This window comes from Cygnus olor, chromosome 8, assembly GCF_009769625.2.
Source record: "Cygnus olor isolate bCygOlo1 chromosome 8, bCygOlo1.pri.v2, whole genome shotgun sequence".
Taxonomy (NCBI): Eukaryota; Metazoa; Chordata; class Aves; order Anseriformes; family Anatidae; genus Cygnus; species Cygnus olor.
Window position 1 is genome coordinate 14605204 of NC_049176.1, and position 288358 is coordinate 14893561.

Consider the following 288358-nt stretch of genomic DNA (forward strand, 5'->3'; position numbering starts at 1 on the left):
CACAGCATCAGAGCTCTCTCCAAACCCGCCAGAGCCAGTAAGCAGAGGGTGGGCAAGAGGTGGCAGGGGACATCACCAGGGCAGCTGACCTAAACCAGCCAAAGGATTATTCTATACCATATCATGTCACACTCAGCAATAAAAGGTGGGAAAGGGAAAGGAGAGGGGAGCCTCTTGTTATGAAGACATCTGTCCTCCTAAACAATAAGCTATGTGTATTGAGGCCCTGCTTCCTGGGATGTGGCTGAACATCACTCAGTGATCAGAAATAGAGAATCTTTTTTGTTTTTTTTCCTCTCAATTTCTGCCAGGCTTTTGCTTGTTGTTTTTTCCCCTTCCTTTTCCCTTTAATTAAATGATCCTTATCTCAAACTGTGAGTCTTGTTTTTTATTTCCAGTATACTTTCTTCTCCCCCTCTTCTTTTAGGGAGGGGGAGTTGAGATGGTGGTTGTGGTGGAGTTAACCACCCAGCAAGGTAAAACCACCACAGTCCAGTAAGAGAGTGGCTTGTAGCAGCTTTAGGCTCCCTGACCAGAATGCTAACCCTAACCTTCATTATATTCAACAAAAAGACCAGATAAAGCAGTTGATCTTATTGGCATCATCTCTTGTCTTTCTTCTCTTTGTCCAGTACAATAGTTAGTTTTAGATTGCAAAATCCTAACCTCAATTAAAATTATCACATTGTCTGTAACGCTAAATGGTAACACATGGCTTTATATCAGTAGAAACCACCATCTCTAATGCTCTTTTCCTGTCTCTAGCAATGATACAAAATGGAATTGAGCAAAATTGAACAATTTCACTTCTTTAAGCTTATTTCCCAAAGGCTTCAGTCCAACACTTCCAGCATAAGCTCTCCAAGTCAGTAGGCGGGAAGTACAAAATCAGGTAATAAACTTAGCTTTTGGAACTTTAATTTCCCAAACCTCAGCCATAACCTACTCTACATTATAACTAGAGAAGAAGCAGAAAATATAAAGCCTCTGCAGAAAGAAGTCTTTCTACCTCTGTGGTCACTGGAGAATCTAAAAGCAAGCTGGTCTCCTGAGGTTTCATATTCCCAAATGCTAACCCCTATCCAGTTAAAATGCAAGAAACATTTCCCCACACTGAAAGGTAAAAAAAAAAAAAAAGGAATCCGTTTCTTTTTGTCTTTACCTAATTCCTCATTCTGTAGGTAGCGGAGAATGAAGTAATGGGCTAGGTTCTTGGACATTTCATTTCGAATGCTACGCTCTAACGACAAAGTTCACTGAATAATTTTATATAGGTAGCATGGGCCTAAACTAAAATACAACAAAATACACTGGGCAGTGCAAACACCAGTCAACTTCCTAATTCTGTGGGTGTAGCAGATTGCAAATATAGACTGGCTCTAAATCTGAAAATCTTGCTCAAATCTAAATCCAAAAGTTATTTTGCATCAAGGAAATATTCCTTTGCTAAAGGACAATGAATCCATCTTCGTCTATTGAAACCAGTTTTCCATGGGTGTAAGAAATTCAGTAATTAAGGCCTTAGCAATTTTTAGCACAGCCCGTTTCTGATCTTTCAGGGCCCAATGGCATCTGGAAAAAGAACGTTCCCAGTGCCTCCCATGCTATAGTAGAAATATTATAAGATTTGGCTCTAATCTGTGATAGGCCTATTTCTACCTCTGAAGATTTTTCAGAATGCAATACAAACTGACTATACATTTTTGAGTCCAAAACTTAAAAATAAGTTTTATTGTTATCAATGTACTAAAATGAGGGATAAAATTTTTTCCTAAAATGATATCAGCCATCTTCCTAACCCTCAATCTATATTTTTAGGTCACTTTAAGCGGAAAAAACATGTATTTCAGCCCCTAATGTATAGCAACTCATTTCCTAACTCTGTGGCCCTTGCAGAAGACTGCAATAAACCATCAACCTTTGAATTTCCTAAACCTAATCTTAAAGCTGCCAAAATTTGAGAGACATCACAGCCCTCTCTACTAACCTTCTTCCTACCCTGGGGAGTCTAGAAGCGTATCGGAATATAGCAGGCTGCAGTGGCATTAGATTTACAAGTCCTAGCCTTTAAACCCTACTTTGTATCATAATCCAGTTTGCCTACCTAAAGAAGTTTGCTTTTCTCCTAAATCCATGCTAGCACCTTCCCAAACTCTGAGGGCTTTGCAGAATATACAGATAGTTTGATATAGGGAAAAACAAGATTGGATTGTCAACTAGTCTCTTCCTAGTTCTCATGGTCATGCAGCATCCAACTATATAAACAGATTCTCCTATATTTAACTACCCTAACCCTAACCAATACGATATCAATAGAGTGAACAGTAACATCTGAAAAATGAAAAAAAAAGCGACATAGTTACCAGCTGATATACACCATTTTCCTATCTCAAGAGCCCACTGGGAACACCCCATAGCCCAAGCCCTAGTCTTTATTTCAGCCAGCGGTTATGCAAAATGTGACAAGGCTCACATGATCCCATGAACCTGTTCCTAATTTCAGAGCCCTGTAGCATGCAACCATGATGCATTTGCAAAATCATAGCTATAATTACAGATGTTTGGCAGCATCTACCACAAAATGCAACTTAAGGAAACAACTCCCCATGTTAACTTCCTATCTTTGTTAGCAAAGGAGAGTCTAATAGATAATGTGTCCTTCACATCCTCTTCCCTCAAATCTTAACCCTAAACAGAGCAATAACCCGGACTTGAATTACACTCAGGATAACTATGACAAAATTGGATGTGTGATATAGATCTTTGATAACAGCAGCTTTCTTCCTGTTCCTGCACAGTGAGGTGAATCTTGCATTAACCTTAGATATTGAAACCTCTTCTTGTAAGATCTGCCCCTGAGATTCTACCTCCACAAGTACAGCACAACTGGCTCCTAACTACAGTTTCCAATTCTTTTTACTGGACTTTGCTATTTTTATCTCCTATGATAAAATAACGAAAAATCATGAAAAAAATCACAAAAAGTTTAGCTAGTTTTGCTTCCCTGTTCCAAAAAAGATGCCAAAGAACATATTTGTTGGGAAAAAAAATGTGCTAAGTACTCAAAAACTTCTGCAATTGAGGGTAAAGTAATCAAAATTCTTTCAGATAGCTACATAAAAATATACATTGCTTCAGCTACAACTAATGGATAAAATGTACTCCTGACTTGACTGACAGTACATTCATTGGAAATAAAGAGCAACAAGAAGAGCCTGAAATTTCTAGCTAGGTCTTGTCTGAATCTCAACACCAAAAGGATTGGTAGACAAGCTTACTAAACACTTTCTTTTTATAAAGATTTTCTCCATTCCCAAAGGAAAAAATAATTCATACAGCAGCTGTAATCTATTCTGCAGAGTGGAATCAATAATCAGCAGGAAGCAAAATAATAAATAACACTGCCCTGCTGGATGGAAAGAAATGGAAATAAGATTTCTGGTGCAAATGAGGAATGACAGAAGCAAGGGAGGAAAAAAAACATGCTGTGTAACTCCATTTGCAAGAAAATGGGGTTTGCCTGAAATCTAACTGTGAGAGAACTAAAAGTGGAACAAAATACCTTTGCAACATGTTCTGAACAGAATGTATTTTCTTTAGTATAGAAACACAACTATTCAGTAAAGCTTTTATTATTATTATTATTATTATTATTATTATTATTATTATTATTAAATTATTTTTATATACCAGCTTTAGAACTTGGACAGGCCACAACGTTATTTATTTTGCTGTTACAAATTGTCTCATTATCAGTTAAACGGTACAATTCAGAACTGTACAACTAGCATTGAAACCCTGCTGAAAAGAGTTATCTGACCTTAGAAAGTACACTAGTCCTGTAAGTCCACAGGTTTGACCCAGGATTTCTCCCACAGAAGCTCATTTGCTTCAGCAGTGCAAGTTGTAAGGCATAACATTTGACCCTGCTGGGGAAGGGACAGGGGTAGGAAGAGATCCGTGCTCCTAGCTTTTCTTTACACTACATTTCTTTATATTTCTTTCTATTTGTAGCATACATTATAACATGATAGCAATTATTATAATAAGTTAGTACTGATAGTATTATAACAATGACAATTACAGTCATGTCCCTTGCAACCTGCATGAAGATTTGTATGTCTTAAGTGTGGGGAAAACCAGAGGCTGGTACTGAGTGCAATAGAAGATTCTAATTTTAAATTCAGTACTCTTGCACTCTGCAGTTAGGATTTATTACTTCTTACATCTTAGCATGCTAATGTTATACACTGTTATTGCCCATACTTCGAGAGTCTCTAGTCTACTGAGACATCACAATTTAACAGATTTGTCTTTTTCTTTCTTTCTTTCTTTCTTTTTTTCTTTCTTTCTTACCCTTTCTTTCTATTTTTTCTTTCTCTTTCTTTCTCTTTCTTTCTTTCTTTCTTTCTTTCTTTCTTTCTTTCTTTCTTTTCTTTCTTCCTTTCTTTTCTTTCTTCCTTTCTTCCTTTCTTCCTCTCTTCCTCTTTCTTTTTTTTCTTCCTTTCTTCCTTTCTTCCTCTCTTCCTCTTTCTTTTTTTTCTTCCTTTCTTCCTTTCTTCCTCTCTTCCTCTCTTTTTCTTTTTCTCTTCTTTCCTTCCTTCCTTCCTTCCTTCCTTCCTTCCTTCCTTCCTTCCTTCCTTTTCTTTCTCTTTCTTTCTTTCTTTTTCTTTCTTTTTCTTTCTTTCTTTCTTTCTTTCTTTCTTTCGTTCTTTCGTTCTTTCGTTCTTTCATTCTTTCTTTCTTTTTCTTTCCTTTCCTTCCTCCCTTCCTCCCTTCCTCCCTTCCTTCCTTCCTTCGAACTTGCTGAGGGTGCACTCCATTTCCTGAACACTAAGCCTTTGTAGCAGCTAGCTAGTTAGTCAAAGCTTAAAAAAGCACTAATGTGAATGCACCATAACTGATTAACTATGAGAAATATTAAATTAGATATGTATAGTCAATATCCCGTGTGGATATTCTTTATATGAAGTATTTACAAAATGTATATAAATTCCCAGAAGCTTCAATATGAAATAGAATTAAAGTGTGTGTTTATGTTTTTAAGAGCACACTTAATTTTTTCACTAGATACTGCCAAAATGAGATTGACATTTCCATAGATACCTAATTCACCTATAGAAGAACATCTTTGTATTCACTGTAAGCAAGCAAGCTGAAAGAAAGAGTTAAGCTGTGAAAATAACACAACTGTTCACAGAAAAAGGACATATGAAAGAAAAAGGATGAGAACTGGTGGTACAAGACACAGCCAGCATCATGGATTTACAGAGACAGATTATATTAGGCAGGCCTGGCTGCTTTTTGATGAAATTACCGAAGTGATAGATCAAGGCAATGCTGCACATATAGTGCTATAGGAGAGCAAGTGCAATGATTAACAGAGAATTTTAATTGAAAACAAAGTCTAAATCGTATGGCTAGATCTCATCCATGGCACTGAAAGGAACACGAACACCTCCAAAGAAGAAAGGTGAAAACCCCCCACAGCCACAGCTGGGAAAAAGTACTGAACACAGTGTCGGTTCAAATCTTATCAAATTATGGTATTTAGGGACTATCACAGCAGAACCATAGCACTTACTGAGATTTCTGCATTCATCTCTAGGGGATTATAAGACTTATGTAGTTCACTGAACACAATTTATAATGAGTGTAAATGGCTAGACCAATGGACCGAGGCCAACTCTATGAGGTTCAGCAAGGCCAAGTGCCGGGTCCTGTACCTGGAGCACAACAACCCCATGCAACGCTACAGGCTGGGGGAAGAGTGGCTGGAAAAATTTCTTCACTGACATGTTTGTGAAGTATTGCAACAGACTATCCAGGGGAGAGGTTGAGTCACCATCCCTGGAGGTCTTCAAAAACATGTACAGGTAGTGCTTAGTGACATGGTTTAATGCTGAACATGGAAATGTTAATTCAAAGGTTGGACTGAATGATCTTAGACTGTTTTTTTCCAAAGAAAATGACTCTATGATTCTGAGTCTAAGAGTACATGATAAATTACTCAGAAGGTTGAAAAATGTATTTTTAATGTGTTTAACTTTTATTTGCTTTGAAAGAACTGCAGTGAAAAAAAAAAAGCTGGTACAATGCAAAATAAATAAATAACAACAGCAACAACAAAACAACCCTTTTTCCCATCTTTTTAGCTTTATAAATACATAAACAATAAGCCTTATGTAGAGCTAAATAGTTTCTCTATATATCTGTAAGAAATCATAGAATCATGGAATCATAGATTCATAGAAGGTCTCGGGTTGGGAGGGACCTTAAAGATCACCTAGTTCCAACACCCCTGACATAGGCAGGGACGCCACCCACTAGATCAGATTGCTCAGGGCCTAATCCAACCTGGTCTTGAACACCTCCAGGGATGGGGCACCCACAACCTCTCTGAGCAACCTGTGCCAGTGCCTCACCACCCTCTGAGTGAAGAAGTTCCTCCTAACCTCTAATCTAAATCTCCCCTCTTTCAGTTTAAAGCCATTCTCCCTTGTCCTGTTATTATCTGACTGAGCAAAGAGTTGTTCTCCATCATTTTTATAAGTCCCCTTCGAGTACTGAAAGGTCACAGTGAGGTCTCCCCAAAGCCTTCACTTCTCCAGGCCGACCAGCCCCAGCTCTTTCAGCCTTTCTTCCTAAGAGAGGTGCTCCAGTCCCTTGAGCATCTTTGTGGCCCTCCTCCGGACCATTTTAACAGACTCACATCCTTCTTATGCTGGGGGCCCCAGACCTGGATGCAGGACTCCAGGTGGGGCCTCATGAGGGCAGAATAGAGGAGGACAACCACATCCCTCAGCCTGCTGGTCACACCTCTCTTGATGCAGCCCAGGATGCAGTTGGCCTTCTGGGCTGCAAACGTGCACTGCTAGCTCATGTTGAGCTTTTCATCCACCAGAACCCCCAAGTCCTTCTCTTCAGGGCTGCTCTCAGTGAGTTCTTCTCACAGCCTGTGCTCATGTCTGGGATTGCCCTGACCCAGGTGCAGCACCTTGCACTTGGACTTGTTGAACCTCATTAGTTTCACATGGGCCCACTTCTCAAGCTTGTCTAGGCACTGTTGGATGGCATCTCTTCCTTCCGTTGTACCAGCTGCACCACTCAGCTTGGTGTCATCTGCAAACTTGCTGAGGATGCACTTGATCTCACTGTCTGTGTCACTGGTTAAGATATTAATCAAGACAGACCCATGAGGGACACCACTTGTCACCGGCCTCCACCTGGACATGGAACCACTGACCACCACTCTCTGGGTGTAGCCTTCAAGCCAATTCCTTATTCACTGAATGGTCCACCCTTCAAATCTCCCTCTCTCCAATTTGGAGACCAGGATGTCATGTGGGACCATGTCATCAGACATACATCTCATAATAAATCATGAACTTACAGATTTAATTGTTTTGGGCCTGTAAATAGTCTTTTTTTCCTGTGAGGTTAATCTGACTCAAAATGGTACTGCTATTTGAGAAATCCATCTCAGAAATCTGTATTTTGCAAGAGAAGGAACCAGGGCACAATGCAGACATTTGGGGGCTAACTTTTTCTGCTTTTGTCTCCCACCCACTGTTTGGAACAGGCAGAATACTTAAGGGACAAGTGAATATACATTTGAAGAATGTTTTTAGAATAAAGCCACATAATACCATAATACATAGCAAATCTGTCACACAAAGTGAAAAAAAAAAAAACAAGGCTCTGTAGGCATTTGACTTGTACAAAATAGACTTGTAGCCATTGTTTGATTAGACAAACAAACAAAAAAAGAAATTATTGGAGTGAAAATTTAAATTTAAATAACATCATCTCCTAGCGTTTTTTCTTTATGTTAGATCTACCTCTCCACTGACCTGCTATAATGCTACATTGCTCCTCTAAACATAACCTTTCCTTATATGCAGCACTTCAAAGAAGAGATTACAGTGCAATGAAAGCCTGGCATTCACGGCTGTCTATGGTTTTCTTGTTAAGCAGATAGCAAAGTACTTCCTTTATTGCAGGGTCAGTAGGTTCAAGTCTTGTCACTTTTGAGAGAGGTCTTCCATATCTATAGTCCATAGCTTTGAGTTCATAATAGAGAAATGACATTTAGAAATTAAGCTGAATGTCTGTCTCTATTTCTTCTTAACCTGTTAAATTTTTTAGTGACTCAGTGTGAGGCGGGCTCCTCAGTGAAAAGTCTTTTCAGTATGTGCAGTGTACAGTACAGTATGTGCATGTGTACTGTATCACCAGTAATTCAAAGGTCTGGTGTTTTGGTCTATCGAATACAGATCTTGTGATATGCTTTGAAAGCTCGCTAGGCATTGATCCCTAAGCTAACTGTATTTAAATTGCCTTATTGCAGTACATATCATTTTCTTTAGCTTTTGCAGACAAGAATCTCTTTTTCTTGTAGCATAAATATTACTGAGACTTTCACCTGTAACCTCTTTGTACTTTCTCATCTTGGCAGTTTTAATAAACTTAAAATATAGAGAAGACTACATTTCCTTTTATCAAGGAAATAACATATATTATTTCCTAATCTATGTTGTTCCTTTCTTTTTCTTGCTCTTAGATGACTACATGTTTTCAATCTTTGTTATCTGAATATGGATGAGTGAACTTTTCATGAGATTTTTTTTTTTTTACTGCCAAAAAGAAAACCGGCAGCAGGAAGTGGTGTGTGAGTCACGGGAAATGGTCAGGATAGGAGAACACTTCAGTCCCATCAGAATGGAGTCCTGGAGAAATCCATTAGTCCCGTTACATTAACTTAGCCACTGGCAGCTGGATAACCCCTTATGTATAGATTTAATACTAAACTTCATTGAAAATTCTGCTGCAAATAAATGGTTTATGCATGTGTGCATTTTCTACCTGTTCCCCCATGCTCCTTGAAAAAACAAATAGGAGATCATCAATAAGCAATATGGTATTTACCAGTTAAAATCAAACTGCTGTTGGGATAGCCTGAAGCTCACCAAATTTCTTCTGTTTCTCTCGTGAAATGATACAGAAATTTCAGACTATATTTTAGTGGGCAGGCTTCTTCGCTGAAGTATTAAATTGAAATCAGTGCCAATTAGAAAGGAGAAAGGATGTAAAGGCATACAAAATTTTGAAATGAACATGCTGGAGTGGGAGAAGAAGATTGGCCTGGTGTTCTCTTGGATCTGCAAAAGTCATTTGCAAAGTTATTACACTCATATGAAACATAGATTGTGAAGTGCTGAGATATTAATAGTGTGGGCTATAATAGCACGGGGAAGTTTGCACTATCACAGCTTGTGATATAATGGGAGAAATTTTTTATCCTTGAAATTGTCAGTTGTAACGAGATATGCATCTTACATCCCTACTAGGAGGGAAAATAGGAAAAAAAAAAGTTAATAAATAGATCCTACACCTTTCACTGGCACTAAAAGCTCGTTTAAAATAATTTTGAAAAATTCATTTTAAGAAAAGATTAAAGATCAACTCAAACACTTTTGCAGAGGCTAAGGCACTACACTGGAATAGTCTTACCTTACACAGGCAGGCACTTAGCAAGGAAATGAAATATATTGGGATCAACAGAGCTCCAACAAGCAGACAGAACCACAAAATTATGTTGTTAAAATGACAGCTAAAATGGGAACTGGTACATTACCTGTTACAATCATTTTCATCTTCTGCTCTTATTAAAAAGTTCACTACAAGAATAAAACATTAGTATTTTAATGCCTATTTAGAAGATAACTTTTTAAAATTTGCTTTCCTTTGGACTTCTATTATTATTTTTTAAAATTATACAAATAATGAATGACTACACTAAATACATATATTTTAAGTATATCTCCTGGCAGGTACTTTATATTTCTACTGCTTTTTCTTTTTTTTTTTTTTTTTTTTTTTTGGTTGCTCTTGTTGTTGTACATCTCATGCAATATTAGATATTAGTGGTTAGGTCACTTTGCCTGGTTTCTCATGATCTTTATCCTATAAGTAGTACTATGTCATATCATATACCATGAATAATGTACAATAATTTTACTCTACATATATATGCTTGAGACTATACATCTTATTTATGTATGAGAAACCTGCCTTGTAAAAGCTGAAGAAAACACTGGGGTGTCAAAAAATAATCATCCAGTTCAGTTAAACATGCCAATGTTTCCGTTTAGGAGGAGCCAATCTGACACAAAATGGTTTATTTTTATTTTTCCTATTCCTTTCATGCAGAAGCACTGGGAGGAAAACAGATATTTCCCTGTGAAAATTGCAGCCATGTGGAAAACATATTTTCAGTTGAAATGTAGCTTGGTTCCTAGGAGCTGAAGTCAGTTAGGTTATCTGACTAACAGCTAATCCCATTAAACACAAGGACATGGCAAGGATCAGAGGAACAAGGACAGGAAGCATAAGTAGAGCTCAAGCTGCTGACTGGGTCAGTCAGAGAGCTATCCAAGGTGAAGGATTTTCCTGTAGTCCTGAAGTGAGATGAATTCAAGGAAAGAAATTTTCTCCACAGAACAGCATACAAAATAAAAAGACTTATAACTTACAGAGGCATAAGACGTATAGGATGCTAAGGAAGAGTAGTTGGGGATAGTGCAAAGTTTGTTATTCAAGGCATTCAGAGGATTGTTGAGATGTAAAAGATTTCATATAGGATGCTTAAAGGAAGGCCCAGAAGCAGGAAGAGAGGGATCATAATCGATTGGGGAGGGCAAGTGTGGGAAAATAAAGGGAAAAAAGAGATAAAGGGGCCAGTCATTCATAAGCAAGTGCTGCTTGACTGAGCCCTGTGTCTGATCACCACAGTCAATTAAATATTCTCATTATATCCTATTTCCAACTGTCTTCTGCATGTGTATGCTCCCTGTTCTGGACCTTTGGGTCTGAATGCCAGCAGACTCTATGTGGGATGAGGCGATGAGCAGGGAAGTCTCAAGGTGGTCACGGGACAGAAGGACTGTAGGAATAGTGAAGCTGCTCATCTCATCATTGAAGGCTACCAGGTTGTTTAAGCACAATATGTACTTCATAAATTCATGCTGACTACTTTCCTTCCCCTTCATATGTTTAAAAATGGTTTCCAGGATTATTTGCTGTATCACCTTCCCGGGATTTGAAGTGAGGCTGAACAGTCTGTAGTTGCCTGAATTCTCCTTCTTGAAGATAGGAATGACTTTTTTTTTTTTTTTTTTTCAGTCCTCCTCTAATTGCTGTAACCTTTTAATGAATTTATGAAAATTAAATGTAGACAATTGTTAATAGCACCCAGATAGAACTGCAGAAACTTAGAAACCTTTTTCATTGTTAAACATTGTAAAGTTATCTAAATCTAACAAACTCACTAATTTAGGGTGAACTAATTAAGTTCTACCCAGCAGGAAATTGTTAGACACCAGGTCCTTCCACTTACGGATGTGAACTGTCTTTCTTTTTGTTCCTTTCACTCTTTTTAAAGAGTGATATTTTCATAATTATTCCATTATTCTTTTCTATTTTGAGTAATGAACCCAAATAAGAAATAAGGACTTAGTTCAATTACCTGAGCTATTGCTGTCAGAGGATGAAGTCAAGATTACAAAATGCTATCGCTCCTAATGGAAGACAAACCTCTTACATGCACTTGTTGGAATTTTTAGTGTGATGCACAAAGACTGTTCTAACAATAACAGCTTAGTAAACGAAAGCAATAAATGAACAGATTCAGGGCTAAGCCTTCTGAAAATAATAAAATATATGAAATAGCACTGTTTAGAAATATTAGAAAAGAAACACATACTGTGGTGAAAAGGGTAGCCACTGTTACATGTAACTTCTATTCTTAAGTTTGGGGAAGATCCACGTAGCTGGTTTTGCTGAAGGATACAGTACCTGGTCATACTATAACTCAGCCCCAGCCAAGCCCAAGTTGTTTTTGTCCTATCTCAATTAAGAATGACTCTGGAGCTTCTCTTGGCTCTTCAAAGAGCTTTGTCCAGTTTCTTAAGACAACAGGTTGTGTCTGGTGGTTCTCAGCCACATTAAGATTTTGTTGTGTAGCCCATGGGCTCAGGCAAATTGTCCACTATGAAGAAAAAAAAGAAAAAGCACTTCTGTAGAAAAAGTCATCTAAATTTTTCACAGTCCTTGAAATGCTGAATTGCAACATATAACTGTTTTAAAATATTGCATTCTTAAGATTAGCAGTACTGTCTGTGCACACACTAACACATTTTGCCCAAGGTGAATATATCTTTTTTTTTTTTTTTAAATCTATCTGCTATGAATAGCTGTGAACAATTTGTTCTGTCTTGCAAAATTATTTGCATTATATTTTCTAATGATGGCTGTCTGTTAGCAAGTATGCAAAACAGAAGCTGTAGCATATGTCCTGATAAATGAAATAGGCTGTCAGAGATGGCTAGAAGAGCTAGCCCAAGGTATTTGTTGAGGTATCTATCCCATGCCAGAAGTGGTTGAGGCACTTCAGGAAAAAATCTTTTCAGAAAGAGAGAACATAACTTATCCTTAGATCTTGTAATGAAGTTGCCTCTAAGTGAGAGGAAAGGTATGGATTCTGCTTCAAGGCTCAGGCAGATATTCAGTTTTCTTCATAAGCAGTTTGTTTTTCTCCCTCTGTGAGTCCTGACTGCTTTGGTAGATGATCCAATAGTAACAGTATGTGGCAGTTGTTCCACCCAACTCCTGCCTGCTCATCTGCTGCTGAAGAGGCAGCTGTGCTTTGCATTGGCTTGTACAGCAGCTAATTCCAGGGGTGGGAAGCATCGCAGCAGCGTGTAATTGCTAACACAAATATAGAGTTATTCTTCTTTTCCATTAGCACTTGCAGCTTAATGCTCCCTTTCTAATCCTTTTGTTGCACCAGCCCATCTCTTTGTCATTGTCCCTGCAATTATAGAAGTTATTGATATTATTATGCTGGTGCAGGAGATAAGCTAGACTGCCACACAGAGAAATTCCAAAATGTAGGTGAAACATGATGATCTAATGCAAGGGAAAAATAAAATACATGCAGAGAATAAAACAAATATAGTCAGTCAAATATAGTCAGTATAATAAATGTGATCAGCCCAACACCGTAAAAATACAACGAGCCTGTAAATAGTTCTTAAGTATACTGATTAAGTAAGCCTTTAATGTACATCACTTCAGCTTGTCAAATTCCTAATGGTATAAATCCATCATGTTTCTCCCTCTCCAAGCTCACTGGGACAACTAGGAATTTATAGAGTAATTAAAATGCATCTCATTATACTTAACCATCTTTTTTTTTTTTCTAAATATATATAAGGCATTGATATTTATTGCATAATTTCCTTAATCCCTTTTTCAGCAGATATTGTCCATTAAGTATCAGGTATTCTTTCTTATTCCATTATACCTGTTTTAGGATTATAGTAGAGTATCTGGAGGAAAAAGAATTGATCATAAATGTGGACCTGATTTACAGATAGAAGGATGCTTTTGAATTCATGTTATTGTGTTTGACAGCTTCTAGCTTCCCTGGGCATTAGTAATAGAAAGCCGTTGACAAGAAACATTCAACAGCAAAACAGTAAGCTGGCCAATAAAGTAGATATAATTGCACTAAATCTTTTTTTTTCTTTTTTTTTTTTTCAGATCAAGAATCTTTCCTGAGGATGGGCTTTCAGCTCCTGAAGATGGGGAGCAGGAATGTAAGTACATAGATCAGCCCTTTGGGAAAGAGCTTTAATTAGACATTGCCATGGACTGAGGCAGGATGTTAGCCTGTGAAACCTTTTCCAAATGGTAATGGGACAGAGAGGGTCAATAAGAACAAGGATTTGGGAGGGAATGGTTATTTAAAAAATAGTATGCAGCAAGAGGAAATGTTAACAAGTTAGTAACTGTTATCAATAGACATCAAAACTCTGTTTTCCTCCTGACCAAGTGGAAAGGTCCCTTCCGAGGTCCCCAAGTGTACTGAGCACGTGTGCTTTAGATGAAAGGTGTTCTGTAAAAAATGAACTGCAGTTATGCTGTTACAGATCATTTTGTAATGTGCAGATATGCAGGGCTCTTATTAAGGGTTGGTTGCCTTGCCAGCTTAGATTTTAAATCTTTAAAATATGCTTGCTGGTATGTCATTAGTTATCTGTTTATCTATAACAGAGTAGGAGGATGATGTCTCTGAATAGCATGCTGAATTTAGAGTTATTATCTGAGAAAACAATACCTGTCTTGCAAAGTTCATAATAGGCAGAATGTGAGTCATGTTTGCAGTTAACAGTTCTGCATTTAAAAAGAACCTTTTGTTTGTGTGTCAGCTCCCTTGTTTCCACACTGTCCTTCCAGATACAAAAGAACAAATGTCATCCTGTAAACAATGGGGGAGTACAAAACCCATATAACTTGGTAGCCACAGCTTTAGCATAAATAATGAGGTTTTCAAGTTACTACAACTCAGAAATTCAAGGGCATGTCAAAAGGAAGCAGCATGTTTTCCATTAATCTTATCGACGCTTAGTTATTACACTTTCTTTGAAAGGAGGCTAATATTTCAAATAGTAAAACTTAATGAGAGTCATTCCTCTGCTCACTCATAAAATATGTTAATGTGATCAACAAGTTTCTAACACATCATTGGCTGGGGAACATGGGGACTGAAGAGGAGAAAGAAAAAGAATTTCAAGAGCAGGTTTCTGTAGGGAATAATTTATCCATATGTCTATTTGGCTTGTGACATAATTCATCGTTAGGGAAGTCAGGTATGTTATGTTGCACCTACAGCAGAGACAGACTGAGACATTTTACTAGAAGCAGGAGACAGAAGAAATACTATAGGACAACAAAGTCTGTTTATTACTTTTCATTCTGGAGTTCACTGTTCTCTTCAGACTCTCTGAGGACACATATTTTCTTGGGTATATTATAAATGCCCTGTCCAGATCAGTAGGATTGTAATACTATTAACGCTTCCCATAGAAGGGTGAAACAAATGCTTTCAGTGAACAGTTGACAAATCATGACTTTGCTGGAAGAATCCTCTACAGTTTGGAGGACATCTTCAAAGCCCAGCAACTACTTATGCTCAGCTTTAATTCACCTTCATAACACAGCTGCAAACATGTTATTTGCCTTGAAATACATGGTTTGGTAATCTAACTACAGTTGATATTGTTATGGTTAAAATATCTATGTTTTGTACTTTATGGTTAAGCCATGCGTAGAGGTAACCTGAGATGTATTTCTTATTAGACTACTTTTGAAATTGTTTAATCATACTGCAGGACACAAATACCTGATGTTTAGAGATTTATTAACTGCTTATAGCAAAAACTAAACATTGAAACTGAAATATTAAATGGGAGACTTTTCTTTTATCAAGCATTTAGATTTCTGGACCATGTATTTGTGAAAACATTATTTTTTTCATACATTCATATATTTAAAACCCATTGAGTGAATTCTGAGTGTCTACATATTGTAATGGTTTGTTTTTATTAGGTGCATAGTGTTTGTCGCAGTCTTGGAAGAAGAAAATGCATGTCAAGCAAGATAACTGACACAGAATAATGAGACCTCAGACTAGAAAAAACACATTCTTCCCTTTCCTTCTCTGTTTCTCTCCTCTCCCTTCCTCCTTCTCGTAGCTGTCACTTAAACTATTGATTATAATAAGGTATTATGTTTCATCACATTTGACCAAACATTCAAATAAAGCAGAATTGGTTGGACTTGGTACTTGGGGACATGGTTTAGTGGGTGACATTGGTGGTGGGGTGATGGTTGGACCAGATGACCCTGGAAGTCTTTTCCAACCCTAATGATTCTATGACTCTATGAATTCAAGAGGTTTTGTGAAATTGTAGAGGTTGTCCAATCCATACTAAGATTTTGTGCTGATACAAAGGAATGCTGCTTTTTCATTATTATTATTCTTTTAATTCCAACACCTCAGTGATTCCTTTACATGGTGTTTTATCTTAATTTATCCTGTAATGTCTATCATTTCATGGAGTGATACTCTATTAAATATGTTAACAATATTTCAAACTTATCAAAATAGCGCACCATGCACAGCTGGAAAGGGAAAGTAAAATTTCTGAGGGAGAGTTAGAGCAGTCATTATAGAATAAAAGTCATATTAAACAGTTTTCCTCATTTTGTAAAATAAACCTATAAAACAGGATAAAACAGAACAGGATTCATCTGATATCTTAGTACGACTGTTGTGAAAAAAACAATAATTGTAAGTAACGCAGAATCACAGAATGGTCAAAGTTGAAAGAGACCCCTGGAGGTCATTTTGTCCAAACCCATGTCCAGGAACACGTCCTTTTTTCATGGCTTTTGAAGATCTCCAAGGAGGAAGAATCTACCACTTCTCTGAGCAACCTGTTCCATTGTTCAGTCACCTGCAGAGTTGTCTCTTATGTTGCATGTCTCTTTGGTACTAGGGAGCCCAGAACTGGGAACAGTATTCCTGCTGTGACCTTACCAGTGCTGAGTAGAAAGGAAGGATCACATCCATTGACATGCTAACAGTCATCCTAATGCAGCTGTGTGCTATTCCCGGTTAACATCTGGCAAGTTGAAGTCCCCCATGAGGACAAGGGCAGTTGATCTTGAGGTATCTCTTAGTTCCTCAAAGAATAATTCATCAGCATTGTCGTCCTGGCCGGGTGGTCTGTAATAAACTCCCACAACGACATCCCCTTTCTTTGTTTGTCCCTTAATCCTTACCCAGGGGCTCTCAACTTTGCCATCGCCTACTGCAAGCTCCACACAGTCCAGCCCCTCCTTTACATACTGCACGATCCCCCCACCTTGCCTGCCCTGCCTGTCCCTCCCAAAGAGCCTGTAACCGTCTATTGCAATACACCGGTCACAGGACTCATCCCACCAAGTTTCGCTTATGCCAATGATATCCTAGCTCCGGGACTGGGCCAAGACATCTAGCTCCTCTAGTTTATTCCTCACGCTGCATGCATTAGTGTAGAAGCACTTCAAATGCACCTCATTGTATGCAGCACCTCGTGGAGCAGACCGAAGGACCTCACTAGCACACAGTCTCTCTGATTCTGGCATGCCATCACATAGCTTATCACCATTAAACCAGCCTGGTTTTATCCCTTTCCCCCTTCAACTCTAGTTTAAAGCCCTATCCTCCTGCTAAAGCTGTTAAAGCCCTGCTAACTCCTGGGCAAAAATCTTTTTCCGCCTCTGAGAGAGGTGCATCCCATCTGGTGCCAGCAGGTGTGGTATCACGTAGACCTTCCCGTGATCAAGAAACCCAAAGTTCTGCTGGTGGCAACAGTCTCAGAACCATGTGTTGATGAGCTGAGTCTGCCTGTCGACTGATCCCTGCTACCGGAAGGACAGATGCAAACACAACCTGTGCCCCGGATCCTTTGACCAGGCACCCCCAAGCGCTAAAGTCCCTCTTTATTGCCCTTGGACTTCTCCTTGCTACCTCGTCATTACCAGCCTGAAAAACCAGTAACGGATAGTAGTCAGAGGGCTGAATCAGGCAAGTGACTTTTCTAGAAATGTCTCTTGCCTGAGCCCCAGGGAAGCATCAGACTTCCCTGTGGGTTGGGTCCAGATGGTGAGTCAGGGCCTCTGTCCCTTTAAGAAGGGAGTCCCAGGGCTTTGTGGGAAGGGAGCACCAGGGCTTTGTGGCAGGGGTGGCATCTGGCCACAAGGCCACTGTGATGGGGCGGTGTCCCCATGGTGACGGTGTGCCTTGTGGGGCCTGAGCCCCCATGGTGCCCACTCCCAGGAGTGCAGCGCCGTCAGGAGGCAGCAGCTGCCCTGAGTGCCTGTGTCTTTCTCTCTGTGAGAGGACAGAGAGATGCCCAAGGAGCAGGAGGCGAAGGCCTGCTCCCAGCCCAATGAAGGGCTGCCGAGTGTGTAGGAGCTGGCACGGCACTGAGAGCGCCAGGCGGTGGGGCATGGTAGCAGGGCACAAGGCCTGGCCCTGAGCGCCCGCGGCCCAGGCCCAGGTCCTCTTGCCCTGGGGGTTTCCCCGGGGCAGAGCTGAGGCCTGGGACGGCAGCAGCTCGCGTAAACCGAGCAGCTCTTTGCCGCAAGGACCTGGTGCTGAGGTGGGGCTGTGTGTGCCAGCACCACAAGGGATGCTGGTGGCAGCGCAGCCACCATCATCCCACACCTCCCTCTCCCCACAGGTGCGACCCACCCAGCCGCAGGCAGGACCACCGTGCAGCTATAGCCCGTCCTCGTCCATCCATGGGGTCAGGCTGCCACTGCTCCCCTGATCAGACAGGTTGCAGGACTCTGAAAGACAGTGCACACAGGTAGGGAGCCCAAGGGCAACGGGGTCTTATGCCTTCCTGAGCGCTGGGAGCTGCTGGGAAGCAGGCAGCACGTGCTGGAGGTGGGCAGGTGGGAAAGGACCACGGTAACGTGACCTTTCTCCTTGTCTTCCCTTGCAGACAGACAGGACAGAGCTGAGGCAGGCACTGCCCTGCAGCAGTGCCACCAGTTAAAGGAGAGAGCCTCTGCCAACTTTGCCGTCTCTCCCAAGGCAGGAAGTGACACCAACAGCTGCACCCCAGCATTCAGTGGGATCTGCAAATGTCCCCCAGCTGCCCGCTCCATCAGCAGCAGGCTCCACCTCTTCTGCACCATGCAGACAACACACCACAAGCACCACAGCTGTCAGACTCCCCGAGGTCATCCCACGTCCCTAGGGAAACCTAAGTAACCATCAAATGGCAGCAAGTGCTGAGAGCTGGGGGACAGCCCTGCAAGTCCCCGCATCCATTCTGGCACCTCTGCCGGCCAGACCCGAGCAACACAATGGGCTACCCCCGAGCCATGCTGCAGCCAGAAGCCCAAGATTCAGCATGCAGCTGGGAGTACCAAAGCACCACGCGCCCCCCCCCCCCCCGGCAGTCTGGCAGCACCAGCAAGGACAGCCCAGGTGCCGGCCACAACGACTGAAAAGATGCCGGCAGCACAGACAGAAACAGATGACCATGCTCAGGAGGACACGAGAGCTGCTGGTGGGACCTCCAAGCCATGTTCCCTGACAGCAGCACTGGGCCCAGCAGTGCAGGCAGATGACATTACCTGCCACCCTCAGGGTGAGACCCCGCACCCTGGGGACGTGGCACAGTATCTGGCAGTCCTGGACAGTGAGCCAGAGCCTCTGGAGGAGCTGGAGAGCACCACTGCAGGTCCGCCGAGGGACTTGGTGCAGGCGGAGGAGCAAAGAGATGCTGCTACCAAGGACCTGTCAGGAGGGAGGCAGAAGGAAGACACTTTGAGACTTCGCCAGGAACCAGACACAGCCCCCCAGGAGGAGCCTGGCTCGCCCCACAAGACAAGTGGAGATGCTGCTGGAGAGGCAGTCAGCAGCACAGAGAGCGCATCTCTTGCCCTGTCAGAGCCAACCAATTCTGAGCCAGCGGCTTCTGCGCAGGCCGCAGGTCCTGCCAGTAAGGGGGACAAGGAGCCTCTGGGTGCATCAGCACCTGGAGATGCTAATTTGCTTTCTCCTTTGCCTGCTGCCATACCTGACTCTTCCACAAACACCCAGGGAAGACTGTTGACATTGCAAGACCTGGTCAAGATCAACTGGGATGTCTATGGGCACTGCTCCTTTCCGCCAGCAATGCGGACCATTCCTAGCGGGGAGAGGCAAGGCCACCGGTTGTCCTGGTGGAATGTGTCCTGGCCGAGCAGCATGAGGGTTCCAAGGCTGCAAAGGACTCAGGCAGCAGATGATGGTGACACAGCTCCTGGCACTGCTCCGAGCATGTCAGGCAACCAGGAGGTGGCAGTAAGGACCATGGGCCAGCACCTTCCCTTCCTTTGCACTGCAATCAGTGAGGCCACTCTGCAGGATGTGCAGGAAGAGTGGGAAGAGAGTCCCAAGAGAGAAGCCGTAGCAGAAGCAGATGACGTCCCACCCAGCACATATCCTGCCAGAGGAGTCTCGTGGAAGTTCTTTCTACTTTTGTAGAAAGTCTTGACAGTCCCAGAGGACAAGTTGAGCATAAGTTGCCAGAGTTGCCAGTGTCCTTGTAGCAAAGACCAACAGCTTCCTGGGCTGTTAGCAAGAGCATAGCCAGCAGGTCCAGAGAAGTGATCCATGCCTGTATATGACATTTGTGAGACTGAGTATGGAGTGTTGGGTCCAGTTTTTGGCTCCCTATATGACAAAGACATTCACAAACTAGCGTGAATTTAGTGGTTGTCCACCAAGGTGATGAAGTGACTGGAAAACATGATGTACCATGAGAACCTGAAAGAAACAGTCTTCAGAGAGATGGTCTCATTGCTAAGACTAATTGCTTATTTAATGAATTAATTTCACTAGGGTGCTAATTGTGGTTTTCATCTCCACCTTGAGTGCTTATAGACATCGCGGAGCCGGACTCTTCTCAGAGATTCTCTCTCTCTCTCACACACACACACTCTACAGCCATGGCTGATCGCAGACAGATTAGCAGACACCAGAGCAGACTACCTTTGCAGGCACTTACATCAATTAAGACTGCAATAATAGTCCAATCTTGTTTCTAACGACCTTTGCTTACTAGAAATACATTTCTCACAGCTCACTAGCATGTACACACACACACACACACACACACAGAAAGTAGTAAAAGTAGTAAAAATGTAGTTTCATAAAAAGATAGGTCAGAGTGCTGTAATCAGGTGAAGGCATCAGCAACAAACAAGCATCCTGCTCACACATCACCAGCTCTTTATTCTCACACCCCATCTACCCTTGCTTATCCTTCCCTGGTCCACCTTGATGAAGTTTGCTTTCAGAAGTTCTATTTTTTCCATCCTCTGTCAGTAAACTCAAAATGCCTTATCTAAATCAAGAGAAAGGTAAAAACATGGCAGTGTTTCGTTTTTCTTTCTTTCAAATCATCCCCCCCGCCCCCCTGCCTTTTTTTTTTTTTTTTCCTTTTCTGACGAGAGCATTTTCTGGTTCATGCTGGTGATGCTCCCTCAAAAGGAAAGATACCAACACAACCGAGAAGGGTTGTACTAGTTATTCCACCATCTGCAGCAACCTTTCATCTCTCAGATAATAGAGACTATGGGAGGGAAGAGAACAAGAAATGGGACTGAACTATTTCTTCTTCCTGAGCTCAGAAAATTCAAAGAGAGGCTTTCTAGAAAGTAGCGGGAAGCACCCATCAGATGGTCCTCAAAATTCTCTATGAGAAATTAGGGTATGTTAAAGATGTTAGGAGAATGGTCTCCCACAAATGCACTTTGAGCACCTGAACTAAAATCCCCTTCTGGGAAGCATTTTTCTTTGTTCACATTTTAAGCCTAGAAAGAGTAAGCTCCCTCCTCCACACGCTGTTCTTGCAATAATGAAGTATTCTGAGCAGAGCAGCAAAGCATACATACCCTGTGTATTTAAAAAATGTCTTCCATTGGTCTGCTAAAACCAAGTTTAAGACTGTTCATTTATGAAAGCTGTGAGACCTTTTTTCATGATGTTCTAATTTGTAACAATCTATTAAGTTGCACCACCGGCTCTGTTGTGTGCTTAGGCACAAATTGCTGAGAGAAAATGTTTTAGTGCATTTTATTTCCATGTATTCAGTTGCAATATATTTACAATTCTGTGAATTGTGATGTAGATGTAAATAAGTTTCCCCCTTGTATATAAGCACTTTGTGGTATATTTCCATGCTGATTGAAAGTAAATGGATAGCAACATTACAGTGCTGTGAATCATAATTTGTGCCTGGCTTCTTGGATCATCAATTTCAAAATATATCAGAACATATTGTTATAGAATAAACAGTACAACTCAGTTTGAGTCTTTCTTGCTCTCCCGGGAGCTGAAAGTACTGCAAAGTGCTCCGGAATTCATTCAGTTGCCTCCCTTTAGAGGAGCTAATAAACTGAGGTTCTTTCTCCCTGTCTCTGGGATTAGGCTAAATCCAATTGCATCTTTCAAAACAAATACAGCTGCTGGTTAAACATCCTTTCTGATGTATGAAAAAAGTAAGAGAGTGGAATTCTTCATGTCTTATCAAATCCTGTTAAAACACAGGTGCCTTCAAGGTCTCTAATCTTATATCCTTACACATATAGAAAACTCCCATAAAAGCCAGAAGCCAATTTCTGACACATAATGTGGACCCCTCCCTCTCCCCCTTTCTAATGGAATCACTGTGAAGGTCATTTTAATCACTAAACAAAGAGCAACAAAAATGATAATTCAATTGATCTGTCTTTGTCATATCTAAGTATTTGCATTACTGGCTTTCTTTTCAGATTAAGTTAAATCAAGATCATCCCTGGTCAATCTTGTTGACATACAGTCCTCTTCTAATCATATTTAATGAAAATTGCATGGATATCAAATACATTTATAAGAAACAGGAGAAAAAAATGAGCCTTTCTCACCAAGGACAAAGCATGACTTATCTGGAATGCATTGACTACATCACATATAAAAATCACAATCTTATTTTTTAAATTTATTTTGGCTTTGCAGGGGACATAATGAATGAAATCAGGAAGGTGCACGAAATTGACTGCAGATGTCACATAAATTTACAAGAAGGACAAGAAGGAGGATTGGGGGAAGCACAAGCCTCTCAGCTTCACCTTTATCTCTGGGAAGGCAATGGAGTGCATCCTCCTTAAGTCTCTTCTTCATGTGTTTCCAGGCCCGTGCCAAACTGTTCAAGACTGGGAAGAGCCAGCATGGATATTAAAAGGGCAAACCAAGCATGATTGACCTGATTGCTTTCTGTGGTGAATCAAGTGGACATGTAGACAAGGAAAAAGCAGTGGATGATTTTTACATTGGTTTTAGCAAGGTCTGTGACAGAATCCCCAAGAAATGCTTCCCACCAAACCAGTGAGATATGGACAGGATAAGGGCATGATAAGGTGCGTGGAAAATGGACTGGAAAACTGGACTCAATGGGTGGTGATTCGTGATACAAAGTCCAGCCAGTGGCAGCCCTCAGGTATCAGTACAGATGATCTTTATTAGTGGTGATAGGACAAAGCACTCTCTCTCACAGCAAGTTTGTAGACAATGTCACACTCAGGTATGCCCAGATATTCTGCAGGGACCTCAAGAACATCAAGAGACCTCAACAGGACTGAGAAATGGGTTAAGAGAACCCTCATAACCCAGGGTAAATGCCTCAAGTTCAGATAACCTCATGCATTAGTACAGGCCCCAGGGCAAATGGCTGGAAAACAGTTGTGCAGAAAAAGCCTCGAGAATCGTTATGCACTATGAGGTGACCATGTGTCTGAAGTATGCCCTTGCAGTAGCAAGACAAGTACTCTTTTGGTTGTATTAAGAGCTGTGTAGCCAATAGTTCAAGGGAAGGGACTCTTCCTCTCCATTTGGCCCTTGTAAGACTGTGTCTGAAGTGCTGTGTCCACTTTTGGGTATGCAGTATAAGACAGATTTGGGCATACTAGAACAAAGCCATTAATACTTAGGGGGCTGGCCAAAGTGATATAAAAAGATAGACTGAGCGAAACTGGTCTTTTCAGTCTGAAGAAGTGAAGATTTGGGGAAGATCTTAGTGCTGTCCACAGCTACCTGATGGCAGGGTGTAGAGTAGATAGAGGCATACTCTTCTCATGTGCAAAGCAATAAGAACAAATGTCAACAGAAACAAGCTGGAACATGGGAAATTCTGATTAGATGTAAGGAAAAATGCTTGCCATGTGGTCTGCCTAACACTTGGCACAGTTTTATCAGATATGTTTTGGAATTTGCATTCTTGAAGATAGATAACCAAAACTCAACTGGAAAAGGCCCTGAATAGCCTGCTGTAACTGTACCTGTTTTAACTGGGAGGTTGGACTAGATGACCTCTGAAGATCCCCTCCAACCTATAATATTACTCTATGTAATTACTCTATGTAATTTGAGGCTGCACCTCGAGTACTGAGGCCGCACCTCGAGTACTGTGTTCAGTTTTGGGCCCCTCGCTACAAGAAGGACATGGAGGTGCTTGAGAGAGTCCAGAGAAGGGCGACGAGGCTGGTGTGGGGTCTGGAGAACAAGTCTTACGAGGAGCGGCTGAGGGAGCTGGGGTTGTTCAGCCTGGAGAAGAGGAGGCTCAGGGGAGACCTCATCGCTCTCTATAGGTACCTTAAAGGAGGCTGTAGAGAGGTGGGGGTTGGTCTATTCTCCCACGTGCCTGGTGACAGGACGAGGGGGAATGGGCTAAAGTTGCACCAGGGGAGGTTTAGGTTGGATATTAGGAAGAACTTCTTTACTGAAAGGGTTGTTAGGCATTGGAATGGACTGCCCAGGGAAGTGGTTGAGTCGCCATCCCTGGAGGTCTTTAAAAGATGTTTAGATGTAGTCCTTAGTGATATGGTTTAGTGGAGGTCTTGTTAGTGTTAGGACAGAGGTTGGACTAGATGATCTTGGAGGTCTCTTCCAACCTAGACGATTCTGTGATTCTGTCTCCAGTGTATGGCAGCATACTTGCTAAGTGTTATGTTTTTATCCTGGATAGAGGAGAAAAGAAAGCAGAGGAGGGAAATTTGTTATAAGTCACGTGTGCTTGGGTTACCAGTTCTTTGATATTACCTTTCAATCATTAGTCAGAGGCCATTATTTCTGCTTGTCTGAGTACCCTTGATGTGTATAAGAAAAAAAGGATAAAGTGTCTAAAATTTTTTTCCAACAAGAAAATTTGATGATAGAATGTCTCCTCAAACTGTCCTTGTCCTGTTTTCTCTCTCCTGTGAAGTTTCTAAATTCCCTTATTTTCTGTTTTAAAAAAGCTATAACTTTCAAATTAAATGAATGAATTATCTGTTGGTAAGTTGTACCTTGTGAAATTATTGCAAGATGGTAAAAAGGAGGAAGATTTTATCTTTTCTCCTTTCTTATATGATTCAAAGCAGTGTAGGAACACTTGCATAACAACGGTAGCAAAGTCATGCTTAGGTGAGAGAGGGCAAAGGCGCTGGAACAGAGAAGAAAAACTCACTAACTGCATCTATATCTGAAACAACAGCTGAAAAAAAGTTTTCAAAGGAAAGGTAAATTCACAAATATTTTGTAAACTTTCTCTAAGATTGATTTCAAACCTTGAAAGTGTCTAATTTTGATATTCTGCCAACTTCAATCTGTCTTTTACTTTTCTAAGCAACTGCCTGTACTGGAATCATATTCTCCATCCTTGGAAAATGTTAACCCTATTTGCAGAATAAAAAGGAAAATCTAAAGTTAAAAGCTCTTCTCTCTTGATCTGCACAAACACCTTGAAAGCTGTTGACCTGTTTGGATTAAAGTATATGTCTACAGCATGTTAAAATTACACATCTGGCATTTTTTATGAGAATGTTTCAGGAGACTTGATTAACTTCAAATGACAGCTTTGAATCTTTGCTTAATGGGAAGTTGATGGTAAATTAATCTCTTTAAACCTGACAGAAACTATCAAAAATGTAAGTTAGCAGAAGTTTTTACACCTGTATTTTACTATGTTGTCTGAATGTGTGTGGAAGAGCTTGTGTAGCAACTGGTCTCATTTTGTTTTATGTCAGTTTCTAAGATTAAGTATCTATTTACTGATGACTGTAAGTATTCTAATATTTTACCTCTATGCACAAAACCATTGTCCCCAGTGCCGTGGAAGGATAGGAAGCTTCTCAGGAGCATTATGTTCCTTTTAGTAAACATACGTATGTGTATAATAAAGTACACAGTGGTTTGTCATGGCTCCAAGTGGGGTTCTGTTATTCCCATGGCCAGACAGTTTTTTACACTGAGTTCATTGACACAGAGCTATTATGGACACATGTTTACTGTAGCATGGAGGACAGGTATACACAAAGAAGCAGAACTTGAACCCAGTGAAAAGCTAAAAAAGATTTTATCTTCTTCCAACATCTTACTGTTTTCTCAGACTTTAACATGTTGCCAGTCTGTATTTCTTTGATTCCTAGCATACATACTTTACTGCAGATTGGTAAAACATCCTCAAAACAGTCTTAGAGCTGTCTGCTGTAATACCAGCACCAAAGGAATCACCAGGTAGATTTGGAGCTTGTAAAATTATTTTATTTCAGTATTTTATTATTATTATTTTCAGTTTAATATATTATGAGACAGAGTAGAAGTGAAGACCTTGCTGGGTCTTCAGATTTTCCATTTTTCTTCTCCTGCCTTTTAACTACCGTACAGACACATGTGATAGCTATACAAAAAGACATCACCTACGAAGCTGGTTCCCCTCCATGGGAATATGCAGAGTGCTCTGGTGAATACCTGTATACTAATAAATTACACAACTAACACAGTGTTAAAGGAATAGTCCATAATGAAGGAATAGTCCAATAATAGTCTTGAGGCCAAGAATGATTCTTTCATCCTGATACGGCAATAATAGGTACTTGTAGATAAGTAACATTCATGGTGACAAAACATGTACCTAAGAAGCATTAATGTGAAAAATATCCATTTATCAGGAGTTAAGGAATTTTTATTAAATTGTATTGTAAATCTATGAAGCAGGGAGATTTACAGTTGTCTGTTAAGTCGAATACAGGGTTTAATAAAAGTTCACATGAAATCCATGCCATTTCCCACTGTAGCATAACCACCATCCCACTCCAAGAAACAGTAACAAGACTAATGTGACAAGTTCCAGTATTTTAAATACAATTTAAGCTTAAATTAAAACTCAGTCCCTTATATTTTCATTATTGATTTCATAATCTTATTTATTAAATTCACTGAGAAATAAGATAGTGATTTCTATGGGTATTCCCATGAAGATGATACACTGATCAGAGTTAATTATACAAGTGAATAAAAAATTAATAATACCATTCCAAAACTCCTAAATCTCAAAATTGTTTTGGACTTATTGCAAATACTTCACATTTCAACAAAGATGAGCATAGAAAAGAGGCCATCACACTGTTTCTTTTGGTATATTTTCAAGTGCTTTTGTCTAGTCTTGTATTTTTGTTTGCAAGCACAGACTTGTAGGATAAGCACAAGCAGTATTAACACGCTTCATGTATTTTTGAAAGCATGTAAGTACTAAATTCCAGGTGCCTTCATCACTTCCAAACTGATCTATCAATCATAATTTTTTCTCTGTACTTTCTTCCTAAACAACTATGAAGTGCTTTCCTGCCAAGATGAATGCAAAAGAGGGTGGAGTGGGTTCACAAGTGTATAGCCATTCTTTAAATTATACTGACATCTGTGCTTAAACACTCAGCAGTTCCATTTCTGAAAGTATTATGACAGAAAAATGCTCCCACCTTTATTTCTCTTCTGTACACAGCTAAGTCTCTCAGACAAAATGCTTTTCAGAAACTGTATATATCAATTATTTTATCCTTGATGGGAAGAATAGCTAGCAATAACTTATCTTATAAAATAGCAGAGAATGCCATTAAAGAGTAACATTAAAATGTGATATAGTTTTGTAGCTGGAAAATAATAACTAAAAGAAATATTAAGGGAATGTGTTCTCTTTTTTTTTTATTTCTATGCTAGCAAGTCAGAAGTTTTCACCACCACTGGCAAGAAAGAATAGATCATTTTTGTATTTTTCAAGGTAGTAGGAGCAAAACTGAAGCTGTAGAAATACAGAGATCAAAATCACAAACAAATTTCACAGTTTTTGATATTTTGCAAATTGACTTATTTTTAATTTTGCATTAAAATTTTGTCAAATGTTTCAGTTGTCAAAAATGTCTGAATCCTTTTATAACACGAGGAAAAAAAAAGGATTACATTTAAAATGTGTTGCTAAAAATACCAACTGTAGATAAAACCATTTGTTCACATGTATTGGTAAGTCTATTTTCATCTTGTCTCTGCTGTGTAACCTAACACTTCTTTTTATCTGTGTAACCAAATTTTTTATAGTTGCCATAAGGAACATACGACAAAGTGCTTTGGGAATTGGAGAAAGAAGCCATCCAGAAGACAGTCTTTGTCTATGAACAGTACAGAAGTGTTTGCAGTAGAGTAGGTAGAAATGTGTAAACACAGCTGATATAGCTGGAAGAGATTTCACATTGTGCTTCTATATCTGTAGAATAAATCTGGCATTATGAGTTTGGCATACCTTGTGCTATTTTACATCTGTAGCTCTAAGATTAGAAACCACACAATTATGGAATGATTGCTTTTCTGCTAGGGAGAGAGTGGGAGACTGTTCAGAAATTACCAAGAAGGTTGAAGGAAGGAAAGGGAAGAGGGAGAGGGGAGGAAAAGTTGTTACATTTCCATTTTGCTTTAATATAAAATTCTGCTGGAGTACATAAATTGGCAAATACTTGCACTTCTTTATTAGTACAAATGCTTGTTGTCTGATTTAATATATTAGGACACCAATAAATCTGGTATACCTAGTCTCTGCTTAGATTGATGTAAACAGCAGGAATACACTACCTCACTCCTGTATACTGTAATTAAATGGCTTTTCAAAATTATTTATGTATGACTGCATGGGAAAAAAATAACAAAAACAAGAAAAGTATTACAGGTCTTTTTTTTTTTTTTCTTCTTTTTTTTCAGCTATTTGCAGAGGAAGCTAAGGATGGAATACTACAATCTTTTCCAGAAATGTTGTTCTGAATGTAAATGAACTGTTTCTTTAAATAGCCCATGGACATATCTTTACTATAATCTTAAATAATTATTTTTCATTCTGTACTTCCTAAGTATATGTATATATATTTTATGTATGTGTAAACTATGCAAAGAAATAGCTACCATAAATGAAATGCATATGTAGGATCCAGGTGTCAATAAATATGTATTTTTTACTCACTCTGAATTTACTTATTACTGTAGCCTAATAAATGGTGATATATTAACATTGATGCAGATTTTCATATGACTCTCCATTTACCATTTCCACACCTTACCATTCCTTCAAAATGTGAGAATGACTTCAAACAGCTATGAAGTTTATTCTACCTGTAGTACAATGCCAAAATTTTCTTAAACGTCTTCCCACATGAAAAAGGGTAATGAAGTCGACCTACTATGAATGAGAGCTTGAATTTTTCTCTCACTGCATTATTTCCAGCTAAATGTTTTTGATAGATTTGATCTCGGCTGGTCAACTCATGGTAGAAAGGCAAGTTGTTTGGAAAATACCAAACAAAAGATATTTATGTTGTAGAAGCTTGGCAATTTAGGGAATATGGAAGTTTCAGGCAAACAGGGACATCAAACATCTACACTTTGTATTTTCAAGCATTAGAAATATTAAAAAAAAAAAAAAAAAAAAAAAAAAAAAAAAAAAAACACATTCTACATCTGGGCAACCAGAATGGCTAGCTGTGTCTGACTTTGGTTGAAGTGGTCCTGGTTCATGCCCAGGGGTCTTCCATCACCAGCTGCATTCATGCAGTGACCCTGAAGTCTGAGCCTTGTAGCACCTAATTGACTGAAAATCCAACCATAAAGCATTATCTTCCTACCTTATTGTGTCACAAAGTGTCACATTATTATCTGAATGTAAAGGTAAGGACAAAAGAGGATTATCTGAACAAAAGAAAAGATTAAATCTCAGTCAGAGCACTGGAAAGACCAGATGAGAGTGGCACTTGGTAATTGGACATCTTTGCACTGCCTAGTGAATCAGCAAACACCCAGATGATTTGTGAGACTTTGAGTATTCAGAGGCAGGACTGGCAGATTCTGCAGTAAAACACCTTACTCTTTCCATAGGCAAGATAAAACTCCTGTTGTCTCACATATGTCTCCCAGTTCCACTTCTAATCCTCTTTTTGCTTTCAGATTTACGGTTCCTCCCATCTCTTATTTCTCAGAGCTGGATTACAAAATGTAAATGCAAATGTAAAAGACCACATCATTCCTCTTCATATGTTTTGTTTTGTTTTCTTTTGTTTTGTTTTTTGTTTTTTTTCATCAGATTTCATGGGATCACAGGATAACTCAAGTGGGAAAGGACCTCAGGAAGTCTGTCTCTGTTTCACCTTCTGTTCAAAGCAGAACAGCTTTGGCATCAGACCAAGTTGCTCAGGAATTGATCCTGTCATGTCTTGAAAACCTCGAAGGATCGAAATTGCACAACCTCTGTGTTGAGTCCTCATGGGGAAAAACCTTATACCTGGAATCCCCATGTCCTGTACCTTCAACGTGGGAACCATATAACCAACCATGAATGCTGGAGGACTCCCCTGGCAGAGTCATTGCTGCCCACAGGGATGAGCAGCACAGACAAGACTTTACAGTCTTTCTACAGTAATCTGGACTCTGCTTACAAGTAACCAGCAAACTTCCCCAGACATGAAATTAGTCAGTTTATGGGCATCCATTCCCTTCAGGAGTGAATCTCCAATACCTACCAACCTGCTTATCTTCTTTCTGTGAGTATTTGATTAAGGCTCAGCTGACGTCTGCACTCAAGTAATTTGTCTTCCTCATTTTTTCCCAGCATATTAATTTGGTCTATAACTACAAATCTGGATGTGGAGAAGGAGTTGTAGATGAGTTACCAGAAATCATGTTTCCAGTCTTTCTCAGGAGTTTCCATCCACAGATCATTTGGGGATAGTTTCTAGATCCCCTCCTTTCTCACAGTATGAGTCTCTTGGGTCCACAGGGTCTCTCTGAAAACCCTGTTGATCTCCTGTTCATCCTCCCTGATGGCCACCTCTTCTTCATCTCCTTCACCTGGTGCCTCAGAACCTCCTACAAGTGAGGCCACTGCTTCCACTAGCTAATGCATCTGGAAGTACCTGTCCCTTGAGACCTGAGCTGAGTCCCTCAGGAGATCTGCCACTTTACAGAAAACATTCTGGATTAACATTCATTGTTCGATAATGATTAACTCATCAAACAATTAATGTATTATCAAATTCCTTACAACTTCAGGTTTTCTTAACAGTCAGTATTTTCTAGATTTCAGCAGTACTTTATAAATGATGTCTCATAAGAACTTTTAAACTAAATTTCGTATTCCCTTTCCCTGTTATATAGACCTGCAAGCACCTAATTAACTTCTGAAATGAGGAGTTAGGACTCTCTGAAAAATATAATTCCAGTTTATATCAGGATTAGCAACATCTTTATTGCAAATATCTCAGTTCTTGATCAAATGTAATCTGAATATTTAAGTTATTAAAGCAGGTTTCTCTCTTGCTCCACTTTAGACACAGCTAAGATCTTACAAAAATAGGGAGATGCATATTTTGTCCACTATTTCAACAGGATAGAATGTCATAATTTTAGTTCTACATGGAAACATAGCCACATGTTTTGTAAAACTGCCATACACTTTTGTGTGGTTAATGATGGCCTAAACCCTAAATTTTTCCTTACGGTCATTATCAGCAAAGTGATAAATTGTATTTCTATTTATTTACCTTCCTCTCTATTAATTTATCAGAAGCTTAGAGAATCTGAAGTGTGGTTTGTGGCTGTACTTTAGGCCTCTTTGTGCACAACCTGAAATTAATTTTTCCCAGAATACATTAGAGCATTACAAAATACACCATAAGATCAACAATGAAGCTAGTTTTGCACACAGTTTAAGTAATTTCCCCCAGTCAATCAAATCCTTGCATACTTGAAAGGATGAAAGGGTAAATCTGTTCTTGAGCTTCCAAACACTAATGAAGTTATTTAGTTTTACCATTTTGTTGCAAATAAACATAATGTTAGGTCCCATTAGAAATATGTATATGACATATTTCACCTGAATACATTTACCATTTCCCCTTCTTTCCACCACAGTGATGTGAATTACTTGCTTTGTTACAAAATTAGGCATTGGTTAGGCATTGGAACTGGTTGCCCAGGGAGGTGGTGGAGTCACCATCCCTGGGGATGTTTAAGGAAAGGTTGGACGTGGTGCTTAGGGACATGGTTTAGTGGGTGATATTGGTGGTAGGGGAACTGTTGGACCAGACGATCTTGGACGTCTTTTCTAACCTTAACGATTCTATGATTCTATGAAAATATATTATCCGTATATTGTTCCTCATAAGAAGAAAGTGGTTTATAGATGAAAATAAAATATAAACACCCACAAAACCTCATAAAAACTGACAAGTTGCTAAAAATATACTAGGTATGTTAAACATGGCTTTCCTTTGACTGGAATAATTGCCTAAGGTGACTTGAAAATTAAACTGATATTCACATTTTAAAGAAAAGGTACAGCATTGAAGAAGCTTCCAGGGTGGAGTGTAGCTGCACTACCTAAGCATTCCCTAGGCCTCCAGCCTTAAATGTTATTGTACTGGGGGAACCTGGTGCGCTGGCTCTAAGGAACAGCATGGAGCGTAAAGTGGGGCGGAGACGCTGAGGCTAGGCTCTGTGACAAGAGGGGGACCTGATTGTTCTTGTGCACACCAAGACTGGTAAGCTGCACGTCTGCTACCCCAAATACTTGTCATGTTTTTGACAAAATGATGTACTCTAGTGAACTTTGCTCATTATATCATTATAATACCAAAACACATCTCCATCCCAAAAGCTACCTGCTTCCAAGGTAAGACCATCTCTCACTGAGCACGCGCTCTGAATTTCTCAGAGCCTATACCTTTAAACAAAAGTGAGAAAACTTTTCACCAATTGTAAACAAGATATGCATGACTAGAGTCACTCAAGCTCCACCTAAAGATAGAAAATAATATAAATTGGTTTAAGAGAGAGAATGTGAGGGAAGACACCATTGCGACTTCTGGGATCAGTCGATGGGCTGAGTCTCTCTTCTCCCCCCATTGGGATGCCTCTGGGTAAGTTTTTAATACTTGGTTATACCAGGTGTCTCCACAGAAACTTAGAAATATCTAGAGTCCTTGTGCCTTTTAGCACATTAATAGCCAGGCTGTGTTACTCATACTTTTGGCATGCTACTGTGCTTTACAGACAGTGAATTTATCGCCAGCAATCCAAAGAACCTGTGTACCTGTTGCTTTAATAAATTGCACTAGATTGCATTGAACCTAGCCGTGACAGTTTCCATTGAACGCGACCAAACTCTTTAGGTGTGACCGTGGTAGTTCATGGAATGCGATTAGAGTGAGGGTGTGCTATGTTATTTCTGAATCGTAATCGTGATAGTTCAGTACCCTGAACACAACCGGACTTATAATGGATAATTGGCTACACTCTTTAGCACCACATTGTGTTAATGAAAGCTCTGCCATTAAGGGGTATTAACAGGACAGACATTTAAGCTGTTCCTGTAATCAATTGCTCAGTTGGTAGATGATGACAATCTTATCCAATTAGAACAGTGGCAACTGTATAATTATTGTATTTTCCAGAGGGGAAAAGAAAAAAAAAAAAAAGTCAATAAATTTCAGCTAAGTATGCACAGTTCACTCACTAGTGACTTAATGCAGAGCAGAAAAGATTGACAATATATGTGGTGGATAAATATATGCAAAACAAAAAAGAATAACAAGAATTAATTCTTCTGATTTAATAAGGCACTATTTGACAAACATATTCAAAATGTTGAGATTACAAAACATTCATTCATATGGCTGAGCTTGTTTTGATATAAGACATGGACAAAGAAGTTCATAAATATATATTAATAATTATATCCAGTGAATTGATATATGCCACTGTGAAGTCCTTTTTTATGTTCTGAAAGATCAATTAGATATGTTTATTGAACAAATTCTATTAAGAAACTGAAATGCATTGTTGAGTGACTAAGAATTTGTGGAAAAAAAAAATCCGTTGTGAAAAAGCTGTTATAGTAAGATCACTAAATCACATTGGGGCATGCATTTTATGAGCTCTTAATGCATGAGTAAAACTGTTTCTGTTTTTGTTTCTTTGCTATTTTTTGTTGTAAGTTATCTAATAGATATTTTTCTCTGTCTGCAGCTTTCTAGTTATTGCTGATCCTTGCTGCCTCATCAGCAAAACTGGTATTTCTGGACTGGTAAAACTAGACAAGAGGAAATGACCTTAAGTTGTGCCAGTTGGATATTGGGAAAAATTTCTTCACTGAAAAGTTTGTGAAGTACTGGAACAGCCTGCCCAGGGAAGTAGTTGAGACACCAGCCCTTGAGATCTTCAAAAAACATGTAGATATAGAGCTTAGTGACATGGTTTAGTGGTGGACATGTCAGTGCAAGGAGTAGATGATCTTAGAGATCTTTTCCAACCTAAAGTACTCTAGGATTCTAGGACTCTGTTGAGACTGCTGAAACCAGGCATTCTCTTCCTGCCATTGATTTTTTTTATTTTTTATTTTTAATGAAATATTCTAGGTAGCACAAGGTGGAAGGAATGAAGGAAGGAAGGAAGGAAGGAAGGAAGGAAGGGAGGGAGGGAGGGAGGGAGGGAGGGAGGGGTTGTGTTTATTTGCCAAGTAGCTTATTTTCCTTTCAACAGGATTCCAGTAAATATTGTATCAGGAAACGTGGGAGAATATTCACCAGAACATAGGAGAAAAAAAACCTTCTGCAGTGCACACCAACTTAAATAGCAACAAATTTTGACCAAAAAAATAGTGAAACTCACCCTTAGCTAATTGCACAGTCACGACAGTAAAGACAGATGGCAATTTACTATGACTATAATTCACTCACTGACTCAGGAAGTCACCCCTGTTCAAAGTTTGAAGTGTGAAGGAAACTTCCAGAACCAGCAGTTTCATGACATGAGCCTTTCCTTTCCTTTCCTTTCCTTTCCTTTCCTTTCCTTTCCTTTCCTTTCCTTTCCTTTCCTTTCCTTTCCTTTCCTTTCCTTTCCTTTCCTTTCCTTTCCTTTCCTTTCCTTCCTTCCCTTCCCTTCCCTTCCCTTCCCTTCCCTTCCCTTCCCTTCCCTTCCCTTCCCTTCCCTTCCCTTCCCTTCCCTTCCCTTCCCTTCCCTTCCCTTCCCTTCCCTTCCCTTCCCTTCCCCTCCCTTCCCCTCCTTTCCCCTTCCCCTTCCCCTTCCCCTTCACCCTCCCCCTCCCCCTCCCCCTTCCCCCTCCCCCTCCCCCTCCCCTTCCCCTTCCCCTTCCCCTTCCCCTTTCCCCTTCCCTTTCCCTTCACTTCTTTCCTTTCTTTTTTTTTTTAATTTACTTTATTTATTTATTTTTAATATATATAAGGGAGACAAAGAATAATCCATTTGGGTAGTGTGATATTGTTCACAGTCATATTCTTTGTTAGAGAGATTGACTGCTAGTATTTTATTTCACCAATAAAAATAAATACATTTTAGTTGGGCATTCTCTTAATCTGCCTTTAGAAACAGCTTATAAGTAAACAAACAAATACATAAACTTTTCCTACAGCTCTATTACACATTTGGATGAGCCTCTCAGCTCTTGACAATAGATAAAAATCTACTTTTGTGTTCTATGCCCCCAAAACAGTTTTCTCATAAACTTTGACCTTTTGCCTTAAAACTTCTGAACCTGAGCAAAAGAGTAACAAGCTTTTTCAGGAAAGCAGAAGAAATATAGTGTAATGACTTTGCAATTTCCAGTCTCAGCTAAACTAACCCTTGAAAAATGTTTCATTTAAATGAATAAAGCAGATTGTGAAAAACACTGACATTCAACATAGTGCTGATTAGACTGTGATAGTCAAAGTGGCCGTCAAACCAGAAGGTTGACCCTAACAAGATTAAAATAATAGTAAAAAAGCATTATATATATATATATTACTTTGAAATCTGAGAGCTCTTCCAACAGCTGAAGTCTGTCTCATTTACAGCACTCAGTTTCTACAGTAATAACATTCTCATTACAACAGTAGTTCACCAGACTTTAAATAAGTGCTTTTACTGAAAATATAAGGATTAATCCTTTTTGCTATTACTTTCAATCTTACTTCTTAAAGAGTCACCCATATATGACATTTATAAATGTGTGTACACTATGTATTAATTCAAACTAAGCCCTGTATTGAAGAATGCCAAGGCCCTTGAATTAAGCTATTTAATTCCCTTCCTTATCTAATTGCTGAGACTATTATTTAATGTCTCTTGTTTTTCTCTCTATTAATCTGTTTGCTTTAGTAAATTGCATTCCATTTTTCAACTCAGAAATAGTACAAATGAGAGGGAAAGCAAAGGCTTTAAACAAAGGAGTAATACATTTATTTGAAAGAACAAGTAAAAGGTGGCTGAGGAAACATCAAAATTATAGGGTACCTGCCACAAATGGCCATCTGTAAATTAGGAAAAAGCTGGAAAGGGTCAGTGGGGTGAGATGACTACTAATAAAATGAAGAACTATCACAAGGGCCCTAAGCTGCACTTTTAGCTCCAGAGAGCATTGGACCCTATTGCCCCTGGGCAGCTCTGGCCAGGGTTGAAAGTTGCTGGGTTTAATCTTACTGGTGGACTGGAGATGACAGAGATGAACTGCTGAAGCCAGAAAGACAAAATACTGTGCTTAGGGTTTTAATTTTAAGCACAATTGCCACCATCCTTTTCATATCTTGTAACTAATAGGTATGAACAGGCACAGCTACAGAGAAAGCTCTAAAAAGCTTCTCTCTCCCTCAGTGTTATCTGCCTGGGTCATTCAGTTTGTAAATTATTGCTTGCATTTAACATGCAGTGCGATTTCTTTTCTTTTCTTTTTTCCTTCTCCTAAGGACAAGCAGAGCAGAAAGGTTACATGGAATAAAAATATGGCTCCTGCTCATTCAGTAGCTTTCAGATGTTGCTCTCATGCTGTTGATAACAGGCTGTATCTACCCATCTCAGAAAATACGGCTGGTTGCTGACAGAGGAACTGCTGAAACCCAGCATATGCTTCAGATAGGGCAGGTAGCTCTTCCAAAAGAGGGATAAGGTGTCATGCCTGTAAATAGCTTAAATATGATGTGTTGCCTTATGTTGTGGTTTGGACTCCATACCAGTCCAAGAAGACTATGAAAGTGCAGCAGAAGAGGTTTCTTCCCATGACACAAAAGCCTCATATGTTTGCTTGTTTGTTTTTCAAATTTTACTATAATGGTGATAGTTGTTATAAATTATTATTATTTTTTTATATATAAAAAGCAATTTAGCCAAAAAACACCCCCCAAAAAAACAAAAAAACTAAGTAAGTTAATCCTTACTTTACTATGATACCAATGGCTTTAATGTAGTCTGTAAAGACTGATTTCAGGATTGCTTTAAGTTTGTACACAAAGAACACATTTGTGTTTGAAGTTCATGTTGTTCCCAGCATGACTAAAATATTCTGTGATATGTAAATAAAATAATTGCATCATTTCTGAAAATTAGTTCTCTTTTCCTGACTGAGCTTTGTTGTTGCAATGAGACTTGCATTATTTTCTGTATTCACAGCATGCCTTTGTACTGATGACTGGATACATAGATGTTTCAACAAAGTTCTTCCTATCAGCTCAGAAAGTACGTTATATTTTTCTCATGACATCAGTCAGTGCAGGCATGTAGTATGAAGGGCAACAGGAATTACAATGATCCCTGCTTTGAATGCTAATAGATATGTGTGCTTTGGTGGTATCTGACCTTCACAGGATAAATCCACACTGTCCTTTAAAAATCCACACTTTGTCCTTTAAAAATGTCCTTTTAGTGTTATAATTGTCATTCAAGTTACATGAAAAAGTGGGTAAAAATATTCAAAATAAGTATACTCTTGATTTCAGATCCTTTTCACAAATCAACTACCCAATAAGTTTTTAATTGATGTGCATCAATCTGTCATTTTTAAATGGATAGACACACTTTCTATAAACAAATAGTAGTCCATAAATTATTCACAAGATCTTTATCACATCCATTTTCTCTGTTGCATGTCACACACAACTTACTTGTGTACATTTTCTTAACACTGAGCTGACAATTTTACCTGTAGAACTTAACTTTAGGGAACACAGAAAGGAATGAACAAATAAGTCTTTTGTTTCCTTCTACCTATTGCTGATTTTTTCTTATATTAGTCAGTGCTGTGCTCTGGGGTTAAGTATCCTTCCACGTGCTTCCACAACATATTGGCCACGGCATCAATGACAAAATCACACAAGGGCCCTTCACCAATTAGAGAAAAGAGGTAGTTTTTTGGATGCTTCTCTGGTTTTCTTACCATGTTGGTGTTGGGAAGACTGGACCATTGACTGAGTTTGCCCCAGGTGCGTGCAGTTTGGCAGGTTTCTGTGTGAGAGTATCACAAGGGAAGCATTGGTTTGCCATTTACTCTGAAGGCAAGCACAGGGAAAAAGATTCCACAAAGTGCCTGCTGTGATTTTAACCATCAAAGATCATAATACTATTGAAATTCTCAAAAATAGCCTTGGGGTTCCTCCCAAGAGAGAGTTTTGTTTTCCTGATGAAAAAACAGAACCTGCTAAAATCATATTAACACACTTTTTCATCAGGGATGCTTTCTAATGCAAACGGGTGGCATTTTTCCTGCCACCAAAAAGACTATCTTTGGGGACCAAGTGTGGCCACTTTTGTCCTCCCCATCTGATTCTGCTATGATGACCTATTAGTGCTCCCATATACACCTGATATTAAAATCCAGTCTCTTCAGGTGGTCCATAATTTTTTGTGCCATGTGATTCGAACACTCAAATATGGCATCTACAAAAGAGTTCCTGTATTTTTATGGTGATATTGCATACAACCATGGAAAATATATCAGCTAAAAATGAAAGCTTACAGCAATTCATCAGTAACTGCAGAGCTATCCAAAAAGCAGGCTTCTGCTTAGTATTCAATACCTTGTAACACATGGGAATTTTGAATATTTTTCTTTTCAGCCATATTCATAAGCCATTGACTAGAGGTGGCCAAATACCTCCACTTCCTCTGGCGACAGCTACTGGGACTAACATGCTACCATGTTAGTTTTAAGGTTTATAAAGAGGTGTTTCTGTGCAGATGCTAAGTGGTAATATATTGAAAGGGATATATAGTGACTCACCTTTGCATTGTCGTCACCCACTTCCACATGGACTGTCCAACAAATCACCATGATCATCTCATTCCTGATTCCATAATATGCAAGTCTTTCTCAGAATTTTTACATCTTGTAGACAGTAATAACAGAGTTCTTCTGCAGATCAAAAAATCCTCTTAAAATTAGTTGTGTGCCACAAAAAGAATTAATTTTTCTCCTTAAGCATTGTGCTGTCCACTCTAAAATATTCAGGGTGTGGGACAAAATTTTGCTTTTCAGTAGCATTAGAAATAGAGAAATTAATCATCATCAGAGTATGAACGATGCAGGAATGGTGGCACAGTGCAATCTCTACTTTCTTGGTCTCTTTCCAAGCATTCCATTACATTCAAAACTTTCTGTTTGCATAAGTCTCAGTAGACCTAGGCTTTACTTTAAAGAGGTAAGCTGTTTGCCTCTTGATAAAATTATGATCTCTATATTCATCAGAGATAACAAACTTATCTTGTAGCCATAAATAATCGTTTACATGCAGAAAACTACATTCACATGTGAAAGATTTTGTTTTAGGATCTCACTTGACTCACTGAGGTCTTAAAAGTAATTCAAACTTTTTTTTTTTTTTTTTTAACCTTCTGTATTATACAGAGGCAGTAAGCCTTTTGCTGTAGGCAATGTAATTACAGAAAAGACAAGTCTGGTACACTTTATACTAAACTGTACAATTTGCTTGCAAATTGAAAACTGTATGAAATAAAGTTAGAAACTGGTTGAATATCTGAAAAATAGAACTACACTGTTTCTTTAAATTCAGTTAACTCATTGAAGAAATACTCAGCTATTGTCTGAATTTATTGGAGTGACAGAGAAGGGCTTTGTTACTGTCGAATTCAGTTAAGTGAATGCACAATGAGATTCTTCAAATTAGTGGAAAGTCTTTGGACAGCTAATATCTCAAAAAGCCTATTATCTGTATTGACTACGACACTACAGAATGTTATAAAATTAATTATATTCTTCATACCTTAAAAAATGATTCCCTCATTTAGAAATATAATTACCTAATGTTGAGGTTTTCAGCCAAAAGTGTTTTTTTCTTGTTGTTTTTTTTTTGTTTGGTTGGTTTAGCAGTGTATAATAACTTAGTTCTCCAGGCTTCATTTCCCTTGCCTCCTTCCTCTCCTTGTAAATATTGTTTCATGTTTTAGGTAACATTTTTTTTTTCTTTTCTTTTTTAAATACCAACATTTTATTCCAGGTATTTGATGTTATTATACACAATGGACAGATTTACTCTAAAATAGCATCCTGGCTAATAAAACAAGAAACCACCAAATGAGTATGGATTGCTCTGTAATATGGTAGGATAGTATGAATAGTGTCCTTCTCAAAATTTGAAAGCAGGGCAAGTTTTTATTTAGGAACAAAAAATATGATTAATCTCCTAAAAAGGTAATTCCAAAGGACTCAGTTAGTAAAATTAAAACCCTGAAGATCTTTTTCATTTTTTTCCAAGAAAACTTTTTCCAATGATTTTTGTTTCAATTAATTTTTTTTTTCAAGAAACACAAATATTGTTCCCATACACAGAGCCAAAATAAAAACACTGGACTTGTCCTGATATGAACCATAATTTCTATTTGCAATTACAGTACATAGGTAGAGAAATAATTGCTAAACATCAAGTATATTGTACGGCATCCATCTTTTGTGGACAAGTTAGTTATCCAAATTACGGCAATCCTGCCATCTTGTTTATGCATTTGTACTTCCTCATCCAGATATAAATCCTTGAAGCAACAAAGATTGAGAAATACTGAACAAAGAATGTGTTTTGTTACTGTTATTTTTCCTGTAGAAATTATTCTATCTCCTTGATGGTATCAGAGATCATCATTCTCCAGACCTATTAATCTGACGTGTATTGACATTGTGTGATTGCAAAAGATGCTATTTATTTTCTGTTGCCTTACAGCTCATACAGAAAAGAAATACTGTGATTCCTCAAGACTTAAGAAGAAAGTAAAAAGAGAGGAAAATGATAAAGTATGATAATTCAAGCGCAAGGAGATCAGATCCTAATACTCAAGACTGTTTGGGCTCTAAAACTACACATTTATTTATTTATTTATTTATTTCCAGGGTTAGCTTAAAATTGGAATTTGGATGACTGGATTGAAGACAGTTTATTAGACATGGTGCTACTTTATTCCAAAACATTTTGTTTTTAAATAAAATACATCACTAAAAATTGCTTAGTCAGCAAAATAAATGAGTGGAACACATCACTGGCTTTGCAGTCCCCTAATTGTGTAAGCAATTATCTAAAATAAATCTGTAAAATAAAAAAAATGGTTGGTTATTACATAGACTCAACATGTCAAAACAAATAGCATAAATTTTTGTCTCAGAGTAGGATTTTTTATCATAAAATCCTTTAAATCCATCATGACAATGTATATAGATGTAATGTTAGATATACTGATGATTACTTTCACAACCACAGTATCTAAATATGTCTAATATATAAAACAATGTTTTAATACAAGAACTATTACACCTGTAGAACACTTTATCTAAGTACTTGTGAAATTCTATTTCATTTTCAGGAATAACTCAATTTCTTGTATCAGCATTATTGAGTATCAGTGTTATTGAGAAAACAAGAGCTCTTTATCCATTTAGCACATCCATATAGTCAAAAATACAGCATATCGTTTATAAATGCAAGAACAAGTGATGAATTTTGACAATTGTGAATTTGCATAAGAAATTTTGCTTGATCTTTATTTCACATTTTTGATTTACTACTTGAAATAGGCTGGCCATTTGAAGATATGATTTTTTTAATTGTGCATTCAAAGATTAAAAAAAAAAAAAAAAAAAAGACGACAGCATACTAAATTTGAAGCCTGTTATAGTCTGAAACAATATGAAGGATGAGTTGCCAGGAGTTGGACCTGATGATCCTTGTGGGTCCCTTCCAGCTCAGGATATTCTATGATTCTATGGATGTAGTCATGGCACCAAGACTGTCAGAGTTTAAGAAGAGTTTGGACTGTGCTCTTAGTTACAAGGTCTGAATTTTTGGGTAGACCTGTGTGGTGCCAGGAATTGGACTTGATGATCCTTCTGGGTTCCTTCCAACTCAGGATATTCTATGATTCTATGATTCTGTGAGGTGCTATACCTACATGTATAAATTAAGACTTATTAAGCGCTGTGAGCCAAAAAAAAAAAAAAAAAAAGACATAGGTTTCCAAACTGAGGGATAATTTCTAAACTATGGGTGTTGGAACTGACTTAAAACAGGTAACAGAAACATTTTAAAAAACTCAAAGTTTCTCCAGGAGTTTCTAAATAAAGTCACAGACCACGTATGGACTATTCCTATTTTATGATGGTTATATAATTTTATCAGCCTCAAATGGTGTTACAAACTTTGTCAATGGGATTTTTAAATAAAGGTGTGTACAAAGTGAGGAACAAAGGCTATACAAATTACTACCATTAAGAACTCAGAAGACATTCTTATTTAGGAAAAGTCAGTTCAATCATCTCTGCTCTTCCTTGGTAGATTTTTTAGTAAATGGACTTTCTCTTCAATCAAACATACAGACCTAGGCACCTGGTTCAGACAAGAACACCAAGAACTCGTCTTTTTGCAGGAATTTTACAGGCAGAATGGTCTTGGTAGCAATGTTCAGATTTTTTTTTTTTTAGGAGAATTATATCTAAAATTTAAATTATCCTCAACTCCACATCATACGGTGTTACGCTATTTGACTAAAAATCACTTAAAATAAGCACAAAGAGCAGGCAAGGATCAGAGAAATTAAAGTAGATGGAGGAAAGGGGTTCTTTGGATATGGCACCAGCAGTCCTGGAGACCTCCGGATACCAAAGTCCACTATGTTTATCTTCTTGGGGCATAGCCAAATCTGAATCTGCCAAATAAGAGAAAATAAGATGTGTTGGTAACTTTGCCTTTGGAAGCTGCAGTACTTTAGGGCTAAAGATCACCTAAGAAAGAATTTAGGGGTTTTACTTTGAAATGCATCTGAAAACCCAGCTTTAGGAGAGTTTGATTTTTCTTGGCCTTTTCAGTAACCTTCTGCAAAATTACTAGCCAGGCTCTCCCAGATGAATCTCCCACTGGAGTAAACTGAAGATTGTCTCTACGTAGTGCAGAACAAATTCTGTACTGTTGTGAGGTATATTTCGGTAAGGTTGTGACATGAGTCTCTAAAGGAAATGAAGGAAAGGATATATTCTGTGTACTAAGGGAATATAAATTCGTAAACATGTTCACATAATTAAACCTCACCCTTTTGCTTGTCAAAGTTCAGGGAACCTTGTAACTTTTTATCTATATTTCACAAAAATTAGTGGACATCCTGAATCATCATTCCAGGGCATGGTACAAGTCTTCCTTATCTCAAGCAAGAAATTTCCTTTGAGAAATGCTCAGTCCACTGGACCATATAAACAGACTTTTAGCTTTGGAAGCATATTGTTGAAGATTTGTTCCTGGAAAATTTAAATCTTAATTTCACACTGACATTTTTCATCTCCTGTGCTTCTGGGACAATAGACCAAGCTCATGATATCCATCCCACTGATGTAAATTTGCAGTATAGTTGAAGTCACTGGGAATACTTTCCTGTAGCAGAAATAAGTATGTTATCAACATCTTAGTTACTCAGACTGCTTTGTCTTTGGGGAAACTTTTTCAGCTAATCATTAAATCAGCAACCTACATGTGATTTAAAACATGCGTTTCTGTTACGGTTCGTGTCTGGGTGGTGGTGTCCTTCAGGGGTCGGTCTCGGGACTGGTACTCTTCAGCATCTTTATCAATGACATAGACAACAGAATCAAGTGCACCCTCAGCAAGTTTGCAGATGACACCAAGCTGAGCGGTGCAGTTGACACAGTAGAGGGAAAGGATGCCATTCAGAGGGACCTGGACAGGCTGGAAAAGTGGGCCCATGAGAACCTAATGAGGTTCAACAAGTTCAAGTGCAAGGTGTTGCACTTGGGCTGGGGCAATCCCAAGTATTTATATAGACTGGGAAAAGAAGAACTTGAGCACAGCCCTGCGGAGAAGGGTTTGGGGGGTCCAGATGGACGAGAAGTTGGACATGAGCCGGCAGTGCGTGCCTGCAGCCCGGAAGGCCAACTATGTCCTGGGCTGCATTAAAAAAGGGGTGGCTGGGAGGGAGAGGGAGGTGATTGCCCCCCTCTGCTCTGCTCTTGTGAGACCCCATCTGGAATACTGCGTGCAGGCCTGGGGCCCCTAGCACAAGAAGGATATGGCGCTCTTGGAATGGGTCCAGAGGAGTGCCACTAAGATGATCAGAGGGCTGGAACACCTCTCCTATGAAGAAAGGTCGAGGGAACTGGGCTTATTTAGTTTGGAGAAGAGAAGACTTCAGGGAGACCTCATTGCAGCCTTCCAGTACTTGAAGGGAGTGTATAATCAGAAGGGGGAATGCCTGTTTACATGTGTTGATAGTGATAGGACAAGGGGGAATGGTTTTAAACTGAGACAGGGGAGATTTCGGTTAGATATTAGGAGAAAGTTTTTCACTCAGAGGGTGGTGAGGCAGTGGAACAGGTTGCCCAGGGAGGTTGTGGATGCCCCATCCCTGGAGGCATTCAAGGCCAGGCTGGATGCGGCTCTGGGCAGCCTGCTCTACTGGTTGGCAACCCTGCCCAGAGCAGGGGGGTTGAAACTAGATGATCTTTAAGGTCCTTTTCAACCCAGGCCATTCTATGTCAGTTGATACAGTCTCTCATTTGGATGGCATTAAGGAAAAAGGCAATCCTATTCGTTGAGCTGCAAACTAATGACTTCACATTTGAAAAGCAAAATATAGTGCTTAAGGTGACAGGAACTGGTCTTCAACATCTCATAATCTGAAACATTGCACAAAATAAATATACTATATAGGATAGAAGATGATGGGAATAAAAGCCTTCTTCTTTTAAATATTTGATGGAAAAAAAAATACAAATAAACAAATCCCTGTTTTGTGTACACCGAATAGTCCTGTCAGATGACATATCATATATTCTAGCTGCTGCCACATATGAGTTTATTTCATCATGATGCAACTTTGTACTGCCTTCTTCTGGGTAGCCTATGGCACTGACCCTTCTAAGACTTTCTTCCCTCTTTGCAAGCTTTACACTCATTTGGTACAGCAACCACACTAGCCTATATGTTCCCTATACTCTCTGAAAGGAATAAATAAATAAATAAATAAATAAATGAAACAAAGCATGGTTTTAAACTTTTGAAACCTTTCAAGCTGTTTCTTCTCACCTTGTTTTATCAAAAAGATATCAAAAGATTTGCTAATCTTGTAAGCTTAGGTTCTCCAGCATCTATTCCTTGGGTTTGTTTGCAACTGACCATATTAATATTGATTAGCAAGAATTATAAATATTTATTTTTCTTTTTATTGCAGAAACACCAGAAGTTTCAACCCTGGCCTGAAAGTGATTCTTTTAGTAGACTTATGAAAAATAAATTAATTTTAAGAATGTAAAATATGAGCTTGGTAATTCAAAAATCTTTTTTTTTTTTTTTTTTCCGGTAATCACAAATATCTCTTTAACTTAAGCCTGTGCATTCATATCAAGCAAGTCTATATTATTTTGATGGAAATTCTTCCACATACATAAGGAGAGCCTATAGTTATTAGCTAGTTGCAAACTTCAGACTGTACCATATTTATTAAGTTCATAGCCAGGCCTTTCCTCTAGTCTTAGTGACAAAGGGTGGTTACTTTGCTTGTAGACAGCAGCATGCTTTCAGATGGATAAAATGACTCAAATCCTTTCTCTTTTCTTTCCTTCTCTTCTCTTCTCTTCTCTTCGCTTCGCTTCGCTTCACTTCTCTTCTCTTCGCTTCGCTTCACTTCTATACCCTTTTCCCTCTTTTATCATCTCTTCTCTACCCTTCTCTTCTCTTCTCTTCTCTTCTCTTCTCTTCTCTTTCCTTCTCTTTTTAAAAGAGAAATAAATAAAAAGCAGAAGTAAATAACAAATAGATTAATTCCTGGTTTGATTCACTTTACTCCTGAGTTCCTTTGTTCCTTGGTTTAATAAAAATAAATAAAAAAAATATAAAACGGTAGTATATATAAGAGTTAGTGGTCAAAAGGAAAAAAATCCAAGGTTGAAAGTATAGGGAACTTACTTTTCAAAAGCTACAACGTGCAGAGGTGTCAGAGCTGTGCCAGCAATGAAAGAATTTGTGTAATGAAAATTTTCCCCAGGTATCCCAGAATGTCACTTGTGATTTCCACTGAAGATTACCCATCAGTTAGCAGAAATTTGCTTTTTAATTGGTCTGTATTGCACCTGCCATATTCCGGCTCCCCAGTCTCTGAAGCATTGGCAAAAGAGGGAAGGTGGATATCTGGGGGGATTTAATCTTAATATATTACAGGAAGGGCATGCACAGCAACAATTAATGTTTAAAAGACAAAAATTATGTGCACTAGCACGAACTGATGAGGAAGAGGCAATGGGACCTGGGGAGTAACTAATGAACAAGATTAATTAGCTGCAGCAGAAAGATCTAAAGCTGTGGTGAACTCAGAGGAAAGCTTTAATTTTGTTGACTTTTGTGGGTCCTGGGAACAGCCCAAGGAGGCCAGAAGTAGTAAATCTAGCCGAAAGGCTACATTTAGCTGGTTTTATTTAAAAAAAAAAAAAAGTATTGTGTGCAATGCAGGAGGCTGACAAGCATGTGGAATGGCAGCACTCGCTAGCAGTATGACTCAATGCACTCTAACTATGTTCATCGTTCATGAACACCAGTTGTTCATGGTGGCACTGCTCTTGTTTGTTTGCTTTCAGGGAGTAAAAGAAAGAAAATAATTAAAATGAGAAACAGGGTGTTCTCATCTAGACTTGCAATGATGTAGAGGCTCTGACTCTCATCAGGCCTGGTATGCTGCAGAGTGTACAGACGTCCAGTAAGAGGTATTTTCTACTTTGACAGGCTTAAATTGACCAAAGAAAAACAAAGGTGAAGATGAAACTGTGACAGAAGAACAGGGACATGTAAAACTGCTGGAGCTCAGAAGGAGGTTTCCAGGAGTCTAGGTAGTGGTTTAAGCCATCAGGCAGCTCCACACCACTCAGCTGTTCACTCACTGCCCCCAGTGGGATGGGGGAGAGAATTAGGAAAAGGTAAAACTCATGGCTTGAGATAAAGACAGTTTAATAAGACAGAAAAGGAAGGGAAAATTATTATTATTAATAATAATAATAATAATAACAACAACAACAATAATAATAATATACAAAAGAAGTGATGCACAATGCAATTGCTTGCCACGTGCTGACTGATGCTCAGTCAGTCCCTAAGCAGCAGCCATGTCCCTGGCCAACTGCCCTCATATTAATTGCCCAGCATGATGCCATATGATATGAAATATCCCGTTGTCCAGTCTGGGTAAGTTGTCCTGGTTCTGTCCCCTCACAGCTTCTTGTGTAGCCCCAGCCTGCCACTGGGTAGGTAGTGTAGGTGAATAGCTGGCAGGGTGGTATGAGAAGCTGAAAAGTCCTTGACTTAGTGTAAGCACTGCTCTGCAACAACTAAAACATCAGTGTGCTATCAGCATTATTTTTCTCCTAAATCCAAAACATGGCATCATAGCAGCAACTGTGAAGAAGCTGAACAAAACCAAAACCAGGACACAGTTGCAGGTTACTGTTCCAGCTGCAGGATACTGCAGGTCACTGTTTCCCATATCAGAAAGGGCATAATGCAGTTGACTCCACATTCATGGGTGCTACCTGACATGCTGGTTTTCTGCAAGGTCAACCAATGTCAAGGCAAGCAGGTTGGTACTTTGATGTCTTGTAGCAGCAGGGATGGATGAGAGTAGAGAAGATGACAGTGGCCCTGGACCTGGGGAGAGGTGAATATGTGTCAAATATTTCCCAAATAAACAGTACAGCCTCAGAGGACAATTTTGCACACTGGTTGCACTGATTGTTTCTTACATCTACAAGTGACATTGCAATGTCCTAACAAGGGAACTACTAATAAAAGTGAGTTTGTTCCATAAGTGATGGAAGTTACTAACGTCTTGCTTCTGCCTCATAGATGGACAGATGGAGGCAGAGCAGACTGCTTCCTCTGCAGTCCAAAGAAAGCTAATATTGTACAAGAAGATGTTCTGAAGGCTGGAAAATACTTCCACTGTTAATTATTATTTATTATTTATAGGATGACTGGTAACTGCTAAAGCTATAATTAAACAGATATATTATCATACCAAAATACTGTTAAATCTTATATCAAGGGACATGATACGTAATGTGGTTGTTCTTGCTCCTCTACTCAAGCTGAACATTGCTGTTCCATCCAGCATTATCTAAACTAAATATTTTAGTTAAATCTTGCCTTACTCGTTGGATTCAGTAAATCAGTTTTCCTATAGATCTCCAGTAAAGCTCATTATTACATTCAGGTTCTTCATCCTCAATTTAATCTATATGTATATGAATGAGAGGTGGGCCTGTGCGAACCTCATGAGTTTCAACAAGGCCAAGTGAAAGGTCCTGCATCTGCTCTGGAGCAATCCTAAGCACAAGTACAGGATGGGCGGAGAATGGATTAACAGCAGCCTTGAGGAGAAGGACTTGAGGGTGCTGGTAGACGAGAAGGTCGACACAAGCTGGCAAAACTTACTTCTTCCCCATTTTTCTGTTGGCCTCCTTCACTGATCTCAGTATTTGAATAGATTTGTTTATTTATTTATTTGTTTCCCATAAGCAAGTGTCAAATTCATTTGGATTTCTTCAGAGCAATAAAAATTAAACTTCAAGTGTGGAAGTTCATTAGAATCTGCTCAGGCCATATGTCAGTTTTATTTGTACGTTCACACTACTTCTTTTTCTCCCTCTGTTTCAGAACAGTTGAATTCTGTTTCCTCAAATTACTGGATAACTCTATGAGAATATATGTTGGGAAGCTTTGCTTCCAAACTGTGCAGCTTTCTGGCAGCACTGCTGGCTAAAAGAACATACAACTTGGCTGAAAACCACTCCCAGATGTTAGGGCTCCAGAGAGATATGTCATGCAGATGGCACCATCATTACAGATACTAAACTGTAATGTCTGTATCTCATTTTAATAAAACTAGGGGAATGCAGGAGATCCAGAAATGGCAAGGCTTCTCAGAGTTGGGTTTCTAAGGTCACTCTCAATCCAAATTAAATAACTATTTTTCTTTGAAATTAAAATTGAAAAAAGATGAATTCTGGGAAATGTGGGCATTGTTCTTAGAAGATACACATACTATTTTAAGCTACTTCAAACTTGTGGAAAAAAATATATATATTTCCACCTCTTTTGTTGAGGATTTTTCTAAAACTTACTAGATCTCTTTACAGTGGAGTTTCACAACCAGCTTAAGTTGATGGATTCTGTGCTGCTGTGCATGGGCAGCTTCTCTTCTTCCCCAGCACATCACTCCCTTGGCTGTGTCCTCTTACTTGTTTCCTTGGGGTTGTTAAAACATCCATGCAGATATGCAGTGCATTGCATGAGTTGGCTGAAAGCATATTTTCCCACCAGGGTTAAATTTCAGTCAAGTCAATGAATGGATCTGCTTCACCAGAGGCAAATAAGTATGAGATGGCAGTGGGGAGAGATGGCTGTGGGCAGAGGGGAGGTGGAATTGCCCCCAGATTTCATGTGATCCTACACTCTTTTACACTGATTGTGCTTTTATCACTTCTTCTTCCTCCTCCTCCTCCTCCTCTCCATGATGTCTGTTACCCCAGCATGTAGCTTTTCATTGAGTTTATTTATATTTTTATTTATATTTTTTTTATTTATCGGTTTATTTGCTGGACAAATAAAACTATCCAGCAAACTTATTCAAAATAAAGATATTCAGATAGTAGCTGTATAAGTATGTATATTTGAAATTTTATCTTTGCAGTTCTGTGTTGTTATATCTGTGATATATTACTGTTCTTTATACCAGTATTACTGTTCTTTATATTACTGTTCATTATAAAAGATTGTCTATTATAGAGGTAAAATTTAATACAGGCATGTACATTAATATTATAGCAAAATTTCCTGACTGCCAGACAGGAGATATTTTGACTGTTAAACTATGTTTGATATGTTAATATATGATATGAGTACCAAGTGGGGCTCTATTAACATCACTTACTTAAACATTTTCCAATTTTCCTGTTAAATCAGAGTGGGGTAAAAAAGGTACTTGGTTCAGAGTGAAAAAATTAGGAGCTGTTTGATACACTTTCTTAGCAGCACAGTTGTTACAGTTAGTAGCTATATATGTGAAAATCAAGCAGGAGAACACATTTTGTTAATGCTGTAAGTACTAGCAGAGATGAGTCCACGCACAGCAGCTTTCTACTTAACAGAAAAAAAAAAAAAAAAAGAAAAAAAAAAGAAAAATAATTGTCCTTGTGCACTTGTTCAGCTGTCAGAGTAATCATTTAGAAATGGATAGGCTCTATGAGGCAACTACTACACCTTGCCTCTTGAATTTACATTTCCAAGGTTATCTGCACATTTCCTTTTTAGGTAACATGTACAACATGCTGTCTAGAGGAACTGTAAAAGGTTTAGGAAAATTGGGAACCATTGCAGTTGCATAGATCAACAGCCCTAGAGGCAAAGTCCACCTCTGTGAGAGACCTTCATTTTGACTAGGGGCAAATTGTTTCTCTTTTTCATCTGGTTGCATGTATTTTGCTTTTTTTTTTTTTTATATCACTTTTAAACTGTTTTGGTTAGGAGCTCTTGTTTTGTGTTGATAAAACACAGATATGATGAATCTATGAGCCTGTATTCCTCTACAGGGTTTGAGGTAATGCCAACAAGCAAATACAAATATAAATAAAAATATAAATCATTCACATGTAAGTGTAAATATAACTATGTTTATATAAACATAGAAAATCACAGTGCTTTTTTTTTTTTTTTTTTTTTTTTTTTTACAGGTCCAGAGATTAGGGCAGGTTCTTCATTGCTTATAGATCTACAGGCTAACCAGCTAAATGGCAGTGGTATCTACTCTCTAGTCCAAAGGAGAGTGAGTACTGCAAAGCCCAAAAGGACAAAAAGGAAACTTTTAAATAAGTTTTTGCTATGCCTGAATACTAGGTAAATTGGTGGCTGTATGTAATCTCTATCTTTGTATTACTTATTGTATGTATAACAGCTAAAATAAACAAGTAAGATATAATTAAGATATAGCCCAATCTGGATACAGTTTATCCTCAGAAGCATTCAAGTCTAGGAACTGAGCATGTGACCAATGGTAACACAGAACTACATGAAACTAGAGATTTGCTTTTGTTGATCAAATGTGACATTTCAACTAATTATAATTGTTCTACTTTTGGTGCAAAAACTGGTAATGTCAGAAACAGAGCACAAGATGCTGTTAAAAATCAAAAAGGCAGATGAATTTGCCTTCTATCCATAGTAAATATTAAAGTAATTATTATATAATCATTTCCCTTTTTGCTCTGTGAAATGTTTGGAGATGCCCTGAAAACAACTAAGCAAAACAAAACTCTGTTCATGTTTCATTTATAGTAACAATATAGCATGTTATATCTGCTGGTGTCACTCAAACTTACATCACTAAAACAGTGAGAAAGTTTTTTTTTTTTTTAATCTGAAGACCTCATCCTGGTTTAGCTGCAGTATTAGGAGACACACTTCAACCACAAATACATTCCAGATATTTAAGACCAATGAGGGCATAAGCACTTGCAAAGGGCAGCTAAATCTGGTGTTTATTTTAGGAATACTTTAGGGATTTTCAGCTCAGATTCCTCAGCCGTTCTGTCTTGGGCAATAAAGCAAACACAGAGGACTTTGAATAATTCAGCCCTTTAGGTTGCACATGATTTATGAACAGAGGGTTTAATTCTGCAAAACAGTTAAGACCAGGAATGTTAATTCAGTAATGTTAAGGTGATGCGATGGGTGGAAGGTGTCAATGAAATAAAATGCAAGGAATAAACAGTTCTGAATTACATGTATTGAGGAATTGCTGTGAATCCAAAGATATACAATTGCAGATTTGAATGCTGTGCTTCAGCAAGGGAAGGAAAGATGCAACAAAGAGCAGGAAAAAAAAAAAAAGCAAACAACAACAACAACAAAAACACAACTGGCAAATATATCAATTCTTCATGATGCTAAGACTACGAGGATTCAAATAGCTGATACAATAGTAATTTTGAGAGCTATGCGCACTACAATTTATCCTATTCCCTTCAATTCCTATGACCTCCTTCCTCTTCGCATATTACCTCCTTCATAAGGAAAGGAGGCGTGAGGAATTCCTTCATAAGGACAAAATCCATCATCAATACTCAGACTTTCAGATGATGAAGTTAACTGAGTGCATAAGGCTCACAACCATTCCTCTTTTTCTAGTTTTCAATATCTCTAAATAGTCTCTAATTTGTAGAGAGATGGAATTGATGGATGGACTATTTGGTGGACAAGGAATTGTCTCGGTGGCGATATCCAGAGAGTTGCAGTCAATGGCTCAAATGTCCATGTGGAGATAAGCGGTGTCTCTCAGAGGTCTGCAGTGGGACCAGTAACATTTGCTATCTTTATTAATGACATAGACAGGAGGATTAAGTGCAGCCTCAGCAAGCTTGAGGATGACTTCAAGCTGAGTGGTGCTGTTGATATTATAGAAAAAAAGGGATGCCATCCAGTGTGACTTGGACAGGCTTGAGAATTAGGCTCACATGAACCTCATAAAGTTCAACAAAGTCAAGTGCAAAGTCCCACATCTGAGCTGGGCCAATCCAAACAGGCATATAGGCTGGGCTGAGAATGGGTTGAGAGCATCCCTGAAGAGAAGGACCTGGTGGTGCTGGTTGACAAGAAGCTAAACATGAGCCGGCAATGTGCATTTGCAGCCCAGAAAGCCAAACATATCCTGGGCTGCATCAAAAGCAGAATGGCCAGCAAGGCAAGAGAGGGGATTGTCCCCCTCTCCTCTGCTCTTGTCAGACTGCACTGGAGTACTGGAGTACTGCACTCAGCTCTGGGGCCCCAAGCACAGGAGGGATATCGATAAATTAGAGTGAGTCCAGAGGAGGGCCATGAGGATGGTCAAGGGGCTGGAGCATGTCTCATATGAAGAGAGACTCAGGGAGTTGAGGTCGTTCATCCTGGAGAAGAGAAGACTCTGGGAAGACCTTATAGAAGCTTTCCAGTACCTACAGGGGGGCTATAAAAACAATGGAGAGGGACTCTTTGTCAGGGAGTGCAGTGATAAGACAAGGAGTAATGGTTTTAAATTAAAGAGGGGAGATTTAGATTAGATGTAAGGAAGCAATTCTTTACCCAGAGGGTGGTGACGCACTGGCACAGGTTGCCCATAGAAGCAGTGGATGCCCCATGCCTGGAAGTGTTCAAGGCGAGGTTAGATGGGGCATTGAGCAACCTGGTGTAGTGGGAATTTGTAGGAGTGTGGCCATGGGGGTCGACAAGCCCCATGGTTGGAGATACCATCAGGCTCTTAATGATGAGGCCATAAGGAATGTAAAGAGTTTAGAAGGAACAAAGAATAGTGATTCAGCAGACCTCTTGCTGACTCAGACAACTTGTTCTCCAGTCGTTAAGAAATGGAAGTTGCTGGGTATTTGCTGTTGCCAGGCAAAGTTGTTGACAAATTAATAGTTTGTGGAAAAGTACTGCTGTAGAGCTAATGGTATAAGAAGGGAGCCTGTCCTCACTAAAGTTAGTTGAAGTTATGTCCTCAATAGTGGGGTTGAAGTTATGCCATAAATAAAGTAGTTGAAGTTATTGTCATCAATAAAGTGGTAGCAGTTAGTGATCCTAAAAGAACCCTGGTGTCCATGTAGTAATTTTGCCACAGGAGTTAATCCCTTCATCTCCTTCTTGTGCTGAGGGCTCGAGAGATGAACACAGTGCTCCAGGTGGGGTCTGAAGAGAGCAGAGCAGAGGGGGGCAATCCCTTCCCGTGACCTGCTGGCCATGCTGCTTTTAAGGTAGACCAGTATACGATTGACACTGCACCGATGGGCCTTGCGGGACACGAGCCCCCATGGTGCCCACTCCCAGGAGTGCAGCGCCGTCAGGAGGCAGCAGCTGCCCTGGGTGCCTGTGTCTTTGTCTCCATAAGAGGACAGAGAGATGCCCAAGGAACAGAAGGCAAAGGCCGGCTCCCAGCCCAACGAAGGGCTGCCGAGTGTGTAACAGCTGGCATGGCACTGAGAGTGCCAGGCGGTGGGGCACAGCAGCAGGGCATGAGGCCTGGCCCTGAGTGCCCGTGGCCCAGGCCCAGGTCCTCCTGCCCTGGGGGTTTCCCTGCAGCAGAGCTGAGGCCTGGGACAGCTGCAGTCCACGTGGGCCGGGCAGCTCTGTGCCGCAAGGACCTGGTGCTGAATTGGGGCCGGGTGTGCTGGCACCGCAGGGAACGCTGGTGGCAGCGCAGCTGCCGCCGTCCCACACCTCCTTCTCCCTGCAGAGGTGACCCACCTCGGCATTCAGTGGGAGCTGCAAATGTCCCTTGGCTGCCCACTCTGCAGGCAGCAGGCTCTACCTTTTCTGTGCCATGCAGAGCACGCGCCATGAACACCACGGTTGTCAGACTCCCCAGGGTCGTCCCACGTCCTCAGGGAAACCTAAGTAACCATCAAATGGCAGCAAGCGCTGAGAGCTGGGGGTCAGCCCTGCAAGTCCCCGCATCCATTCTGGCACTGCTGCAGGCCAGACCCGAGCGACACAACGGGCTACCCCTGAACCATGCTGCAGCCACGAGCCCAAGACTTAGCATGCCGCTGAGGGCACCACCTCCCCCCCAGCAGTCTGGAAACACCTGCAAGGACAGCCCAGGTGCCGGCCACAACGACTGAAAAGATGCCGGCAGGACAGACAGAAACAGATGACCATGCTCAGGAGGACACGAGAGCTGCTGGTGGGACCTCCAAGCCATGTTCCCTGACAGCAGCACTGGGCCCAGCAGCGCAGGCAGACGGCATTACCTGCCACCCTCAGGGTGAGACCCCGCACCCTGGGACGTGGCACAGTATCTGGCAGTCCTGAACAGTGAGCCAGAGCCTCTGGAGGAGCTAGAGTGCACTGCTGCAGGACCATCAAGGGATGTGCAGAGGGACTTGGCTCAGGAGGAGGAGCAAAGAGATGCTGCTAACAAGCACCTGTCAGGAAGGTGGCAGCCAAAGGAAGACACCTTGAGACTTCGCCACGACCCAGACGCAGCCTGCCAGCAAGGCACTGGCTCGCCACTCAAGTGGAGACGCTGCCAGAGAGGCAGTCAGCAGCACACAGAGCACATCGCTTGCCCTCTCAGAGCCAACCAATGCTGAGCCAGCAGCTTCTGAGTAGGCCGCAGGTCCTGCCAGTGAGGGGGACAAGGAGCCTCTGCCCGCATCAGCACCCAGAGATGCTAAGTCACCTTCTCCCTTGCCTGCTGCCGTGCCTGACTCCTCCACAAATGCCCAGGGAATACCATTGATATTGCAAGGCCCGGTCAAGATCAACTGGGATGCATATGGGCACTGACATGGGGCGGCATCGGGCCGCAAGGCCACTGTGACAGGCGGGGTGTCCCCATGGTGGTGGTGTGCCTTGTGGGGCCTGAGCCCCTGTGGTGCCCATTCCCAGGAGCGCAGCGCCGTCAGGAGGCAGCAGCTGCCCTGGGTGCCTGTGTCTTTGTCTCCATGAGAGGACAGAGAGATGCCCAAGGAACAGGAGGCGAAGGCCCTCTCCCAGCCTGATGAAGGGCTGCCAAGTGTGTAGGAGTGCCGCGGGACAGGGAGGGAGGAAGAGGGCTGCCACGGCACTGAGAGTGCCAGGCGGTGGGGCACAGCAGCAGGGCACAAGGCCTGGCCCTGAGCGCCCGCGCCGCAGGCCCAGGTTTTCCTGCCCCAGGGGTTTCCCTGCAGCAGAGCTGAGGCATGGGACGGCTGCGGCCTGGTTGGGCCAGGCAGCTCTGTGCCCAGATGACCTGGTGCTGAGTTGGGGCCCTCTGTGTCTGCACAGCAGGGGACGCTGGTGGCCCCTCCCACGCCCTGCTGGCCACACTGCTTTTAAGGTAGACCAACATGCGGTTGGCTTCCTGGGCTGAAAAGCACATTCCCAGCTCGTGTCAAGCTTCTTGTTCACCCGCACCCTCAAGTCCTTCTCCTCAGGGCGGCTCTCAATCCATTCTCTGCCCAGCCTGTATGTGTGCTTCGGATTGCCTCAGAGCAGATGCCGGACCTTGCACTTGGCCTTTTTGAAGTTCATGAGTTTCTCACAGGCCCACCTCTGAAGCCTATAAGGGTCTCTGTATGGCATCCCTTCCCTCCAGCGTGCTGACTGCACCACACAGCTTGGTGTCATCAGAAAACTTGGTGAGGGTGTGCTCAATCACAGAATCACAGAATGGCTGAGGGTGGAAGGGACCTCTGAAGATCATCTAGTGCAACCCCCTGCCGGGCAGGATCACCTAGAGCACATTGCACAGGATGGCATCCAGGCGGCTTTTGAATACCTCCAGAGAAGGAGACTCCATAACCTCTCTGGGCAACCTGTTCCAGTGCTCTGTCACCCTCACAGTAAAGAAATGCCTCCTCATATTGAGCAGGAACCTCCTGTACTTCTGTTTGTGCCTGTTGCCTCTCGTCCTGTCACTGGGCACAACTGAAAAGAGACAGGTTCCATCCGCTTGACACCCTCCCCTCAGATAGTTACACACATTGATGAGGTCTCCCTCCCCGCAGTCTTCTCCTGTCCAGGCTAAACAGGCCCAGCTCTCTTAGTCTGTCCTCGTACGACAGGTACTCCAGTCCCCTCATCATATCAGTAGCCCTCCTCGGGACTCGCTACAGTCTTGTACTGGGAAATGTCCGGCAGAGGGCCACCAAGATGACTGAGCGGGCCTGGACTAGAGGAGCCCGGAGGTGCCTCCTGACCCCCACCTTGCTGTGAGCCAGTGTCTCGATGGGAGGCTGCTGGCTCCATGGCGAGCACCACGGCTCTGTGACAGGGGCAGCATCTGGCCGCAAGGCCACTGTGACGGGGGGGTGTCCCCACAGTGGCGGTGTGCCTTGTGGGGCCCGAGCCCCCATGGTGCCCACTCCCAGGAGTGCAGTGCCATCAGGAGGCAGCAGCTGCCCTGGGTGCCTGTGTCTTTGTCTCTGTGAGAGGACAGAGAGATACCCAAGGAGCAGGAGGTGAAGGCCCACTCCCAGCCCAACGAAGGGCTGCTGAGCGTGCAGGAGTGCTGCCAGGTGTGGGACAGGGAGGGAGGGAGAGGGCCGACACAGCAACAAGAGCGCCAGGCGGTGGGGCACTGCAGCAGGGCACGAGGCCTGGCCCTGAGCACCCACGGCCCAGGCCCAGGTTCTCGTGCCCTGGGGGTTTCCCTGGGGCAGAGCTGAGGCGTGGGACAGCCACAGCCCACATAGGCCGGGCGGCTCTGTGCTGCAAAGACATGTCTCTGAGGGACTTGGCACAGGAGGAGGAGCAAAGAGATCCTCCTACCAAGGACCTGTCAGGAGGGAGGCAGCAAAGGAAGACACCTCGAGACTTCGCCAGGACTGAGACCCCCCCAGCAGGGGCCTGACTCTTCCCACAAGACAAATGGAGATGCTGCTGGAGGGGCATTCAGCAGCACACAGAGCGCTTCTCTTGGCCTGTCAGGACCAACAGATGCTGAGCCAGCAGCTTCTGCGCACTCTGCAGTTGCAAGCTCTGCTCTGCAACAACTAAAACTATCGGTGTGTTATCATGACTAGTTTCATCTAAAATCCAAAATCACAAACGGAGCATTTTTTGAGCCTTAGCAAAAAAAATTTAACTCTGTCCTAAACCATAAGAGCAACTTTTTGTAGGTTAAAAAAAACAAACAAAAAAAAAACTCTTTTCTGTGGGTAAAAGTAAAAAATCAGGTCACATGATTTTACTCTGAAGTTATATGAATTTGGATAAGCTCTTGATGCATAATAACTCATAATTAAAAATAAATAAATAAATAAAATTGTTTCTTACAAAGGTTACTTCTTTCCATTTCACTAAAAGTACTGTCCCACTATCATCATTCATTTTAAGTTGTAGGTAGGAAAGATGCAGCTTTCAAATTGACTCAGCCTTTCACAGTACAGAAGAACAGACTACAACAGAGAACTTGAGACTTTCATGTTTCTCCATAATTCAGTGAAACAATAGAGGCATATAATGGGGTAAGAATTCTAATACAATTAAGACAAGGATCTGTCATGAATATCAGGGTAAAAGCATTTATATTATTTAGCAGTTAGCTGGGAAATGAAACTTTAGCTTTGTCTTTATAGCATTGTCTTCCACACTGAAACACCCACCATCCAATCTTTTTTTTTTTTTTTTTCATCACAGTTGTCATATGATTAGACACCTGCTATGGGAAGAAATAAAGAGGAAAAAACAAACAAACAAACAAACAAACAACAATGAAGAGTGATTGCCATAGATAATGAAACAACTCAGTGGTTGGTCTCTGCATCACTCCTCAGATTTACCTGTTTCCTTACTTCAGCCAGTGCAAACGTAGATGTATATCTATTTTATAGCTTTCCTATGAAACAAGTGTCTTCATGTGCATACCGTCTCCTCACACGCTCCTTTCTCTGTTTTATCCTCTGCCCTTTTCTGCATGTTATTTCTTGACTTATATTTCCTTCTTAATATTCCAAAATGTATAGAACTAGTCTTTGTATGTAAATAGGATTATATGTTTTCTAACAGCTCAAACAGTTGCTGCTGCCCTAAGACATCTGTTCCTTCCCTTACCAATCAATTCCAAGGTCATTCTCCAAATTCAGTTCAGTAATCAGTCTGAAACTCAGCCACTATGGAGTAGAATGAAAATCCCCTGCCAACAGTTTTGTTTTGTTTTGTTTTGTTTTGTTTTGTTTTTCCCCTAAGTGACCCATACTCAGCAGTTCCTCATGCGTATTTGCCTTCCAGAGATCTTTACTTCAGAAAAAAATAATCTTTCGATCAAATTAGAAATAAATAAATAAATCTCTGGCTCACTATTCACCTGCTGCTAAGTCCCCTGTATTCTAATTTTCAGAATATGTTGAAGATTAGCAGTACAATAAAATCTCCTTTCCTAGATTTCAGCCATTCCCTGCAGCTGCTCATTGCCTTGATCATATTTTTGCAGTGTGGAATCAAAACCTCATCCCTTGGGTTGCACCACACCAATGGAGCCTGGAATTGTCAACTGAGTAGGAAGCTCAAGTCCAAGCTGGTCTCTGAAATACAGTGCTTCTGTCCCTAGCACTAAAAATAACACTTCTTGCTAATAGATGTGAAAAGCTCTGGTTCAGTAATTTAGACCAGAGATACCAGACCTTACGAAGATACAGCAGTACACTAGATGAAAAATAAAAATGAGTGTCCAAAGGAACAAAAGAATAGGTAGTCAGGAATGAAAAAAAAAAAAAAAAAAAAAAAAGTGACACTGTGGTCAGGAAAACTGAGAGGAATATGCATATAGTGAGGATATAAGACAAACTGTAGACAACTTACAAGTCAATAGTTAGAAGGGTACTGCATCATGCTAATGAGTTGGGGGTGACTGGAAATGTACTTATTACCAGCCTGCCTCATTAATTTTGAAGTTTCTGCATATCTGGCAGCACATTTTCTGGAAGATTGGCTCAGCTGGAACTAGAAAATCAGGCAGAGATTCATGATAGTTAAGTAGAAAAAGGGACAATATCAAACTTTTTGTTTGTTTCTTTTTTTAATGCCTTCAGCGGACTTCAGAGGGAGAGACAGAGCAGATGCTGGAAAGAAGAGTCAGTCCTTTTATGAGGATGTTTACAGCACAGTGATGGTAGCTTACAAGGCCATAGCCAAGCTAACTTTAAACCATCTTCGTCAGGTAGAGCCTATGGAGGAAGGATTATAGCTCCATGAGAGCCTGGAAGATCAGCAAAACACTGGGGGCTATTCCCCACACCAGTACTGTCCTGAGTCCCCATGATTTCATGCCCACAATGGTGACAGTTACTGTGTTAAAGCAGGTGACATCCTTCATCTTTATCTGGTTATGAGCTGAACAAACATTGCAGACAGGAATGCTACAGGGGTGAAAGAGATGGAATATAGGTGTATCCCCAAAGTATCTTAGCAGTTCCTGCCTGTTGCTCCCTGCCTTTGTGGTCATGTTGTAACTAGAAGTTAGAGGAATGGACACACTTTTCTGTCTTTGGGAAAACAAGGGAGAAACAGGGAAGACATTTTCCGCTCCCTGATAGATTCTTCACTTTGCTGCATGAAAAATTGTTACTTGCAAAACAGAACTCCCAGCTTGTTCTTAAGCTGAAATAAAACATTTCTTACTCCATCTCTTTTGAGGATTCAGAAGTCATGAAGGATTTCTTAGATAAATGCAGTGTCAGCCTATATGCAGACTTTGAATAAGAAAACTTTTAATTAATTTATTTATTTATTTTATTTGCTTTATGAGGTTGACGTAACCTTTTGATGTAACCTTATTGGCGCCCATCAGTGCTGGTCAGTCTTTAAGCACTGCCTCTTAAAAGCACGGGATCAGGCAATTCCAAAATATCAGAAGTCAAGCAGATGGGGCAGAAGGCTGGCCTGGCTGACCAGGGATCTTCTACTGGAGCTTAGGCGAAAAAAGAAAATGTACGGCTGCTGGAAGGAGGGTCAGGCGATGTGGAAGGAATACAGGAACACCGTTCGCATTTGTAGGGAGAAAATTTGTGTGGCCAAAGCCCAACTAGAGTTGAAGCTGGCCAAGTCTGTGGGAGACAATAAAAAGGGTTTTTTTAGATATGTGAACAGAAAAAGGAGAACCAAAGAAAACATAGGTCCAGTACTTGATGGGGAAAGTCACCTCACAGACAAGGACATAGGCAAAGCAGAGACGTTTAATGCCTTCTTTGCCTCTGTCTTCAATGCTGATGATGGGCTTCGGGACCCAGGGTGCCCTGAGCTGGAGGACCATGATGGGGAATGATAAACTCCCAACTGCCCCTGAACGTGTGTGGGATTTTCTGCTTCACCAGGATCCATACAAGTCCATGGGTCCGGATGGGATTCATCCCAGGGTGCTTAAAGAGCTGGCAGACGTCATCATGGGACCTCTCTCAATTATTTTTCAACAATCCCGGGAATCTGGAGAGGTCCCAGTAGACTGGAAGCTAGCAAATGTTGTGCCAATTTTCAAGAAGGGCAAGAAAGAAGACCCTAGCAATTACAGGCCTGTCAGTCTCATGTCAGTGCCTGGTAAAATTATGGAGAGGATGATCCTTGAAGTTATTGAAGCGCACCTGGGGGACAATGCAGTCATTGGTCCCAGCCAACATGGGTTCATGAGGGGTAGGTCCTGCCTAACAAATTTGATTTCTTTTTATGATAAGATCACCCATCTAGTCAATCGATCAAGGGAAACCAGCTGATCTGATCTTTTTGGATTTCAGTAAAGCTTTTGACACGGTTTCCCATAGGATCCTATTGAAATGTCCAGCGTACAGCTAAACAAAAACATCATACAACAGGTGAGCAATTGGCTGACGGGCAGGGCTCAAAGGGTTGTGGTAAATGGGGCCACATCTGGCTGGTGGATGGTCACAAGTGGGGTCCCCCCAAGGCTCCATTTTAAGGCCAGTCCTCTTCAATGTTTTTATAAACGATTTGGATGTAGGACTAGAAGGTGTTTTGAGTAAATTTGCCAATGACACTAAACTTGGAGTTGTAGACTCAGCTGAGTGTGGAAAGGCCTTGCAGAGAGATCTGGACAGGCTGGAGAGCTGGGCGGTCACCAACCACGTGAAGTTTAACAAGAGCAAGTGCCTGGTCCTGCACCTGGGACGGGGCAACCGTGTCTGGGTCGTACAGACTGGGGGAAGAGACGCTGGAGAGCAGCCCCACAGAGAGGGATCTGGGGGGTTTGTGGTTGACAGCAAGTTGAAAATGAGCCATCAGTGTTCCCTGGCAGTCAGGAGGGCCAACTGTATCCTGGGGTGCATCAAGCACGGCATTGGTAGTTGGTCGAGGGAAGTGATTGTCCTGCTCTACTCTGCGCTGGTGCAGCCTCACCTCGAGTACTGTGTGCAGTTCTGGGCACCACAGCACAAAAAGGATGTAAGAATGTTGGAGGGTGTTCAGAGGAGGGCGATGAAAATGGTGAAGGGCCTAGAGGGGAAGACATATGAGGAGCGGCTGAGGGCACTTGGCCTGTTCAACCTGGAGAAGAGGAGGCTGAGGGGAGACCTCATCGCAGTCTACAATTTCCTCGCGAGGGGGAGAGGAGAGGCAGGCGCCAACCTATTCTCCTTAATCACCAGTGATAGGACCCGTGGGAATGGTGTCAAGCTGAGGCAGGCGAGGTTTAGGCTGGACATCAGGAAGAGGTTCTTCACCGCGAGGGTGGTTGCACACTCGAACAGGCTCCCCAGGGAAGTAGTCACTGCACCAAGCCTGTCTGAATTGAAGCGTTTGGACCGTGCACTTAGTCACATGGTCTAAAATTTTGGGTAGATCTGTGTGGTGCCAGGAGTTGGACTTGATGATCCTTATGGGTCCCTTCCAACTCAGGATATTCTATGATTTTTATTATTTCAGGTCGCTGCATTTTGAGTTTTTGGTGCTATGAAGCAAATGAGAGTAAGGAGTACACTTACTATATACTTAAAGAACAATGGCAAATATACAGTAATTTACACAACCAAATGCCACATATCATTAAAAGATCCTACTAGGATAGTGGAAGTGAATTTTCGTCAACAAACCATAGATAGAAGTGTAATTTTTTTGTCTTTCCATACACCTGGCAGTGGCATAATGTAATGAATGACCCACCAATGGAAATGAAGAAAGAGAAAGAAAATATGATCTTGCAAAGTAATTACAAAATATATATGGAAATGCTTTCTGTGCCATGAATGACAGGCAGATACTCGAGTCCTGGTAAGGATTAATGACATGTTGGAACTTATGTCCCCGAAATGCCTTGAAAATCAGACCCAAAGATACAGACTTTCTCTCTTTATTCTTATTATAAAACTGATTCTTATTATAAAACTGAGGACATGAAACATCAGAATACACAGGTCTCTGCATATAGATGATGTAAATGGGAATGAATATCAGACTAATTTGCAAGACAGGGAAACTATAAAATGAACTTTTTTCTCTTGTTTTAATATCTTCATTTTCAGGACTAGACAATTGGATAATGTAGAACTTTTGAATCATATATTTCAGCTTTATAAAATATCTCAAATGAGCACTTTGTCCCCTAATGAAAGCAAGAACTTTCTGAAAAGGAGCAGCAGCTAGAATTTCAGACTGAAAAGTCACTACGTCACACCCAGTCCACCCATTAGAGATATGGGTCTGCCTTTCAAAAGAAAGGCAGCATTATACTTCAGCGCAACTCTTCCCAAATTCTTCAGCCTGAAAGCTTGTTTCAACTGTTCAAATTTCAGCACAGAACTTTTATTATGAAGCTTATCACTGACTCTTAGGAAGATCACAAAAACAGTGCTGTATATAACGTGACACTATGAGATCTCTACTAGCCACTTACTATGCAGATTGCTGGTGGATTGCAATTTTGGAACCATTTGTTCGGGGGACTGAAAACAAATCAGGGTACTAAAATATCTGAATTTTATTGTTATGTTTTGTTATTTATATAGCTTTATATCTTAATTTATATATATATATATATATTATTTGACTTTCTTGCTAGTAACACAATGGGGGTTTTTTGTTTGTTTGTTTTTTATGTCTGAGATTAAATTTCATGACTGTCCTTTGTTTTGGCCAAAAAGGACAAACAATTTTGGGGTACTTGATTTTTGGATCATCTAATGATCTCCAGGAGCTCCAAGACCTATTTTAAGAAAACTCTAGGCAATTTCCCTACAATAAATAAATAAATATTAAATTTCTTCTTTAAAGTAAGTTATACTGAACTCCTCAATAAATGGAAGTCAGCCCAAATTATTTTTTTGGACAACCAAAATATCTCTGCACTCAATTTTAAAACCAGAGTCCTCTAATAATATCTGAGCATAGCATTCAACCTTTCTTTATTAGTGCAGGGAACTGTGCAGCAGAAAAAGCAATTGAGAACTGAATGTAGGCTGAATGCAGGCTGTGCTGATGCTAGCTCCAAATCCTGCCTTTCTCCTTCTCAGCCATAGGCCTGGACTGAATGAAGATAGCTCATGCTTTTGTGATTCAGATCACCAGTTGCACAATTGCAGAAATTAGCTTTAATTTTTCACAACCAGTACACCCCCTATGAGGTTTCTCACTGATTCAATACATTTTGGTATTGTCAGTGTTCTACAGGACTTAATTCAGGGTGTATTTGGCAAGATGTTAGCAGTGGTTAAGCTGAGGGGGTGGCTCTGTGAGAGAACATCAGGGGCTACCCCATGCCAGACTCAGATACTTCCAGCCAGCTCCAACAGCCCCACCTCAGCCAAGAGCGAGCCCATCAGCAACAGCTGGCAATGCCTGAGGGAAAGCACATATATGAAATGCCAAAATGCTGCATAGCAGTGAGGGGTGAGAAAAAAAGTGTGAGAGAAGCAGTCAGAGTAGAAGTTCCCTTGCAGCTCATGGAGAGGACCATGGTGCAACAGGTATTCCTGGCTGGAGCAGTGGTCTGTGGAGGACCATGCTGGAGCAGGGGAAAAGTCAGACAGGAAGAAATGTCAGACAGGAGCTGTTATGGGCTGACCACAGCCCCCATTCCCCATCCCTCTGCACTACTCATTGAGGAGGAGGAAATGGCAAAGTTGGGACTGAGGAGTGAAGCTATGCACGGGAAGAAGGGGTGAAGGGCAGAAGGTGTTTTAATCTGTCTTTGTTTCTTACTGTCCTCACTGTTTTAATTGGCAATGAATGAAATTAATTTTTCCTGAGGTGAAGCTGTTGTCCCCATGATAGTAATTGGTGAGTGATATCCCTGTCTTTCCTGTGACCCACGAACTTTTTCATCTTATTTTCTCCCCACACCCTGTTGAGGATGGGTTTACTTAGAGTAGCTGGGTGGAGGTGTAGCATCTGATCAAGGTTAAACCATCATGAATGGCATCTGAAGTATGGCTTTATTTGCCTGTTATTTCAGGCTACCTGTGGTGTGAAGATACTGTAATACATGGAATCATAGAAACACAGAATATCCTGTGTTTTAAGGGAACTACAACGATCATTGAGTCCAACTCCTGGCTCCACACAGGACCACCCAAAAATCAGACCCTGCGTCTGAGAGCATTGTCCAAATGCTCCTTGAACTCCAGCAGTCTCAGTGCCATGACCACTGCCCTGGGGAACCTGTTCCAGTGCCTTTCCCTATCACCCAGCCTGACCCTCCCCTGTCCCAGCTCCATGCTGTTCCCTCGGGTCCTGTCACTGTCCCTAGAGAACAGAGCTCAGCACCTGCCCCTCTGCTCCCCTCATGAGGGAGCTGCAGGCTGCCATGAGGCCTCCCCTCAGCCTGCTCTGCTCTGGGCTGAACAAACCAAGGGACCTCAGCTGCTCCTCATACATCTTCCCCTCTAGACCCTTCACCATCTTCATAGCACTCCCTTGGACACTCTCTTATGGTTTTAAGTCCTTCTTATATTGTGATGCCCCAAACTGCACGCAATATTCAAGGTGAGGCTGCACCAGCGCAGAGTAGAGCAGGACAGTAACTTCCCTCAACCGACTAGCAATGTCGTGCTTGATGCACCCCAGGATACAGCTGGACCTTTTGGATGCCAGGGCACAATACTGACTCATGATCAGCTTGCCATTGACCAGAACCCCCAGATCCCTTTCCTCAGGTCTGCTCTCTAGCCTCTTGTCCCCATCTGTACATATACCCAGGGTTGCTCCATCCCAGGTACAGAATCTGAAACTTGCACATGTTGAATGTTATACGGTTGGCAATTATCCAGCCCTCTAATTTCTCAAGGTATCTCTGCAAGGCCTATTCATCCTCAAAGGAGTCAACAGCTCTGCCTAATCTAGTATCATCTGCAAATTTACTTAGTATGCATTCAAGTCCTATAACTAAATCATTTATAAAAATATTGAAGAGAACTGGCCCTAAAATGGAGCCCTGGGGAACCTCACATCTGACCGTCCACCAGCCTGGTGTAACCCCATTTATATAACCAATTGAGCCTGAGCCATCAGCCAACTGTTCACCCATTGTATTATGTGTTTGTCCAGCTGCTAGACATTTTGTCACCTCTGTGCCTAGCAATGTCCTCCCAGAAACTCTGCTAAGGCACATGGAAAATGAAGAAGTAATTGGTGACGCCAACATGACAAATCTGGTGGCCTTCTACAACAAGGTTACAGCATTTTTGGATAGGGAAAGAGCAATTGACATCATCTCCTTGGAATTGTGCAAAGCATTTGATACTGTCCTGAACAACATCCTTGTCTCTAAAGTGGTGAGGCAAAGATTTCACGGATGGAACACTTGGTGGGTAAGGAATTGTCTGGATGGTCACACTCAAAGAGTTGCAGTCAATGGCTCACTGTCCAGGTGATCAGTGACGAGGGGTGTTCCTCAGGAGGTCAGTATTGGGACCGGTGCTGTTTAACATCTTTGTCAGTGACATGGACAGTGGGATTGAGTGCACCCTCAGCACATTTGCCAATGACACCAAGCTGTGTGGTGCGGTTGACACACTGGAGAAAAGGGATGCCATCCAGAGGGACCTTAACAGGTTTGAGAGGTGGGCCTGTGCAAACCTCATGAGCTTCAACAAGACCAAATTCAAGGTCCTGCACCTGGGTCAGGGTGGTCCCAGACATGAATGGGTAGAGAATGAATTGAGAGCAGCCCTGATGAGAAGGACCTGGGGGTGTTGATTGACAAGAAGCTCAACATGAGCCGGCAATGTGTGATTGCAGCCCAGAAATTCAACTGTGTGCCGGGCTGTACCAAAAGAAGCATGGCCAGCAGGGCATGGGAGGGGATTCCCTCCCTCTGCTCTGCGCTCGTCAGACCCCATCTGGAGCACTGTGTTCAGGTCTGGGGCCCTCAGCACTAGAAGGACATGGAAGTATTAGAACGACTCCAGAGAAGGGCCACAAGAATGATCAAGGAGCTAGAGCTCCTCTTCTATGAAGACAAGCTGAGAGAGCTGGGGTTGTTCAGCCTGGAGAAGAGAAGGCTCCAGTGAGATGTTATAGTGGCCCTCCAGTACTTAAAGGAAGCCCACGGTAAAGCTGGGGAGGGACATTTTACTGGGGAGTCTAGGGATAGGACAAGTAGTAATGGCTTTAAAATAATAGAGGGTAGATTTAGATTAGATGTAAGGAAGAAATTCTTTACTATGATGGTGCTGGGGCACTGGCACAGGTTGCCCAGAGAAGCCATGGATGCGCCATCCCTGGAAGTGTTCAAGGCTAGGCTGGATGGAGTTTTGTTAACCTGGTCTAGTGGGAGGTGTCTCTGCTCATGGCAGGGTAGATGGAATTATATGTTCTTTAAGGTCTCTTCCAACCCAAACCACTCTATCATTCTATGATTCATTCTAAGGATACTGAGAGAAACAGTTAAGAAAGCTTCGCTGAAATCCAAAATGATTACATCAACTGTCTTCCCTTTATCAACAAGGTGGGTAATCTTGTCATAAAATGAAATGAAGTTAGTAAAACATGACTTTCCACTTGTGAGCCTGTGTTGGCTATGGCCAGTGACAAGTGTTTTTCGATAACTCCCAGAATAATCTTCTCCATAATTTTACCAGGTACCAAACTGAGACTGTCAGGCCTGTAATTGCCAATTCTTACCCTTCTTGGGGAATTTGGGACAACATTTTCTAACTTCCAGTCAACTGGGACCTCTCCAGAATCCCAAGACCATTGAAAAATAATTGAGTGAGTTCTCAGGATGACATCAGCCAACTCTTCGAATATCCTGGGATAGATCGCAGAAAAAAAGAAGAGAAAAAAAGATACATTCAGAAATGTGTGAATTTCCCAAATCAGAAGAGAGATTTATAGGGAAACAGTGTCAACCCTTCTGCCAGATTTCAAATTGCCAGAGCAAACTATGGAGGCATTTGCAACTTTAAAATAAACTGAAAGAATGATAGAAAACTGTGTAAGATCTGAAGGTCTGCAGTCCCAGGTACACCAAGAAGTCAACAAGGATTACTCGTTTATCACTAATGTGCTCACAGTCTCAGATCACTGCCAACCCAGAAAGCTGAATGCTCTGCAGAGACACAGAGAGGAGAGATTTCTCTTTAAAACAGGCCTACCACAGACCCCTGTCAAAGGGTTTCATTAAGCTTGAAAGTTGACTAAACAGAAGATAAAGACTGGCTGGCAAAGTGTATCTTAAAGTGAAGCTTTCTGGTGTCTGCAGTTTCCTGATGTTAGACAAATGACATTCCCCTCCCGCTTTCCATCTGAGTTCCTACCTGTATGTACTGTGTAATATTGCCAGCATTCATTCAGTCCATGATCTGTTTTTTTTTCTACATGCTCAGGGGCCATTCTCAATTACATGAAAATATTTGCCATGGTTGTAAGCTATGACTCTTAATAACAACATGTCTGGTCAATACAACATCAGTTGGCATTTAGGACTACTCATGGTTAGTGACTAAAGGATGAAAGAAGGACTTTTTAGCAAAGAAGAAAGAAGAGTAGGATACCAGCTGTTTGGTTCATAAATACAACCGTGATTCATAAATACAGGATGAAATGCTTAGAAGAAAGGATGGGAATACAGAATTCTTTGCCTTTTGCAGAAAAAGTGACATGGCCTAATTCTCTGGATATGGCTCAGGTCTTATGTTGTTTTATTTCTCAAGGCCATATTCCACCAAGCTTTCCATATGACTTCAAGTAACAACTTAAAAAAATGTTTTCATGTCTGTCAAATAGGGAGATTTACAGGAACTTTCAATTCTCTAACTCATAATAACTTTGTCAAGGGCTGTGCTTTCAAAGTACTCTTACTTCCAGGAGGTTTAAGTATCTAACATACATAAAGGTTTCATGAATAGCTTTGGAAAACACGCTTCCATTAAAAAATAAGCCTGAAAGTCAGATGTTTATTTATTCAATATTTAACATATAGCTATCGTTACCCACTGTGAAGAATTCATACAGTGTTTAATGTCCCATTTTATTTTGAGCAGACTTATAATTACGGACAGCCCAGACCAGTTTTGGTCCTCATTCATGGAGTGAGCTGAATTTGTTCACCTATTTTTTCTATAGCCTTTTTGTCAAAGCTGAGACAGTTTTATTTTTCTTATTGGTTGTGTTCATTTGAATATCCACACGTATTTTGAGGCAGATTTTCACTGTGAATTCTGAATACGATTGCTACTTGAAGGAGGCTAGAAGTACTTCTCTAGCTTCCCTGCTGGGTGTTAATATTTGATACACTCCAGAGGAACAGCAGGTGGCATGCTACTTGCTTTTATTTAAAGAAGTGCAGTCTGAGCAAGTTGATAGCTGATCTGTCATTTAAACTGATGATGAATTGTGAAAATAAGTTAGACTATGTAATTATCACTTACATTAGGAGTAGAAATGAGTTGCATATTTTGGTCTCACAGCAATATACTTGTAACAAATACACAAGCAATTTGCCATCGGTTTGCATGTCCTGCAGTTGTGTTACATCCTGAAGAATAAATCAGTCCCTGGCAGTTTTCCTAGTGTTGGTTTGGAAGTGCACCTCTCTCACCAAATTCAGAGTTTTATCTCCAGTAACTCACTTTGTAGTCACAGAAATATGCAAGTTCATTTTATGTGTTAGTGCATGAGAACACAAGTGCAACCTGCACGATTAGTCTTTCACTGGCAATGTGCAACTAACCCTTTGAACATCCAAACTGCAATACTAAGTGGCCAAAATTGGGTCCTGGACATGAGCAATATCACATTTTCACTGATGGACTCATTAAGGAAATCTCATAAGCTCCTGTACAGCAGTATAAGTCCTCTGCACCTGTCTGCTTTCATACTTCCATTTGCGGGTTGGTCATAAACTGGTCAAAGTTTTGCAAGTGATGCTTGTTATCCTGAAAAACTTCCTGCTGCCATTTACATCCAGTATTGGAGAGCTATCCGGTGCATCCCTTTAAAAAGAGCATCCAAATTTCTCCTGTTTATTCAGCATGCAGGTCCCATTTGCAGACATATATTTCCACATTTTCAAAGAGTATGCGAGGAGAAGGTTCACTTGTTTGGATGCGTTTCTTTTGACTTTACTTCAGTCTCAGAAATAAATTTAAAATAATATTTTTTTTGGTTGCTCTTGGAACTAAAATTACCATTTTCATCCCTACGCTCTTCATAAAAAAAAAAAACTTCTGTGACAAAACATGGTAATTGCTAGAAGCCAGACTGTCTCAGTGGTCTTATCTATGATCTGTTTGTTGTAGTGGTTTCACACTGATGGCTAGCTAAGCTCCACCATGATGCTCTCTTTCTCCCCCTCTTTGAAAGGATGGGGAAAAAATATGATGAAAATGCTCCTGGGTTGAGATAAGAACAGGGAGATCATTCACCAATTACCGTGATAGGCAAAGCAGATTCAGCATAAGAGAGTTTAATATAATTTATTGCCTACTAATAACAGGTTAGAGGCTAGAGCAGTAAGACCTATAAACAAACCAAAACCACGTTACCCCCATCCACCCTCTGCTACCTCCACCCCCCGAGCAGCGCAGGAGAACGAGGAATGGGGGCTGCGGTCAGTCCCTAACGCTTCGTCTCTGCCGCTCCCTCACGGTCACTCTCTGACCCTGCTCCACGTGGGGTCCCTCCCACGGGATGCCGTCCTTCCCAAACTGATCCTGTGTGGGCTTCCCACAGGCAGCAGCTCTTCAAGAACTGCTCCCACACGGCTCCACACCACGGGGTCCATCCATCCCCCAGGAGCAAACTGCTCCAGCACAGGTCCCCCACGGGTGGCAGCTCTCCCCAGACCCCCTGCTCCTGCGTGGACTCCTCTCCATGGGCTGCAGCTCCAGCCCGGGGCCTGCTCCTGTGGGGGCTCTCCGTGGGCTGAACATCAGATCCACCTGCTCCACCATGGAGATCTGCTCCAATGTGGAACACCACAGGCTGCATGGGGGTCAGTTTGCTGCAACACGGTCCTCTCCGTGGGCTGCAGGGGAACTTCTGCTCTGGCGTATGAAACACCTCCTCCCACTCCTTCATTGACCTTGGTGTCTGCAGGGCTGTTCCTCTCACATGTTCTCACTCCTCTCCCCTATCTGCTGTTGCACAGCATTTTTTCCTTTTCTTCAATGTCCTCTCTGAGGGGCACAACAAGCATCGTTTGTTGGCTCAGCTTTGGCCAGTGGCAGGCTCTTCTTTGGAGCTGTCTAGAACTGGTTCTTCTCTACTATGGAGCAGCTTCTGGACCCTTCTCACAGAGGCCACCCCTGCAGCTGCCCCGCTACAAAAACCTTACCATCTAAACCTAAAACACTCATCAAATTCAAAGATTCTGAGGGTTCTATCTTCATCTTGAAGAGATGAGCTGATTTTGATCTTAAAGCTTAGAGGAGCAGGCACTGAATGCCCAAGTCATATAGCGCATTCACTGGAGCTTATAAAGCAAATGTCAATGAACCAATGAGTTGTAAAAAACAATCTGTGCTACTATATTTGTTGCAACTGAATATATGAAGATTTTTATATATGTGTATCTGTATATAACTGTATTTATATCAGTGATGTGGAGAGTACTTTGATGGGAAAGCTGACAAAATCATGCTAATTTTAAACTTCAAAACACATTTTTGCTAAATTCTCTCACTAACAGCATACTTCAAGGCAGTGGTTAGATCTTAGACATTATGTAACATATCAATACATATACAAAACTGTTTTTAACTGTTTTTTTATGCTTGTATCATAAATGATTAGGTGCATAACATATCACAGAGCTGAAGCTACACAGTAGGAATGGTCAGGACAAGAGCTCTCTCAGAAGGGCTTATGATGGCTTTCTTGGGTTTTGGTTTTGACAGTCATCCTTGTCTATTGGTCAGGCTGTCCTGCCTCTTGGCATTTTGGTGATCACATTTCTCACACACTTACATGAAGTCCTTGCACACTGTGTCTAACTGTACTATCACAACATTACCAAATACTTGCATACTGATGTTCCTTACACTATTTTAAATGCTTATATGGGGTTGAATGGAAACCAGTATTAATTCTATCCTGATTAGTACACTTATAATTTACAGACCTTTCAGGCATCTGCTTTGGCTACAGAGTTATAACATACTCTAGTCTGAGCTTGCTTAGATACTCAGTAGTGGTGTCTGTCTAAAATTGGCCCTTGTAACATTGGTTCAGTGACCATCACTACAGTAATCAGTAGAGCACTCTCCCAGGGAGATCGCCCAGTCTTTCTTCCTCCTGATGAAAACTAGAAATTGCTTCACTGAACTCTTTCAGACCTAATGAGTGTATTAGTTATTTAAAGTAGAAACACATCAGCTGAAATGTCCTACAGCTTTACCAATGCAGCAGTAGCTTGATGATAAGGGCATTCACCGAGGATTTGGGAGACCTGAGTTCAGGTCTTAGCTTTTAACAGATTGAATGAGCCTTTGAGCTTACACCTCATTTTTCTTGATACTGCTGTAACTGGTACATGTGTGGTTATTTTCTCCTATGGTATCTTCTTAATAAGTTTCACTGAAAATGTTTCAATTGTTTATATGATCTTTGCACAGGGATTGCTTCTGGGGCATTGCTGAAATAGAATAAATTATAAATATTTATTTTGGTGTATTCCCACAGCTCTTACAAGCCCCAATTATAAACTCAGGTGACCCTGTTGTGCTAGCTATCATACCAATATAGGTAGACAGGACCTGGTGTGAAGACTTTATTACAAGCAATATAAATAGCATATATATTTTAAAAGGTAAAGAAGAAAAAACTCTAAAAATTGGGTAAAGATCAAGTGGTTTAGCTTTATTGCTTCTTATTGCCTTTGAAACAAAAGTAGGTTTTCTTAAGAAGAGGAAATTCTGTTCATCTATCACTCACAACCATTTTGTTTCCCTGTAAACTGGCTGCTACTGTACTTAAAATCAGCTTAGGGTGATTATTCTAGAAAGATGACCAATAGGTGTTCAGGACTTTCAGGATCCATTTCTGTATTTACTTCCTGATATTTCCAGTTTCCTTACTTTTTTTTTTTTTAAGGTTAGTGATACTTGGCACTGTTATAAAGTAGAACCTTGGAATTTAATGGTTCTGTAGGCATTATAATGTTCTTTTATTAAAAATATCTGAACAGAGCAACCTGATAGTAACTTTCACCATTTCACAGTTGCAAAATAAATAAGCCCCAGTCATATTTCAAGTTTCAAAGGCAAGTGGCAAAATGATAAATGTGATGCTTAACTAAGTACCATACTTCTGCAGGCTAGCCTGGGATTTTGTGAGGACTTACCCACGTGTTATGTACTGTGGTGTTGCCAGAGCTTTGGAAGAAAAATGTTGCTCCCGTGGTTAGATCAGGTATTCACTCAATGGTACTGGAAATGTGATTCACTTGAAGATGGCTGAAAAATCCTATTTCAAGTTTACATCATTTGGTTAAATGATTCACACAGTATCAATTGATGCTAATTAAGTTCTGCTTGCATTAGTATTACATAGACATTCAGGCTTTGTCTTAAGTGCAGTTAAAGGCTTCCTTTCAAATACGTTAGACCCTGTGATGTTCATTTTATTAGGCAAAGAAGATGGCTGACATAGCCTGAGCAGTCCAATGTAGTCAGGTGGGATTAGACCCTGAAACTGTTGGGACTCCTTCATCTACAGGCTCAAGAAAGCAGGATAAGAAAGCACAGCTAAGGTGACTGAAGGTGGCAGGGGATTTTTCTGAGACTAATGTATGGGCCTCACAAAAGCCTTATTTCTCAAGGGCATAAATGAAAGTAGCAGAATTATTTCTGCCTGAACTTTGATTAATACAGTGCCTATGAAAAGAAACATGATAGCTGGCAGTGTACTCCTTGGAGACAAGCATTTTTTGTAAAGTTGAAAATTTGTGAGAGATGCCTGTAGAATACATTATAAGACAGGGGGCTGAAGAATAGCTATCCATAAATACACAAGCCTACTTAAAAAATGATTTTCAAAAGTAGTATTTTACATTTTCTCTGAATATTATACAGTCTTACCCTAAGGAATCCATTTCATCATCTATTACTTCATTTTAATATATGGCTTTGCCAGGATGTGAATTGCATATATAATTTACTTATGTATAATTGAACCGTTTCCCAGGTCTGGGACTCATCCTAACATAGTTGTCCCTTGTCAGCTTCATTTGACAAAGCAAAAGGGTAGCATTTTTACCCCTGCTTTATTTTTCAAAACTAATTTATGTCACATCTCTTTGATTCCAGCTGTTTAAAGGGGTTACTTCTTTTTTCCCTAGTTGAAGCAAAATTCCTCAGAGAGGATAAATTAGGAGCAGGCTGAAATCAGTAGAGTTGAGTGATTTGGTTGAGTTCATGAGTTCATGCCTTCTGAGTAAGCTTTCAGACAAGCAATTGGGACACCTCCTCTTTTGTCTGCTGCTTGGCAGGCACCAATATACCAGGGACTCAGAGCTGCAAGTGGAGACACAGGATGTGGTTTGCATGTCTGTGTCTATTCTAGAGGGAGAGGGATGGACAACGAACCTCCTGATGGACTGTCATTTCAGAATCTCAGATAAGTGTCTTGCGCATAAATCTATGTTAGAAACAACAATTAGGAGGATTAAAAACAAACAAAAAACAACAACAAAAACCTCACTTTCCCCTCATGTAGTTTCTTTTATGAGACTACAGATGGCTCAAGTTACTCAAAGAAGACATATAGACATTTGCCCGCAGTGAATGCTATGTTTCTGTGTAGCATAGAAATGGTAATACTTTGCCTAGATTTACCTATCTTGTATTATATCCAAAGATAATTAATTCCTCCTGTAAGGACCCTAATGCACTAGAAAGCCTTTGTGGCCCTGACCAACTTTACCTGCACTTCTCACTCTGCCTGGCAGCCCAGGAGCCTCATTTCATCCCGGTCTGCCTCTTGGTCTTGCTACAGCAATGCCATAGGATGGTGGTTCTCCTCTCCTCTGTTCTGTCTCCTGGATGGACCACTCACGGGAGCAGAGACACCCAGTCAATGGGTCTGTGTTGTCTTTCCTACTCATTGTAATTATTGGAGCAATCCTCCATGAGCAGGATTTACAGTCTCTGTCAAAGAGCTGTGCACGGGGATTTTCATTAGGAAATCTGATGTCTTTCATTACATTCATTCCATTTGTATTTTTCTGTTGAAGAAAAGAAAATTATCTTATGTCAGTAGTGTTTTTTTTTTTTTCCAAGGCATTCTCACAGAATCCTTTTATGTTTTTTCTTCTTTTTATTTCCTCCTCCCTATTCATCTGAGTTTACTAATTTTAATATACAAAACAAACAAACAAACAAACAAAAATGAATAAACATACATAACAAAAGTGCAAGATCTACAAGACAGGATACAGGACTGAGAATTATAGCATCAGTTTGAGAGTAATTCTCAGTGTATTTTTCCCTGTGAACAGGCTGTCTTTACAGCCTAAGAGCTCTGGAAATTATTATTTTTGTTGTTGTTGTTGGTGGTTTTGTTTTATCTTTGTTGTTGCTGTTCAGTTTTATTTTTTCTTACAAAAAAAAGATGTGATTCTGGTCCAAAGACCACTGAAATCAGCAAGAGTCATTTCAGAGACTGAAATACTTTCTCAGACCCTCTGTGTCTTTTAACTTGTGCTCTTCACAAACTGCAGCTTTGGCTACAAGGAGCTTTTTTTGGCTCAGGCTCCAGAGTAACTCCTGGGTGCTGAGCTCCTCTCAGCACTGTTCACTTGGCTTTAACTAGTGCATGTCTCTTCAGAGCTGGCAGGAGAGCTATGATAGGAGAGTTAAGGGAGATCTTCCCTGTTGACTTGCACGTGATACTACAGAAAAAAAGGAACACAAGCTACAGACCATAACCACAGTCCTTTAAAAAGACAACAGAAAAAAGAATTTCTAATGAAATATTTTGTTTGTCCCAACTTACTTGTTTGAGGGATAAATTTTACTGTAGAAGGATTAGGCAAGGAAAGCCTCAGTATATCACTGCAATTTAGAATTAAGAGCATTTATCCAGAAGTGCAGTTAAAGCAACATATAAGGCAGCCCCAGGCAGGGGCTTACTTACTAGACTGCTATGAAGAAAGGAAATTCCATCCTAGGCAGACCCACTCTGCTACCTCACCTTGAACAGCTTGCGTAGGTGTACTTAGCAAATTATTGAATTAATTAACGGTGTTCTTAGACTTCAGAAATACTCAGGTAGATGGCAAGTACCAGTGTACTTTGGCCAGTGTCAGTGTTTTGCCTTAGAATTAAGGAGAAACACCTTAATGAATGAAGCTTAAACACATTCTTTGGACTAGCGTGGTAGAGAGGATGAGCCTGCATGCTTATGAAGGGAATGACCAATAAGAGGAGAAGCTGTGAGAAATGGTATGATCACGTGTTTATGGCCTGTACTGAAAGTCTTGAAGAGCATTTGCAATGCTCTTAATGGGACAATCAAATGCCTTTTGAATAGGACTGAGAATTAGAAAAAAAATAAAAGGATTTAGAATGGGCTGGGTTACAGGAAACAGAGATGGAAAGAAAGAAGGAAAGAAAGGAAAGGAAGGAAGGAAGGAAGGAAGGAAGGAAGGAAGGAAGGAAGGAAGGAAGGAAGGAAGGGAGAAAGAAAGAAAAAGAAAGAGAGAAAGAGAGAAAGAAAGAGAGAAAGAGAGAAAGAAAGAAAGAAAGAAAGAAAGAAAGAAAGAAAGAAAGAAAGAAAGAAAGAAAGAAAGAGAAAAAAGAAAGAAAAAGAAAGAAAGAAAGAAAGAAAGAAAGAAAGAAAGAAAGAAAGAAAGAAAAAGAGAAAGAAAAAGAAAGAAAAGAGCAAGAGAGAGGAAGAGAGAGCGAAAGAAAGAGAGAGAGCAAAAGTAAGAGAGAGAGAGAAAGAGAAAGAAAGAAAGAAAGAAAGAAAGAAAGAAAGAAAGAAAGAAAGAAAAAGAAAGAACGAAAGAGAGAGAAAGAGAGAAAGAGAGAAAGAGAGAAAGAAGAAAGAAGAAAGAAAAGAGAGAAAGAGAGAAAGAGAGAAAGAAGAAAGAAGAAAGAAAGAAAAGAGAGAAAGAAAAAAGAGAAAGAAAGAAAGAAAGAAAGAAAGAAAGAAAGAAAGAAAGAAAGAGAAAAAGAAAAAGAAAGAAAGAAAAGAAAAAAAGTGGTGGAAAAGAAGTCCGTAGCCATCACCAGATATGCCATTTCAGACTGTGGAAGAAGAACAAGGAGAACCTGAATATCCTTATTCCAACATTCTGATTGTCCTCTGCAGTAACTGGCAAAAGGGCCACTTTTGCAGGTAACATCACCACCAAACAGATCTTCTCTGTGTATTTGTGCGATGGGAGAAACAGGTAAGAGCTGTCAGACATGAACTGAATTTGTTTTCAACCTTTTGTGCTTGACTGTGAGCCAATCTTAACTTTAACTTTTCCTTACATTAAAGAGCTTAACTTCACAGCTGTAATGTCCTTTTAATGTGGGGTATATGAATGAATAATAGGTGACCATATTCTTTCTGCCTGTGACTATCATTCCTTTTTCTTTTTGAAAACTTCTTAATTGTACCTTAGAGAAGGACCATATTTTCTCATGTTTGGAAAGGCCTTAAGGTCCTAGGTAGGTAAGAACAAAAGTCACTTCACTGAATGCATTAGATGACTTTAAATAATGAACCTCAAATATCCCAAATTTGTTTAAGAAATAGAGACCTCTTTCAAGATTAGACATGAATACTATCTGCAGCTAATACCACACATATTCTCTGAAGAAGTTTTGCGTTCAGGGAAGCATTTTTTTCTTCTACGCAGTGGTTTCTCCTGTGGTTCCTTTAGGAATTCATCCATGCTTTTCCCTGTTTTCTTTTGGCATAATTAAAAGTAAATTTCAATTTTTCATGCTTGACTATGAGGACAGCTATTTTCCCCAGATCTTCCAGGAACAGAGAAAGAGAAATCCCTTTCCAGTACAGTGCTTTCCTTTTACACTGAAGGCATCTTGAAAAAATAATCTAAAAATTCCTAATTTTGTGTGCAAAGACAGAAAGATCCATCTTGAACACTGTATTCCTTCGGAATTATCTTGGGGGTGAGGTGGAAAAGATACTTTTTTTTGTTTTGTTTTGTTTTTTTCTTATCCCCTTTTCCCTCTCTTCTCTTCCTCTCTGACTCCCTGTTTCCTCCAAATCTATTGACAGTACAGAAAAAAAAGTATTCATGGCTCAAGAAGTTTCTAACCTACCAGTCAGAGTATTCTTGCTTGCCAGAAGGTCAGCATTCCAGAAGAGAATTCTTAAAGAATCTGAAATTTAATATTTCATGCTTACTCTGTTTTAAAATTCTTTGCTAAGAGCTATCTTCAAAATTATTCTTTTAGCCTAAAATCAGCTTGTATTTTCAGACAAAAGTATGAATCTAAAGTTCACTGCACAATGCCTCCCATTTTAATAACTTAAGCTCATGATAAAAGTGTCCCAATAATTCAGACAATTAACCCTGATACATTTACAACTCTGGTTTTCCCTGAGGAACTCTGAATCTTTTTTTATATCTTTAACTGGGGAACTAGCTGCCTAGTAAAGTGTATGTACATTCCCATTAGAACAGCTATTTCTTACATTAGAAATATAGTAACCATTAAACCCTTAAAATGTAATCATTAACATTTAGCACGCTATGCCTGATGCATTAAAAAATTATGTGCAGCTGATCTCTCTGACTCACTTAGGGAAATATCAAATGATTTCAATGTAGCTTTGTTTTATATGTTAATTTTAGGTGATATTGCTGTGTTCTTAGTAATTTACTTCAGTAAGTTCTCTTATTTCTAGGTGTTTATAAGTTGAAAATTATAAAATATAATTATATAGTGTTTTAGAAAGCTAAATCTGAATCATTCCTTGATTTTTCATCCTGACTTTCAAAAAGTTTAAGTGACAGCTTGTGAAATAAATTCATTATCATTAAAATATCTTTATTAAACTAGTAACGACTGTACAGCATGACATATGGTCTGATTTATAACCATTCTTTGTAGATACCACACACTAAACCTTCATACCTAATGATCAGTATGATGCCAAGGTTTCATTTTAGAAGAATCTCCTTCTGTTTTTGAACCATGAGAAATTACTGACAAATATATCCCAAATGTTATCCTTCTCTAACCAGGATGTACTCGACTTCTCCATATAGACATTAAAGCTTTGATTTTGTAGCTCATTGGAATATTCACTGGTACTTTCTGAAGTTTTGCAGTTTGAACTGGACCTATGTGGAAATTTTCAGATTTAATAGCATGACAATTTGAAATTCTCAGGAAAAAAAAAAAAAAAACAAAAAAAACTTTCTCATTTGCAGAGACTTTGTACATATATATATTTTTCCCATTTGTTTATATTTCTAAAAGGTTAAATATAGAAAAGATCTGTACTGAAAAGACATTTCAGCCATTTTTGAAACTGTATTCCAATGGCTCAGATCTAGAATTCTATTTTCATAATGTTTTCGTAATATAATGTTATATTTTCTATTTTCATTGTTCGTAAAAAAAAAAAAAAAAAAGTCAGGTCTCCTATGTTTTACTCTCCATTATATTATTATATTAAATTTGGAGGAAGGCAATTTTGTTTTTTTTACTCAACTAGCACAGTACTTCTGCATCATAATCGGAGATACTAAATTTAGTGTTTCATATATTACGTGTGTAAGAATCTCTACATTTTTTATTGGGGAAGCTATTTTTTAGAAGGAAATTCTGTTATGAGTGTGTGTAGCTAAATGAATCCTCTCTGCTGTCTCTGGCTCAGGGAAAAACCTTTACAGTTGGGCTCTCTGCCAAGAGCTGTGGGAACAGATCCTTTACTGTATCTTCTTTACTTGATTCATCTAGATATAGTTCTGTGAATGCTTGCTGGTTTGGGGATGATTTGTCACCCAATTAAATCCTAAAACAAATTGAACCTAAACTTTTTCTGGAATTTTGTAAAAAGTACTTCCTTTATCATATGGCTTTTGCTGTTCTTCAATCCAGCTGAAACTAGAAACTGATAGAAGTCATAGGAGAAAATGTCATCTCTACAGAAACTTCCAAACTCTATTGAGGATAGTAGGATAAAGTTTAGACAAGAACTTATATTTTATTCTGAGCTTGTTTCTAAGTCAGGATAAATTAAACTCATAATTGGGCGATTGCCCCTAAGGATCAATGTTAAATTCCAAATAGAGATGAAAACTTCTGAAGTGGACTCAGTTGAATGTGGTGTATCTTTGGCTGAAACCTCACAGGGCAAGAAGGAATGGAAAAAACAAGCTGCACTGGCGATAACTATTGTAAAACACTAGCTGACTGGATCAAAATGGAGAAGTATCACCTCTTGCTGGGTTTTAAAAGTTGGTAGGGATGTAAGAACTGTTTATTTTCACTGTTAAATTGAGGGTCTAAACAGCACAGGATTGTAGATTTCATACCACTCTTACTATCTCATTTTTAATATCTTGTCTTCATCTCTTCTTTTTTATCACTTGTCTCCATTTTATATATTGTTCACTAATCCAGAGGTCTGTTATTTCTGGGAAAGCTTTTCATTTTTTTCACCAGGTATGCCTGGGCCTGTCCTTACAACTGGAAACCATTATGATCAATGGGACGTACAGTCTTCTTGACATCACTGTTTACTTCTTTTGACTTGAACTTAACCTGAAACCCAATTTTCTTTTATTCACCTGTGTTTCAAACTTATTTTGTTCCCCAGTCCTATCCCTTCCTTCTATTCCCCTCAACTCTATAGATGTTTCAGAGCTGGGCTAGGTCTATCCCTCTACTGGAAACCAGAGATGCGTAAGCAAAGGGAATAAGAACAGGAAGAGTGTGGAGTAATCCCCCCTCCCAGCTTCTGGTAATAACCATATGATTTAGGAATAGCCATGAATATATTTCAATTATCAGTTAATAGACAGCAATAGAATTTGATTTTTTTTAACTTTTCCACAATTATTTATAATTTATGAATATTTATAAATGTATTTTGGCTTTCAGCAATGTATTTCACAACAACACATGATATGAAAACAATTTTTAAAGCTATAGCACATTCAAAACCATTGATTTCACTTGGTTTTTATTGTGAGAAAATGCATGCACTATGTCTCTGCACTATATATGCTTTTGCACATTTTGCCATAGCCGCTTAAGTAATTTATTTTCTATGTAAAAACATGTTTTTCTGTTCACTTTTTCTTCTAGAGAACTGAAGATTCAGAGCATTTTGCATTGAAAACTGAAAGAAAGACTGCTCTTAGCCATGCCAACTAGATTGTCCAGAACTCCCTGTCCTGTTGGTTAGCAGCGACAGCTTCCCTGTATGGTTTGTGAAAATCATTTTGAGACATAGAATGTTTTTCTTTCCAAGATGCTTAATCCAGGACATTGAATTCCACTCTGAGTGTCAGGTAACTCAGGATGTGCTTGCAGCAATGAAATCCATTTGGAAATCTAACTGTTTCTGCCTCAAAAAAAAAATGTAGTGAGACAACATGATTGAAAGGACTAATCATACACATGCTTTGCAATGCATATTCTTAAGGTACAAAATCTGAGATATGGTAATATGCCACAATGGACATGGACTATAATTATTTTTAATAGAAAAAAAAACATATGTTTTGTTCATCTTTTCTGTCTTAGGCACATGATTCCTCAAAGAACTAGAAATTAAAATGTAATCTGTGCATAGCTGAATGGGCTCCCTAATCTATAAGCAGATGCCAGGCACTCAAAGTAGTTAGAGTACATTGAGTGGAAAACCAGTTTTATGATGCTGTAACTCTGGTAGTCATGTAAAAGAGGAATACTATGGACTGAAAGAATCGGTGTTTTCAAGTGTGTTAAAAGCAAAAAGATAAAGTCCTTCAGTTGTTGTTCCACTGAAGGGAAGACTTAGTCTTCTGTAACAGATGTTAAGCACCTACCAGTACCAATCCTTCATGGTGTGGTGGTGTTACAAATGATAGGCAGCTGAGGATCACCACGATGCTCCATCACTCTCCCTCCTCAAAAGTACAAGAAGACAAAAGATGATTAGAAGATCATGTATTGAGATAAGGAGATGGAGATCACTCACCAATAACTGCCATAGGCAAAACAAATTCAGCATGGGGCAATTAATGTACCCTATTGCCTATTAATAACAGTTGAGAGCAGTGAGAACTAAAGCAAACTAAAAACACCTTCCCCCCAACCACACTCTTTTATGTCCTCCCCCATAACTGGGTGTTGTGGCCAGCCCATAATGCTTTGTCTCTGCTGCTCCTTCTTCCTCACTCTCTTCCCCTTCTCCAGTGTCCTTCCCAAAGTGATCCTGTGTGGGCTTCCCACAGGCAGCAGCTCTTCAAGAACTGCTCCAAACATGGGTCCGTAGCACAGGGACCATCCGTCAGGAGCAAACTGCTCCAGCAGGGGTCCCCCACAGTCGGCAGCTCCCCCCAGACCCCCTGCTCCTGCGTGGGCTCCTGTCCACAGGCTGCAGCTCCGGCCCAGGGCCTGCTCCTGTGGGGGCTCTCCATGGGCCGCAGCCTCCTCCAGGCCACATCTACCTGCCCCACCGGGGGCTCCTCCACGGGCTGCAGCGTGGAGATTTGCTCCATGTGGGGCCCATGGGCTGCAGGAGGACAGCCTGCTCCACCAGGGGCAGGGACAGGCCTCAGGGGAACTGCTGCTGCGTGCCTGGAGCACCTCGTGCCCTCCTGCTGCACTGACCTTGAAGGCTGCAGGGCTGGTTCTCACTCCTCTCCTCTCTCTCCCAGCTGCTGCTGCCCAGTAGGTGTTTTTTTTTTTTTCTTTTTTCCCCACCCTCAGTTTCTTAACTCTGCTCTCTCAGAGGACCAAGCTCGCTGTCTTACCTCTGGCCATTAGTGGATCCCTTTTGGAGCTGGCTGGAGCTGGCTCTGAACTGACCTGGGGCAGCTGCTGGGCTCTGTCCACAGCGGCCAACCCTGCAGCCCACCCACAACCAAAACTTTGCCACACAAACCCAGTACATATGTTTTTTCAATCTTGGACAATATGCATAGTTTGTAATGCCTAACTGGTGCCTGTGTATTTATAATCTGAATCTACTGTATGTCAGCACATTTTTTTGCATGTCAGGCAGAGAGTCTTTTTTTAATCTCACAACCGATCAGCATTTTAAACTACCTGACTTGCCTGTAGCTATTGACTGAGACATTAATCCAATTGGATATGACAAATTGTAGTGAAGCCAAGCACTGTTGAGGCTGGCTTTATTATACTCTGGTTCAATTATTTTTGCTGATTTTGTATGATTTCAGTGTGTTAACTATCCTGGGCCTTGATTTGCATCAACCTTTTTTTTTTTTTTTTTTTTTTTTTCTGGCATGGCCCATCTGCAAAAGGAAATGTCACAATATTTCTGTATAAGGAATGTTGCTGGTAGAGATATTTGAACACAGGGATAAACTTGATAGGAAAAAAAAAATCAAATGAAGAAGTACAGAAATGATGGAAACAGTTCCTGTAAATTATTATTTTAAATAAACACTGTGTAGCTAACAAAACTGTATCTTTCTGACTATAAAAGATTATAAAAAGCTTCTAAGAAAGTTCAAGTCTTTCTGAAAGCAGAAGAACTGAGTACAGATTACATATAAATAACCTGCAATCCTGAATTAGGGCAACCAGTCATGAACTCTCAAGGAGTTAGCCACTCTTTGCTGTTCAAAGGTTCCTCTTTATTTAGTACATTTTTAACAAAGGTATTTAATTTGGTCCTTTATGTGTCAAAACCGTAGTAAGTATTACTTTATATAGAGAGAGCTTGCCTGCTTCTGAAGCTGTCCTATGTGTCATCAACTAGGTGTCACAGTCCATTGTTTTAAGGAACCATAGTTCACATATTATGCTTTTCGTCCTTTACCAAGACACCTTTCATGTTGGTAGGTAGATGTACAATACAGGGATGTTCACCTCAGGAATTGCTCTGTCACTGCTTCCTGGCCTTGCTGCACAAAGATGAATCCTAATTTAAATTCCATTTCAATTTCTATTCTCTTACCAAAAAGGGAAACAACTGCCATTGCTGAAGATGCCAGCCTCAGTCTGCTGCACAAGAGTTCAGTTTTCTGAAATGAACCATTTCTCAGCAGTTATATTTGAAAAAGACAGACAAGAATGTACCATGAGCTGAACTTTTTCATATACAGCAAAAGAAGGCTTCCTCACTGCTTTCATTTAAACAGCAAATATTCAAAAGCAGACACTGTATAAAGGGAAAAATGTAAATCATGAAGCTATAGGAGAAATGTATGGGGAAAAGCATGGTTTAGATCACTGAAGACTGTGATACAGTAAGTGAACCTAAATGTTACACTGTTTCTTGCTCACTGGATAAATATTTAAGTTTAAACTCGAGGGAAACTTATTCTTAAGGGGGAGAAGAAGCAAACTACGAAAGGCTTTTGACAATGTAAAATGCGTGCTTTCCCAAGCTAGCTGATCATTTTAACATGCCTGTGCAAGCTTTAAAAATGACTCAATAGATAGTAGAATTCAGCACATTTTCTTCCCAATTATTTTTGAAGAGATTCTGACAAATGTTTTCTAAGGGAGGAATGGCAGACTGTCTATTTTATTGTAGTTTTATGAGACTTTTATTTTTCTCCTGTCATGAGAAGCAAATGGCAGAGCTATGATTAGGGTAAGCCATGTAAGAGGACTCAATCTGCACAATTTATGGTATAGCTTGCTTTAATCTGTCAAGGAATGTGTGTTATATCGCCTTTCAATAGAGGACAGAGCTCTGGCTATATATGTTAATAAATTCTATCCAGACAGTATTAAAAGATGCCAGCAATTTCTGGAAGTACTTGCAGCAGAAACTGTCTGTAAGTTTGAATCTTTGGAGGACTCTTTTGTGCAGCGTGGATTTCTTTAACAAAAAACAAAGAAAGCCCCCAGCAACCCTGTTCTCCAAAAATCTCTGGGCATGCAAATAAAATTGTAGCTACCATTATATTCTTTAGTAATTAGGATTCTAAAATTTACCAGCTTCATGGTTTGGTTTGGTTTGGTTTGGTTTTATTATTTTATTTTATTTTATTTTACCCTGAATTTAAATCTAACAGCATGTTGGTTTTTTCTTAGTTCCTGATTCTGGACACCCAGAACTGCTTTCCAATAGTCTGGGGACTAGAGATTGAAAGACACCTTACAGACTCTTTTATGGGCTATTGTGGCTCTGCAATTTTCTGTGATTGGAGATATCAGAGGCTGTAGCTATCAGTTACTGAAGAGGAAATGAAAAAGTGGGTATTGGTGTCTCCTTTTGAAAAAATGTTTCACTGCTGGAACCAAGATTTCATATTTTGATATTACTTTTATACATGGAAAGAGTTGCTTTTTAGAACAAGTTCATATAGCATCACATTAATGTTAAATTAGTGGCACGATACAGTGTTAAGAGCAGTAGAATCATGGTGTAATATATAGTCAGATATGTCTGATTAGATGCTAAATTGCTTTTCCCAGTGGTGAATATTTATGTGCTGCAAAAACCCTGATGTGTAGCCGTCCAAAACACAATCTAGTGTTGTTTATAGACATGCGGTACATATTCAGTAAATCTGAAATTCTGCACTGATATAGTGTATTTCCCCGATCTTTTTATGTTCTTATTGGATTATTGCTGCTATCCAAAGTACCAATGATCTGTTTTCAGCTCTTACACTTTATGATGGATAGATTTTGTTCACTTAGTAAATAAATGTGATGGGAAAATTAGATCCAGTATTTGGACTGATAGACAACAAGCTTTGTAAGCTGAATAACAAAATTCTTGGAATTTCATGGAAAATAATTGAGGGCCCCTAAAAACAAGACTTTCCACATTTTTCTAGTAAAAAGTACTGCTGTTTTTGCAGTGAGAGTTGTCAGAAAATAAAGTCCTAAGTGTGAACTTTGAATGTCAGTCTAATCTCAAAGGAGAATAAACAGCTTCCCCTGTTTAGAGTTGAGAAAATGAAACATATGGTCTTTTTCATTGGTTTCAAGTTGTTCTTCAAGAAAAGCCAAAATAATTGTTTTAAGCAGTGGAATAGAAAAAAAAAAAAAAAAAAGAGGAAACAAAAAGAACAACACATGATGGTATGATGGCTGTCTAGTCAAAAATCACATTTTGACTTCTGTAAGGATCAATGACAACTGTTCATTATAAGCACAGTACAAAACAATAATAGGCAGAATCTAAGGTGAAATTATTATCTCACATTGACTACAACATCAAAGCTACAAGCTTGCAATATGAAACGTTCAGACCACTTATGTCGGGTCATCTTGACGGTCCAAAGAAAACACTATACCCAAAGAGGATTGAGAAGCATTGTTTTTCCTAAAAGCACAAGATCACCTTTCAGGACCTCTGAAAAATTCCCATTAATTAAATATTCTTCATATCCTAGATGCATTTTTTAGAGGTTTTCATGATATGTGGGACAATGACCTTTCAGTGTATTTGTCAAAATAGCTAATATACAATCTGAGGATCATCTGCATTCATCATCGAGGCTGGTGTCTTGGTTTCAAGTGACTTCTATTATTCTTCACTTTCAGATTTTTTGTATATAGGCAAGTGCTAATAACTACAACCTATTGCTTTTGTTGCTGGCTAATAGCAATGTCAAATATGAGTGAATGGCTCTCTTGTAACAGGAGAGACGCAAACACATTTTTCTTCCTTCTAGGCTTCTGCAGAATAGGAACTACCTATGAGAGGCAGATTCATGACACTTCACTACTGTAAATGTATCCTAGCTATATTCTACCATTTGGTTGTGCAGAAGACTGGGCAAAGACTAGAGAAGACTTGTTTGCTGCTGGTTGTTGATGTTCCTAAACACGATCATTTTCAAGGATCTAGAGTGCAAATTGGCTTTTTAACCTTAAAAACAAGGTTTTGCAGACACTTCTTAAACACAGCTGTGGCTTATAGCCTCTTCTTTCTTTATACTGCTTATGCAAACTTTGAGCAGAACAAATGCAAGGTCTTGTTTGGAGCTATGACTACCTCCATCCATTTTTATTTTTTTTTTCCTCTCCTCTCCAGAAATATAAATAGGTAGTGTCAGCACCCATTTAAGTTTATAAGTAAAAATGACATAATCTTTTATTTCTTCCTTTTCCTAAAAAGGAATAAACCAAAATAAAACATTAAAACCTACCAAAGAAAGCTGCTAAAGGTGTTATTTGTGTGAAAAGGTATTGTGGTGGCATTAGATCACTGCTTATTTAAAAGCTCACCAGAGTAATTCTGTAAAATACCTGACTATTAAGATTCTTTTTAAAAACCTATCAATCAAGGTCAGCAACATTAGAAGGTGGATAACATTTGTAACTAAATTAGTGTATTTGATATAGTCACGGTCATTTATGAATATAAGATAAGTTCATACTGCGAGAAAGAGATAATCTCTTATTAGACCCATTTTTAACCTGTGGAAGAAGCAGACAAAGTTGTGGACCAAGACTGCTAATTCAAAAGCAGGCATGTCCTAGTTAAGCTCTAGGTCAGATAGCTTCTGGAATCCTCAGTTTGATATAAAATGGTTAATCTAAAATCTATAAGGTTGGGAGAAAAAACATAAAAACATTGCTTTTGATTTGCTATTGTCCTAATGGAAAGCACTCTCTGAAACCTACATGATCCAAACCATCTGTTCCACAGAAACACAAACTTACCTCACAACTAAAATTCTACAATTTCATCCCAATTTATTGCTGAGATATTGCCTTTTCAGTGCTTGACCTATAAAGTTAGATGTCAAGCACTCAATTATTTTTTCACATCAGAAAGTTCTCCCAAGAATTGATTGAATTCTTCTGGAATGAATTTTTGCTGAGACACACTAGACTCTCTTATAAGGCATTCCAGGTTGTATAGCTTTAACACTATTACATGCTCCTTCTCTCCGCAATGCATCATCTCGTTGTAAAACAGGTTATCCTTCAAAACTGTGACCTTACAAAGAAACATTCCAGTATTAAAAGTAATCTCAGTATTTTTTGGTAATGTTTCCAGGAAGCTTTTGGACTTTTTTTTTTTTTTTTTGTCTAACAACTTAATAGAGAATAACTTTATGCAGATTATTATTTTTTTTTTCCTTTATGACAGTCTGTGAAAGTATTAAGGGTATTCTTGGTAGCTGTAGTAAGAACTTGTGATTCACTATAAAAAGTTATAGCTTTTACAGGAATCTGAAAAACCCAATTGGTATCATCACTACTGTATCATATCAGATTCCACAAAGAGTAACTAAAACATTAAGAAATGCAGATCAAAACCCCTGAAGCTCATTTACTGTCAGTATTCAAACCACTTCAATAACCTGACACACATTTCTGCTAATGAGCAAGCAGTAAGTTTACAGGCATCAGTCATTAAAATGTGGAGCCTCATTCTCATTTGTACGAAACTCCAGGTGTATTTTTGCACTTAACTGTTCTTAAGGCACTCTATCTCAGCTGATCATGTAAAACAAATGAGAAAAAATGAACAGGAAAGAAGCAAAAATGCACCTTCAAATATGTAATAGTAGAGGGACAAGTTTAAAACTGGTAAAGGAAGCAATGTACTAATTCCCAGAGAAATCAGCCTGGATGGAGGCAATTCCATTGGAGTACTGCAGTCCCTCTGCTTCCCTCTGCTGCTGACTCTTGACACTTCCCAAAGGAAAATGTATAATATCTTCAAATTATAAGTCTGTACCTTGTGGCACTTTCAGCCAGACTGTAAAAAGCAATTAAAATATAATATACAGTAGGAATATAAACCCTTCTGATTCAGATCTTAACTAAATCTCCAATTAGAAGTTACAAAACCAGTTTCCCTGAAGGTAAGTTATCCAATAATTGCCTTATTGCAGTCGTCAATGAATTCTCCCCTCTCTGCCAGAAGTCTTAGCAGTGGGTTGGATTCTTTCTTCTTTTTTCTTACTTTTTTATTATTACTATTACTATGATTATTTCAAAAGCTTATTAGAAAAAAAATAAAAATCTGAGTTTTGTTTTGTTTTGTTTTCTGGACAACCAACAAAAACTCCAGTGGCATACTAATCTTTTTAGTTCCATGAAAAAAAGTACTGAAGATATGCAGATCAATGCAGGTAGTTAATTTTGTTGAGGTAACAGATAGAGGGCAACAGAATGATGGAGAAAGCTATGTGTTTGGTGGAAAGGACTGCAGATGGTAACAGATGAGCTTTAAATCAGAAATTTCCTTTATTTCCTTTGGAATAACTACCAGAACTGACTTTTTGCCAGAGATGACCTATTGCCCCATCTCATATGAATCACTATCTAATTTAGGTCAGGCAAGCTTAGTAGTTTTGTTGTCACTTTATCACCGCGATACTCAGACAACTGAGATTGCCAAATGATGTCGCAGAAGTTAAGAAATTCACTGGGTATATCAAAATGTTCTTTCACATACTACATGAAAAACTTACCAAATATGGTATTCATTTCATCATTTGTGAGCCAGATTAATCACATGAAGGAACTAGAAATTGAATCTGAGACTGACAACTTGTAGTGTTTCCCTGCTCATTCTTACTATAATGCCAGCAACAACATTACTTTTCTTGGAATTAGTGTAATCAAAAAGTAATTGGCTTGTCTTTAAGTCTTCCTTACCTTCTCATGCCTTTTTTTTTTTTATGATAAAAGCCTGCATTAATAATTTCATTTAGTGGTTTGTTCTATTTTTATTTTTGTTCTCTAAACAACTTGACACTATTAAGGAGAATTCTTAAAAAAAAATAATCCTGAATGATTAAGTTTGAAACATTTCTCCACATACTTAGTGTTGCATTTCAAGCAAACTACTTTGCAATATTTCCTTTTCATAAGCAAAACTAATTTTTTTCTCAGGTCAGATTACATTTCTTTATGGCTGAGTGTCATCGAATTTCATCATGACTCATCATGAGAATGTTGGAGTTAGTGAAGTTTTATGTAATGCTTGTAATAAGCTGGCAAATAGAAGTTTATAAATAGTTGAAGTATTGTGTAGAAGTATAAGGTGACATATCTACACCTAAACCTCCCTTGGCACGACTTAAGCTCATTTCCTCTTGTCTTAGCACTTGGTACTTGGGAGAAGAGACTGATTCCCACCCCAATACAACCTCCTTTGGGGTGGTTGTGGAGAGTGAAGAGGTCTCCCCCGAGCCTCCTCTTCTCCAGACTAAACAACCCCAGCTCCCTCAGACACTCCTCATAAGACTTCTTCTCCAGACCCTTCACCAGTTCCATTGCCCTGCTCTGGACACACTCCAGCACCTCCATGTCCTTCTTGCAGTGAGGGGCCCAAAACTGAACACAGTACTCGAGGTGCAGCCTCACCAGAGCCCAGTACAGAGGGGCAACCACTTCCCTGGTCCTGCTGGCTACACCACTTCTGATCCAAACCAGGATGCTGTTGGCCTTTTTGGCCACCTGAGCACACCACTGGCTCGCATTCAACTGACTATCAACCGATATCCCCAGGTCCCTTTTTGACTAAGAATGGTTTAATAAAACTAGCTGGGATAGACCTTAATATGATCTTATTTTTGATTCAGTGCAATGATTCCAACTTACATTGAAGATTTTAAAGCTGTTTACTGGAGCCAGAAGAAGATGAGATTCTAATTAACATTCTTGACTACGGTCTGGCATTGATCATAGTGCAAGCGGATGTTTGCACTTGCTCCAACATTCAGGTAATTATAAGCAGCCTCCTATATTCTTCTTAGTTGTTCAGCTTCTGTGCCATGGTGCATTTGAAAAATGAATATTTTCAAGAATATTGTGTGCAGAGGAAAATAACGCAATATTTTTTTCTTCTGCAACTATTTCTTCCATTTCCACTGTAATTTGCTTAATTCTTTATCAAATCCATGCAGATGTTAAAGAATGTATGTTTTTGGTGATGCTGGCATACTCTAAGGAAAGAGGTTCTAAGACAGCATGAGCAGTAATCTTTGCTTTACAGAAATAAAATATATCATGTGAATGAATTCTTAGCAGCACTGCAGTAATGTATTACCAATGACCTGGGAAAATTACAGGTGTAATGTAGTATATATGATCTAAGATAAGTTAGGAAACATTAATTACAGGCATTGATGCAGCAAATTAGTTTATACACTTTGCTAGCTTAGAACAAAGAGTAATTGTTCTCTGTGTGTGTTGCAAAGATCTAAGTTTGAAATGTACTTGTCATTTCCTGAAAATATGAATAATCTATTTTGGGAAAAATAACCTCAATTTTGTGGTATGCAGTATTTATTTTCTAGTTATAACAATATGTCATTTTCTTTTATTCCTCCTAGTGTTTTTATTTACTTGTTTGTTAGTGTTCTTAAAATATAGCAGCACATATACAAATATAGTAATGACATGTACTCCTCCCTGTTTACCCTTTGTCTGATCTGTATGTACACACGTATGACAGGGAGGAAGCACTCTCTCTTATCAGTACTGTCACTGTATTCATGCCAAGCATTTAGAAATTTTAAATATATCTTCTGTCTTTAATTCAGTCTTATCTAAAAAAAAAAAAAAAAACACAACACATGCACACATCAGTGCTTTTCTTGGTATTACTTGCTTTAGCTGGCAATCATTATTTTCCTGTAAACCTTTGCCCTATTCAGACAAAAATCACTATGCTGTTATTCTTTTCTTAAGTCATAAGTTTAAGAAATTTAAGAATATCTGGTCATGTGTTACATAATAATTATGAGACTGGTAAAGTTCAGAAATGATGTACTGTATTTCAATAGATAAGTCAATAAAATAAAATAAAATAAAATAAAATAAAATAAATGGTATGAGGTTTATACAAAGATATTTGATTTAGAATTTAGGGAAATCCTACCCAAATCTTTGGTTTTTTTTTTTTTTTTTTTTTTTTCTTAAAACAACTTTTGACTTAAAACAACCCATTCAAACTGAAATTTTCCTTTTTTTTTTTCCTCCCCATTCATCCTACATCTAATTAAATGTACTGCAGTCTGACTTGTGAATATCCCTGCTTAGTCTCTGCACTTTTTCTTTTAACATTGACCATGACAGACAAAATATCATGCATTAATTCCAGTGTAATGTGCTATCATTGTAATGTAGCCCACCATATATTTTAAAATTCCTTCAACGGATGCATGAACTCATTATCCATTTTTCTTTTCATTTACAGCATATGTGGCTTGGGTATTGCTCTATTAATCATGAAAACCCAAAAGCCTGTCTTGATTTAAGAACCCTGAACTCTCCATTAAACTAATGTCTATCTGTCACTCATAACATTAATGATATGATTAATACATGCAAACTATGTTAAAGTAAAATTAAGGGTTCTGATTTAAACTTGGCAATGAGAGGAAATGTATGCAGAAGATTTCTTCTTGGTTATTGTCTCATGGAAGATTCTCTGAGTATTTCAAATACTTTACAGCTGTCCATCATGGAAGAAAAGAAAGGCACTACAAGTCCAAACCTGATCAATAGAATGGCATTCGTGTAACAGGTGGTTTATTACTAAGATGTCTCTATGTAATTGGAGCTACACTTAGAAAGACTGTTTATAATATGACTTCAGTGCAAAACCTAATTCATTTTTTAAAGTAAAAAATAATAATAATCTGTCAAATATACACAGGCTTATACTTGCACACTCATACTCACATATATGTACAGCATAATATTCCAGCATGTTTCAGGGGAAACAGGTACCTTTAGCTGTAGATTCCTTTCAATGCGGTTCCTACAATGCGTTGAAGACAATTTTCTGACGCAGGTGGTAGAGGAGCCGACGAGGCGGGGGGTGCTTCTGGACATTGTCCTTACCAACAGGGATGGGCTTGTTAGGGATGTGAAGGTTGGGGGCAGCTTGGGATGCAGCGACCATGAGATGGTGGAGTTCAAGATGGAACTTGGTGGAAGAAGTAAGGCTAGTAGCAGGATTGCTACCCTGGACTTTCGAAAAGCCAACTTTGACCTCTTCCGGGACCTGCTTGGGAGTATCTCATGGGCTAGGTTGCTAGAAGGCAAGAGTGCTTATGAGCGCTGGGCTACATTTAAACAGCACTTCTTCCAAGCTCAGGATCGGTGCATCCCTAAGAGCAGGACGTTGGGGAAGGGGGGCAGGAAACCTGCGTGGATGAGCAAGGAGCTCATCGACAAGATCGAAAGGAAGAGGAAGGTCTATGAAATGTGGAAAAAGGGCCTGTCCTCTTGAGAAGAGTATAGAAGTGTTGTCAGGGCCTGCAGGGATGCAACGAGAAAGGCTAAAGCCCACCTAAAGATGAGGCTTGCAAAAGAGATAAAAGGTAATAAGAAGGGTTTTTTTTAAGTATGTAAACAGTAAAAGGAAGACTAGGGATAATGTGGGTCCCTTACTGAACGCGGGGGCTGTCCTTGTAACGGGAGACGCCGAGAAGGCGGAGATACTGAATGCTTTCTTTGCTTCAGTCTTTGCTTCAAGGACTCCCCCCTGGGACTCCTCAACCCTGGCGGGAGGAGAAAGGGGCTGGGAAATGGAGGGCTCCCCCCAGTTGATGAGAGAGTAGTTCAGGAGCATCTGAGTGGGCTCAACGCACACAAATCCATGGGTCCCGACAGGATGCATCCACATGTGCTAAGGGGGATAGCAGAGGTGATCGCCAAACCGCTCTCTATCATCTTTGAAAGGTCCTGGAGAACAGGAGAAGTGCCTGAAGATTGGAGGATAGCCACTGTCACTCCGGTCTTCAAGAAGGGCAAGAAAGAGGATCTGGGAAACTACAGGCCAGTCAGTCTCACCTCTGCCCCTGGAAAGGTGTTGGAACAGCTTGTTCTGGATGCCATCTCCAGGCAATTGGAAGAGAAGAAGGTTATGAGGAGTAGTCAGCATGGATTCACCAAGGGGAAGTCGTGCTCGACCAACCTCATTGCCTTCTATGATGGCATCACCAGCTGGGTAGATGGGGGGAGAGCAGTGGATGTCATCTACCTTGCATACCTAGCAAGGCTTTCAATACTGTCTCCCATGACATCCTGCTAGCAAAGCTGAGAAAGTGTGGGATAGATGAGTGGACAGTAAGGTGGGTTGAGAACTGGCTGGCTGGCCGAGCTCAGAGGGTGGTGATCGGCGGCGCAGAGTCCGGCTGGAGACCTGTGACTAGCGGCATTCCCCAGGGGTTGGTGCTGGGTCCGGTCTTGTTCAACATCTTCATCGATGACCTTGATGAGGGAATAGTATCTGCCCTCAGCAAGTATGCCGATGACACAAAGCTGGGAGGAGTGGCTGACACGCCAGAAGGCTGTGCTGCCATTCAGCGAGACCTGGACAGGCTGGAGAGATGGGCAGGAAGAAACCAAATGAGGTTTAATAAGAGCAAGTGTAGAGTCCTGCACCTGGGAAGGAACAACCGGACGTATCAGTACAGGCTGGGGGACAACCTGATGGAGAGGAGCTCTGAGGAGAAGGACCTGGGGGTCCTGGTGGACGACAGGTTGACCATGAGCCGGCAGTGTGCCCTCGTGGCCAAGAGGGCCAATGGGATCCTGGCGTGCATTAAAAGGAGTGTGTCCAGCAGGTCAAGGGAGGTGATCCTCTCCCTCTACTCTGCCCTGGTCAGGCCTCACCTGGGGTACTGTGTCCAGTTCTGGGCTCCCCAGTACAAAACAAAACAAAACAAAACAAAACAAAACAAAACAAAACAAAACAGGGATCTCCTGGAAAGAGTCCAGCGGAGGGCCACAAAGATGGTACGGGGTCTGAAGCATCTTCCCTATGAAGAAAGGCTGAGAGACCTGGGTCTGTTCAGCCTGGAGAAAAGAAGGCTGAGAGGGGATCTCATCAATGTGTATAAATACCTGAGGTGAGGGAGACAGAGGGATTTGGCCAACCTCTTTTCAGTGGTTTGTGGGGATAGGACAAGGGGTAATGGCCACAAGATAGAGCACAGGAAGTTCCGCACCAGCATGCGAAAGAACTTCTTCACAGTGAGGGTGACAGAGCACTGGAACAGGCTGCCTAGGGAGGTTGTGGAGTCTCCTTCTCTGGAGATATTCAAGGCCTGTCTGGATGCCTACCTGGGCAGCCTGCTCTAAGGAACCTGCTTTGGCAGGGGTGTTGGACCCGATGATCTCTCGAGGTCCCTTCCAACCCCTACAATTCTGTGATTCTGTGTGATTCTTTCATTCTCAGAGAAGCTAGTATGTTGGCAAACACTATGCCCGAGTTATTTCTGGAGTTGACCTGAACCTACTAACTAATTAGAAGATGCACTGTTAACCTATGCTAGTTTTCATTACATGTAGTTAAAAGTGCTGATATTTTAAAATATTTTATTGGATTGCATTTTGAGCCATGTAACATTATATTTAAATTATTGCACTCCTTTTCTTCAGGCTAAAAAGAGAAATTACTGTTACCTCTGTTGCTCACACTATATTAGTCCACTCTCAGACAAGCAATTGCCTTTACTGTTCAAATATTCCAGGGGATACTTGCTTGTCCCTACACATAGGCTTCAGTAGAGAGGACTTAAAAGATGGAAATATGTATTCTTAAGAATTTTATGGGTTTACTGGTAAGCACAGTCTAATATATACTTTTGCACTTAGGCCTTAGGACTCTCAATATTTTGTCTTCTGCCTCCCAGATGACTACTTAAGCTATTTTTTAATATGAGGTGATCATCATTCTCCTTCTTCCCTTTGTGAAGGGGATGATTGTGGCTACAACTTATGTAGCAAGAACTGGAAGAGTAGTTCTTTCAAATGGTCAAAACAGTTCCCTTTTGATATGAAAGAAATGGTTAGAGCATTTCAGAGATGAGAGCATTTCAGAGATGCTTTACTTTTTTGATTCAGTGGATATTCTTCTCTGAGTTTGATACAAATCCACAGGTCTCCTGAATTGCTCTTTTCAATGAAGGAAAAAAAAAAAAAAGGTCAAAAGGTTTTATGCTTACTATACCTATAGCTTCCCATGGGTTGCATAGCAAGAAAATCTTTTTATCCAAAAGCAGTAATAACTTTAAATAGCTGAATTTCACTGGGACTTTCTTATGAAATCTGTGAGTTTTCTGACCTCCACTTTGGGTAATCCAATACCTTATGTGGAAATCTTTGAAGAGGAGGCTATTTTGGCTGTATTCCAGCTGCCTTCACGACTAGACTCACCCCAGTATGGTGAGCAAGCCTGGCCTCAGGAATAGGAGAAGGTCCAAGATGTCCGGGGAAGAACAGACCCACTACAGGTCATTTGATGTCTGGAAGACACCTGTGTGGATGTGTGTGTCTGTAGCTATACAGACGCCATATATTCTTTTAGTACACTTTTAAGGGTCAAGCTGGGAATGAAAGGTACCACCTCTGTACTGTCTCAGGTGTAAGAGAGCTGTGTCCAAAGTGCAGAGGTTCAAGTGGTTTTACCAAGTAAAGGCAAAATTTTAAGCTGAGATTGAATGGAATGCTAGCATGCCTTCAGTTGCTTTATTATTTTTTTCATTATGCAAAGCCAGTGCTTAAAGAACAGCAGACATTCAGAAATGAATTCTATAATCATGATATATAAAATTCTTTGCAACTTAATAGCAAAGGAATAAAGTTTTTAACTAGAACAGAAAGCCTGGTAATATTTTACTTTGGAGACAACTGACTAGATGGAGTGTGTGTGTTAGTATAATCAATTATTGTACTTTTATTTTCTTAAAATAAATATCAGTTGTCTATTATTTGATTAGATTTGAGAAAAAAATATATTTAGCTGCTGTTGTTGTTGTTTTTACCTGCCTGTTTTAAATCTAATATTTGCTTAATCTTCAGCTGATCTGCTATTTATTCAGGCGTCTTATTCTGAAATTGTGCAGGAAAGTTTATATTTTCTAATGCAGAGTTACAGGATATATGAATGGAGCTCTAAACATGAAGAAATAAGATTAAACTTTTGCTGAATTTGGGTTATATAAGTAGCTGCCATGTTGATTAAGTACCCAAGAGAAAGAATAAGTTTCCATCCTAAAAGGGTTTACAAATCTTTTGATCCAAGTAGAAGTCCTTATGAACAGTTTTTCCTTGTAGTGTATCTAAAGATCAACAAACCTGGGTTTTGCAGAAACAATGGGAAAAATTGCACTTCATTTTAAAAACCTTTTCTTTCCTCCCTCCAGTACTGTAACTGGGAGGCAAATGGGATTTCAAACACTGGAGATACTGAGAGAGGAAGCGGTTGGATGGGAAGTGGTGGTGGCTATCAGCAGCAGTGCTCCAGGGAGGAAAATGATTTAATAATAAACCTTCTAAGTATTTTGGTATATTGTGATAATGCAAGCAGCAGCTATTGCCCAAAGGTCTTGGTCTTTTGGGTTTAAGTTGGAGGAGAAAAGAAATCAATATTTTGTTGTCATATTTAAGTGTTATATTGCAAAAACCTAAGTCTCTTCTCTGTAGTAGTAGTAAGTTGGTTAGTCTTATCAGGTCCCTTCGAAACCTCTAATCCTTTTCCCTTAACATGTAAACCCACCACACTGGCTTTCAAAAACCATTTTTCAAAAACAAAAACAATTTTTAAATTTTCTCTCTTCTTCTGTCATGCATTACTTCCAGAGCCCTCAGATGTATACTGGCATTGGTGGCATGATGTTGTCATGGGAGATTGCAAGGGGGCCTCTAAAAGAGGAGATCAGGGGCTGCCCCATGCCAGACACAGCAGGTTCCACCTGGTCCCAGCCCTCCAGCTGAGCTGAGCTCCTCAGCAAATATGGTGGGACTATTCTGAAAGCTTGTTAGTGAATGGCAAAATGGTAGGGAGGAGCTGTTATGGTCTGATTACAGCCCCCATTCCCATCCTCCTGCACTGCTTGTTGAGGAAGAGATGGTGGAGCTGGGACTGAGTCGCACAACCTAGTAGAATAAGGATTTTTTAATCTCTTCAGCACCCAGGAACAGTTTCCAGTTTCAACAGATTTTAGTTTCTATTAAATCCCTAAAAAAGCAGCTCATCACCCAGCAGCTGTCAACGTAATATTTACAGCCAGATTTTTAGAAGAGTACGGTATTCAGTGTAGTGACTTGTTATTAACATAGACACTTATTAACATAGTCACTTTGCAGCTTAAATGAGAACTGGTGTAATACTTGCAATAATTTTATTTGCCAATAGCAGTAGGGCAGTGGCAGAGATGTTCATGCTATAGGGAACTCACGTTTATGACAGAGCACATTACAGTGATATAATCTTCCTTGTAAGTGAAATACTACTTCAAGTTACTCCTTCTCATTCTTTAGGTTGTTAAGGAAACTTCACATTGATGCAGCATCATGAAAATCAATGGTTTTGAAATAAGAATATGGATTCAAATTTTTGTGAGAGATCAAGCTTCAGCTGTTGTGTGAGCTGCAGGTCAGGTCTTTGCTGCTTTACAGAAGCTTTTCATTTGTTAAGAACATTTTGGTATTAATTCGTGTATTAATTGTGAGCTGGGTATGTTGGTTGGAATAGCTGTGATTTTCCCCTGGGCAGCTGAACAACTCTCCCTGCTTGGTGACTCCTCTGCCATCCTAAAAGGAGGAAGAAGAGAAAATCCTTCCCTTGTTATAAGGCCTCCATTTTTTTTGTTATTCCTCTCTAAAGAACAACATAACTGTTATCAATCCTATGTTATAAGATTGCAATACATAGAATCTATTATGGTTTAAAATTGAATTTATTACTGTCTGTAACAATATTCCAGATGTCCAGCTGCATAGCATTGAAAGAATATGAGCAATCTGAGGGGAATACATGGAAGTGAAAAATATATTTTGCCATGGACCTTTCTATGGAAAAGAGCATCTGGTAAAGCCTCCTAGAGTACAAAATCTGCTGTTTGAAAGGCAAAAATTGCCCAAAACAACCCCCTTGGATCCTAGTACCACCAAAAGTAGAGAAGATTTATTCAAGGCTCAGACTTCTTCCCTTGATGTTCACCAAGATAACCCAAACTGTTACCTGTAAAACAAATGCATCTCAACTGTGAAGTCAATTGGCACTCTGTGTAATAAACAATAGAAAATCTCAGAAGAAGGTGAAATAGGGGAAATAATGATGTTTTAAAAAGTCTCTGGAACTTCAATTTATGAGCTTTTCGATGAGTCAAAATGGCATGCAGGGGAAGTTACCCTTATTCTCATTAAACAAATTCAGTCATATATATATACACATTTATGTATATACATAAAAGTTTCCTTTATATTAAAAATAATTAAAACATTCCAGCTTGAAAGCATGGAGAAAATGCAGAATTGTTACCTTGAATTTTCTGAATCTAAAATGCTCTCTTTTTTCTTTTAATTCTCTAGTCCGGATGAACAGAAAAACTCCACTGCTATCTCAGTAAGTTGTTCTGAAATAGCAGGCTGCAGCTCAGCTTTCCTGTCAATCATCAGAGATCAGTAAAAGTAATACAGCAACACGAGGAGAGGCAGAATATATTGCTCTGCTCATCTTGAATATGATATATATATATATAATTATTTTTTTTCTGTACAAACATGACTGCAAATTCTGGAAAATTCTATAAAGAAAATAAGTCAGATAAATGTTGTAAGCCCAAATTCATCCTCCTCCAGTAGTACTGATAAGTTCATATTAATAAAATGAGATTCCATTGAATTTTTCATTTTAAAACATGATTTATGAGGAAATTATCATTATCTGTCATTCCAAATGTTTCTGGAGGGCACAATAATCATGTCTGTCAATTATTTTACTTCTGTCTTTTGGAAATGTGTACTGTGTATATGTTTTCTGATATTTTGAAGATGACAGCATCCTTAGTGACAGTTTCCTTAGGAGTAACTACATAAACAACCATTAAATATATGGAAAAACACATATCTGATGAAAAATTTTACTTGAGTAGTAACAAGTGAGTTGTAAATTTTATGTCCTACATAGTATTATAACAAAAGAGAGAAACTGCCAAACAATTATTTGCAGGATACCATAGAGAAAACAACAACAACAAAAAAGGCAACATTTGAATATGAAAACAGATTGGTATTTTGTGCTGTTTCTACCGTAATAATTTTTTGAATCTTAAGACAGAAGGTATTTTTGGTATTGGTGGTGGTAGTATTTTATCACTTAAACTGTTTACTTGAGGATTTCGAAGAAAAGGAAGTGCCAAATATAACTGGAGTTGGAAGTGCTTAGTCTCTCAACAGAGAACTTCATCACATTCAGGGTAGAGTCTTAAGTCCAATCCAAAGGCCACTAAAGTTAATTGAATGATGTGATCCCTACTGTTTTCAGTGGGAATTGAATTAGGTGTGAGGACATCTAAAATGGTGTGATGGCATTTAGCCATGCCACTCTCATTAATTATAATAGGAACTGAACTGTTATAACCTTGTCTAACACAGAGCACTTGCCCTTTTTCATATTACGACTGATTTTGCAATGAAGGGATTTACATACTTTTTCATTGCATAAACCTCAATTCTGATTGGCATCCCAATATTGAAAAAGAAGTGATAGAGCATTTGCAAACATCCCCTTTGGTTTAATGAAATAATTAAGGAAAAATTCCAAGACTGAATATGCTCATCATACTGTCTTGATTGTTTGTTTGCTTGCTTATTCTGATTGAATAAAAAGGTTTTCTTGGAGATATCTCTTTTTTTTTTTTACCACTGGGGTGTAGGATTGTGTTATCATAAGGTTTTTGGTTTGGCATGTTTAATATAGGCTTCTGTTGTAGGACTGTGGACACTTTCGGAGCAATACTAATGGTACATATGTGCTTGTGCTGATTGTGTTCATGATTAGAATCTAAATTAGAGAGCAGTATGCATCTCTGTCTTTTTCATTCCTGAACATGCATGCATTTGTGCCCAAACATATATATGTAAAACTAGCCTGATTAAAAAAAAAACCAACACCCCCCCCAAAAAAAAAAAAAAAAAAAAAAAAAGTTTTTATGTAGGGATAGATTTTGTCATACTTTTTTTTTTTTTCTTTTCCCCCACCATAAAAGTATCGATATAATAATTTCTGGTTAAATCGCTTCTTGCTTTCACCCAGAATAATTCTAAAGCAAGTGAACATTTTCTTTTTTTTTCTTCTCAAGTCTGGGCGATGAAGATGATGAAGGGCCCAGAGGGGAAGACGTATGAGGAGCGGCTGAGGTCACTTGGCCTGTTCAGCCTGGAGAAGAGGAGGCTGAGGGGAGACCTCATCACAGTCTACAACTTCCTTGCGAGGGGGAGAGGAGAGGCAGGCGCCAACCTATTCTCCTTAATCACCAGTGATAGGACCCGTGGGAATGGTGTCAAGCTGAGGCAGGGGAGGTTTAGGCTGGACATCAGGAAGAGGTTCTTCACCGCGAGGGTGGTTGCACACTCGAACAGGCTCCCCAGGGAGGTAGTCACTGCACCAAGCCTGTCTGAATTTAAGAAGCGTTTGGACTGTGCACTTAGTCACAGGGTCTAAAATTTTGGGTAGATCTGTGTGGTGCCAGGAGTTGGACTTGATGATCCTTATGGGTCCCTTCCAACTCAGGATATTCTATGATTCTATGAAAATTAGACACCTGCTATAACAAGCTTAATTTCCAAAGAAGCTTTACAGAAGTTATCATCTACCTAAGTATTAGCACCATTGGAAATACCAATATCATTTACATGTATTAGATTTCTGTGCACCTTACAGTGTTATCAACATGAAAAACAATTGCAGTTCTTTTTGGAATTGCTTCCCAGGTGATCAAACAGACACAAAAATAAAAAAACAAGAACAGTTCTATAAAACATACATACTGTGATAAAATCCAGTCTAAACATTTTGAATCTAAAACTACTATATGTGATGGAATAAGTACTAGTTGATCATAATAAAAACAGCATTTTCAAAAATCTGTATAGAACAAGCTGGTGCCTTGAGTCCAACTCAGTAACACTCCTTTAAACTAAAGGTAGAAACACAACATATATGTTCCATGTGTTGTATCAGTACACAGTTTTTACACCATAATATAACCTGAAGCTAGACACTGGTTAATCATGTCATCTGGACATATTTTTGTGTCATTGTAGAAAATACTTCATTTTATAAAAGTTAAAATAAACAAAAAAAAACAAAACCCAGAAACTGATGGAAATATTGTTTTGGTGTTTGATTCACAATATTCTTTTTGAGGCTGAAGGTTTCTTCATCAAAAATCTGAACATTTCTGCATAAAGATGACATTTTTGATGTGATATGTCATTGTAAACTTTATTTTCCTGTAGCAGAAGGAACTTCTTTGGTCTTGGTGGTTTCATACTGCTGGCTAGCTAAGCTCCACCACGATGCACTCTCACTCTCCCTCCTCAAAAGGACAGGGAGAGAAAATATTATGAAAAAGCTCCTGGACACAGAAATCACTAACCAATTATCACAAGCAAACATTCTCAACGTAAAGGAGATTAATATAATTTATTGTCTAGTATTGCCTAGTAACAGACGTGAGAAGTGAGTAAAGCAAACCAAAACCAGCTTCCCGCCCATACATCCTCTTCTACCTCCTCCCCCCGAAACAACATGGGAGAACAACTCTGCGGTCAGTCCCTAACGCTTCATCTCTGCCACTCCTTCATGGTTATTCTCTGCCCTTGGTCCACATGGGGTCCCTCCCACGGGATGCTGTCCTTCCCGAAGAGATCCTGTGTGGGCTTCCCACAGGCAGCAGCTCTTCAAGAACTGCTCCAAACATGGGTCCGTAGCACAGGGACCATCCGTCAGGAGCAAACTGCTCCAGCACGGGCCCCCCACGGGTGGCAGCTCCCCCCAGACCCCCTGCTCCTGCGTGGGCTCCTGTCCACGGGCTGCAGCTCCGGCCCAGGGCCTGCTCCTGTGGGGGCTCTCCATGGGCCGCAGCCTCCTCCAGGCCACATCCACCTGCTCCACCGGGGGCTCCTCCACGGGCTGCAGCGTGGAGATCTGCTCCATGTGGGACCCATGGGCTGCAGGGGGACAGCCTGCTCCACCAGGGGCAGGGACAGGCCTCAGGGGAACTGCTACTGCGTGACTGGAGCACTTCCTGTCTTCTCCTGCACTGACCACGCGGGCTGCAGGGCTGGTTCTCACACCTTTCCTCACATTTCCTCTCCCAGATGCTCTAGCACAGCATTTTTTTAATTCCCTCTTTCTTCAATCTGCTCTCCCAGAGGCCCAACTACCATCGTTTGCTGGCTCAGCTCTGGCCAGCAGCGGGTCCCTTTGGAGCTGGCTCTGATCTGACATAGGGCAGCTACTGGACTCTGCTCACAGAGGACACCCCTGCAGCCCTCTGCTACCAAAACCTTGCCATTTAAGCCTAATGCAGTCACATTCATTTAAAATGGATGAGTTTAAATGATGTGTAAGGGTTTGCAAAAGTTTTAATGTTTTGTCCTTAACAGGGTCTTAATGACTTTTCACCCTTCATCGCCTAGGAAGCTCAGGACTGTGAGAGACCTAGGGCAATTTAACAAAACCTTGTTCTTCCTTCTCGCTTACCTACTGTACTTATTAAAACATCTCTGTGGGAGCCCATAATCATTCTCTTCTCTGTTAAATGGACATATACTGAAGAAGAGACTGTTTTGAGTGACATAAACTATCCTTTGTATATTTTGATATGCAATTATCAACTGCTAACTTCATAAATTCCAGAAGCGTGATCTCTTTGCACCTGAAAGTGCCTTTAATAAACATTAATTGAAGTTTTTGAGGAATTGAGCAAACTGTACATTAAATTACATCTATATCCATTTTTGTACAACTCAGTCTCATCTAATTGTTTAATGTTTTCATGACCAAATGACACTCAATGGCAATAGATTATTACAACTCTTTAGAGAGCTATTTACATACATAGAGTCTCCATTCCCATAGTCTGATCTCTTAATTCACCATTCAGTCAATTATGCTTGACTGTTTCAAAAAGTCTAAGCTTTGTACCAAGTTAAATGTTTATTCTTTTATATATCAGAAATTATATTTAAATATATATATAGCATTCTCATTTCATTCTTAAAAGTACATGAGGATAAGTTCTTCACAAAACAAGATGAAATATTTCATCTATTAATAGTTTGTAATTACTTCAAAAACAAAACCATAAAATTAATGAAGACAGTAAGAAGAACATAAACTAGTGCATATGCTAACTGAAATTAGCAGGGCTAAGAGGGAATTTGAAGAGGAAATAGCCAAGGACTTGAAAGCCATCATTGAAATGAAATGAATTGTTTAGCAGGCCTATTAGAGCAAAAGAGCAACATTACAAAAATGAGGTTCATGGGAGAGTAAAGCTACAATTAAGAGACCACTGACAACTATAATAAATCTGCAGAGCCACAGAATGGTCATAATTTGAGGGCTCCTTTCACTTAGGTTTTAATCTGAGCAGCATCTGTATGGATAAGTGAGCACTTATTGAATGCTTGTCACTCAGAAGAGATTGAGGCTGTAACCCATAATATTGGTATAACTGTTGATGAGATCATTTTATTTAATAACTAAATTTTGGCTTAGGGGAGTGATTGTCACCAATAAGATTGTGTCTCAGATTTTACCTTTTTCACTGAAGTTGAGATATTGTTACCCACGCCTATATTTTATTTCTGGTTCTTATAATTCCACCTAACTAATTTGCTTTTCAAACCTGCCTCAGGTATAAAATACGTAGTCCAAACTCATTTTTTGAGGGGTTTCCTGATGAAAGGGATGGGGGAAAAATACTTCAGGTAGGTGCTAGTGATAAAGCATTGGTATTGAGCTGTTGGGTTTTACAGATGTAACTCACAAAAGTGACTGAATCCTCTCCATCATCATGATAATAAAATTCACAAATAACACATCTGTATCAGACTTTGAGAGAGCATTTTTTTTTTTAGAGGCAGGGAAAAATCAGTTGCAACATAGTTATTCTTTACATTGTTTGACTCTCTTGGACCTAAAAAACAGTGATGAAGATTTCACAAACTTCCATATATGTGTTCCAGTATTTCAGTCTTCGCTATTAGAAAGTTTTGCCCAGGATCCAACCTCTGCATCTCTTGCTGCTCTTAAAGAGCCCCTGACCCATAACACTGTGAATTCCTTTTTTTTTTTTTTTTTTTTTTTCCCAGTTGTCTTTTATCTATTTGAGGACTGGTATCATTTTATTATATATCCCTTCAGTCTTCTGAGTTCCAGACTAGTGAATCTTCTGTCCTTTGGCCCTTCCATCCTTTGGTCCTGACAGATCTTCATATCCATAGCAACAAAAAAGGTATGACCTTCAAACTATCACTTTGGAGCATAACTTTCACTGACTGTCGTAGATTAAAGTTTCTAATTTAGTCAGTGCTTTTGACACCTGACTATAAAAAGGCCTTCTTGGTTCTTAAACCGTCGATTCAACCTGTGACACTTATTACGCATTGATTCATAGAGTCCATTAAGAGGATTTTACAGAAATGTTTTCATGAGACATGGGAGAGAAATATACAGTTGATGATTTATAAAGGACCACTGTAAATAAATGGTAATGAAACCTCCAATGTGAGCTTTAAAAAAAAGACCTAATTATGATTTTTACAATGGCTAATAAGTAACAGTATGAGTTAGAACCCTAAATCTTAAACTTCTTGGACAATATCAGTCTTTTCAAATTTATATATAAGTCCACTGGTTTTCAAACTGTGGTCCAGAGATCCATAGTGATAGGATATACTTATTATTTATACATATTTTGTGTATATGTATTGTATATTTTAAGGTCTTTGACATAGTCCTACATGACATCTTGATTTCTAAATTGGAGAGATATGGATTTGAAGTGTGGACTATTTAGTGGATAAAAAATTGTCTGGATGGCTGCAGCCAGAGTTGTAGCCAATGGCTCTATGTCCAGGTGGAGGCCAGTGACGAGTGGTGACCCTCAGGGATCTGTCCTGGGACTGGTACTATTTAATATCTTTATCAATGAAATACACAATGGGATTGAGTGCACCCTCAACAAATTTGCAGGTGACACCAAGCTGAGTGGTGCAGTTAATACAACAGAAGGAAGGGATGCCATCCAAAGGGGCCTGGACAAGCTTGAGAAGTGGGCCCACGAGAACCTAATGAGGTTCAACAAGTCCAAGTGCAAGGTGCTGCACCTGAGTCTGGGCAGTCCTAGAGATGAGTTCAGAGGGGTGAATAACTCATTGAGAGCAGCCCTGCAGAGAAATACTTGGGAGGTCTGGTAGACAAAAAGCTCAACGTGAGACAGCAGTGTGCACTTGCAACCCAACTGCATCCTGGGCTGCATCAAGAGGAGTGGCCAGCAGGGAAGGGAGGTGATCGTCCCCATCTGCTCTGCCCTTGTGAGGCTCCACTTGTGGCCCACAGCAGAAGAAACGTGGATCTGTCAGACTGGGTCCAGAGGAGGGCCACAGAGATGATCAAGGGCCTGGAGCACCTCTCCTATGAAGAAAGGCTGAGGGAGTTGGAGTTGTTCAGCTGACAGAAGAGAAGGCTCTGAAGAGACCTCACTGTGGCCTTTCAGTATTTAAAGGGGGCTTATAAATAAGATGGGCAGATAGTTATAGGACAAGGGGGAATGATTTAAACTAAAAGAGATTTAAACTAAAATTTTTGGATTAGGTGTTAGGAAGAAATTCATCGCTCAGAGGGTGCTGAGGCACTGGTACAGGTTGCCCAGAGAAGCTGTGGATTCCCCATGAAGTTTTCAAGGTCGGGTTGAATGGGACTCTGAGCAACCTGATCTAATGGGTGGCATTCCCTCCCAGGTCAGGAGGGTTGGAATTAGAAGACTGTTAATGCCCCTTCCAATCCAATATGATTTTATTATTTGTGATATCTAATATATATATATTGCTAAAAGCTTTGTTTCTGAACATTTAGTAAAACAGGAAAAGTAATACAGAGATATCATAGTACCTCATTATCACTAGGAATTCATATTAAGGATTTCAGAAAAGAAGTCTAACCCTCACTGCATCAACCTTCACTGTTGTCTCTGTGCAAATGGATATCATATACCACAGATGGAAATGAATCCACTAATATTGGCCTTATTGATCAGAGACTAATGAACTGTTTATGTTTGGTGTTGCATCTTAGACTCCAAATGTATTTGTCATTACTACTGCATTATGATCCAAAGACAAACTACCATAAGACATCATTTTTTCTTTAAAATTTGTCAGCCATTGATCTAGATGTATGATTTGGTTCTCTTTGCTTTCTGTCTTAAATTACTATATTGTGATACAAGATTTGGTGGTGTGGTTTAATGAACCTAATAATTGCTGTGATCACTGCGTGTACTCTTGAAAATTGTGCAACACATATATCACAGCCTATTTCCATCAAAGTTAACAAATAGCATTTAGATGTGGATTTAGTGAATCAGCAAAATGGTTTCTTAAAAATTTTCAAATCTACTTGTATTCATAAAAGGACTCAAAAATGAGTTGCTGCCTCTGATGCTGAATGGTATCCAGAAGAGGAGAATTTTACTAGTTCAGTTTCTGATTGTGTTCCATATTTACTAATTCCCCATTCTTACTATGATTTATGGATAATAAATACAGAATTTCCCTTAACACCTATAGAATACTGTGCAGAAATACACAATATGAACACTATTAGCAGCCAGGCTTCCTTCCTCAGGGACCACTGAGCAGAAAATTGTAAATGAGTTACACCCCTCATTGCTGTCAGCACTTGAAAAGATTGGGCGAGAATGGGGTAAGATCATTTTCACAGCAGAGACACTTCCTAGCACACTGGTAACTAGTTTCACTGTTCTTGTATCACATTCATAAATCACCTCTGGCAGAGTGTTAGCCCTTTTTGACGATCTTGACCTCACTGCTCAAGTCATGATTGGATTCCTGCAGATATTGTCCCCTAAAATGAACTCAGAGTATCTGAATTTCAGTTTTCAGACCTGCTCTTTGAAAAAATCTCCATATTTCAATGTATTTTAAACGTTTGGGGACAATTCCTCTTCATTGTGAGAGTAGTATAAGTAGCATTCCTACATGGTAAGCTCTCCTTGAATCACTAGATGCAGAAGATATGGGGGAGCTTTGCTTTTACACAATAAACCTAAGACCAGTGCTTGCTCTGAGCAGAAACCCTGTGTGAAATCCATCTTACGTTGTGTGACTTACGGTCCCTTTCACATAACTCAAAGATGAGGTTAACTCAGCTAGGCGGCAGGTGCACAGATGTAGGCTAAAGAACAGGGGAAAATCACAGGCAGAAGTAATTTGTCTGAGTAACAGGGTAGACTTAGGTAAGATATTTGGAAGAAATTATTTACTCAGAGGTTGGTGAAGCAGTGGAACAGTTTGCCCAGAGAAGCTGTGGGTACCCCATCCCTGGAAGTGTTCAAGGCCAGGTTGGATGGGGCTTTGGGGATGTAGGGGAGGTGTCCCTGCCCATGGCAAGGGGGTTGGAGGCTGGAATTAGATATCTTTAAGGTCCCTTCCAATCCAAACCAGTCTATGAATCTGTGATTTTATGAACAAGCTCTGACATGTCTGGGGTCATGGGGAAATTCAAGGTGTGCCAGAAGGGTGGGTGACATGGGAACAAGTCGGAATATGCCCAAGCGCCACAGACCCCTCCTCCCACCCAGGAAGCCCTGGTACAAATTCTGTCATTTGAAAAGATGAACTCAATCCTATAAACTGGACTGAGAGTCCCCTGACCTGGGCCCACCCCAACAGGATGACCGAGGGTGATGGAGCTCCAATTCACCATCGCTGTGGGGATCTCACAGCTACCTATAAGGCTATGGAGGCCTTGTCCTTAGGTTGATGACCATATCAAATGTTTAAAAAAACTGGCTGTTGTGACTTGTCTGTGTTCAAAGACAACAAAGAAAGGAGAATGGGCATAGAAGTGACAGCAGTATTCAAGGAAAAAAGAAAAAAGGTCCAATAAGTCTAACTGGCAACCAATACTCCTCATACCATGGTAATAGAATTTCTCTGAGTCCTCTTACAGGCCTCCTTTCAGGTCTTGTCTGTCTGTAGTACCTGTACTACCTAACAATGTTTCAAACCTGTGCCATCTTACTACAGTCAGTCATCATTATTTGACATGTAAGAACAAGCCAAGCTGCAGGACACAAAGGGCTCCATAAACAATTACAAAGAAGGTTCTGGTCTTCAGTTCAACTTGAACTCTTTGTGCTCGCTCCTCTGAGCAGATAATTGCTGCTGGAAAAGTAAGTATCCAGTAATTTGATCAGCCTGGTGCACAGTAACTAGTGGGGTACTGGTGGGCTCCATTTTAGGGCCAATTCTCTTTAATGTTTTCATAAATGACTTGGATGCAGGATTTGAATGCATACTAAGTAAGTTTGCAGATACAAAATTCCAAGGAGTGGTTGACTCTGTTGGGGGTAAGAGGCCTTGCGGAAAGATCTTGAGAAATTAGAGGGCTAGATAATTGCCAACCATATAGCATTCAACAAGAGCAAGTTTCAGATTCTGCACCTGGGTTGGAGCAACCCTGTATAGACCAGGGGATGAGAGGATGGAGGGCAGGCCAGGGAAAGGAATCTGGGGGTTCTGGTCAGTGTCAAGCTGAATATGAGCCAGCAGTGTGCCCTGGCAGCCAGGAAGGCCAGCTGTACCCTGGGGTGCATCAAGCACGACATTGCTAGTTGGTCGAGGGAAGGGATTGTTCTGCTCTACTCTGCGCTGGTGCCGCCTCACCTCAAGTACTGTGTGCAGTTCTGGGTACCACATTATCAGAAAGACATAAAACTATTAGAGAGTGTCCATTAAAGAGGAGGGCTACAAAGATGATGAAGGCTCTAGAGGGCAAGGTGTATGATGAGCAACTGAAGCCCCTTGGTTTGTTCAGCCCAGAGAAGAGGAAGACTGAGGGGAGGCCTCATGGCAGCCTGCAGCTTCCTCATGAGGGGATCTCACCAGACCAGCGATAGGATTGTTTGAGCTGGACTCGATGATCCTTGTAGGTCCCTTCCAACTCAGGATATTCGTTGATCCCCATTTTCCCTGCCTCTGTTGCTGCAATACAGGGGCAGGGTGGGAGACAAAGCAGTGTTCTGCTATGCTGCATCCTCACAAATAAAAAGTCCTGTAGCCAAGTTAGTTTTGTTTGTTTATTTATTTGTTTTTTGTTTTGTTTTGTTTTTTCATTGCACTTGTCTTCTGACAGCCCTTTTTTGTACTCAGTGTGACAAGGAGAAAAGTGAAGGGAAATTGCATGTTGATGGAGTAAGATAGTACCTCTGAGAATCTGGCAGCTGACCCTCTCATATTGGAGATTGCCTCAGAAACACCAAATAAAATCTGGGACCCTGAGCTCAACCTATGTATTATCTTGTATGAACTGCAGCACTTCAAACACCACACATATGCTCACATGCTCATCTACTGTTAAAAAAAAAAAAAAAAAAAAAAAAAAAGGCAAACAAAAAACAAAACAAACAAACAAAAAAACACCACTTTTGTTTACAGAGGAGTTGTGGAATCACCTACACACCTCTCACTTTTGATGTAATTTAAGTGCTTGCAGCTTACTGAAAGGGAGGCAGCACAGAGTCAGGAAACTGTAACTACAGACTTTTTTTTCTGAAGGCTGCTATCAGAGTACTGCTGATTGCCTTCCATACCTGGTATTGCAGTGACCAAGCTGTACCTGTCACACAGAGTTGTACCTGTAGGAAGCCACATATGCTTTCTAGACATGAACACATACCTTTTGCATAGCAAAAGTATCAATGGGATGTTCATTCGAGAGGATCAACCTCTACTTATCCTTTTCTACAGAAAAAAAAATAAAAAATATATATATATAGCTAACATTTTAATGGCTCTGAGGCTGAAATTATTAGTCTACAATGAAGTTAGAAAATCATTTATACAGAAGGAGTTATTCTGGGCCAGGTAAACCTAGAAGCATATCTGAACTAGCTCAGTATTTTGGATTTTCATGATGTATTTGGGGAAATTTTTAATTCAGCTGAATATAGTTGTTTTCAAACTCCTGGGCATGAATGAGTCTCTGGAGGCCCGAGCTGCATTTATTATATGCTCTTTAAGGGACTTCTTTGATTCTACACGCTAGCAAAAAAAGAGGAAATTATTCATGGGTAGGCAGTGCCATTCCCTCTCTAGAGTCTTCTGGTCAAATTAATATAATCAATATAACACAAACCATCAAGCACTTCTTCATATTTATGTCACTTGTATAGCATTTACCTATACAGCAAAATACAAGAACTGGAATGTGGCTGCACTGTACTGTGTAGTCACATCTACAAAACTGGAAAAGGATTTTAAAGAAACCCTGCAACTTATTGGCTTCATATTTCCTATTTATGAAGCCTATATCTGCATACCACATACAGATTAGAAATATAACAGGCAGAAGACATACATATGAACAGTAGGGAAGGGTCTGTGGTAATATGGCAAGCAGCTGAGCCCTGCATTTAGACAATGCAGTGAGTTAGGCTAGTTTGCTTTAAACTCCATCTATCAGCTCCAAAATGTCAAAACCCTACGTTGGTATCAGTGTGATAAAGATATTGACCTCCTATTGTCTTTCCTGCCATGCCTCCCTGACAGTATGTAGGAGGACCAGAATAAACTTTTTAGAGTTAATGATAGCAAAGCCACTGAATTTAATCCAACATCATAAAAGAGATTTACTATACATGCAGGGACCCAACACACTGAGCTCAGGCAATCATATGCCAGAAACCAATCTGTTGAACAGAAGTAATTAATGCAAAAGTTAGCTTATTGGACAATTAAAAGGTGATCATACTGATTTCACACAAGGAAGAGCTACTGTTATGCTAGCATACCTCCTTCACAAGGCTGAATCAATTCATGTTTTTCAAACTAACGGTTAAATGTTGTAATCTATTTAAACATTGAAATCTTCAAAAACTATCTAATTAACAACCTTCCTAAAGCATCACCATATTTGATGGAGTTAGTTTCCTTTGATTTAGCCCAAAGAAAAAGTGTTTTGACATTAGATTCTTAAAACCTTAAGACTCAGAGTAGAGTTTGACGTGTGAAAAGCAATTACAGTGTGATTCATTAATCTTGTACTGAACAGTGGATGGCTCGCAGCTGGGAGGAATTGAAAATAGAGGGAAGAAATTAGCATGCTTTAGGGGTTATCATGGTATGCAATGTCGCTATCGCTATCATGCTTTGCTAATGATTTTAATTTTCATTTTAAACAAGTCTGGAACTTTTCAGAACCAGTAGTAGCATAGGTAACACCTACTTCAGTTACCACAAATTTTCTTATTACAAAATGTTCTTTTTCTTGCTTTTATGGAGTTTAAATTTTTATTTTAAGTTAATTTGCTTATGTTATCAAGAAAAAATGATACGGAAGAAACAAAGTACCCTGAGAAAATCTGATCTACTCGAGTACTGATTTACTTTCTCTTTCTGGTTTTAGATGGTATTTGTCAGAAAAAAAAAAAAAGTCATGAAAATTTAACAAGATGAAGTAATGTTTCACTAATGATGTCAAAAAAAATGTACTAGGAATGGAAGCATTCTTGTTGTTTGTTTGTTTTGAATTCTCTAACAATAATTAATTTGTTTTGAAGGCAAATATTACTATGGTGAATTCTACATTTTATCAGATAAACCTAAGTTTTAAATTGATGCTTTGTCATTAACATCATCAAAATATACAGCCAGTGGGAAAATAAACATGGACTGGTGGCTAACATTCATAAGAAGAATGGTTTAAAATATCAAAGTTCTCTACCAGTGCTTATTTTATGTCTTCTGATAACTTTTTTCACCTGAGAAGCATCCCACCATTTCTCTCTGACTGAGCCCAACTCAGTCAGGAGTAGGTGCAGTTTTATTCTAAGGTAACTCTCCAGTGCCTCAGCAGTCATTAGCTGAGTCATGCTCATGTGACAACCATCAGATCACATTAGCAGATCGTACTAGTGAACTTTTTTCAGATTTGCAAGAACATCCTGAAATCAACCTGAATGTAGTTTATTTTGCTATCATTATACTAACTGCTTTTCTTGTGCAAGAATTCTTTTCAAGGGTACACTGTATGCAAAGTGGGATTGTGCAAAACAGTTGAAGTAGGCTCACAATCTGACCAATTAATCTTGTAGCAAATTTCTTAGGCAGAAAAAAAGAATAATCAGTGGTCATTGTGATCAGTGTTTTATTGTGTATACTAATGAGATCAAAGGAACAGTGAAACTATCACAGAACTAAACGGAACACTGAAAAGTAAATTAATGGTCTAAAATCCTCATTTATGAAATTGCATGTAGCTAATGTAACTAACTACAATTACTGTTTAGCTGGGGTAAATACAAGAATTAAAGGAAATAAGAGCAGAGAGTAGAATAAAGCACATTCTTTAAGAATGTATTCAGAAAAGCAAGAGTATTTTTGTTCTATATTTGCACACTACTGTCACCCTATGGACAAGGTCATAAGACAGCTCCTAGGAAAAACAGCTCAGAATAATAACAGTAACAGTGGTGGAACCAATAAAGTTCAGTGCATTCATAATATATTAAAAACAAACAAACAGCAGAAAGCAGGATTCCAAAACATGGAAACAGTTTGAGGGTTAATCGGATTACAGATTGGAGTGATAGGATTAGTGACTATGCCTTCTGAATAGTGTCACTCTCTATCAAACACAGTATCAGACAGAGCTCATTCCCAAGCACCAATTCTGAGCCAAATTCAATTGTAATTGCAGTCAGTGGGAATACTCATACAGCAAGAGAGACAATATGAATAAAAGAATGATAATCCAGATGTAAGGTATTGGAAAAAAATAGCTACTTATTAGACATTCAGCTTTTTGGATGAGTCATAGTATTGTTATTAGCAGCAGACAGATAAAAGTTTTTGCTTTTGTTAGGCTTTAACTGGATTTCACTTTCATTTCAGACTACATACAGTGCTTTTGTGGTTAGCAATTGTTGTTCAGAAGTATATACCAGTGGGTTGTACAGTGACACTACAAGTAATATTGCTTACAAGGAATATGTAAAACAGAAACGATGTGAAACTACTTCCAGGATTCACACCCGAGCTGGGATAGGTATGTAAATTCTGCAAGGATGTCTTGTGTCAGTAGAAAATACAGATACAGAAAAAACAAACAAACAAAAAAACTGCTTTGAGATAGCAGAAATGAGGGGCTCATAGTAGTGCAGAGTGAATAGTCATTAAATGTCTTTGGTCTATTCAGTAGCCTGTATCACTTCTGAGGTTACAAAAAACAATATCTAAGTTTAAGACAAGAAAAGTTTAAGGAGATCCCACTTATCAGAAATTTTAATTTACTAAAACCCAAGATTTGCTGAAGACCAAGAAAGCTTAGCTGATGAAGCAAAACACCCCTGGAAAAATAATAATAATAAATATATATATATATATAATATTATATATATATATTCTTCATTTCTCTGTAGATTTCAGTCTCTTCAGTTTGCTGTCATCGTAGCTCCATGATCTCCTATGTCCTTTTATTGTAGTAAAAAAAAAAAAAAAAAAATCCTTGCCCCCCCCCCCAAAAAAAGTACTGCTTACACTGACATGAGAAAAGATCTCGCAAGATTTTTACATGGTCATTGTATTTACAAATGATATTTGCTCATCTCAGTCAGACATATGGGCCCATTCCTTGATTACTGTGGGAAAAATGGAAGGATTTTGAAGAGTTTTCATGTAATTTATATATCTGTTAGGAAAAAATGTACTTCTCTGAAGAATCATAGTGTGCTGCCTCTCTTCAACAAGATCCTTAAGCACATTTCCCAGCACTTCAGTACAGTTCTGAAAGGAAAGGAAGGTGATAGTTTTGTTCTGAAAGTAGTTTTGGTTAATCTTTAATATGAAACTCTCAGCACTGTAGAAAAAAATCTCTAAATGAAAAGCTTGCTTGACATTTATGGCTATGATCACACAGAGGTGACCTAATTATTTTTTATTTATATTTGTTCATACCTCAGAAATGTCCCCTTCTCATTCAACAAAGATTACATTGATTTTTTGTGGGTTTGAAGAATCCATGTCAAAAAGTGCCCTAGCCTGCTTTTCAGCAATTTCTATTCTAGCAGGGCATCGCACCATATTAGATAAAGAAATGTGTTTCTTTTCTCTTATCCACAGCATTAGGAGTTAAACCAGAATTTACTAATATGCTAATTGAATGTTTCATATCAACAAAACTTAAATTATTCAGTCTGTCAATATTACAGCTTTCTAGACATACTTTCTTTCATGTATCTTCTTGAAACTGATTGAAAACATGGGAATTGTAAGAATGTCTTCATTAATAATATGTATGTTGATTTGGTGTGGTTTTACATTATTCATTTCTGGTGGCAACCATTTCTTTTAGCATTCTTGCACTTGTTTTTAATGAGCAAAAATGTTTTTTGAGAAGTCTATGACAAATCTTAAGTGCACAGGTAATTTATCTGAGCCTGATATTGGTAGAGTATTTCTCTGGACAGTTGAATCAGTCCTAGGTCACACAAAAACTGCACGTATCTATATCATAGACAAGGAGACACCGTGCCTAATGCAGAGAAAGTTCTTTATTTGTTATATGTTTGTTTAACATTAAGTAGTAAATATCACATAACACCAGAACATCTCCAGGAAACCATATGTTGCGTTGGCAGGTAGCATGAGAAACTGGCTAGCAATTACCCATCTCTAATTTCGGAAGACTGCATGGCTAGCACAAAAGTTGCTATCCCACCAGCCTAAAACTGATGTGATCTTTCCTGTACCTGATTTGGACCTGAAGTCTATTGACTACCTTTCCCCTACCATTCTGGGGGACTGACAACTGAACAAGACAGCTAACTTCTGGGAAAAAAATAAATGTACTGTACAGAAATTGCAAGGAATTGTTGATGCATTTGATATTGCATCAACATAGAAAGCTGATTAATTTGATGTTGCTGTTCATTTGATTTGTTCACTTTGTTGTTGTTTGTTGATAAATTTGAGTTACCAATCTGTATTATATGCCTCGGGCTCCTTAGCAGTCTAATTAAGAAACTCAGCGCAATTAAAAACTTAACTGGTTTATCTCTTTTGTTTCTAGATGGGATTCTTTGAACTTGAGGAGTCCTCAGAGGAGTCCTCAGAATAAATAAAAGCAGCTACACAATCTATTGCTTTATAGATATACCTTTATAATACCTCTTGTAATCATGACCTGCATTGGAATACATCTGCTTCTCTATGTTTTTTCTCTTCTCTTCCTTTTTTTTTTTTTTAAAAAAAAAAAAGAGGCATCAGAATTTTGGTGTTCTACACAATTGATTGGCCAGATTAAAAGCTGATCATCTCCTCAGGGTGGAAAAAAAAAAATAAATCTTTCCTCATCAGAAATATGAAAGTTTTTTTTCAAGTATTTAGGAATTTTAGGTCATTTAGAAACCAAAAATCCAATTGAATCTAATCCAATTGAAAGCAAGAGGAAATAGATTCCCTAGAAAGTTTTAAGTCTGTCTCTGCAAGGATAATCTTCATCCTGTAGGATTTATTCAAACAAAACTTTGCTTCCCTTGTTTCCCTGATTTGCTTCCCTTTTGCTTTCCAAGTTGTCTTTAGACACTGTGGATCAGGATGGTGAAATAGTGTTGTGTTTGCCCCTCAAAAGGCGTTTTATTTTTCTCTTCATTTTCTGCATGTCTGGACCTTGCAGTGAGTTTCCAACAGCAGTTTCCTGCAGCCCAAAGGCTTCATGCTTTCTTTAAATATAATGCCTGCTGGAAGCTTGGCATGACTTTGTGACCTAAGCTGCTTGAACAAAGGTCATCCTACCACAGAATATGGAGAATTACATCTTCCTCTAAGTTAAAAACACCTGAAATTTGTAGATCACCTAAGAAATGTTTTCCAACAACCTGAAAGATGGTGAAGTGAGCAATTCATACTTCATCTTCAGGCCTTCCATGCTGTCTCATACCCAGAATGAAGCCAAGAACAAAATAATTAGCTTCATGAAATATCTTCTTTTTTTTCTGAGCAGTTCAAGAATTGCTGAGTGTTAATTATTTTTTAAGATGCCTTTCCAAAAGCATTTAATGAAGGAAAGATGAAAGCTAAGGGAGTAGTATTTGAATTTTGCTTTTTTTTTTTTTTTTCTGATTTAAAATATGGATTCATTTTCTCTTTACTTCTAGCTTATGTACATATATCATTTTGCCTTACTGCTCTAAAATGGGAATAGTGGCATGCAGGTCTGAAAAGTGGTCTCATTATTTTTACCTTACTGTCACACAATTCAAGGTACATTGTATCAAATACTCTATATAAAAAAAGCAAATTAAAATTGTATCGCAGTAAAGCTACTAAAAGAATTCATTGCACTTCACAGAGCTTACAGCTAAATATGTGATGGGAATGGACAATTAAACACAAAGTATTCATGTGCTGGTTGTAAATAACAGTTGAATGTGTAGTTATGTATACTTCATTTGGTATGCTTAATTACAAATAATATCAGTGATTCATATATGTTCAAGGCTGCCTCAGTGTATGTAAAATGATTTAACTGGGAGAATGTTACACTTTTCTGTGTGATGGAATGGAATAATACTTTCTTTTAGGCACATTCTTCAGAAAAAGATGTTGGCTATGCAATAACTTCCTACACAGCCACTATTTTTTGACACTATCTTTATGTTTTCATATCTCTTATAAAAGAACTCAATAACTGAAGTGGGAGTAAGGCTCACATTGTGAACTTTTCTGGGAGGTAATTCTGCTGTAGTGTGCCCTCTAAAATGACTTACACGAATCACTTGGTACATTTAGAGAATTCAAAAGATTTTAGATGTAATACTCCATTGATTCTGTTGCTGGGAAAACTGAAATTTTACAGTGCTATTGATATGTCCAAAAAAAAAAAAAAAAAAAAAAAGTTCATTCTTCTAAAGTCAAACTCACTTTTGCATTGAAAAGCATAATTTTCTATTTTAATACTACTGTGCTTTATGCTATAATTTTTAGAAAATATCTAATGACCTGATACTGTGAAATGCTAATCAACCTCAGCTTCTGCTGAATGCTATTCTCTGAGGTAGCCTTTCCAAAAGAAGTGAAAAATGCATTTTTTTCCCCCACAACATAACACTAAACCCTGCAGTATTTCCAGTTCTCCTGCAGCTGATGTGGGTGTAATTTGAAGCTTCAGGAGTTGCAAAGGAGAGACAGATTAAATGTCCAATAGGTCTGATCCATAAGGAAATCCAATTCTGGCTTCACAGTATCTGTGCTTCTCCCCACAGCTGCTTTCCCACACCCAAGAGCTCTGAGCCTTCCTATTTCATAACTAAAAAGTACTGTCTCTGATTAAAAATAATAGTGTAATATCTCTGGTAAAAATAAAAAATAAAAAATCGACCTTCAGTGTGTTCATTTTCAACTCTTGTTGCACTCCTGGAATACAAGAGAATGGTAGTAGACTACTGATGTTTATTTTGATATATGTGTAGTCTTTTTCTCTCAGTCTTGGGGAGCTTCAACTATCTTTAAACATTTTTTTTTTTTTAGAGAGTGTAATCCTCTAAAGGATTCCTAGACACACTATCTAAGATTTCTCAGACTTCCATTATTGTTTCTTCTTGCATTTCAGCATGGATTTGAAATTTCATAACCCAGATTTCAACTGCTGTTTAATCATGGGATGAATCAGTCTGGAAAAACTAATTAATCATCTAGCTGTGCCATCGTTGTTTGGTACTACATCTTTTTCAGCTTTGAGTATAGTCAGCTGAGTGCCTGAAAACTTGTGAGTTTTTCAGCATATCTACACATAATAGATCTGGTGAAGCTTCTGGTGAAGCACATTCAAGCCATATCCTAAGGTAAATAAGATGAATTCAGAGACATACATTGATTTGCTGCATTAATTTATAACATAACCTGGCCATCTGTATTTATGACTTCAATATAGGCTTTTTTTTTTTTTTTTTTTAAAAAAAGAACATTTTTATGCAATAAATGATCTCTACTTTTGTTTCAACTTTGTGTTTTAAACTTCTCAGGAAAGAAAACTTTTTATTTATTTCTTTTCTTTACAGGAAACAATTCTGAAGCAGACAACCTTCCACTGATGCTACCAATGGAACATTTATGATCTTCCTAAGAAGTTTTTCAGTAAGACATCACAGTGGTCTCAAAGAGGAATATGCTCAGAGTGAAACAACTATGGGTTTTATTACTGAAATGAATATTCAAGTGTGATAATATTAGGGAATTTACTGGTTACAGTGTATTTGTTGTTGTTGTTTTCTTAAATATTTGATCTACTCAAAATAATTGAATACAGCAAAACAAAAACATTCCCTTCACCACAGAATTCAAATATCCATTGTAAATAAATGTTTCTGCAGGTTTAAAAACTACTTCCTTGAGTGTTACACTAAGTTCTTACAGTATCCTACTGACATCATTTTCATCATTTTTTTTTTCTGTGCCAAAAGGGTGATAAGAAGTCAGTAAGATTTTTCGGGGGGCAGGAGGGGCAGAAGGAGGAGAAGGGGACAGAAGGGGCTTAATCTCCTGTAATTAAAGCATTGTTTTTTGATTTTTAGAAGACATATGTTGCAGCCATTGTTGATTTGGTATTTAATGTCCCTATGAATATCAAGAACGTTTCTTAAAGATCTATTTATGCATATTAACACTTTATGCATTTTTTATGCAAAAAATCAACCCACAGAAAATACCTTCTCCACTCCAAGTTTGCTTGGAGTACTTTAAAATTATTTTTAAATTAAATTTTCCAAAAAGGCCTACTATACTACTAAATAGTAACTGGAAGGATAAAAAATGAATATCTGTTTCTGCCTGAAGGGGCAGAGCAAGGGTGTTGGTTTTTGGTTGGTTGGTTGGTTCATCAGTTGTTTGTTTGACTGTTTGTTTGTTTTCATATTTTGACAATATCTTCATATGCTTTCATATGGCTTCATATATGGCTTTCATCTGAAATTCATCCTGGTTCTGGAGGATTCTTTTTTTTTTTCAACTACAATAACTTGTATGACTTTTTACTCCAGTGTTATTCTCAATGCGTTCTGTAAGGAAGTATTTAGGCAAGAAAGTGCTTAGGCATTTATCAGCATAATATATTATCTTTGCAATTATTAATAATAATACTGATATTTTAAATAACTAGATATTCTCATTTCAGTCATTTTAATATAATCTTTTTCTGAGTAGGATAAATTAACAAAGTTGGACTTTAACCAAGAATAAAAAAATAAAATAAATGCCACTTCCTGAATTTAGGGAATAAAAAACAACAACAACAAAACTCATTTTTAAACCTCAGAGCACTTCTATGAATCTACTCAGGCTGCACATTTTATCACATATGGCTTACAGTAAGGACCTACAATTCAGAAGGGCCAGATGTTGTAACACTGTCACTTTTCTAGAGTTTACTACTGAAGATGATTGCACTAATTATCTTTAGGAGGTGAAGCTCCTTTTTTAGTAAACTAACTTACTTCCAGAGAATAGAAACCTGTTTATATTTCATGATGAGTTGCTGACTAAGATAATGGAGATCCTTATCAAATGGCTAAAGTCTTCACTCAAAGCCACCTTGGTTTGCTTGAGAAAAGAAAAATATAACTTGTAGCTTTTACATATATATACTCTTAGCTCTGAGATGAAATTTCTCTGATGTGAAACCCAGGTCATTAGGCAAGTGCTCAGAGTGCTCAGAGTTCATATTCAGGAAGAAATAAAGGCAGTCATTTGTAGAGCTATCTCTGAAGGTAGAGATACCTGCCTACTCATTTTTTCAGTTGTGACTAAAAATCAGACACAGTGCTGAGATTCATAACAAATGGGATGAAAAATGGTATAAATTTTATTATAATAATGTTATAAAAATATGTCTGCAATAGGATGGCTATGTTCAGTACAAGCCTCTCTATCTCAGAACTACGCAAGAGATGTAAGAGATACTTAGAGATATGAATCAGAGCTCTGCTTGGCACACAGAGATGAAATAATATAGGCTGACTGACAAAGTTATCATCTCTATCTGTCTGTAGTACTAGCAGTGCATGGACAGCTATGATGCTCATGAATCAGCTGCTGAACTTTGATGTTTTACGACACAGCAGCAATTTAAAGTAAACCATTAGTTTTGCCAACCTATACCTTTCTGCTTGTCAGTCAGATTTCTCAAACTGATTAGGAGCATAGGAAATTCCTGTGTGAAGCAAGAGTGAAAAGATTGAGACTCCTTGTTTGATAAGGAGTAGCATCAGTGACAAATGAAAGAGTAAGTCACAAATATACACAGTAGTGAAGACTTAAGCATAAATGTTACCCCTTCTGACAGTAGAAAAAACAAGTATGGTATGATGACATGGAAGGGTGGCTATCCCAGGGAGAGGGAAGGAAACACCCTGCCTTGCAAAAGAATACACAGAAGAGGACACAGGAAGCAGTAGAATTCTGCTCAACACTTTGGGTGCCCAGAGAGATTCAGAAAAAAAAGATTGGAAATAAATGTAGAAAATAACAAGAATAACATGATTCCATTTTGCACAGCTTCAAAGACCTCTTCATAGAAGCTCAGGAAGGCTCACGCTTAATACTAGACTTTAAATCATCTTATTACTGACTCACATAGGGGCAAAGGTGACCTCAGTTCCACTGAAGATGTTACTCGCATCAGGAGTTCTCTCTGGATGGGTAGTAAATTCACCATCCTGTTGTACTTTCTGTATGAATAGTTTTACCATTGAGGGGACAGCAGGAAATGAAAAATATCTGCATAAGTAAGAGAGCTGGTAGACAGTTTCTGTCCTGCCTGAAGTACAGGAGGAACCAGAATTTAACTCTTTGTAACTACTTCAGTGGAGCCCCAGCAAAGATTGTGATTTGTTTCCTGGAAGTTTGTAAATTATGGCTGCTACCAATTTGTTGCATTAAATTTTAATGAATCCATGTTAATGGTTCATTCTCCACCAATCTGTTAGCAGCTTGTGGCATCCAATTTACAGACTATGGTACTTAAATTCTCCATCAGTGTTGCATTACTGCCTGTGCAGTTTACGTGGCCCAAAGGAATACACCTTATATGCAAAACCAAGAATGTATTGTTAGCTTAATTAAAGTCGTAACAGTCTAATAAAATATTTTTAGTTCAGTTACAATGAAGCTAACACTGAAAGTTCACATTATATATAGTTATATCTGATGCATACATTTTTCTTCTACCTCTTTCTCTGATACTACGCTCTTTGTAGTGCCCCTTTGTCTCCTGAGATGGATGATTTCAGCCAGGGAAAGGAGAGTTCAAATGAGTTGTCAGCATCTGATATGCTTTGCCAAGAGATATATTTTGCTGATGGTATGCATTTCTTCCTTTACAATTTTGTGTGCACTTTAACTAATTTTTATGCCTTTGCTAATGCAGACTCTTTGCTTGCTTTTGGTTTGCAGTACCATGTTACATGTAAGTTTACTACACAGTGTTTATTACTGATTTGGGAGACTTGTTCTATGGTCTCTTTGTTACTCCTGAGGTGGTTTTACCTAGCTCCTTAGTTTGTATTTCTCTGGTGATCAATGCCTGACTGCTGATAAGTCTTTATACTCCTGGGGACTCCAGCATCATCTTTGGTCTGTACTTTGTCTGTATTTTCTGGTATCTCCTATCATCCCAGGCTTGTATTCCTGTGTGATGCATTTTAGTATCTTTGTTATTACTCTCTATTTGTTACAGAAATATGTATGTAAAAATAGATGTTAACTACACAACTGTACAAAGCTAAGCAAAAGCAAAACCAAATAATAGCTAGTAATTAGACAGTTGTTTCTACACACACAGACCAACAATGCCATATTAACTGAGCTACAAAGTTGCAGGGCATCATCAACTGAATGACTGCTGACTTCCCACACATTTCTTCTCACCATTGCTTGGTGATGTTTCATGAAAAGATGAAAGTGGGAGAGCAACAGGTCACCACTGGGCACTGTTTCCTCTGTATTTAGAGCCTCTTCTGCTCATAGTAAGATCCAGGATTTGGCATTTGGCTAATTATCATCTGGGAGGAGACGAGTGAACTGCTATAGGAGAAAGCCATCCTTAGTATGGTACCACTTTGTACCACCCTCCAACACGCACCTCTAAAAAACATAAAAGCCATATATTAAACCACAAGTTGAAATAATGCCAACTTATTGGTTCTCAGAAGGTGCTGAGAAAACTGACTTTTAACTCTACTTCAGCTTTCAAGCCTTATATACTTTAAGGTTTTCATCTAAACATTTTATTTTTTATTTGCTGTGAGGTACATGGTCACCATGGGAAATACGAATGTGAACCGAAATGCTAATTTGTGGATGATGAATAATTGTTACAAAAACATTTATCTTGGATATCTGCAAAAACAGGGAAGAAGGAAATAGGGATAATGGAAAGAAAAATAACCATATATATGGAGTCTTTTGAAATTTTCACCCTTTCTTTGTCTTCAAGTATAAACTATTAGCTTTACTTTTGGGTTTAGAGCTTGTGCCTTGCCATTAAGCGCCAAGAAAACTTTTTCTTTTGGCCTTCTTGGCCTGCTTAAACACTTTCATGATGTGAAAAGATTTCTTTATTACAATACTTTGCTTTATGGCAATAAGATAATTACATTTTGATGTAGCTGCAGTAACATTAAAGGATATGATGAAGGGTGGAAAATACTACCAAAGTGGCATAAAATGATCATAAAAGCCTGTCTTGATAGACAATTTACTGGAAACTTGGGGGTGAGAAAATCAATGGAAAATATGCTTCCCTTTTTGCTTATATGATTTAATTTCTCAAAACTTGATTGTATTTGTAACACCATGAAACCCTATGTCTTTAACTCTTGCTTTTTTGCAGTCTCTCACAAAGCAAATACAAATCTGGAAAATTCTTGAGTTCACTTCATTCTAGATGAACTATGAAAATCTGAGGTTTTATCTTACAGGTGATATTTTTGTGTTTTCATTACATGGATCTCATTATTTGAGAATGACGTATTCACAAATTTCACATATCCTTCCTAAATTCCGTCTAAGGTAAATAAAAATAAAAATAAAAATAAAAAAATATTTCAAAATAAGCTGTATAGAAATAAATCTTTTTTTCTTTTTTTTTTTTTTTTTAATTTTATTCTTACTTATCTGAAGATTACCCACCCAAATATCTGCAATTTAGGTAATGAGATCTGACCTTGCTGGTGGTGATGGCAGTTGTGAGATCTATTGAATCCTTTGGAATTTTGTCCTTTTCACAGTCATATTCATAAGGATAAACTCTTGCATGACTTCGTAGCTTTGCATCTACTCCACATAAAGAACAAGAAATACAGAGAAGAGAATAAAAATGCTGAGCAGAGAAAACAAGAGGAAAGGAAGAATAGTATATCTCCCTGCTTGACCTTTTTTGTATTCAGTTTGGAAACTGTAGCATCATGTTGTTCTAAATGGTTCTTTCTTTCTGAGAACCCCAAAAAGCTTAATAATATAGATCACAGAATCACAGAATCACAGAATTGTAGGGGTTGGAAGGGACCTCGAGAGATCATTGAGTCCAACACCCCTGCCAAAGCAGGTTCCTTAGAGCAGGCTGCCCAGGTAGGCGTCCAGATGGGCCTTGAATATCTCCAGAGAAGGAGACTCCACAACCTCCCTAGGCAGCCTGTTCCAGTGCTCCGCCACCCTCAATGTGAAGAAGTTCTTTCGCATGTTGTTGCGGAACTTCCTGTGCTCCATCTTGTGGCCATTACCCCTTGTCCTGTCCCCACAAACCACTGAAAAGAGGTTGGCTAAATCCCTCTGTCTCCCACACCTCAGGTATTTATACACATTGATAAGATCCCCAAATCATAGATAGATAATAGGAGGAGGTATTACTTATCTCCAACAATATAAGATGCTTTCTAACCAGAAAAGCATAAAAATGAACTTTAAAAAGTTTCACTTCAAAAAAATGTCAGATAACAAACAACTAGAACAACCTTAGAACAACACTTTGTTTGTAAAATTCACCAGTTCCATGGACACTGTGTATGTGTATAACTAAATGATGTCAGATAAAATTAAAGTCTACACTGTTGACAGCAAAGTTAATTGTGAGTATTATGATTTCTTGTTTGTATCTGGGGAAACTAAAAACCAAAGATTCACAACACAAGAAATTCAGAATAGCTACAATGTCCTTCAGGTACGGATGTACTGGTTCCTCCCTCATTCGTTTTTTGTTTCTTGGTTGATGTCGTTATGCCATTATAATTCCTTGGAGATTTAACTTGTTTCATAGCATTTTTTTAATTTATTTTTATTTTTATTTTTTATTTTTTTAGAACATAATATGGCCAGAAGGAAGAAGGGAATAATATTAAGGAAATATGCTAAGAACTGGAGTCAGTCTCGCTTTATTCCTTTGTTTGACATTTAGAGAACACTTTCCTGAAAGACTTGAATCAGATTTTGATTTAAAAGTAATAAAGATATATATATGTATTTCTATCCACAGTATCATAAAATAGAACAAGAAGCAAAACCTATTGAGTTTCTAGTAGAGATCTGGGATTCTGCCACCATGTTTATTGATTCCCCTATATTTCTTCCTCATTTGCTCTTGTCTCATGTAATTTCTTGAGATAATTCTGGGAACATTTCTCTTCTGTCTCACACAGAGTAAGCACTGTATGGTGTGCTCAACTGACATTTCTATCTAAATAATTTAAGTGATTGTCCATTAAAGATTTGCAGCCTCATGACGCATTTCCCAATCATGACAGTCAATCATTTAGGAGGTCAGCTCAACCTTTCCTGCATTTACTTTTCAGTAAATTAACATTTCACCATAAAAAAATAATAAAATTAATAATAATAATAATAATTAATAATAATAATAATAATAATAATAATAAAGTACTGCTGTCAGAACTAAGCTAAGTTACTTTAATATGCTGGCGATGATTGAAACTACTGCATACCAATATAAAACTAAATTCCTAGGAAAATATATTTTCACATCCCTTTACCCCAAATCAGTATTGTTTTATTTTCATTGGCACCACTTTTGTAATAATGAAAAGGTAGGACACTGCGATTTGACTATTTGAAGTGGTCGTGAGCTTTCTTCCAATTGCAACAATAGAAATGAGTATTTTGAGATTTGAAAAATGAAATCTATTTCTACTATTCCAAAAATTAAGCTTAATTCAGTTTGATCTCCATAGTCTTCCTTTCTGTATAGATGGACTGAAATCCAAGGAGTCCCATGTTTCAGCATTTCTTATTCCATAGTGCTCATGGCACTCTGATATGGGTCAGCCGGAGGAAGTTCCTAACTCTGAGCTCCATATATGAAGATGTTCTGGGATTATGTAGTTAAAAAACTACTTACGAACACTTTTTTGGGTGTTAGTATACATTTCATGGGATTTTGGTCAGATCGGAAATTAAGAATACTCCCTCTAAGAAAAAATGAGAAATACTCAACTTCTATAATCTCTGGAGTGAGATTCTTCAACTTTTCTAAAATTTCATAGTTGCTATCATTTTATTGTTTGGAAATGATGTGCATTTAAGTGGTCTAATTAATTCCTGCTCTTTCCCTGTCTTTGTCTCACCCTCATCAAACTTCGGAGGAGTCCCCTGTAAGTCAAGGGATCCTCTATGTATATATATATATATGTATATATACATATATATGTATATACATGTATATGTCTATATATATACATAGAGGATCCCCTGACTTATATATATATATATATGGGAAAAGGGACACAACCATATTCTTTTAATTGTTGCAGTAGATTAAGGGACACCACCATACTATTTTAATAGTTGTAGTAGATTAAGGGCTGGAACTAGACTTGGATGTCTTTCCAAGCCAGGCTTTGTTGTATTGTACATCTTCCACTTCCCAGTGACAGCTCTGCTGAACATAAAATAGTAGCAATCTCCAACAGATGTTCCACTAATAGATATTTAAAGAAGTATGATGAAAGCAAATTTGTACTGCTGTCACCCAGTTGTTCTTAGAAGAGAACAAATGAAAAGAGGCTACAGGATAGTTCTTGCTGAGGTGTTCTAGCCATGTTACTGAAAAGGTGAATGAGCGTAAAAAGGGATTTCAGATGATATTGCAAGCAAAATGAACCCTAACATACTAAAGAGCTTTTGTGTGAGTGGGTGGGATGCGTGGCATCATCTTATAACCCCAAAATCTTTAAAGCATTCTTTAAAGGTCTTTCTGAAATACTTTTAGCTTCATCTAGTAATAAAGATTCTTACCTTGTAGTTGATTCTTCCTTCAAACTCTCCCAGTGAGCAAGCTTCTTTCAAATGAACAGGGAGAGTGCAGTTAAGTACTTAGATAAAATCCCTTTGCATAACCTACTATCTACTCCAGAATTCCTTCCAACTACAGCCTTCAAATTCACTTTACAGCATAACCTGTTTTTGTTCATGCCTTTACGAAAAATTGTCCCTCAGAAGGTCCAGCAGTACATAACGAATCAATCACTGCTGCCCTTTTGACTCATTAGACTCAATTTCTTTCATTACAACTATAAAGCTTGTAGGAGTTAATTGAAAAGCAAAACAGCAAGGAGCTAATGGAGCAAAAGGAACATTCTGCATGGGCAATATTAGTTGTACCTGAACTATTTTGGAGAGTTTATTTAACATTGTAACAAATAGTTCCTGATATTAGACCATATCAGTTTCATTAACTGTCTCTTTTTCTGGATATGTCTTAGACATGACAGAGGGAAAATAAGAGTGAATATGAGTGAAAAATGTCAAATATGTAACTGTGTGGAGATGATTCCATTGTCAGAACAGGAAAGGATTTCAGTGAGCAGGTTCAGAAGAAGACAGCTTGGTTTAAATGCCTTTTCTGCTGCTTACATGTATTTCCTTCTGCTTCTAAAATAGAATATAGCTAACGCAGTATGAATAAGGCAGTTATATCATTTGTTTTCTTTTGTTTCTGCATCTCCATTGAAAAAAATAGAGATATTGACCATTATGCTTTGCAAAATCTTTTGCAATCCAGGATTTGTACTTTGTGGGTCCCTTTCAACTTGGGATATTCCATGACTCTATGAACTATTATTAATATATATATATATATATGTATAAGTACATATATATATGATGGTATGCACTTGTATTACAATTATAAATGAGCATATGTCTGTAGATTGATGTTCTACACATAATATGTTTTCAATTTATTTTCTTACATTATTTAATTATGATAGTGATATGATATGACAGTCTACTGAATTCACAAGGGCCAGTGTGAGTTCATACTTATCTAAAGTAATTACTAATAAATTCTGTGAAGGTGTTAGCTTAGTAACTCCAAACTTATGCAACATTTTATTAATACTGCAATTTCAATTCAGCAATTTCTACTGGAGAAATGTATTTAAAATCAGTCAGTGTATGTAGTATTTTTGAATTTATTTCCATGGTGAAATAAATCTTTTTCTTTTTCTTTTTTTTTTTCTTTCTTTCTTTTTTTTTTTTTTTTAAATAGCATTATCCCTGTACTTTGAGATGATGGTTGTTCAGGGTATTAATTTAAGAGAATTTTAAAAAGCTTTCTTCTCAGCATGTTTTTTTTAAAATCTGCTTTGAATTGGAAGTTTTCTTATTTCATTCCATGACAAACTATTAAAGCAGCTGCAAGTTGTAATGCTTTGTCCTGTATTGTTCACATCTTTTTGAACAGATTTCAACACTTTCCCAATGTGCAGGAAACTAGACTGACATGTTACGTGCTAGTACTTACAGTGAAAAGTTCTCTGATAAGACAGTTTCTACTGTATTCCAGTATCACTGGATGGTATTTCAAATGCATGTGTGTTGTAAATCCTGACATTATAAGCAACACTGTAGCACACGAATTCTGCTCCAATTTTCCAGTTTGCAGGAAAAAAAAAAAAAAAAAAAAAAAAAAAAAAAAAAAAAACTTCTCTACTTCCTATGCTGTTTATCTAAAAGTTTGATCCAAATGTTCCAAACATATGAATTTCTCTTTACTCCCATTTATTTGCCTTCAAGGCTACTGAAAAAGTTCAATCTTAATTTGATCTAACATTCATACACATTATGGCTCATTATTCAATATTCCTCTCAAATTTTGTTGTGCTCTCTGCCATGCTGAATTGCAATTGGGCTCGCTAGTTCTGCTTCCTTGTAAGTCCTGTTTGCGTTGTCTGTTCTAGATGAGATAAATTTCTTACAAACCTTTAGAAAAGCAATGTATCAGCACTTCAGGATCTTCTAAGCTCTTTAGAGATTTCCTCTAGATGGACAAAAATCTCCCATGCTGCATAGAAAGACCAACAGAAACAAGTTCATTATCCTTAATATTTCATTGAATCCACTGTGAGGTTAATATTTCTTTGGACAGGTACTGCAAGATCTTTCAAACCAAAGGTTTTTTATATCTTTTAAGCAGCATCAGGTTGAAAGAGCAATTTGAGGGTAGAAACAGTAAACCAAAATAAATTACAACAGTAACATCACCACAACCATCTATCTAATTTTTCTTATTTAGCCCAGATAGGAACATAGACCTACATCAACTTTACTGCCTTAATTGAAGGAAAGTTGATTTATCCCTTGGAACACAGGTAAAATAATTGCATTGGCACTGGCTTTTAAATGCACCTGGTGATTTTCACCACAGAAGGAACCAACATTTTTCTGTTATAATCCTCGTTATGATGATACACAGCTCCTTTATTAGTATCTCATTTCATTGCTTCGTCTATCAGGGACTGTTACATACCCTAAGATTTGTCTCTCTGAATATTGCTTGATGGAAGGGTGCTTACTTTTTCATGACCCCAGACTGGGTTAAAATCCAACTTGTTGTTTCCATAGATGCATTTCAAACAGAAGTGTTTTGGAGAAGCTTTACTTCTCCCTGATAGAAAGAGAGTGTCACTGTTTTAAAATAGTTAATTACATCTTTCTTGGTACATGAAGTATAATTGCTCTGGATGTTATTTCTGGCTTCTTTCTTAGAGGGTCTTATAAATATCAACACCAGAACACGTGCATCCCAGCATATCCAGCATTACTTTACCTCAGTAACTGCCTTTTACAAGTACCTCTGATATGTGAGGTTACTACATGTAATTGTAATGGCTGCATTTCTTTCTCAGTCAATAGTTGTAGTCACTGATAACAAATTACATAATACTTCCTTGTTCTTAGTTCATTTCCTTTAATGGTCTTAAGATCAATTTTCTATGTAACTTACATCGAAATCATCTTGCAAGTTAAATGGAGGCTCTGTTTTCATTCCTATGTCAAATGCTTTTAAAACGAAAACAAAACAAAACAAAACAAAACAAAACAAAAATACACTCTGATCTTGTTCCCAGGCTTTTGATGTTTTTATTGCTAAAATATCTGGATATCCACTATAATCTTCTACATAGTGTTGCTAGATTATTTCATGATTGGTGTGCAGAACTTTGTTTTGTTTATTTGTTTTTGTCCTATACATGATCCTTTATATACTTAATGAGAAGGGAAAAATCAAGCAAGAAATGTGAAAGTTAATAGTTGACGAACTGGGAGATGAAATACAAATAAGGTTTATTTGTCTTTGGAACAGCTCTCTTAAAAAATAAAAATGGTCATGAGAGTCAGATGTTAGTTGAAGTGCAGGCAGGTAGACTCCCATTTTCTATGTTTAAATACCTTTTCAAGGATGACCACTATGGCACATTACTTGGGCATATACTTCCCTTTAAGGCTTAACTATTTGAGTGGGATGCAACATGGAAAGCCATAGGATGGTTAAGGACACACTCATCTCATAAAAGACTACTCTCCAACTATTTTTTTAAAAAAGGTAAAATTCAGTTGAAGCTCGTTAGTGGTCACTGAGCAAACTGAAGAATGTCTGACACTAGCATATTTCCTAAAATAGGTTTTTAATATTTTCATATTTATTTGTAGATATTTTTGACACAGATATGCAACCCTTTTACAAGTGTTCTGTTACTATATTTCACAAATAGGAAAATGGAAGGTTTGAGACAGCAACTGGATGGTTGAAGGTGCATCATCACATTCAGACCACTCAGTGGATGGAAAATATGATCAAAATAATTTGTGCAACAAAACCATTTATTTTCTTCTTGCATAGCTTCCACATCAAGAAAATCCAGCAACCTGCTAAAAAGAGTAGAGTTCCAACAACATTCTTCTTTAACCCACAGTGGTACTCAGATTCATGCTAGATAGGACCAGCTGTACTATACTGTCTAGCTCTGAATTATGTCAGTTTTGGAGCAACAAGATATGCAACAAGCACACGAACAGTACTTGCATTAAAGTATGTAATGCATGTACTTGGAAAAAATGCTGACTGTTAAGTGTTATTACCATATGTATATTTATTATCCATTTGAATTAATTAATATTCAACTTAAGTATTAGCATTGTCTTTTTAATTTGTTTTTATGAACATTGCCTTCAGTAAGATTTATAAAGGGAGTACATATAAAGATGTACATAGATTTTGTGGAAGTGTAGTTCTAAATGGCCAAATAATGCTAATTAATACTAGCAGACTGAATGCAGAGAATATTGTTGTTACTTGTGTAGAGATTATCCAGGGCTGCAGGGAAAGCATGGTGGGGAAAGAACTTGTCACACAGTTCTGATAATAGGGTATGTGATGAAGGCTACCGATGGAACAATAACTGTTGAATTTGCTGGAGGGAGCTTATATGATATAAAGCTTTTGAGAAGACAAAAGAAAGGATGATAAGACTACCTGAGGCCCGTAGGATATTGAAAAAGTCAAAGAAAGACAGCCCTGTTGGTCATCTTTTTTTTTTTTTTAATATATATATATATATATATTTAGAATTTTGGTATGTGATGATGTGTTAGAAAATACAGTCTGATAGGAAAAATAAAGTGCTGAACAAAAGAAAACCAAATCCCATGTTTTGTGATGTGCTTTTTCTGTTTGTGAACTACAGAGGTCCACCTGGATAAGGCAGTATTTATGAGACCTGAAGCCAGGTCTAGCAACAAATCTGGATTTTATTACTTTCTTTTTTAATATCAAATCATTCTCTGTACTTCTGCAACCTATTTTATGTACTTTTGTTTAATATAGAAAAGAATTTCCTAGTGATGTGCAACAGGCATGTGGCTGTATATCTTCTTGCAATGTCTGTGGGTCTTTTCATGTGTGTTTTAATAAATTTTATTTAATGTGTAAGGACCATTCCTTCTCTGATAAAAATCAAGTGGTCCCAACAAAGCCAGAGCCCACCCCCTTTAATATCTTTATTGATGATTTGGATGAGGGAATTGAGTGCACCCTAAGTAATTTTGCAGACAACACCAAGTTGGGGGGAAGTGTTGATATGCTGAAGGGTAGGAAGGCCCTGCAGAGGGGCCTGGACAGGATGGGTCGATGGACAGACGCCAATGGGATGAGGTTCAACGTGGCCAAGTGCTGGGTCCTGCACTTTGACCACAACAACCCCATGCAGCACTACAGGCTTGGGGCAGAGTGGCTGGAAAGCTGTGCAGAGGAAAAGGGTCTGGGGGTGCTGGTTGATGCTTGCCTGAATATGAGCCAGCGGTGTGCCCAGGTGGCCAAGAAGACCAACAGCATCCTGGCCTGTATCAGGAATAGTGTAGCCAGCAGGACGAGGGAGGTGATCATTCCCCTGTACTCAGCTCTGGTGAGGCCGCACCTCGAGTGTTGTGTTCAGCTTTGGGCCCCTCACTACAAGAAGGACATCAAGGCTCTGGAGCATGTCCAGAGAAGGGCTACAAAGATGGTGAAGGGCCTGGAATACAAGTCCTGTGAGGAGCGGCTGAGGGAACTGGGATTGTTTAGTCTGGAGAAGAGGAGGCTCAGGGGAGATCTTATTGCTCTCTACAACTACTTGAAAGGAAGCTGTGGGGAGCTGGGCTTCGGCCTCTTCTCACATGTAACTAGTGATAGGACTAGAAGGAATGGCCTCAAGTTGTGTCAGGGGAGGTTTAGGTTAGAAATGAGGAGACATTTCTTCTCAGAAAGAGCAGTCAGACATTGGGTCGGGTTGCCCGGGGAGGTGGTGGAGTCACCGTCCCTGGGGGTGTTCAAGGAAAGGTTGGACGTGATGCTTAGGGACATGGTTTAGTGGGTGACATTGGTGGTAGGGGTAAGGCTAGACCAGATGATCTTAAAATTTTTTTCCAACTTTAATATGATTATATGATTCTATGAATATAGGAATTACATGGATGTGAGAGCAGCTACAATACTGTTGAGTCCAATAGGTAAGTTATAGCAAAAATTTATTTCCTGACAAGCACACATCCATATATACATTTACTTATTTGTATTTATGTGCATTTTTACGTATGTTTTACTACTTACAGATATGCATGTATATATATATAACTTATATACATTTTTCCTGAAATGTTATATGTGATTTCTTTACAAACTGTGTGCTAAGAAAGGGCGCTTTGAAGCAATTTATCAGGCTTACTTCTGTAGGAACTGAGTTTGTTGAATCCAGATAATGACTCTTATTTTTCTAAAATTAGAAGTTAGTTCTACCATCCAGGCATTCTAACTCTAATAGTTAGTAGCTACTTCTCCCTGAAGTGGATTTAAGTGTATTGTCTGAATAACTTCTGGAAAATTTTAGACTTTTTTGTTTAGAAAATAAGTGAAATGAAAAACATCCATACTTAATTCAGTAGAAGAATATTGTGAAACAATGCAACAGCAGTTAGATTGCTAATGTGTCTGATCATAGGAAAGGTTATAATGTAGATGAATTAACACAGTGTCATTTTGTCAGACCTAATATGAATCAAGAAAAAGAGGATAGGTACTATAACTGTAAAATTAAGTCTATTTTAAAGCATTGATTAATATAGATATTTGGCCCTTTTGCAAATTTCTCTTTTAAATACTCCACAAAGTGATATGTTAAGGTAACCTAACAGAATGTGAACAGAATTACCTAGGCACAGTCTTAATATCGTGTGCAAAACAGAGGTGGCCTTTGCATAATTTCCTTTCTAGAATATGCCTTTATATTAGATTTCAAAGAATTTCTAACATACCATAAAGAAATATGAGCAGCTGTTAGCATTCAAAGTATGGTGAATTTACATGCATCTTCTGATCATTTTGGGAGAGGAGAGGCACCTCTCTAGCAGCTCTGTAGATGTTGCTGAAGTTGCAAAAAGATAAAAAATTCTGATTGTCCCTTACCTGGAATTTGATCAGTGATAACTTTCTAGTTGGTGTTGGATATGAACTGAATCATTCACTAAAGGTAAGAAATTACATCTTCTGTCTCATACTATGGGAAAAAAAATCTCACAGGCAAAGGCAAGTAGTGACCTGGTGTGTCCTAAGCTTAGGTGCTGCAGAGAAATCAAAGAAGTTGAGGTCATCCACAGTGCGACATGCAGAAAACACAGAGGCACTAAAAATCTATGCACCTTCCTGTGGGACCACATGAGGAACTATAAATCACTAGTTACTAATTCCAAGATTTATGCAATAATGCAATTTACAAAAGTAGATATTTAAAAAACAAACAAACAAAACAAAACAGAAAACCAAGCCCAACTAATCATAAAAAAAAAAAAAAAGAGAGATCAGAGATATCGTAGAGTTATGTTATAAAGCTGAGCTTGATAATTTGAACAATTACCAGAGCTTCTAAACTGTTAAGTTATGTAGGCAGATGAGTTTGCCCTGATGACTTGAGGTTTAGCTAAATGAGCAGATCCTGCAAAACGACTGGACATGACATGAAAAATTGCTGGACATAGCAAGTAACAAAGTGAGATGGTGCAAGAGGTATGGACCCACAAGGGATGGCTTTATTGCAAAGACAGTTGAAGAGGGTTCGGTGAGAGACACCAGGCTCCACAGGTAATTGTAGAGGAACAAAGGGGAGTAGTAGAGGATGTAATCTTGGAAGGCCAACAGTGACGAGGTTACCTTTTGGTAGCACTAGCTAAGGCCATAATCACCTTGGTAACCATATCTGAAATACCAAGTCTGGGTGCAAGATATTGCAAAACTGGGACTAATGGACAAAAAATAATTAGGGCCAGGGTGCTGATTTGGGTGGCAATTACAGTGGAAAAAAGGCAAGGGTCAAAGTTGAAGAACAACAAACATGGGGAAATGGGGAGAGGGATATGAAAGGGACTGGATGTCAGCAGCAGCTGTGGCCAGTGGGCTAGGAGAGGAGAAACTCCTGGGTGTGAGAGTGCCTTGGGCAGGGCTGGAATCTCAGTGTCCACTAAGTTTGGAATCTGCCCAAAATACACACTTTCTGTATGTGTAACAATTTCTCAAAGCAAGGAAGCTCAATATAATAAAAAGAGAAACTTTGTGTTTGATGATAGACTGAGATAGATCTGAAAATTTTGTTTCCCAAATGTGGTAACAATCAATAATAAAAATAATAGAGATAATAAAAGTAATAATAAGAAAAAAATGATTCATGCAGTTAACAAGATATAATAAGACAAAGATAGAGTATACAGTAATGAATGAATGAAAGACTGGGTGAGTAGGCAGTAAGGAGGGAGACAGACACTCTGCAAAATGAATATGGTCAGTCATGTTTATAGGTGCCCAGTAGCAGTACTTCAAGGAATACATAACAAGGCTTTCAATAACAGCATTCATGTCAGACAGTGAAAGCTACTACCAAACTGCAAGACAAATTCATGAACATATAGCTAGAAGACAAATGGAAGACAATGATGCAGAAGTCTTGCAGGGGCACTTAATATGTTCACCCAACACGTCAGTACAATAGAAATAGCCACTTGTCACGTCACATGAAATATGAAAAATAAGTTTTACTTTTTAAATACTTGATACCTATTCTACATCATCACAGCAGGATTTTATGAAAAGTTAATCACTGTCTGATGTTCAGATAAAATACAGTGGAGGTGTTCACAAAAGTTATTTTTTTGTCCTGTAAGGTTAGACATCCTCTCTTGCTTAAGGCACGAGCTAATGCCTTCTGGGAGATTCTACCTCCCCACATGCATCTAAATAAAATTGGTAGAAGGCTGTCAGTTAGAACACCTCTGTTGAGTACTACCTACCCTGACTCTTTTCCCCTTCAAACCATGGTGACCATCTCCAAACTGTCACCATGCTGTTTCTCTTGAAAAAAATTGGTCAGTGTCTGGACAGTGATGTGAGTGCTTGAGACAGTGATATGACCTAGATACTCTAGGCATGTGTCTTACCACTAGCTTCAGAGGACACCCAAGAAGATTAATTGTGGCTTCTGTAAGTTAATTACCCTGTTCACAGCCTTTTTAATATAAGGTGAAATTGTCACTAGCTTTCTGTGCTTTGACAGAAAAGAGAGAATGAGCCCTGTCTTTCATCTCAAGGTCAACCTGGTGATTATATATTCTCCAGATTTCAGTGCAAATAAGAAATGAACAAGGATAGAATCCTGACTTTCCCTTCCAGGTATATGAGAAGAGCGTGGAATGAATGGCATGTCATTTTGTCACCCCCATTCATCAAGTTCAGGCACGGCATCACTGGGGGAGAATTTACAGTATTATCATGATCTGCTTGTATAGAGGGAAGAGAGAGGAGACTCAGCCACTGCTTCTACAGTCTACTCCTGAGACAGGCATTGCCACAAGTTGGTTGTATGTCAGGGCTTTTGGAAAAGCTCCAAGTCTGCCAAATACAAATGCTAAAACAAGTTTGTTACATTGGTGAGTCTGATGAGGAGAGAACTTCAGATATGAGATGTTGAATCAGGAAGTACTTTACCCTCTTCAGCTGAAGAACAGGCTGATGATGCAGAAAGCTTGAACCATCTATGGAATGAGAGAACAAAGGCCTAAAGGGTTATGTTGAAATGTTAAATTGCCCTCAGTGATTTATTGTGGCCTTTACTGAGAACTAAAACATGATAAATCATGTTGATACTGAAACCAAGGTGACACTTAAAATATATTTAAAAATGTACGTGCCATGGAAAATGTAGTCAGTAACAAGTAAAAATATAGTTTTTAGAAAGAAGATTAAAATACACTGATTGGAGATGTCAACTAGGTGAGACATAGAATCACAGAATCACAGAATATCCCAAGTTAGAAGGGACCCACAAAGGTCATCCTGTCCAACTCCTGGCTCCACACAGGACCATCCAAAAACCAGACCCTGTGTCTGAGAGCATTGTCCAAACGCTTCTTGAACTCCAGCAGCTTAGTGTCATGACTACTGGAACTGGGTTGCCTGTCCCAGTGCCTGACTACCTCTGGGTGCAGAACCTTTTCCTAACACCCAGCCTGACCCTCCCCTGTCCCAGCTCCATGCCGTTCCCTCGGGTCCTGTTGCTGTCCCCAGAGAGCAGAGCTCAGCACCTGCCCCTCCGCTCCCCTTGTGAGGGAGCTGCAGGCCACCATGAGGCCTACCCTCAGCCTGCTCTGCTCTGGGCTGAACAAATGGTCTCCATCTAATAGAATCAAACAAGTATAAGCAATATATGATCCAAAATGGCCTAAACAGTTTCCAGGCTAAGCACTACATAGGCAATTTTTCATTGGTAATGGAAACTAAGCTTTTGCTTATTCTGATTCATGCAATTTTTGTATTTTTGAGCTTGCCAAGATTTATTTTAGGGTCACCATAGAGCAAAGGATGGTAAAGAAGAATGTTTATGTTTTTGTTTGTTTGTTTGTTTTTGACTGGATGGAAATAGTCAGTAAAGATCTCATGCCTTTATGAGAAATGATCAAAAGCAGAATGACAGATAATGCCACCGTGTCCTGCATTTTCTCAATAACAAGAGCGCAGACACTGAAATGTCCAGACTGAATGACGTTGGGTGTTGGACAAAATACAGAGATGTGTGTGTTTGTGTGCATGTGCATCCAAATAAAACCATCCCCTGGCTGCTAAGATTTCCTCTGATTAATGTCCAGTCACATCTATGCCAATTCATTTCTGATTTACAGGGCTTAATGTTGTGCTTATATCACTGCTTGAAAACATCTAGAATTGATACTGTCAAGGAGCTCTGGCTGAGGAGAATAATGTATTATACAAAGTGAGCAACAGTGGAAAGCACCAGGAGCAGCAAAGGCTGCAAGTGGAGAATACACCTCTCTCTCTGAAAAGGCCATCAGACAAGTAACTGCTCTGAGAACAATGAGCTGTCAGAAAGGCATTGTGGTCTTGCAATAATTACCAGTCTTTGTCCATACAGACAACTGAGAGTTGTGACAAGTAATCCTCTCAATTGTCAGATATACAGTTGTGTACTCTAACCTCCTGCCTAAGGATCTCTATGTGTGAGAGATTCTCCATGACCTTCTGTGGGACTTTCTCTTTCTCTCTCCATTAATTGCATGAGCAACAGTTCGTGGCCACAAGGTACAGATGTGGAAATAGTAACAGATGTGATGGAGGATTTGGTCTGCCATGTGACAAGAGAACTACTTTCATGAAGGTTCTGGATCTGCTTTCAAGCAAACACATCTACAAAGTAAAGAATCATTATTTTTAATTGCAGTTATCCCAGTAACACGTCTATGAAACCCAAAGTCTATGTAAGATTTTGTGTGTAAAATTTCTGGTGCAAGGGAAATAGATTCTGTTTCTAGGGATATTTTTGTTTAATTTTGTAAAGGTTTGTTCTTCTAGAACACACACAAAGGAAAATAGAATAAGTTATGTAGTTTGTGGGAGTTTGGTCTGAGTAATGAATTCAGGATTTTGGAATAAAAGTGATAAGGATGAACATCTCATAAAATGGTCTTTTTTACACCCCACTCCATTCCCAACCACCACCCCTTAAGCACTATAGTGCCCCGATCCATTTGGTAATGGGGGAATAAATATTATTTAATCTTTATCACTTCATTGTTGCTGAAGAACCTTAGAACACTGTTTATTACAGAGATCATAGTTTAGACAAATATTAAATGATGAATAAATAATTCTGAGGCCATCCCCTAAATAAGATTTCATTTCCTGAGAATGACAGACACCAGCTCTCTTCATAACCCTGGAAGCCCAGGGAGGAATAAATGGTGGTACGTTCCCTTTGTGAGCCTTTGACTTTTGACCCTTAATGATAAAGACATTTATGACATCACAACAAAATTCTCAGAGGCAAACATAAAGCAGTGGCAATTCTCCCCCTCCATTGACAAGACCGTTTGCTGTGGGCCCAGTCTGAGCCAAAGTTGACTTCAGGAGATGAAAACTGTCAATAATAAAGAAGTTTCCCCTGAAAGCTGATAGACAGCAGCCTTCTCCTTAATTTGCTACAGACAGTCAGCAGCAAATCTGTCTTGAGTGCTCTTTGTTTGCCTTGCTTTAACCCTACCTGCCAAGCCACGAAGAGGCAGAAAACTGGGGCATTCCTCACCCCCAGCAGAAGACTGAGGCAATTTTATGCCCAGGTGATATCTTAAACCTACTCTCGAGCCCTGGAAATGTGAAGAGATGCTAAGTTGGGACAACCTTCTTTCCACAAAGAATGAGTCAACTTCTGTCTAAAGTGACACCTCCCAAGCTCTTATCTCATAATCACAGCATAGCACTCCTGTAAAGCTGTTTCTGCATTTTCAACTGCAATTCCAAACCTAAACTTAACTTACGCTTGACCCAGAAACAAGCTTACCTGCTGTTGTTTTAGTCTTTGTCAGCACCAGCTGACTTTTCTTTAATTGTCCTTCCTGTAGAACCTGAACAAACATATTTGATTTGTGATGATTCTTTTGTCTCATTGTATCCATAATTTTAAGTGTAGCTGTGAACATCACAGCTGTGAACTGATGATGAATCCCCTTTACACATCCCATCTCCATAAGCAAAGTGCTCTTCTTTGGATAAACTGCATTCTGACTTTTTAACTGACCCTTCAAATGCAACAATATGCATCAGGGAATAAAGATAATTTGAGTTTCCTTAAGTAAATCTGATTCAGGGCTATCATCCTTCAGTGTAAAATTTTATCCATCCTCAGAGTCAGATGACACTGACCCAAAAGCTGTAGCCCTTTGAACATACTACTGAAGTTTTACCTCTTAAACGTTTTGTTATATTACCTGACATAACTAACCTCAAACCCAACCCTAATCTGATGTCCACCCAGAACACAGATATGGAAGAGACATTTCCTTCTCTTAAATTATCTATTCAGTTTCAGGTCCACATAATAGCCAATCTCTTCCACAGCCTTCAAATTATCAACATACTGAAGTAAACTTGGTCCTTGATCCTTTACTTTTCTTGACCATGACTCATATCTTTGCAGTAACTCAAAATAGATTTGAGCCAGAGAAAACGCTTTTTTCCAACTATTATCTTAATTGATCCTGGGTACTGGCATCACCAGTCCCCTTCCTGTAAACAACCCCAAGAACAGATAGTAAGAAATTCTCAACTTGCATCTTAATTTTTTCTAATCCTCATCTGAATCCAAACCCTTATCTAAACCTGCCACAGTAAAATTACTGATTTCAAAGTTCCCACTGCTAAAAGAAAATGCTTTTAAATAGCTTCAGGTTTTAATTCTCTATCAAAGTAATTTTCTGTGGCTCTCTATTATGTACGAATGAGCAACAGAAAGACAGCTGTGTTTTAGCTTTGATAGCTGCAAGCACTCATCTATTTTTGGGGAAGGTAGATTTTGTAATAACCTAATTAAGCAGAAAGATTATTGGCTGTGTTTAATGGTATAGTTCTCCTTTTCTCTTGCTACTTCTTTTTTCTTTTTGGAAAGTATCAGTTTATACTCCAGAACATCATAAATTTCAGATAAACACAGTGTAAAACATTTCTGAATTGCCATAAACAACCCTTAAGGATGTTAAAGCCATATTCTATTTCCTGTACTGAATCTGTTTTGTCTCCAGTGCCATAATAATCTGTCTCACTCATATGCACAGTGGCACTGCTAATTGTTCTTAATTGAGACTAGTAGTATCTAATATGCTACAGTGGCTTTCTGCTGAATTTTGATCGTGTGCTTACTGATAAGGGAATCTAGACTCAGCCATTAGACCTGCTTATTGCTATTTGGACAGTCACAAACATTGCAACATGAGAGACCTCCTCCCTTTATAGGCAATATTTCCAGACTCACATAATTGTCAACAGTTATCTAAAGATTTTAATATTCCCTTCCTTCTCTCTGACTGCTGAGATGCAATCCCTGTGAATATAACGATGAAGAGGCAAATTAGTTTCTTTATGTGGAACCTAGTTTTCCTCAACATTTGTGCTGGGTATTAAGAAATAGAGGGATAATAAAAATATTTCTTCCAAGGAAAGTTATCTTAACAGAGTTTTACATCCTCCATATTTCCCAGGTGGGCATAAAAAGGAAGGAAAAGACGGCATCGGAGATTTGATAGTTTCCACTAGCACACATTAAAGCATGATACAAACACAAGTAATTTCAGCCAAGTATGATTTATATTGATGTACCCAGGCTATGATGGGGGCAAACACCTATTGCCTTCAGTAGTCTTCAGATGAGATTTAAATATTAACATCATTTCCTTTGATGTTGACTCATCTTCTCCCTTTTCTTCTTCTACGTGCTGGCTACCCAATATGCATTTTAGTCATGATAGCTCTTCAGCAACTATCACATTTCTCTTTTTTTCTGAGCCTGCATCTCAGAAACCTGAGCTTTCTGCAGCTACAAGGCAGAATTTCTTTGGCATGGGTTCAACTAGTCAGAGGTGTGAAGAACTGTGACTCCCTGACACTGCTGGGTTGGTAGATGGCTCCAGTACAAATTCAGTTACACCAGCATCAGACAGCATATTTCACTTTTAAAGTATTGATATTCTGTATGAGTACTAATGAAGTTTTATTATTAGTGCTGAGTACACAACAGGAGCACTTTTCAGGTGTGAAATACTGTCTGATGTTTCCAATCAGGTATTGCTTGTGTAACACAGCCTTGTTTTCAAATGTAATATTTTTTAACTTTACACCATGCTTTGCACTGTACATGAGCATGCCTAACAGTGAGAATTAGGGTGAAAATTTTGCAGTATTAGCTTCTGATCATCTTGACAGTGATAGGATTGCTGCAGGCATATGAGATCATGTTGTGCGATGGCTGCAAGGAGATGCACCAAGATTTATTCATAGTAGCGTCTATGATAACTCAGGAAGCACCAAAAAGCCAAAATACATTAAAATGTGTTTTTATATGGTATATCAGAAAAACAAAAATTAAACCCAACAGTTTATCCAACTTTTCTCTTCCTATGCAACCTCTCAACTGAGAGTGTTTGCTGGTTCCCAGCTGCAAAAAGTAATTGGTGAAATTTTCCAACTTTAAAGATGATTTATAAATTAATTCATGGCGTAGGTTATGTCACCAGTGGGATGAGCTTTCGGCCTGGCCTAAGTACAGTATCAATTCCTCTGGCATTAAATAACCTTTCTTTTTCTGACTGACGTTAATGGCCTTTCAGGTAGTGGCATGTAGTTCTTTCTGTCATTTACTTTCTGATCTCATATTGTTCCCAGTTGTTACAACTCAGTTTAAAATTCTGCTCCATACAGGGTAAAGGCATATATATCATCGAGTCAAAGCCCCATTAGAAAATCAGATGGTAGAACACCAATGCTAAAAGTATATGGCTTTGCCTAATTGTTCATTTGTATTCCACCTTAGTGATGGAGGTTATATTTTCTGTAGGACGGTGAGTAGAAAACCAGAGACTGGGGGAGAGGAGTCTTTTGAATCTGTAAAGGGCAGGCAAATAATTTATCTTATAGGCATGGCTCTGGGTGCAATGTGAAATCAAACAGCTGGAGGGATTTTGGCAGATGGAAATGGCACATGATAATTAGAATATAGTACAAGACAAAAGAGGAATAACCTTCATTTAAAAAAAAAAAAAAAAAAAGCTAGTAAGGAAGCTTTCACATACAAACCTCAGCAAGTTGCTTTGTTCAGGTTGCCTATAAGTTTTGGTGCCTACACTGGCCATTAGAGATCAGCTGCTTTGTAAGTATTAGCTGTGAAGCTGAGTTTACTCTCTCTCCCCCTTCCCCCCTCTTCCCCCCCCCCCCCTCCCCCCCAAGATTTCATTATCAAACCTTAATTTTAGAAGTAATAAAGGACTAAAAAAATAAGATTTGACAAAGTTGAATGGTGCCTCATATGACTTGTGTTTGTTATTTTTTTTCCTGTGAAAGCTATTTTGGCTTTGAACCTCTTTGTTATCGTTAGCATTTATATCATTAGCATTTAAAATCAGAATTTTAACTTTGTCTAAGTGAAAAGGCTTGATCATTTTGTTTTTTCCCTGTGGAGAAATGTATTCTTTTCATGCTTAGATCAAATGTGAAGAAAAGAACATTACAAAACTCACAATACTTTGTGAGGCCATTTATAAAATAGGATTTTCTCCACTGTATAATCCTTACAAGAATTTATCATTTCATATTTCTGAATTCAGAAATAAATACTAAAAACAGTGAAGGAAAAGATGTTATAAAAGATACATGCAAGCGTCTTTTCCAAAGCGCATAAAGCAGATACACGTATAAAACGTGTAACAGCTTTCAGTGCTCTAAAACTTATTCTTTTTCTTATTTGCATTTCCCCTGTTTTTGTAAGATTACACTAATTATGATGATATTCTTGCCTTCTATTTCAAAGAAACATTAAAATCTGTGCGGTAATTAATATTGCTATTTCAAATAAGAATTTCATCTGTATAAGTCAAGAAAAATATATAGGACACTGAATTATAAAACAGAGATAACAGGTAAAGCATTGCTCTGCTTTTCTACCCAGTGGTGTACAGGGTTTACATGTCAAAGCTTGATGTGAGCCAGCAGCACGCGCTTGCAGCCCAGAAGGGCAACTGCATCCTGGGCTGCACCAACAGAGGTGTGACCAGCAGGTCAAGGAAGGTGACTGTCCCACTCTGCTCTGCCCTTGTGAGGCCCTACCTGGAGTCCTGCATCCAGGTCTGGGGCCCCCAGCACAAGAAGGATGTGGGGCAGTTAGAGTGGGTCCAGAGGAGGCCATGTGGATGCTCAGAGGCTGGAGCTCCTCTCTTAGGAAGAAAGGCTGAGAGAGCTGAGGCTGTTCAGCCTGGAGAAGACTCTGGAGAGACCTCATTGCATCTTTTCAATACCTAAAGGAGACATAAAAAAGATGGAGATCGACTTTTTGCTTGGGCAGATGACAATAGGACAAGGGGTAATGGCTTTAAACTAAAAGAGGGCAGATTTAGATTAGAGGTTAGGAAGAAATTCTTCACTCAGAGGGTGGTGAGGCACTGGCACAGGCTGCCCATAGAAGTTGTGGATGCCCCATCCCTGGAGGTGTTCAAGACCAGGTTAGACGAGGCCCTAAGCAATCCGATCTACTGGGTGGTGTCCCTGCCTATGGCAGGGGGGTTGGAACTATATGATCTTTGAGACCCCTTCCAACCCAAGCCATTGTACGATTCTATGTCACTCTGAAGAGCACAAAATTAAAATGTCCATTGAGATAGTGTGACAAAAGACCATTTTTCTTTTCCTTTTGTATATATTTTTGTAATATAATATATAAGCTAACATATTTATACCCTTTATTTAGATCTCTGTGAGGATAAGAGAAAACACCAAATGCCAGATCTTCTGATCAGCAAAACATGTCTTATGGTCATTGTGGCTGCCATCCCACACCATTTCTCCTCCCATGAGTGGAGGAGTGATGTTTTACATACCATGGCCATTCATCAGTGTTTCCCTGCACCTCCCGCACCTTCAGACATCTCTGTGTTCACAGAGCTGTGACACCCCACAATTCCACTGTTCAGCTTGGTCTTTAAATGGCTACTGGCTTTCTTGCAAAATGCCCTTTACTCCGAGCTTTGCCTGATGTCCTGGTTTTGGCTAGGGCAGAGTTAATTTTCCTCCTAGTAGCTTGTAGGGTGCTATGATTTGGATTAGGATGAAAAGAGTGTTGATAACACACTGATGTTTTAATTGTTGCAGAGCAGCGCTTACACTAAGCCAAGGACTTTTCAGCTTCTCGCTCTGTCCTGCCAGCAGGCAGGCTGGGGGTGCAGCGGGAGCTGGGAGGGGACAGACCCAGGACAGCTGACCCAAACTGGCCAAAGGGGTATTCCATACCATATGGCGTCATGCTGAACAATTAATATGGGGGGGCCAGCCGGGTGGGGGGACCGGCTGCTCAGGGATAGACTGGGCATCAGTCAGCGGGTGGTGAGCAATTGCGCTGTGCATCACTTGCTTGTACACATTAGTAGTAGTAGTATTGTTATCATTATTATTATTATTATTATTATTATTATTATTATCTTCGTTTCTTTTCTATCCTAATAAACTGTCTCTATCTCAGCCTACAGGCTTTCATTTTATTTATTTATTTTTTTCAATTCTCTCCCCCATCCCAGAGAGGAGGTGGGGGGAGAGGGTGGGCGAATGGCTGTGTGGTGCTGAGCTGCCAGCCGGGTTAAACCACTATACCTGACTATTCACCGTGTACAATTGTCTGGATACAAATATATATGGTCACTTTGATACATCACTTCAAATAACATTTGAAGTAAAAATCTCCAGGGTTTCCTGTCAGAAGAAAAAGGACAAAAGTAATAAAAACACAAAGCCAAAACTGTTTTAGTAACAATTTTACTTCTATTCAGCTAGTGTGGTTAAATAGTATAATAATATAGTAAATCTTGTAACAAAAATATAACCTTATTTTTAAACCTAAGATTACCCTCTGTCTCAAACCTCTTGAAGAGAAAAAATGTTATTCTATTAGCTTGATGCTAGCAGAGGATGATTTGTCACAAAGCCAGAGCCATACTGAATCCTGTTTTACCTTCTTTGGATGCAATAACACATATTTTAAAGTCACTGTGAAGAAGAATATTTCTTGAGATATGGTGGCATGACCACATAAATCCTACAGTACCTAGAGATCCTGGCACTGCAATAATTAGAGATACCAAATCTATAGCAAGTACAGATCCCCAGACTGCTCTAATTAGAAATCCCATCCAGCCCTAAGAACAGGCACTGTATTTTTAAGAATAACAGGTCTGGAAAGCAGCAAACCATGACAGGGGTTAAACTGCACTGCCCTCCCACACAAATCACAGAATCATAGAATAGTTTGGTTTGGCAGGAAACTTAAGGATGATCTAGTTTCAACTTCCCTGCCATGGGCAGGGACACCTCCCACATCAGGTTGCCCAAAGCCCCATTCCGCCTGGCCTTGTACACTTCCAGGGATGGGGCATCCACAACTTCTCCGGGCAGACTGTACCATTGCCTCAGCACCCTCTGACTAAAGAATTGCTTCCTTACATCTAATCTAAATCTATCCTCTTTTAGTTTAAAGCTGTTACTCCTTGTCTTATCACTATGCTCCCTGATAATAAGTCCTTCTCAAATTTTCTTGTAGGCCCCCTTTAGATACTGGAAGGATGCAGTAAGGTCTCCATGGAGCCTTCCCTTCTCCAGGCTGAACAACCTCAACTCCCTCAGCCTGGCTTTGCAGGAGAGGTGCTGCAGCCCCTGGATCATCTCCATGGCCCTCCTCTGGACTCGTTCTAATACTTCCACGTCCTTCTTCTGCTGAGGGCCCCATCTGGCCAGTATGATGACACCGATGAATTATTCTTTGAGGAACTAAGAGATACCTCAAGATCAACTGCCCTTGTCCTCATGGGGGACTTCAACTTGCCAGATGTTAACCGGGAATATCACACAGCCAACACAAGCAGGTCCAGGAGGTTCTTAAAGCATAAAGTCATGATCATCTTAAGTCATGATAACTTCTTGGTGCAGGTGCTAAGGGAGCCAACTAGGAAAGGTGCCCTCCTAGATCTGTTGCTTGAGAACAGGGAGGGTCTTGAGGGGAACATGGCAATCAGCGGCCGTCTTGGTCATAGTGATCATGAGGCGGTTGAGTTTAAAATTTTTGGTGACAGGAGGAAAACTGCCACTGAAACTTCAACCCTGGATATGGGGAGAGCAGACTTTAGGCTGCTCAGGGAACTAGTTAGCAAGGTCCCTTGGGAAACTGCTTTTGAAGGCATTGGCGTCCATCAGTGCTGGTCAGCCTTTAAGCACTGCCTCCTAAAAGCACAGGATCAGACAATTCCAAAATATCAGAAGTCAAGCAGGCAGAGCAGAAGGCCATCTTGGCTGACCAAGGATCTTCTGCTGTAGCTTAGGGACAAAAAGAAAGTGTATGGCTGCTGGAAGCAGAGTCAGGCAACATGGAAGGACTACAGGGATGCTGTTCACCTTTGTAGGGAGAAAATTCGTGCAGCCAGAGCTCAATTAGAGCTGAAGCTGGCCAGTTCTGTAGGAGACAATAAAAAGGGCTTTTTTAAATATGTGAACAGAAAAAGGAAGACCAGAGAAAATATAGATCTGCTATTTGATGGGGATGGTCACTTCACAAACAAGGACATAGACAAAGCACAGCCTCTGTCTTCAACGCCGATGATGGGCTTCGGGACCCAGGGTGCCCTGAGCTGGAGGACCATGACGGTGGGAATGAAAAACTCCCAACCAACCCTGAACATGTGCAGGATGTGCTTCTCCGCCTGGATCCATACAAGTCCATGGGTGCGGATGGGATTCATTCCAGGGTGCTCAGAAAGCTGGCTGATGTTATTGCTGGACCTCTCTCAATTATTTTTCAACAGTCTTGGGAATCTGGAGAGGTCACAGTAGACTGGAAGCTGGTAAATGTTGTACCAATTTTCAAGAAGGGCAAGAAAGAAGACCCCTGGTAACTACAGGCCTGTCAGTCTCACGTCAGTGCCTGATAAAATTATGGAGAAGATTATCCTGGGAGTTATTGAAGCGCACCTGGGGGACAATGCAGTCATTGGTCCCAGCCAACATGGGTTCACGAGGGGTAGGTCCTGTTTGACTAACTTGATTTCCTTTTATGACAAGACCACCATCTAGTTTACCAAGGGAAACCAGCTGATGTAATCTTTTTGGATTTCAGTAAAGCTTTCAACAGCTTCCCATAGGATCCTATTGGACAAAATGTCCAGCATACAGCTAGATAAAAAAAATCATATGATAGGTGAACAATTAGCTGCCAGGTAGGGCTCAAAGGGTTATGGTAAATGGGGTTACATCAGGCTGGTGGCCAGTCACCAGTGGGGTCCTCCAGGGCTCCATCTGAGGGCCAGTCCTCTTCAATGTTTTTATAAACAATTTGGATGTAGGACTAGAAGGTGTTTTGAGCAAATTTGCCAATGACACTAAACTTGGAGAAGCTGTTGACTCTGTTGAGGGTGGAAAGGCCTTGCAGAAAGATCTGGACAGATTGGAGAGCTGGGCTATCACCATCCACATGAAGTTTAACAAGAGCAAGTGCCGGGTCCTGCACCTGGGACGGGGCAACCCTGGCTATACGTACAGACTGGGGGACGAGATGCTGGAGAGCAGCCCGACAGAGAGGGATCTGGGGGTTGTGGTTGACAGTAAGTTGAAAATGAGCCAGCAGTGTGCCCTGGCAGCCAGGAGGACCAACCGTATCCTGGGGTGGATGAAGCACGACATTGCTAGTCGGTCAAGGGAAGTGATTGTCCCGCTCTACTCTGCGCTGGTGCGGCCTCACCTCGAGTACTGTGTGCAGTTCTGGGCACCACAGTATAAAAAGGATGTTAAACTGTTGGAGAGTGTCCAGAGGAGGGCTACAAAGATGGTGAAGGGCCTGGAGGGGAAGACAGATGAGGAGTGGCTGAGGTCTCATGGTTTGTTCAACCTGGAAAAGAGGAGGCTGAGGGGAGACCTCATCGTGGTCTACAGCTTCCTCGCGAGGGGGAGAGGAGGGGGAGGTGCCGATCTACTCTCTTTAGTGACCTGAGAGAATGGAGTCAACTTGTGATGGGGGAGGTTCAGACTGGATATCAGGAAGAGGTTCTTCATCCAAAGGGGTGGTCGCATGCTGAAACAGACTCCCCAGGGATGTAGTCACAGCATCAAGTCTGTTGGAGTTTAAGAAGTGTTTGGACTATGCTTTTAGTCATATGGTCTGAATTTTTGGGTAGACCTGTATGGTGCCAGGAGTTGGACTCGATGATCCTTGTGGGTCCCTTCCAACTGAGGATATTCTATTATTCTATGTCTTCTATGTCTAAATGCAATGTCCTGCACTTGGGTAAAAGTGATCCCAGGCATGAATACCTTCTGCTCAACGAGGGGACTGGGTTCAGCCCTCAGAAGAAGGACTTGAGGGTGTTGTTTTTTGAGAAGTTCAGCATGAGCCAGCAATGTGCGATTGCAGCCCAGAAAGCCAGATGTATGCTGCGCTGCTTGAAAAGCAGCATGGCCAGCACATCGAGGGATGTGATTCTGTCCCTCTGTTCCACTCTTGTCAGACCTCAGCTGGAACTCTGGTACTCCCAACATGAAGAGGACATGGAGCAAATCCAGAGGATGATGAGAAAGGGCTGGAGGTCTTCTCCTATGAACACAGGCTGAGGCCTGTCTTCATAGGGGACAGAGGCCCTAATTTGCCATCCAGACCCAACCCAAAGGGAAGTCTGCTGCTTCCCTGGGGCTCAGGCAAGAGACATTGTCCCTTCCAACCCAAACTATTGCATGATTCTATGATTTCTGTGTAGCATTGTCCAATTGTAGTGTAATCGTAGTTGGAACTCAGAGTGCTGTGGTGAGAATGTCCAGTTATTTCTACTATAATTGCCTTTGCAATCTCTAGGCAGGATGGACCCAGTCCTAGACTTTGAATTGCTTTAGAAGCCTCTTTACATTGGTATGTGCTCTATCATTGTTATTTGTTAAGCAGTAAGATTTCAGACTCTGACTTCATTTATTGAGCATCTCACATTTACCACAAGGCACATATATATCAATATATGTTTTTGAGCAGCCTTTAGACAAAGTAGTTGTTATACACCAGCCTGGAGACTAAGACAAATGTGAAGCTATTCTAAATATATAGACTGTTAATGAATAAATAGGGATCAGATAAGTGTTGCACATGATGGTGAAATGTTTTCTCATGCTAATTATCATATTTTCACGGTATCTCAACAATTGCAATATTTACTTAGAGATAATTCAATTTTTAACACATAGGATTTCTTTTACGCTCAAATACACTGGGCAGACAGGATCAGCTCAGCTGTAGAATGCTTTTTTATCAACATGTACTTGCTGCACATTTTAAACGTATTTTTGCACACCTGAGCTCATTGGCAACATTGTAATAGGAGAAATTCTAGAGTTCCAGGTAGTCCAGATCATGTTTCTTAAGGTTACGGAAACCAATCTAGAACAAAATGCAGTCTTCCTTTAAAACATTTTTTTCATTAAAATGACATACATAGCTATATATAAATGATAAATTTATAAACTTCTTTTAATGAAAATCAGCAATAAAACACTATTAAATTAACTTATAGTTGAATTAATGTATTACCTTGATTCTACCAGTAGCTGAACAGATGTTTCAGAGAAAGGTACATAAACATTTTTTTATACCAGTCATTACATAGCCAGCTAGCTCAGGGAAGCCTTCTTTACATACACAGGCAATTACTGCAGATTATCCTTTTCCACAACGAAGAAAACCCTACTGCTAAATATATTATGTTCTCCCTTACTTTTTGCTGCATAAGCTCAGATATTCTAGTATGGGAGCACTAGCAATATATCTACTCTGACATAGGATGATAAATAACATTTAGAGTATTGTTTAGTGTTATTACAGCCTTTTTCAAGTATTAGAGGAAAGCACAATGTTCCAGACTGTAAAATGTGAAGAATATATTTCAGTTTAACATACTGAAAGTTTTGTGATGCTTCAGAATTAAGGATGTCTTTCTGTGATGTTTAAGCAGATGATCTTGGTTCATCTAGTGTTGCTGGTTTTCTTAGAGTAACAGGAATAGTGAACATCAAATGTGAAAACTTGCTCTTTCAAGTCTCTTTTGTCAACTGTATGAAGTTCAGCAAGGCCAGGTGCTGGGTCCTGCCCTTGGTGTGCAACAACCCCATGCAATGCTACAGGCTGGGGAAAGAGTGGCTGGAAAGCTGCCTGTTGGAAAGGGACCTGGGGGTATTGGTCAATAACTGGCTGAATATGAGCAGGCCAACAACATCCAGGTTTGGATCAGAAATGGTGTGGCCAGCAGGACTAGGGAAGTGGTTGTCGCTCTGTACTCAGCTCTAGTGAGTATCACAGTACATCATGTACTGTGTTCAGTTTTGGGCCCCTCACTACAAGAAGGACATGGAGGTGCTGGAGCATGTCCAAAGGAAGGCAGCAGGGCAAAGGGTCTAAGAACAAGTCTTATGAAAAGCAGCTGAGGGAGCTGGGGTTGTTTAGGCTGGAGAAAAGGAGGCTTAGGGGAGACCTTATCATGCTCTACAATTTCCATACAGGAGGCTATAGTGAGATGGGGATCGGTCTCTCCTCCCAAGCAACAAGTAATGGGTTTAAGTTGTGCCAGGGTAGGATATTAGGAAAATTTCTTTGCTGAAAGGGCTATGCACCATTGGAATATAGGAAGTGCTTGAGTCACTATCCCTGGAGGTCTTCAAGAAACGTGTAGCTGTAGAAATAAGTAGCATGGTTTAGTGGTGGACTTGTCAGTACTAGGTTAAAGGTTGGACTAAATGATTTTGGAGGTCTTTTCCAACCTAAATGATTCCAGTGATTTTCCAACCTGAATGATTGTGGCTGGAAAGCTGCCTGGCAGAGAAGGACCTGGGAGTATGGGTTAATAGTCAGCTGAATATGAGCCAGCAGTGTGCTCAGGTGGCCAAGAAGGCCAACAGCATCTTGGCTTGTATCAGAAACAGTGTGGCTAGCAGGACTAGGGAAGTGATTGTACCCCTGTACTCAGCTGTGGTGAGGCCACACCTCGAGTACTGTGTTCAGTTTTGGGCCCCTCACTACGGGAAGGATATCGAGGTGCTCAAGCATGTCCAGAGAAGGGCAACGAAGCTTGTGAGGGGTCTGGAGAACAAGTCTTACGAAGAGCAGTTGAGGGAGCTGGGATTGTTTAGCCTGCAGAAGAGGAGGCTCAGGGGTGACCTTATCGCACTCTATAGGTACCTTAAAGAAGGCTGTAGCGAGATGGGGATTGGTCTATTCTCCCACGTGCCTGGTGACAGGACGAGGGGGAATGGGCTAAAGTTGCGCCAGGGGAGGTTTAGGTTGGATATTAGGAAGAACTTCTTTACCAAAAGGGTTGTTAGGCATTGGAATGGGCTGCCCAGGGAAGTGGTTGAGTCACCATCCGTGGAGGTATTTAAAAGACGTTTAGATGTAGCACTTAGTGATATGGTTTAGTGGAGGTTTTGTTAGTGTTAGGTCAGAGGTTGGACTAGGTGATCTTGGAGGTCTCTTCCAACCTAGATGATTCTGTGATTCTATGCTTCTATGATTCTAAGAAAGTTTTTGTTGTTGTTGTTGTTAATTTGAGCATTTTTTTTTATAAAATTGTCACTTTTAAAACACTAAAAGGTGTCAACTATTTGTTTTTTTCAATGTGCAGTCTATTCCATCTTATTGTCAGGTATTCTTTGAAATTCATATGCTAATACAATTTAGAAAGTAGCTTATTATATGCGTAGTGAATAAATGGGAAAGAGAGAATAATGAGAATTTATTTTCATATCCAAAAAGAGAAACCAGGGAAAGGCCCCTCTTTTCATTATTCTCTACTATATGCCTTTTCATGATCAGTTTTACTAAACTTCAAAAATCTGGTGTGTGAGCACTCTAGCACTCTCCCTTTGATTTATTAACGATGGCACCAAAAAATGACTGCTCCATCTGCTGCTGCATTCTAAAATTCAGTGTCTCAAATGTATGTTTGCATTTTAGAAATATTTTCCAAAGAGGGAAATGACTAATTTAAGACTGTAGTCTACAGTGAACCTTGACTGTATACCTAACTAAAGAATATGCATGATGCCACCAGTAGTGTTAGCTGTCATCTAGCTTTGTAGAATTTCCTTGTATACTGCTCTGTCATAAGAAAGTGAGTGTTTGCCAAGTTTCATTCTTTTCCCAGTGACTCACTGGCCTTTCACACAAAATCATTGGACATTATTTTAAAGACTTAATAGAAACAATCACCTGCTTGATATCTATATCTGTGGAAAACTCAAATTGCAAAGTACTCTAAAAAGGCAAATGTAGTTTGACAAAACACACTTACAAAATCATATCCAAGGTACTTTTAACAAATATAGATTTAATCTGCATGGAGAGTGGGTTCTCAGGACATTCAACTGAAAGCAGTACAAAATTTTCACCTGAGAAGTTTAAACAGTACTGCTCTTCATGGCATAAGAGATTCTAATGGTCTAGAACCATCTAACCGCTAACCAGCTGGATTTAGAAAGAACGAATGGTTGTTAATGTACTTGTATGTCTTCTGGTTCATGTGAGAGTCCTTGAAAGCTTGGCAATGTAACATGGGCTTCAAACACAACCTACAGTAAATAGGACTGTTCTTGGCTTCTAAAAAGTTAGCCATTTAGCCATAATTTCACTTCATGACCTGTTTTGGAAAGAAGTTTAAGTGGAGTCACCTAGGTGCACTTGAAATATGCACCATCGCAGAACTAGCACATTTCCTAGGGAATACTTTGAATGTATCCCTGGTAATTCAACAAACCCTCTGGTGGTCAAATTGCTTCTGATGTGCATTGTTAAATAGCTTAGATAAGGTTAAATATTTCACTATGGAAGGACAACCAACCTTAAAAAGAAGAGCAGATGGCTAGCTTAACAGAGCAGAACATATTGCTATACTAAGCAGTAATTAATTCAATTGGAAACTATTGCTTAGGCAACGGCAGATCTCCAAAAGAGAAACTGGTAGACCTGAGAGCGTGCACTGATGTATTGTCAACTGACAATGTGAACTGCTTATCTACTGCCATTCATAAACACTTGTTATTTAAGATAATTCACAAAGAAATAATCCAGACTGTGCAGAAGGAGTATGCATATATAACAACCTCTAAACTCCATGGGAGGTGAGGGAGTTGTGCTTTTTGAAAGAAGTGGTAGGTAGACTGGCATGAACATTCCCTAAGGGAAGACCCCGTATTCTTATTGCCATTCTCTTGAAATTGTAAGTAGAGCAAAACAACTATACGTTACATACACATACTAGCTCAAAGGGGAATTAAAAAAAATGCTGGCATAAAACTTACTCATCCTTTGGGAAGTATACAGGCAAAATGAGAGTATGTCTGCCTAATGGACTATAAAGGGCCAATGAAGCAACCTGTATAGATACGTATAGTGTATCTATCCCGGTATTTCTTTTCTTATGTGATTTCTTTTGGCAACATTTTTTTTAGATTTTATTTCCACCCCAGCAGTTGTTTGTTTGTTTTTCCTGATTATATTGCTTTTAAATTGTGATTGTTGGTTTTAACTGCTTCTGGTAGCTTCCAGGGGCATTGCTACTAACTGATGTCTCCAAGAAGAGGGACTCCACAACCTCTTTGGGTAACCTGTGCCACTGCTCACCAGCCTCGCAGTAAATAAGTGCTTCCTGATGCTCAGACAGAACCTTCTGTGTTCCAGTTTGTGCCCATTGCCTCTTGTCCTGGCATTGGAGACCCCTGAGAAGAGGTTGGCTCCATCCTCTTTACACCCTCCCTTTAGGTATTTTGATGTACATCACGCTGAGCCATCTCTTCTCCAGGTTGAACAGTCCCAGCTCTCCCAGTCTTTCCTCATAAGAGAAATGCTCCAGCCCCCTAAACATCTTACTGGCCCTTTTCTGGACTCTCCTCATATGTCTCATGTGTTGTGAAACCCAGAATTGAAAATACTCCAGATGTGGCCTCACCACTGACACAGAGAAGTGCCTAAAGATCATGGAGACAGGCTCTTAACTTTGTTGTACATTGGGAGAGCAACAGACATTTGTTATAAACAGAAACAGGATGGTTTCCACCTGGATATATGGAAAAAATATTTTATTTTGCGGGTAATCAAGAGAGAGAACAGACTACCCAGAAAGGTTATGCTGTCATTACCATGAGACGTTTTTCAAGGCCTGATGGGATCAAGGCTCAGGCAACCTTTTCTGACCCCAGAGCTGACCTGATATGAGCAGTAGGTTGGACAAGGATCTCCTGTGAAATGCATAAACCTTTCTCAAAATAGTGTTGAATACAACATAGCTTTTCTCTACGTGGGAACTATGCATGTGGGCATCAAAATGCTTGGAAAGAAAAAAAAAAATGTTTACATTGTTTACTAATTTTTACATTTTAAAAATTATTTTTAAATACAAGGTAAAGTATTCCAATGGACACAAAACCTAAGAAATAAATTAAATAAATTTGGAAAAATATATAGGATAGGATTATTTGAGTTTAAATTCTTAGGCAGCAAAGAGAGGTCAATAAACAGCATCACTCTCTCTTCCCACATCAAATCTTCTATTTGAGGAACCTTTCTTTCCAGTTTTGCTAAAGAAAACCCTGCTAAAGGAATATGTTTGAACTTGGAATTTAACTCAGCTGTATTATTTTTGTTATGTTACTGACAGTTATTTTAATTAATCTGGTGATGATGACTATTATAACCTGCAACGTAAACCAACACGGTACACAGAAGACAGAAAGTCCATTAGATTCCAGAGGATATAGAAGACTATCTACTGTCCCTAGTGAGTACAGGGCCAATCATACAATAGTATTTTTTTTTCCTGACACTCAGGGAATCATAAATCTAATTCCCTTTATTTCAGTGGCAACCAAGCACTCAAAATGCAACCCCTGTATTTGAAAAAGTCTTAAGTATAACAGAGAATGAAACAACAAATGTCAGAACTAATGAAGAAAAACTTACAATGACATCAGTGACTTCATCAGTTTTAAAATAATGACCAAGAAGGCAGAAAATATATCAGAAGATTTATATCTTCATATTTAACACATAGTTGCTTATATAGCAGCAATGAGCAAGCTTTTGAGCTTGACACAGCAAATATATTTTTAAAGGAACAACATGGAAGCTTAAAAACACTGAAAATGGGACACTTTCTTCAGCTCTAAGCACACAATATGCCTAAAGTTTTGTGGGGGTATGTTTTTGGAAATGTGTTACAGGGAAAGAGACAGTTCAGACAGTTCAGTACAGGAAAGGGAAGTTAGGAATATATATTTTTTCTTTTAAGGCTAAAAACTGTGCATTACAGTGTTGGAGCTGAATGGTGAGCACAGCAGATTGGACTATGTCTTTTAAATATAATTGGAAGCCTGAACTTTTTTTTTTTTTTTAATTCCAACATAAGAGTTCTACTTAGCTTTTTGGATGGTTTCCCAGACATAGTAGTTCCCTGTGTGGGATATGTTCAGCTATTTCAGATAAATATTTTGCTGTAAGCACAAAAACAAGGATTGAGTCAGGTTAGTTTAAAAGGGGTAAAAAAATGCAACGCTGAATAGTCCAACAGCCCGTCTGACAGTGGCTTCCTTCCACAAAGCACTGCTGCTGACAAAATCTGCAGCCCTAGAAGACAAATTCTTCAATACAGAAATCGCTGTGGTCATAGGAGGCCAAGCAAGTCTTCCTCACTCCATTCGCTACATGCCAAAAAGGAGAAGGTGTGTGAGTAAGAATCATGGTAGAAAATCATTAAATCCTAAGAACTCAGGAAGTTACAAAGAAAGGATATTTAGTGTGAAGACAGGGGAGAGACCTATGTCTAATTTAGCATGAATACAGCATTTATCACCATGGACATATCACATGGACATGTCATAGAATCATAGAATATCCCGAGCTGGAAGAGACCCATAAGGATCATCAAGTCCAACTCCTGACACCGCACAGGTCTGCCCAAAAGTTTAGACCGTATGACTAAGTGCACAGTCCAATCTCTTTTTAAATTCAGACACGCTTGGTGTAGTGACTACTTCATTGGGGAGCCTGTTCAAGTGTGCAACCACCCTTTCGGTGAAGAACCTCTTCTTGATGTCTAGCCTAAACTTCCCCTGCCTCAGCTTAACACCATTCCCACGGGTCCTGTCACTGGTGATAACAGAGAATAGGTCACCTGCCTCTCCACTCGTCCTCGCGAGGAAGTTGTAGACTGCGATGAGGTCTCCCCTCAGCCTCCTCTTTTCCAGGTTGAACAAACCATGAGACCTCAGCCGCTCCTCATCTGTCTTCCCCTCTAGGCCCTTCCATCTTTGTAGCCCTCCTCTGGATACTCTCCAACAGTTTAACGTCCTTTTTATACTGTGGTGCCCAGAACTGCACACAGTACTCGAGGTGAGGCCGCACCAGCGCAGAGTAGAGCGGGACAATCACTTCCCTTGACCGACTAGCAATGTCGTGCTTCATCCACCCCAGGATACGGTTGGTCCTCCTGGCTGCCAGGGCACACTGCTGGCTCATTTTCAACTTACTGTCAACCACAACCCCCAGATCCCTCTCTGTCGGGCTGCTCTCCAGCATCTCGTCCCCCAGTCTGTACGTATAGCCAGGGTTGCCCCATCCCAGGTGCAGGACCCGGCACTTGCTCTTGTTAAACTTCATGTGGATGGTGATAGCCCAGCTCTCCAATCTGTCCAGATCTCTCTGCAAGGCCTTTCCACCCTCACCTGGGTCCACAGCTTCTCCAAGTTTGGTGTCGTCGGCAAATTTACTCAAAACACCTTCTAGTCCTACATCCAAATCATTTATAAAAACATTGAAAAGGACTGGCCCTAAAATGGAGCCTTGAGGAACCCCACTGGTGACCATCTGCCAGCCAGATGTGGCCCCATTTACCACAACCCTTTGAGCCCTGCCCGTCAGCCAATTGCTCACCCATCATATGATGTTTTTGTTTAGCTGTAAGCTGAACATTTTATCCAGTAGGATCCTATGGGAAACCATGTCAAAAGCTTTGCTGAAATCCAAAAAGATCAGATCAGCTGGTTTCCCTTGATCGACTAGATGGGTGATCTTATCATAAAAGGAAATCAAATTTGTTAGGCAGGACCTACCCCTCATGAACCCATGTTGACTGGGACCAACGTCCCTGAGACATGGAACAGTAGAGGGAAAAGAGATGACTATGGTAAGGAGAAAGAGAATGTACAAGAAGGAGAATGGGGAAGAAGAAAGGGAATACCAATAAGAAAGAGATGGATTAAATTTATAGCAGTATCAGATGCACCTGCATAAGGCTTTTATGCATATTAATGACCATCTATTAGAAGTTACACAATGCAAAGCTATTTCTTCCACTTCCTTCTAAATTATGTGACTCTAAGAGTCAGCCATGAAAAGGATAAGAACATGTAGTTCACTCTGGCTTAAGGAAGCTGCTGTTTATGGAACCCATGGAAATTCTGTATTTTGTTAAATAGCAGATCGAGTAATTTACCTCACATCATACATGAGAAAGCAGAGCACTGAGACAAAAGCAGAACCAGTATTACATTTAAGAGGAGTGAGGGATGGGACAGCTGTTGGTGAAAGATCTCAGCAGTACACATTATCTCTAGGAAAAATGGGCTTAATATATTAAGATTTTTGTGAGGCAACTTTCCCATTTAGGGGATGGAGAGAAGAGAGCCTACAGCTCCTGCTTTTTGAAATCATGCATCCAGCCTCCAATATCATTGTCACAAACATCAATATCACCAAAACAATCTTTCTCAGGATATTTTGTTAAAGACATTTACTTTAAAAAGTTGATGAAGTATCAGCTTTTGCTGTTTTGTATTTTGTTTGTTTGTTCATTTTGTTTTTTCCCTCCAGCAGCAAAAGAAGGCATAGAATCTGCTGGACTTTGGATGCCATCTCTTTCTTGAGTAATTGCTAGTCAAGTGAAATACAGGAAAGAGCATTGTAATCCACTTTACAAATGATATTTGAATGGATAACATTGCAGACACTGCATTAATGTGTTTGATAGCATATTTATCACAGGTGGTATTTGGTAAGAGTAGTTATATTGTAGGCTGGTACATTTGGGAACTATTAAGGGTCAGTGGGTCAAATATTAGACACCCATGACTTTAAAATCTTCTGATAAATAAAACAAATATTGTACACCTTCTTCACCATACAATATACATTCAGTAATGACTTTCCTGTAAAAGACAGGTTTGGATGAAGCAGGATAATATCAGTTTTAGTGCTCATACGCACATTTAAGCTCATTCAGCTCTTTGGTAGTCTAATGTGGATGTATATGTAATATGTATACATATGTATAGATGCTATTACCGATGTTTGGGAAATACCTTCTGCAGAAAAGAGGGTAAAAACCTATCCTTTATGTCCACTTTGGGTAGGTAGAAAAGAATGGACTTCCAAATAGTACCAAAAGGTACAAGGCTAAACACTGGGAAAACCTTTCACAGGAAGATATTCAACCTTTCTGGGGACATTCAGAACCTGCCTGGACGCGGTCCTGTGTGCCTTGATCTAGGTGCTCCTGCTCCAGCAGGGGGATTGGACTAGATGATCTTTCAAGGTCCTTTCCAATCCCTAACTTTCTGTGATTCTGTGAAAGGTCGTTAAGCACTGGACCATGTCATCTAGGCAGGTTATAGTATGTCACCCAAGGTCTTTAAGAACATTCTTAATCAGCTTCTGTGAGAAGCTTTAGAAAGAGTTGATCCTGGTGTAGGAAAGATGAATAAATAAGATGACCTCTTGAAATCCCTCAAGTGGCCTGTCCAAGCTCACATATGCAGACTTCTTTTTCTCTTTAAGGCATTACAGAACTGTGGTGCACATGCTAAACTATGTGAGATGGCCATCTGTTTTAATCATTAATTTTTAGGTGCCTGATCCAGGATAAAAATATCCCTTCCTCCAATACTCTTTTACAGTAATAGAGAGGTGTGGCTATATGGGGTAGAAGAAAATGTGGAAAAAAAAAAAAAAAAAGAGGAAAGCATAGTGTTTTCCTTTTCATCAGCCAGTGAGATACCTGTGAGACAATTTGGCCTGGAGCTGTAGTTGACCCAGTGGAAAATGAAAGATGGCTCAGAACCTCAGCTGAATTAAAATAAATACTCTAAAAGTCACTTTATACATATCATGATGTTTCACATCAGCTAACATAAAGAGGTTAACATCTTGTGCAGATGCCTCAGGTCATTTGATAAAGGAAAAAATTAGACACAAGACCCAGCCTGCCTATACTGCAATCCTGATCCACTTTTCTAACAAACATACCTGCAACATCACTCAGACAAGAGCTGAGGCTGAGGGCCTGAGCTTAAACACAGCACCCAAGTAGCATGTGAAGATTCCAGTTTCCTTTGGGAAAGAAGCTGTGGGTCTTGGTGCACTCAGAGCTTTGCTGTGTCACCCAGATGACTAGGGGTCAGGTGAGGAGAGGTTGTGTCATGGTTTAGCCCTGTCAGGCAGCTCAGCACCACACAACTGCTCGCTCACTCTCCCCAGGTGAGATGGGGGAGAGAATAAGAAAGGTAAAAGCACAAAAATTTATGGGCTGAGACAAAGACAGTTTACTAGGTTAAGCAAAAGCCATGCACACAAACAAAGCAAAACCAGGAAATCATTTGCTACTTCCTGTTGGCAGGTAGGTGTGTGGCCACTTCCAGGAATGCAGGCCTCATCAAGCCTAAATGTTTCTTGACATAAAAAATGCCATCACTCCAAATATTACTTGCCTTCCTTCTTCTTTACCCCAGCTTTCATTGCTGAGTGTGACCTCCTACGGCATGTCCTGTCCCCTTGCTCCCTTGGAGTCCGCTGTTGCAGCAGTGTCCCTTCACATCTTCTCATGCACCCCCAGGCTCCCCGCTGGCAGGGCAGCCTCAGGAGCAAAAATGTCCTTGGCTCTGTGCAAGCTATGCTCTGCAACAACTAAAACCATTGGTGTGTTATCATGACTATTTTCATCCAAAATCCAAAATGAAGCATAGAATGAGCATCTACGAAGCAAATTAACTCTGTCCCAGACAATACCATAGCAGGTTGAGAGAACAAGTTCAGACTTGAGAGAAGAGGGCTTCAGCAGGAGATCTTGGAGCTGGTTTCTACTACCTAATGGAAAGATGCAGAGAAGGCAGAGCCTCACTCACTACAAGAAGGATATTGAGTTGCTTGAGCATGTGTAGAGAAGAACAATGAAGATGCTGAAGGAACTAGAAAACAAGGCTTATGAGGAGAGATTTAGGGAACTGGGCTGTTAGTCTGGAGAAGAGGGGGCTGAGGTGAGACCTCATTGCTCTCTACACCCACCTGAAAGGAGGTTGCAGCATGGAGGCTGTTTTTTTTTTTTTTTTTTTCCTCAAGTGACAAGTGACAGGACATGAAGAAAGGGTCTCAAGTTGTGCCACGGGAGGCTTGAGTTAGATTAGGAAGAATTTCTTCACAGCAGGGTTGGTCAAGCATAGTCACATCTTGCCAAGGGAAGCGGTGGATTCCCCATCCACAGAGATATCTAAAAGACATGTGGACATGGTACTGAGGGGCATGGTTTAGTGATGGGACTCTATAGGTCAGGTTCATCATTGGATTTGATGACCTTGGAGGTCTTTTCCAGTGTATATGATTCTATGACTCTCCTTGAATGACCACAGTGCTAGGACAAGAGGCAGCACAGACAAGTTGCAACACAAAATTCTTATTGTAAAAAAGAATATTTTTCCCCCACCTATTGGGTGGTCAAACAATGCCATGGGTTGTCCTGAGAGCCTGTGAAATCTTCCTTGCAGATATCCATAACTTGACCAGACAAGGCCTCGAGCAACCTGCTGTAACTGGACCTGCTTTGAATGGAGGAAGTGGTCTAGATGATGTTCAACAATCCCACCCAATGTGCATGATTCTGTAACTCACAAGCTACGGAAACCCTGGCCACATGGAAAAGACAGAGTACAAAGGGCAGTAGAATGAGGCCTGTAGTACTGGACAGTGGTGAAGTTTATTTTGCCTTTTATATATATATATACACACACACACATTCTCTTCTGTAGAGTTGCTGTTTCATGTACTCAAGCCATATCTAACACTTAGGTGTTTCTTTTCTTACTTTTAGATGGTGATCTCAGAAACAGGTTTCAGTCTTGTTTCACAATGTTTAAGAAGAACTTTGATCTATAGTATACTGATGGTATACAAGATCATATTATCTATCAATTCACGTGGCTCTACAGAACTCACAGAAAATCAAACTACATTTTGGTAGTGCTACTGAACACCCTTTTTGTGATTTTTTATTTAAACTCCTGTGAACTTAAATGTACATGCTAATGTTCCATCACATATTTAGTCGTGATTAAAAAACAAACAAAAAAATTGATTTCCATGGATTTCATGTTGTGTCCCCCCCCCCCCTCCCCCCCCCCCGAAATTTCACCCAGGAGTCAGCCTCAGTGACTAATTATTAACAAAGAATTTCTCAAGTTAATCATCCTCTTAAAAGACTTTTGGGACCTTAACTGGTGTTTACTGCAGGGCCTTTTGAAATGCAAATCACTTATGCAAACTTCAGAAAGCCCCAAACTCTATTTGGATTCATTTGTAAGTGTTTAAAGATCAATGTCACTCCATCCCAGAAAGAAGATGCAAAGCAAAGTCTTTTTTCAATATGTTGGTTTATTTTCCCCACAAACTTTCATGGAAATGTTTTGTCTCATAGTTTTTGATACCCACAAACAGCAGTCAAAAATCTTTCTGATGGCTTGTCTAAAGATTAATAAGTTGTAAGGTATGTTTCTTTATTTCAAAACCTTTACTATCTCAGGAGGTCACTCAATCTATGAAGGTGACAGCTTTGGATATACCATTGCAGCATTCGAAATGGGTGACCCACAGTAAATTATACAGCTTGCTCTTTTTTGTGCATTGGCTGTCAGTGTTTTTCGTCTGTGGATTTTCTGCAATCTAGCCGAGGTCTCACAGCCCTATTCATCATATAAAAAAGACATTGTGGTGGAGCCCATTAAAAAATTCTCATGGACCACATTTTCAGAAGTGAAGTGCCTGAACTTATCTATTACACAGAATCAGAAGGAACTGTAGTAGCTTAAAGAAAAAAAAAAAATGAACAAACGAAAACATTTGTATCTAGGCCCCTATTTGAAACTATTGCATTAGTTCTAAACACCTAGTAAATAGACTATTCCAGGCTGTGAGCTCTGATGCCAACTGGATGAATTAATTATAACATAGGTGGCATGTTGAAATCTCAAACACAGTGATTCAGTTATTTATGCATTGATTTTTCCAAGTTCTTTTCAATTTCAAACAGCTATGAAGATTAATATGTATAGTATAGATTTATTGAAATACTGTAAACACATGCAATTTTCACTTGTAACAGTTGTAACACAGAAACGTATTTGCTGTTGGACCTATAAGTCATCTCCACAACAAGATCTGCTCTGCTGTCCGAGTAACACTGTTGAACGTCCAAGCCAAAGGAAATTCAGTGATCCAAGTACGATCTAAATGCATTCAAACATCTGTCCCAGTCAGAAGAGACTTTACAATAGGTATTAATGTCAATACTTGATCTAGGATGGAGCGTGTTTTTAAAGTACACACAAGTTCATGGAAAAAAATATGCATAGTACTATCAAATAATACTGTTAATATTGTCAAATACTGTCAAATATACTATTTCTAGCTCCAGAAGTCCTTGGTTTTGAAGGTACTGAAAACTGTGAAAAAAAGTGTAGTGTTCTTGTTATGCAATGACCTGGATGTTTACTGATAGAGTACAAGTTGACTATTACCTAACATTACCTATGTGTTAATACACATTGTAATGTCATTGTAATGTCATGAGCGATGCATCATACACATTAAATAGGTGACAACATGTATCAGGTTCTGACACTACTAGCACAATACCAGTATCATGTCAGGAGTACATCCTCTCTGCAAGTCAAAACAGCATATTGGTTCCGAAAAGTTTTTTATCAGACTTCATCATGTGAAATGTTTTTTTGTTTGTGTGTTTTCTGTTTTTAATAGCTTAACTGAATAGTTAAATGTGATTTTATTTTTAAAAAGGTACAAAACATCTTTTTAAAGCACTGTTTACCATAACTAGAACTGAATTACACAAATAATGAATGAGCAGAGGTCTTTTCTAGTCATGTCCATGCCACATATGCCCAATACACTGCCTATAACCAGCAAGTATTTCAGGAGGCATCACAAGTCAGATCGGAGACCAGACAAGCAAGGAAGAGAATATAAAACATGGGTTGTTCCTGCAAATGGACAGCTATAATTAAATAGTACTAGAAAGCATTGCTAACATTCCTGCTGAAATAATAAATAGTCACAGATTTACCAAACTCAGCACACCCATGACGCATACACTGGCAGAATATTTGACCTATATACCCATGGGTTTTTACAAATCATTTTGACCTGCTAACTATGCAATTTTCCTCCATTCTCCTGTCAGCCAAGCCAACTCCTTACTATTCTCCTCCCTTCTTACTTTCTTCATATTAACCCCATTTATAGTATATATTTACCTTCTTTACTGGGGGATGGAGCAGGTAGATCAGCATGATTCCAACCAGATGACTTCTGGGATACATGTCTTTCAAAGAGAATATTAAAAAGGATGAAGTAGAGCTGGTAAGATATTTTTAAAAGGCAAGAAAAGACCATCATTGCTCAGCATGGGGGTAGGGAGGGTAAAAAGGTTAATACGCTCCATGGAAGTGTTGCTAGGACAAGCTTAAATTAAACATGTCCTTTGAATGCTATCTAGCACTAAGATGCACTGGATACTATCTTAAACTGCCTCAGTCTTGCTTTTTTTCTTCACTCCCCTTTTATCTTTTCAGCAAGTCCTGACTCTTGTCAAAGCCACCTGACAAAAGCCTTAACTCCAAAGATTTCTCAGGAAATAGCTTATTTTGCTTTCTCTCTTTCCCCTCCACACACACACTTTTGTTTCTCTGCTCAGACTTTGACTACAAACTGCCAGTTTCCCTGTGGAAACATTTAGCCAGAGTTCTTCACAGAAGAGGGAAACACTGAAAGGTGGCTGGGGCATTGAGAAGCAAAGCAGCTTGAGCGGGTAAGTGAGCAAAGCCCTCATGCTCTGATTAAAAATAATACATGCTCAGCTAACCATTTATATTGAGCCACATGGAAAACCTAATAACTGTAAAGTGTTTTCCTTAATGGGGAAACATTGCACAGCGTTTATATAGTTACGCTGTGCTACTGTAGGACAGGAAATTGTCCGATCGTCTGATTTCTTGCCAGACGAGGAGAACTGCACGAGGGCAGTGGTAAATTCTCAGAGTAGGTCTCGCCTCTCCCTTCCCCATCTTCTCTCCTCCCCTTCTTCCATTATCACATAGAGTCAAATATGTAAAAAAATGACCAGTACTTGCCATCCAAGTAGGATCCCATATTCCTAGTCACTCTTTACAAACAAACTGAACAGTACTATTATTTATTCCTATCTGGTGACAAACCAGAGAAACTCATTACATACTTTATTGCCTCAAAGTTAGCAGTTTCTATCAGTTCAGGCTCAGGTTTCAGTAGGCAATTTACCATGGTCACAGTTAAAGATGTATTTCAAAGTGGATCCACAAATACCAATATCACCTATGAATTTGACCCTAGTACAGGTGTTAAATTGTGCAAGAGTGCTATGAAACTGCTAGCATCTGGAAGGTGTTGGAATGCTTATGAATACATATAGGCAATTGCCATCTGTATTTCCTTGCATACCAAAATAAAAGGAGATAAGGTGATATGCTCAGATGAAAGTCTACTGTCTGTAGTCCTTATTTGTCTTGAGCCTACTGCATTTAAACATTTGTAATTTTATTAAACATGAACTCATAGAAAGAATGCTTCAGAATCATAGCCCACAAGCTGAAGTAGTCAGGAGCTTGGAAGAGGTTAGTAAAGATCTCGCAACCTCAGACTTCCACCAGGCATCCTGGAGTAGCACTTCTATGCCACAAGAGACTCCTAAACTTTTAGGATTTACAACTGTTTCAAAATATTTTAATAGCCACAAAATAGTTAACAATTCAATCATAAACTGGCAAACATCATAAAGTCTAATTTCTGGATTCTGAATGGAATAATCCATCTCTAATTCAAGAAAATTGCCATATTTACTTAATACAATTAAATACTATGTGCATGGATATTTAATAGATGTCTAATCCATCCAGAACAACAAATCTATCTTCATTTAAATGCAAAAGCAGAGGACATTTATATAGAAATTGATCAATGCAGTCATGATTTATTTTTTTAAATCCTTGATAGTTATTGGTTATAAGCTGTTTCCATTGAAGTCAACAGTAAAAACCCCAATGGGACTTAACTTTGAGAATGGATGCTGACAGTTCACACCAAGTGCCTTGAAAATTCTGTTCTTATGTTTCTTCCAAGATATTTACAAACTTCCACAGTGATAAATTTTATATACATTAGCTTAGCTATATCACATTCTATATGCAAACTATCTATGGTATTAGAACAGATACACGTATCCTACATATATTCATAAGAAATACACCGTAGTAGGGTTACAGTTCAAATGAATGCAGTAGGCAGGCTCTCTTCAATTCAGACTGATTACATTTTAAACGGGGCTTCAGTGCATAATGATTAATATTTCACTATAATTATTTGTTCCAATTAAATGTAGCATGATTAAGTGGCATTTTCCCCTGTGCAGCTGAACTGCCTTAAAAAAAAAAAAAAAAAAAAAAAAAAAAAAAAGATAAAATTTATTAAGGGAGTTTTGGCTTGCTTATTTTGCAATTTTAACTACTTTTTTCAATTGTTAACTGAGAAATTTAATTTCTCCAGTATAATTCTGCTGTAAACAAAAGTGTCCACAATCTGATAATTAAAAAGAAAAAGAATGATGCTTTCCACAAACATAAAAAAAGAGAAAGGAGATTTTATTATTAAGATTTATAATAGCTCTTGTTGACTTGGTCACCAAATTTACATTTGATGACAATTTCTTAATATGTTTGCTTTACAAAATACATTGGATACAGTGGCAGAAAGAAACAAACTGCATTTCCAGTATTTGATACCTCCATGAAATAGAAATACAGTAAAATGGAAGGAAAACACCCAGACCTGTGTATTGCCAGACTCACTCTGAGATTACAAGGGCTGGTCTAAAATATTTGGTCCTTCCCATGTCATCTGGATGCTGCAACAACATTATAGACTTGTGATACCTTTCATTGACACTAGCATAATATTCTAATACCACAGCAGTGCAAACTGTATGCCAGCACTCCCCGTAGAGCATAGCTATCTGACCCTGAGATGCAACAAGCTGCTACAATTTAGTGCTGAGCAGTCCAAATTAGGCTTATATTGTTTTCTTTCTAAAGACAACACAAGTTGCTGACTGACTTCTGAAGAACTGTCATTCTTGGCTTTTCTGAGAGATCATCACTTGTGACCCCTGACAAAGCAAAGCAATAAAATGGCACTTTAACAGAAGAACTTTTACAGATGAGTTCTGACTTGCTCTGGAATTTCTTTCCCTTGGATATTCATTATCTTCTGGCTGATATTTTTAAACCTGCCTATGGGAGTTGGATGCCCAATTCCCATTAAAATTAATGTAAATTAATGGGAAATGAGTAACCAAATTAATTAATTGAATTAAAATTAATGAGAGCTGGGCATCCATATCCTTAAGGTAAGTTTTAAAGTTTCAGCCAGTGAATTTTAGGACAATGCAAGCTTGGATAGACATAAATACACACTTCGGATATGCATTGACCTGTAGGAAATATGGGACAGTATTTCTGCGAGATCTTCAAAGGCAGTTAAAAGTTCAGCCCTCTCAATGTATGACTAAAGTTTTTCCAAAGTCTGACCTATGTTTAATATATGATAATATTTTAAAAATCTTGTAGATCTATATCTACATCCTAGACAATGGCTGCTCATAATTCAGCTTAATTCCATAAAAGAGCTATCAGAATAATATTTAGAGATGTAGTTTGATTTTTAAAGAGGGATTGTCATAATGTATTGAAATGTTAGAATATACTATTATTCAGAACTTCCCACAAATTTCAGTAGCTGTCACTTACTTCGAGCATTATTATTTTATATTTCCAGAACATATTGATCATTTCCATTTAATATAATGAAAGCCCCTGAATCTCTCCACCACCACCATAGTTCTCCTACTCTTAGAAAATAAACAAATAAATAAATAAATAAATTGCAGGCCAGCAAGAAGCTGGCTAATTACACAAATCATGGATTTCCATGGATTTTCCAATCAGCATTGGAAGTAGAATTTGGGTCTCCCTGAAATATTTATACTTTGTGCTGACAACTAAAATCACAGAGCAATAGAAACTGCAATGTATCTGTGGAAATCTAATTGATTTATCTTTGTTTTCAAATTTTCAGAGTGGCCTTCCATTTACCAATAGACTTTCAACTGAGTTTTTAACTACATATATTTCATTTTTTCCATAGTGCAGAATTTGTTCTGTATGTTCAGGGACCTCACTACCATAGTCACCCAAGTATTACTAAAAATAATTTCACTTCTTGTAAAAGCAAAGTTGTCAAATTTCAAGGAATTTTAGCTACTCTGTCACTGACATAAACATAATTCTCTTGCAAGATGAAGGCATAGCAAACATGAAAGCTGCATGCATCATTTTACTAAAGAACAGAGCTTTCTATAAAATAATTTCATAGTACTTAAGTAAATATTATAGATTGACTAGCACATAGTTAATGTCTTGAATTTGGAAAGTTCTCAATATACATATTTTTTCATTTACATAGATTGTCAGAGAATAAAGTTTTTCATGTAGTTCAGAAATGGAAAAACAAACAAACAAGCAAACATAAACCACCTTATATATTAAAAAAAAAAAAAAAAAAAAAAAAAAAAAAAAAAACCTACAGTCCTGCACATCGGATGTAATTTTATTCTATCATTTTAGAAGAGTAACTTTAAATGGTCTGTTTGGAGCACACTTCTTTTCTTCATACTGCAGTATTCTATGAAATTTTAGGCTAACAGAGTGGAAGAAAGGCAGTATTAGTTATAAGTACCTGCAGACTAATATGTAGCTTTGTTAAAAAAAAAAAAAAAATAGAATGGTTTCAGCCAAAACAAGAATTCCTACTGTATCACAACTCTGATGATATCCTCACATTAAACTACTGTAAACTCCTCTTTAAACCATTCTCTCCTAGAAGGTGACTAACTGCTACAGTCATTTAAGCACAGCAGAAAAATTTGTCTATGTGGAACTTCAGGATTTCCTACACACCTTTCAAAGAGTCTGCAATTCTTATATGACTAAAAAGTACACATGGGTCAAGCAGTTCCAGCCAATACATTGCGTTTCCCAAAATCTTGGATGTGCCCTCGACACGACGAGTTCTGATTCCCCATAACAGAAAGCACAGAAAGAACTTTCTTGAGGGACTCACTGCACATGTTTTATAAAGTCAGATCCTCAAAGCATTATTTAACCTTGTATGCACAGCAGGACCAGGAGAAAGAAAAGTGAAAAAAAAAAAAAAAGAGAGAGAGAGAGAAAGAGAGGAAAAAAAAATAAGTATAATAGGCCCATCACTCCTGGAAGCTCTGGATTTCCTGACACTTGGTGAGTGTTACAAACTCCTCTCCCTCAGGTAGCATATGATACTGTTGCATATACCACTAAGTCATTGCTACACAATATTGATTCTGCCCAGAATGTACCCTGCTAAGACTCAGAACTGTAAAAGGGACTTGATTTTTTTTTTTTAATTATTTCATATAAGAATTTCAGTCAAGTAGTGTAAAAATAGGCCACCTTATTATCCCACCAGATAAAACCAGTTGAAATACCAATTGCAAATTCATTGTACAGAACATTTGCCTATTTCTGTGTTTGACTTTCACCCCACAAAAAAGCATCTTTTATTGCAATTGCAATAAGTGATAATAGGATTTATTTTTTTTAAATGACATTGCGTCAGTGGCCCAGTGCATATCAGCTTATAGGTACTTCCTGCTGCATTCACACACAAACCCAATAACTGCTGGTCAAAAAATAAAATAAAATAAGGCTTAACAAAATTATGAGGGTTTAGGAAAAAGACAGCAAAGTCAGAAAGACTGTTCATTGTCCCATGCCCTATAATACACACCAATATTGGTCAAGGCTGTGCGTCTACTACCTTGAGAGTTTCCAATTTATCTTTTTCTTTCTGCTGCATGTTTCATTATTTTCTCCTAATTTATCACCACACACATCTAAACAAGAAGCTGTGATATATTAAATGACTTTAAAGGATTTACATTATATGCTTATTACTGAAAATGTTAAGTGTAATTGAATAAAGCTGCTGCTGCTGATTTTAAATAAACTCCAGAGTTTCACATAGTAACATGCACAGATGTAAAAGTTAAAAGAAAATCAGATTTATAATGTCATAAAGGATAATTACTGAGAACATTTTCAAGGCGTGTACTCTCTGTAATTAGTGTCCAAGGATCTATTTAAAACTTCTGCTTCCTCTAGGTAACATAACAGCAATTCAGAAGAAATACAGCACAAGTCATCTACTTATAACTAGATTCTTAGGTTCAGTCTGTTTTTGATGATGGCAAAATATATGCATTCTTTTCTGGCCTTTTCTAGCATTGTAAATACTATGCAACTATGTTTTATGGTAATTCTTAAATGACAACTTTTAAAATACCTGTGTACTCTTGAACAAATTTTCCAAGAGAATATAGACCACGTACAGAAACAGATACAGAAGACAGATTTCTTAGCGGTGGAGTGCTAGAAAATAAAAATGTCCCAAATAGGTTCCAGTGTACCTCTCAGTTTTAGTAAAAAAAAGTCAAGAAACCTTTTTTTTTTTTTTAAGTCTAGCTGAGTTGAAAGTGTATACATCCACAGACTACAAACTCTGAACAAACCCTGACAAATAAAAGATAAGTTTATTTATTTCAGAAGAAAGCTGAAAGCACTAATAAAAAAATAAAAATAAAAATAAAAATAAAAATAAATATAAAACAACTTTTGAAAAGTTTCAATGAACAAGTTTGTGTCAAGGATTTATCAGCCAGCAGAGAAATGTGGAGACATTTTGTTTCACTGCAGATTTTACTTGGATTTTGATTCGTATGTAATGACTTTTAATTCCCCGGTGAGTCCTTTACTGCTCACAGTTCAACACATCTTGCACCTGCAGGTGGCTGCCATTTTCGCAGTGCCACAGCCCCCATAGCACACGTCAGCCTGCCTGTCCATAGGTGCTGGGGCCAGTTTCTTCCATACCTCTTTATACGATTTTTGTAGGCAGAAACGTGCAAGTCCCAGGCCTTTACTGGTTTCCAGTTGTCAGCTGCCAGTATGCAGCAGTTTTCTGCACAAAGGAAACTTTGCTTAGTCGCAGAAACACCGTACAGGGGGACAATTGTGACTGGTACTGAAGCTTTGTCTGTCTTTGAATCTCAGCACCTGTTTTCAGGGGTGGCTTTAAGCTATTGCAGATAATGTTTCTAATGCATATATTGGTACTGCACGCTACCTGGCTAAGTACTGACATAATATTTAATGTGTGATGTTAAGAAACAGGGAAAACTACTTCCCAACCAATTTACATCAGCACTATGCTAAGCACCTGGGAGACACTGGCATGGCTAGGATATACAGCAGCACCTCCTGGGAAAGCTGAAGTTCTATTTCTATAGGCGTTAAAATGTTCCAGTTTAGCTACATCTTCACAGATGACACTGGCATTCACGAAGCCACTAGAAGCCTTCAACAAACCTCTGGAGACCTTTATTTACTACAATGCTATTATTCCTGGAGCCAAGATAATTGGAACAATCCAATTTATAGTCTCTCTGACAACAGTAAGACATGTTGAGGTGTTATATTGGACCTTTGACATGACATATCTGTAAACTGTATCTATAATTGTTGAAAGGTTAAAACAAAGTCCAATTTACATTTTCCCTGGAGAATTTTATACTACTCTCCAAACCACTGACCTGTCCTCTATCTCACCCTCGTTGCAAACACCAAGTGATGTATTAACTGCATATGTTCTTTAAATATTTCTTTCCAGCTGTTTTGGACATACATGTTGTTTTTCCATTAGCAAAAAGTTAGGAAACCACTGAAAATGTTTCATTTACTATGTTAGAAAGCCTTTTCTTATTGCTTGCATACTGAATGTCTAGTCCTGTGCTTTGAGGCCAGCTTCAGTTTAATTTTGTCAAGGATCTGTGTTCATGTTTTTCAGTGTTTATTAGTTTTTGCAGTTCTCCCTTGAACAAGCTGGATTTCATAGGGTTTGGAAAAATCGCTGTGTGATATGCAGTCTTATCTGTATTCATGCAAACCCTCACCACCCTCAGGCCATCCTATCACCTTTTCCTCTTAAAAGAAAACAAAGAGGGAAAAAAAAAAAAAAAAGTCCTCATTTTATGTGAGGAGTAATAATTGCTGCAATGGACCAGAGGAATAGTGGCATTTAATTAATGACCTTCACAGTATCCGCCACAGTTGGAAGAAGTATTCCAAATGATACAAGATGAGGCCAAGAGCGTGATCTTCTCTTCATAGAAAATTCAGTAGGTCAAGAAAAAATATTCTTAATATATTTTGGAATTCTTGTTCTTAATATATCTGGAAAGTTCAGATCCACTTGCCTGTGAACTCTAAGTTTAGCACCGTAAGTTAAATATGCCTGTTGTTCATGACTGAAAAGGTCAAGTAATATTGGCATTACATCTTTCTAATACAGAAAGAAAACTTATTTGTCTTTCTCTATTTTGTGTGTGCATTTTTAAAATGTATCAATCATTTTAAACTACAAAATCCAGTACTGAAAATATTTTCAATCATAGATGCATTTGATAGAAAAGTGCTTAATATTTAAAAATTTTAAGCAAACTATTCAATAAATGGAAGCATTTGGTCTGATTTTTGCTTTCATTGTAGATTTTTTCCAACTCTGTAAATACACCAAGATCAATAAAATATCCTCACTTTGACTAATGTTTATGACACTTAAGTCTTCAGATGAAGCTTCTGTTTCACAGGAGATCAACAGTTGCCCTACAGGTTGCATCACATGGAATGCTTTTTGTGCAATGCCATGCCCCAGAAACCTCCCCTGAAAGACAGTCCTTGCCATACTCTCATTCTGCTCTGAGGAGGTACTTACAAGTGACTAGATATGCGTATGATATAAGACCCCCTCTATTAGGTCCAATGTGTTGGTCAGCATACCCAGTCAAAGCACTGCAGAACTTTTCACCAAGTTCTGTGCTAGCAAATGATCTACGTTTGTCCAATTAAAACAAACAAACAAAAAAAAACACCAAAACTACACAACATAGATCACAGAGAGGAAACTTGTGAACTGATAAGGACTACATACATTCATCGTTATAAAACGTGCAGTGTTTTGAAAGTTCAAGTATGTAAATCACAGTGCCTGGAACCAGTTAAAAGGCTAGAAAACAGATGTCTGAAAGAGCTTCTCTTTGTCTCAATCAAGAAATCTAATCAGTAATAGTTTTCCCAGCAGGAAGCATGCTAAAAAAGTATAACATATTCTTCTGTCAATGGTATGTTCCTCAGTTTTCTTTCCCTACTTCTCACAGAATATTCACACAAAAAGGAGTAGGAATAACAGTGAGCATAAAATCAAAGAATATCCCGAGTTGGAGGGGACCCACAGGGGTCAAGTCCAACTCCTGACTCCACGCAGGACCATCCCAAAATCAGACCCTGTGTCTGAGAGTGTTGTCCAAATGCTCCCTGAACTCTGGCAGGATCAGGTCTGTGACCACTGCTCTGGGGAGCCTGTCCCAGTGCCCGACCACCTCTCGGTGCTGAACCTTTCCCTAACACCCAGCCTGACCCTCCCCTGTCACAGCTCCATGCTGTTTCCTCGGGTCCTAAACACGCCTGAACAGATATTCATACACACCTCTCTTTCTATGAAGAACATACCGTGAGCCTGCATTTGAAGAACACATCTTCCAACAGATATTCAACTGAGTTGAGCTGACATAAAGTTCATTCTGACTGCACCTCGAGAGAGAATCACACAGCTCTTCCCACATTTCTGTGTCTTGGTCTGTGACTTAACACACAATTATTTATGTAAAATTAGTGGAAAACAAGTAAAAATATATTTCAATATATCTAGTTCAGCAAGTGCCTTGTCTCTTATTATAGATGTGCGTTTTTCACTAGCACTCTCCAGCTACTGTTGTTCAGTGGCACTACTGACCCTTAAAATAATGACGTTCCTATATAGAAAAGATTCACTTAGCAAAAGACACTTCAATAGATTTCTCCAACCTAAAGGACACCCATGTATGCTTGATACAAATTACAACCAAGTTTCTTTGCTTAACCTTATGCAGTGGTTTGACAATGTACTAAATCTGACTAGACTTCCTGCAAGAATCAAAAATGCTATAGACGCATGATAAAGATTGTTTATTCACTAGCACTATTTCTTGATCAGTGTGAACTAGTAAAGGAAATTTTATGCCAGATAAATTTTCACCTGTCTGACATTAAATTTTATACCGGATCACTCCCTCTGTCTCTACAGCATAAAAACTTTCCAATCATTTGGGAAAAGCAGGCATGCCAATGTCTGATACAGATCACATTTTTACTCCTGGAAGGCTCAGTCACACATGGATCACACATTAAGGACTGTGGCTTTAGAGACTATTTTACCACCATTCCCACTCCCAAGCTGTGTTTGCAAAAGGACTTATTCAGAACTAGATATTCAGTGCGGATGGCAGTGTAATAGGGAATCTCCATTTTACTTCATCATCTTCCTTTTACTTCATTTTGTTTATTCTTCTGCATGATCCTTAAAGTGAGATGCTTATTCTTGCATTTACCTATCTAAATGAGAATATATACAGCTGGCACTTAAATGGAATTTGCCATGTGAAACCCTTGCCCTGGATATATCCTGAATCTTTGCAGATGGATGTAGCAGCTGCACTAAATCTGTTGCTGTGGGGGGAGTGATATTCAGGGAGCCACAATCTTCATTCAGTGCAACTGGGCACCTTTGAAGTTCAGGGTGTGTATTTCTCAGTCCTGTTCTTCCTGCCTAGGTCACAATAAGCTACTGAGTTTTTTGATGTCCTATTTGACTTACTTTGAGACTGTAGAAGCAATACTTTTTCATTTCAGCATTTTTCCTTCTCTGTTTACAAGCTTATCTGACAGACAGTTGTTTCCTTTTCACCTAAGATGCAAGTACAGAGTAAGCATGAGAAAAAAATTACTTTATAAATTTATTTTTATTATACAAATGCCTTGAAGGCCCAGAAAATATATAATTTGTTGTGTAAATGCTGTAGATATACATAGATGACACTCACACATTAAAAACTTACAAAACTCAACTAGCATAAATGTATAGCAGAATAAAATAAAGTATTTTTATATAGATGCATCTAATTGAAACTTTTTTTTAAAATAGTACTTAAATTCAGGATGCAGTAAAATTTGAAGTTGAACCTAATTAGATTATATGAGTCAAGTTGCTCATTCTAGAAAGCATGAAGAATCAAAATATTGTTATTATATTCCGCTTTTTATACAAGTCAAATATTTGTTTTCAGAAATCCCCCAGATGTAATAAAAAGGGATAAAGTCAGAAAAGAACTTCAGAGATAAAATTCAATTGTTGCAATGAATCTATTTCTTCTCTAGGTTATTGTGTTTTGTTGTTGTTGTTGTCTTCCTGTTTCACCATTGTTTTGTTTTTGGTCAAACCTCATGTTACTATTGCATGATTTTTCATTTTAGCCAATGAACCAAAACAATCAATCAGCTTTGCTGTCCTTCTGAAGTCCTAGGGCTCTCAGAAAATGCCAGCCAGAGGAATTAAACAGCTTGTCCAAGGTCACAGAAGAAACTAGGAAATTATCTGAGTCACAGTCCAATAGCTTAGACATCCTCCCTCGATAGACCTCATTAATAAAAACTGGATGAATTTTATTAACAGAAATTAATTTTGTCCAGACTAGAGCTGAGCATGAGAGGCATATAATACAACAGTTACAGAGTGTTCTTTATGGCATTTCTAATCCTTAAATATAATATGTAGTCCTAAGTCTGTGATGCTGTGATAAGTGAAAGGTCTCACACAAGCACCATTACAAGAGAAAAATGAAATATTTAGGTTAATAGGCATTCAAAAACAAATCAGATTTCATGTCTATTTGGACCATGCAATAGAAGTTCCAGTGTTGTTTTTTTTTTACCGTGGCAGCCTGTATGAATGTCCCTACCTGTTGTGCCTAATATCTAGGGGGTTTATGTTGTCATAATCCATGGTATTATACATGGAAAGCACTTAGCATTATTTTACGTAGTTTGAAAGTCATATTTCAAAGCATCAGGATGTATGGCTATGAACCTAGCAGGATACTAAGTATACATGTTTATTTTAGTCTGGATTCTGTATAGCTATGCTTTTTGCAGAGTTTTAATGCATAAGAGACAAGAAAAAAATAAAACAAGATATAGGTGGTGAGAATGCAGATTTTTGTCAAAAATAAATAAATAAATAAATAAATACCTTTTTTAATGGTTGCTGTTTGAGAAACATTAAAGCACTATGTTTCAGTGTTTCCAGATAACATTGGAGAGCTATAATCAACATATTCCTTCTCAGATCACTGGTCTCTGTCTTTTTTTTTTTTTTGGTTCTTCTCATGAAGACTGTTTTAATAATCAATTCACATTGGTTTTAGGACCTTCCTTGACAAGATTTTCTCATAGTAATTTTCTTTTACTAACAGTCTATAAACTGTACCTTTTCAAACCATCAACTACAGTGGAGTATTGTCTCTCTATGGAGAGATGCTACAGAGCATCTCTCCCTATGCTTCTTATTCTGTCATCCAATGACTTTCCAATTCAACAAATAACCATTCTGTTGCAATTAATATACAAATACAGCAGTAAAGGTTGGTCTGCTTTAGTTCATAGCTTCTTGATTTCTCTTATGAATTTCCTTTACCTTGCTGCATTAGCTGATGACAACCCTCATAAGATTTATTACTTTTGTCAATCACTATATGATGAGTATTCATCTGAGACAGTTAGCTACTAAAACAAACACAAGCTTCCTAATAAACAGCTTGCTTAATTTCTACCAATAGAGACTGGCTGGAATAATGACTTGTGAAAGCTGAGATTCCAGATTATTTTTTTATTATTTTATTTTTTGAAATGGAAATGCATTACTTTGGTTCAGTGTGACATAATTCTACACAATTCCCTTCCTTCTTCCTCCCATTAAAGCAAAATCCCAGAATGGCTTGTAACCTGCTGGCCATGGATTTTGCTTGAGGTGTGCCTATAACTGGCACAATGCATCAATAAATACTAAAAAATGAGTTTGTTTCTAAAGTTAAATTTTATTTTGTTAAAAGGAAAATTACTTAAGAATAAATAAATAATAATAATAATAATCAGCTTAGAACACCCAAAAGCCAAATCAAGCAAGACCAAAGGATCGACTACAGTAGGCAACTGCATGTGATTAAGGTAACAGGGCTACTAAAAATTTCCAAAATTAAGATTGCGACTCTACAGCCATTAATTGGAAGCTTGTGTTTCTAAGGAGTTTATTACTGCGAGGATGTAAACTGATTTCAATCACAACCATGCCTTGTAAACATAGCCTACAGTAAAACACTACTAGTCATTATTAATCACTAGGGTAATTATCCAAAAATTTCCAAATTGACAGAAGGCAGAGAAAAAAAGGTTGCTGAAAATAAGTTAGTCTTTTTGTAGTTCCCCAGACCCCATAATTCAGTTTCTTCAGTAGTATCAACAAACTGTAAAACTATAACCATTGACACCTTTAATAGCTTGAATAATTCTATATTAAGGATCTCACACAGATGAAAATATGAAGGAATACACAGCATATAACTTTTCCAGCTTATTTAACACCACAATACAAGATTTACTCCAAAACTTCTTGAAACCTTGAGAAAATTCTTATTTATTAATACCCATTTCAAATAATTGTAATTTCAAATCTCTCTGCCTTTCCACATTCATAACCATGGCAGTTTGGCTATATAATTCATGACTGATTTCTGTAGGCTGAGTTCATGACACAGATAAATAGTATCAGAATAGTATCAGAAACAGAAAATCTGTTTGAGTTTTCTTTAAAAGTATTACAATACAAATTTTAAGCACTTGTTCAGTAGCATGAACTAGAAAGTAATTATTCAAAGTTTATGCACTTCATAGCACTGATTGTGTCCCCAAAACATGGTTCTCACATATTTCAGTCCTGAAGTAATTCATGTTTTAAAATGATACAACAATTTTTCATTTCTACCTCTGTACACAATTTTCCTCAGTAGGACTAGTGAGGATGTAAAGCAGGCTTGTTTCTACTAATTAATTAAGTTCCAGTCTGTGTTATGTCTCAGGTATGAATTATTCTTATTTCTTCTTCTAAGACTTTAGCACGTTATGGCAGTACGTTGTAACCCACAGCTGAACTATAGAAACAAATGGCAAGTGAGTTGTTTGTGTAGACTCAATGCCTAGCCTTGAGCTTATCCTTATCACAAGCTCTGAGTATTGGTGACTCAGTCATGCAAACAGGCACAAAAGTCTGTAATTCAACAGGGCTCTCAAAATGACTTAAAATAACAACAACAAATATTTCTGCTATGAGTTTTTTCTAAAAAGAGTTTATTTTAGAAAAGTAATTTCTTCCTTTTGTTACAATTCTAAGTGATCATTTATTTCAAACAAAAATTAAATATTCCCCTTTTCATATAAGTATATACACAAAGTGCAGGTAGCATGGAAATAACTTTCTTAGTAATTGTCATATCAACTGCTTTCTCCCAAAGGAATTCATTATTGCAGTCAATACCTGGAAGACCTTTCTTACCTCACCCTACATCAGAGCATGGCTTTGTTTCCCCTTTCCAAATCAGTGATTTGGTTAAGACTTTTAATCTTAAACTGGTTAAATTGTCATAACAATTAGGTTGATTTCCTTCCTTCTGCAAGTGCTGTACAAAAAAATGATCAATCAAGGTGTATCTAATTACGAAACTAAGTTAAGAGGTGTTTGAGCAAGATGGCTAAGATTCTCAAGGGACCAGAGAATTGAATTGGTACTTCAGACATATCAAATTAGTTAATGATTTGGGGACCTTTATTCTGCAAGAGCATGTAAATTTAAAAAAAAAAAAAATCATTAAAGCTTGGTAACTCGGAGAAAGGAGGACATTTGGGCCTCACCACATGTAATTTTTAGAACCTGCTTTATCTTAGTAGAATGACAAGTGGGGGAAACGCTTTTTTGCAGCATTCATGTTACAGATGATCACAGTTTGCACTGTATTCTAATCACCTGAACTTGCAAAAGCATTTGCAAACCACTGTTGCTCAGACTTGCTACAGACCCTTTGTTGGTGGTGTGGATTTAGTTCTTGAATATCCAACATCTAGGTAGTTTTCAAGACTCCCCATGCAGCAAGAAGACATTTTTCAGAGGAGGCAGAAATGAGAGTGCTGGAAGACTGTCAGGATACATGAGTAGTGTAGATACCTACCTTTATATCAACTGTTAGACACTGCACCTGAGGAGATGTTAATTTAAGCCAGATGGTTAGAAATTGTGCTTATGTTAATCTTGCATTTATTGCTTCTTTGTAAGATTCTTTTTTTATTATTATTATTATTTAATAAACTGAGCTTAATTCTAATTCTTATGTGCTCATGTGTTCATTTTCTGGCAATGAGTGCTTAGAGTCTGTAAGGCCCATTCTGAATCACTAGACAGAAAGCAGCTACATTCTTTACTCTAAGGTATGAATAATTTGACTGAAACACTAGGGTTGTGGATATGTCTACAAACATTCAGCTTCAAATGAAAAGTAGTTAGGTAGAATGTTTTACCTCACCCTATCCACTGAATCCTTCTAAAACATCTTGAATTATCTTCCAATTACTAATTAGGCTTCAGTTTGGCAAATGCCATGCTATTGTGGAGTACCTGATTCGTGCCTATTTTTGAAATACTCTAGAAGTGCACTATTATAAAGATGGATAAAAAGAAAGAATACTACAGTGCAACATGAGGCATTTGTCTCCATTTTGAATGGAAAGTAGGAAATACAGCACCTGAATTTTAGTAAGCACCCAGAAGAAGCTTTTAGATGAAAAAAAGCAATTAAATATTCCTTGCAGAGTCATACATGCTGCAGTGTGGTTGCTCAGAGACACTGTTTGTATCAGCTGATATAGTTCCTCCAAGGAAAGAGGAAAGAGCAATTAAAAAATACAGCAGTTTCAGAACTTGACCTAGAATACAGGTGCAAATTTAGTAGGTGCCAGCTCAGAGTATTATTGCACAGTTTTATTCTGACCACTGGCAAATAGCTAGCTTTCAAATGTGTGCTCTGCATAAGATAGCCTCAGACTCTAATAGGTAAGTGTGAGTATATCAGCTGAATCTAGCTGTCAGAAAACACTAGATACTAACTGATATATTTTCTGTTTTGGCTTCATTTTCATGAATCTGGACAAAGTAATGGAGGATAAACAGCTAAATACCTGTTCTCAAACTCTTCTCAAAAGATTTGACAGGTGAACGATTGAATCGCTAAATGGAGATGGTAGCAGGTGATTTAGCATGAGAACTGCTCAGCATGACAGGCGCTGAATGTTGTGGCATGCTTTTTAAGGGTCTGTTTTGACCAAGCAATATGGGCTGAAATTTGTGTTTACTTGTTTTTTTTAGCAGAACCCTGAAGTGTTGAAAACTGGTATGCCTGCTTCAGAGATGGATTCTTATATGCTTGCAGATGGAGACCAGATTTCAAACTGTAAACACACCACAAGACCCATGTACATTGACACTACCTTCATTCTAAGGTCCTTCAGAATTATCTGAAGAAGGCAAAGTTTTATTACCCATCATCTTGGAAATAATGTATTTACACTCCATTGGACTGATGTGAAAGCCAAACTCAGTTTGAGGAGACTGTGTGGTTCCCCTGAAAAGACCAGGCCAATTTTGCAGAAATGAGTAGTGTAGTAAAGCTCAAATTTTGCTTCCATTTATTTGTCTGTCATCTTTTTATGCATAGAATAGGAGGATAACCTGAGTTGGAAGGGACCCACAAGGATCATCAAGTCTGGCTCATGGCTCCATACAGGGCTACCTAAAAATCTAACCCTATGTCTGAAGGTGTTGTCCAAACGTTCCTTGAACTACACCAGACTCGGTGCCTTGACCACTGCCCTTGGCAGCCTGTCCCAATGCACGACCTCCATCAGTGAAGAACCTTTTCCTGATATCCAGCCTGAACCTCCCCTGTCCCAGCTCCATGCCTTTCCCTTGGGTCCGGTCACTGTCCCCAGAGAGCAGAGCTCAGTGCCTGCCCCTCCACTCCCCTCATGAAGAAATCATCATGTATTCCTGTACATGCTGTTGTTGACCTACAATGTTTTGGGGATCATCTGCTTCAGTCAGATTCATTTGCAACACACAGTTGCTTATGGTTACCACATAACATAGCAAGATATATTTCCAAATTATTTTTCTTTTGTAAATTAAAAGCAATTATTTAAGTGGCTATTAGGAACACATCTTACCCACTTATGTCATAAGTATATATTTAGAGTGGAAGCATGAAAATACTCACTCAGCTAAACACTCACTGTAGAGACTGCTTGAAAACTACTGATTAGAAAATCAGTGAAAAATAACCTTAATAATTGAATCCGTATAAAAATAAATAAATAAACAAGAGAACACATTAGAAAGTTCATGCAACCAACAAAGTTAACTTGCACATGGGGTTTTTGTGATTGATGAAGGATTTATTGGAAGTTGCATGACCAGTTTTAGCTATGGAAGGTACTTTTGAGTTCATGGCAGCTGCAGTTTTAAATGCCTGCTCTTTTCTTAATTAAATATGTTCCAGAAAATTACTACACAAGTCCATTTCTGTAATCTACCCAATAAATGTCTGTGTAGTAAGCAAGCTGTTAATCTCTAATATCTGAAAAGTAGATTTTAGTCCCTAAATATGCTGCATCACCAAATTGGTGCAGCACTGTTACGCAATCCACCATCTTCCCTTTACCTAGGAAAACTAAGATAATTCTGACTTAAAAATTCCCTTAGAAACCACAAATATGCAGTCAAACCTGTTGCAAGGGTGGCAAAGATTAGCCCAATATCATCAAGGGATCAGTAACAGAATTAAATTAGATCATTCCTCTAGGAGTTCATGCCAGGTTCCACTATATTATTTGTTCTTAATTTATGAAAATGCATTTAACTCCCAGTGTTCACAAAGATTATAGCTTATTCTGTTTCCTTAGACTGTGCTTCTTGATCTGCTTCCCCTTTTTTTAATGTCGCTTTCTAATTTAATCATTGGCTTTTTTTTTATTATATTTAAGATGGCATGATTATAGTTAGCTTTCTTGAGATAAGTGTTGATAGCACTAAGCTGCATTAAGACATTATGCTGTCACATTTCTGCTATGTTCCTTGCTATTTATCTATTTGTGCACAATTCTTTAAAGATTTTTTTTAATGTCACGTTCAGAGAAATGTCACTTAAGTCACAGCAAAATTAATTACGAGAAACAATGTTATGAAATGTAGGCTGCAATTGACTGAAATTTTGTGTGTGTGCATTGCTTCACAGACAGTAAAAACAAACTGAAGAATTTCTACTGATTTCGGGTGGGTTGGAACAGATTTTCACTAAATGAAGTTATATTTCTTCAGGGTTCCAATGTAAAATTTTCCTTAGTTTCCAAATCCAGTTTGCAGTAAGCAAGGCCTTGAGTCTTTGTTAGCACAGATATGCCCTGAACAGATATTCTGCAAAGAAAGACTCATGAAAGCACATAACCCTGTAACAAAACTTCTGAAGCCAGTGGGAGTTATTTTCTTTCAGTAAAGAACTGGAGGACGTAGACATGTATTCTCACTGGCATTAATCAGACCCTCAAACAAAAAATTCAGTAAAAAACCTTGTCGTTTCCCCACCTTTTGATATTTTGTAATTTCTTTCCATGGAGACGGACCATGCACAAACAAGAGAAGATGACATTATAGTAACTGGTCTGATACAGTCTAGCAGGGTAAAAATATGCCTCAGGTTTATGTTCTTATCTTCACTTGTATCTTTATCCTAAAGGGATATCTCCTTTTTATTTTGGTGATTATTAACTTTGAGACTTACAGGAATTCTGAAAAGAATTATTTTAGAGACTAGAAATTAAAATTATTATTAATTTTCATTAAAAATCCTATTTTCATATGTTTCAGTAAGCTTTTGTATAAAATGCATTCTGATAACATTTTAATGCAGTATTGAATATCTTTCTTTGATCCAAATTACTAACAAGTATTTTAGGGTCAAGCAAATCATTAGGCTAGCTGTACCTCTGGAGATGTATTAAATATTCACTAACATTTAAAACAGTTCCATGAAATGTATCTTTACTATAAGCACAATTCTCTTGTTCATTCACACATTGATAGTCATCAAGACTAGAAAGGAAATTTGTATGGAAAAAGGCTTGTTGGTTTATACGTACATATATATGATTATGTATATACAATACACTTATATACTGCCCTGGAGCCAGAGTTGCACTGAGGCAAACCAATCCAAGTTGAGCAAGGGAGTCCTGACAAAGGAGAGTCCTGCTCTGAAATTTAAGAATGTGACTTATCATGGGGTGCAGTTTCTGGCAAAGTATAGAAATGACATTTCTAGCCAATGTTTCAAGATGCATCATAGTACTCTGTCAAAGACAAAAACATTTGTCAGCAATACCAAGGCTAATAAAAATAACGTGTAGAGCCAGAAAGGCCTAATTCCAGTTAATTCTGTTTTGCACTAGTGTGCTATGCACTTCTTCATAGAATCATAGAATCACAGAATTATAAATAGAATGGTCTGGGTTGGAAGGGACTTTAAAGATCATCTGGTTCCAACCCCCTGTCATGGTTGGAACCAGATGATCTTTACCTTTTTCATACCAGATGAGCTTTTTCGTGGTCTTTCAGTAGACCAGGTTGCCCAAAGCCCCATCCAGCCTGGCCTTGAGCACTTCCAGGGATGGGGCATCAACGGCTTCTCTGGGCAGCCTGTACCAGGCCTCCCTTGCAGTGAAGAATTTCTTCTTTATATCAAATCTAAACCTACAGTTTTTTTAGTTTAAAGCCATTAATCCATTTCCTATCACTACACTCCCTGACAAAGAGTCCGTCCTCCCCACCCCCCACCCCCCCACCTGCCCCCCCCCCCCTCCGGCTTTCCTGCAGCCACCGTTAGGCACTGGAAGGACAACATAAGGTCTCCTTGGAGCCTTCTCCTCTCCAGGCTGAACAACCACAACTCCCTCAGCCTGTCTTTGTAGGAGAGAAGCTCCAGCCCCTTGATCATGCTTGTGGCCCTCCTCTGGACTTGCTCTAATACTTCCATGTCCTTCTTCTGCTGAGGGCCCCAGGGATGAACACAGTGCTCCAGGTGGGGTCTGATGAGAGCAGAGCAGAGGGGGACAATCCCCTTCCTCACCCTGCTGGCCGTGCTGCTTTTGGTGCAGTCCAGTATGTGGTTGGCTTTCTGGGCTTCAGGCACACCTTGCTGGCTCTTGTTGAGTTTCTTGTCAATCAACACCCACAGGTCCTTCTCATCAGTGCTGCTCTCAATCCATTCTCCACCCAGCCTGTATCTGTGTTTGGGATCGTCACAGCCCAGATACGGGAACCTGCACTTGGCCTTGTTGAACTTCATGTTCTTCATAATATAAAGGCTTCTTTAAACTTCATTACTGGTCTAAAGTAATTGCATTACAAACTGAAAGCAGGGCACTGATACTTCACTGTGAGGAGAAGATTGGCTATTTTTCTAAATGTAGTACTGCTATGTGATACACTTCATAACAGTAAATAAAGGAGATGGGTAAGCAAGCATTGCAGCCACTACCTGAAAAAGAGAGACAAAACAGCCCTGACTCTAGACTTGCTGTTGTTCCTGGAGAAGAACTGGAAAGAGGAAGAGGGAGGAAGAAAGGGAGGGAGGGAGGAAGAAAGGAAGACGTAGATAACAAGATATGTAAGAAGAGCTTGCTGCCTTACCTTAGGAACTGGAGGAGGCCTAACAGATGTTTTTGGGGATTGAATGTGAATTGTCTATGGACTGATTCGTGTACGAAAAGTTCTGGATAAAAAATACATACATGATTTATAACTTGTATCTTTGACTCACAAAGCACCCAAGTCAACTATCTAGAACATATAAATCCAGAATGTTATTTACTTTGCAAACTTACTGTTTGAAATCAAAGAAAATAGACTACTTTCTGCGCTGGTTCTTCATAATAACACTTCCATGAAGACTTTAGGGGTGAAAAAGAATCTGCATTGACTCTAATAAAAATATAGATTACTTGATGAGCTGACCTCAGATTGGTAGATCCTTTGAAAATGCTCTGACATGGAAAATTCTTCTTTATGTTTGTTTCAGAAAGTGCATTTTGTTTCATTACAAATCTGAAAGGTTCAGAATGGGATGAGAAATTGCAATTGCAATCTGCAATTGCAGAAAAAGACATCAATTTTCTCATGCAATATAGACAATAAAAGAACACAATTTGCTTCATTTGCTTGGATACTTAACACTCAGAGTTTCTTTGTTGTTTCTCCCTTTTTCAGTACAGCCTTCTGTATACATGAAAAGCATGTAGTTTTACACTGAAATATATGATAGATACGACAAATTTCTCACTTCCTATGATGTTTATAAACATTACTCTATCAAAATTTGTTTTGCCAAGGGTAAACATTACCTCTGGAAAGAATTCAGCTTTCATGAGGAAGAGAGTAGTATTTTAGGAACTATCTACAGAATTTTCATTATCCCAAGGTACATTATGCATATCTCCAAGGTTACATGCTCTCCAAGGCACATTACTGAATATATGCAAGCTTTCCATTTTCCTGACAGGAACAATTACAAATGCCATGCAAGAATAATTTCATACAAAGAACAGAAACGAGGACCAGAAATTCTTTTAGATAGCAGTTACAGATGCTTATACTAATGCTACAATTGCAAAACAAAAATACTGAATAATAAAAAATATATTAATCATAAAAACAAATTATATGAGTTTATAACAGGACACTAAGTAGATATGATTTGATCTGATAATACTTAACTTCAAACTTTTAGTATACTCTTTAAACCATTTGTTCTGTTACCAGAATTCTCCATACCATATCTGTTCCAGAAAAAAAATGGCAAGAACCACCAACTGTCTTTTTAACTCTTTTTTTCTAATTAAAAAAATAAAAAAATAAAAATAAAAATAAAGTTTGTTTTGATCCTCAGACACCTGTGAAGCTGAGGAGCCAACACAATTTCACTACATAAAACTGGATTCCTGTTTCTTTTGCTTACTCAGTATTTGGTCTGTACTTGTTAACAAAGTGATTGTATGTGCAGAATGCTCAAGTGCTGTATTTCTCTTTTACAAGAATATTTTTAAAAGATCTTTTAAAATATATTTTGAAATACACCACTATGAATATGACATGCTGTTTTCAACAGTCATTTTTTTTCGACCAGAGGATAAGCTAGCACCATAGATTCATTTTTTAATTTTGCTCCGGACAGCTCCGGGATATTTTGGCACTTTTTCTACCACTTCTTTTTCTCAGCTTCTCTGTCTGCAGAGTGAGGAATAACCAAGGATGACACTTTACTAAAGCTCAGAACTAGAGCAAGGAAGATATACAAGTAAGTGCTGACATAACTTATCTGAGGCAGCCTGTGTTTGCATTGGAGGTTACTGACATTTGCAAGTAGGTTGAAAAAGGTGCACCCAGAGTTGATAAAAGTCTTGTTGCTTGTGATCTTAAGGCAAGGTTAATGGAAGAGCCTCTCCCACCATCTATTTTTTTCACTGGACTTTAGAATGTTTTGTGAAGACTACTATGGAAGAAGTAAACCCTTCTGGATTTGTGTTGTTTTCCTTTTTTTTTTTTTTTTTGTCTCTAGTTATCTCTCCTCTAGCTATTCTCACTTTCTCCCTTATTCATCTGCAGAAAAGTGAGAAAAGTGTAAAGGATGCTCACGTTTTCAAAATGTTCTTCAATTTTTGGTTCTTTAACTACTTTTATGTGAAGACTCCTTAGCTATACAAGCTTCTGAAATGTAATGCAGTAGTTTTCAAATGTTGTATTAAAATCATAGCGCTAGTCAGAAGGACACAACATTAAAGCTATTATCTCAGGATAATAAGCTCATGTCAATTTTATTTTGTTAAGAAATTAACATTCTGTAATGAAGTGTTTAGAATGGTAGATTGTGAGTCAGCCACTGTCAGCCCTGAGCTGCAGTACTACTTAGCTTATTTTAAATTTCCCATGGAGCTATATTTAAACTTCAAAAATATTTTCTTCTTGAGGCATTTTACACACTAACATGTGTAAATATACCAAGATTCAATACAGTGACAAATTTTTTACATATTTAGATGTGTAAAACACACTGACAAAAGGTAATTTCAAAAGGTGATGCACCCCATTCGAATGTAAAGACAACTTATGTAAATATAGAATCATGGAAACAGACTCAGAAATAAGGAGGTGGGAAGGAACCTGCCAAAGTTTCTAGCCCAACCTTCTACTCAAAGCACATCTGTTTACCACCAGTTGCTCAGAGTCATGTCTGGTAGAGTTTTGGATACGTTCAAAGATGGCGGTTCTGAGAAACTTGTACCAGAGTTTGACCACCTCCTGGTAAATTTCTTCCATCCTTATATGTGTGAGTATATATATATAATATATATATAATATATATATATAAAATATTGGAATTTCCCATGCTCTGACTTACATCTGATGCCTTTCATTCAACCACTGTGTACCTCCAAGATGAGCCTGACGACTCCGTATCTTCCAGGTCAGGCAATTCTAGACAGCAATCATGTCTCTCATGAGCCTTCTATACTCCAGGATAAACAGACCCAGCTCTCTCGGCATCTTTATCCTGTGCTGCACCCCCCTGGCCATCTCATTGGCCTCTGCTGGACTCATTCCACTGTGTCTATGCCCTCCTGTACTGAAAACCCAAATGTGGGCAAAGTACTCCTGTTATGACCTTGCAGGTGACAAGTAGATGGCAAGGATCACTTTCCTGGATCTTTTGGCTACTCTCTCACCAATACAGCTCACTCTGAAGCTGGCCATATTCTCTGTAAGTGTACTTGTTCATGTTTAACTTCTTGTCCGTCAGGACTCAGGTCATTTTCTGCAGCTGCTTTCCAACCAGTTAGCGCCCAGGCTGCACAGTGTTATTGTGTTGCATGGGCAGGACTTCACACTTGGTTTATTTGAACATCATGAGGCTTCTGATGACTCATGTCTTAGGCCTGCTGAGGTTCCTCTGAACAGCATCAACCATTTTCCCCAGTTTGGCACTGCCCACAAAGTTTAGCAGAGTACTCTGTCCATCGTCCAGATCAACAGAAATGATGAACTGAATTGGCACCAATATCAATCCCCAAGGGACACCACTAACACCAGACTGCCAGATGTACTTTGTAGTGTTGGTCATTACCCTTTAAGGCTCTAAATCCTACCTAACCAATTACATATGCAGTCCATATCTCACCGTTTGACTGTGCTGTAGAACGTCATGCCAAAAGCTTTACTAAAGCTAAGATAAACAACATTAATTGTCTTCCACTTATCCACAAAGCCAGGCATGTAATGTAAAGTAATCAGGTCAGTTGGGTATGATTTTCCCTTGGAAAATTCACATTGCTTCTTGACAAGCCTGAATTATTCTTCATGTGCTTGAAAGCATCTTTGAGAAGTAATTGTTCCATGGTGTTACCACAGACTGAGGTAAAGCTGCCTAGCCAGTATTTTCGAGATCTTCCTTCTTCCACTTCTCATGAAGACAGATTAGAGGGGCACATAAAGTCACAGATGTGTTAAAATTTACTGGGGAAAGAACGCTGAAGGACAGGAGTAGACAGAGAAATTTAAGATACACATGCAGTGTCTTGTCTCTAATTCACTATATAAAGGTGTTGTGGTTTAACTCAGCCGGCAGCTCAACACCACACAGCCTCTTGCACGCACACATACACACACCCCACTGGGATGGGGAAGAGAATGGGGGGGGGGGGATGGAGTAAAAGCTTGTGGGTTGAGATAAAGACAGTTGAATAAGATAGAAAAGGAAAAGAAATAATAATGATGATAATAGTAATAATAATAATGCGTGCAAGTGATGCAAAATGCAATTTCTCACCACCCGCTGACTGATGCCCAGCCTGTCCCTGAGCACATGTGTTTCCCCCCGCCCCCATCCCCTCCCCCAACCAGCCACCCCATTTTAATTGCTAAGCATGACGCCACTATCCCTTTGGTCAGTTGGGCTCAGCTGTCCTGGGTCTGTCCCCTCCCAGCTCCTCGTACACCCCAGACTCCCCCCGGAGGTGTGTTGTGAGAAGCTGAGAAGTCTTTAGCTTAGTGTAAACATCGTTCTGCAACAAATAAAACATCAGCGTGTCATCAACATTCTCATCTTAAATCCAAAACACAGAACCATACCAGCTATTAGGAGGAAAATTAACTCTATCCCAACTGAAACCAGGACAAAAGGGAGGACCTTAATGATCCTTTCTTCACTCTCCTTTCTCTACCTCTTGCAGAGTTGCAGCCACAAGGTATTTTTTAGTCTCACAGGAATGAGCTCCTTGCAAAAGCTTCTGCAGACAAAAGTGTGCTTCCAGGAAAAGTGCAACTTATAACGAAAGCACCTAGCTTCTCTTCCTCAAACCATATGTTTTTAAGAGCCACAGACAGATCAAGCCTTTCAAAACCTTTTAAAATCCTTTTGGATGTGCTGCTTTGATGGGGCTCCACCTACACCCATCTGGACAGGATCATGCCACTGAACCATTTGGGGACTCTTTCTGGTCAATAGTCCCAGTTCCTTGAGTTGAGAATAAGGGATCTTTGAAAAGCAAGCTAATTAAAATATTTCAAACATCACTTTCAAAGATTTAGTCTTCCATCTACAGTTGCAGAGCACACACACGGACAAGGGGGGGCGTGGGGATAAAAATCAATAAAGATTAATAAATATATTTTTGACATTTAAGTCTTTTACACACAGTTTGGTTGAGCCAGTTAGCTGCATATTCACACTGGGGAAAGCAGAGTGATCTGTTGTTTTTTATGCGAGTCTTGAATTTCTGTCAACAGTACCCTGTGCCAATGCATCCCCTTCCCAATGAATTCTCTTTTCTTTCAAGTTTTGGAAACTAGTAGTTTAGCATCTTCTTTATTTTTCTCCAAGAAAAACCTTGGGATGAATAAGCCATTCCAGCCCAGACTGGACCATACAGATAGCTCCATATCAAATAGTAAGCCCTTTGAACCTGTTTTTCCTCAAGAGAGTTACCTACGCCATTATTTAGCTCCCTCTGTATTTCCTCTGATTTAATGCTATTCATTCAAGCAGGATCCTATCACAGAGGGATTAAACCATACATGACAGGAATAAATACCTCCTGCATTCTCCATAGGGAAAATAAAAAGAAAATAAAATAAAATAAAATAACACACAAAGTTTACAAAGCTTTGAGATTTAAATGGAAAGTTCTTTCATCAATTTAATTGCACAGTTACATTTAGATAAAGACTACCCAGCTTCATTAAATATAGCCAGAAAATGACATTCCAGCACTAACGTACAGCCCCTAATGCCTGTCTCATTTGTTAACTGAGGATTATCACATCCTTTTAATCCCTGAGCATAGCAAGTAATTTGTGGATGTTTGTATGGTACTGGCAGAGCATTGCTTTTGAACAACTTGTGAGTTGCAACAACCTCTTTTCTGTGAATCTTCCATGAAAGAAACAAAATAATCCAGCAGCACAAACCCAATTAACAAATGTCTGCAGGTATTCCTGTAGTTCTGTGCAGGAGGTGGTGTTTCCAAGTATTCTGCTGCTTCTACTCATGCCCTGGAGGATCATTTTGATGACCCTTTTGAAGGATATTAATCACGTGTGTCTGTACTGTACAGAGGAGAGATCTACTGGAAATCACAATACATAATTCCTTCTTTTCCTTTATTTGGATTGTTTTGCTGGGAAGGAGGAAAAAAAAAAAAAAAAAAAAGGCAGCATCAGAGCATCATCTCATTGATGAACAAAAGAGAAAGCCATAATGGAGAAGCACCTTATTATCAAATGTCCTACATTTCCTTTATATCTGTGATTTTTTGTTGATAAATGAGTTATCCTGTGTTTTAAGTAGCTACTGCTAGGACATTGATAAATATTTTGAAGAGGACTGGATCAATGAATTTTAGGCACGAAGCTTTTCCTAAGCATGTATACTCAAGAATCTATTGTGAACTGTTACTGACAAGGTGCCTCAAGGGTGTTGCTGTCCTCAGTATTTAGAAGTGCAATGTGTCTTTTCTAACTGGGAGATAAAGTCATACATTTGTGGAACAGGATGATCATTTATGGTTTGGATATCTTATATTAAGCCACAGGTGTACTGAGATTTTCTTTAATAAAATAAATCCTCTTTGTTCCAACACAGCAGAAAAAAAAAAAATGTTTAATGTTCTGTTCCTTAAGAGATGGACCTCAAATTTCCTAAATCTTGCAGAGACTTCCCAACATGCCATTTGTTATGCTTTGGCAATTTCTTCTATATCCCCCCAAATTCACTCTATTTGATCTTGAGTTATCTGGGTAGAGGATTAAGTCTATTTCCAGTGAAAAGCCTTCTCCTGTTCAACTAAATACTTATTTCTCTTCTGTCCTTCACACAGAGGAAGGACTGGACAATATGTGAGATGTTTTTACCAAATCTTTCACTTTAGCCACCTACAGAAGACTCTCACAGTTCCAAAAAGTCAACAGTCTGAAGACAATCAGCAGGGTGGTATGCTCTGATATCTCTGATATTTAGAACAGAAGCAGAATGAAATGTTAGAGCTTATTTCTTTTTGTTATATATATATATATACATACATATATAACCTTGCTTATATATATAACCTTATATATATATATATATATATATATATATATATAACCTTGCTTAGCAGTTTCTTCTTGTCTTAAATTACAGCTATTCATTTTCTGAAATTTCCTCCTTGGTCTTACAGCAGTCAGATGCTGCAATAACCAAGGTTCCTCTCTTCCTGGATGGTTTGCAGGCCATAGTAAGATACCAGCTCTCTAGCTCTTCACAAGAGAAACTCCACTCACAACAGATTAAAGAAAAAAAAAAAAAAAAGGACAAAAATCAAAACCAACCAAACAAAAAAGGAGTCTAGTCCTACTGCAGTGATAGATCTTAAGATTAGGAATGAATCTTTTCTTGTATGTCCTAATCAACTGGAACAGCATTCACTATTCACTTTAATATCATTCCTTCTGAAAGAAACAGAAGTCTCAGGCAGAGAAGTTTGCACTGTTTGCACTGGAGTCACATTTTGAAAAAGCAATGGTTTCCTCTTTTTTTTTTTTTTTTTTTTTTGGGGGGGGGGGTGCGAATTTTGACTTGAAAAGGTGAAAAACACCTCAAAAGTGCCAATTAATAAGACAATACAAACCAGACAAATCTAAGAGAAGACATGATGAGCAAACAAAAAGAAGTTATCTAGAAAATGGGGTTTCATGTAGCTGCTTTGCATATGGACAGTGCTAATCTCCAACAGTAACATTCAAACAACAGCCATAAGTTTCACCTGTCTCTTGTCTCAGGCTTAACATCTATTTTCATGTGTATGTGGTTGCAAAGCCAGCTAGCTCTTCAGTCCCACATCAAGCAAACATCATACCACGTCTACCAGGATCACAAAGAAGCTGGAATTTACATTCTATGTAGGTTTTAGACTGACATTTAGAATCCCTTTTAACTGGATGCTTTTACAGTAAAAGAAATATTACACATTTTCTGGTGTTCTTGCTGTGAAAGAAAGCAGCCCTATTTTCCATAAGCCCTTCAGAATGTGTTAGGAAGCATGTTTATTTAATCTATAGTGAACCTTAATCAATGTTCTGCATAGCTGTGCTGTACCATACTGCAGCATTAGACAATTACACCATGAAGTATTTTTAAATTAACAGCCTGTCAGTTGCAGATAAGCGTGTACATAATCATGCTGAGAACAAAAAACAACAAACAAATAAAAAACACCTCTGAAAGTCATGAAAAGAAGTGCAATTAAGAGCTATAATTATGAGTTGAAACTTCATCTTTTAATGTTATACTTTTCTATAGGACATTTTTTTAATCAGGAAGCATAAGAACAACAAGCATGCTGCTTGTTTCCCTGCAGTAAATGCCATGATAGAAAAAGGAGTGTAGGGAGCCATGAATAAACACCCAATTATGTCGCTTCGTTGTATTTAGATTACAAAAGTTCTCAGCCCACCCACCAAAGAGTTTGGCACATGAGATAAAAAAGCAAACAAGCCAAGATAACAATAGTAAAAAGTCTATTCAAGTGACGTCATTTCTTCTGGCACAGTTCTACAAGGTAACTTCAGGGGACGCAACTCAGACTCCAGCCCAGGTATAACTCACCATGTCAAGAAAAGAACAAAAGACTCAAAGGCTCTTGAGCTCAAGATCCTTTGCAAACTGGTCATGAGAGTGGTTATAAATGAGTCATGGCACAGTGACAAGAATATCTGGGGAGAAAAGGTGAACATTTCCACTTACCAGACACTTTGTTATGCAGCCATTTCAAAGTCCTTAAGCTATTATTAAAGTAGTTGTGCAGGTTTTTAACAAAACTTGTCACTGCAGGGTGGAATTTCCAGAACCATCTTGCTCTTCTCTGAGGAAGTACAGTAAAAACTTACAATAAGGAATAAAGATCAAGATGGGAAATTGAAAATATTTCTCACCTTTCCTTCCCCTCCTCCTTTCTGACCTACAGATCTTCTCTGCAGTACACTAAATAATAGCAACATCTAGTACATATCAACAACAACTGCTGCCTTCTTTGCACATGTACTTGTGAGAGAAGTAATCAGAGGCGTCTGCTATTCCATGCTGCCAGTTCAGATGATCTGCCAGGCTCAGGTGCTTTTTCAGGAGTTAGTGCTTTTTCACCCTTAGAAGTAAGGGCACCTCTGTCTCATGCAAGTTTTGCACATCTGCTCAGAAAATATTATTATTAATTATTATTATTATTATTATATATAATACTAAAAAGAAGAAGAAAAGTTCTGTAGAAGCGGTGTTTTAAACACTTGTGCTTCTAAAGGAGACCAAAGTGTCAAAGGAAGGGTATTTTATATTATTTGACACTGACTACCCCTGACTAACCCATACAAATACCTGCTTGTGTTTTGATCTCACAATGCATTCTTAAAGACCTCAGAAGACATCTTTTTAACAATGTAATTTTCCATTTGACAATTTTTTTTTTTTTTTTTTAGAAGAGAAATTGGTAACGCTCCTGTTCTCTTCACCTTCATCTACATTTACATGACAAGTATCTTCTGTAACAGGTCTGGCACCACTTCAGTGGAGGAAAACTGCTGTTAGCAAGAGAATCAGATCCATAGCCACTGAACAATGCAATATGGTAAGCCTCTTATGCACATCTATTCTTCCAAAATTGTTTTTGTCACGTGCCTATGAATTCTAGTAAAATTTCTACATAGCACTGTTGATACTAATGAGACAAATATATGAAAGTAATTTCCATCCAGGGCAAACATGTTTTTTGTTTGTTTGTTTGTTTAAAAAAATCAGAAAATTCTTACATATATTTCTGGGTACAAACTGTTAAGGGAAGTATTAATTGTACATCCAATGCAAATAATCCTTAAAAACTCGCAGTGGATAGACCTTGGCCAGCTGCCAGATATCCATCCAGTCACCCTCAATCATGTGCCTTAACCGGACTGAAGGAAAAAATAAGATGTGAAAGCTCATGGGTTAAGATGGGTTAAGATAAAAGATGGGGAGATCACTTACCAGTTATTGTAACAGGCAAAACAGACTTGATTTGGGGAAAATACATTTAATTGACTGCCAATTAAACTAGTTTCTGGTTGTGAGAAACAGAAACACGAACTAAAATACCCCACACACACCTCCATATTACCGTAACTAAGATTTTTTTTGTAGATTTATGAAATGAAATGGATTTTCAAGTCTGAACTCCGTAATCCCTTTCCTCCTACAACCATGATAATCAGTGTAAGATTTCAAAATAATCATGACGTTAACACTTCCCAAATATGAAATATTGCTGGTATGTGGTCTTCAGTTAAACATTTCTATGAGAAACTGCTTGGTTTCTTGCATGGAGGCATTCAGACACATGCAGAGAAAGAAACCCAGAAAGAGTACTACTGCAAGGCTTTCTCAAGCTGTTAGGAATAAGCTAACATTAGATAATTTTAGCTTTTGGGGTCAGACTCATTTGTGCTGTCTGCTTTCTTTGTTTTGTTGCATTATGCCAGATGGGCAGAAAGTTGGATTCACAACTGTTCTGCATCATCAGGGTAGCTTCAAGCAGCAGGAACTTGTGATTCACTGCTAGCTAAAATAATCCCTAGCTCACATTTTCCCCTCCTTCACTCTGTGCTGCCTGGTATGAGTCCACACACATCCCTCCCACCCCCTACCCCACCCCACCCCACCCCATCCCCAGTAACAAACTTAGCTGAAGAATATTTGACTCCAGCCAGGAGATGAGAATAAGAAAAAAATATATAATAATAAAAATACAGGATGCACTTGAAGGGTGAGCTATTTTGGGAAAAGGCCCAAAGAGAAAATACTTCACGTTTCCACTATAGTTTGTCGGTATTTCCCACAAGGAGAAATATATATCCTGCATATGTATTCCATCATTATGGAAAGATTTCCAATGCTTATCTTACCACTATGATCAGAGTCAATTTTGATGTGTTTCTAGGAGAACTGTAATGGAAAACATCTTCTCCAGCCAGCTGTTAAGGTCAGACATTTGTCCTCAGCCTTACATTAGTCATGTAGTAGGTATACGTGTGTTCAGCCATCGACTTGCTGGTCCTGACCCTCAGATTTTATGCCCGAGCTCAGCCTCTGTCCTGCCTCATCATTGTTGACTTCCTTAATGATCACTGGGCTGTGGCTGCCACTGGTCACTGCCACCAGACCTGCCTGCTCATTTCACTTGGCTGCTGCAGGATGGTGTCCCTCCTTGACAGGAAGGGTGACATTCCAGCTAGCACCTTCATCTCCCTTTGCCAGTAAGGGCTTGCTGCTTCCCGGCATCACATCTCCCAAAATCAAGTGGCCATGCCCTCACATTATGCATATCACAGCGTTATCTCCACTTAAAATGTGGAAAACAGGGAAGGAAGGAAGGGAGGAAGGAGAAAAAAGCTTATCCCCTGTTGAAGTTTCCCAGTATTAGCTATGCTGGTAAAATTTCCCATCAGATGCATCTCTAAGGCTTTTTCTGTGATTCTACTTAAGCCATTTCTCAGCAAATTGAAAGAAAGCTGAAAAAGAAAGCTCTTTGATTCTGGGAAAAATAGTGTCTGTATGGGAATATTTATTAACATTCTAGTGTCACTGTAACAGTATAACCCCATTAAAATAATTTTCTCCAGGTAAATGAGACCTATGGTAATGTTGTAACATCTGTGACTGTGTTATATATATGACCTGCTGATGCTGGTTTTGCAGATTCTTTTACATCCATATTAAAAAAAAAAAAAAAAAGTCTGCAGCTAATATACTTATGGGAAGCAACAGATAAAATCATGGACACAAAGCAAAGTCAGTAGATACCCTAAGAAGACACTTGACAAGACTGCTGCTACTGTTTAAAGGAAGAACATGAAATTGTACGGGAAAGTGCTTTCAGGCAAGTAGAGCAAACACAAATCTAGTACACATAGGAAGGACTAGAAAAGGATCCTTATACACTCAAAGTTAACAGATATTTTTATTTCACAGTTACTGGCTTTCACTCTCATGTCTTCCAGTGTTAGGGTCACAAACAACTAAGAGAGATAAAGTAGTAAGGAGACAGACAACCGAGGAATACAACTTTCTCATCTCTTATCCAAAAGGTGATCGTGAGCTCACTACAACTACAAGCATCAGTTATGGTCCAAATATTGTCTCCCATCTCCTACACATTTGTCTCCCTCAAATGCCTCCAGACATTTTCCAACCACATTTTTTTGCTCTATTTTTATTTTGTCACAGGTTCTGTGAGCTTGGCAAATAAGCACCACCCTGGATACAGCACAGAAATTGTAAAGGATATATATTGTCATTCATATTGTCTGCATGACAAACTTAAAAGTCTGTTTGCCGCTATGTTCAGCTGCACGTGACTAAGAACATGATGGCAAGCCAGGAATTGTTTTTAGCTTAGGTGCCTTTGCCTGGCCTGTGCCACAATAAATTTTCCTTAGCAAGTCAGTGTGGCAGGCATAAGTGTTTACAGGTGAAGATCATTGAATGTATTTATAAAGGAAAACATTTTTGCATTGTGTCCATTTTTTTTGTTTGTTTGTTTCCTTTTTTCTCTTGATGGTTGTTCACCAACTCAACATATTCCAAAGGCATTTTTTCACCGTGCCCTGCACTGGCGAGGTAGCTGCAGCAGCACGTACAGAGATGTTCCAGCTTGCTTTCAACTACATAAAGCAGTGACAGATAGCAGTGCCATTACAGCTGCCAGCAGCTTAATACAGGCTAGTGGCTTTTTCATTAAATCGTCTCCTTAAATATGCTTTTCAACCAGCCCTGAGCTGCAGTGCTCTATGGAGCCATGCAGCCACAGCGCAAGCCATAGCTAGGCAGGGGTTCACAAGTCTCTGTCAGCAAGAGAAAAGATTAACAATTTGCCCCAAAGACAGGAGAAGAAATAATTAAATGTTGCCAACCCTCCATTCACATAGACCCTTTTCCAAAGTGACTTGGAACCATAGTGTTTTTACAACAGGTAATATTGATTAAATTGCCCATGCAACTACAGGTAACACTGCATCTACCTAAATTTGTTGTCATTTTTATATGGATTAAAAAACATATGAATCCGTACATAAGCCTTGAATCAGTATTATTCACTGCGACCAGAGCTCTTCATCCCAGTCTAAACATTTTCAGATATACAATTAGCAGAACAGTTGCCAGATGCTCAATAATATGTCACAGCAGTATTAGGGCCGTGTTCTGAAGGACTGGCTCCTAGTATACAAAGTACAAACATATACATGGAGAGGAAGGTTGTTTTGCTAGAGCCCAGGCTGCACATAAGGATTTCACAAACAGCGAATATTTCACTAGAATATAAAGTCAATATGTTGTCCTTAGTTTCACGCCTGAACAAAGGGGGGAAATTCACAATAGTTTCTAACAACTGATGCATTTCTGCTGAGTTCTCCCTATAAGGTCCAACATAGTGTTTCCAGTTTAACAGATCTGCTGTTGTAAACGGAAAGTGAACAAAAACAGGTTCTCCTTCTGGACCCACTGCCTATCTTAATGGAGCCTGGATAACTGGCCCTGCCCTTTGTCAGTTGAAAAGTGCTATTGGGCTAAAATTAGAATCATCCTGGGCCCTAGGAGATGTCTTTGATGTCCCTGCAGAAGCATTTGCAGCCCAAACCCTAAGGATGATTTCTGATATCCCAACAGAAACGCCTGCAGAAATGCCCACAGACACTCACAGCCCAAGGTTCAGGAGAAATCTCTGTACCTGCAGAAATCTCTGCAGAAACACCTGCAATCTAAGCTTTTGGGAAGACTTCTGATGTTCTAGTAAACACCTCAGAAATCCAACTCTCAGAGGAAGTCTCTGACCTCCCCACAGGAGTCCCAGAGATAGGGGAAGCCTCTAGTCTATACAGCAGTAGTACCAAGGGTATCAAAAACTGAACTTCTTCTTGTTCTTGATCTGGGTAGATTTTAGGGGGTTTATCATTCCCTTTCTTCTCAACACATAACATAACATGATCTTCCCACGCTCCATCTGACTACTCAGGTCCTGATACAACGACATGAAAGCGCTAACATACATCACTTCATCCCATTTTCCTTCCCACCAGAAAAATAACATTAACTGCAATATGGTATCATACTTAAAGGATCTGTTTTTCGGCCATCATTCTCCATCATGTAAGTTGTACTGAGTCCACTCCTGATCACAATATTGCTTCATTTTATCCTTTGTCAAATAATCACCACAAAATTTAAACCTATTTTTGAGGATGCATCCAAGCATCCAAGGCGAGAGAACACAACACAAGGAATGGGACACCAAATCCGCATTAGCATACAATAGCATTTTAATGGGTCTGATTTTAGCATGTTAATGGCCCTTAATGAGCAAAACGTTACCATAGGCCAGTCTGGATTCCTCCTGCAGGTGTTTTCCTCCTTTTTTATTTATTTATTTATTTATTTATTTATTTCATGCCTTATCTTCCTTCAAAAAGGAAGCAGAAGCAAGCTGAAGGTTACCAGCCTCTCTGTTTTCTTTAAGGTTTCTTTATTTTCTCAGCTAAAGACTATACAGGCCTTCCTGTTTTCTTCAAGATTTCCTTGTTTTTTCCCAGCTTGGGACAACAAATCCAAATCACTTTTCTAAGTTTTTCTAAACCAGGTTCTTAAATGAAGGTCTACCCCACCTTCAAGGTCAGCAGCCCTTCTTGTTGCCTTCCTTTTACCTTCCAGCATTTACCTTTGTAGAAAGCAGATGGTAAAAGTGCACAGATTTATGCAGAGAGTTTGCAACCTACTTCATTTGAGGATACCAGCACACAAGATTTCACATTTTAGAAAATTCACAAGACCTTCTTTTCTGAGGTCTTGGAAGCTCCTTGTGATTTCACCTGTATAGACAGGTAATACGGTCCTCTCCTCTCCTCCATTAAAAGCAAAGGCTCTTGAACCTCAGCTGGAGAAGACAGTTCAGCTGGAGCTCTCTTCTTCACATCCTGCCAACACCTGATAGGTGATTGATTAAGCTTTTACAAGCAGCTGGGTCTTCCTTCCTGAAGGAAATGTACCGTAGCAAGTTCTCCTTGATGTATACTGGGCTGTTGTCTATGGCATAGAAAGCCTCAGGAAGTGGTATGCTTTGGGGTTGGGTCAATCACCGGCAGGAATTGCAGGTAACTGGGGGGTTATAGAAGAAAAGGGAGAAAAAAGTTGCCAAAGAGTTAAAGGGGGTTGATATGAACACATGGAGACATTGTTACATAAAAGGGAAGCTGCAAATCCAAACCACCAGAGTTGTAGTCTTTGCTGCTCAGTGAGAGCTGCAAATTATCTAAAGTGGGTTGTCATCTACAGGGTAACCGCTCCATAATATCACTGGAAGTTGTGTCGTGGGATGGATTAAGCCCACGGATCTTAAAGAGATATCTTTTTCTGTGAAAGAAATTAAGTCAATTATATTAATTGCCAGCTACTGTAATTATCAGAAATCAGTGATAGTACAAAACATAGCTGTGAATTATGTCCTTCTCCTTGACACATTAAGGATGCCAGCTCTTCTCAGAGCTTGTATTACATACCAACAATTAATTGTTGCATAAAAATGACAGCAAGACAAGGCCCATAAACTTTAGCACATACCACTGAAAAAACTTAGAGAATGGATAAAAACCTGGAAGAACTCATTATTCCTCCACTTGCAAGCAAAACAATAGAAGAAAATAAACAGGAAGACAGGAAGAACATGTTTTATTCCATCAAGTTTTAACAGCACCGTTGTTTTGCTTGGCCCTTTATGGGCCAACATAAAATATTTTTAGGTGCTTATGTCAGGTAAGATCAATCATTGATTTATATGTGCTTTGTAAACAGGTTCTCTTTTCCTAGCTATCAGTTATCTAAATTACTTCACAGTGCTAAATCTATAAATATTATATGCCATCTCTTCAGGGTTCCAATGATGTTTTTAACTATTAATCAAGCTGCCCCATTTCTTGAGTTCTGTTGTCTGGCAATTAATTGTTTGTTTGGCATTAGGATATAAATACTAGGAATCACCAAATGACATCGATGCTAGCACTAATGCCTGGTTAGTACTAAACATGCATATCTAAACATGATAAACTTTTATTTTTGACATGATAGAAAGAAGCTACAGAAATAAGTTTGAAAACTAAATAAATACAATTAACTGTGGAGATGGCAATTAAAAAGATAAAAGCAAAAGGATCACAGCTGAGTAACATGCCAGAGGTCTGTGGGAGTATCCCCCACAAACCATGAAGGGACCTTTCTTCAGGGCTTTAAACTACAGAGATAGCAAAAGTCTGCAATTACTGTGTGTAAAAAACATGAGTTCTCATATTGCAGGTGGAAACCCTTGAGATCTCAGGTGGCTTCTGTTTTTTTACTGCATAAAGCACATCTTTGCTGCTCAGCACTGATGAGTCCACCCAGGAAAAGACTGTGATGGCTTTTCTGGCCAGCTCTGCATGGCTTTATTTGGCAAGAATTTGTCTGCAGTTGTATCAACCGCTCTTGAATGATCTGCTTTTCCAGATTTCTGATGGTAGTGTCCCAAATCTGTAGGAAGCAGCGTCACACTTCTCTTAATATTTATTATGTCTTGAGTCATAAGAATGGCTATACTAGTTCAAACGAAAGTTCAGTCCAGAGCTCTATGCTGTTGCTGACAGTAAATGTTTAGGTTGGGATAAAATAACAGGTCAAGCAAGAAATCTTTCCAGCCTCCAGTGATTTCTGTCTCATAGACTTTCTGAGCAAGAGTATGGTCTCTTGTTTTCAGATGCCTTTACCGTTTTATTCTTCAGGTATATTGTCCAATACCATTTTAACCCACACAATGTCCACAATATTTCTGTTGATATTTATAGTTCTTGTATCAGGAGAGAGAATTGATAATAATCTTTCCATATTCATTTTCTCTATTCCACTCATGATTTAAAGATCTCTAGCTCATCCCATTTCCTAAGCTTGAAATGCCATTCTGTGACTTCAGTGATCTTTCCTGCCATTCTGTGTTCCTTTTCTAGCTTCCTTTTTTTTTTTTTTTTTGATGTGGGGTATCAGAAAAGCAAATAATATTCAAGATACAAGAACGTTCTATATGTATACAGTGCCATAATTACATTTTCTGTGTTTTTTTTCTCACTCTCTGTTCATTTCCTAAAAATTCCTAACACGATTTGATTTTTACTTTAATGAAGAAATTATATGAAGTTTTGATAAAGGTATATGTTATAGCTTCTCAAGTATAAATATTTTAGAGTTCAATATTGAAGTCAGGACTTTTTTCTTAGTATGCTTCACGTAATATTCATCAATGTTGAATTTCATCTACTGTTTTATTATCTGTTAAGTTACTGTTCCTTCTGCAACTTTTTTTTTTTTTCCTGAATAATTTAATATCACCAGCAAACTCCATCACATCACTGGTCAGTCTGTCCTCCAAATCACTAGCAACCACCTAAACAACACTCAGTACAGATGCCTGAGGGACTCTGTTGATGACGTTTCTCCATTCAGAAATCTGGCCTTGTAAATCAGTCCTTCTTTCTTACTTTTTAACCCACTGATAATAACCCATGTCAGGGCTTTTATCTGTTATTACTGGCAGCTGTTTCCTGAAGAGATTTGTGGAAGGGACTGAGTTAGATGGGAAGATAGGACAGCAGTGCCATATTTGATCAGTTCATCTGGAGAGGTGGCCTGTCTTCAGCAGAACCCAACAGCGGAGGCCAAGGGAGAAGCAGGCACATAAGGCAGACATGCAGCAGTGCTTTCCTGGAGAATTTGTCTCCAGCCTCCAGAAGTCTATAGATAAGTTACTTATTTTGTTGATGAAACCAGCCAGGAGACCTTGTCCACACGTTCAGTTGCACCTTCAAAGAAATGCAGCACATCTCTCAAGTACAACATAGCTCTATTAAGCCATTTTGAGTATTCTATAATATTTTAGATTTACTCATGAAGTCACTCATTTTTTTTCTTTGTTATAGAGAGACAAGAAGTTGAATTCTAGGAGGCAGTCATGGAGTTAACTATTAATTGTCATCCTCACTGGGGTTCCCACTTTTATTTCAACATAACAATAAAAAAAGAAAGAAAGAATCAGGAAAAATCTCTGAAGTACAAATTGCAAATCCTTTTATTTTCCAAAAAGGAACTGTTAGAATTAATAGTTTGTCTGTTAGTCTATCTCTGACTTGCAGAGTTCACATTTAGTTAAGATTGCTGTTCAGAAATCACTAATTAGAGAACTTTAAAAACATTATAGTGAATGATCCAAAGCACTCTTCTTGCTTCCCAAACATCTGAGTAATACCGTATAACAGCTGTACATTTCCCCAGACACTTCACTTTCTATTAAGACCGTAAAAATATCTTTTAAATGGGCACGAAATAGTGAATTGCTGAATTCTCATTTCGCTTAATTTCAATAGAGCTTTGAAAGTAATGTACAGATCACGTTTACATGAATAACTGAAAGGCTGTGAAAATAACAGAGGTATCTGGAGAACCAATTAAACCTTCCATAAGATTATTATGCTGAAAGGAAACATTGTTATGCACATTTTTTGCAAATTTACAAAAACTGAGGAGTACTGAAAGGGCTTAATGCCACCTGCTGAGTAACATCAATTGTACAGGTTGAAATGAGTGTCGTTCCATTTTCTGAAACTGTTTGATATTTAAAAGAAGAGAGATGTATTTACTTTTTTTTTCTTTTTTTTTTTTTTTCTATCAGGATAAATGTAACAAAGTCAATTGCTTCAAATGAAAAATCTGTCGCTATTTTTACAGGTATGAAAAAGCCACAGACAAAAAGTTTTACAAGGAAAACACAAGTCTGGTAACTGAAACTATCCACCTTTTGTGTTCTTCTCTATAAATATGCTTTGCTTTCACTCTAGTACCTCTGGGGGTACTTTTATATTGGTCTGTAGTCCTTGTCTTTGGGGTGAGAGGAGATGCCTGCAGCTAGCCCATAGAGTGCATCATTTCGTCTAAGTTGCAATCAAGTGCCTGAATCTGGAGTACGTGTTGGTGTTTCATGTGCTGAGGATGCTCTACCCCTACCAGTTCCACCATGTCAGGAGAAGGGGAAGGCAGGAGATCCTGCAAGATCCTTCAGAAGGTCCTTCAAAAGATATGCCATGTTAGCAATTACTAACAGGTATTATTAATCTACTGTTATTATTCATGTTATTGGCATTTTTTCACCTCCTGCCATAGAGACACATATAGGAGAAGTGTGGTAAGTGGGAAAATGCCTGTCTGAAGATTTCTCTCACCATCTAAATAACAGCCTCAGGATCTTCTTGGCTATTCAGAGGTATACATTAAATGGAGAAAAATAAAATAAAATAGATTCATAAAATCATTAAGGTTGGAAAAGACCTTCAGGATCACTTGGTCCAACCATACCCTTAACACCAATATCACCCAGTAAACCATGTCCCTAAGCACCACGTCCAACCTTTCCTTAAACACCCCCAGGGATGGTGACTCCACCACCTCCCTCGGTAACCCGTCCCAATGCCTGACCATTCTTTCTGAGAAGAAATGTCTCCTTATTTCCAACCTGAACCTCCCCTGGCACAACTTGAGGTCATTCGCTCTAGTCCTATCACTAGTTACCTGCTAGAAGAGGCTGACCCCCTGCTCCCCACAACTTCCTTTCCAATACAGCTGATCAACGATGCTAACATGATTCATCAGCTCTATCTTCCAAATAGTTTTGTTCTTGGCCTGCCTCAGGGACCAGAATGGCTACTGTAGATTGCAGGGCACAATCACAAGCCCCAGCAGTATCCCATTTTCCTTTTTTCACCCTGAATATAATTCCAGGATCAGCTGCTAAAGTTACTGCTGCAGTATTTCACCAGCTCTATCCCGCAGTCCTCTCAGATGCTTGCCTTTGCACTGGGATCATCTTATTATTGCATGTCCATACCAGCCTGGGAAAAAAAAATAAAAAAATAAAAACCATAAAATCTGATTCATGGTCTTAAGGGTTGGCTTAGGGAAACATTTTTGTTTCATTTATTACAGTAGCTTAGCAAAGAACAGGAGAGAGAGACCTGCACCAGAAATGAAAAGAAGCCTAACACACTGGCATAGACTTTAATGGGAATATTCCTTTCTTTACTGCAGGGACAAGTGTTAAAGCTGAAATGGGAATGCCTGTGACTTTCAAGTCACAAATCCAGCTAGCATGAAGATATATACTCCGAGTTACAACAAAGCACTAGAGCTCTAAAGGAAACTTTGACACTTTGCAGATCCAATTAAAAATTTAAAAATAGATACATGCCCACTTGCTTATGGTATGATAATAACCTCCAAGGCAGGACCTCTGCCACCTTGCTCCCTAGAAAGCTAAGTCAGGTCATAGTAGGTTATATGTTGTAATATCAAGAAAAACATCAGGATGTGTACCAGGTTGTAAATGAAAAGCTACCTCAGGTATTTGTACATTATACTACAGTAATACTGGCTAATCTCTGGTAGCTACTGGTATTAGAAGCACTGCAAAGCTTTTTTTACTTCAGGACTGTTGTTTCATACTGAATATAACTTTTTTTAAGGTGTGGTCTCCAGTTTGAATATATTAATAATATAAGAGATTAAAGTGCCTTTTTTTTTTTTTTTTTCTCTCAGAATTTCCTTTGGGGGGAGAAGAAGAACAACAACAAAAAATTTAATCACTGAGTCCCATTGTGGTGGGAAAGTTCCTCATCCCTGTAGAATTCAAGATATTGTTAAGAGCAATGACCATACCACAGTTACTGCTTTGACCTGAAGAGGGAACTAATGTCCAAAGCCTCAAAAATTCTCCTTCTGCAGTCATCACCTTTGCAGTTAGTCAAATTATATTAACATTGCAGTCTCATTTTAAGCAGCAGAGAAAATGAACAATCTGATTACAACATAAGGGAATAAGTAATACTCACACAATAACATTTTAAATCTCTTTTCTACTTTATGCTAGTTGGACATATTCTACACACTAGGGTAACTATTGCAGGCACACAGTATGCCTCATATAAAACACATGTAGCAAATGCTGTAGATAAATGGCTTTGGTGGCTTGCAAATTTCTCTACAATTATCTAAATTAAAATTTTAAGACAAGGTAAATTGCTGCATTAGCCTTTCAAAAGTACAATTTAATTATTCTCTACATGGTTTGCATTTATGCAAGCTTTTGGTCAGAACTAATATGTCATTCCTCCTAATTGCTTTAAATGTCACGAGGAGATCTGATTTCTACCTGCTCATCAACATGTCAGTTGATTATTTTAAATATCATCATTTTTAAAAGGCTTTCCCATCACTACAATGCTTATGTCGATATTTTAAAGAAAATGTATCTGGAGTTGGAAGAGCATCACTTCTTGTAGTAGTTACTGTTGGGAACAAAATGGTTGACAGTGCTGTGTTTCTACTTTTCTTCGTGTTTATTTATTTGTCAATTCAGTGTCTCTGATCTTGCTCCCATTTCAGGAAACAATGACTTTTATGCCAGAAAGGAGCATACCTGCTCTTTGATAGGTATGACAGCAGATATGTGACATAAGACAGTCTTTCAACTGCATGTAAAATGCCTCCAGTTCTGTCTGCTACTAGTCCATAGACAACACCATAGACAACATTTTCCTCTAAATCATATCCTTTCTGATGTCTGCTTTTCTTTTCTTTTCTTTTCTTTCCTTTTTTTTTTTTTTAACTCAATTTTTTTTTCTGGTTATACTGAGAGTTCTTAGAGAATATACAAAAATACATCAAACATCATGTATGTACAGTTATACAGTTAGTGAATAGAGTAAGTACAGGACTCAGGGGATGTGATCTCTTTTGTTTTTATCCTTTTCAGATCAGACTATTTTCTATAACAGAGCTACAGCTACAGATGTATAATGACCATAAACTCACAGAGATGATAGGTCAAAAACATCTGTTCACTCATTTCCACCACCAGTCTATAAACCAGTGCAACATTTTTCCTCTCCATTTCCCATCCTCAAGAATTTTAATATTACTTAGTGAAGAATCCCAAGACTGACTAAAATATCTATCTTACAGTTAGGTCAGTTCTACCAATATGTTATAACTTACTGTAAATGAGAAAGGTATCCCTTTGAGGATCTGATATATTGAAGTGTTTTCTCTCAGGCTTATTTTAGCCAAATATAATTCAATAGTTTTCTCTGATTGACTGGTCTTAATCCAGCAGAATGAAAAAGCACATCTTATTGTGAACATATTAGCCCTCTGCTGAGCACAAGATGCACTGTTTGGGGGATTTTGTCTGAATAAAAAATGCTGACCAAAACCTTTATTCAGTTTGTACCTGTCACAGTAACTCTGTAATGTCAGGCACATGAAAGAGTGGTTCTAGCCATTTTCTTGCAGTGAGAAGAAGCTTTAGGATAATGAGGCATTGAAAAGAGTTATTCATGTTATTCACTGGTTTACCTCCCTCCATTCTGCTTAGTAAATCTAGTGACAGGTGTATTTTCCCCTGTAGAAAGTGTGCAACTCATTTAAAATCTCCTACACTGTGATTCTCCTGTCAGCTGAGAGAGGATAACAAGCCTATGTTTCTCCATTCAGCCTGCCTTCAGCAAGACCTGCAAGCAGTCCATCATGTATCAGAAAGGTGAAGGGCCTATACACATGGCTGCTTCTTCTGACATGCAGCTGGGTGATAAGGATTGGGTAAGGGTCAGCCAAACCAGCTAGGGCAAGCTGCTCCTTGTGCATAAGATGTTCCTCCCTTAGCGAAGCAGCAGAGACCATCACAATCTCCATTCCCACTGCTGGAAACAAACAAAGCAGGAAGAACTTTCGCAAGGGTTGTTGATGACTCAGCTCTAACCATCTGCTCCCATGAGCTGGATCTGCCTTTTCCCTTGTGTCCTTCAATCTCAAGCAACACAAGAGGGCAAAAGACTGGGGAGAGTTGCTGGCACAGGGTCCTGCACTGATGAGCCCAAGAGGTGAGTAAAAGAGAGACCGTGGATGGGAAACAGATAAACTGGCCATGTCCCATTCCTTTATCAAATCCTATTGTCTTCATGGAGTCATAGAATAGCTTGGGTTGGAAGGGACCATACAGATGATCTGGTCCCAAGCCCCTTGTCAATAACAGGGACACCCCCAATACATCAGGTTGCCCAGGGCCCCATCCAGCCTGGCCTTGTACACTCCCAGGGATGGGTCTTCTCCCTAAACTATTCTGTCACTTTGGGTGGAAGTTGCATAGTTCATTTACCTGCCACAAGCCAGTTCTGCCACTTCCCCTCCATGGACTTTTGCCTAATAAGGTGACACTAAGGCAAGAGATAGCTAAAGTAATTGTCTTCAAAGAACGTGATTAATTATTTAATCTTGAAATCACCACCAAATGATCTTTTTAAGTCCTAACATGGTAGTTCTTGAAAAGTGTTGTTTCTGCAATATATCTGTTTCATGGATGAACACTAAAATTTTTATTATTATTGGTTTCTTTATTTTGTCCCTTCCTCCTGTTTGCAGTTGTTTCTCATTTTCAAGAATTCATCCTGCACTGCTACAGGGATTTTCATTCTATGAAAATATCTAGATGTTCATCTGTGTTTGGACATCCCTTTTCCTCAATCACATGTATTCTTCTTGTACATGTGCTCTGCTAAGATCCAACAATATTTGGCTATTAAACTCCTGTTAGAAATTTCCAGCCCACTCCTGGAATGCTTATTCTGACTCCAGCCCCAGAAATCGTTGAGTATAGAATCAGGAAGAACAGTAAAATTATTCCATGGCAAACGATGATTCTTATTTTCAGGCTTCCCAGATCATAAGTTTTCTTCTGTTCAGAATGCCAGACTGCCCTCTGGGAAGATGGCACATCTCTGAGACGTTGAACAGAGAGCCAAATAGCAAAGCTGAATCATGCCAGTGTTGGTTGTTTCTTGAGCATATTTAAAAATGAAAGGAAGCATTAGGTTGATTTGGCACTAGCAAAATCTTACAGGAAATACAGCAAAGTGACAAACAGAATAAGGTGGGAAATGACAGCCCCAGGAGAGCACAGCGTTTCCAGGCTAGATTGCTCTAATTATTACAGATACCAGGTATCTTAATCTTCTGTGACAAACAGACATGACCATCCATCCACATTGATTGTGGTCACACAGCTTACAAACTGAACAACTATTAGCATTTTTTGAACACTGTCAACAGACCTTCTAAGAAGGGAAGGGAAGGGAAGGGAAGGGAAGGGAAGGGAAGGGAAGGGAAGGGAAGGGAAGGGAAGGGAAGGGAAGGGAAGGGAAGGGAAGGGAAGGGAAGGGAAGGGAAGGGAAGGGAAGGGAAGGGAAGGGAAGGGAAGGGAAGGGAAGGGAAGGGAAGGGAAGGGAAGGGAAGGGAAGGGAAGGGAAGGGAAGGGAAGGGAAGGGAAAAAAAAAAAAAAAGGAAAAACGGGGAAAAAAGGAAAAAAGAGACAAGAGACCTTGGAATTGTGTTAGCTATAGAAAAACAGAGAATGAAAACTGACTGTATGACAAAATTGAAAGTCACTATTCTGCCATCTGGGGGAAAAGTCCTCCTATATACTGACTGCTGATATTATGAGGTCATCAAATATCCTGCATCAGCTCACTGCCGCGTACTATAGGTATCCTCTCTACAAAGCAATGAAGTTGCCTTTAAAACTTTTCTCAGAATTCCTTCTAGAGAACTATAGAAAAAAATATAACAGACTTTTCAAACTCCTTACCTGACACTTTTTAAAATACTGTCATACAGGAACGCTTTTTCATTTCTAGCATGATTTAAAATGGGTGACCAATAACGAAAGAGCACACACAAGCACATATGCACATCTTTCAAATTGACAAATCTGTGTTAAAACCACTGCTCTTAACAACCATTGATCAAGGGAGCATTTCCTTCATGGAAGGGCACAATAGGCTTGACAAGGTGTCCTAGGCTGGCACATCTTGTCATGCTTCATATTAAACTGCAAGAAGACATAATGATACCTTATGTGTAAAGCAACGTTTGTATGGTACTTTGCTTAGCTCAAGGCATGTCCTTGAAAAATTGATTTATCTATCAAAAAATATTCTCAGTAGCTCACAAGTCTGTCCTGCTGAGATAAGACATCACTGAATGGAGGCTAACCTATACATTATATAGCACTGTATGACATACTGTATGACATACATTAAACACACATATAGAACTAATTCTGCCCTTCTGTGCAATTTCCAAGCTAGATGCAGTTTAACTCTCCAGCTTGCAGAGGACAGTAATAACTTTAATATATCAGCATCTTACTCAGATGACTGAATAGTGGACATTGCTGGACTTTATAGCAGCTTCTAGAGAGGCACATCGGTTTATGGTAAAAACCTACAAAGATTTGCATTTGATTTGTTAGTTGTTTGTGCACCAGAATGTTAAGATTGCTGAAAGCCATATTTTCAAGAACTCAGCAACCTCCCTGTGCAGTGCAACACTTCTGTAAAAAACTCCCAGTATGCAGCAGTTCTTATGGTGACCTAAAGTGCCAATTTCAACATAAATAATTTGTGGAGCAGTTTTATCATCTTGTGACACAGAGTACAAGCACCTAATGAAGCCGCTTCTGCTGTTAGGGCTGCGCAAGTTCTCTGGATTTTCTGGCATCTAATAAGGGCTGAGGTCACAGTCTGCCTTTCATTCATGAAATTCTCACTTCTAGCTGTCACTGACTTTCCCGAGGCTTACAGAAAGTCAATATTTTGGGATCTGTACCCTGCTGTTGAATATGGTGGCACTCGAGCATTGGGTCTGAAGTTGACATTCATCCTTAATGTAACAAGATGTGTGTGCTCATGTGGCCATGCACACAGCAATCACAAATCTTGCTTTCTTAGGTTAAAAAAAAAAAAACTCTTATAAGAGTTGTAAACAACATTTCTTCCCAAATGTCCTCCCTGTGGGCAACCCCAGAAGCATACAGCTTCCTTCAACTTTCAAAACACTTTCAGATTAAACAAACTTTCCTGCTGATACTCGTCCTTTAAAAATAAATCAATAAATGACACTTTTTGAAATGGGAAGCGTGAGTTCCGGTTGAGCAAGAAAATTGTTAGTTGGTTTCAAATTACTTAACAACAATACTTTCAGACTCTCATTTTTCTTGTTCAAGATGAGCAAACATAGATTTACAATAACATGTCATAGTATCTCAGTCTAATGAAAAGAGAGCAATATCAGCTGAATATAAAATAGATAGCCTTCTGATCCAGCTCACCTGAGTATGGAATGGAATAAAATTCCCCACCAGTTGTTTTTAAGACAGAAACTTTGAACAAGAAAGTATGTGTTGTTTTTACTGGAATAGTACTTTATTTTAAACGGTGTATTCTTTGCAATGTAATGAAACCCAAGCTGTATTTCACTGGAATAGAAAGCCATCCTGCAGAAGAAATAGCAAAGTAGATATGTGAATCATCCCTATGTTTAAATGGAGTTGGAATTGTAATTAAACAAAAGAGTATCCAGGCAAGAGGAAACCTCTGCACTATAGAGAACATTTTGCAGTCTTAAGTACCTTCCTTGTAAATTTACTTTTTCTTCATGACACAGGAGAAACCAAAGCTATAAAAACATAATTTAACACTACAGTAAAAATAAATTGTAACACATTTATTCTGTATCATATTTATTATGAATGTTTCTGCTCAGCAGGATAGTTAAAAATTAACATACTATAAGTCACTGAGTGAAACTTTAGAAGGCAAGAGGTGAATGTGTCGCTTGCCAATAGATCTAAATTTTAAGGGAAACCAGGCATGCTACTGTGATGTCTTACTACCAAAAATAGAAAAAAAAAATGTGGAAGTGCCAAATAGCTCCAACTCCTACCACTAAAGTCTATACAAACTCGGTTCTTCAATGCATACGCTGTAGTTTTGGCTGACAGTGATAAATAAAACTATTCTAGGAACAAATTCATACAAAGGACTTACTGACATAATCTGTTGTCTATCCTGAAAAGAACTGGAGCTGTTGAGCAGGACGTCAGGGCCCCAAGGGTCAGTGGTGTCAAGATTTCACCCATAAGCTCCACCAAGATGGAAGGAAATACAGAAACATCAACATCTGCAATTTGGGCTGTTAATGATGCTGACAGTAGATCTAATGGAGAGGAATCACAAATGAGAAATTTATTCTGTTTCATCACTTCTTTATCCTTGTGAAATCACGAGACATTGACTTCTTTTGGAGGGGATTATGTATATATTCCAGTCAGAAAAATTATTTGTTGGGTGTTTCATCTTGCTTTACTGACTTCTTTTTTCCCCACTTCTGTCAACATGGACCTCCACAGAAAGACTTTCAAGCACCCATGTCTAAGCTGACAATTTCTTTTATCTCTTCACATATGTACAGAGATTCACATTTCTGTACAGAAAAGACAGTTGAATTTACATATAGGACATTTATGTACAGAGAAGAGAGTTTAATTCTCTCTCTCTCTCTCTCTCTTTCTTTTTTCTTTTCTTTTTTTCTTTTTTTTTTCTCCTTCTGTAAAATGGAAAACACGTGAATACCCTCAGTAATGCTGCAGCTAAAGAGTCTGCATAGTGCTTGGTTACTAAGGTCACTAAAGTTACTAAAGAGTTTAAGTGGTGCTCCTGCAAGGCAATGTTTTCCCATCTCTTAGTGCTGCAGATGTAAAATGAAGCCTCAGGATTGTAACCGAGGGTAATGATCCCATACTCCGCCTCTTGTAATAATCTTTGTTGCTAATCTCATAAAACCTTCAGAGAGCTCTTAGATGGATGAAGGCAACTGTCCTCGCAAAACAGTGGAGCAGGGTCCCATATATGCTGTGGCTCCAGAAGCTGGTGCAACAGGGGCATCAGACAGCTCCAACCACAGTTCCCAGAGCTGCTCGCAGCCCCAACACTAGTGAGAAGTGCTGGGGAGCAACTCCAGGAGCTGCTAAGGAAGCAGCATTTTTGGCAAAGAACAGGCTGAACAGGCAGGAGCAGTCCCTGCAGCCATCCCTTTGTGCACCCAGGGAAGTCTCTACCAGCTAATGGCATCCAGCTCATGGCTCCCTGAGGCATGCTGAGATGAACACAAGAAACTCTGTCCCAGAATTGCATTAAATATCATAAGCAATAGTGTACTATTTGTGATGCTCATGCCTACAGGAAATAAATAAATAAATAAACATTTATATATATATATATATTTCCAGCTTGTTTTTACCATCCAATTCTTTTCATTTCACTAGAAATGTGAGCTTATGCCAGTTAGATATTTGCTCATAACAGAACATCGAAGGAAGAAGGGAACTATTTTTATGAAAAAGATTTTGATTTCCCTTGAGAAAGAACAAAGTTATTTTAAATCACCTTCTTTGGCTATCTTTCTGGGAGGATGCTGGAGAAAGTATCAATCATTTACAAACTAGATTGCTCAGAGCATTTAGTTTCTCCTAGCTTCTTCTGACTTGCTGGGAAGAAAAAATACCTTCGAGTGCCTTCTGTTTTTCTTCAGTTCCAGGCACATCTTTTCTGCTTTTTCCATTTCTGCTTTTATTCATGAGCTGTCACTAAAGTAAGAAAGCAAGCAGAAAACAAAGCAAAACAAAACAACAGATACCTCAGAGCACTTGACAGTAGGTTTTGCCTTAAGGCCACCAGTTCAAACCCATCATAAATAAGCAGTAGCTCAAGTATCCGATGTCTAATGGTAGTCTGATGACCTTAGTAAAGTGTTTAGCATGTTGGTTACTTATAGCAGATCTAGGCTGTCACAGCAAAGAAGCCTCTGCAGAAAGCGTGGAGTACACTCTTGCTGGGTAGGTGACCCTTCGGGTCAGTAATGAAGTTTATGTTGCAGGGTACAGGTTAGAAAACTTGGTATTGCCCTGCAAATAAACAAGAAACCACTGCGTAGAGTCTTTATCAGAGCTAGATTTACCCCAAAAGAGAATAATTGTTTACGGAGTAAGGTTGGATATACAAATATAAAAAATAAATCGGACTCCTAAATGTTTTTTAATCATAATTCAAGTGCTGTTGCTCTAAATGCCAGAGAATTATGCTATGAGTGGGAAAAAAAAAATCAAACTGCTACTAGTAATTGGATAGAAGCTTTTAAATTAATGCTTCTGACTGCTCTTACAAATTAATACAAGTCAGGACAGATAAGTAGCATCCAGGAAAATGTAAGGAGTTAAAAGAGAAGATGACCTAGTCCTTTTCTTCCGTACTGAAGTTGCTTCCTCTTTTTCTTAAGGAACAAAGAAATATTTTTTACTGAAGAAGTCTCTAGAGTTGTATATAATTTTATTGAAAATCAGTTATCCTGCTTTCAAAAGATCCCTCATCAGAATTATTAAATTAGTCTCATTGACATAGACTTCATTTATACAGGAGGAAAGTCCAGCCTCAGTACTGGTGCTCAGGGACAGGACAGGAAGACGACATCCCTTCCCAAAGACACACGCAGCCCTTGTGCCGCTCATGTAAAGATAAAGCACAGCATCACCTGGCCTGTGTTTTCAAGCTACAGCACTGTGTTCAGTATGCCTGGGAGATTTTCTAGTTCTGGATGTAAATGCCCCTAATATTTGCACTGGATTGCTGCAGCTCAGCAGAGCTTTCCAGGCTTCTAAATTAGATACTCCATCTCCAACCAAATTAGATGCTTGACAGAAGAATTATTATATGAACTTTTCTGGCCAGGGTTATCTGGAGTGCAGATTAGACTGTCATAAAAAGTTCTTTCTGGTCTTGAAATCTATGGCAATATAAGGAGCACAATTAAGCTGCTTTACTGCTATTTTGCTAGTAAGTTGATTACCAGGGCAACATTTGTTGATGATGTGCTTGCAAGGAGGAGATTTTTATTATAATTTTTTATTTAAATAATCTGATCATTTACAGTCATTAGAGAAAACGCATGTACCCTCATTAAATCAATATTTTTTTTTAAATGTCTTTTTCTGTCAAATGCCATTATGGTGTACTGATAAAAGTGTATCTGATTATTAATTAACCACAAATGAACCCAGGGAGACCTGCATCTCATTTCTAATGGTTGCTTCAGGGGGCAGCAGTAATCAAACAAACAAGTTATAAATCAATTAAATAACATTGTCATCATCATAAGTGGTCCCATGGCATCAGTGACATGAAAACGCCTTCACAGTACTAAGGTTAAGTGTGGACACGACAGTCCTTTCTCCTGGCCATGACGATTTATTCACCGGCTTCTAGGAATCTCAGTGTGATTCACACAGTGGCATTTTCCCTACTTCTCTCAAGGAGGGAAGTTTTTAGCATATAAGTCCTCGGCGCTATAAAGGGCTAATCTTTCAATCTTTGAAGCATAGTATGGGCTCATGAAAATACCGTTGCTGTGTTACAGTAGCACAACTGATCCCCTTAGCATCTTTTGACAGTATTCGTGTTATTATTGGTATTTTTCTGGAGGGAACTAAAGGGACGTTGGACCCCTGCTGTAAGACACGAGAGAAATAAGCAGAAGTGGCCCAGGGATCTTAGTATTCAAAAGAGGCAATCAACAGATATGAGGTAGGAAACAGTATTCCTGCTTCTTAATGAAAAATGAGAATCTACTGCATAGGAAGATGCAGCAATTTTGCCAAATCCATAAGAATGAAGAAATGAAGCAGGAACAAGGAATGAATTTGAGTTTAACACATTGCAATGCTTTACCACAGAGCTTTCACCTCCACCAAGTCACGTCATATACAGGAAATGAATGAAAAAGTGGCTTTCAAAGGTCTCTAATATTATTCTTGCCACAGGCTGGCTGGTGTGCCCCACTGAAGGGGGCTGAGTGCCCAGCTGAAGTCCCAGCTAAGGAAAGGATTCAGTGTTAATTTAAACTTTATCAAATGTCAGCAAACTCACACGAGTGCTTACTTATCTGAAGTGCAGTTAGCATTTCATACATGCTTAGGAGCCACTGAAAAAATCATTCTTCATGGGAAAAAAAAATCATTAAGAAATAGTTCATTTCCTAGTTTCACTTCCCATCCATTTGAAAATAACCACTTGATGATGCAGTTTTTAATCATGTCAGCTAGTCTGAATGTTGTTGATTTTTTGTTATGTTTTGTTTTGTTTTGTTTTTTTCATATACCTGTTCTGGGAACCATGGTCTTTAACTAATATGCAGCAGGTTAATCTTCTGTGAAGACATCTTAGGAAGGGCTGATGGTGTTCATCTGTTAACGGGATAATACCATAACTTGGTATCAAGAAGGGAAATTAACAGTAAGTTCACTACCTGCACATTCAGTAATATTATTACAGGTGATATGTAGTAGTAGCTCTAGATAAATAAGCATGCACTCCTTTTTTTCCAGGATAATTGGCTTTATCTTTTGCCTACCAGCTATAAACCCTGCTTTTAATTTACTCTTTTTCTTATTCACTTTTTGATATAACAGTTCAACAAGGGTTTAAATTCCTTTCCCCATGCAGCCTTTTTATCATGCTTCTAATTACCTAGCCTAATTGCTCTAAACTTGTATGAGTCCATGCATTTTTTAAATGATTTTCTTTAATTACAATTCTCTACTGAAGAAAGTGTCACTGAAATACATCTCACTAAACAAAGAAAAAAAAAACACAAACAAAAACAACAACACAAAACACCACTGAAACACATCTTCCAACCTCTTGAAAACACAAACACATGATATTGAAGTTTAACATATGATAACTTCAGTCTCACCTTGTTCACAAAATCATGCAGCATCGCATACAAAAGACAGGCAAAAATACCCCAATTAAAATAAGAAGATCAGAGTAAAAAATAAATAGCAACATAAATATGTGAGTTGAGTATGAAGAGGATTAAACTAGCAGAAATACTAAATTCTGTGTCTGTGTGTAGAATATTCTCCAAATCTGACAATTTTCTCACATGTTTATGTACAATTGTCATTCCCTGGTAGGGGAATAATTTTTTTATTGTACCACAATATGTTTTAGAAAATGTATTAGAATCTATGGATGTTAGTTGGTGGTGAACAAAATATTTGACATTTCCAAAATAGGTACTAGGGATGAAAATTAATAACTGCTTATTTTATGTATTTTAGATGAGCATAAGATGTGTTTTGTTTTGTTTTTTGAAATACTGTAAGAATTCTGAAGGCAAATGTCAGCAGTTAGAAATTCACAAACAGGAATAAGAAAACCACAAATGTAATTTAAGTTGATGTTATAGACCTTGCCAGTAAGATATAGTTTACTGAGAAAAGAGGGAGAATTTTAAAATTTTAAAATAAAATTGAGTGGATAGCATTCAATACAGTGCTTCAAAGAGATATCTTTTTCAAAATTTCCATTTTGAAAACTCTGACAACCAGTGCATCTTTATGTACATTTATTTGGTCATTTATTGCCTTGCAAGGCTTAGCTTCAAATTTTCTCTCTATTGTTTTCCATTAGCTGCCAACATAACAAATAAAATAATTTCCATTTTCTATGATATTTTTTCTATCAGTGATCTGTATCACAGCTGCTTTATGACAGACGAATGCTACCCCTCATTGATACCCTCTACAACTTAATTAATTTCTCAGCAGTATATTAGTTAGACAACAAAAGTGGCCTAGAACTCCAGTACATGTAAATGAGATTAAGAATTGATACCAACTAGCTTAACTCAGCAAAACAAAGTCATATATAAGAGAATATTGCCTGTTTGTTATAAGAAACATCTGTTGTCTAACTCAGAACTGCAAAAGGTAGCTCTGCAAATAGCACATGGCCACCACTTGCAAGGTCGCCTTTCAAGTAACATCATCTTCAGTCTTCTGTAATGACCAGATCACATGCTGTTCCTGGATGAATCTGAAAACTGTTGCTAGATGAGGATAGCCACAGACACGCTGAGAAGGAGTCTAATGGCTTCAGCGCTGCCATCCTTGGGAAGAATAGAAGTCACATCTTCCATAAAAGACAAACTCAATCCAACTCAATCCACTCTGATGAAGATGGAGACTAAAATTATCCATTATCCATTGACAGGAATAACTCTTTCAAAGCAGTCCTATTTTATTCTTAGGGAAAGAACAGACTGAAAGGGGGTACAAGTCATTCCTGCCATGGCCATACATTCTGTGGAAATGTCTATTGACTCAGAGACTGCTGCTGCAAACTGGACCTGGAAGATCAAAGTCCAGTTTGGAAAGGGACTCAACATGGAGCTACCAGAGAGATTCCAATGAAGAGTAATGAGGATGGTGGGAAGACTGGAGCATCTCTTCTATGAGGAAAGGTTGACAGATCTGGGACAGTTCATCCTGGAGATGGCTGAGGGAGACCTCATCAACAGGTCTATAAATACCTGAAGGGAGGGTGTAAACAGGATGGAGCCAGGCTCTTTTCAGTTATGCGCAGTGCCAAGACAAGAGGCAATGGGCACAAATTGGAACACAGAATCTTCTCTTCAAAAGACTCCCATACACTCCTAGTGTACCTTGCTAAAACAATGAGCGACATATAGATAACTGGCTGAAGATATATCTATTGTTAAACTTATAGTAGTACTGTTAAACTTATAGTAGAACTGCAGGATAACTGAACTTAAAAGTGGCCATTGTCTGAGCTTTCAAGACCTGGAAATTTAAGCCAGCCAAACAGAAAAGTACAATAATGAAACCTATAAGATGAAACAGCAATAATTAGGAGATTATCCTGATTCATAATGATTCAGAGTTACTTCCTAATTAGTCCTGGTGGTTTTGTCAGGTTCATTGGAGTACTAGAAGTTTCAAGACTGCAAAAAAAAGCTAAAGAAAAAAACTTAGTAGTACTCTTGGCATATGTGCAGTAAACACAGATCATGGACACCTATTTTCAGCTAATAAGAAACTGTTTTGGTGGTTTACTCATCATTAAAAGAAGCCTATGATGATATCTGATAATTAGATACCAAACCCAGACTTGATATCTGGGAATTAGTGGAATAATTGTCAGAACTAGAACTAGTGACAGTAGTGTTTACAATGTACTCATAATGCTTCAATATTTCATTGAGGACCTTGTTTGGCTAAGTGATGTACTTTTCCAAAAATAACAGAGAAGGCAGTCCTTGTTTCCAAAAGTTTCCAGTCTAAGCAATAGCACATGTTGCCATGAGGACAAACCCATGTGGCTTCTCTAATGGAAAAATCAGAGCCCTATATTCTCTTAGGATTTTTTGAGAATAGCAACAAATAATTAATAAAGTTAGTCAAAGTAATTTATGTGGATTTTCAAAAGCCTTTTGTCAAGTCCTCTAGAGAACATTAAACTAAGCAGTCTTGCAAGAAGAGGTAAAATAGTAGAAATAAATGATTTACTTTAATCATTGAAAAAAGATAACAGTTGGGAGCTGCATGATTTCCATACTCAGGCAGAAATGTATAGACTTAATTTTTTTGACTAGGGGAGGAGCAGTAATGTGGCAAAGTTTGCCAATTACTTGGATAAATTTAGATGAAAGGAGACACTGTGAAACAGTTCAAAGGAATCCAACAAAGCCCAAAGCTGGGTGAACTGGAGGAACAGTAGCACATACGCAGTTACTGAATGATGGAATAAAGAGTTTGAACTATCCAGGCACACTCCTGATCCTATTTCTTTAAATGCCACCAAAAAAAGAACAGTGCTTTAGGGAAGGAACATTAAGAGACTGTTATTTTTTTTTAAGGTGGATGTTGAGACTGAAAAAAGAAGAAGAAGAAGAAGAAGGAGAAGCAGAAGAGGAAGAAGAAGGAGAAGAAGGAGAAGGAGAAGGAGAAGGAGGAGGAGAAGAAGAAGAAGAAGAAGAAGAAGAAGAGGAAGAAAACTTGCCAGAATCTCACAAAAACAAAGTTGTTTTATAGACCTAACCATATCATAAGAACTTTTGCTTTCAAAGTATCTATGAACTAATGATACCAGTCAAAATGCCTACAAAAAAAAAAAAAAAGAAAAATCATATGCAAAATTTGGTCTGGATATAGGAGATGAGCATGACTAATTCTCCTAATTCACAGCAGTGAGTCATCCCCTCTCTTGGAATTGAATTTATTTATTTATATATTTTTCCTGCCAGGGGTGGTTATATCTGAATTTCCTTTGGCAAGAACAGACCATTTAAATTTTCACTGTGGTGGAAAACGACTCTGAGTAGATTGTCCAGTTGTCTTTGCTGTTCAACTTGCTTGCTTGTTCAGGTAACTGAGGTGTCATTCTGCACTCTTTATTCTGATGGTCAATAATTTAAAACATAATTTCCCTTCTTGGCTGCCTTTAAATATATCATGATAACCTTTACGCTGGAGATTCTTCATGAGTAATTTGGTTTAACTCCAATATCCTTGCATCTATCTGAGGGATGTGTTTGTTCCTAATCATAACCTCTCAAGGTTAGTGAAGCAGCAATACAAACAAGCATCTTTTGTACAGCAAGGGGAAGCAATTTGTCTTTGCAGACCATTCAAGAGTGTGGTCTGAGCTCATTGCAGCACATAATTAATGGTTGCATTAAGGGAGCACAAAAATTATCACAGTCATGTTTACCACCGAATTGATATTACACTTTGTTAAATAAAATGCATTGAACTAATAATTTTAAACCAAGTTAGCAGAACCATGATTGATACATGGTATCAGAACACACAGAATACATACAGAGCTATAAAGCCACAGCCTTTTACTGTTTCTGAACAATCAAGGTCCCTACTTTTCAAGGTTTAGTGTTTTGCATTTTTTCATCAAAATAGGCAGCCCTGATGGAGGTGTTTTCTAAGTTGAATGCTTGAAAAAATGTGTTTGCCGTTCCTCTGCTGCCACCTGTCCTCAAAAATCTATATATGCAGCCAGATTTGTCCTACATTTAGAAACATTGAAAGGCATTGAGCCATACACTTAAAACCAAGAAACAAAATGTCTGAACAAGTCACAGCTATGTTCCTTCCCATATTCTTAAAGACTTAAAAAAAAAAAAAAAAAAAAAAAAAGTTAATCTGTAACTAGAAAATAAAATGATATCTGAGAGAACCTTAGTTAGTTTGGCACAACAGTTCTGACTAGTAGGTTACTATGCCCCATTCATTCTTTCATTCTCGTCTAACACATAGCCCCTTTCTCATCCCTTCTAAAAAGGGGGGAGAATTACAAGGGGATAAATTTTTTTCCCCTGTTTCTGCTTTCAAATTTTGACAAAGTATCAGTCGAGTTTTTCAAGGAAGCATGACATTTAGCTATTCATTAGTCCAAGTAGCAGCCAACTGATTGGGGCAAAAAAAGCGTTACAGTCTTGACATAAATCTAAACTCTAGGTCATGACGCCTCTATGTCTCCAGGCTCAAATCACTGCAAACTGGTAAGAGCAGGGTTTGCCAGTATGCCCCATGCAAGAGTCTCTTGCCTTAAACTGAAAAGGGTAATCCCAGAGCAAGGACTGCACTGGGATAAATACTGGGAGTTCAATACGGAGAAAAATTATATAGAGATCTTAAAACCAGACATCACTGATCCTTTTCCTCGATGGTAGGTTGCACTCTGAGTAAAAGATTCAGTTTATGTTCAATTACCAAATTTAATCCTCTCCTTATTGCATGGTCCTTTGAAGCCGTGTTCTAAACCAAGATCAATGATAGAAATAAAATCAATAAAAACTCCAAAGCATTTAAAAAACAATATACAATAATTCTTAATGGATACATTATTTATGGAGCACAGAGCATTCAGGCCTCTGAAGGGCTGCAGCACTGGGCAATATAAAGTGCAGAATGCCTACGTATGTATCTAACATCCTGAAAGCAACTGGCCAAGACTTTCCTTAGGACTAGTTTTCTCCTTTTGTGCACTCAGTCACACCGAATTTTAATAGAAATAATTAGCAATATCATTTAATGCTGCATTCCTGGTTCACAAATCGCTGAATTGGGAGGAAGGTGTTGACGGAAGACCGGACTAAAGCCAAAGAACAAGCGGTTTCTATTCTTGCATTTTGAACATAACTCCTTGGTATAATTCAGTGCCAATTTTATGTAAGTATTGTAGCCCCCAATTTTGCCATTTCTCAACTGGAGGAACATACCCATGGCAGATGACATGTCTTCAGGAAAGCATTGAACATATCTGAGATGTGTGAACTTGCGGGGACACCTGAGACACATGGGTCTGAACAGGTCTGGAGTGCCAACATGCCACTCCATGTCCCCAGGCAGGATACCCACAGGCAGCACTCCAGGCGTTTGGAGAGAGGACAAGTAAATGCTTACAGATGCTCTCCTTAGGTAGAGTAGACACAGCCAAGGCAGGTTAGAAGTGAATGTACTTTCTATACAAATGAAAAAATTTCTTTGCCCTTTACACAATTCCAATGTGTTTTCCACAAATGTCTCTTATTCCAAACTGTTTTCTGAGTCTGAATTTTAAAAAAATGCCTTACAACTTTATGAGAGTCAATATCAGTGCCAGAAATACAGTTTGAATACTACTTTTCAAGGTCTAATGGAAAAAAACACTAGTCCAAAATAGTCCTCATTGATTTATTTCTTTAATAGTTATTTCCTTGTCTCTCCATATTTCACAGAACAAGAAACACAAAATAAGGACGTGGTGGATTAACTGACACATCAAAAATATATATACATTTTTTATTTTCCTGGTTATTTCTCTCCTCCATGAGCTCCTAGCATTGCAGCATGTTGCCAAAGAAATAAGAAAGAGGATTAGATATAATTCAGTTCACAGCTACTCTGATAAAAATCCAACAATCCAACAAAGGAATCTAACTTATTTCTGATACTTTGTCACTCCTCATCCACCTATTGCTGCCAAGAGCTACATTGCCAAAAGACTGATGGAAGATAAAAAAAAAAAAAAAAAAAAAAAAAGTTCTGATCCAGAAAATACATGTCAGTGTGTTTGCACCATCTGTCATGCAGATTCAGACATGCCCAGCTGAAGATGGGCTGCTGTTGATCCATCTGCAAAACATGCCCCAGACCAATTGTTTGACTTCTGGTGAATTTGGATGGCTGTTCAGCAGAAAATATCTGAAAAGCAGCTTGGTATTTTCTCCAATCCATCCAGTGTTTTCCTTTTTCTCTGTTTTTACAAACATTGATCCCCCATTGATATGTATTAGTTCATGACCAGCCTTGGTTCTGCGTATAGTAGTGTCTTGCTAATCCTTGTTGCAGAACCGAATGAAATGATGAATTGGACAGTTTTGTTTAAACTGTTTTTTTCATATTTTCCTCCCATCAGTTATTTTCCACAAAACCTTGTTTTGTCTTCCATCTGAATAGACTAATGCAATTTCACTTTATTTTGGTAGTGGATGTGGGGAAGGAAATAGGAAGGAAGAATTGAAAGTCTTCAATGTTTACGCTTATTAGAGAGACTTTTCAAACACCCCACTAATGAATTGCTTTAAATCATATTAAAAAGCAATTATACGCAATGGCAAGCTACTTCCTTAGATGGGTTGCAGGTGTCACATCTGATGCACAGTGGAGAAACATACAGTACATGTCAGTTATTTCCCCTGTCCAGAGATTACCTTCAAACAAAGTGATCAGAAGTATCATTGCTCTCACTGATCTCCTCTCTACATCTCTGGTTAATGGACATTGAAAATTTCCATTACTAGAAAGAAAACATTGATTAAAAAAAGCAAAAAACAACAAGTAAAGACATTTAGATGTCATTAAGTCATGAATTTTCAGACAGATCTGCAAGGCTCAAGTGATTCCACTGGTGCCCAAGTTAAAAAAATAAATAAATAAATAAATAAAAATAAAAAGAGGTGCTCAAGTAATAGGCTAATAGCAAGTTAAATTGAAAATGTAGGCTCTATTCCTATGTAAAGCTGCTCCAGCAGCAGACTGACCTTACTGGATAATAACAGATTTTTATTATTATTATTATTTTTATTAGAATAAGGTACCAGATGGTAAAACCAACCAGTATTCATCATCATGTGCAAACCCAGAATTGGTGTATCTATAATACAAAAAGATAACATACCATATGTGCTCCAAAAATTAACTAAAATAAAATGTAGCTAATTCATTTTATTTTCATTTAAATGGTTTCATCCTCTAAGTTTTAATTTGCAGGCAGTGAAGGTGAAACTCAAGCTGCTAATCCTAATCGTTATGTACATACAAAGATTTATGGTTAAGCAAGTTTTCATAGAAACACAGGTGATAATTAAAAAAAAAAAAAAAGATCCAATGAGTATAGCATTGACAAATATGTATAGGGAAATATTTTAGCCAGAACAAGGAACTGAATATCATAAGTCCTTGCTTTTGTCATCTGTACTGTGTTTGCAACAGGGTTTGGGGAAAAATACAAACAAATCTGCTGAAGATCTGACAGTTACTTAATTCTGCAGTGAAACTGTGGCTTGCAAAGATATAGATACTGGAGTGACGATAATTAATATGGAACTAGCCGTGAATAGAGTCAGAGTGAAAATTAGAACAATTGAAAGAATTAGGTTTTCGAAGACTCTCCCAGAGTGCAGGAGTGAACCAGGCTCATATTCGGCAGCATCATTTCCCTCACTGCCCCTTGCCTGCTTGCCATCCCCCTGCTTGTGCCACCTTGCCAGGGCTGAGCTGCCAGAGTGCTGGAGAACCTGCAGACCAGAGCACACGTGAGGACGGAGCCCAGGGGCTGGAGTCTTGTTCATGGGCTCATTTCTGCCTGCTCCAGTCCAGCAGAAGAGCAGCAGTGATTAAACTTCTCAGCTGCTTGCTGGTGAACAGATTTCCCCTATGTGAGTCAGTTAGATCAGACACCAAACCTGAGATTGCAGAGACAGAGTGGGTTAGTTAGAGCAACTTAACGGGAGACACCTGGCCCTCCTCTACCTGCCTGCCATTTCAAAAAGGAGTTAGATCACGCCTGCATGTTAGCAAGTTTCCTGGGGATTATAAAAAGAGGCTATCAAATTGACCATCCCAGATAGGCAGGGAGAGGGACTTGCTGTTCTCCAGTTCCAATGAGCTGTGGTTAATGCAGCATCTGCCTTGTCTGTCTTCTGACTGCCCATGTATTAACGCACATCTCTGTGCCATTCCGTGAGGCTCTCAAGCATATAATAAATAGAGTTCCAACTCACTGGAACCTCCTGCAACAGCTGATATTATAAGTTGTTTTGCTGTGACTGCTCATTTGGAAGTTCCTGGTCTTGGCAGGACAGCAGAAGTGCCCACAGTTGAAAACACACACTTTGGAAGGCAGCGGCATTCAAAGAAGCTCCTGCTAAATCTGCAAGCAGAACCAATGGCCTCAGGACTAGCATGAGCTGCCCACACAAACCCTTCTGGAAGAGGAGATGTGCTGGAGGAGAGTCTCACATCCAAGTAAAAAGACTGGAAGACATAAGTACACACACAGGAAAAGGGTTATTTTTCTAGTAGTTTGCAATTTTCTGCCACTTGATAGTGTAAAAGAACAAGGGAATGTTCTTTTATTTCCTCTACTCTTTACTACAGTCAGCAGTTGCCTTTCTTTTGTTTCCCATTAATTCAGAAAGCTTGTGGTAACATGTTTTCCATGAAATAAAGAAAGTTTATGGAGCTCGTTGTCAGTATTCCTGAAGTAAACTGCTCTAACCCGAGCCAGAAGGAAGCTGTAAATGACATTGTTCCAACAGCAAGGCCATTTCTAGAGTTAATCCCTCAGGTTTTTTATCCATTATCCAGAAAAAAAAAAAAAAAGAAAAAAAAAAAGAAAAAAAAAAAAAGAGAGAGAGGAGAGAGTGACTGATCTTATGCTGTATCTTCTGCTTAATAACATCTCCTATCTTTCATATTTCAAGGAGCTCTAAAGAAAGGCTACTGTGTTAATGATCTCTTAACCACTGTTTGCTGTGGCTGAAACTGGCCACTGGACTCAGAAGATACAGGAGGAGGAAGGTGAGACAGTCTGACAGACAGACAGATGGAGGATTCTCCCATCAGCTTTTTTTGTTAGGGCAACCTAAGCTACAAAACTGAGAAACACACCCACCATAACAGGAAAAAATAAATATAAAATAAAAATAAAAACAAAAATAAAAATGGTGCTAGTCTTTTTTTTTTTAGCTAGTTCAAACTTCGAGCATAGACAACATAATGTATGGATGTCAGATGAAACCTCCAGTGTCTACCAAGTACAGGATTAGACAAAAGTATAGGGTCCTCAATATGAATGGATAGCATTGCCACCTCCTCTCTGACTGCATATTTTAAGGTAAAAGAAAGAGCTTCAGTGTGTTCTCGTGGGGAAAAGCATGCCTGAAGCCTACACCCTATGGCCACTTCAGGGCTTTCCTCCCAGCACACTGATTGCCTTGGTATCTGCAATGAGGTTCATTCAGACTCTCAGAGTGAATCATACTGAAGCTCAGCACTAGGAATCGGGACCCTAAAAGCCAGGTCCTTTCTTGACTGAGTTTTTGGTATCTAAATCCCTCACAGGCTTTAGAGCCCAGAGTTGAGGTTAAAAAGTCTGTTCCATCCAATAAGCCGCTGTCACGTGTCTCAGGAGGAGGAGAGATGGATATCTTCTCATATTGATCCCAAAGTTATTAAATACTGTAAAGATTATGTTTAGCACATACACATTTTGGAAAGTAGTCATGAACCTGATTGTGGGGTGATTACTCTCTGTAAAACTAACTCTTGCAATCACTGCTGGTGCTGTTTCTCTTCCTCTCTAGCAAGTTAAACAAATCTACTCTCTATGCAGTTAAACAAATACGAATGGCAAGACTATTCCCCCCACACTATAATCTACCATCTTGTTTCCAGCATCCTATGAGAGTTAAAGTAAAAATCCATAAGAGTAAATTCAGTGCAAATAAACCAAAGCTAAAAATCCATAAAAGTAAGTGTGACACCCAGAAGCCAAATGCAGTTGGCAGGCAGAAATGGCTGTACTCTGTCATTTTAACAATCCAAGTCATTCACTCCAAATCCGTGCTCTGACAGGTAATCTCCTCTTTTACTCACTCCTCCCCTCCTCCAGAAAGAGACAATGAACAGAGTGGAAAACAGAGAGTTCCTGGCAATGTTCAACATTCTTTTTGTAATGTAATTAATGGAAATGTTCCTTCTGCAAAGAGTAACTAATGCTGGTAAAAATATATGGCTCTGCTTTTAAATGCCATATATGACTAAGTGCTTGTTCAAGTGGTTCCTGCTGCGTTCACCACTTCATATGTGTCTGGGTCAGTGCACAGTATTGTGTGGCTGAGCTATGGTTTCCAGAGCTATTTATTTTGGGATCTAGCATGCGCAATAAGTGTGTGCACAGCAAGAGCTGCCATTTCCCCAACGAGTGAGAAAACCTCCAGGTGGCTTTTGATTCTTATGTGTGATCACAGCAAAATTCATCTGGGATCCAGTGTTTGTATTTGACAAATTTCCTCATATCAACAATCTTTGCATTGCAAATACAATATATGTGTAGATACATCAAAGATCAAAGCTTCTGAAGCAGAGGCTTAAATTTGAGACCTGCTATATTTTCCTACCTCGGGCCTTTTAACAAGGGCTCAGAGAATATGGTCAGGGGCTCCTTGCACAGTTTAAAGGAAAGTGAACATCACTGAAGCCATTGTAAAGTCTGTTATCGCCTTCTCAACCAGGGCTATCATCACCTAAAAGCTTTTCAAGCTAAAATAAAAGTAGCTTGGAAGAAGTTGCGAGATGGCTGTGAAAAAGCAGCTTGAAAATAGATTCTAGCTGAAAGAAAAATCTCTCCCGGGAAACTTTCATCTGCTGATCTCAAACAAATCAGAGAGTTTGCTTTCAGTGCCTGCTGAGATCTTAAAGGCATTGCAGGTGCTAATGATCTCTGTCACACAAATATGCTGATGTTGCAAAATAAACCAGGACCAGTCCCCCACTACCATATTTTCAGCAGCAGAAAAGACGACAGGTGAGGACAGCCCTTCACTACAACTAAATCCCAGTGGCAGGTGCCCAAGTGGGGAGGGTGTCTTTTCATAACCCCCTCCTCCTGCCACCAGTCTCACAGTGTTTGATGGCTTACCAGCTCCAAATTCCTATTTACTGCCATAAAACTCAGTTGAGCCAAGCCCAGTGCTCCCCTCTAATCTTTCTACCCTGGGGCTGCTTTTTGGGAGCTGCGTTTCCTTCTCCTCACACATTGTGGTCAAATTATCCCTTCCCATATAGCCCACTAACCCCCACCTGTCAGCATCATCTCAAGCTCCTTCACTGGCTGCTACTACTTGTCTCCTCCAAACCCAACCACGCCAAACCAGCTGCTGCTCCATCTTCTCTCCGTGCTTCTGCTGGCCACCAGCTTGTGTCTCTGCTAACCACCGATCTCAGCAGAAAAAAAAAAAAAAAAAAAAAAAAAGAGGTACTGACTTCATTTGTTAGAAACCTGCATGGATGGGGGGCCTGAAATGATACATAGGAAGCCTTTTGCAAGTAACTACCAGCAGCACTCACAATGGGGAGTGTTTCCACACTAAGATCACAAAGTTAAAACAACATCACAACCATCGCACTTGGAGAAGTGCAGAGGTAAAAAGCCAGACAGGCCCAAACTTTTTGCCCATTTGCTCCTTTTCCCTGTTCTTCAGCCCTGCTGTATATTGAATGGCACTGAACTGAGTTTTACTGGGGGAAAATTGGAGCTTCTCAAGGAGCTCATGTCGGAGCAAAAGCGACCAAGCTCTGAAAAAGCACGGAAGTTTGAGCAAGAAAAGCACTTACTTCTCAAGCAATTTATTTCCCTGTCCCTTCAACATTACCTTATTTCAAGTGTGTTTGACACCTCCTTTTCCTCTGCAGAAGGTGCAAAAAGTGTCAGGGCAGAAAAAAAAGGAAAGAAACAATTTGTTCTGACTTAGAGCCTGTAAGCGTCACTTACTGCATGGAAAATAATTGAAACAAAACTGTGTTAGAAATGTGGATGTGGGATTCATTGCTTGGCTACAAGTTCACATGTCATTGCTTCCATGCATACAGTGCCCTTTTGCCGCTTCAGGTCACATATCGCTTCTGCACTCATTTGTACAGCAGAATTTTTTTAATATTCTCTTTACAAACAAGGCTCTGCAAAATGTAAAAGCAAAATGACTGTGATTCAATTCTTCTTACTGATCATTTTTGCCATGTAAAAACCTATATGTGGCTTAATTACTAATAAAATAAATAAATAAATAAATAAATACAATTAGTTACCCACACAGAGGACTGTTTTATTCCAGTAGATGCGTGAAAATATGTTTATATTTTGGTTTCTTATATAAATCAAAATGGAAAAAATTAATTATTCTGAATTGGTACCTAAGGGATGTTTCATGTTTCTGCCACTCAATGGAAAGGCTGAAATAAAACTTGAGCACAATCTGTTTGGGGTTGAAAAAAATGTTTTATTCCCACCATTTTAAACTGGCATTTGTGAAGGGACTGAACTTGTGACAGCCTGTGAGAATAAACCTGGCAGCGTTATGGTTTTTGTCAATACATGTGAAATCAATAACACAACTATGTTGCTTCATCAGGCACAACACCATCAGCTTTACAACAGATCTTCCAAGTTCAGCCTCCAAATAAGCTGAGATTCATTAATTAGCCCCAAAGTCAATGTAAGATCACACACAGGCACTACAGATTGAAGAGTAAAGTCATGCAACTCCCTCCAGCAATAAAAGGTCTGCCAATCAAACCTATGTGAACAAATCATATGAACCTACGTGTGTTGGTTTTTGTTGCTGTTGTTGTTGTTTTTCTTGGACAAGGGTTGTTGTCCCTTCTTCCTTCAGACAATCTGCTTTCACACCACTGCTCTGGCAGCTATCCATCAAAGAAAAAACACATCTCTTGCTGCTACCCAAGACCCAGAGGCTGCTGCAGCCCAGCCAGTCAGGCAGAACAAATGCAGTTATTTCCCAAAGGACTCTCATCCCTGCAACCTGTGTGGATAAGGGTGGGTAATTTCAACCATGGGCTCCCACGGGAATGGCAGAGCCCAGTAAGCCTGATTACTTACTGCTGTAAAGGCTGTTTCTTTAACTCCCTGAAACAAAGCCTTTCTTTGAATGTGTTCTTTTCCCTTGAGAAAAGGTCAAGGATGATACCTATGGCAGCTATTGCTCATGTTGCTGGGTGCTCTGCAGGCACTTGAACAAAGAGCATGGCAAACGAAGAGTTACAAAGTGCTGGCACGTGAAGTTTTGGAGCACTAACATTTTCAGCAGAAATTTGTCCAGCACATTGTCCGTAGTAATCTGCAAAAGAATATTAAGGAGGTTCTGCAGTGTTATCAGTGTTCGTGTATAGATAGGCTTAAAGAGGAAAGATACTTTAAAAATATTCTCCCTCCCTCCTTCCCTCCCCAACCCCTCCCCGACTTTTTAACTTTTCAACCTGAAAAGGAAAAAATATTTCTTAACAAAAGTCAAAATTTCATGTGGGAGGGAGGTTATTCCCATAGGACATATCTGTTAATTAAAGACCATCTCATAAAATCTAACAGTTTTGACCACCAATTTCTTAACAGTATCTAGTGGTCTCTGACCATGAAATGACTGTCGTGGGATGGCTGCAAGTGCAGAGGGATGAGAGTTTGAAAGGTGGTCCCTTCTCTCTTCACTGCATAAAAGGGAAAAATTGATACTGAGAACGATTGCATTGTCTCTCGTTTTCTATCTGTTTGCTTTTGTTGTGTGTACACACAAACCAAACCCTGACGAGAGGGTCTCAGAAGTCTTTGGACAGCAAGTGAACCAACATGGCATCTCACAGGCTTTCCAATGAGCTCAGGAGGCCAAGGCTTGATGCACAAGCTCCTTACTGACCATCTCTCCCCAGTTCCATGGGGGCAGCATCACCCCAAGCTGCAGGAGCCCTGGCTGTATGGTGCAGCCTGCCAAGTGCTGGGTCCTGCTCCAGATCCACTGTGATCCTATGAGATCCACCAGATCCTACGAGATCTTCCATGGAGCAGGAGGAGACATCACTATGGACTTTTCTCAACCTTGTTTTATTGTTTACTTTGGGTTTACTTTAGGATTTTTTTTTCTTTTTCTTTTTCTTCCTCTTCCCCCCCCTCCCTCCCCCCCAAAAAGTCTTTCTTTTTCTAGTGATTTAGAAGTATTTATAATGACTTCACACAAAGTCGGGGGCCAAATTTCATTTATCTTTGAGATATAAAAAGAGGTTGTTTACTCTTTCGCTTGAATCAAATATGCACAGTTTCTATAGCAACTCCAACATTTCATAGCTCTAACTGTTGCACAGACAGAAGGTGTTTAACCCTTTGAAGTGCACAGATCTGAATTTTTCAGAATCAATACCAAAATAATTGTCCTTCATAACATTGTCAGACTGCATCTCTCAGCAAAGGATGGGACATATTTTTTGTTTTATTTTGTGAAAAATAACCTGCCTAAGTATGTAGCTTATTAACTCATCTGAACAAGAAAAGCAAAGAGCCATGACTAATGGCTGAATTCAGGTAATGACTGAATTTATGACTAGTGTGGTGCATCAGTGAAAAATAATGTTTCAGCGTTGAGGGTTTGCTGTGATAAGCCTCTACATATAAGAATTTCATGTTTATGTGTGGGATTCTTAGCAATAGATATAAAACCCACCAGGATAACTTCATTTTTAGAATACCTTGACATAACACAAATCCCAGGTTTGATACTGAAATATGTGGAAATGCTGACCTCACACTTTATTCATCCTTTACCAAGTATTTATATTATAATAACATCTTCGTAAAACAATGCTCCTTTCTTATTTCTCCTACTTTCATCTGCATAACCCCATTCTTCCAAAGCAGGATCAGAAGCACTGCATGGCAAATTCCATTTCCCTCTGGTTAAAACTTTCCTTATATCCCCAGCTGGGTAGTACAGGTGTAAGTAACTTTCAAAAAGATATTTAAATTTTCTTACTTTTTAGGATAGTTGTGTTCTGGATTTAAATGCTGTGATTAAACAAATGGCTCAAATGTGCAGTATCATACAATATGTAGTGATGAGAAATTCAAGGCCAATCAATCTGCGACTTATGATGCTGTCTTCATAGCCAGAATTACCTGCCCTAGAAATCAACCTCGTTACTATCCTTGATTTAAAACTGAAGGTCTGATGAAGTGGGAAATTTGCAATGTTTCTGTATTTACAGCTTTATGATTTCAAGAGCAAGGGTTTCCATCTACTCAGATTTCATTACTTTGTATGAATTGGGAATATTTTTTTGTGAGGCATTACTAGAAAAATGCTTCAGTAAGAGCACGAAGTGAAAAAAGAATAAAGAAAATCATTTTTTTTTAAAAAAAAGTTAAATCATGCCTATTATATATACAAGATAATAGCAAGAGTGAGTCATGAAGAGTCCCTTTGTTTCTGAGCTAAGCTAAACGTGTGTGTAGATACACTTGAAAATAGTTTCTCCCATAAAAGATGTGTGTTTCACAGGATATTTTGTACAAAACAGATTTTTTAAAAAATATTAATATCTTGTCACTCATGTTGTATTTTTATTATTATTATTTTTAATTGTGTCCAGATCTAGGACTCAGAAAAGTTGTTGAAGTTACTAATAGCCCAATTCAATGCATGGCTAATACGTGAGATGCCAGAAAGAAAGCATCAGTAAAAACCTATGCGGATTATAAATGTTATGTCCACATCTTCTGCTATGTTCATAATACATCTACAGTTAGCACCACAAGTTGTTGATCTATGTAGGTAGCATCTAGACAAGTTCTCAGCAAAGCAAACTCGAAAAGGTCCTCAGCACGGATTTACCAGGGACTCATGGCACAGGCAAGAGACTATGCAGTCATATCATCAGTCTCGTTCAAGATGCAATCCTGTTGATTAGTCTCCAGTAGTCATTGGTTTAAAGCTAAACAAATAGGGATGGGTCCACCTGGCAGGCTCCACTTTTGCTTCTGTCAGCCACATGCCCATACCCCAGTACCTGCCCTACTCAGGTCAAGGAGAGTATGTTGCTGCCTTCCCACATCAACAGGCACATTTCAGAGACTGATCAAATCATAATCTGAAGGTGAAAATAATAATAATAAAAATGACAACAACAACAACTAAAACAGAACAATATATTTCCTGCAAAGAAAACAACATTATGATGAAAGTGAATGGGTTTTGGTTCAGCCTTTCCCAACTCTTTAGTCACAGTTTGAAGCTTCTAGTGTACGCCGTTGTGCAGAGGGAGAAAATGCTGCAGAAACCACCAAGGACACGGCTTCTCTTACACTGATTTATAACAGGAGTTATGAAAGGACTAAGGCAGCTTATGGATCTTTTCTATGAGGTTTGCAGAGGTTTCCATGAGATTTTTTTCTATAGGTCTATAGATGGCCAGAAGCCATAATATTGATTGACCTAGTTTTCCCTTGTGTAAAACAAGCCATACGCTGTACCTCAATAATTTCAGCTTAATTTCAGTTACTGTTCTGCTAAGGAAAATATAATTTTCTCAAAGTGAGACATATTTGGGGACATATGATTTGGGGAAATGATTTGCTTCCTTCAAAATTATTGGAAAAAAAACTTCATTGATAGGGTCAAGGAAGAAAAACAAAAAAAAAAAAAAAGGAAATGGTGACAGTACGCTCAATAGGAGCTTTGTGATCTGCCCTTTCAGCTCAGTTGTGTCATTTCTTACTCTTTATGCTCATAACTGGACTGATTTCTAATATATATATGTATATTTTACATGATAACTGTGATGTTTTAAATACCTTATATTTCAGGAATAAAGTAACAAAGACAATGAGAACAGACATTCAATACACAAAAAGCAAGCACTCCATGTCACAACATCCTGAATACATGTTCACATCATGAATATACCACCAGAGCATAATTTTGATTATTAATTGGCAGAGAAATCTCCCACTGAGAATCACAGCACCAGTGGTCAGGTATTCCTGAGGCTTTCGTTTCCAGCATTCAGGCAGAGAAAGAGTTGAAACATATAAATTACACTTAGCAGGCCCAGCAGAAGGGTTCAGCACATCAGTGAGTGACCCTTCAGATTGCAATGCAGAGTTTGTGGCCAAGCACTGCCGCGAATGTGAGGATTCAATCAACGTGCAGAACAGAATGATTCTGGATTTTGATTGCACCAGGCAGGGGTCATGATGAGAAACAGTGGTTGTTCACCCAGGAGAAATTTGAGAAAAGCATCCTGTCCACACAACATATCTGAAGCCATCTTATTAGCATTCACGGGAAAGCTTACAGGGAAAAGGGGAGAAAATGAAAGTAAAATGAATGTGTAAGTAGCTGCAAAGCCCAACAATGTATGCCTTTTTATGGAGTAAAAGTGAAGCTGCATGTGGGTTCAGAGGTATTCATGCAGCATCCTTCACTTTCCTTGCCAGCAAAGAAATCAATGTGAGACAAATAAGGTGTCAGAGATTTAAATAAAGAAGATATTATTACCAGACATCCTTAAAAACTAACTAACTAAATAGATAAATAAACAAATTAAATAAGTGAAAAGCAATACACACACAAGCAGTAAAGTCACAATGTTAACACCCAAGCAAAAAAACAAAATTGCTTTCATCACTAAAAACCTTGTGATCCTTAAGGATGATAACAGACATATAAAATGAAGCTGGCAAGTCATAGTCATATTAATATAGCAGACCTGTCTTTAAACGGTTTTCTGGCATGAAAGTTTATCTCAACCAAAACCTGTGCAAAATATTAGATATATTGGTTCTCAGATGGGATCTATGCAAAATTTAGATATATTGGTTCTCAGATGTGATCCTTAAGATAGACTTGATTGTAATATTTATTTCTGTCAAGTTTAAAAAATAAATGGTTGTGTGCTAAGCACAGAGGTTTTACATGCTACCTCGGGGTTCATTAAAAAAAAAATAAAAAAAAAATGGAAGACATTTCACTTTAAAAGGTTGATTTTAAAAGTCAAACCACAGCAAATATCAGTAAAAGTTGATTTAACAAATAAATAAATAACTGTGTGTGACTAAAACATGTTGCTGCATTGCAATCTTTTCACTGAAACCAGACTTATTGAGCTTAACTATCTATACACTAATTAAAGCATCCCTCATCCTGTTCGTCTTATTCAGAATTACACTGTAAGCTTAAAATGGGTTTCACAAGGCTAAGGCAGTGATAAGCCTTAATAGTATTTTATTATTTCTCAGGTATGAAGAAGATATTTCTTTGGCTGCTGCTGAGCAGCTCTAGGGACAAAGAATGCATAAGAGTGGGGACATATCCTCCTAGCATCACTGCGTCACTGTTTTTGCTCTGAAGTCTGACTAAAACTTTTGACTATCACTCATGCAATGGAAAGATGTCCATAAATTTGTCTAGAAGCTGCCTTTATGCATTGTATCTATCTGCAGTGTATTTTGAGAGATATGCAAGCAGCTAAGTGAATTATTGAAAGACCATACAAAGTAACATAAAAGAATGGTCAATTAAGTTGATTCATTACATGATCACTTGGAGCACAAATAATAAACATGGTATACTTTTTATGTAAATAGGAGCTTTCAGAAGGAGGTGGTGGTGACTCAAGCAGATCTGCGCGAATGACCCCTGCTGGCAATGGAAGCCAGGGGAGCCTCAGTAACAATACTCAAAGACAGGATGGAGAAACTCAGAACGAACAAAAAGAGCTTTGAAATTTTCCTTTCAACTTCTGTGTATTTTCACATTTGGCTGGTCTGCATTGTGGCAGCACCTCTACTCTGCACAGGATCTGAGCTGCTGGAGGAGGCAGAGGCCAGAGTACATTGTTCCCAGTTCGGACTTTCTGGCATCTGTGGAGATCTTGCTTTGTTTTCCACCACCTTGCTTCTCCTGTATCTGTAATAAGGAAGCAAGATTCAGTTTCTGTATGATCTGCTGAGAATATTTTTATACAAACACTAGACACTGACTATTAATTAGAAATTTCATAAAGAATCACATTAAATAAAAAAAAAAGTCTCTTAGCAACTCCCCTTCAGCTCCAAGTAAAGAATTAGAATATGACAATGTCATATTATTTTCCACAATAATTTTGAAATTTGTTTTAATTAAAGCTTATGCTCTAGCTAGATTATCAAACAAGCACCTGGCAGTTACAGGGATAAGTAATTTCTGTCCATCTATATATATGAGATAAAAGTCCTGTGTTGATATTTATACAGTGCTGTATATGAGACACAATTTGGGTTCAGACAGTTGCTACTGGGATATAAGTGTTTTCTCTGCCAGGCCACTAGTTAAATCCAGATTAGCTCCCAGGTGACTCTAAGCAAGCTGTATAAAAGGAGTGATGTTCAGAGACCAGAGCCTGATGCTTATAGAGTGATCCAAGACTGGATGGGTCTACAGAAATATTTCCCTTGAGTCTCTGCAAACCTGAACACCTTTTTTTTGGGCCTGACATCGGTAAATACCAAAAAGCTTCTGAGATCCCTCTGTTTTTTCACTTTTTATGTTATTTTAATAACATTTCACCTATGAGTTTGTACAGAGACATGTACGTGGTACACCTGGAGCTTCTACATATTCTGCAAAATCCATTATAAGCAGTACTACAGTACAAGTGTCCAAACAACACAGCTCAACACCTTCAAAATGAGATGCCTCAGTTCTGTTGCATGAAGAACAGCCTCAGGCCCTACTGCTGTAATTTTTCCATAGGTATCCGTCATGTTCCATAGCTGGTCTTTGTAGAGGAATGCTCACCAACGGCCTTCTTGTGCACAAAATCGTACTCCAGTCATGCAGTTTGTTTGCTGACACAAGTCATGCATTGAATTCACCCACCCCAGCAGTGAGCTACCTGCAGCCAGGTGAAACTAAAGACCCCAATTTCCCCAAGAGCCCTCCAAGTGCTCTACACACACCTCTGGTACACAGACATAACCTACACCCAGCCTTGCTCTGTCAGACTCAACACTTCTGTGAATTGCAGAAACTTGCAGGAAAGAGAGGTCATCTTAAGCTGTACAGGCTTAATACCAAACTAGTGGTCTACAAAGAACTGTATTATAATTTCTGTGCAAGACAAAAGCCATACCTTTGTAATGGAGTCAGAAACAGACTGCGATTCTCCCAAGCTCTAGCTGAGCACTTCACCTACCTAGTCGTTTTCACATCACATCTTGGAAATAAAACGGACATTGGTATTTGACTCCAGATAAACACATATTATTATTATTCCCATAAAAGAAAATGAGGCAAAGGAATAACCACAGTTCTGTTGCCTATGGCATATGAATCACATTTTAAAATCCTTCCAGCTCATAGTAAAGGCTCATCATGATTTAAAATGGTATAAGATGCAGTCTTTACAACTTTTAAATATTTGATTTGCATCTTTTTAAGTCCAATGCAAAGTTTGGATTGCAAGGTAGGATGAGGAAGGGGAATATTTTTGTTCTGGTAAACAGAAATCTAGCCTGTTTCTAATGAGTAGCAATCAAGAGACACTGCAGGGACACAGAACATAAAATAAAACAGCGAGAGAATCCAATATGCTGCTATTCCTGGCAGTTCTAAAAATTAATTCAGAACTGCATCCATTACAAGAGTAATGGAAAAGTAGAGTCCCATGCCTGAAAATATTAGGACCGTGGCTGATAGCTTCATTTCCTTCCCTGCCCCAGTTAAATACGGCAGCTTACAGCTAAATTACACAATGTGGCCACAGTTTGTAAACAAAACAATCAACATTACAAATGTATCTACCTAATAAACAGATATACTGTTAAAATTATGCCCTTACAATAGCTGTTCACTTCCAAATAGGTATATCTCTCATTAAGCATTTGATTATTAATTTCTCCATTCCCAGTGCAAAATGGTATAATAGAAAGAAGCCTTCTGCTGTAATGTCTTTTGCAAATCACACCCAAAATCTTAATAAAGTAGCTCCCAATGTGTTTCAGACCTAACTCTCTCAGACAATAGTATTTTGTCAGCCTGACCTGGATGCTTAAAATGCATTAATGTTTATGCTTTAAACTGGAAAAAATAATCATTGAGTACGATAATCCTAGAATCAGCCTGTGCCCCATTGCACCTCAGTGGATTTGACTGCCTGATCTTTTCTCATCCTTGTGTAACCCCAGCATCCCTGGCTCATTTAATTCCTTAAGCTTTAATTAAAAAACAGCAATGAAAGCCAGCAAGACAAAGCAGCTGAAAAATCCTTTATAGCTTGCAGAACAACTAACATCACTTTGAGAAAAGACAGCAAACACCACATTCAAATACAAAGGTAGCTTACTGAAACTTAATCTCTCTTCCATTTTTTTTTTTTTTTCCTGCTGAGGAATACTTTACAGAGCTGGTCTTTTTATTCATATCCTTGCAACAGGGGAAGGAGTTTGTGCATCACATTTGTTATTTTTTACCTTTTGCCTTCTCCTACCTTTGAATGGTGACTCAGCAGTCCATTTAATTTAGCACAGGGGAATAAGAACAAAATACTGCTAAGGATGAGCATTTATAAAGCACGAAGTCCCTGCCTCACTGAAGGCTGCAGGAAGACTGTCATAAAGCAGGAGAGAAAGGGTGCTGCAAGAAGTGGAAATGGAAGAACCACGCCAGGGCAAAGTTTCCAGAGTGACCGATGCTAGGAGAGCCCAGCTGGCTATCATAATACAGGTGTATAAAGAGCAACGTGGATCAGCCAATAAACACCACCAGCAAATCTGGTGATTGAGACTAAGACACCATGACCTGGGCATGTTACAAAGCCCTGTCTGCCATGGCCCCTTGTGCAACAGTCTCCTTTGACAAACCACCATGTGACTCATTAAGCCACTGCTAATGTGAGCTGGCCACAGAGGTTCGATGCCAAGAGGGTGATTTTGCTGAGAAAATTCAATGCTCCTCTCTCTCCAGCTTATTGTGAAAGACATGCTTCCCTGTCTGAACAAAGACCTCAGAGCCTGGAAGGACCAAAGCACAGCACTTGCTCTTTCAATAACTATCAGCCCAAAGACTTTCACACACCCCTCACGAAACAGCAGCATACTCAGGTGCCAACCATTCCACCTGACACAAAGATGAACATCGGCACTTACACTGTATGCTCCAGTTCAGCTGTTGCATACCTTTATTTAAAGCTCCAGGAGCTGGAGGAGACGCTTTGATCATGCTCTCAGTGGTTTTCATTGTTTCAGCTGAAGCAGTGATCTCTAAAGGTGGGCGAGGAATGTTTTTCTCCATTTCAGGAGCCTTTTGATGATTTCAGAATTTGTCTTTTTACTTAATCAGACAGATATATTTTTATCACCTGTAAGTTCTCTTTCCAGCTAACTTTAGGCCAAGTGAAAGGTTTTGTTTTAGTGTGAACCTTCTTTCATATACTTCTCGCACGTGAACTAAAATGAGCTTATACTTTAGAACAAAGTCATAAGTGAATCAAGAAGATATATATAAATTTTTTCAAGTATTTTCAAGTAATTCTGAAATGCAAACAAAAAATCATTCAAGACATTCAGCAAAAATAGACTTTGCCACAGAAAGTCTATTTTGATGAACTGCCATATTTGGATGAGAATAGATAATACAAATAGCTCTAAACAACTTCAGGATCTTTTTAAACCACATATGATATTACTCAGTGTGATCCTGAATTAAAAATAAATACAAATGCTGTATTTCTAAAGCCTTTTTGGAAGCCATGATCTCCTTACCCACTAGGACCATTAGGACTAATCCTGTCTAATACATTAGAATCATAGAATCATAGAATCATTAAGGTTGGAAAAGCTCTCCGAGATCATCTGGTCCAACCATCACCCTACCACCAATGTCACCCACTACACCATGTCCCTAAGCACCACGTCCAACCTTTCCTTGAATACCCCCAGGGGTGGCGACTCCACCACCTCCCTGGGCAACCTGTTTTGATGCACGACCGCTCTTTCTGAAAAGAAATGTCTCCACATTTCTAACCTAAACCTCCCCTGACAGAACTTGAGGCCATTCCTTCTAGTCCTATCACTAGTTATCTGTGAGAAGAGGCTGACCCCCAGCTCCCCACACCTTCCTTTCAGGCAGTTGTAGAGAACAATAAGGTCACCCCTGAGCCTCCTCTTCTCCAGACTAAACAACCCCAGTTTCCTCAGCCGCTCCTCACAGGACTTGTATTCCAGGCCCTTCACCAGCTTCATAGCCCTTTTCTGGACACAATCCAGGGCCACGATGTCCTTCTTGTAGTGAGGGGCCCAAAGCTGAACACAGTACTCGAGGTGCGGCCTCACCAGAGCTGAGTACAGGGGAACGATCACCTCCCTCGTCCTGCTGGCTGCACTATTCCTGATACAAGCCAGGATGTTGTTGGCCTTCTTGGCCACCTGGGCAGGCGAGCATCAACCAGCACCCCCAGATCCTTTTTGCTCTGCACAGCTTTCCAGCCTCTCTACCTCAAGCCTGTCACACTGCTGCATGGGGTTGTTGTGACCAAAGTGCAGGACCCAGCACTTAGCCATGTTGAACCTCATCCCATGGGCCTCTGCCTATCGACCCATCCTGTCCAGGCCCCTCTGCAGGGCCTTCCTACCCTCCGGCAGATCGACACTTCCCCCCCATCTTGGTGTTGTCTGCAAACTTACTGAGGGTGCACTCAATTCCCTCATCCAAGTCATCAATAAAGACATTAAAGAGGATGGGCCCCAACACTGACCCCTGGGGAACACCACTGGTGACCAGTCACCAGCTGGATTTCACTCCATTCACCACTAGTCTCGGGGCCTGGCCATTCAGCCAGTTTTTAACCCAGCAAAGAGTGGTTTAGCTAATAAATAGTTTTTGCTCAATTAGAATTAAGATCACCAAAGCCAGAACTAAACATAGACATAGTCTTCACTGAAAAGTGAATAATATTTAATGTCAAAATAAGAGCCAAATAGAGGAGAAAACCCCAATGTCTTAAATATTCTCATCCAAGCACAACTATGGAGTACATTGGTAGATTCTGACCTTTGACCTTCATTCCATTCAAATGTTAGCCTTTCCCAGAAATTGGTGACCATGCCTTAGATCTCCTCTTCTAGTGGGATTTTAGCTTTAATGTGCTGACATTGAAGTAAAGTATATTTCTGCATTGCATTTTTATAGAGTTGACTTCTTTAGTTCAGTAGTTTTACGGCTTTCAATTTGACTTTTTAAATACAAGTTTATAGCATTTCACCTTTCTCTCAAATGGGTAAGCCTATAAGAACTTTGCTGTTTGATTAAGTTATCATGCATGAAGAACCAGAAAAATTTAAGACAATTGTTCATTTAAATGGCTGTTAATTACATCCTCCTGACATAGTTATTGTACTATAAGCACACTTTGGATAAAACTGCTGTACTATCTAATTGAACTCAAAAATATTTCTGACATTTTAATGAACACACCAATTAGTTTTATTTTACAAGACTTTCAAATGAACCACAAAGGATTAGAAAATGACATTCAAGGTCTGCATATAATTAAATTGCATAACACAGAAGGGAGAAAAGTAGTGTCGTGTTGAAAAAAAAAAAAAGAGGGAAGCATTAGCATTCAGGATGTGTTAGAGTAAATAAGGTCTTTGCGAAACAAAGGCAATTCGTTCTTTACTACTGAAGTTCAGAGAAGTCAATGTAATGACACAATGTTGTTATCACCAGCCACAGAGTATAAACCTGGGAACTCCAGGGCAGTTATCCTTTTCCTTGTCAGAGACCCCATTTTGATTTCAGTTTTATTAAATATCACATAATTACTTGCATAAGTCAAGTGGAACTTCAAAGATCCAGTAGAGTTACACTGTAATGAACTAGGCATGAAAAGACAAATAGCTGTCTGGACTTCAAAAATACTCATGAGAGGTGCAAGGGCGTATTTCTACATGAGACACCAACTGGATAGAAACAGACATTGAAGGCAGATAAACCAGTTAGATTAGACATATTTCACAGTTATCCAGTCATCTGGATGCATTTGACTAATCCACTAAAGAGAAGGGCCAGATCACACGTTTTCCATGGAAATAAAAGATTTGATATCAGGACCTCTCTTTACAGCAGTAAAATCATGTCAAAGGAAGGAGTAGAAGCTCTTGAGCAGCCTGTTTTCTAATGATCAATAACTCCGTAAAATAATAATAGGAATGAGGAAAGTAAATGTACTCAAGTGGATGTACACAATTTAGTATGCAGCAAACTCTCCACACATAAATCTTTCTTTTCTATAGTCAGCAGTTCTTCAAACTCTTTAAGCTTTCTGCTAAGCCTCTAGTCTCCCTAAGTGCTTTCCACGTCACAGACACTAACACCAAATGCAGTACTCCAGCTACACTCTGAATAAGAGAGACAGGAAAAAAAAAACACATTGCTTTCCTGATCATAGAAGACATTCTTTGAATTTATCACAGACTGACTGGCATTTGCTTCCATTATATGAGAATAACTAGCATGCTACTATGGAGTTCCATGGAGTTCCTTCACTGTATTAGTCTTGCTTTCACCATGACAGGTAGTGACAAAATAAGCATTGTAAAGGGAAAAGAAAAGAAAACACAACAACAACAACAACAACAACAACAACAACAAAAGCAGTAAATATCAGGATTAAACATGGAACAACATTCAATTACAAATGTGGATACAAAATGATAATAATTCAGTGCTCAGTAGCATTAATCTGAATTTCATTATACTCTAAGTGGAATCTAGTATTTGTGAAGGAGGCCAAATGTTCTTAAAAGATATGTTGCTCACTATCATTGTATGATAAAAAGGTGAATAAAGCTAAGCGGTTGACTTTTGTATCAAAGAAATAATAAGAATCAAAGAAAGAATAGAAGAGGCAAGGGAGAGGCGAGGCGAGGCGAGGCGAGGCGAGGCGAGGCGAGGCGAGGCGAGGAGAGGAGAGGAGAGGAGAGGAGAGGAGAGGAGAGGAGAGGAGAGGAGGGAAAAAGAAAAAGAGGAAGGGAAGGGGAGAAGAGGGGAGGGGTGGAAAGAACAATGGGTGGAGAGGGGTAGGGAGGGGAGAGGAGGGGAGGGGGAGGGGAGGGGAGGGGAGGGGAGGGGAGGGGAGGGAGGGAAGGGAAGGGAAGGGAAGGGAAGGGAAGGGAAGGGAAGGGAAGGGAAGGGAAGGGAAGGGAAGGGAAGGGAAGGGAAGGGAAGGGAAGGGAAGGGAAGGGAAGGGAAGGGAAGGGAAGGGAAGGGAAGGGAAGGGAAGGGAAGGGAAGGGAAGGGAAGGGAAGGGAAGGGAAGGGAAGGGAAGGGAAGGGAGGGGAAGGGAGGGGAAGGGAAGGGAGGGGAAGGGAGGGGAAGGGAGGGGAAGGGAGGGGAAGGGAGGGGAAGGGAGGGGAAGGGAAGGGAAGGGAATTTCAATGACTTTTGAACAGATATAAACTGCTCCAAAAGGGGCTGCCACTTGGACAATAAAACCACAGGATCTCATTTTTTCTATGCAAATCCATTTACGTCAATAGAATTACTCAACATGTACCACAATGTATGAGCAAATTTAGAGAACACTACATCCTCGCTGATGAGATGCAGACAGAGAATGGCAACCTAAAGGACAGGAAACCAAACGAAATATTAGAAGAAAACATTGTTCCTAGGAGAATGTGAATCAGAGACTTTTGTCCTTTTTATTTTTTTTTTCTATCAGCATAGATGATATCTATCTGAACAAAATTGTTTTCAGCAGTTTTTGTTTTGCATATTATAGGAATAGAGATGAAGCTTGTTAAGTGATCTCCTAAAATTGTTTATCTGCATAAAACTGGGATTCGAAAAATGAAAATTCAAATGGGGAAATATTGTCAATGTCAAAAAAAACTCTTTTCACTTTAAGACAGAACTTCCAACTTTTGCCCACTGAAAAATACAAGCTTTTGTTCATGAAGATATGGTTTGTTTGTTTTAGACAGTGCCTCTTCTCTTCCACCCCTGAAAATACAAAAGAAAGGGGGAAAATAAAAACCACAGCACTGCTATAATTTTATCTAATGTATGGATGGTTGGTATTGTCTCTCCAATTTTTCAGGTTTTAGGGCAATATCACAGCCCTTGAAAAATCTTAAAACTCTCACTCTCATCTGTCTGAACAAGAATTTAGAAATGAATAGAAATTTGTCCTTGAGGTAGTAGAGAAAATTCAGTATAAACCAGATAAGGTAAAATAAATCAATAGTTGAGTAATCTCAGAGAAACATAACTGATTCAATTTCTCCAGAAATTAGGCATCTACTATCATCTTTAATTTGCCAAATCCAATACAAAAACAAAATAAAAGTCACTAAAGCAAATTCATATCCTAATTCTGATAACTTTATATCACAGTAACTATTGAGTTTTGTATCTTTGCTCCCAGTCTCCCTCAAAAATTGGAGAACTAGATCCTCTATTTTAATAGTTATCTGCATTTACTTTCCTATGTTCTTTTGTCATTTCCTATGTGTGGAGGCAACTGTGTAAATTCAGAACCTAATCCTTACTCAATGTCAATCAAAATAGCACCACTAGGGAAGAAAAATTAAAAGTGTAAGACACCTTACTAAGGAAGTCTCTCTCACTAAGTGCATCTTAATGTCAAAGACTGCCAACAATGTACTTATTAACACCTAAAACAGTTCAGAACTTAGTAAATATAACTGATGCATGGAAAACTGCATATAACTTTCAAGATTCAGTAAACCAAATATAAGTTTTCACTTTGGAAAGACCTAACTACAGCCAGAAACAACAGCATTTCCAAAAACATTTCCTAAAATATGCATTTTCATGGTGCTTAAAAGCAGGGCTTTAAAAGTTTCATTCCTTATGCATGGTGAAGAGATCAATATAGATTTTAAAGATATTTGGAATTCATTGTACAGAACAAAGAAACACTAAAATTAGATAATGTCTTACCTGTATCAGCACATGTATACTTAGCTTTATTTGGTTGTGCTTTGGCATATTTTGTCATTTTATATGCAATGCAACATTGGTTGCCTAAAACTTAATGTCCCAAATACATTTGTGTTTATTTCTTACGCTTATTTCAACATCTGCAATGGAGTAGCAGAACATTTAGTCTATTAGCAACTTAACTGGACAATATGTATTTACCATATAGAGTATAAAGTCTATAAAATATTTCTTGACCCTTCTTATTTGCCTACTGCATAAAAGATCTTATACCTTCCAAGAAAAATCTATCTACAATCATATTCTTTTTACCTGGTTACCATGTAACTCTATATTGATTATAGAATTACCGTGTAACTCTGTGTAACTCATCACCAGAGATCTACAAATGTAATCTTCTCTCACTCTTCCTCTTTAGACTGAAGACAGTCTCTGAGAGTAATCCCACCCCACAAGGCTGAATACTGCTGTCTTCGTTTTCATCCCGAGAGGAAAAGTATGGGAGTGCCTGTACCATGTCATTACTCCAGATCCCTGCCCAGCTTCCACTGCCATTTAGGGTTGTTCCTTTGCAGGCTATATTTCCCAGATGCAGAACCCGAGGTCTTGCATGAGCTCCTCTTGCTCTGCACTTCAGGTGTTTAACAGTTCACACAGAGAAGGCTGACTTCACTTCTCACAGTAATGAAATCTGAGACTGACAGATTTTAGTTGGGTTCCATAGGGAAACAAGAGCAATTGCAAATTGCCAGAGGCTGCAAAACTATCCTGGGAAAGTGTCATTAAATGCTCTTTCTATTCTTACCTCCTTCCCCAGACACCTGTTTTTGGCAGCAGTTGGAGGCAGGACACTGGGCTAATTGAATCACTGATTTGATTGGCTATTCTTATGAGATGGTCATGTTGTGCCTTGTGCCTTCCACTGCACCTGGTTTGTGCTTGAACTCATTGCCTGACTTTGGTTTTGATGGAAGGTTCTCAAGGTGAAGTTTCCAGTCATGTTTCATGCAGAACGAAAATAGGAATTCTGAGGGAAAACAGCACATAAAGATGGTTATATGATATCGAAGACAACCAGCCTCACACAGGGCACAGGCACACACCAAGCTGCCATTTTGCACACAGGTATTGGACTAACAAAGACACTCAAAGACACAGCCATCACCAGGCTCCTGATCATTCTGCCTATGCCAGTGGTCATGAGATCTTACTGAGTCAAAAATGCCACTTGACATAGAATCATTGAATGGTTTGGGTTGGAAGGGATGTTAAGGATCACCTGGGTACAAGCCCCCTGCCATGGACAGGGACACCTCTGACCAGACCAGGTTGCTCAAAGCCCCATCTACCCTGGCTTTGAACACTTGCAGGCATGGGGCATCAACAGCTTCTCTGGGCAGCCTGTGCCAGTGCCTCAGCATCCTCCCAGCAAAGAATGTCTTCTGAAGAGCTAATTGAAATCTAGTCTCTCTTAGATTAAATCTGTTACCCTTTGCCCTGTCTCTACCCTCTCCGATAAAAAGTCCCTCCCCAACTTTCCTGTAGGCCCCCTTTAGGTATTGGAAGGCTGCTATGTGCCTTCTCTTCTCCAGGCTCCACAATTCCCTCAGCCTGTCTTTGTAGGAGAGAAGCTCCAGCTCTTTGATCATCCTTGTGGCCCTCCTCTGGACTTGCTCTAATACTTCCATGTCCTTCTTCTGCTGAGGGCCCCAGGGATGAACACAGTTCTCCAGGTGGGGTCTGATGAGAGCAGAGCAGAGCAGGACAATCCATCCCACACCCTGCTGGCCGCGCAGTTTTTGGTGCAGCCCAGGATACAGTTGGCTTTCTGGGCTGCAAGCACACATTGATGGCTCATGTTGAGTTTCTTGTCAACCAACACCCCCAGCTCTTTCTCCTCAGGGCTTCTGTCAATCCATTCTCCACCAAGCCTGTATCTGTGTTTGGGATTGCTCTGGCCCAGGTGCAAGGCCTTGTACTTGCCCTTGTTGAACCTCATGAGGTTCACACCATCCCACCTTTCAAGCCTGTCCAGGTCCCTCTGGATGGCATCCCTTCCTTCCAGTGTGTTAGCTGCACCAGACAGCTTGGTGTCATCAGCAAATTTGCTGATGGTGCACTCGGTCTCACTGTCCAGTTCACCAACAAAGATGCTGAACAGTGCCAGTCCCAGTACTGACCCCTGAGGAACACCCGTCATCACTGATCACCTGGACAGTGAGTTGCTGACTGCAACTCTTTGAGTGTGACCATCCAGATAATGGCTTACCCACCAAGTGGCCCATCCATCAAATCTATGTCTCTCCAATTTAGAGACAAGATATCATGGGGGGCATGGGGACAGTGTCAAATGCTTTGTACAAGTCCAGGCAGATGATGTCAGTTGCTCTTCTCCTATCGACCAATACTGTAGCCCCTCTGTTGAAGGCCACCAGATTTGTCAGGGATGATCTGCCCTTAGTGAAGCCATGTTGGCTGTCACCAATCACCTCCTTGTTTTCCATTGGTCTTAGCAGAGTTTCAGGAGGATCTGCTCCATGATCTTGCCAGGGACAGAGGTGAGACTGACTGACCTGACAGCTGCACCCCACCTCCGGCCCATGGAGATGTCCTGTTCTGATATGGTAGAGCCACAGTGACGTCACCCCTCCTGAAATCTGTCTCTCCTTCTCTGTTATGCTGTAAAATTGAATTTTGACTATACTGCCAAGCAGCATTAAATTGCTGCTTCTAACAAGACAATAAACCGTCAGAAAGCAAGCCTCTTTTCTGATGCTCATAAAGCTATACATTCAGTAGAGAGCAGGAACAGAAGACAATGCCATGAAAAAATCTTGGCTTATTCAGTCCTCTTGAGTCAATCTCACAATTTTGAAGGGCTATGTCCATATAAAGATACCCAACTATAACAGAGCAAAAAATCCAGAGACAGACTGCTGTGAAACCTTGATAAGGAAAATAAAACTTGCCATGAAACTAAGTCACTGAATGCACACGCAGCAATGCTGCAGCAACTCTGGCACTAAGAAAAGGTTCAAAATAGCAAAAGACTATTTATGCACTCAGGCGATCCTCAAGGGACATTGTAAGAGATGGAGCATCATTAATATGTGGGTAATTTCCTGTTCCACACTCTCATCCTGCAAGATAGTAGGTCCTAAAGATTTTCTGCCAACTGAAGATTAGATGAATCTGAGTTTTGGAAGATAGCACTCACATCAGTGAAAAGAGTGGTTTCGTTTAAATAAGTGATCAGTGGTATCTCTCTTTGTGCTAACCCACAAGAGAAGAGAGTCTAGCTTTAACTTCAGGCCAGAACAATGATGGATATTAGTACCTGTGCTGAGCCCATGAATAGATGAATAAAAATACATATAAACGGCCACAGATGTATACTTGTCAAACACTCAAATGAATAATACAAGAAGAACCAGGAAAAAATCCTAAAACATACAGTGTACATTGGCAAGGGGTGGGAGGATACCTGATTCTTGTCATAAAATCACACAAAAAAAATTTATTTAAGAGACAAAATCTGGAGGGGAGAGGGGAGTGTGATTCAATTGCAAAGGTACTGAAAATGGCAGTTTTTGAATACAGACTTTAGTTAAAGTTTAAGAAATCAAAGTTACTATATTATTAATATGCCTTAAACAGCAGGTAAACTAGCAATTTATTCCTCTACAGGCATCTGGTTTTCCTCACAAAATAACATTCTGTTTTGATGTCTTTGTTATTTGGCACAGGCTGTCTGTCAAGAAGAGGAGCTGAAAACAAAAGGATTCTGGTGTGTCTTGCACAGCTGTTGTTGTGTAGACCTTAAAAAAAAAAAAAAAAGTGATAGATAAACTTCATCTTCATGGATGCTGGCACCTTTGTTGCAGCAGCTACGTGGGCTGTGGTTAGCGCGACCCTCTGTTCTGTCTCTCTTTCAAAGGTACAAACACACCAAGCTAGCTAACTCTGAGAAACATCCACATCTTCTACATGAATATCCTGGGCCAAAATGCAAAATCTGCCATCTTTTTACAGGGGTTGAAGAGGAGGGCAGGACCTTAAACCCTTAATCCCTGGCTGTGCATGTGTTCAGCAAAGGATAAAACACAGAAGCAGTGCACAGAGCAAGAAGCACAGCTCCTAACAGCTTCCCCACACTAAAAGAGAGTTTTAAAAACTAGGATGCAGACATGCAACATTTTTTCATCCCCTCCAGCACACTGGTATATAAAGAGACCTGGGCTTTACGGGAATAAAGTACCTGGTCCTGGTACTCTCCAGTTTGCAGAACATATGTTTGCACCTTATCAATACCAGGAGATCCCTCAAGTCAGACAATCACCTGAGCACTTAAGTTCAGCAGAGATTGCACCAACAACAACCACTGTCTTTGTGAGTCTTGATCAACATCTTCAATAATGAACTTTCTGCTCTCAAGAATAAACTCAGGATGCCATCTGAAAATAAAATAAAATTAAAATAAAATAAAATAAAATAAAATAAAATAAAATAATATAAAATAAAATAATAAAATAAAATAAAAAAATAAAATTAAAAAAAAATTAGTATAGTAGTCTTTCTTAAAAAAAAAAAAAAAAAACAACTCTATTATTTTTTCAAACAAATTTGAAGAAACCAGTGAGTTTCCCAAAATACTTCTCTGCTGGACAATACTGGATTCTCTATGAAAAGATTGTTCCTTCTGAGGATGTTAATCTTACCCTTCAAAGGCACATGAAAACATTTTCAGATACTATTATATCTTTACCTTCTTTAAGCATCTAACTATACTTTGAAATCATACATTTTCTTCCTAAAAATAAAATAAAATAAAATAAAATAAAATAAAATAAAATAAAATAAAATAAAATCTAGATGCAATTACTTTCCTTTATATAAAAGCCTTTCAGAAATGGCTTCAGATGGGCATGTCAGCTCACTAAGTGACAGCAAATTAGGCAACACAAAATAACTGTCATGATGAAAGTTTTTCTTCCTTCCTTAGTGCTGAGAAATGCAAGTATGAAATTAACAGGGGTTTTAACAAGGATATTTTTCAAATGCACCTGTATTTAATTCTATTAATGCATTACCGAAGTATAGTCAGGCTAAACTAATATGAATTCTGCACTGAAATGCTCACTGTCCTCTGGCACAGAAGTATTTACCATAATAAGAAAATTCAGAGGAATTTTCAGCTGAAGACACAAACGAATCATTGTTTCAGTTAGTGGCAATACACGCATTGAGATTTATTCTGCAAGAGGCACCTTTCAATTTAACAATATACTTCTCCATTTGTACTGCTACAGGAGAAGTGTGTTTTGATGCTTCAATCTGGTCAGCATGTTCCGATCCCTGCAATGGCTGAAGGGCTGTGCAAAATGTACAATTTGAAGCCTTCAAGGATGTTATTCTTCCCTTTGTTACTCACTTGGATTCAAATGCTAAAAAGATAAAAATAAAAATAAAAAATCAACTAATCAACTAATCAACTAATCAACTAAAAAATCAACTAAAAACCTAAGAAATCAACTTTTTCTTTGGTGAAGTAGCTGCCTTGCCTTCAAAATGGAAAGATTTATGGGGGAAAAGAGATGTCATAAACTGAAAATTTAGCTGAAAAAGTTTTCTCAAGAAAAAATGTTTTCGAATTTCTACACCAAAATTAGAATCAGGAGAAGAGGTGGGGAGAGTCACCAGGACTGTATTGAGAAAAATGGAACCTAGGCAGTTTCAACAGGTCCATTTCTACTATTTACTCAGATTATAATGCTTGTTCCTGAGAGTCAGATTCCTTTTTCAATTCATCACATCTAATTGTTACACTCCAAACAAGTGAAAGTACAGTTCCTTCTTCCCTTTTCATTTATATTCCCCTTTCATCTTGGCAACATTTTTTCTATCTATATTCCTTTAATTGGAAACATTCTTTTTTATTTTGATTTGCACAGGAACAACATTTGTCTTTAATCATGATGGGACAGCCTCCAATAAAGCCTGTAGAGTGAAAATACACAAAGTCTAAAACAATTTCTCCTATCTGAATGCCTTTTCAGTCACTCATCACCTAGAAATTTGGAACTGTCGGACTGTGGCACATAGGATGAAGATAGATAGTTGAATTTTTAATGAGCAGTCCTTCAATATTTACTTGGTTAAAGACAGTGGATAATTTATCTTGCCTGTCATAACAAATATGTTCCTCCTGGCAACTCAACTTCTTGTGTTCAACACTACTTTGACAAATGTACATCTTCCCCTTTTGTGGTAAATATGGACGTATTTTTAAGGATATAGGTCTTGCTTTTTCTCTTTTTTTTCTTTTAATTTTATAAATGCAATGCTTATCCTAGAGCCAAAGACAACTCTTGCAATTTAAATTTAAATCCCCAGTTCAAAGTCATGTCAATACTCTCCCTATAAACTCAGCTTCATATACTGCTCAACAGTATAAGTCAATTGAAAAATAAAGATTAATGCAGAAGTCCTGAATGCAGGAAATAAGGACCAGCTTCTCAGCCAGCCTTGCAATCCAAATTATATTTGCCACTATAATGATGAGGAAAAAATGTGCTTTCCTTATGTATGGGGTGTATCAAAGGGTTTCTCTATCCCATTCCTCAACACCATCTTCTTTGTAGACCCCCTCCTAAAATGACCTGAATGGGCTAAGAATATGTAAGGATGGTAAAGGAAAAAGAGATACGTCCTCACTTTACTTCCTATTCTCCCAGAAAGTTTCTCCTTCCCAGTGTGGTGTGTTACATGACCTGGAGTAGCTTGGTCATACATATGTGGCTGCAAGAAAGGACAACAGGAAGTGTTGGTTCTCTGCTTTTTTGAGGCGCCTGGACAGTGATGGAAGGGCATCACATTTCTTGGTTTATCTCCCAGTATTTCACATGGATGTTACTGACCAAGTTAACAATAAGAGTAGATTCAGTGAACAATGTTTTCTCCTTTTAAAATCCATCTTAAGATGAATAATCTTCATGTCAAGAGAAAATTCTTAAATTATGGAAAAGTCACAAATGACATAATAATGTATATGGGAGATGGCAGGAGAAGGAAAGGATCTAGTATAGGTTTTGTGGATGAGAGACATTGGATATGACAGAGAGAACAAATATAGTGGGGGAGTCACAGTGAAGCCAGGCAATAGTGTGTTTGCTTGTACCCAGCTGGCTCTGTTTTGCTAGCATATCACACAAAAATGCATAGATATTCACTTCTTCAATCTTCTGACAGCAGTGATAATATAAAAATATATCTATGAGTATTCCATTTTCCCCCAGTCAAAGTCCAGCCAGATTCACTATTTATCATCGTTTATTCCAGTAAATAGAAACCACACCCAGGGCAATTATCTCACTGTCACAGCTTGTAAATGGTGTTTTGGTATCATGGGATTACAGTACCAGAGCTTTGTTTTGATTTTGAGATATCTAATCTTTATCAGATATTACACACCACTCATCATTGTCAGTATCCAAAGCAGCATCAGCATCTGTGGCATTGCTAACAGGACCATCTTCAGCATGTGAATCATGCTGTAGCTTATGCTCTGGATTCACATTCACCTCCAAAATCAACTCTGAATGGCTCTTCAAGTTCCTTTGCAGCTGTTCACTACCCTCCACAGAATATAAGAGCCAGGAACAGTTTTATGAGTAATAAAAGTAATTACTGAGATGGCTTTAAAAGTTTTTCACAGCAACAGCATAGAGTGTGGCCCGACAAACTCTACACATAGTCAATATGCAGAGTGCAATTCCTGCTTATTCATGAAAGAAACATATGACAGTTTTGGAAATACGCCATAATGAAAACTCCTACTACATGTCACAGACTTAGGTGCAGGGTGGGAAGTAACCACTATGCCTGGCAAGCTCTCACCTTGCAAAGCAATGATCTCCCACACAGCTAAAATGCACTGAATATACAGTTCTCCCTTGCAAGGCTAATTACAGTGTACAATTCCAAGTCTAAAAGCCTTCATACTTCCCGCTTCAATAAAATAAAATGTAAATGACTCCTTGCAAACATTTGATGCAAATACATGCCAATTTCCAAACCACCTTTCCTTGTTTCTGGTCATCCCTTAGGCTTTAGTTCTGCATCAAAATAAAACTGCTTTATTAAAAAAGAAGTGATAATTACAGCAGTGCCAAAGACTGCTGAAGCACAAACAACATGAGATTAAGTTGACTGATAGCAGAAGCTATTTTCTGTATAGGAAATAAATATACTTCAGATTTTAAAAAATGAAAATAAAAAAATCTGTTGATAAGCATTTTTCACCTTAATATCCTTTAGTAAATGAGTAAAATGCTTTAGTCAATTAATAATGGAAAGGAACAGTTTATGAGCAGAAAGTGTGGTGTTCTCTTTTGCTGACTTCTTCAATCCACTATTGTGTATTAATTTCATTTTTAAAATTCCACTTTTCAACCTCTTCACCCTATGAAGATAAAACAGAGGAAAAGAGGGAGAAAAAGTCACAAGCTACCTTGGAAATGTCAATCTCAGATTTCTTTGGGTTTGCTTTTATAATCCAGTAAATATGCAAAAAGGACATTCTGAAATTGATTGAAAGTTTTGATCCCATTTATAAGGAAAGCAAAGAAAGGAAAAGCAAAGAGAAGAAGAAGAAAGAGGAGGCGAGGGAGAGGCGAGGGGAGGTGAGGTGAGGGGAGGAGAGGGGAGGCGAGGGGAGGGGAGGCGAGGCAAGGCGAGGGGAGGGCAGGGGAGGGCAGGGGAGGGGAGGGGAGGCGAGGCAAGGCGAGGCGAGGCGAGGCGAGGCGAGGTGAGGAGAGGAGAAAGAAAAAGTCCCAGGTTGAAAAGAAAATGATAAAATATATTTTCAGTTTGAAAAATATAAGCCTATAATTTTTGCCTTGGATTTAACAGGTTAACTACCTGTTATAGTTTTCCTTCCCCTTTCCTTCTAATACCACCTATGCCAATAGAGGTGGAAATATAACCTTTAACTAGGCATCTGACAGTATTCACATAGTTGAAAAAATTCCCAACAATTTTGCCTGCTTTTCCATGTAGAGTTTTACTGGTGGTTGACTCAGCCAGCAGAGCAGTAGAATCAACAGAGTCCCATAAATGTCTCTTGCCAGTTCTTTTCCCTCTCTTTTTATGACTATACCACTTGTGAACATCCCTCTACTGCTCAAGCAACTGTCAGAATAGAGGATGTGTAAATATATTTATTATAATAGTTATTTTTGAATATAATAACTTTTCCCCATCTTTTTCTCACTACAAGAAATACCAATGGCCAGCTAAAGTCTCCAGGATGACAAATAAGTTCTAAAGTATCACCTTAAATTGACAGATTCTTCTCTGATTATAGGAGATTTGCAACTGCAAAAGTGTCTATGAATTATATAAAAGAGAAACAGTACAACATAGACCCCTTGGGCTTTTATTTCTGCAGTACTTTTCCTCTTGATAGTGCATTATGATTGCTTATTTTGATCCTATTATCACATGTAGAGTAGACCTGAATGCAAATAAGCAGCAATTTCATATGACTAAAACCTATGCACCAACTCAAATCACCATTAAACAAAACTGAGCCTGAGATGTCTGCTATAATCAGATCAAATTGGAGGGTGATATTGGAGGTACACAGCATGGCAGTCCAAGGCATTAGCACTTTAAACTACATAAATATAGCTCCAAAGTAACTGTTCAGTAGTGAACTACAATTTACACTTCCCCATTGTATTACCAACACAGATTGGGTTTGTAGGATTGCCAAAATGGCTCCCTAAATTACAAGCTTTCTGATGTCTGATTGTAAAGCACTAGTCAATGGAAGAACATTAGGATAATGTTTTCCAGCCATATTTACTTTATGCAAATTTTGTGGAAACATAGCTCCATTTCTCGTCCTTCTCTTGTGCTTTATCTGATGGCAATGCAATTCCTGAATCTGAGTTCCACAGTCTGCCTAATATGGGGTACCCTTATTTCAGATGAAACTTTTCCAAGCTATCTTTCCAAGTGGAAACTTCCAGTCCTTGCCCTGCCTCTCCTTCTTTCAAAGCTAGAAAGTTCTGTTTGTGTAGCACAGAGGAACATTGCCCTTCTAAATCACCTAAGGTGGCCAGTGCATACAGGCAGTGCTTCTTCACCTAACACCTCTTGAAGGACCTCTCCTTTTGGTCAGTGTCATCTGAGCATTTGGTCAGTGAAAGTATCTCCAGTTTGCTGATGCTCCACTGATATTCACACTCATGTACAAGTGCATGGATGAATATTATTTATTGGATAATTACATAATCTCTTTATGGACATCTTATACAACTAGAAGTAAGAGGACAATGTAAAGGAGGCTGTAGACTTTATGGGGTGTAATGGACCATATAACGAATCCTCTTTGCTAGCAATTAGTAGTGCAGCATTAAGGCCAAATAAGTAAGTCTGCTCAGCTGCACAACTTGTAGGGCCATCCTGACCTCCCAGAAGTGTTAGCCTCTGTGCAGCATGCACTTTTACAGGTGCCAGCTCATGTTCTCTCGAGGCACAAAACAGAATGTGCTGCAAAATAATCAAAAGGTGACAAGCTTAAAAAAAAAAAAAAAAAAAGAGCTATTCGCCACAGGTAGGAAATCAAAACAACAGAATATTTTGGTGGTCAAAAATTTAGGTCATTTCATAAAATTTTTAGAGTCATGGACAAAAACCCTTGTGTGTAACAACTGTGCTCTGTCACTGATTGTGGGAAGGCAACAAGGTCCACCAAGAGAAGGAAAACTGTGTTAAACAGTTGCTCTGACCACTGGCAGAAAATTGACAGGATGCTTTGTTCTCTCCCACTCTTGGTGTCTTCTAATTTAACTCTTCTAAACTCTCCTGGCTGCAAGGACATAGGGGAGCTCGAGGTAACCTGAAGCTCACAGTGTCACGGCCATCAGGGTAGAAACAGTTGTCTTTTGTTCCCATCAGTTTGGCCAAGGAGGAGCCCTTCATCCTCCCCACAAGAGAGATGATCTCAAGACACATAGCTGCAATTTATATTTCAGTCACACCAGACTGTACATTTTCACATTAGAAATATGAACTATGGAAGAGGTTTTTAGTGCCATTATTTATTAGACAAGTTCTCTAGATTTTTATCATCCATAACTCATACCTTTGAATGGATTTGCTACTGATTCCCCTAAGTCATGTACAGAAGGTCCTGAAGTACAGTATTTCTGAAATACCATTTTTAAAATTTCACATTTACATGCATTCCATCTGCACACTGAGAACATTAAATATCATAAATGTAGAGTTAATGTCTCATTTTTTAAAATGATGTAGTTTTGTAATTACATTAAATGAGCAGATACTGACTTTTAAAAACTAAATTCCAAGTCTCTTTCTATTGCCAAAGCAGTCAGTAAAACCTTTAAATAAGTTTATGCTATAGGGACCCTTTAATGATCCATCTGCTGAAGCTAGAAGGAAAAGAAAAAAGTAGCAGAATCATAAGAAATGAAACGTCAGTTCAGCATACATTAATAAGAAGCTCAGCTATTGATAATCAGCAAGACTTTAATGAAGTTTTTCAGTTATATCCATGTACACTCAAGAACAGGCTTCCAATAGTTCTATTCGACACAAAAAGAAAATTAAATATATGAACTAATAATTTCTTACACAAGTCTGTCATTCATGCCTCTTGTCTAGAAAGCCAAGAAAAATCACAGAAAGCTTTTTTTGTGATTTACATGAAATATTTTTCAGTTTTCACCTAATCTTATTAATTTTCACAGACACTAAGATTGCATGGATACCTGTGCTTGACTGATTTTACTTAGCTTCATTTTTCATGACTTTGTATGTATCTACTGAATTTACAGTAAACCACCAATTGTAAATTGCTTATCTCTTGAAAGCTTCAGGAAAAGTCTGGATACAATGCAAGAATGTAAGATTTAGCTAAAATCCCGTTATTGGGGTTAGCGCAAGGGTAATTGGCGGAAGTCTGTAGATGACCTTAGAGTTATTCAGAGACTGCCACACATAGTCCACTTTAATGCTGCAGCATAATTCTTATGCAGAGTTTATTCCCCAGGTTAAATATAGTTCGTGCTAGATATGCAGGTTTGTGCTAGATATGTAGTAGTTCGTGCTACTGTATGAACTGTTCCCACTCATTCTTCAAAATAAAGCTTCACTACAAGGTGTTACCTCACAACTGTGGGAAGATTTACAAACCAGCAGTTTCACCTGTTTCTCTACTGAAATATATTCTCAGACCAAAAAAAAAAAAAAAAAAAAAAAAAAAAGTTCATGCCATTTAGCAATGCTGCCATGACAAAACAACACATTTGACTAAAACAAAAATAGTGACAATCAGTTTTGATAGTGAAGCAATGGCTGGTGGTGTCTTAGGCTGTCTTGCAATGTCATAGCAATGTCATTGCAATGTCATTGCTTTTCATATTGCTAAGAATGCAAGTTACAACCATCAAAGATGGAGAAGATAGAAAGGTAATTCAGAAGATTAACAGCTACCACCAGTTGTCAAGCAACCTTACTTAATTAGGAATCATATGTCTTTCACATGGATGTGTATACATTCATGTGTGCATGCATGTCAATGCCAGCTAGAAGAAGCAGACATTTCAGCTGAGCTGTATTTACCAACTATAGACATTACATCCCCAAAAGTTCACTGTTCTACTGAAAGAATCACATGTTGTAGCCACTCTGTAGGCAGATACCTAACAAGGCCAACAAAAGCAGTAACAACCAATTCCAAATACTACAAATATATTGAGCAAAATAATGGAATTAATGCTGAAAGTGTTTGAGTTGCATTTGGAGAAAAGGCCTGGATTTCTATGCCAGAGCTAATAAAAGTCTAATATTTAAAGCACTGTAAACAAAAACTAGGCTACAATCACTGAACTGGATGTCAAAACAAACAAACCAAAAAAAAAAATAATCAAGTTTTGTTGTGTGTACCTCCCATTTCCCCCTGTCCTTACCATCAACCAAAGTCCATAACATCACTTTTCCAGCTCCTGCTGTTTTGTTTTTCTCAGTGCTGCTGCCAACATTACCAGGAATATTACCTAATATTACCTACAATTAAAAGATGGAAAATACCCAAACTGGAAGTTAAGATTAAAATAATGCTTTTCAGTTAAGAGTAATTAAGAAAACATCACTTGTTACCATAGACAGATGAATAGAAAAATACAACTAGAAAACAGAAAAAGTTCATTTTACTGAAGAGCAAAAAATGTAGTGTGCAAGGACAAGAGAGGACTGTGCTTTTATGATAAACAAAAGCAATTTCATTATTTTTAATGAAGACATTCTCATTCCAGTTTTACAACCTCAAATTTTTTTTTGCATGTCACACAAAATGGTGCAGACTGAAGTTATCATTTTGCCAGGTCTATGACTGCAATGTGCTGTGCCATAAAGAGCGCTTTTAAAAGAGTAAAGAAAGATTTTTTTTTTAAAGGGGAGAAATGAAAGTTTTGTAGCAATTTTTCTAAGATGTTTAGTATCTGCAGCTCTCACTGAAGTTAGAAACAGCAGCAGGTACCTACCACCTGAGGAAAGACAGGAATGGACACAAAGCCCCCCGAAACCAAAGGGGGCCTTTGCATGAACTTCAATGGCCCCACATCAGGCAAGTTCTTTGAGTGTGAACAGTTGACAATCTGTCATTGAAACAAAGGTTTGTCCCATTTTGAGATGCACTAAATATACAGTGTCAGCAGTGCACTGTAATCTTTCTAAATGGCCCCAAAGCTCAAAGGCCTGCACAGACAAAGGAAGCTGTCTTTTCTGTTCTCAAAAGTTTTGCTGTTAGACACTATTGCAAAAGCACTGCTCTAGGCTAGTTTGTTCACATCTATCTTATGTTTTTGACTCGGATTCCCCAAAAGTGAGGCACACGCTTTTAGTGTAGCACTGAAGCTGGTACAGGAGAAGCATTAAAAGCTTCAGGTTTTCCAATGAGTAGATGGCATGCTCAGTACCTGGCAGGATAAGACTTGTATAGAGCTACAGGGTGTTTTGCATATAGTTTCCAGGCACTGAATAATAAAATAGGCCAGTTTAATTATTTTGTTTAGTCTGTAATACATAAACAGCCAAGCATCCTCTCATGATCTGATCCAGACTGACAGTAAATCACCATACAATTATCATTCAGGTTATTTTATACTAATACTCCACCTCTGGTCTTTTGGTTTGTTAGTTTGTTTCTAAATTAGGTCATTTCTTTTGAGAAAGGAGCCTTCTTTCCCACTCTACGTTCCTTCCCACATGCAAAACTCATCTCACAACCCTATCCTAGTCTTTTTAAACATTTTGTTGATTTTAAGGTCATAAAGGAGCCCAAATCATAAAACCTGTCTGAATTAACTTATTTTGTTAAATACCACAACACTACAGTCAAGCGGACATGAAAAATAAAAAATAAGAAATCCACCCTTGAAATAAATATTTCCCCTGCTGTTGAGTATACCAATGTGAGCAATGTCTTCCAATGGTTAATAAACCTGCCCATGAAAATAAATAAATAAAAAAAAAAATAGATTTGCCACCCAGAGACTATATCTATTTACAGTGTACATTGATTATTTAGCTTCAACTTTGAGACATCAGGGCCTGGTATATGTCACCTGTGAAACAAAACTCTTTAAAATTGCTCTTTTGTGTGTTGCAGGTCACAGTTCACAGACTACACCTGTTAAAGAGAGAAGTGGCTCTTGGTTTTATTTCTGTTTTACAACAACAAAAGACTTTTTATTATTTTTGCATGTTACATATTATTAGAGTCCTTCTTTTCCAAGGCATTCATCAAGTTCGTGGCTCTTTTTTCAACTCCCTCCTGTTTTGCTGCTGCACCTTGAAATGCCAGCACCAGAGCTAGCCATCAGGAGCAGACGCTGATGTAATGCCACTTCCTCGCCTTTCTCTAAGTATTGCCTCTTAACGCTCAGACCTTTTGCAAAGTCACTGCTTCCCAGAACAGACATCACCTACATTTTTTATTGCTAGATGCAAGACCTTTCTTTTGGATGTGTTAAAATGCATATTGTTTGCAGTTGCTCAGCCAACTAAAAAATTAAGGTTACATTTTTTATCAGCTATCAGTCATATTAAGTACATAATGCCCTTTTCTCCATTACTCTTTGTATTATGTGCCAATTTTTTTCCTTAACCAATCCAGCCATCTCTTCCAAGTAATTGATAAAAGTAATAAATTACTGTCACAAGTTGAAGCTTCCCTGAAAGCTGCACTCAGATACCTGAGACCTTGGCTACATCTGCTCAGCTCGAACTCATTAGCTGAATCTGGAAGCAAAAGCACAGATAATTTTCATGGGGAAGCACTACCGAAAAGCTCTGGAGCACATCTGCCTTGCTCTAATGATTCAGGTACGTGTCAGCAATTTTACACCCTCCTAACACGTAATGTGGAGGAGGCTAGAGGGTGACAGTCACCCAAATAATAGCAACTAATTCTCTTTCTGTGGGAAAGGAGATCAAAGAACTTGGCCCAGGTCAATGTGGTTAATATGACCACTGCCAGTTTGCACCAGTCATCTGAGCTATAAAGGACTAAACAGGGAGGATAACAATCTCTCTGTGAGAATATCTATACAGAGACACCCAAAACCATGAAGGAATCCAAGCCCATGGTGGGACCATTACACACAAGGACAAGGCTGCCAGCCAGGACAGGACAGAACAGGACATATCGAGTCATCAGATGTGAGTGTCTTGGCCCCTGGGCCTGTGGTGTTGGTTCTCACTGGAGCACAGGGCAGGGCCGGGGTAGGGAGTGTGAAATCTGAGACTGTCAGAGAACGAAAATCATACGGCAAAAAGCTTAACACAGTAATCACTATCCACCCACTATACATATCCTACCTAATAAATGGTAAATATAATGTCCCTGAATTGTGTGGTTCTGTTGTTGGGGCTGTCTCAACCCTAAATTCCCTCAAAACACCAAGAGAGATCAAAATACAATCCACTTCACACCCTGTTCAGATATGGCCATTCCACAATAAGCCTGTTTGTTTGAGGGTATGTTGTGGATGCTTTGCTTTCTTTGTGTTGGATTCAGCTCCTTTTTCTCAAAATGAGACTGAATCAGTAGAAGGTGAAAAAACAAGCAAACAAACAAAACAACAACAACAACAACAACAACAACAACAACAACAACAACAACAAAACTATTCCTAGGAATATTTTTAACTGATTCCAAGTATAAAGAGCTAATTTGAAGTATCCTTTAGGATTTTCAACTTTAGTCAACTACGAATAGCACGCATGATGAAAAAAAAAAAAAAAAAGCCAAGTGTAAAAGACATTTATCTGAACAGCTAGACTACATATGGCACTGAGAGAAAATCACCTGTGACTTCAATTGCCAAAATTCTTTCCTGTTTTTTTCACAGCCCTAGTGTGAAAGCAGGAAAGATGAAGTCAGGTACTAACTCAGTTCAGCACATCTGTCTTCAGAAGTTTTTGTAGAAATTATATGCAGGAAGAGAGACTGAGTAATTGATAGGCTAGGAAGAAAAAGATGGAAAAAAAGGAACCATTATAACCTATAACCTTTGTTTTCTAGTGGTAGAGATGGTCCTGACTCTCTTGGCATCTGTAAGTGTATTACAGTTTATGAGTGACGTCATTGTTTTCAGTGAGATATACAAATATTTAGAGTTTAGAAAGTATCTAGGTGTGCAACAGAGGTGCCTTCATATTTTAGTGAAATGTTTTATACTACAAGTGCCACTCACGCTTATTAACTATGACAAGATTGCCATAGTTAATTGTCCATTGTCCTCAAAAAATAAGATGCAATATGCAATACAGAGAGCCCTTAGAAATGTGCTACCTTTGTTTTAGATAAATATCCAGACATTTGCTGTATGACCTCGCTTCCTTATATTACAACAAGAGGAACATTTAGGAGTACTGCAAATGGAGTGCTGAGTTATCCAAGGTGTTACCTACAGCAATTATCAAGACTTTAAGGCCAAGTGCTACATAATTCTTAAAGCTGAGAAAGGTGTTTCCATGAGATAAAATGGCATAGTTCAAAACATCAGAGGTTATCACACAACTGGGTGTTAAATCGCTAGAACTGTTTTTAACATCTTACATTAGCTGTACCTAGAGACAGCAAACCAGTATTTATTGATTTAAAGTAGTGCTGTGTGGGACTAGAGAGCTTTCTAATTCTTGTTTTGCCAATAACCTGTTCCAGGTCCTTACACCAATCACTTGACCTTCACATATCTATTTTTTCTCAAGCATTTGGTGGCATCACCAACTTCAAAACCATTAAGACAAGGACTAGCTATCTTTTCTACTTCTGAAAATCCTGCACATGGTGATCTCAGTGTCTAGGGCCTGTAGTTCCTGCTGCTATATAAATAAAGGCACACTGAGCACCAAGCAGAAATTTCTCTTCAGACTGGGGTTGTTGTGCTTTATTTGTTTTCCAAAGAAGTTGTGGAAAGAGGAGCTGCAGGTATGGCAGGGAGGGCACTGTGGTCATCAGACATTCCAATTTGAAGTGGAATACTCATTTTAGAGATATTTTAACCTGCCAGGATAGTCAATTAACATGAGTGGATGGCATTTTAAAAGCATGTTTCCTTTTTAAGGTAGGAAAGCCATGTGAATTGTTACCATCTGGATGCAGCTAACCTCCAGGAGAATACATCAAGCCGTGGGTATATGCATATAGACTCCATTTGTTCTTTTTAATCAGTTATCCTAATTTTATTTCATTTCCCATTTGACCTGTCTTGACTAGCAGCTAAAAATTTCATTTTAAACAAATGCTTGAGATTCATTCGCTGGAATTCATAAGCAGAAATAGCATTCTGATTAACAGTGAGGCTCTCATCCTCCAAGGAATAGAGAAAAATCAGTTCTGAAGAATATGAATATGTATACAGTACCAAACCTGTTATACAAGAACCATACTATTGATTTAAGTTACCTTCAGTTATTTATTATGCTTTTAAAAACTTCAACAGTTTACAAGAGAAGGGAAGCTTGCACGAAGTGCTGGTGTCAGGCAGATAGCAAATTTTATGCATGCTTGGTAATGCACTTAACTAGTTTACAATGTTGTCATTCTACTGTTGGTATTCACCTTAACCAGACATGCTGGTTATGTCTAATACTAGCATTTCTGTGGTGGAGATTTTTCTAGCACGTGTTGGTGGTTTCAGGTTTTAACACCATGGGGCATGCAAAATAAGTTAGAGAGCAGGAAAGGTGTCACTCTAGACTTCAGAAGTTCTTCTTTAGAAACTTATATTGTCCAACCACTAACGAGTGATTTTGTTTTAAGCCAGAGCTCTGATTTATAGCCCTCTGTAATATTTTAACTTAATAGGCATCAAAAATATCAAAAAAAAAAAAAAAAAAGACAACCCAACCCTGCGTTAAAAATAGGTAGATGAACTCAGAATGGAAATCAAAACCAACAGCAGGGCAGGCTCCAGACCAGTTGTTTCTAGCTGAACCTTTTCTCCTTCCCCTTCCCTCCAGTGGCCTGCTTTTACAAACATGTTATTCCCGACATTTCTTTCAAGTTGCTGCGATGAAAATAATTTCTATAACACCAGGTGCATCTCTGCCTGCCCATGTGCCTCAAGCCCCCTGTGTTCTCCTGGGAGTTTCCCACCTTGGTATCTGAAACTATTGAAGTGAGTAATGTCTTTGAGCAAGGTAAATTATAGAAAGAAGATAAAACTGAAATCACAATACAGCAGTTTAATTATGTTCAGGCTATAAAAAATAATTTTCAGTTTGGAAATACTGCTATTCATGTTGAATTCTTACATCACATGAATACATATATTCATATAAAAAGCTTGCAAGGCATTATATGTCATTGGTAGTACTGAATACATTTTCCCATTGGAATTTCATTTTGTCCAACAAAATAACATTTACTAAAACAGACATTAAAAGGATCTAATTGGAATAGCTGACAAATGCAATCCTGTAATATTAAGACTGATATTGATTAAATGTTATTATGAAAATTGGTTGTGTTCCTGTTTAAAAAACAAACCTCCAACCGATTTCCAAAGCAAAGTGACTGCACAGTGACCCGAACAAGTAACACCAACTTGAGCTGCCACCAGAGCAATGTTTGTGTTACTCAGCCTCACAATACCTCCTTCAGCAGTGTTCATTCCCCTTCTTGTTTGCTAGCTATAGGCATTCATGCAAACAGCCTGTTTGCACAATTGCTTGGCCTCAGCCATTTATACAAATATCTGTATCCCCATGCAAACATGGTTGTACCTGCACAGACTGTGGTTCAATAATCATTATTTTCTATTCACTGTTTGTTACTTGTTATTTTAATTATCTCTGGCTATAATCATTTCAACTGTCTGATCAGGGAGCAGTCAAGTCACTAAGGAGACCACACGCCCTGAATGACAAACACTCCACACAGCCTGGAGGCTGATGTGACCATTGTGACCAACAATGCAAATAAACACATTTTAAAAAATAAATAAATAAATAAATAAATGTGACCTTCACAATGTGTGAAATCCAGATAAAAGTACATTTGACTAACTAGCACACCTACATCTACACCACACATCTACAGCTATTCCAGGTTTAATTAGACAAGAAAAAAATGAAAGAAAAAAAAAAGTTCAGTACTTTTTCTTTATGATTGTAAAATATTTAGACAAAAGTTTAAGAAGCATTTTGAATAGTGCTGGAGCCAGCTTTCCAGCTGTCAGCATCATAGAAAAGTCTTTGATTTAACTACTTTTCCTCACTCCCCGTTTCTTACTGTTGTGAATATCTTTAAAATCTCTGCATGCAAAGGAAAGAATTTTGTCTGTTATTTATTTATTTATTTATTTTGTTTTGTTTCTTTGCATGTTTAGTTTTTTCTTTTTGCACTTGTTCACTTGTTCTTAAAAATAGATAAAAAACAAAAACAAAAAAAAAAAAACACCATTTTTCACAAGACTGCTAGACAGTTGCTCCCTGGGAAATACAGAGCTAGACTAATGCCTCAAACACAGCATCTATTTTTAGCTTAGCTGTAGAAGTCTAAAGGACCAGAATAACTAAATCATGAAAAGGGTGTCCTGAAAGAAATATTGACACCAGGGAGAAAAAAAAAAAAAAAAAAAAAAAAAAAAACCAGCAATGTCCCAGCCAAACCAATGTGCGTGGTCATTTTCTCTGATCTAGAAATCCAGCTTTGCCCTTACTTTCTCCTGCAGCCATGAGTAATGCCAGCAGGAAAAGGATGGAGCAGAGCTGCCTCAAGTTCATTCTTTTCCATACTCGCAGTAATTGGTATATCCACAGTTAGAAGTACAACATTAAATCACAGTTAGAAATACAACATTAAATACTGCCAGACAATTGCTTGCAATTGATTCTCAAGGTTTCTCACTATTCTCACTGTTATTAAATCAACTATTTTTATTTTGGGGGAGACTAAGATTGAAGCCTATTTGGTGCCAATGCATATTCAGTACCACTTAAACATCATAAATTAGATCTACTTCTTTGAGGAACTGAAAAGTAAGGAATCACAGGTGTCTGCAGGGAAACACAAATTTATTCAACTCTAATCTCTTGCAGGTGAAACTGAAAGTATATAATCAGCTCGATGAGTTGTCTTTTAAGTGCATTTGTCTTCTTAATGAGCGTTTTTTCTGAGGTAGTTTGAACAATTCATGTGTCTGAGCTCATCATCAGAAACCTTAAAAAATAAAAGTTAATATTTGGGGAAAAAATAAAATCTTTACACAGCCATGTAGGAAAACTTAAAGATGAAAATCTCTGTAGGGACACTTGCTAGCTGATGACTGGGCATGTTTGACATGTTGTTATTTAAATAGGATTGAGCATACAGAGGAAGTGATAGGAGTGCATTTGAAAGTTCCTTTAAGCAGGAAAATTCCTCAATATTTTCATGTGTTAAATCATTCTGATGCTTCAGCTGACTGTTGCAGATCAGCTCCTGCAGTCCAAATACGCTTTAACAAGACAACTCACAGGGACAAGGGTACAGAGTTGAGTTTCATGTCACTTGGCAAAGCAAGTGCAAATTACATTCACAGGACCATCTGCTGAGATGGCAATTCCTCTCTGTCAAAGAAAGAGCACAAAGCTTGAAGCTCTGTTAATATATTGTGCTTTTTAAATAAATCACTCTATGCATACGCAGATCATGTTGTGATATTTTTCATTTAGGATGATGTTTCTCTGAGGGCACTGAAGTAATATAAATTTTGCAACCATATGGAGTATAGGGCTGTTTGCCCCATTAATCAGCAGACAGTGAAAAGTATATCTGCTAATAAAGCCTTCACATTATACAGACAAGTGTCTTGGGTTCCTATACCTTCCCCTTGTAAGAAGCAACCTGTCCTGATGGATAGAAAAATAAATAAAAGACAGATCTGAGAAGGAGGCTGGAGTTTTAACGTGGCTAGACAGTGACGTGCTGCATGCCTTCCTGATGTTCTGCCAGCCAATAAAATTTCCAGCTTAACAATCTTCCCTTGAAAAGCAGTGATTCAATGGAAGCACAGCATTTTGTAAGAGTGTGTCAAGTATGTCAAGACATTTGACAGGATGAGGCAGATTATTTTATCTGCTAATCTTTTCCTTTGCCCGTGAAGGAAATGCTTCCAGCTCAGGGCTCAGGTGAAGGAACTCAAATTCCTGCATTTTTGTGTGTCCACATAGAGGGCTGCATCATTTTTAGCACTAACCCTATTTACATGTGGGTTGCCAGAGAAGTGGGACTGCACTATCTGGGATCTGTTCTCCTTCTATCATTTTAGACCAAATTCTACAATGGGCTCTGATTGCTCTCCTGCCTTCGCAAAGTTGTAAGATCAGAGACTTGGCGACCTTATGATATGCTGTATTGGAAAAATTTCTCATGCCCCTCTGCCTGTAGAGCTGAGGATGTGAGTCACAAGGCACTCCAGCTGTGCATGAATCAGAGACACAAATGTTAAAGCAACAAAAGAGGTCTAGAATAACTTCCCTACTCATAAAACTGCATATTGAGGGCACTTCCAGTTAGAAGCAAGTGAGACACAATGGAAAACAAGGAAGACCCAAAGAACTAATCCATTTCATTTAAGGGTAGCGAGATAAATATTCATACTTGAAAAGAGTGATAGTAGATAGTCTTTTTTTTTTTTCTTTTTTTTAATTTAAGAGTCAGATAGCAAAATCCAAAAACAATATCTGACAGACATTACTCAACCTTGGCATCTTGGTAAAAGAATTAATAGCATGGATAGATTGTTGCTGTTACGATAGGTATTTTTCCTTAAATAAATTTTAATTGTTGTTTTTTACATATTCACAGCCTAGACAAAGGTAGTTATTTCACTGTTCCCCTCCAGTCTCCTTTGCTGATATTTGACAGCTTTTGTTTATCAGCTGGTTGTATTATTACCAACTCTAACATGCTCCAGTAGCCTCAGTGATCTGAGAGCACTGAAAAAATAAACCTTAAGAATGACAATGCTGGCAGCTTAGTGGAACAGAGCAGCCAACAAGCTACATTTTAAAATGGCAGTCAATATTAACTTACATCTCACTTTAGAAACAAAATAGATTTGACAAATGGTATCAAAAACCTACCTCCAATTGACTTTTGTAAAGGAATGTTTCTCTTATATTCTATTTATGTTTCTAGAGGTTATTGAAGTTTTTTAATAATGTTTTCATGTCATCAGAGAATTTGTTATCGAAGCTGTTTTTGTTTTTTCTTTTTTCCTTGGGGAAAGAAAACTTTAATCTGTGAAAAAAGATAAAGATTTAGAAAAGGTATTCTAAATAGCTTAATAACCTATGAGTAACCAGAAGACATGAACAAATTATTTGCTGTTATCATAAGATAAGATTAATTTGTGCAAGCTAAATTATTTATTATTTGTGGAAAACTCTTTTCTATCAAGACAGCAACACAGAAACATATGCATGCTTGATTCTTTACTAAATCTGCATGTCATTATTTTATCATGGTAGTACAATAATACAGTGTGCAAACAGAAAAGGCCAAAGCCCTCCACCAAGAATGTGAAATCCAGTTTCTCCATCTTTCACAGGCAGCTGGACAGGTGAATTCCTATGCCTAGGACAAACCTTTCTGAAAATATCACTGAGAACATTTTTTAACTGAAAGGATCTCTCAGCTAAGTTTATGAAGCACAAAGAAAAGCTACACGTCAAAACTGAAGAGAGTCAAAATACACATTATTTTTGTGTGTACAAAGAGGTATGTATTGGTTGAAGAACAAGATATGTGGAAGCCCTCAGTAAGGGCTGCAAAATCATCGCCCTAAGCCAAGGAAGACCACTTGCACCTCTGCCGCGTTTCTCTGATATATATGTCTTGGCCTTAAAAATGTGCAATGACAGAGAATATATAACCTTTTCAGATGATCTGTTCCAGTGCCTATTTCAAACTATTAGAAATCATTAGTCTTATGATTAGCCTAAATTTCCCTTGCTGCAATCTAAGCCAATTAACTTTTTGCCCTGGCATGGAGAAGATACTACTCAGCAGCACTTGACATCCTGGAAGATTGGACTATCATGTCTCCCTGATGTCTTTTCTCCTTGAAAGTTAACTAATACAATTAACTCAGTCTCTTCATGTAGGTCATGATTTCTAGACCTGTAATCTTGTTCTCTGCCTATGGACTCCCTCTGATTAGTTCTCACCATTCTTAAAGCATGGTGCTCAACAACTGCCACTAAAACGAGTAAAGACTTATTCCACTTATCTCATGAATAATTCTCGTTTCCACATCTTCTCATAACGTTAGCCTTTTTTTTTTTTTTTGTAAAAAAAATGATCCACTGCAATTCCCAGCTCCTTTTCTGAAGAACTGCTGCTAGTTTGCTTGATCAACCTGAAGTAATATCGCTGATCGCTCCTAGTAAAGAACAGACTTTTTCAGTGTCCTTAATGAGTGTCCTCAGAGACTGGTTTGTCTGCAAATTAATTCCCATAGAAGATTTCTTGGATTCAATGTTTACAATAATCATTTAAGCTACACAGAAAATAACCTATGCCATTGAACACCACTACCTATAAACCGAGCAAATATACGTACTTCATTAATGAACTTGCATTAAAAAAAAAATCATAGTTTGACAATGTTGATTTAATACTACTACTGAGACTATCATACAGATCATGCTGAATTCTTCATTGACATACATAGCATATGTACATCAACATAAAGACAAATACAGAATGCTGTCAAATTCAAATGACCTACAAGTTATGTTGAACCAGTAGAGTAGATATCACAGAACAGGCATCAAAGAAAAATAAGACCTGCACTGTTCTGCATTTCAAATCGAAACAGTGAGCCTTGACTTTTAACAACCTGAGAAGTTGTTAACATAAAAGTATAAAGTTTTATATTTTAATCCAGTTTATTTTATTTTAATCCAGTTACCAGAGCAAAAGCATAAGAAATGCTATGCCAAAAAATGGAATTACAGATCTACAGTTTGGTCAACCTTGAACTAGTTAAATGCAAGGCATCTTCTGCAAAGAGTAAGATATTCAGAAAGTCCTAAACACGTTTTTTGTTGTTTTGTTAGTTTGTTTTTTTCCTAAGGACAGGACTTAATCTGATCTTTAAAAATGATCAGATTTGGAAAGAAGTCTTGCTCAGAAGAGGGACACTGTGTGCAAGATATGTACAGGCCACAGGCAGTGAGACAAGGTTAGCAAACAGAAATCAGAAATGACAGTGAACTTACAAGAATTGCAGCAGTCAGAAATTGGTTGACCTCAGGGCCTTTGCATATTTTGTGAACTTCTCCAGCAAAAAAACAACTGAATTAGCTCCTTTGATCATCATGCACAACATCAGCACAAGCTGTGGTTACCTGCTGCTAAATCCAGGGACAACATGTGCACTGGCTCAGCTCATGTCTTGGCCGGGATCGGCTTTTGCATCGTGCAGATAAACTCCAAGTGTCCTTATTTACAGACCTCCACCTGTCCCACTCCATTTCTTGGCTCCAGCTTCAGTCAGCACCTCCAACAATTTTGTTACCTGCCAGCCAGGAGCCTTGCTGCCCTAAAGATACAATATTAATGAGCAATCAGGCACGGCAGGCCTTAATGCTGCATACCCTATGGAGTCGAGCGAGAGTGCCTCTCTGCTTGGTGCTTTCAGAAGACATAGCCACTGTGCCAGCAAAGAGACAGATATTAATGGAACAGCATAGTTATGCAAAGAGGTGAATACCTGGCAGCGATGCACAATATGCAGGTATTTTTTGTTCAGGAGACAGAAACAAAGCTGCAGAAAGAAATAGCATGCAGTCTTTTTCTTTCAGGACCCTTCCAACCTCTTCTCTCAGTATAAAAAGCCTATAAAAAATGTAAAGAGCACTTATTATTATTATTATCCTTGCACTGTAAAAGGTGGAACAGGGTTTGTTCACCAGGGATATCTATTCTCTTTACTTTGCTTTCCTTTTCCAATTAAATACTGTTTTCACATGTTTCTCAGAACAGCACTTGAATTGTATTTATCATAATTATTTTAGTCCAAATTCTTATATTTTCCCTGTTAATTAAAATGTGATTTTGATGAGTTAGAATAAAATAATATTGGTAGCATCTATTACAGACAAATGTGGCTCTGGATCTATTAGTATTTTTCTTATATTCAGTAGCTGTTCTAGATTCATTGTTCTCCTTCATCCAGGGTTGGAGAGGTTACAAAATGCTATCTAAAACCATGCATGCCATGTCCTGGCATAAACTTTTAAGACTTTATTACTGGATTTTCATGTGCCTGAGATAAACCAACAAAGCTCTTGAGCCTCATTTTGGTTCCTGTTAGCTGGTTGTAAACCAGAAGAGGAACTGAGTGGGATATAACTGAGAGACAGGGATATAACAGCCGGGTGAGACTGGTGGAGATTCAGATTCAAGCAGTCAATCTAGTTTATGAACGTGAGAAAATGAATCAGGAGATAAAAACATGCAGATGTCTATCCTGGCTTTCAGTTATTAAATTTAAAACAGCAAACATGGATGGGGCAGCCAGCATCCCATATATGGTGGGAAGCAGCATCACCTGTAGAGCAGTAATTAGCTCTTCAGCCACTTTTCTCCTGCCACAGAGTCCCTGGCTCATCCAGTTTTGTCACTTCTCATGCCCAATCCCACAAAACACTCCATCCACAAAATCTCTAACACATCCCAGGAAAAAAAAAAAAAAAATTGTTCCTCAAATGCTTCCTGACTTTCATCTTGCTCTAGACTCCCCCCTATGCAAATGTGTCTCTCAGAGCCCTGAGCTTTCCTGTGTCTCCTGGCCCCATTCTGTTTACTCAAGCTGCCCAAATCTGAGTTGTTCCCCCCTCTTCGTGCCTGGTTCCTGCTCACATTTTGACAGGCAGCTGCTGTGTGGAGCTCCAAGCAGCAAGCAGGTCCCACACACTCCCTCCAAAACACCAGCTTTCTTTGTTAGCATGACCCATATTCTGCCACAGGAGGGATTTTAAAACCCTGGTCTCCAGGCACAGTTATCCAAGTGGGATCCTGTAGGCAAGGGAGGAAAGAAGAAGATCTTTTATACAGTCCAGATAGATGGTAGCCACAATTTCACTGCAGAACTTCAGTCTAGGTTGTCAGAATGTAGCACCCATAAATTACAGTACCTCTTTTTTCAGTGAAACTCAGGAGAAATGAAACACATACATTAGTGAATAATGCTTTATATTATTCATCTTTCCCAAAGAAGAGTGACCAAGAAAGACCCCCCCATACTTCCCATGCTCATTATACTATTTTATTCATATATGTCTTCACTATCATCTAGCAAAACTAGCAGAGGGTCTTCCTTCCTAAGCGGACAGCTGAGTGCAGCCTCTGCCATGACACTTCTTGCTGCTTGCCACAGGAGTCATATGCCCAAGGTTTGTAGCTGTGCCCAGGAAGTTACACCGCCTGCAGGCTGCGTTATCTGCATAATGCACTAGCACATCATAACTGAAAGCCATTCTGTAATAGAGCACTGCTGTTAACAGGCAGGGCTGGAAGTGATTGCAGGTCTTGTTGATCCTCTGTCCACACCAAGCATTCCAGTTTTGTTTGTTTTTTCTCATTCAACACCCATCTCCTCTGCAGGAATCTGTGCTGTAGACAGAAAGCACTTACTTCCTGCCTATAAAAGCTTGCTCTGGGCATTTTACCTTCTGCTCAGGGATGTGCTGGCCTTTTTCTTTTGTTCACCTACCACCACAGGTGGGACTCATCCTGCTTTAGATAACATGTACTTACAGTGGGTTTTTGCTCCTCTTCTCACATTTTTGGGCTTTTGTTTAAAGCTTGTAAGCATTAAGGGGGTTCTTTCACTGCCCAGAGCACAGTTGCCCTAGTGTAGCCCTAAAGATTTTTAAACTGAGTTTCAGAACTTGCTAGGACACTTGGGGACATTCATTTGGCCTGATGGAGTTCAGGTCAAGATACTATTAGTGCCTCAAGTTGTGAGTTTCTAGGTCTCAGCCAAGAGTGGTTTCTTGGTGAAGCACAGAAGCAACAAGACTATTTAATTAACCTTAAATCTCCCACTGGCACAAAATTAAAGTTCTTCTGCCAGAATCATTAGTAATTTGCAAGCTCTGTTCAGCAGGAGAGTAACAGATATTTGATCAAAAGTGCCCCTTCCAGGAAATGACAGCCGTTATGATGGAGGGGGAAAATAAAAGTACTTCAAAATTCATTCAATGAAGTAGAGTAATTTGGAATACATCATGCTCAAAAGTCTGTTAACCCTCACTTTTATTTCACAGAACATGTTGGAGGATGAAGATACTGCCCTCTCTTCCTGCTCCCCCTAAACTTGACATAGAGCTTGATTTTAAATGTTTTTTTAATACACACACCTCACCTACACTCAGAGGCAGTTGGCACGGAAGAAAAGAAGCGGTTCCCTTGCCATCATCCTTGACTAGCGCATGCCCTAAACTAGGAAAAAGCTATTTTATATAGCATATATAATTTATATCAGGTTTAGACAGTTTTTAGGCAGTACGTTTTTGTTTCTTGGGGTTCATGTTATTATACAATTAATGTATCAGATAATTGCACTCTTTGTACATATGAGCAGTCATTATTTTATCATACTGCTAGGGAAAGGAAAGGATGTTGGTAAAGCCCCAAGGATACTTGTATGAGCTGCTGCTTTTTGTCAGGCTACGTTAAGCTTCTCTACAGGAATGAGAGCAACACTCACAATACAGCTGATGTGTCCTAGGGAATCTCTGTAGAGAAGTGTACAACAAAGGTAACAGACCATGGAGCTGTGCGCAGGAAGCACAGGCTGCAGGGAAGGGGCTAAGTATCTACAGACACAGCAGAGGCAGCCCAGGAAACATGACCCCAAGGAAAAAGCTAAACAAAGCAGGGCTTATCTGCACAGCACTGGCTGCAAGAGACAGTCTGGTGAGCAAAAAGTACCATCTCCTGCTGTTTTATTCTACCAGTGTTCAAAGACAGAACATTTTGTACCGTCCTCGTAAATAAATGGGATTACATCATAGTATCTGTTATCCAAACAGCTCCAGTGCTGCTGGAAAATGGGTAACTACCTCAGTCAGAAACAGCAACAACGTTGTTCTTATTTCACTGAAACTAAAAAATTGGAGATTACCAAAGAGGAAACTTTGATAATTGCAGGCTGTAATTTTCAAGCCTTTCATTTCTATAGCAGAATGTAATGTTTGCTTTTGTCTCCCTTAAAAAAAAAAAAAAAAAAAAAAAAAAAAAAAAAAAAAGAAGTGTCCAACGTTCTGGCACCGTCTGCAGAACAGAAATTCTTTTTTAGAAGGGGAAATTTCTAAAATTAGGGAGCAAAAAGACCTCTGGGGATGCAAGTCAGAATTGTCTGGAGACCTCTTTGGAAATCTCATCCTATCTGCACTGGTCCCACACTTTGTTGTACAAAGCAGCTACCTTTAGTGGAGGAAAAATGCATAATGGGAAGTTCATTAAATTTTCCGCTTCTGAGTATTGAGTGTTGTGTACCATAGCAAGGAAAATTCTAGCATAATATAGCATAAAAATCAGCACATACTGATAAAAGAACACATAAACTGATCTTTTTATGTTCTTGGGATGGTGAGCACAGGTACAATGGGGAAGAGAAAAAGAAAAAAGAAAGGAAAGGAAAGGAAAGGAAAGGAAAGGAAAGGAAAGGAAAGGAAAGGAAAGGAAAGGAAAGGAAAAGGAAAGGAAAGGAAAGGAAAGGAAAGGAAAGGAAAGGAAAGGAAAGGAAGAGGAAAGGAAAGGAAAGAAGGAGAAGGAAAGGAAAGAAGCAGAAGGAAAGGAAAGAGAAAAGAGAGAAGAGAAGAGAAGAGAGAGAAGAGAAGAGAAGAGAGAGAAGAGAGAGAAGAGAAGAGAAGAGAGAAGAGAAGAGAAGAGAAGAGAAGAGAAGAGAAGAGAAGAGAAGAGAAGAGAAGAGAAGAGAAGAGAAGAGAGAGAAGAGAAGAGAAGAGAAGAGAAAGGAAAGGAAAGGAAGGAAAGGAAAAGGAAAGGAAAGGAAAGGAGCGGAAAGGAAAGGAGAGGAGAGGAGAGGAAAGGAAAGGAAAGGAAAGAAGTGGAAAGGAAAGGAAAAGGAAAGGAAAGGAAAGGAGCGGAAAGGAAAGGAGAGGAGAGGAGAGGAAAGGAAAGGAAGGAAAGGAAGGAAAGGAAAGGGAAAGGAAAGGAAAGGAAAGGAAAGGAAAGGAAGGAAAGGAAAGGAAAAGGAAAGGAAAGGAAAGAAGGAAATGGAAAGGAAAAGGAGAAGGAAAGGAAAGGAAGGAAAGGAAAGGAAGGAAAAGAAAAGAAAAGAAAAGAAAAGAAAAGAAAAGAAAAGAAAAGAAAAGAAAAGAAAAGAAAAGAAAAGAAAAGAAAAGAAAAAAGAAAAAGAATCTTGAAATCATTTTGATTAACTTGCCCGGAGTATCTTGAAGTAATATAAAATATAAATGTGTCTGTTTGAAACCTGTAATGTCTTAAGCACGTTGTCAAGACAAAGAACGATGTAGATGAGCTGCCAAAAGACAATATTTGTCCTGTAGTTTTACACAGACCAGGAGTTCCCAGTTAACTGGAGCTTAAGATAATTGAATTAAAAACCTATATAAATGACAGATCTGTAATTTGAAGAGGAAAAAACGGGCTGAGCTAAAGATCATTCACGCAGATTTTTTTCCCTATAATTTCACTTTGCTTGTATGGACAATTTTAAATAGAAAGCAGACTTCTTTTCAGTTTCTTACAGCTCCCTGCTAGGATGAGTATGTTCGCGTGCATCTGGCAGCAGACTAGAGAAGGCATCCCGATGTGATTGCAATAGCTCCTGACTTCAGGAGATTCTCCCGGTTGGATCAGATCACCACAGCAATGTGGAGACAACCGCTGGATTCACAGGCAGATCAGAACCAATGATATCTATATATCTGCTCGTCTCTAATAAAAAAGTGACATAAATAGCTGTCTGATTATAAGGGAAATTATTATTTTTAACCTGAAACAAATTTTATCACTGTTTTTTTTTCTTTTTCTGTATATCTTTCAACTTGAGCAATTAAATTAAAATCAGCTTCTCTTTCAGTACTCAGACCATTTTTTCATAAAGATCATAGGATAACTCAGGCTGGAAGAGACCCCAGGATATCTCTGGTCCATCCTCTTACTCAAAGCAAGGGCAGCTCAAGGCTTGATTTAGTGAGGGCTTGAAAACCTCCAAGGATGGAGCTGACAACCTCTCTGGGCAATCTGTGTCACTGCTGGAACATCCTCAGAGAGAAAAAGCCATTCCTTACATCCCATCCAAATCCTAGGTCCCAGAGGCTTTTCTGAACAGATATGCCCAGCCAGACAAGCCCAGCCTGGGTGCTTCTGGGGCTCTGCCTGCATAGAGCAGGGCTTTGCACTCATAGAGACTTCTACTATTCCATCTGCATCTTCTAAAAACCCACAAGGTTTCCCCTTTACAGAACAAACAGCTAAAGCCCAAATTCTCCCAGGTACGGTGCGTAACTCCTACTAACTTAGTGTGACTGGGGCAGAGAGATTTAGTCTGTCCAACTCTGGAGATTATATCAGGTTCATCTTAAAATGAAGGAGGGCAGCAGCTTCAGCCTGGTCTTCACAATCTCCATGTGCAAAGAACTTAAATCCCTAACAGTGGCTGAAGAAATGGTCTGCATAACCTGGGCAGCCTCAAGTGCTTCTAGGCCAGATCATCCCTGTTATCTAGAGATTTTCTCTTCCAAAGTTACACTTGGGAGGTTTGGAGTGACAGCCAGTTAGGGAACCAACAGTACAGCAGGAGCCCTCACAGACCCACCTGTCACTCCACAAAGTAGATATGGCTGAATTCTGGATCAGAAAAAGGTCCTCAACCAGTTTTCTCTGGGCCATATTAATGCAGTAATTATTCAATTATTTGTCCACACAGCTTTGCTTCCATAACATATACCTGTCCAATGTTTGAGTTGTAAAGCAGAAAGCTGATGCTCCAAACCACCATTCAATATAACTAGTGTTGGTACAATTGTTCCATTGACACTTTTTTCAGGCCAAAACTTGGATCTCAGTTCAATGAAAATTTCCTTAGAAAAATGTTTTAACCCTGGCACAACTATAAGAAAAAAATATCTATTTAGTTTCAGACAATAAAAGAAACAGATCTGTTTTTACTACTTTTGATCACAAATTACAATTTCAGATATTTTTAAACATGAATTCTTTCTTCTATTTTCCTCCTTCCCATTCTACGCCCTTCATTTTGAGATGGTCTAATAGGAATTCCACATCACCAATTTTAACCTTACTACTTCTTGCAATGTGCTGTACAATATAATCTACAGTCTCATGGATACAGTTCCAGAAGAAAACATCTCTCTTTTCAATTTTTGCTCCCCTCCCTTTCTTTCTAAACTGTACTTTGCAATCTATTTTTTTTTATCTGTGTACAAGCAGGGAACAACATCAGCCTCCTGAGAAAGGAATATGTCCAGTACTGTAGTTTTTCCTATAACTTGCCCTTTATTCAAAATGTTGCTTCTTTCAGTAAAGTAGCGTTAAAACTGTATAAAAAAATGGAAAGATATAAAATCTCTCTGACTTTTAATGGAAGGAGATAGAGATGCAGGCACAGCTTTGAGGCATGTACTTCTTCTATCCCAGAACTGCGTACTTCGTCCAGTTTCACCCCACTATCTATTTTCACCCACATTTAGCTAAATCATAACAATAGTAAATATAAACTACTTTTCAGTTTGACTGCAAAATCTAGCTCTGTTTTTCTCCATTTTTCTTTCTTTGTTTGTTTTCCTAACCTAGCCTTCTTCCAACACAAATATAATTGAGTACCTCGTTATCCAACTTTGTAACAGGTTGTGGTCTTTACTAAAGAGAAGACCCAACAAAACCAAAAATACCATGTCATTACTTTTTAATAGACAAAGATTAATATTATATCTTATATATTTGAAAATAGGCATTATATTTATCCGTTTCGCTGACTGAATGTGGGGACATGAAATTAGTACAAGAGATAAAAAAGGATGCTTTTATGCATATGTTATGAAATTTATGTATGCACCTTTGCTCACATTGTTCCAAAGGGAAAATTTTTCACAGTAAGCATTGGTTGCTTAATTAGCACAGAATAATTAAAACTTACTGCTGGGAAAATTCCATAGCCCCACAGCAATTATATAGGGAGAGTTCTTGGCTATTGCATGTACAATTCAAAAATAACTTCTAGGTAGGTTACCAAAAAACACCAGCTATTCAAAATTGCCTTGTAACAGAAAGACTCCTCAAGCAATCAGGAAAATTAAACCAGAAAATTAAACCATAAAAATAGAAATAAAAATAAAGAGAGAGAGAGAGAGAGAGAGAGAGAGAGGATCTGAAACCATAGTAGCCATCAGTAAGGTCCAATCAAACTACCTTCACTTCATTTTTTAGGATTGTTTTTGTCTATTGGTCATATTGATTTATGTAGATTCCTGGACCTTGAGAAACACATTTAGAATAATTAGACAGCGATATCAACAGCAATGTTCATTACTAATTATGAAACAGTTCATTCACTACCAATAAGAACTTGTTCACAATATACTTTTTTCAGTATTCATAAACATATGACTATCAAATTTCAACAGATCTTAGACTTTTTAAATTAATTTAATACCCTTGTAAAATAGAATAAGGTCTCTTGTTTGATCCAGAAAAGATCAAAATTCTCTATATGAAAGTATTTTTAGAAGGAGAATGGCACATATTTTAACAAAAAGTGTCTGAAAACACTAGTGACAAATTTCAATTAGAACTTTTTTGGTGAAATTTGAAAAATGTGTCAAAATGAATCACTTACTTCTTTTAATCTGAGTTTCCCATTTTATTTTGCTGAAAATATTCTGATAAGAGCTTTCCTTTTCATTTTGTTTTAGCCTCAGTATTTCATTCCCTCTCCCATACTGTGTCAACCTGATACTTTTCTGTAAATTCTTTCTTTTGTATGGTGCCCATTAACTCCAATTGCTTTCGTATGGCCAATTCACTCTCACTTGAAAACTATCCTCTTCTTGTGACTGAAAATTTGGTGGATGCAGTGCCAACTACCTCATTACTGAAAGAAATACAGTAAGCAATTATGCTGTTTGTGCAGAGATCTGAACTGATATATCCACGTGGCTTATGCAGCTGCATGTAGCACATGCTGCTGCATCCAGATTCATCTTTCTGGCTCCCCTTTACTCAGAAAGGTATTATCTGAATGATTTTTTAAGACTGCATCAGGCTCAGCTCAAAAGAGGGTAGAGAGGGACCTTCAGTTATCTAAGTGACATGGACTAGCAAGTGGATTTAACATCAGAGCCATTGTCTAGTCTGTGTAACTAATACTGCTGTATCTTGTATGATGCTTAATCCATCACAACACAGCAGAGGTAATTTAAGAAGAATTTTGTTGGTAGGACAGAAAACTTTTCATCTTACTATATGTCCCAACATGTATGGCCTTGATGTTCTATCTGTGTCACAATGACATAAAAGAGTTGCAGAGATTTTTTGGTGGAGAAGCTGCCATACAAGCAAATGAAATCACTGTTTCAGGAATGTTAATAGTGAACCCTCAGGAAAATGCCACAAAACTGTTACATAGTCTGCAGGTGGCTGTCCTGGTTTCAGTTGGGATAGAGTTAATTTTCCTCCTAATAGCTGGTATAGTGTAGTATTTGGATTTAGGATGAGAATAATGCTGATAACACGCTGCTGTTTTAGTTGTTGCAGAGCAGTGCTTACACTAAACCAAGGACTTTTCAGCTTCTCACACCACCCCACAGCGAAGTGTCTGGAGCTGCACGAGTAGCTGGAAGGTGACAGAACCAGGACAGCTGAGCCCAACTGACCAAAGGTATAGTCCATACCATATGGCATCATGCTGAGCAATTAATATGGGGTGGCTGGTCAGGGTAAGGGGGCAGGACTGCTGCTTGGAGGCAAGCTGGGCATCAGTCAGCAGGTGGTGTGAAATTGCCCTGTGCATCACTTGTTTTGTACATATTACTATTATTACTATTATTATTATTATTATTTCTCTTTCTTTTTTGTCCTATTAAACTGTCTTTATCTCAACCCATGAGCTTTTACTTTTTTTTTCTTGATTTTCTCCCCCATCCCTCTGGGCGGGGGGTGGAGGGTGGAGGTGGGGGTGCTGAACTGCTGGCTGGGTTGAACCATAACAGCAGCGGAGAACATTTCACACATGTTGTTTTGAGAACAATCAAGTTAAATAAAATAAATGTCTGATGAAGACCAGGAAGTATTGATTCCACTGCTAAGTTGGTTTCAGGAGCTAAGTTGTGTGTGCTGCATTCATGATAGCTATATAAACCCTGTATATGTTTATATTCCAGCAGAAGGTGGGAAAAGGTGGAGGGAAGGTTAACAAAAAAAAATAAATTGTAGATCATTCACCTATCTTCTCTGGAAAGTTGGCCTCAAGGGAACCCCAGTCCCTGAGGTCAGCTTCAAACGTGGACTGAGGTCTTCGTCCACCTTTCATAAAGATGTCCCTCTGCATCTCAAAAAAAAAAGCATAAGACCCTCACCCTGTGGTCAGGGCTTGTGTTCCTAAAAATTAACTTAATCCAGACTTTAGTCATCTTCATCTGCCTTTGAATCAGTCCCTTAATTATAGGTCGGTTAGGCTGAGTGCATTTTCATGCAGGTCCTAGATAAAAAATCAGAAACAAAAAAAAATGCATTAAAAAGTCCTATTCATGTCATTTATGAATGACAGCCACATCACACTCCTGTCATGCTAGAGTAAATTAATAACTACACAAGGTACTACACAATGGAGATTCTGCCTGCTGCAAACATAACATAGAGAACTTGCTTTATTAACTCCTGAGGAGCTTTCAGGGAGTTGAAATGGGAAGCAAATCTCCTTTTTGGGTCACTTAAGCCAATTAATAATGGACAAAATTACATCAAGACACCATAAACAGATTGGTACAGGTGTAAGCGAAATAGAACCTGGATTACTGTGACATTTTAAAACTCAATTAAATGACTGAAAAATTTCTTTAATATGAGCCACCGGGGTTGGGTATGTTACACTGTGGAATGTATTTGTTGCTGTATGCAGAGATTGCTGCAATACATAATCCATACGCAAGTGTGATGGATTACAAGCAGAGACTCTTTTTCCACTGGTCTGGTTTCATTAGCTAACATGGAATTGCTCCTGCTTAAACCACAGTTATTGAGACCTAGACAACACTTTAATTCTGAATATGCTCTCCTCTGGGAGTTCAAGATCCTTAAAATGACTTTCCTGTACATTTTATTAAGTACTATAGTAATGACTTGGGAGACATAGGGAAAGTAATGACAGAGAGATTTGCAGACACACTGAAAAGAGAAGTGGGAGTAAGAGCAGAGTTCAGTCAAGGAAAATGCCAAGATGATATACAGTGAAGATAAAGAGAAATTCTGATAGGATAGAAAAGTTAAAACTACTGGAATAAATCTTCTACCATGGAATAATGTCCCAAAGTAGGAGCTTACATAATGAATGAGTATGATCTCTATCCCTGAATGTGACATCAAATTTTGACCCACCACAGATGTATCTGTGGATTATTTAGTATCACACTCATAATTTTTTAAGTGGAAAAGCCATGGTCATTTTGTCAGCTTCACTTATTTTGTATATGGCATTCCCAAGTCTATATCCAAGTCCTTTTTTGCAGACCATTCTATGAACATATGGGAAGCCGTCCTTAGTGATCAGTAAAAATTAATCTTCTACTCTTTGTATTTCCACAGCCACTAAAACCAGCAGTCCAAAGAAAGACAGACCTATCAACTCTTACAGAATGACCAGTTCTGGTCTTGGTCTGGTAAGTCACGCATCAGATTAAAACCTATAAGCTCATACAAGTGTGCTGATGCATACATAATTTGTCTGTAAACCATGCTGGGAAGATTTTCAAAAGTAAATCTTCACAAAGCACACGCATTCCCATTCACTGTCAATGGAATGTGCCTAACTAGCATTCAAGCCTTAAAAAATTGAGTCTTTTTTGGCTCTGAAAGTATGAGGTAGCTACCATAAATGAAGGTGTGATATTTCCTATCTTTATAAAATAAATCTTTCTAAACGTCCAGAATAAATCTGTCCTGAAAGAATAAATTGCTGGACCTCAGCACTCTGCTGGAAAAGAAGCATCCCATATCACACCAACCATCAACTGGGTTGTCTGCTTGAGACCACAATCTGAGTTGCCTAAGACAGAGCAAGTAGTTATACAGGCAACTCTGAACACATTTCTCTGGTTTTTGGCCATTCTGTTTTTTTCACCTGATTTATACAAAGAAACAGGTAACAGTTTCTAGAGATGATAGTATCAACGATGCAAAGGGCAGAAGTAGGCTTCCCTCTTCCCCATGGCTGACCATGACTTGAAGATATCCCACAGCAATGTCTGTGAGGGAAAAACACAAGTTTTAGGCTCTGCCAGAAACACATGGGTAGTAGTGAGTGACAGGAATGACACTAAATTAGGATTTCCGCAGGAGTGATTAATTTTAATAATTTAATGACTCATCACAAGAAGTGTCCTGCGTCCTATCAGGCTGAACCATGGTCACTCATCCCAAAAGAGGAATCTTTAACTCCTACATCAGGCACTGAATAACAGCTGGAGAAGCCAGGTATAGTCCCCCAGACCTCATCCCAAGAGGATCCCCCAAGTCAGTGAAATTGAATACGCTCCTAGTATCAGGTCTTTAAGCATATGTAATTTCAGTGATGCCAGCAGTTCAATTAACTTCAACAGATATTATCCATATGCTTAAGGGTTTCACTAGATTGCAGTCCAAGCTATTAGCAGCAATATCATTTGCTGACTGATATAGTTTTTTACATTATAAATATTGACAGATGGAAGGCCTCAGCTTGGTTTTGAGCAGGAGAAACATTGGCAAGGAGAACAAGATGCATATTCCATAGCAGTTATTCTATATGGCATTATGCAAAAGAAAACAACCCATGTATAATACAACAAAGCCCTAGTTGTCTCATACTGAAGTAGCTGGATGGTTAATTAAGCCTTTATCAAATACATAAGCATACTATAAGCAATATATTGTGGTAAGTAAACTCTCATTATGACATCTCCCAGCCAAATTTCTGTCCAGTATCTTAAGGGAAATAGTGTCTCTTAAGCAAGTGTGCCTTTTTAGCTATGAGCATTTATTTATTTATTTATTTATAAACTTATTTGCAATAAGTAGAAGCTTCAACAAAATATATTCAGGAATAAGGATAGGAAGGGTGGAGGTTAGTATTAATTTTAAAAATACTTAAAATACTTTTTATTTTTTAAAAAATAAAGTCTGCTTAATTCTGAAATAGAAAACAGTAAATTGTGATTATCACTTTCTAAATATCACTTCAATTTAAAATATGTTTGTTGGCTGGTTAAATGACTGGAGAAGAAATATTTCAAAATATTACGGACTGACCTAAATTGAAACATTGTTTTCTTTGTTTCACTGGGAATAAAAAAATCTAGATTTCTTCCCCAAAATTTCAATGTTGTGGGAGATTCACTAATTTTGGCTCCAGCAGTAATCCTTTATATCTGATGTGCATAACAGAAATAAAGGTGCCAAATTCCCTATTAACATGAAATAAATCAATTAAAATTATTATAATAATATAAAAATTAAAAAATAAAATAATAAAAAATAAAAAATAAAAAAATAAAAAATAAAAAAATAAAAAATAAAATAAAAATAAAAATAAAAATAAAAACCACCAGCCATGTCATAAAGAACAATTGCATTCAACTAGCATGACTTTCTATACAACACAAGCTTTCTGCTTTTAATCTAGAGGATATTTTTAGGAGTCTCCAAAACAAAACCTAAAAGCATACCGAGTCTTGATTGAAGCTCTGACAGAAACAGGAAAAATGCCATAACTCTTGATATGCAATTCCTATACTATTAAATACATACATGCATATGCCTGTCTCCAGTCTGAGTTTATTTGGTTCACAGAGGGAAGAATTAGATGCGATCATGACTTTGATGCCTTTCTTAATTTCCTATTTAGAGGAAACATTAGTAAACAGTGCTATAAAACACAGGTGAAACACTTCCCATCTGATCTGGCCTCCAAAAATTGAACTTGCACCTTAGCTGAACACAGACAGAACATCTTTTAAACATCCCTGTTCTCTAGCAAAGGTTGTTCTCTAACAAAACATAAAGCATATGTTCAAGACTATTAATTGTATTGCAGGAAATGAAATCTCAGCAATGACTCCATTACACAGAAGCCCCAGATGTTGCTCCAACGATACTGGTTTCACCCATTGCTGGTTGGTGTAACTACCCAAAGGAGTAAGGTGCAGGAGGAAAGCCTTTGTATTATGTATTCACAGAGGCAGAAGATTTCACCAGCTGAGTGATGGGTTAGTTTGAAGACTAGAGTGGTAAGGAAGGTTTCTGTAAGACAAAGAAGCTGATATTGTGGAAGAGAAAGGCACAGCAACCCGAAAAAGCTGTGACAGGTGGTTGGCTCTGTCCATGCATGTTTAAGCTTCCTTAACATCCCAAGGAATTAGAGCAGGAGTTTGAAATGAAACTTCTCCATATTTTTTTTTTCTGAATCAGGACATATAACCTAAGTGTATATGATCAATAAAATATATTCAGTCTAAGCACTTTAGAATGATGAAGTTTTAGAGGATTCAAGGTATTTCATTTCTCTGACCTGGTCTTCCATACTTGTCATACTTAAACAATCTGTAGAAGAGACAGTTATGCAAATCATATGTTTAAGAAGATGAGTATACAAATAAAATAATTGTTGGGATGTGCAGGTATTTATATAATAAAAATGTAAACTGACTATTAATCTTGAAGGTGACTGATCAAAAATAACAGTAGAAAGTCATGGTCTGCCAGAGACCAGTGATGACTAGATAAAATCAAGAAAAGATGAATGAGGAAATATCTGATTAGTGATCCATGCGATCAGACCAGAGATCTCCAATACAAGGACAAGCTGTGGCAGATCAATTTGTGGAAAATTCTTTTAAAGATACTGAAGAGACCAATCAGTGAACACAACCACCAATCAAAAGAGAAAACAAGGACACTAATTTCTCTATGTGACCAAAGCTACGTGTGCACATCCTGGTCTGGATCTGTAAGGGGGGTACCCCAGAACAGTGACAGTTCCCCACTACTATCTCCATGAGCTATCTCCTGGATACCAGTAAGCAGAGCATGAGAACATGACTTCCCTGGTGCTGACATGCTGAACTTCTGATGGATAGAAAGGTGGTCATTCCCTAGTAATGCGGAAACCCATGTGTGAGTCAGGGAGTACGGTTTGTGTTTGTACGGCTGCATGTTATCATTCCAGACATCAGGTCAGATATCGGTTCATTTGGTATTTGTAATTATTAACAATAGTGCTTGGAATATTGATTTAAGTAATCAAAATAATGTAATACAATCATCCAACTCAATCATCGGTGTCATCAGTCTCTAATCCAGAGCTTTGGCTACTCTGCAACAGAGCCAGTATATCTTTTAAAGACCAGGCTAGTGAAAGTAGTACTAGCAAACATGCTTTCACCGGTACCCAGACCTGACTTCCATATACACACAAGAGCAGCAGAAGAGCCCTACAAAGAACTGAACAGGATGAGCTGGGATAGGCTGCATAACAATTCAAACTGCTGCCTTGCCAGATGGTAAGAAGAGTCGTGACAGATTATCACCTCCTTCTGCTGAGCTAGGCTTGCTTCCAGCTGCATTCAATAAGAAAAGAGCCACAGAGACACTTTTGCACCACACAGTTAGGAGCAAGTGCAGTGACCCTTCCAGTAATACCAGAGTTAGGGTTTGTTGCACCCACATTAGTATCCACTAAATCCACACCTGGCTCTGTGCTCAGTATGGAGCTTTTTTTTAAGTTTAAAAGGCACTGAATCTTATACCTCAGCACTGAAAGCAAGATCATACATATTTGGAAGTGGGAAGAGACAGAAGAGGAACCAGAAGCACAACTACTAGAAAGGTCTGCATAACAAAACATGCAAGGCACTGTAATCAGCAACAGATAGGATTACAATGTACCGGGAAAAGACCAATTTTAGTAATAGGCTAAGGCTAGATTACCAATACATTATTTGAGAAATACATTATCTGGAGAACATGTGGGCTGGAAACAGGATTGAGATGTGTTTTGGGTGGTTATTCCAGTCCTGTTGTGCATATGGTCAGTGTACCCAAGTGGGAGCTTTGAGAGATCTAATGACTGTTGACAGTAGGGATCTCCATACAAGGCATCTTCCACTGCACAGATACAAAGCAAGAGGCATGTGGAACCACCAGTAAAGACAACAAAAGGGAAGGCACAGGTTTTGTGTGCGCAGAGCCTGGAGGCAATGAGAGCTTTACTCAAAAAGGCCTTATCTTTAAAAATATGGAGTCATCTCAATACATTAGGTATGCTCTGAGAACAAGACATGCAAAAAAAAGGGGGAGGGAGAGAGAAAGAGGACAAAATCTCCCTTAGCTAAAGTTTAGTCACATAGTTGGATTATTTCATATAAGTCCACATGTTGGAATGCTTATATTAACTTACGTAGCAGCTGAGTTAGCATTTATTACTGTTATAAAATAAAATTGTGTTCATTCTGCCTCTTTCTTGGACTTTCTGATAAATATGACATAAAGTTCTAAAGTGCAGAAGTGGCAGAAAATAAGTGCACTGACTTTCTGAAAATATGTGGCTTTCTAACTGCAGATTTTTCCTTCTCAAATCAGAGCTGATGGCTACAGCTGGATAAATACTGCAATCATTACCCTTGCTATAATTATATATTTCAATAACAACCACAATACTTGATCCCCATGGATGGTTTTACAATGACCATGGATTATGCTGAGAAAATACTATTCCTAATTTTATTCTTAATGGAGTGTGAAAGTCTTGCTATGTGGTAGAGACTAATTGTGACTTTAAATGTAATTTGCATCACTCAAAAAACATGTATGCTTCTTGGTATTAATTATAATATACTGCAAAATGTTTGGTTGACAAAAAATGGTGGATTTCTTACTTCAAGCCAAATGAAGCAGTTATTTCACTAGAAAAACTCATATTATCATTAAACAAAAGCACATTTTATCATAGATAGCACATGGCCATGTGAATGAGCATGTCTGGGTTTCAGAACATTTGGTATCTGCATAATTAAACTAACTAATCAATTGCAGAGCAGTAGTCAAAAGTCAAATCTTAATGAACTGGAAAAAATGATTCTTCAATTTTCTGTCTCAAATACACAAATTAACATAATAAATACAACATATTTCTAATAAGCAAAAAAAAAAAGTATCTTATTCTTAGGCGGTTATTGTGTATTAAAGACATTAATTGCAGTGGTTTTGTAAATCATCAAGTTTTCAATCATCAGCTATTTTTGCCTAACAATATAAATAACATAAATACGCTACACAAAAATAAATAAATAAATAAATAAAAATCTTGTCCCTTTCTGCATGATTTTGGTTTTTGATGAAAATATTTTCTTCAAAATGTTATTATAATACTCCAACTCCATTTATGCTGAAATGTAGGTATTGCATATATTGCATATGCAATGCATATTACCCAGTGGTTAGGTACCTACTGGGAGAGAATGAGTATTTTCACAAAATCCAGTTACCCCTAGAAAGTCAGCTGCAGAGCTGACTGGTTGATGTCAGAAACAGCTTTTCATTCCCTTTGACTCCATCCTTAATGTATTGAGAGTGATTTGATTGAGATCAGCACACCCATAAACCTAACAACAATCAATATTATTCTCCATCCTACAGTCAGGTATATCAGCAGTCAAAATCCAAGCCCCATTCTGCAAGGCTCTAACGAGCATGCACGCCCCAACCTCACGAGGGCTGACAGCAACAATGAAAATTGATTTTTAACCTTATCTTACTTATTAGAAAATAAGACATATCCGTTAAACTAAGATATAATGGAGGTCAGGGATATCATGAGAATCCGTACTTAGGCATCCTAAGTTTCAGTGCCTTGTCTGAAGTTGCAAAAGCATGGAAAGAAAAACATGAACCAAAACTGCTACCACAAAACAGGGAACATTTTTTTTTTTTTCTGAAAACATTCAGGCATCTCATTAGCATAATTTGTTACATATAACTATCAAAGGTACTTTAATTCAGTCAAGAGAAGGTATTAGCTAATGAAAGGGTGATGGTGGGGAAGTATCCTAAACCAATTTATTGGGACAGATTCATACATGATTGTCTTCCAGTCCATGAACATGTGAAACAGTGAATATTACCATTAGTTCCCAACAATAAACCTAATCCATATTGCACTGTTGCCCCACCTCGTTTTAGCACTGCAAAATAGCCAAAGCTTTAGAGAATAATCAGCCATCTGTGCCTGCAGGTGTTTACAATATAGAATAAGTTAAGA